This window comes from Mus musculus, chromosome 11 (genome assembly GCF_000001635.26).
Source record: "Mus musculus strain C57BL/6J chromosome 11, GRCm38.p6 C57BL/6J".
Lineage (NCBI taxonomy): Eukaryota > Metazoa > Chordata > Mammalia > Rodentia > Muridae > Mus > Mus musculus.
In genome coordinates, this window is record NC_000077.6 from 98784267 (window position 1) to 99029120 (window position 244854).

Below are 244854 nucleotides of genomic sequence, written 5' to 3' on the forward strand. Positions count from 1 at the left end.
CTGTTACTGCCTTCTTGGGAGGTGAATGTACTCTCGAGGGAAGAATGAAGCAAAGAGAAGACTAGATCCTTCCACCGTTTTCGCTCCCCTTGTCCCCCACACCCTTGTTTCTGGTTAAAACAACTGATTTGGGGACTGAAGATGCCCCTCAGCATAGACAAAGCTGTGTGGGTTCAAGTCCCAACACTGTAAGACCAGATGAGGTGGCAGACACCATAGGACTAACCTTGGTTGTACACATCTTTAATCCCTGCACTCAGCAGTGAGGGCTGGTGGATCTCTGAATTTGAGACCCGCCTACTTCACACAGTGGGACCCTTTCTCAAAAAAACAAAAACAAAAACAAATCTACAACAACAAATAAACACCTCCACCCCAAAGGGAAAAAAAATACCATAACTGTGACTAATAAATATTTTTTGAGACTAGAAGTAGAAATTGGTCCTGTATTTATTTTTATTATCTTGTGTTATGTCTATGGGTGTTTTGCCTGCATGTCTGTCTATGTACTGTGGGCATGGCTGGTGTCTATGGAGGCCAGAAAAAGCATTGGATCTCGTAGAACTGAAGTTGCAGCTGGTTGTGGGAATTAGAGATGAGTGGGAATTGAACCCCAGGCCTCGAGAAGAGCAGCAAGTACTCATAACTGCTGAGCCATCTCTCTCTAGCCCTTGCGGCCGCCACCACTGCTACCGCTGCCTCTGCCTCTTCTTCCTTCTTCATCTTCACTCTCTTTTTCTTGGCCTGGGGACTCGTAGCCAGTTATAGCCACAGGCCCTTGATTCCTCTGTGTGAAGAGGAATGAGTTTACATTTACCCAAATTCATATTACTTAGATCTCCAGGGTAAGGGTAGGAAGAAGGCAAGGAAAGGGATAAGAAGATTGGAAGTTCCCCCAGATAAAATGAGTTTAACAGATAACGGGCAGGAAAGAGTTTTCAATAGGATAGGGCGGGGGGAGCGGGAGTCAACTCCAGTTTCCCACCAAGACCCCAAACATGTGACCAGAGGAAGTAGAGGGTCTCTAAGATCAATCCCAGAGGCTCCTGAGGATTGAAAGCTGCGCCTGCCAAGTGACTGAAGACTAGAGGACAGGCACCAGAACCGGAGTCGCCTTACATAGGCAAGAAAAGCAAGAAGAGGGGAGCCAAGAATGGGAGCGTGCCCAAGCCTCTTCTAGCTCTCCCTGCAGCATGGCTAGCTCGCAGGCTCTGGCTCCTGTTACAGTCGGCTCTGACCGCTTGACTCCCGCTTTCTCCCTGCTTTCTCTTCTTTTTTTAGTTACTTTTATGGGGAGAGGAGGTGAGACAGGGTTTCTCTGTGCAGCTTTGGCTACCCTGAAATGTGCTCTGTAGACCAGGCTGGCCTCCATCTCAGAGATCCACCTGCTTCTGCCTCCCAAATTCTGGGATTAAAGGCGTGCGCCACCACCACCACCACCACCACCCAACCCTGCTTTATTTTCTGAGTAGTATATTTTTGTCTGAATCTCACAGAGCTCTTCCTTTTGCTTCTCTGCAAGACTTCCTCTAGGCCTGAAAGGCTCTCGGCCCAAGGAGCAGACAGCCCTGCAGGCTCAGCTGCAGTGACCTACATTGGCTCTCCCCTAGGCCCAGGGTGTGGGGGTTGAAGTTTCCAGAGAGGAACTTGGGAATCTGGCACAGGTCTATAGATGATGACGTCAGTCAGGCAGACAGGCTGCAAAAGTGGCACTGGGGATCTGTGAGGCAGGGGGCGCCACCAGACTGCATTATCAGAAGATTCTCCTCCCGTAAATGTAAAAACAATTTGAGTGACCAGCCCCTTCAGTAGGACAGAAAGGTCCTTGTCAGGCTTGGATGCTCTCCATGGTATCTGAGAGTGGTTTTTGCGGGCTCCTCGTTCTTGCTAAACACATCTCGATTAGCTACATGGGGCCGCAAAGATTTTCTTGGTCCTGATCTGGATGTGTGAGTTCAGATCGCGGCTGATTTATTTCAGGGAAACGAAGGGCTGAATCAAGGTCAGGTACGCAGAAATCGGCTCACTCCTGTGTTTAACTATATAGGGAATTTAGACCCAAGGTTCTAAGAAGCAACGTGAGAGGATGAATTGCCATTAATAACTGCTGGCGTGAGACCCTGACAACTGAATCCCTCCTTCCAACAACGCGTTCCTGGGGCAGGGAAGGCAGGTCCTGAAATAGGTGCCTTGCCTCCCGCTGTGAGCCACAGTGCACCCGCCCCCAGATTGTAGATGTTTTTACCCAGGCTAGGAAATCCTATTGAGGTGGGGGAAGGAAATTAGATTGTGGTCACAAAGAGAGACTTCAGAGCCTTTTACTTAGAGGCGAGAGGGGGTGGGGTGGGGGTGGGGGGAAGGCAGGCTCTGCAAGACTGGGTGGCTCTGTGTCCAAAGGGCTTCCCCTTGCCAAGCTCCACCCCAAAGCCCAGGAAGTCCAGAGTTTGGCACCTAGCCGAGGCAGAGCATTCCTCAACCTTCTGACCAGCTGTGGGATGGTTCCCACAGGAGGATGGGGGAGGGGAAGGGAACTAGTCAAGGAAGAAGTGGCCGTAGTGTGTGTGTGTGTGGGGGGGGGCGGGGGGGGGGAGTAGAGGGTGAGTCTCCAGTGCCCACGAGTCCCTTTTAGTGGAGAGGAGATGGGACGCCTTCCAGAAGCTAAGGGTCTGCAGCCTCAGAGCAGAGGGCCCTTGTGTCAACTCTCCATTCAGGGTCATCCTAAGTTGTCCTCTACCAGCTACTTTAGGTTGCTTGTGTTACTCTAGTTGATCTTGGGCGCCCCTGAGTGGTTAAAAGCAAGAACTGCAGCTGGGCTGGCGGGGAGGAGCTCACTGGGTCTCCCTTGCCTAGACGTCTTTGCCCCTCCCTTTTCCTCATCCAAAGCCTGGTCTCTGGAAATAGCACCTGGGAATGGGAGCGTTGACAGATGCTGAGTTATAGGAGAGCAAGTGGCCCAGCCAGAGTTTTCAGTCTTCTGACTTGACCGCTTTGGGACTTTCTTTAAAAGTAGGTGCTTCAGGCACCTATTTGTAGCTCTTGGGCTATGACTTCTGTGACCTTAGAACCACAAATAGCCCCACAGTCATCCCACGTTTGTTTATTAGGGACAGGGTTGGGGGAGAGAGAGAGAGAGAGCGCCAATGGTACCTGCAGAGGCCAGAAGGCGGCGTTGGATCTCCTGGAACTGGACCAACAGATGGTCGTTGGCCACTGTGTGAGTGCTGGGACTCTTCCTTTGGAAGAGCAACCAATGCTCTTGCATCCTCTCTGCCCCTAAACTTCCTATTTGAACTTCTCCAGTGCTGGGATTGGAGTAGGCTTGTCTCACTGCGACAGCCTACCAAATTCACCCTTCCTTCTCCACACTGTGTAACCCTTCCTTTCTGTGAACACCGCCCACAATCCACTGCTTTGTCCCATTCTATAGCTCCAATTCCTCAGCCAACTTTCTTACTTCTGGTAGACAAAAGGAAGGATTTTTTTTTCCTGTTGTATTTTGCCCAAATAAACTGCGAGTCATGGTGCTGAGAGGAGAGAGACCTCACATCAGGTTCAGTGAGTATAAGAATCCCATCACAGTGGCTGGAGAGATGGCCCAGAGGTTAAGAGAGAGCACTGGCTGCTCTTCCCAAGGTCCTGAGTTCAATTCCCAGCAACTACATTGGGGCTCATAGGCATCTGTAATGAGATCTGGTGCCCTCTTCTGGCCTGTAGGAATATAGGCAGGCAGAATACTGTATACATTTTTGTATACTTATTAGTAAATAAATCTAAGAGAAAAAATTCCATCCCATTATTTTTAATTTATTAACTTATTTTTTGAGACAGGTTCTCTCTGTGTAGCCCTGACTGTCCTGGAACTCCATATGCAGACCAGGCTGTCCTTGAACTGAGAGATCTGCCTGCCTCTATGGCGCTGAGATTAAAAGCATAGTCCACCATGCTGGGCCCTGGGCTAACCTTTGCTGCTTACCCTCTTCTTCCTCCCAACACCATCTTCTGGGGCTCTCTCTATTCAAAGTGCTCCTAATACTGTTTTAGAAACCTGTTAGCTTGACCAGTCCGACTGTGCTCGCACAGAGAGAACTACTTATAGCGTTGTTGAGGAAGGCCGTTTAGGCACAGTCCACCCAATGCAAAGAGTTGCTGTGCCTGTGACCCAACACCATTAAGTCTAAGGAAAGTAGAGTTGGAGTATCCAGAAAAGGAAAACTAGCTAACTCCACACTGAGACAATTTCATTGATGCTAGCTCTCTCTTGGGTTTGTCTCTTAAAGACTGAGTCTAGGGCTTCTGGCTGCCTATTCCCCACCGTTCAGCTGTCACCACTGAGTTACACTCTCAGCCCTTTTAGTATTTTTAAATAGTGTGGTGGCTACACAGCCCAGACAGCTCTGTATGTTGCCTCCCTCTTCAGCCTCTAGAGCCGGGATTACATAGTATTACTATACCTGACTTCTCTTCCGTGTAATCCTTAAAGTTATTTGTTTTTGGGTTTGTTGTTTTGGTTGGTCGGGAACCTGTTATGTAAAGCAGGCTAGTATCGAACTCACAAGATTCCCCTGCCTTTGCACTCTGACTGCTCCGAAACCCCGAAACCCTGGCCCCAATCCTTAAGGTGATTCACCACAGAACTGTGCGGGTATACAAAGTCATTTTAAGCCGAAGCAGCCACATAACGCATGGTGTCGTAAGTGCTCAAGAACTCCCTCTAGCCCAGGCTGCTGCCTCAAAGTCACCCTCAAGAGGGCACTTTAGTTCAGTGGCTAGCGGATGCTAGCTAAGTGGGAGCCGGAGGAAGGAAACACAACAATTGACCACGTGTTAGGGGTGGCTCTCGCAGGGGTTGCTGGGACAGGGAAGGGAGGTCCACGTGGAGTGGGAGGAACACAGTGAAAGTTTTGGCGGGGCGCTCTGAAAAGGGGGGGGGGATAGAAATAATTTTAAAACACACACACACACACACACACACACACACACACACACACAAATTTGAGTTGTAATCTTATTGTAAAGGGAACTGAAAAAAGCAGGTGGGTGTACCCGTCCTTGGAGAGGAGCAGGAGACAGGGACTCCGGCAGGCAGGCAGGCATGAGCAACGCAGACCTTCGGCGGAAGCTTCGAGTTCCGTACTGGTTGGTGTCCTAGCCTCCAAAGTGGCTAGCGCAACCGTGATGTCCCTTCGGTGACGCGTGGGATGGGGCTAATGTCATCCACGGAACTCCAGTTTTTATTTACCTTCCCGAGCGCCTCGGAAAGCCGCCCAGGAGAATCCTCTCCTTGAAGAGGCGCCAAGACAAATGTTCGCTTTTTTTTTTTTTTTTTTTACTACCAAGTTCTGCCCCCAGTTAGCAGCCTCGCTGTCAAAAAAATGGAAGAGACCGGGAAGATAAGCTACTCCAGTTTTCTGTATTTGGGGGCTGTGGTGGAGGCGGGTGTGGTGCCTGGGAAAACCAAGACGCGGACAGGTAAAGTGGTTTGCCAAATGCTTTTTCACGCCACAGGGATGCCCTTAAAAAAAAAAAAAAAAGGAGAAAATAGGAATGGAATCCAGCAATTCCATAAACCTGTGCCTGACGGTGAAAGACTGGTATTACCCCTTTCCAAACTTGCAGCCACTAAGCAAAGTGCTTAGTAACCCACATCTGATCAAATAGTTTAGGGATTTGACTTCCGCATATTAAGCACTGCTTCTTTTAGGTTCCCTCCTCACAAAGGACTCCTCTTAGTTTTTTTTGTTGTTTTGGGACAGGGTCTGAAATTGTAGCCCAGGCTAACCTAGAACCCATTATGTATACCAGGGTGAGCTCCGCCTTCCTCAGGGCCGAGATTAGGGGTGTTACCTCACCGCACCCCTCCTGGCCTTTACACTTTGAAACCTACTTCCTTATATATTTTAGTTCAGGAGTCACTACAGCTTAAAACTTGATGGTTTAGAAGCAGGAATTCTAATGAAAGGAATTCTTTGCCTGGCCTGGAGGCTCACACCTTGCAAGGCCCAGGAAGGTCACAAAGAATTTGAGGTCAGTCTGGACCATAGAATGATATAGCCTGTCTCAAAAAAAAAAAAAAAAAAAAAAAAAAATTTCCAAAAGTCAAAACCCAAAAAAAGACGTCTTCTCAGTTTCTGGTGGTGTATATCTTGGAGCTGAACCTGAGATAGATAACCAATCCAAAGATTCCAGTCTTGGCTTTGAGGGGGGAAAAGCATGTTTACTTAATTTGTTGCAGTGAAATTGTAGACTTTGGATTTTTGAGCTGAAAAGTCTCCAGAATTAAGATTACCAGCTTTTGAGCCGGGCGTGGTGACACACGCCTTTAATCCCAGCACTTGGGAGGCAGAGGCTGGCAGATTTCTGAGTTGGAGGCCAGCCTGGTCTACAAAGTGAGTTCTAGGACAGCCAGGGCTATACAGAGAAACCCTGTCTCTAAATAAATAAATAAATATTACCAGCTTTATTCTGCTGATCACTGGCCTCCTTCATTTGTTTAGGGCCATGGACTGAAGAAAGTTCAGTGTCAGGGTCGGTGTGCGCTCGATACACAGTTCAAAGTCAGCCTGGGCAATTTAGTGAGGCCATCTCAAAGGAGTAAAAATCAGCAGGGCACAGGGCTCAGGAGTGGGGCATTTGCCTGACAGTCATGAAGTCCTGGATTCAGTGTCTAGTACCACCAGAAAAAGTACTTTTAAAACAAACACAAAGCAGCTTATCTGCATTAGAAACAGCTCTCACACACCTTGCACGTGTGGCTTGGGGACTAGACAGTACTTCCATTCATATTTTACCCTAGACTGACTCCAGCTCAGGCTAGGTACCCTTAGATCAGGAGTGGCAGCCAGAAGGGGAAGTCTAACTCAGCATTTTTTGTCTTTATTATTATTATTATTATTATTGGTTTTTCGAGACAGAGTTTCTCTGTGTAGCCCTGGCTGTCCTGGAGCTCACTCTGTTGACTCAGAAATTCACCTGCCTTTGCCTCCCAAGTGTTGGGATTAAAGGTGTGCGCCACCAACTGCCACCACCCAGCAAGATTTGTTTATTTTATGTATATGTGCTCTCTTCAGACACTGAAGACTTCCCAGGACTCTGGAGATAGAGGCTGACGGATCACCATGACTTTCAAGTGATCTAATTGGTTGCAGGACAGTTAGGGCTACCTAGTGAGACACTGTCACAAACAAACCAAAAACCTGTAATAGTTGCAATGTATTATTTTATGTGTATGGGTATTCTGCCTGCATGCACATATATGTGCACCTTGTACATGCCCTGTACCATATGGACCCCCCAGGAACTGGAGTTACAGACAGTTATGAGCACCATGTGGGTGCTGGGAATTGAACCCAGGTCCTCTGGAGGAGAAACCAGTGCTCTTAACTGCTGAGTCATCTCCTCTGATAGTTGCAAATTTTAAGATAAGGTTATAAACTGTTAGAAACAGGGCTGGGGATGTGCCTCAGTTGGTAGAGTGCTTGCCTGGCAACGGTGAAGCCCTGGGTAAGACCCCCAGCACTGACTGTATTTGGCCTGTTGTGAATGCATACAATGGTCAATGTCTATAATCCAGCACTCTAGAGATAGATGCAGGAAGAAGTTCAAGGTCCTTCAGAGCTACACAGTAATTCGAGGCTACCTGGAAGAGATAAATATACACGAGAGACCTCAGACCTCGTCTCAAAACCCCAAACAAAATTATTAGGAATACAAATTTCTTATAATAAAGTTCATATTGGAAAATGACCGTGTACACCATATCATTCAGTGGGGGTGGGGCTGCTTTTGCATTGCAGTGGTGGTACTGAAGTTGAAGAGGAAAAAAAGGCCTTCCAGTCATTCAAGCCTAACATAAGTCACTGTCTGGCCCTTTAAGAGTGGGTAGGAGGAAGGTTTAGCTTAGCATGATAGTGTTTGTAATCCCAGCACTCAGGAGGTGGTAGCCAGATTAGGAGTTCAAAGTCAGTTTGTGTACTCAAGACCCCGTCTAAAGAAAGAATAAATAGAAACAAAGCCCCAGGGGAGGAGGGATGGCTCAAAACCACGCAGAGCTAGGGAATCTTTAGGCCTAGGGTGGGACCTGGAAATTTGCACATCCAAGTTTTCTAACGATGCTAATGACTCCAGTTTGGGTTGGTGTGCATGTGGGGGGTGGAGGCTTGTCAGCATTCTGTGGCGGTGGAGTTGCTTCCCTCCTTCCACCTGTGCCCATGTCCTGGGAATTTACCTCAGGTGGCCAGGCTCGCCGGGCAAGCACCTGTGCCTGCTGAACCAGCTCGCCAGCTCTGTGATAGCTTCTGGCCGGTTCATGCTACAGCCTTGGCTTCTCTCTCTACATATTTACATTTATTTCACTTAAGTTTGGCTCCTGTACCTCTCCAGTGAGAGTGGAGGTCAGGAGACAGGCGGGTTATCTCCCTCTCTCCTTTGTGTCCATAGAGATTGAGCTCTGTACGCCAAGCATCTCTGCAGTTTCCCTTAGCCTCTGAGGCGGCTCAGCGGTCCTTTTTTATGTGATACTGAGGATTGAACCTAGGATTTTGTGGATGCTAGGAATGCAGACGCACTAACCACTGAACCATGGCAGAGTCCTGTCATTCTGTAACCTGGCAAGTCTTGAACTTGGAATTGTTTTACTGCAGTCTCCCAAAAGAGCTGACTTTACTAGCTTTTCAGACAACAGGCCTGGGTCTCTGCTCACCCTCCTGTCTGTCATTTCTCTATACATCCCCAGAGTACTGTCACCCTACATGAACTGACTCGTGGACTCACACCTGAACAGGCTTCAAGATGGCACTTTGTAACACGTATGGGTGTCGATACGGACAACATTCAGTGAGCAACCTGTAAGATTCACATTAGGAGTTGAGGATAATGCAGGACAAAGTATGTATTAGATGCTGATTAAATCCTGCAGAGGAAATAAGAGGCCAGCAGAGGAGGCATCTAAAAGGTGATATTTAGTAAAAAGGAACAAAGAAGTGTGGAAGTCCTGTGAGTAGGGATCCATATGAGAACAGCAAACGTATAGACCCGAGCAGACAGACACAGGAGGCGAGGACGGCAGGAGAGGGTCCACAGAAAGCCGTAAGAGTTCTCCAGTCCACAGCAGCTTGAAGGGCCAGGTCCTTCAGACCATTACACTTTTAATCCAAGTGATCTTATGATCTTATATTATGACCTTAAATCTATCAGGATCACTACAAATGACCGGGGAAGACTTAGGCAGAGGTTGAAATCATGAGACAAATCACAAGCATTTCATAATTAAAACAATAAACAGAAAAGCAGAGGTGGCAGCTTACATCAAGGTAGAGTTGTGGCGAAGATGTAAAATGTACTAGCTTGGATTTTTAAAGTAAGATGGACTGACTTAACTGGAAACAGGATTTAGGTGCAGAGTCGAAAGCTTGAGTCTGAAGTGCATATCAGACATCCAGTTGGCCATATTCTAGGGAGTTGGAGATAGGATTTTGGAGTAAGGGTCCAACAAGCCACAAATCTGGGAGGTTATCAGGATAGTGAGGTGGTAGTCTTCACACTGAAAAAGACCACATTCTACAAACTTCTTTCTAATCCTGCCCTTCCTTCTACTGCCTTCCTGTGCAGTTCTGAGGCCCACCTGATGGAAAGAGGACGGGGACTCAGGACTTTCATACCCATGAAGTTTTTCAGTGTTTCATGCTTAGAGCCCACAAAGCAGAAGCAGTTTCTAACTAAATTTCGCATTGAACCAGGTGTCCTTGTTTTCTCTGTACAACTTATCGTTTATTTATTTATAGAGACAAGATCTGCTTGCTCGCATTGAGACATTTATTTATTTATTTAGACAAGGTATATGTAGCCCTGTCCTGGAACTTGCTATGTGAACCAAGATGGCCCCGAACTCACACATTCTCCTGTCTTTGCCTCACAAGGGCTGGGGTTAAAGGTGTAGACCACTATACCTATCTCCTATAAAAAAATTTTAGAAGTGCACTTCAGACAGATAAGCAACCAATTAATTTACAACTATGTACATGTTTTTTCCATAGGGAACTATGAGGACTTAGTGGCTAAAGTTGCTTGGAAAATTAAGGCACACAGACACTATGAACCTGGAGAATTGGGAAGTGCTCCAATAGAAGGCCCTAAAGAACACTTAGTCCTAACACCGGCATACATCTCTCCATAGATTTCTTGAATCTTTTTCCAGAAGATGCTAGGAGTAGCTACAGCTTAAGAAGGCTGGAGACATGGCTGCTTGGGAAACAACTGTCGGTAGTTGGCAGTACTTCACCCCAAGGTTGTGCTTACAACTCCCTGGGCAGCAGACATCATGGATTTTGCTGCTTCTGGGAACCAGAGGTCCCTCCATTTCTGTGCTGGATCCCTTAGAGACAAAGAACTTCACTTCTTTCCCCAACCCATGTGGGACCGCCAGGGAGCCTAGAGGGTGGAAGCTTGACTTCTACTCCATGAAACAGCCGCAGGCTCCAAGGGAGCCTGGGTCGGGGCCGGTCCCGAAGGCGCGCGGGGCTCCGGTGTGGGCCAGGCGCGTAGCCAGGTCGCCAGGGAAGGGCTATCCGACGAAGGCCGGCTCAGCAGAGCGGTCGGTAGGCGTCCGCGAGGGGCGGGAGCATCTACCTCCTTCCTTCCTCCCCAACCCCATTCTCTCGCACTTGGTTTTGCCGGGGATCCTCCGCATTCCCCAACCACCAGCGGCCGCCCTCGCCCTTCTTCCCTCCCCAGCCCGCCCCTGCCTCGGCAGCCCACCTTCGCCCGCTCCTGCGTCCTCGCCCTCGTCCCCGACCTCCCCTCGTGGGCCCCCGCGCCTCGGTCCCCTCCCCCTCGCGGCGGCAGCGGTAGCCGCGGCCCCTTTCACAATAGCGCTACCCGCCTCCCTCCTCTCCGCTCCCGGTTCGCTCCCGCCCGCTGCCCTCTCGGCGCATGCGCGCTCCGGTCGGCGGTGGCGGCGGCTGCGGCGGCTCCGTTTTTTTTAAAGGGAAACGCCGAGGAGTCGGGGGTGACTGTGGGGGAGGGGGACCCGGCGGCGCGGAGAACCCCCGGGGGAGGCGGCAGACCCCCCCTCCCGGAGTAGGAGGGCTCTGGGCGGACCCGTCCCTCCCACCCCCTCCCGAGGAGGAGCAAGGGGGGGGAAATGGAGGCTCGGGGCGGCTGAGGCGAGCTCCGGGGCGGGGGGCCGGGGCGGGGAAGGGGGGGTGCGGGGTGGGGAGACGAGGCGGGCCCGGCCGGGCAGGGGGGGCCGAAGCGAGCTCCGGGGATGAGCTCGGGGGCGGCTGGGTGCGAGCTCCTGCCTCTGCGGCGAAGGCGACGGTGGCGGCAGCAGAGGCGGCGGCGAGGCCACCATGGGTCGGCGGCGGGCCTCAGCTGCGGCCTCCACTTCTCCGCTCGCCGGCGGGATGGCGCCCGGGCCTCGGAGAAGCCGCGTTAGCGGAGGCCTGCGGCTGCTCTGCTGAGCCGAGCCCGCCAAACTCCCCTCCCCCTCCTCCGTCCTCGACCCCCCGCACCTCGCCCCTTCCCCACCCCCTCCTCCGTCTCGGTCCCCCGCGCTGCTCCGGACCACTATGACCATGAGATCCGCAGTGTTCAAGGCGGCCGCGGCCCCTGCCGGCGGCAACCCCGAGCAGCGACTGGACTACGAGCGGGCTGCGGCGCTGGGCGGGCCCGAGGACGAGTCCGGGGCGGCCGAAGCCCATTTCCTCCCCCGGCATCGTAAGCTCAAGGAGCCGGGGCCCCCGCTGGCCTCTTCCCAGGGCGGGAGCCCCTCGCCCTCTCCAGCCGGCTGCGGCGGCGGCAAGGGCCGGGGCTTGTTACTCCCAGCCGGGGCGGCCCCCGGGCAGCAGGAAGAGAGCTGGGGCGGTTCGGTGCCCTTGCCCTGTCCGCCCCCAGCTACTAAACAAGCCGGCATCGGCGGGGAGCCAGTCGCAGCCGGCGCTGGCTGCAGCCCCCGGCCCAAGTATCAGGCGGTGCTGCCCATTCAGACGGGCTCTATCGTGGTGGCGGCGGCCAAAGAGCCTACGCCCTGGGCTGGGGACAAGGGTGGGGCGGCTCCCCCAGCTGCCACCGCCTCGGACCCGGCGGGACCCCCACCACTACCTCTGCCCGGGCCACCACCCCTCGCGCCCACCGCCACTGCTGGGACCCTGGCGGCCAGTGAGGGCAGATGGAAGAGTATAAGGAAGAGCCCTCTCGGGGGTGGCGGCGGCTCGGGAGCCTCCAGTCAGGCCGCCTGCCTCAAACAGATCCTTCTGCTGCAATTGGACCTCATCGAACAGCAGCAGCAGCAGTTGCAGGCCAAGGAGAAGGAGATAGAGGAGCTGAAGTCCGAGAGAGATACGGTACGGGAGGGGTTAATCTGCATTAGGGATGGAGAGCGAGCTCTGCGCATGCTCGGGGGAAGGGGGCTGTAGGAGGCAGAGGTCCCCGCTCGGTTAGGGTTAGAGGAAGTTGGCCACCAGCTAAAGAGTGCCTTAGATGTTGGGTCGTTAGGAGCCTGGCATCACTGACACGTTGGGTCGGAAGGAAGGGTTAAAGGGCAACCTGTGTGTGTGTGGTGGGGGGTGTTATGGGAGGCTTCGGTTGCCAAAGGGTTAATTTAAAACGACAGCCCCACACTTGTGGGAAAGACGTTTAGAGTGGGAAAGACCTGATTTACGAGGGGTTAAAAATGATAGGGTGGGGTGCAGATGTGGCTGTATGGCAGGGGTTGTATTCAAGCGCTGTTGCCTTAGCTGTGCATTGGAGAGGAGGCTATAACAGCTGTTGCCGTAACCACCGCTGTTGCATCTTTAGACAGGAGGGTTGTCATAGGTCTTTTGGTCGGTAGAGGGTAAAGATGGTGTACGTGGAATCCTGTTTTAGCTCTCCTAAATGAGAATCACTGCCTTTGATTTCAGAGAGTTTCTAGTAGAAAATCTGAGTTATAAAACACTACCCGCTGACCACGTCCCTTGACTAAGCTGGCAGATTTTGAGACATAAGCTTATTCGATGTATTCTGTAAACCCTTCCACCTCCCAGACCTGTTTTTGAATCTTGAGGTATTAGAAAAGTTGTTGGTTATTTCTTTGTACTCCTGGAAAGCATGACTCCATAGGCTTGCTTGCATGAGCAGCAGCCTTGGGCACACATGTTAAGCACACTCCCTCACACCTCAGGGCCGCTGGGGTGGTGGGTGCTACAGTGGTAACATACCTTTTAGACGCCTAAAAATAAACATGGCTTCTACAGTGCGCTCAGGCCCTGCTCCCCCCTCCCTCCCTCCTGGCTCCTCTTACTCTGGGGCTTCACGCACCACAGGCTGAGCATGGGAGCAGAAGAGCTGTTCATTTTGTTTGCTTCCTAAATAAGTCGCCATCAGGCCTCTGTTTGATTGGAGAGTGCCTTCTGCAAGGTGGAACAGGAGCTGGGGCAGGTCTTGTTGAAATACCTCAGTGTTGCTTTGTGGAAGTAACTCAGCATGGAGTGGCACTGCTCAGCACTGTACTGCAGTCTACGGTGTGATGGCCCTGCCGTAAAAACACAACATATCCTTCCTTTCATGGGAAGGGGGTGGGAAGAGAAGGATCAGTAAAGGAGAAGAAATGAAGACTATGTCACCCACGAAACATGGCTAAGTAATGCTAAGGCTGTGAATCAGAACACAGGTGACACGAGTGGCTGGCAGGGGGCGGGGGGACACTACTGCAGCTGGAGGGTTGTGCTGAGTTCTTGAGGTGATGCCTTCTTTGGCCTCCTTCATAGGCTTTTCAAGGTAGGAAAAAGTGGGGTGAGTTAATGCTAAGGCATTGGTCTGAGCTTGGCATTCACGGCTTCTGTCATGTACTACAGTCTTAGCCCTGCTTAGGCCTGCTCTTATTCTAGTCATTGTTTGGCCTCTGCTGAAGTCAATGCCATGGCAGTAAGAGAGCAGCAGTGACGTCACTCACTAACCAAGGCAAAACTCTTGTCTTGTGCTATAAGCAGCACAGTCACCTTTTTGTCAAAACTGAGTTAATACCAAGTTTCTGATGACAATAGACTTCCATTTTGTTTGATTTTTGTGGTTCTCTTTAATTAGAATGTAATTTTGATAAATATTTAGATAATATTTTCCCGTTATCTCCAACACAAAGCAGAATCTATATATGTCATGTGTGTTGGGATTATATTACTGGCGTCGATTATAATTCTTTTCAGTGTAGTATGTTTTAGAATTACTCCCTCAAATACGCAATCATAACATTTTGATGTGGTACTGCTATCCCTAGGGACGCTCTGTGAGCCCTTGATTCTTCTGCATTGTGCTGTTTAAACATTCCACTGTGTCTAGAGTTTTGGAGTGAACATAGAGCAGATAGAATTTGGACAACCGTAGGACACCTTAAAAGAACACAGGGCTGAGAATGTAGCTCAGTGGTGCTGATGCTTAGAGTGTTTGCCAGGCACGGTCAGGAGGCCCTGATTCCATCCCTAGCAGCACAGACGACGACCACGAACAGAAACAAGGTTAAATTGAGGGGGTCCCAGAAGACTTGGAGCCAAGTGGCAGAGGCCTTGCCATTAAAAGGCACTCCGCTCCTGCCCAGTGGGAAGGGCCTCCCTTCAGAAGGAAGAGCTTCAGGCTGCCCAGTGGGAAGGGCCTCCTTCAGAAGGAAGAGCTTCAGGCTGCCCTAGCTTCTTGCCATCCAGACCAACTCCTACAATTACAATTAGTTGTCTTTTGCCTTCATTGGGTTTAAGGGAAGCTATTCAGATTCGTGCCTGCCAGTTCAGAGTAAAAGTTGAATTGGTAGGGACCATAGCGGCACGCAGAAGATCGCTGATTCCTAAATGGGGCTAAGTACCGGCGTTTAACTTTGGTGTGTAAGTCTGTACCTTGTCACTTCCCTCCAGCTCCTTGCTCGGATTGAACGTATGGAAAGGCGGATGCAGCTGGTGAAGAGGGATAACGAGAAGGAAAGGCACAAGCTGCTCCAGGGCTATGAACCTGAAGAGAGAGAGGAAGCAGAGTTGTCTGAGAAAATTAAATTGGAGCGCCAGCCGGAGCTTTGCGAGACCTCCCAGGCTCTGCCTTCCAAGCCTTTCTCATGTGGCCGGAGTGGAAAGGGACACAAAAGGTGTGCTGGTCACTTTATTCTGTTACTGAAAAACGATGAGGAGCTGCTAATGGTGATGGAATATGAGCTTGGGGTTCGTGGATTGGCATTATAGCAACCATACCCTGAATTGAGAAGTCTGTTATTCTAGGGGCATGGTGGCTTACCCCTGTAATCACAGCACTTAGGATGCTAAGGCAAGAGATCTGTTGTGAGTTCAAGGTCAGCCTGGCAGTAGGGAACCTGTTTTTTACAAACAAAAAGCTTCCAGGTTTCTGTGTTGAGAAATGGTCTTGAACCATTTTCTTGGTCACAGTACTAAGTACTCGGGTGCCAGCTCACTCCCCAGAGGCCTGCTCTGTATACTTTGAAGCCTGACCCTTGCTGCCCATGGCTTCCAAACGAACAGTAGATATTTAGGTACCTGGATACCTCTCTTGCCCTCAAATATATTCAAATCAAATTTTATTTGAAATCAATTAATTTTTTGTTTTTGTTTTGTTTTTCGAGACCGGGTTTCTCTGTAGACCAGGCTGGCCTCGAACTCAGAAATCTGCCTGGCTCTGCCTCCCTAGTGCTGGGATTAAAGGCGTGTGCCACCACTGCCTGGCCCTGAAATCAATTAATTTTTATAACATTTTTTTTCCTACCTAATAGGAAAACCCCATTTGGAAATACAGAAAGAAAGACTCCTGTTAAAAAGCTGGCTCCTGAATTTTCAAAAGTCAAAACAAAAACTCCTAAGCACTCTCCCATTAAAGAGGAACCCTGTGGTTCCATATCAGAAACTGTTTGTAAACGTGAATTGAGGAGCCAAGAAACCCCAGAAAAGCCCCGGTCTTCAGTGGATACCCCACCAAGACTCTCGACTCCCCAAAAGGGACCCAGCACCCACCCCAAGGAGAAAGCCTTCTCAAGTGAGATGGAAGATTTGCCGTACCTTTCCACCACAGAAATGTATTTGTGTCGTTGGCACCAGCCTCCCCCATCACCGTTACCATTACGGGAATCCTCTCCAAAGAAGGAGGAGACTGTAGCAAGTAAGGCATAGAGAACACTTGCTCTTTACCTAGTGGTGGCGGTCACGCTAACACGTGTGAAAGGCCTTTGGCATTTTTTAAAAAGTGCAATCAATAAAGCAGAGTTCTGTCAAGAATGAGTAAGTTAACAGCCAGAGACAGACACTGTGCAGGCATTGCAAATAGATGGAATTACAGCAAAATGTGCTCAATGTATGTGTCTGCTCACAACACTGGGAGATGTGTTTGCCAGTAAGTTGCTCATCACAAGAGCACCAGACTTGGGGGGTGTAATCTCCGGCAACTTGCATGCCCTCTGAAAGAAGGGTTTTCTGTGCTGTGAAATGCATAGAACTTACACTTTGCCGTGCACGACTGTTCCTGCAATTGATATTGTGTGAAACCTGGGAGGGTGGTCTTTGGGTGTTCTCAGGGGCCAATGGTAATTTTTGGTTGGGGAGCCAGCTTGGGGTGGGGAGTTTCACCTGGGCCTCCGCTCTCTAACTACATAAACATTTATCTGTATCTCTCTGTCCCGGGCTGGGGGCAGGAGGAATCTGCCAAAGACCGACAGTCTTCCTTTACTGCACTTCACAAGGTTCTAAGATGTGGAGAGTTCACTTGGATTGCAGTAGCCCATTGGTTGTTCATATATTTAAATAAAATGGTCTACAAACTATTTTTCAAACAATAAGGACTATCTTGGGATATCTGAGCTGCTTGGGGAGGGTGTGGGGTGTGGGGACTTGGTCTTTATTCTTGTTTATTTCTTAATGGCTTCCACAGAGATGATCCCCATCTTCCATTTGAACCAGTAACTATAATGTGTCTTCAAGTGTGTAATATTAGTCTGTGACAGTCATTGTGGGTACTCTTGGGTAATGGTGGGGAAAGCTTTCTTAGCTAGATCCTTAGACCTAAGTTTCTACTCCTGTGCCTTCCTCCAGCAGGGATGGGGATGGGAATCCCTCACTGAGATGTGAGCATTCTCCAGGCTTTGTCTGCATGTTGTGGCAAATCCCAGTGGGGACGATGGAGAACCGATCTAACCTTTATTAGGCCTCACACTGAGGACGCAAGACAGAGCAGGGTCCTGACCTAGATTTAGATACTCAGTGTTGTTTCAGTCAGTTGAACAGGTTCATTTTAATAGTTAATTTTTGCTGCTATAGCAATGCTGTGTAACAATTTAGGAGAAACCATGAAGCAACTTCCCATCCGGAATTAGGAAATGGCTTGGTCTGGAGTTATTCTTTGTGACTGGCTGTTTTTGAAAACCCTGTCTACTCTAGTAGAGCAAGTTCCAAACACGTCTGAGATTGTGGGCATAACACTATGAGGGGGTGTGACTGGGGGGATCCCAGTCTCTTGAGGAGCCTGAGTTCTGCACAAGTGTGTGAGTCCTTCTGTTATTGATGCTCCTATCTCAAGAGGAAGTCTCAATGACTTATTCTAAGGAAGCCAAAGTCTTTGTGCATGTTGTTCAGGCTGGAGCAGCCAGGTAGTTTGGAGGGAGGGAGGAGGAGACTGGGTAAGAAGACTACATCTGTAAGTGCTAAGAACACTGATCTATTTATTTGAAAAATAGGTCAACTTTTACTCACCTGCCATGTTCTGAGTTTAAGGTTTGATATCCTTGGCCATCAACTGTTGCAGGGAAACCACCCTAAATAATGAAGAAAAGAAGTCGTCTCAGTGTAAAAAAAAAAAAAGTGGTGGGCTTATTTTCTTTTCTTTTGTCTGTTGTTCCCTCTTCCCCTTCCCCAGAGAGAAATTCTCAAAAGAACAACTCAGAAAGCAAAATGGCTTCCTAGCGAGCGCATCAGAGAGGATCCTTTCTTCCATTTTGGGTGTGGGCTTTTTTTCTTTTTACACTGAGATGATTCTTCTTTCCTACATTATTTAGGGTGTCTGATGCCATCAAGTGTTGCAGGAGAAACTTCAGTCTTGGCTGGTGAGTAGATTAGGAATTGCTGGCTGGGCCTGGGGTGGGGTTTGGTGGGATGGTGGCTGGTTGGGAGCTGCGTTCTCATCTGTTGGATGTGGAACAGTGAGAGTCCTTGGCGTTTGATAACACTACTGTAGGCATCAACACAACCACACATCCCAGTTGTTTTTCAGGAACGTTAGGAGCATCCATTATGTGGATTGTCAGGTGTTGGCTTAGGGTTTTTTTTTTTGGTGACCCTGAGTTTGGCAGACTGCAATGGCACTTTAGGTTCTTGTATACCATAGTGAGGACACTGACTGACTGACTATGGCCTTGAGGGAGGCCGTAGTATGGATTCCTATCACATAATAACTGTCTTATCTGGGGAGAGACCTCTTGTCCTTGTGGATAGTTGGACAGTTGTATGACTTTGGATTTAAGGGTGGTTCCACCCTCCTCTTTTTCTTCTTCTTTTTCTTTATTTTTTCAGTTCCTTCTTGGAGGGACCACTCAGTAGAGCCTCTAAGGGACCCAAATCCTTCAGACATTTTGGAGGTGAGTACCCAGAGCTGTTAAGGGGATTGGAAACAGTAGAATATGGGGATGTACAACTGGCCATTGTTAGCACCTAGAGTCCCAGCTACTCAGGGGCTGAGGCAAGGAATGACTCAGATTGAAGATGTGGAGGGTTCTGTAGGTATCATAGGGAGATCTTGTCTCAAAGACCATGGGGTGGGCGTGGGGCATGGGGGGAGAGGCTTGCTTGAATATTTCTAATAGCTGTGGATGGATTAAAAAGAACTCTCTCTTTTTTTAAGATTTATTTATCTACTTTATGTATATGAGTATACTGTAGCTGTACAGTTGGTTGTGAGCCTTCATGTGGTTGTTGGGAATTGAATTTTAGGACCCCTGCTCGCTATGGTCGGCCCTGCTCGCTCTGGCCCAAAGATTTATTACTATACATAAGTATACTGTAGCTGACTTCAGACACACCAGAAGAGGGCGTCAGATCTCATTACGGGTGGTTGGGAGCCATGTGGTTGCTGGGAATTGAACTCAGCACCTTCTAAAGAGCAGTCAGTGCTCTTACCCACTAAGCCATCTCACCAGCCCCTATAAAGAACTCTTAAGACAAGAAAGGAACTTGGGGTTATTGGGTCTATATCTTTCATCTTATGGATGAGAAAAGCCTGGTTTGGAATAGTCAGGTCACTAATCAGTGTTGTGGGGGAGGTGTTCCAAGCTAAGGGACTCCATGCTGCCACTCAGCAACACAATCCTATGTTCCAAACTTACTTGCTTATTGAAAAACAAATTGGTATTTTGAACTCAGATTCTTACAAAGTATAAATGGGGAGATTTATAGTCCTCTCAGAGATGTTTGACATGTTTACCCTGAAAAGTTAGGAAAATTCATTTTGAAGCTTGGGATGCCGGGAAGGATAGGGTAAGGACAGAAGTGTATCTTATTGATTCTTTTACTCAGAGGTGTGTGTGGTATTTATAGACCTGGATATTTTTAGAACCTGAGGTGAATGATTTCGTGTTCCTGAAAACTGTTACTCCAGCATGCTCATAGGTTGCTTGTCCCTATTGTTCCTCTTCCAGAACCTGGATGACAGTGTATTTTCAAAGAGGCATGCAAAACTGGAGCTAGACGAGAAGAGGAGAAAACGGTAAGACCAAGACCCCCATCCCAGGAGCATGTGAGCCTTAGGACTGTGACTGGGAGAGTCCTGGGCCAGGCACTAGTGTCACAGTTAGCCAGGGCGGTTGTCCTTACAGGCACACATGTTGGCCTTTTTGTGGATGCCCTCCCTCAGTACTACTTTCTTTGGAACACCAGCATATAATGCAGAGTGCTGCTTCCTCAGCCTGGTAGTCAGTTCCCTTTACCCGGTCAAGGACCTTCTAGACTCTGGAGAGTGGGAACTGCCTTTGTAGGACAGCTTTTAGGTGAGTAGTAATGCTTGGTTTGTTTGTTTGTGTTTGTCTGGTTTTTCCCAGATGGGATATTCAGAGGATCAGGGAACAAAGAATTTTACAGCGACTGCAGCTCAGAATGTATAAAAAGAAAGGAATTCAGGAATCTGAGCCTGAGGTTACCTCATTTTTCCCTGAGCCAGATGATGGTAAGTGGTATCTATCTAAAACTGTAAACTTTGGGGCTGACGAAGTGTAGCTCAGGGATTAAGGGCACTTCTGTTCTTGGACAGACCAAAATTTGGTTTCCAGCACCCACATTGGGCAGCTCAGAACTGCATGGAATTCCAGTTGCAGGGGACCTGATGCCCTTTTCTGACCTCAAAGGGCACTACATTCACATGTACAAATCCACACACAGGGACAGAAACACAAAATCGTATAAAATAAAGCAAATAAAAAATTTACAATTGCAGACTTTTCAAGGGGGGAAAAAGAGTGCAAGTCTCCACAGCACAGCTGCTTGTGACGGGTGAGCTGTGCTGTGGAGGTGGTGGTGGTGGCAGCGGTGGCGGTTGGATATTTCTCACCTCTTTGCTAACAAGGCTCCATGTGATTTTCTTCCATAGTTGAAAGTTTGCTGATTACCCCCTTCTTGCCTGTTGTAGCATTTGGACGGCCATTGCCAAAATTAGCTCCACAGTAAGTAAAATAGATTGTTCCTCTCTTTTCAGGTAGTTTGTACCTCCTTTTCAGGCTCCATGGAAGCCTAGATAGAATGGGGACACATGTGACTTAGGGCTAGCCATGATTGTCTGATGACAAGCTAGAAGCCAGGCGTCAGATCTCATTAGGAATGCTCTTTTTGGTTTTTCGAGACAGGGTTTCTCTGTGTAGCCCTGGCTGTCCTGGAACTCACTTTGTAGACCAGGCTGGCCTCGAACTCAGAAATCAGCCTGCCTCTGCCTCTCGAGTGCTGGGATTAAAGGCGTGCGCCACCACGCCCGGCTTTAGGAATGCTCTTTAATCTGAGGTAGATGACATTGCCATTTGGATGGTGACTGTGTCAGCTGACTACTGCCTTGGAAGTAGCCTTGTCACTTTGCTGTCTTTCTTTTTGCCAGGAACTTTGAACTACCCTGGTTGGATGAGCGAAGCCGTTGCAGGTTGGAGATCCAGAAGAAGCACACACCTCACCGGACCTGTAGGAAGTAGCTGTGCTGGCGGTAGCCTGTCTTCAGATAGTTGTAGCATGCTGTTCCGAGAGAATAGCAGAGACCTGTATGTGTGACCTGTGCCCTCATGTCTGTTATCATTCACTGGTAATGCCTTTCCATCCTCCCTTTATATTAGTTTTGTTTTCTTTACTCTGATTTCACAAAACAAACAGAAGAAAGCTCTTGCGTTGGCTGATTGTGAATTAGGGGTTACTGGAGCGGCTTTTCCCATTTTGGGGAGATGAGCTTGAGCTCGTCCTATAGGGGGAGACTTGGGGGTCCCAGGGGCCACTTGTAACTCACCTGCCTGCCTAACGGGGTAAAGGGCTCTTCATTAGCGTGTCTAAGATGGAGCAACCCTTCCTGTAGGAGCTGTGCCTGCCCTGACCCCGTGCCTCCCTGGTGCGCCTTCTGAATAGTGTGGGTGTAGTAGGTTTCACCGTGAACTTTAGGGCCCGAGGAATAGCATGAAGTAATGAAGCAAGACATTCCTCAGAGGGGGAAACTGCAGAGTTTTACCTGAAAGTTTGTTCTCTTTAAACTGCTCTGTGACAGTGGCATGTGGGAGGAGACGTGCAGCTGGTTCACTTTCTTAGTTGATGGGTAACTGAAGTTCCTTCCCACCCCCAACAAAGAAGATGTTTAGAAAAGAGATTGGGAGTGTAAGTTTCCAACTAGTTAACAGTGCTAAACCGATAGAGCTCTCATTTGGGGATGGCATGCCAGAGTCTGTAGAGATGTCTCTGTCATGTCACTTTTCAAGGATTCCTTAGTGGGGCTTGATCCTATTAGCCAAACTTTTGGTGGTGAGGTAGAGATTTGGGGTGGGGCCGGGGGTAGGGTATGGAAGGATATGCTTCCTCTGCCTGGCAGATGTCTACAGCTTGAAACAAACAGTTGTACCTAATGAACTTTATTCGTTTAGTGAAAATAGATTTATACACGAACCATCTTGTTTCCCATCTCCTGCCCTTGTTTTGTTACTGAAAAGATAAAAAAGAAAAAAAAAAAAAAAAAAGAAAAAAGAAAAAAAAATCAGGACAGCACTCCCAGGCCACTTTGGTCTCAGTGTAAGATCCCTGTTAACTATCTGGAAGAGAAATGGAGCCGAGGCCTGTGGGCTTCTGGATAGGAGTTGCCTTTCACTAGCCTTCAGGACTATTGTATAAAAACAAGTTGGGGTCTAATCTCTAGAAGGGTAGGGCTCTTATCCTTGAAGAGAACATGGCCCCAAATTATTAGCACTTTTAGAGGAGAAGCCAAGGTATGTAGGGTGTGTGGTTGGCCCATCTGCTGAGCATGCGAGAATGGCATTGCCACTGTGGGAAGAGACGTTCTCAGGGGCCTCCCACTGCTAAAGCTTTTTTGAGACGTTATCTTGCTCCCTGGGTTTGACTTTGAAAGGAATTATTCCAGCAGTCCATGTAGTGTTCTTGGATGATCTTGCTGCTCTTAATTCTCCTTTGTATGTGTGTGTGTGTGTGTGTGTGTGTGTGTGTGTGTGTGTGTGTGTGTGTGTGTGGCTCTGGGTTTTCACTTGTAACTCCATCTGCTTAGGAGCGTGGTCTCTCTGTGACAGAAGCTGCCATAAACCACCTCAGCGAGGATGTAGAGAGAAAGGGGACTTCTCCGCTAGGGGCTCTCATCTCACACCTTAGGGATGGGGATATAGCTAGAAAGATTGGGCCAGATTGTTGTTGTTGTTGTTGTTGTTGTTGTTTTAATGAGGCCAACTGTTTAGTGCTCCTACTCTGACCTGTGTTGTTTCTTTATAACATGCTCCTCAAAAATAATAACCTCAATCAGTTGTCTCTTTACTTCGTTTCTTGATCCCTCTCAGTTTCTTCTTGACAACGAGATTTGTCAGATTCCTAATTTGGGTATGGGTTAACAGATTTAACCACCAGGTTTCTGCCCTACACAGAGGAGTCCTCAGATCCTGTTTTTGCTAGACTGAGAGGAATCCATGAGGTGCTATCTGGCAGGACTGAAGTGGATTCTATTGCTTTGGTTCTCCTTTCCCTGAGGACCTACTATTTGGTTATGTCCTCTCCTAGATGTCCTTTGGTTTGGGGATGCTGAGGAGGCTGGGGTGAGAGCACAGTGAGGAGCGTGGGGAGTCACCTGCTTCCCCTCCGTGGGGTACAACACTGTGAGATTCAGTCTTCAGCAGAAAGAGAGGCCCTGCACTTCTCTGAAAACATAGTTCCTTATTCTTTCTTTAACAAAGTTTAAGCTAGTGTTAATAAATTAAAAGAGAAATTGCTTGTCTCTCCACCTCAGCTTTATTTTATGCCCGTTTCATATCGTTGTCTGTGCTGTAATTCATACTTTTGATACCATTTCTGATGTGTAAAGTCGGCTGTCTTGTAAATATCTTATAAAGAGTTCAATTGTAAATAAACTATTGTGGCCGTTAACTTTTGAACTTTTGCCTCATTTTATTAGATTTGTTGGGAAACATTATATCTGCTTGTATATATGAAAGAATGGGAAAGAATCTTCATATTAACCCAAGTGAAATAGAGAAATACATCACCGCCCTTCTAATCAGGGGCTCATCCATTGTGTCAGACTCTAGCGTGTGTCTGTATGTTCCTTTGTCCTGAGCCCTTCCTTACACATAAATGGCAAATTACAAAGCTTGTAGGCAAGACTTTATAGGTCACCTACTCAGTGTTTGATACATGATTTTCCCTGGATATCAGTCCAGATAAATGAAGTCCAGATCCGCTTGACCACAGTGTCTTCCTACACACATCTTCTGTATGCTTGAAAACCCTCATTGTAACTTGAAAGCACTGGCTCTTGTTTTGTGACTACAATGATATAGAAAGATCAATCTCTTAGCTCCTTACTTCTCTAATAAGACTCATGTGGGACCCCAGACCATCTGTCTATTCATGCTAAACATTGACCGTTTCTCACAACTGTTTCTCAGGAGGACTGCTATCCCAAGCACCCACACAGCCAGGAGAGCCCCAGGTTCAAGATCAGCCTAGCTTCCATGAGACCCTGTCTCAAAAAACAAAAGAAAGTAGGATCCAGAGCAGGATTACAGGTATTGTCCCCTCATAGCCTGCATCTGGGGAGGCTGAAGCTGGTGGGTCCCGAGTGATGAAAAGGCTAGCTTGAGGTCATAGATTTTCTTAAAAAAAAAAAAAAAAAAGAAAAAAGAAAAAAAACATCCCAAGCTGGATTCCGACCAAACAACTAAAGGACAAAGTGGCATGCTATCCTTGTCCTTATTTAGACACTCAACTTGGCAGTCTTGCTGCACCATTTTAGATTGTGATGGATAAGATTCTTATGCCTTTCACACTTATTAAATCATGCATCCTCCATTTTGAGTTCAGGCAGTTGTTTCTGGAGCTGAACTCCATGATACATTTGGCCACCTGTCACCAGTTGAATCAGTCCCTGCAGACAGTCATGATTCCTTGGAGTCTCATACTGTTTATAGATCTGGTAAGCAGTGGGGACCTTTAGCTATTTATGAAAACAGCTCAGAGTCCTCTTAACTCATCTATTTGATGTATATTAACAATATGCAGTAATAAATTAGCTTACAAACTATATGTTGCTGCAAGGTAGTTGTGCTGAGTTTTCTTTCACTGCTGATAAATGCATACCCAAAGCATTCTCTGTAGAGTAACAATGCACCAGGATTTGAAACTAATACCTCGAGACATTGAAGGGGCAGAGAGGGTCCAAAACTAGCCTCTTAACTAGTCAAGGGTGATCCAGCTCTGATGTTTTAAAAGCATAGTAAGACTAGTGTCCTTCCAACCTTCAGTTCTCAAAATGAGATAACTAGGTTAGGAAGACACATGGAGAAAGGAGATTTTGAATACACCCAGGAAACACCGCAATACTAAGTTCTGTCCCCACTGCAGTTTCTCCTTTCCCCTAAATTTAGACTGAGGTGAAGAGCTGGCAACTGACGCAGGACTAAAGGCTTTTTCACCTGGACTCGTGATTTTTAACCATGCGAAGGAATACAGTAAAATGTTCTGTATAGAATTCAGGGGAAAGCGAGCAATGGAAAACGAAAATCATGCAATTGCTCCAACGTCGCACTGGAGCTAGAAGAGCTCGAAACCCTCCCCAAGGAAAGTCCAAGATGGCCGAGCTAAGAACCCGAAGAGGATGCAATAGCCCCGCTCCCAGGCGCCCTCCGCCCGCCGGGGCTAGGGGTGTGGGGGTGTGGGGAAATAAAGCGCTAGGCCACGCCTCCTTACATCACCGACAGACGTCATCTCGCTCTCCAGAAAACGTGCCGCAGGGTGCAGGCCCCGCCCCGCGGAAAGAAGGGCGGCCCTCCCTGGACGTGAAGCACGCTGGGACTCCGGAGTCTCGAGCTTCCCGGCAGCCTCCGCGGCGGGCGTGGTGCGTAAGGAGCTGACCAGCGGTGGCCGTTCTCCGTAAGATGGCGGACCGGCGGCGGCAGCGCGCTTCCCAGGACACGGAGGACGAGGAATCCGGGGCTTCGGGTTCCGACAGCGGCTCTCCGGCGCGGGGCGGCGGCAGCTGCAGCGGGAGCGTCGGAGGCGGCGGCAGTGGCTCGCTGCCTTCTCAGCGCGGCGGCCGCGGCGGGGGCCTTCACCTGCGGCGGGTGGAGAGCGGGGGCGCCAAGAGCGCCGAGGAGTCTGAGTGTGTGAGTGAGCGGCGGGCGGTCCAGGGCGGCGACCCGGCAGGGGGCGGGCTGGAGATGCTGTGAGATGCCGGGCCTCCTCTTAGAGGGAAAGAAAGGTTGTCCCGCTGCGAATCTGCATCCACCCAGAGCCCCGGGGAAGGAGGACTGGGTGGTTTCTGAGCTCAGGGCGTGCAATGTTTACACGGAAACTGGGGCTGGGATGTAGAGAACCGCCATTCTCGATGTGACTTCTGAAGATTTATCTTGCCCCATATTCCTACCCAACCATCTGTGTTGATTCTTCAGTCGTCCCTCACGGTTATCTGCGGGTGGGCTCCCCGCGTCTGGAAATCACCAACTCTAACCTGTGTGATCTTCTTCCTCCCAGGAGAGTGAAGATGGCATGGAAGGAGATGGTGAGTAATTTTACTTTATCTTGAATTCTTGTGGATGTAAATTAAGGCCATGTATATCTTACACTGGGTCTTTCTCGGTTTGTTAGGGGTTTTTGGAGAGCGTTCCCCGGGAGTGGCGTTTGTGTCATGGTGATGATGAGCATGCTTGTTTGGTTTGGTTCCTTTTTGGAAGGTGACAGATTGAGTGCACTGTGGTGACTTAGAATAACACCTGACAACAGCATAGTTTTTCGTCAGTGTGGTCCCAAAGTTCTCCATCTGTCAACAGAAACTATAATTTTATCTGCCCCAGAAAGTTGCTGCGTCCACAAATTAAGTGAGGATGTTTGCCTGGCCCAAAACGAACTGTCAGAAATGTAGTAACAAACGTTTATGTTATTACATATCACATAATTTGTCTTTTCCTTTCAGCTGTTCTTTCCGATTATGAAAGTGCAGAAGATTCAGAAGTGAGTGTGATAGATTCTTTTTCCTTATGGCGTAAGTCAGAAAATGTCTCTTTAAAAAAACCTCTAGCTGTGTGGTACAAAAATTCCCTGACTTGCTTCTCTTATACATTCTTCTCGTGTGCTTTTAAAAGTCTGTTAGAAGTCTGGTGATGGTGGCACATGTCTTTAATTCCAGCCTTGCCCGGTTAATGACTGCAACTTGAAGCCACACCTCTTGAAGGGACAGGTTACACTTAGTTGATTTATTCTCAGTAAAGAAAGTGAGTTTGTGAGTCAGAGAATACGATGCTGAAATCCTTTACAAGGTGTTGGACAGGGTCCTTTATATGTCTGGATTGAGAAGACAGCCACTTGACTGGCTCCTCATGCATGCATGATTTTGAAATCTTGGAAGGACAGAATTCTGAATAGTTTGTGCAAAAACGCATCCTTCGTGGTGGTGCATGCCTTGAATCCCAGCAATTGGGAGGCAGAGGCAGGCAGATTTCCGAGTTCGAGGCCAGCCTGGTCTACAGAGTGAGTCCCAGGACAGCCAGGGCTATACAGAGAAGCCCTGTCTCGAAAAACAAAACAAAACAAACAAACAAACAAACAAACAAAAAAACTGCATCCTTTATTTTATAGCTAGAGTTTTTTGGTATCTGTGGTAATGTTTTCCAAATCAGAAAACATATTGTGAACTTTGTTTTGATTGGATGGTAGCTGTAGATACTGTCAGAATGACATTGTCATGGAGTTAGTTATTTTGTGCAGGATTGGTTGAACAGACTCGTGTTCTGTGTTTTAGAGATAGGTTGCATTCAGGAAGAAGCAGATGGTGGACCAAGGGTTTGGTTTGTGACTGTGCTTGTTGTATTATTTAGGTTGGGATTTCTTTGTTTTTTGATGCTGCAGGGTGAGCCTACAGGTCAATACATGCAAGAAAAGTGTGCTACCGCGGAGTGTTCTGCCTTAGCCCTTATCTTATAAATATTGTGGAATTTTGACTGTCTTGCCTTATTACACTTAAGGAGGTAACAGTAAGCATTATTTCAGAAGTCCTGTTTTAAGAAGTTGCATAAAAGAAGACAATACAGCCGGGCGTGGTGGTGCACGCCTTTAATCCCAGCACTTGGGAGGCAGAGGCAGGTGGATTTCTGAGTTCCAGGCTTGCCTGGTCTGCAGAGTGAGTTCCAGGATAACTAGGGCTACACAGAGAAACCGTGCCTTTAAAAAAAAAAAAGAAAGAAAAAAAAAAACAATACACTAGGCCAAGGAAACAAAAACACGTGGCACAGAAATTAATTTGACAAAATGTAAATTCAAATAAGGGCTGGGGAGATGGCCCAGTTTGGTAAAGAGGGCCTGGGTTCAATCCCCAGAGCCAGTGTGATGGTGTGTGTAATTCCATTGCTGGGGAAAGCAGAAACAGCTATGGAGCTTGCTGGGCGGGCACACAGACTGTCTAGCCTTCCACCAAGAGACTGTCTCAGAGACTACAATGAATACCTTTCCCAAGGAAGAATATCTGATTCTCTGAGTTCCATTGCATGTTTGCACATGTGAGCATTTCTGCATAGTGACACTAATTCAAAATCTAGCATTTAGGAGTGAGGGTCAGGAAGATTATTTCAAATTCATTGCCATCCTGGGAAATGAAACTTTAAAAAATATTTTATGTATATGCATGTTTTACCTGAAAAAAAATGTCTGTGTGTATATATATACATGTATGTATGTATGTATGTATGTATGTATGTATGTATACAGCCTGAGGAGCCTCTCCTAAAAGCCTTGAAGAGATTCTATTCAAATGCTCCTGGAGTCTTTGATGGATGCCACAGCAAAGAATTTTGGACAAGTAAGAATGAGGCAAAGTTAGGTGAGGTTATTGATGAAGAGAAGGATCAAGCTAGGCATAGTTACCCCTTTAATCCCAGCATTAGAAGTCAGAGGCAGGTGGAGCTCTGTACGTTCGAGGCCAGCCTCATCTATAGAACTAGTTCCAGGATAGCCAGAGCGACACAGAGAAACCCTGTCTTAAAAAAAGAAAGAAAAGGAACAGCAAAACAACCAAAAATTACCCCAAAAGGATAAAACTCACTTAAGGAGATTACAGGGTAAAAGGGTGTAAGAGAGGAACATGCCCATTGCTTTTACTTATTAGTGTGTTTGTTTACTTTCTTTTTTTTTTTTTTTTTTAAAGATTTATTTATTTATTTATTATATGTAAGTACACTGTAGCTGTCTTCAGACACTCCAGAAGAGGGAGTCAGATCTCGTGATCGGATGGTTGTGAGCCACCATGTGGTTGCTGGGATTTGAACTCCTGACCTTCGGAAGAGCAGTCGGGTGCTCTTACCCACTGAGCCATCTCACCAGCCCGTTTGTTTACTTTCAAGACAGAATCTCCCTGGCTGTAGCCCTGGCTGGCCTGGACCTTATTTTTCTTAACCGTAAGATTCTGTGTGTGAATGGGAGACCTTTTTTCTTTATGTACGAGTTAGGAGCTTTCAAGTAGAGTATTAGAGAGAGTGTTCCTCAGAACAAAAGATTTACCAAAGGGGTTCCTGTTTATACAGAGATCACAAGGAGGCAGACTTAAGGCATAATTATTTTTGCTTTTGTTTGTTTGTTTCTGTTTCAAGACAGAGTTTCTCTATCCCTGCCTGTCCTGGAACTTGATTTGAAGACCAGGCTGGCTTCAAACTCAGAGATCTGCCTGCCTCTGCTTCCCATGTACTGGGGTTAAAGGTGTAGGCCACCACGGCCTGCCTTTCTTAATTGTTATTTAAGATTTATTTACTTTATATGTATGAATGTTTTGCCTACATGTATATATGTGTACCACATGTACAACTAGTGCCCTCAAAATTCCCCTAGAACTTGAGTTACTGAAAATTGTGAGTTGCCATGTGAGTGTTGAGACTTGAGCCTAGGTCCTCGCAAGAGCAACAAGTACTCTTAATTGCTGAAACATCTCTCCAGTCAGTACCCATTCATTTTAGTCGAAGTTTAGTTTTCCTAACCAGGCCTTTAGGAGAAAGCTCACTTCAGTGTTTTTACCTTTTTCTGACTTCACAGAGCTTCCTCTTCAAGCTTCCCTGTGACATCTGAAAAACAAGGGAAGCTTGCTGAGGTTCCTTGCTCTTGTTCCTCTCCCCAGCTTGTTCTGGAACCATGTTTGTTATGTTCCGGCTGCTGGGTTAGTTTGCCTCTTTAAGATTGTAAATAAGCACTTCTAGTTTCATGGTAACCTCTGCTCTCAGCAGTCGGGTTGGTTGCTTCAGGGGTTTCCTGTTCTTGGTTCCATTTACATCTCTGCTTTCTCCTAAACCAGTGTTTAGCACTGTGCACACCTGTGGCTGTTGGTGCTTTTGTTTATATAGTTAGAGTTGGAAGTTTAAGATATACTTTATTAACATAATTTTGTTATAAATGTCTAAGGGTTTGGGGTTTGCTGTCTAGAACCTGTCGTTCCATGTAGAGATTTAAAGAGAAATAAACTATGTTGCTGAAGCCAGATATGGCGGTCCTCATCTGTAATCTCAGATACTTAAGAGGTTGAGGCAGGAGGATGATAAATGCCAGCCAAACAACGTAGAATGATCTTGTTTCAGATTCTTTTTTTTTTCCTTTTTTTCTTTGAGACAGGATCTCACTATGTATACTGGCTGGCACCTAGTACTTGCTTTGTAGATCAAATTTTCCCTGAACTCACAGACATCCACCTGCCTCTTCCTTAGCATCCTTCCACACTAGGCTTCAGAATAAAAATTTGAAAAAAACAGTTGGGGTTGTAGCCCAGTGGTAGAATGCTCAGTACTTACAAGGCTCTGGGTTTACTCACCAGTATTACAAAACAACCAAAAAGATTCCTCAGAATCTCCCAAGAAACATTTTGTGTGTGTGTGTGTGTGTGTGTGTGTGTGTGTGTGTGTGTGTGTGTGTGTGTGTGGTGTTTTGAGACAGGGTTTCTCTGTATAGCTCTGGCTGTCCTGTGTGTGTGTATGGTGTTTTGAGACAGGGTTTCTCTGTATAGCTCTGGCTGTCCTGGAACTCACTTTGTAGACCAGGCTGGCCTCGAACTCAGAAGTCTGCCTGCCTCTGCCTCCCAAGTGCTGGGATTAAAGGCGTGCGCCACCACGCCTGACTTCTAAGAAACATTTTTAAAAATATATTATTAAGTCCAGGCATGGTGGTGCACACATTTAATCCCAGCACTTAGAAAGCAGAGATATAAGATGAAGGTGGATCTCTTGAGTTTGAGGCCAACCTGGTCTATACAGCCAGTTCCAGGACAGCCACAGTTTATATATACATCTTGGACAAGACAAACAAAAATAAATGAATAAAGAAAATACAAAAAAGGGCAGGGGAATGTAGCTCAGTGTGGGTAGGGGGTACTTGCCTAGCACATGAGAGTCTGTTGGTAAAACTCAGTTCTGAGTATAAGAAAAGAAAATTTTGACTATGAAACAAAAACTAGGTCAGAAGGTGATTTGGGCCAGGAGGTGCATACCATTAATCCCAGAACTCAGTATATGCACCAGGCTGGCCTTAAACTTAGTTCTGCCTCCCAAGTGCTGGGATTAAAGGTAGTTGCCACCATCCCCTGTGTAGAAAAACTTGTTTTAACTAGTAAATGCTTAGAGGTGAGAAGGGAAGGTATATACAAAGACAGTTCTTTGTTTCTACTTTATAAGATAGGAGAAAAGCTTTCTGCTTTAAGAAGTAGAGTTCGTCAGGATTCAAGAACAAGGATTCACCAGCAGCTTATACTAAGTAAGGTTCAAGAGAGCCACTGGAACCAGGTGGTATGTGGAGGTCAGATTCCCTACATTGAGGCCCTGGAAGACCAGTGCTTGATGCTGCAAAGGCGAGGCCTCAGCCTCAGTTGTTGTGGAGACCCCAGTGTATTGGAGAGGTCAGGAAATTGAGGCATTTACTGAGAAAAACTGCAGAAATCTTTTTTTTTTTTTTTTTTCTGAGACAGAGTTTCTCTGTCTAGCCCCGGCTGTCCTGGAACTCACTCTGTAGACTAGGCTGGCCTCGAACTCAGAAATCCACCTGCCTCTGCCTCCCGAGTGCTGGGACTAAAGGCGTGCCCCACCACTGCCCAGCTAAACTGCAGAATTCTTGGCCATAATCAAAACTATTCTGTCTTTGGGTTACTATTGCTATGATGAAACACCATGACCAAAAGCAGCTTGGAGAAGAAAGGGTTTACTTTGCTCACATATCCCCCGTCATTGAGGAAAGCCTGGCAGGAACCCGGGGGTGGGAGCTGATGTAGAGGCCATGAGGGCACTGCTTACAGGCTTGATTAGCTTTCTTTCCTATGGAACCCAGGACCACCAGCTCAGTGATGGTATCACCTACAACCAATCTTATGGATGTATTTTCTCAATTGAGGTTCCCTTTTCGCAGATTATTGCAAGTTGACATAAAACTAGCCAGCACATCTTCCCTCAAATGAAAGCCTAGGACTAGATGGATTCACTGCTGAATTCTTTCAAACTTTTAAGGAAGATTTGCCAATCCTTCTTAGATTATTCCATAAATAGAAATAGAAGGAACACTGACTAATTGAGTTTGTTGAAGCCAGTATAATCCTGGTATCAGAACCAGGTAAAGACATAATTAAAAACAACAGATCATCTTCTCAGATGAATATAAATGCAGAAAAATCTCAGCAAACCAAATTCAGGAACACATGAAGATTATACATCATAACCAAGTGCCTTCATCCCAGAAGTGCAAGTTTGGTGCGACATGGGTAAATTAATGAATATAATATACCATATAAATAAGCTGAAGGACAGTGAATTCTCAAAGAAGTTGGGGAAAGTATCTCATTCATAATAGAATTGCTGGCCAGATTTGTCTTGTTTCTCTTTTTCTTTAGAAAAAGCAGCTTCTTACTGCTGTCTCTAAATAAGGAAGTGCCCTGTATCATCATATACTATTGAAGTCTGTAGAAAAAGGAAGCAAGCTTAAGGCTGGTAACACTTGAAGAAAAACAGAAGTAGAGTCAGTCCAGAATGGAAGTGTCTGGAGGCTAGAAAAGGGCATAGTGTCCGTGGAGCTAAAGTCACAGATGGTCATGAGCCACCAAAGTGGGGGCCAAGAACTCTAGGCTGAACTAGAGCTCTCTCCACCTAGGCTCTGCCTGAGCAGTATATAGGCATGCAAGTCTTCTTTCACAGAGCTGCAGATGGAGCCAGACTTCATGTTTACACCTCCATAGCCATGACTTTCTCAAGAGACTTGTGGGCACTGACTGAGAACACAGATTCTAGAGTACTTGGTCTGGCTGTGAGTTAGTCAGACCTGTTGAAGAAAATGTGCTTTATTCTCTAGTGTATTAGTAATGAACACATTCTTTAAGATATGGGGCTGGAGAGATGGCTCAGAGAGATGGCTTAAGAGCACTGGCTGATCTCTTCCAGAGGTCCTGAGTTCAATTCCCAGCAACCACATGGTGGCTCACAACCGTCTGTCATGGGATCTGATGCCCTCTTCTGGAGTGTCTGAAGACAGCAACAGTGTACTCATATACATAAAATAAATTTTTTAAAAAGATGGGGCTGGAGAGATGGCTCAGCGTTTAAGAGCATTTGCTGCTCTTCCAGAGAACCTGAGTTCACTTCACAGTTCTAGCACCCACTTTGGGTGACTCATAACACCTGTAACTTTAGCTCCATGGGCTCTCACCTTTTCTAGCCTCTAGAACCTTGCACACATATCTTTGATATTTATTATTGTGGGTGGGTAGGATGTATAACAGGCTTTGAGTCTGTTTTGGAGTCTTCTCAACACTACACTGTTCTGTTTTGCCCAGTCAACAAAATTAGTTTATTCCTTTGTGTTTGTGTATAAAATTGGATTTTACTTTATAGTCTTGGTTGGCCTAGAATTTACTATGTATAGACATAGTTAGCTTCAGATTCACATATGTGCCTGCTTCTGCCTCCCTAAACTGTAATCAAAGGTGTGCATCATTATCCCCAGCAAAAATAGTTTCTCAATAAGAATGTATGAGTTTCCTCATTGACATTCTATCACAGCCTAAAGCGAATGCTGTATAAAACAAAGTTCCCTCATTAATAGTGCTATTTGGAACAGTTAGGGTTTTTTTTTTGTGCCTGCCCCAAGTTCCCAAATAATAAATGACATAGAGGCTTATTAATGAGTTAATGCCTAGACCTTAAGGTATACTTGTTCCTAAATAGCTCGTAACTTATTTCATTTATACTATTCTAAGTTCTGCCACACATGGCTGGTTACCTCTCTTCAGTTTCATATATCCAACTCTCTCTGTGTCTAGGTGGGATCCCTCCTTCCTGAATTTTTTTCCTCTGCCACACGTCCCATCTTATATTCATTCTACTTTCTGCTATATAGGCCATAGGTTTTCTATTTTAACCAATCAGAAGGTGCCTTGGGCAGGCAAGGAAGGACAGAGACACATGCCCTGTTCTTCTCAAGGTCCTGAGTTCAATTCCCAGAAACCACATGGTGGCTCACAGCCATCTGCAATGGGATCTGATGCCCACTGTGTGTCTGAAGACAGCAACAGTGTACTCCTATACATAAATTAAATAAATAAATAAATCTATTAAAAAATATACTACAGCCAGGTAATGGTATGCTTTTAATCCCAGTACTCAGGAGGCAGCAGCAGGCGGATCTCTGTGAGTTCCAGGCCAGCCTGATCTACAGAGCTAGTTCCAGACAACAAGGGCTACTCAGAGAAACTGCCATGAAAAAAAAAAAAAAAAGCAATTGCTGTCCTTGTAGAGGACCCAGGTTCTGTTCCCAGCACCCCCACCCACATGACGACTCACAGCCACCTGTGACTGCAGGTCCTGGGGACCTTAAACCTCGCATAACCTCAGGTGTCTGCTTGCATGTGGTACACTAACATACGTTCAGGTGCGCACATGCACGTATAGAAGAAAAACAAAGAATTGTCTTTTTTTTTTTTCGAGACAGGGTTTCTCTATATAGCCCTGGCTGTCCTGGAACTCACTCTGTAGACCAGGCTGGCCTCGAACTCAGAAATCCGCCTGCCTCTGCCTCCCAAGTGCTGGGATTAAAGGCATGCGCCACCACTGCCCGGCTAATGATACTTTTTTTAAGTGGAGAGATTTAATATTCTTTGTCTGGATCATTCAAACTTGAATTGTTAAAGAAAAGATAAAAGTCAGATGTGGTGACTCATGCATTTAATACCAGCACCAGGAGGCAGAGCCATGTTTGAAGCCAACATGGACTACTTAGCAAGTTCCAGAACAGTCAAGACTACATGGCAAGACCTTTTCTAAGGGGGAAAAAAGAGGGGGGCAGGGGAGGTGATGGTTCAGAGAGAAAGAGAGTATTCATACATTGGCTGTTGTCATTTCTACAGCAGGTTGTTCTCTTAAGTTTTTCCAGATAAAAAAATAACATAATTTTATCATGTTACTGTGGATAGTGTTATTTTTCTCTAGGAATCTCGTGCTATAGAAATTCAGTACTCAGCCAGGCAGTGGTGGTGCATGCCTTTAATCCCAGCACTTGGGAGGCAGAGGCAGGCAGATTTCTGAGTTGGAGGCCAGCCTGGTCTACAAAGTGAGTTCCAGGACAGCCAGGGCTACACAGAGAAACCCTGTCTGGAAAAATAAAAAACAACAAAAAAAGAAATTCAGTATTCATGTCATGACATAAAAAATACTGTCTTAGAAGCTGAATGTGGTGGTGCGTGCCTTTAATTCTAACACTTGGGATGCAGAGGCAAGCAATCTCTCGTGTGTTCCAGGCCACCCTCGTCTACAGAACAAATTTAAACAAGCCAGAGCTACATAGTGGAACTCTGTCTCCAAAACAACCACAAGTGTGTGTGCTCTGGGCCTGTAGTACATATAATTCAGTGGTTAGTGCTTGTCTTGCCTGTGTGAGACCCTGGGTTTGAGCTATACATTGGGGGTGGGGGAGATGAGTAAATCATGGGGCTCGGACTGTAGCTCAGCGATGTAATAAATATACCCGGGTTCAACCCTAGTGGATTAGAGTACTTACCGTGAGGACTGTCAGCCTGGGGTTAGTTTCTGAAACCCATATGTGGAAGGAGAACATTGACTCCTAAATTGTCCTCCGACCTCCACACAAGTCAAGGAAAACTTTTGTCTTTGTGTTTTCTCAGTCTGGTTATAGAATCCTGAGAGTTTGAAATCCTAGATTCAAAGGAGCTCTATGTAGTTTTTTGGTTGTTTTTCCTTTTTAAGTTGAAGTAGGATCTCAATTTGATACCCAGGCTAGTATTGAACTCAATCTTCCAGCCTCAGCTTCCTGAATTGCTGGGATTATAGGTGTGTGCTACCTCACTGAAGCCACGTAATCAGGAAGGTTAGTAATTTCTACTCTAAGGCAATTTAAAAAAACAATTGCTTATGGTGTGTATGTATGTGCATGTGTGTGTGTGTGTGTGTGTGTGTATGTGCCATGACATTGGTGTGAAAGTTAGAGGAGTGGAGTAGCTTTTCTCCTTGTACTGTGTGGGTTCTGTGGCTCAGGCTCCAGTCCTTAGGCTCAGCAGCTACTGCAGTTACTCACTCACTGAGCCATTCGTCAGTCTCCTAGAACATTCTGAAATGGGAAAACTCAATTTATGCCAGAGTAGTAGTATATTAAACGTTATATGTTTTAAGATTTGTGGAAAGGGAAAGAAAGGCTCTATAAAGGCTAGTCTTCCAGTCCCTTGTTCCTTTCCTGACTATCACTGTTAAAAATTCCTTACCTGTGTATTCAAGAACTATCTATAAAGACATGTGCATATTTCGTGTGTGTGGGGGGGGGTAGTTTTATAGTGCCCTGTTCTCTAGAAATTTGTTAAGAACATTGGCTTTGGGTTAAATAGACATGTTGCCTTGCCATGCTAGGCAGGCACTCTACCACAGAGTTAATAAGCCCTGCCTTTGAAATGCTTGTTCTATTTTCTATTTAGTTTGTGTAGAGGCCGGAGGACAAGCTCTGGTGTCATTTTTTTTAGGGGCCATCCACTTTGTTTTTTGAGGCAGGGTCTCTCATGAGAACCAGAGGCTCCTCAGTTGAGGTAAGTTAGCTAGCCAACAAGACTCAAGACTCTCTCTGAGTCTCTGGAGCGCTAGGATTTCGAGTGTGTGCTACCATGCCTGGCTTGTACATGAGTGCTAGACCTAGGTTCTCGTGGTTTTGTGACAAGCACTTTATCAACTGCGCTATCTCCTCAACCTGTGGTTTTTTGTTTTTATGAAGCAGTATCTCCTATAGAACAGGCTGGCCTCACTTACTATGTAGCTGAAAATGACCTTGTATACCGGTCTTGTCTTTACCTCCCAGTGCTGGAATTATAAGCATGAGCCACCATACTTGCTGTGCTTCTTTTTAATTCTAACACTGTAGTGAAGTCTGTCAGGAAATGTTTCTCAAAAGAATGGAAAGTAAAAATTTACTATTCAGATCTTACCTCTAATTAACAAGGACACCTTTTCAGGGTGAAGAAGACTACAGTGAAGAGGAGAATTCCAAGGTGGAGCTGAAATCAGAAGCTAACGATGCTGCTGATTCCTCTGCGAAAGAAAAGGGAGAGGAAAAGCCTGAGTCTAAAGGCACGGTGACTGGGGAGAGGCAGAGCGGCGATGGGCAGGTCAGTACACGGCAGGAGGGCACAGGGCCTCTCAAGTCCCTGGATGTGGAAGAGTAAGGAGGCCCTTATTTTCCAGGAGAGCACAGAGCCTGTGGAGAACAAAGTGGGGAAAAAAGGCCCTAAGCACTTGGATGACGATGAGGATCGGAAAAACCCAGCCTACATCCCCAGGAAAGGGCTCTTCTTTGAGCACGATCTTCGAGGACAGACTCAGGAGGAGGAAGTCCGGTAACAGCCATTTTTGCTTTCCTGCTGCTGACTGCTGTGCTTAGCGCTTTACCGCTCAGACATTAAGATGAGCATCACTGCTGGGGAATTGAAGCTCGCAGTGCTCGGCAGCTAGGTGCCAGACACACTGCCACACGGTTGCAGTCCTGGCACTCGGGTCTGAAGCAGGGTGCTTGTGAGCTTGAGGCCGGTTTGGCTGCCTAATGAGACCCTGTCTCACAGAGCAAAAAGAGGTGGGTGTGGTAGTGTGCAGCCCAACCCCAGCTCTCAGGATGAAGAGACAGGAACAATCTAAGAGAGGTGAGTTCCAGGCCAGCCAGAGTTACATGGTAAGACCTTGTCTTTACAAAAGGGAAGATTTGGTAACTGTTGATGGTAAAAGAGATAGGATCCAGATTTAGAGCAGGTGTCCCAGAGCTTTGGTCATTACACCTCTACCTCTTTAATCTGTGCCTCCTGAGATAGGAAGATTTTATAGGCTACATTTTAGTAGACAGATAATTTCTAAGTATTAATTGTCTCAAGATACCTCTGCTTGGTTTGGTCCAGACCCAAGGGACGGCAGCGAAAGCTATGGAAAGATGAGGGTCGCTGGGAACATGATAAGTTCCGTGAGGATGAACAGGCCCCGAAATCTCGGCAGGAGCTAATTGCACTTTATGGTTATGACATTCGGTCTGCTCACAATCCTGATGACATCAAACCCCGAAGAATCCGGAAACCTCGGTAGGAAAATTCAGGAGTCTGGTTTCTAATCTTTAAAGTGACTGACTGTGGGGTTTGGAACATCTCCCTGACTCCTTTGGTGGTGGTGGTGGTGGTGGTGGTGGTGGTGGTGGTGCTTGGTTGGTTGGTTGGTTGGTTGTGGGGGTCTCTTTTTGTTTTTCTTAACAGTTTTACTGTTTCAGATTTGGAAGTTCCCCACAAAGAGATCCAAACTGGATTGGTGATCGATCAAGCAAATCCCATCGCCACCAGGGTCCTGGGGGCAATCTACCACCTAGGACATTTATTAACAGGAACACGGCAGGTACTGGCCGCATGTCTGCATCCAGGAATTACTCTCGATCTGGGGGCTTCAAGGATGGCCGCACTAGTTTCAGGCCTGTGGAGGTTGCTGGGCAGCATGGTGGCCGGTCTGCTGAGACTCTTAAGCATGAAGCTAGTTACCGGTCACGGCGTCTAGAGCAGACTCCTGTGAGGGATCCATCTCCAGAGCCAGATGCTCCATTGCTTGGAAGTCCTGAGAAAGAAGAGGTGGCCTCAGAGACGCCAGCTGCTGTACCCGACATCACCCCACCAGCTCCTGACAGGCCCATTGAGAAGAAGTCCTATTCCCGGGCAAGAAGGACCAGGACCAAAGTTGGGGATGCAGTCAAAGCTGCTGAGGAGGTTCCTCCTCCATCTGAAGGGCTGGCCTCAACAGCCACAGTCCCCGAAACGACTCCAGCTGCTAAGACTGGGAACTGGGAGGCTCCAGTAGACTCTACCACAGGTGGACTTGAGCAAGATGTGGCGCAGCTAAATATAGCAGAACAAAGTTGGAGTCCAAGCCAGCCTTCATTCTTGCAGCCACGGGAACTTCGAGGTAAGGCATTCAGGGCGAGGGACTAGATCTTACTATGTCGCTGGGACTTAACCTCTCAGGGATGCCCTGTGTAACAGAGAGCTCCTTACTCCTTAACAGGACAGAAAGGGTAGATTCATAGGTTTGTCTACTTGTTTTCAGAGCAATTTCTGTGATCCCCAAGCCTGTCTAGCTGCTTATGCACACTGCTAGTTGTCAATGCTTGGCTCTTTTGTATTGGTGACTTTCCTCTTCTCTGCACAAAAAGGATAGAGGATAGCATCTTCAGACTGTCTGCGCCAGTAGTTAAATGTTTGAAGGCAGAAACGTATTTGAATCTGGATATTTTGTTCTAAAAGGAAATCCTAATATCCTTTCTTCTAGAGACAGACTTCTTATTGGAACTATGTATATTACAGGTGCTTTTTAGTATGTTTTGAAATGTGGCTAGAAGGATGAATTGACCTTCTAATTAATTAACTTTATAAATACATGTAGGGTGGTAGTACCACATAGCTTTAATTTCAGCACTGGAGAGGCACAGGCAAGTAGATCTCTGTATTCAAGGCCTGGCTGGTCTACAGATTAAGTTCCAGGACAGCTAAGGCTATACAGAGAAACCCTGTCTCAAAAAACAAAACAAAGCCGGGCGTGGTGGCACACGCCTTTAGTCCCAGCATTCGGGAGACAGAGGCAGGTGGATTTCTGAGTTCCGAGGCCCAGCCTGGTCTACAGAGTGAGTTCCAGGACAGCCAGGGCTACACAGAGAAACCCTGTCTCTAAAAACCAAAACAAACAAACAAACAAAATAAAAGCAGGTATCATTTAGTTTTTGAAAAGCCCTTTTTTGAAGTTTTCTTTTTATTATTTATTTATTTATTTTAAAGATTTATTATTTAATACAGTATTCTGCCTGCATGTATGCCTGCAGGTCAGCAGAAGGCACCAGATCCCATTACAGATGGCTGTGAACCACCATGTGGTTGTTGGGAACTGAACCCAAGACCTCTGGAAGAGCAGTCAGTGCTCCCAACCTCCAAGCTATCTCTCCAGCCCAATTGATTTATTTTTATTTCATGTATATTCATGTTTTGCCTGCATGTATGTCTCTGAAGGTCTCAGATCCCCTGAAAGTTAACAGGCAGTTATGAGCTGCCATGTGGGTTCTGTGATTTGAACTCTGGTCCTCTGGAAGAGCAGCCAGTGCTCTTAACGTCTGAGCCATCTCTCAAGCCTAAAATTTTACTTTTATATGTGTAGGAGTTTTTCCTACACCTATGTCCGCGTATCATGTGTGTGCAGAGCCATAGAGGCCAGAAGAAGACATCAGATCCCTTGGGAATAGAATTACAGATGTTTGAGTTGCCATGTGGGTGTTTATTATTTCTTTTGGCTTTTGTGATTGCAATTAGATCATTTTTCCATTCCCTTTCCTCCTTCCAAACCCTTTCACGTACTCCTCCTTGCTTTCTTTGAAGTTCATGGCTTTTCATTAACTGTTTTATTAATTGTTATATGCATGTGTTTATATGCATTTATATTCTTAAATACATAATTATTCACGTTTCTCAGTCTGTATAGTGTTATCTGTGCGTATGTTTTCAGGACTGACACTCTGGTACTGGATAACCAGGTGATGTGCTCTTCCTGAGGGAGGCGCTCCTGCTCAGCTTTCTTTCCTTAGCGGTCAGTAGGTCTTTTTATAGGGTTAAGGCCTGCCTGATAAGTTTTTCTGTTCTTCACTTTGGCGTGTCTTGTTGTCCTTGTTGAGCTAGTGTTCGGGAGAATTCATGGGTGTAGATTCTCATGGTACTAGGAGACACTTAAAATCCTTCCACCTCCTCTTCCTCAGTGATCCCCGAGCCTTAGGTCGAAAAGTTGTTTTCTGGGTGTGTCTGTTGGTACTGAGTTCTAAAGCTGTATTTTGACTGGTTGTGATGTGGTTTTCTGTAATGGTCTTCATCTGTTGCAAAGCGAAGGTTCCTTGATGGGAGGTCAAGACTACAGTGATCTGTGGTCTAAGGACAAATATGTAGACTGTAGTTAGGGATTGTGCTGGTTTAGTAAAAAGGTGGTTGTAGATTCTCCTTCAAGATACATGACTTTGCTGGGCGGTGGTGGCGCACGCCTTTAATCCCAGCATTTGAGAGGCAGAGGCAGGCAGATTTCTTAGTTTGAGACCAGCCTGGCCTATAAAGTGAGTTCCAGGATAGCCAGGGCTACACAGAGAAACCCTGTCTCGAAAAAACCGAAAAAAAAAAAAAAGATAGATGACTTCACTACCTTGAGTAGTTGGCTAGATTTCCCTCTTATTGAGTGGGTCTGAAGCCCAATCACCGAGTACTACTCCCTTGGTTTATCTGTGCGGTGCTGGTCGGTCTTCAGAAGCTTGTGTGGTGCTTGCTGGTACCATGAAAGCTAGTTGTCAGAAAACAGACTTTCAGCTCAGGAATCTCGGGGCTGGTGCAGGTGATTTTTGAGTACCAAAAATTGGTGTAAACTATTAGTACTAGAGTTAGTTGATCTCTGAACAGAGAAGTATACTTTTCATACTGATACTTTTCCAATATATTTGGGAGACTGTCTATAAAACATTTTTTAAACTAAAACCAATTATTTTTTTTTGTTGTTGTTGTTTTGGGTTTTTTGTTTTGTTTTGTTTTTTCCAAGACAGGGTTTCTCTGTATAGCTCTGGCTGTCCTGAAACTCACTCTGTAGACCAGGCTGGCCTCGAACTCAGAAATCTGCCTGCCTCTGCCTCCCAAGTGCTGGGATTAAAGGCATGCGCCACCACCACCACCACCACCTGGCCTACATCTTCATCTGAAGGCTACTAGTGGAAGACTGGCTTCCAGGCAGCTATGAGGAGGGTGTTATAGCCCACACCCACAGTGACACACCTACTCCAACAAGGCCACACCTACTCCAACAAGACCACACCTTCTAATAGTGTCAAACCCTGGGCCCAGCATTTACAAACCATCACAACACCTCTCTGACCTCTTTAAGCACATACATGGATACATATACACATAAATAAATAAATAAATAAATAAATAAATTTTAGGGGAATTTATTTACTTTTATGTGTATGAATATTTTTGCCTGCATGTATATTTGTACACCACATATATGTCTGGTGCTCTTGTTGGCCAGAAGAGGGGATAGAATTCCTTAAAGCTAGTATAACTTGTGATTGTAAGCTGCCACCACCACCACATAGGTGCTAGGAATCAAATCTGGTCCTTTGCAAGAGCCATGAGTGCTTTTAACCACTTAGCCATGTCTTAATTTTAAGTAATTTTTTTTAAAGATTTATTTATTATTATACATAAATACACTGTAGCTCTCTTCACACACGCCAGAAGAGAGCATTAGATCTCATTACGGGTGGTTGTGAGCCACCATGTGGTTGCTGGGATTTGAACTCGGGACCTTCAGAAGAGCAGTCAGTGCTCTTACCCTCTGAGCCATCTCACCAGCCCAATTTTAAGTAATTTTTATCCAGAGAGAATATAATCTCTTTTTCATATCTAGTATCATTAGGAGACACTTAGGCCAGCATGTTATAGTATGTTTAATAATATGCTACAGTTTCCCAAGGTTTCTGTATAGGGAAATACCTTTTTTAGTAGGAAAAAAATTGCATTTGAGTTTATTTGCTAGTTATTTTTTTTAAGGGCTTTGTTGCTATCTAAAGATGTTCAAATTGACGGTAGATAGTTTAAAACATTTATTTATTTTATGTCCCTATGTGCTTGGTATGTACACACATGTACCTGAATAGATGTGTATACACTACATGTGAGGGCATTGGATCACCTAGAACTTGAGTTCAGGGCCAGCCTGGTCTACAGAGTGAGTTTCAGGACAATGAAGGCTACACAGAGACTAACAAGTTAAGCAGACAGTTTTAAAGGATGAATACACTTGTTATTTTCATTTTCCTTTTTGTGTGTGTGTGTGTGGTTTTTTTTGAGACAGGGTTTCTCTGTGCAGTCCTGGCTGTCCTGGAACTCACTTTGTAGACCAGGCTGGCCTCGAACTCAGAAATCTGCCTGCCTCTGCCTCCCGAGTGCTGGGATTAAAGGTGTGTGCCACCACGCCCGGCCACTTGTTATTTTCTTGATGGTACCTATGAATCCTGTTCACAGTTATCTGTTCTCAACCAGTGACTTGTTGGTGTATTACAGGTGTGCCTAACCACATCCACATGGGAGCAGGACCCCCACCTCAGTTTAACCGGATGGAAGAAATGGTACAGAAGTGGGAAGAGGAGGACTGGGGCTGTGCACCTTGGTGGTAGAGAATACTTGAACCGTTGGTTGACCTCCAGTGCTATCAGAAGAAAGTGTTGAGTCTCACTGTTTAGCTCTGGCTGGCCTGAAGCTTTCTGTGTAAACTATGAGAGATCTGTCTGTCTCTGCCTCCCAACTGCAAATACTAGAGATGTGTACCACCACGTCCAGACCTAGTTAATGTGACACCATGACCAAAGCAACTCATACAAGAAAGCACTTGGTTGGGTTTACAGTTCCAAGGGTTAGAGGCCACGGTGGCAGAGCAAAGATACATGGCAGTGGGTACATCTGAGAGTTTACATCTTGATCCAAAAGTAGGAGGCTGAGATAGCACACCTAGAATGGCCCAGTCTTGAAACCACAAAGCCTACCCAAGTGACATACCTCCTAATCTTTCCCAAACAGTTCTGCTAACTGGGGACCAGGCATTCAGATCTGGATTGTCTTCATTCAGATGGCCACGTTTGTTCTCTGTTAAAGCCAAAACAATCTTTTTATTGTTAAAGATGGTCCCTTATCCTTTAATGCAGACTGGCCTGGAATTTTATATAGTTCAGGTTAGCTTCACACTAATAGTCCTCCTGCCTTTGATTCCCACGTTCTGAGATAACAGGATTAGGCTGCCGTGCCAGCCAATGTAAGTTCTTGATAGCAGTTTTTCTGTTGATTACTCTTGGGGTTTTGTTTTGTTTTAATTGGGACCTCAGAAGTGTAGAGTGTTTAGGTTTAAATGCTTTTGTTTTTCACCAATTTTTTCTGCTCATTTTATGAACACTTATTAAACACTTCCATATACTAAGTCGTACAACATAAAGCAGGTAGGACTTGGTGTGAGGATCACCCTTTGGACTCTTAGTCAGCTCTTTCTATTTCAGGGCGTCCAGAGTGGTCGAGCTAAGCGTTACTCATCCCAGCGGCAGAGACCTGTGCCAGAGCCCCCTGCTCCTCCTGTGCATATCAGTATCATGGAGGGACATTACTATGATCCATGTGAGTTGTTACTTAAATCTAAAGGCAATTAAGTGACAAGCCTTCCGGCTACGCAGTGGTCATTTCACATTGTCTAGTTGCTATTTTCTTCATATGAGAAACTTAGAACCTTAAAGGTCTGCAGGACAGAAAGAGTTGCTGTTGTGGTATGAAGGGTCAGGGTTTGTAAGAATCTCCATATCTCTTACAGTGCAGTTCCAGGGACCAATCTATACCCATGGTGACAGCCCTGCCCCACTGCCCCCACAGGGCATGATCGTACAGCCGGAAATGCACCTTCCCCACCCAGGTAAGCCTGCGCGCGCTCCTCTCGTGTCGTGGTGTAGCACACCAGGGTTAGGGTTAGGACTCTACAAACGCTGTCTTTTCAATACCGTCATGCTGTCGGATGCTCACGGCCCTGGCTGCTTATGCAGCAAACTCCGTTTTAAACCCTATTCTAAGGACTACCCTCTGGCCTGTGTGCTTTGGGGTTCAAGTTAAGCCATCTCAACGTAAAGATGATGTCCTCGTCTACAGTTTTTGTTTTCCTTTTTTTGCCCAGGTTTACATCCCCACCAGTCACCAGGACCTCTGCCCAACCCGGGTCTCTACCCACCACCAGTGTCCATGTCCCCAGGACAGCCACCGCCCCAGCAACTGCTTGCTCCTACCTACTTTTCTGCTCCGGGTGTCATGAATTTTGGTAACCCCAATTACCCTTATGCTCCGGGAGCATTGCCACCTCCTCCACCTCCTCATCTGTATCCTAACACGCAGGTAAGATGCCTATGTTTCCTGGGTTTACATCCTTTATTCACTCAGGACTGTGGTAAGGGGAAATAGAATGTTAAAAGAATTGTCAGAGCATTTCAATGCCTCTGGTTCTCCTTCGTGGCACTAGGACGCCCCTTGGTGGTCAAGAACTGGAACTACAGCTTATGTAATGTTTTGTCATTGCTTATTTTCAGAGTTGTTTCTTGGTTTTTGTTTTTGTTTGACACGGGGTGTCTTACTGATAGCCCTCACTGACCTGGAACTTGCTCTATAGACAAGGCTGGCCTCAAATTCACAGATATTACCAGCTTGTGCCTCCTGAGTTCTGGGACTAACGGCATGTACCACCAAGCATGACCCTGTTTGGCTTTTTTGTTTTGTTTAAGGTAGAATCTCACTGTAGCCCCTGTTTGGCCTAGACTATATGATCCTCAGTCTCTTGACTCAGAGATCCTTGGGAAAGCCATGCTTGGCTCTCTCTTCAGTTTCCTTAAGGATCAGTGTCTTGCATTATATCTTGGGGTGTCCCCATGTGTTACTTACTCAGCTGTGCTAAGGAATGCGGTCTTCTCCTGGACAGCATATCTCATCCCTTTCCTGAGGGCACTTGGTACCATCTGGCATCTAGAATGCCAAGACTGAACTCAGCCTTTCTGTTGCCAGGCAGTGCAGTGATTGCAGAGCTGGACACTAAAGAATGAAACCAGGGACTGCAAGGTGGCTCAGTGGTTAGAGCACTTGCTGCTTTAGCGGAAGATCCAGGTTCAGTCCTGTCACCATGGTAGGCAGGCAGCTCACACTGACAGGAACTCCGGCTTGGGGGAATCTCATGACGTTTTTATGACCTCTTAGGGCACCACCATCACTCACACAGACACTGTCATAGTTAAGATTACTATTGCTGTAAAAGAAGACTGGTGGTGTGACCGAAAGCAACTTGGGGAGGAAAGGGTTTATTTTGCTTACGCTACTGCGTCACTGTTTATTATTGAAGGAAGTCAGGCCGGGGGGGGGGGGGGGGGGGGGGGCTGGTGGCAGGAGCTGAGGCAAAGGCCATGGAGGAGTGCTGCTCTTCAAGACATGCTTAGCTAGTTTTCTTTTTCTCTTTTCTTGTTTGTTTGTTTGTTTTTACAATCAGGAAAAACTGTGACTGTGCAGTATTTGACAGAGAAAACAATGCTATTGGACAGCTGGTGTTTTATTCAGATATCACTTTTATTATACATGGTCCAAGAACATTCGAATAAGAACACAAATAAAGCTGGGCGTGGTGGTGCACGCCTTTAATCCCAGCACTCAGGAGGCAGAGGCAGGCGGATTTCTGAGTTCAAGGCCAGCCTGGTCTACAGAGTGAGTTCCAGGACAGCCAGAGCTATACAGAGAAACCCTGTCTCGAAAAACAAAACAAAAACAAAAACAAAAAAAGATTGGTCTTAGCCGGGCGTGGTGGCACACGCCTTTAATCCCAGCACTCAGGAGGCAGAGGCAGGTGGAACTCTTGAGTTCGAGGCCAGCGTGGTCTACAAAGTGAGTTCCAGGACAGCCAGGGCTATACAGAAAAACCCTGTCTCGAAAAACCAAAAAAAAAAAAAAAAGATTGGTCTTTAAATGTAGCCAGCAATGCCAGGCTTACCAGTGATCTCCCGTTTTTTTTTTTTTTTGTTTTTTTGAGACAGGGAGTCACTATGTAGAGTAAGCAATCAACACCTCTCCCCCAAACACACAGACACACAAAAGTATGTCTTAAAAATGGATGGTCTTCGGTGCTTTTTGTTTTTGCAGTTAGCTAACGTTTTCTGATTTTTCACAATTTGGGTTAATACTTAACTTTTTTTTTCTTCTCCTGGCTGGCGGCGTCCTAGGCTCCACCACAGGTGTATGGAGGAGTGACTTACTATAACCCCGCCCAGCAGCAGGTGCAGCCCAAGCCCTCCCCACCCCGGAGGACTCCCCAGCCGGTCTCCATCAAGCCCCCCCCACCTGAGGTACGGCTCCTCCCACTCTCCTAGCATGTGGGTGCTGCTTTCTCCAGAGGGTCTGTCTTCTCTTCTTCTTCTGGTGTGTTTCTATGGAAGTGTGACATGATATGATAACAGTTTCCAATTTTATTATTTCAGGTTGTAAGCAGGGGTTCCAGTTAATAAGAGTTTTCGAATATTTTAAGTATAACATCATGTGAAAAAGTAAGTACCCAGTGTACTGTGACTCTCAGTGTAAGTCATTAGCCTCACACTGAGGTGCTTCATAAAACCACCTCATTAATGCTATCTCAGCTAACTTGATCTATGAATGCACTGGGCAGAATTGAAGCCATTCCTACATTCAGATTTTCATTTGGGAAACTGCAGAATGAAAATACAGGAGCCCAATCTAAACTAGATTAAGGAAAGAAAAAAATATGAGTTTAAGTTGTTAAAGCCAAAAAAGCCAGTTGTAAAGACTTTAGGAGAGAGTGGCTGTGGCTGCCACGGGGCTCTGAGGAGAAAGGAGGAGAAAGTGGCTCTGTGGCTCTGAGGGAGTGTGTGTTGGTTTAGAAGGTAAGGTCTCACTCTGAGCCCAAGCCAGACTCAAACTTTCCCTCTTCCTGCTCTTACCTCCCAGTGCTCAAATTACAGGTGTGGGCCACCACGCCTGACTCTGGGATATTTTTATTGCTGTTGTTTTGTGGTCATTAAAGCACATTATTTAGAAGCTTAGGGTGTAGCATGTCCATGGTCTTAGACTTGATCCTCGGCGCCAAATAAACCACATTATTTAGAAGTGGGCCTCTGAGAAGGCTTATATAAATACTCAGGTCCAACTGACACACCGTTCTTCTCTTTTAACTCTCAATAGGACAGGAGAGGTGGAAACTCAGGAGAGAAGGGAAATACAGCTGGCTGTCTACTACTCAGAGGGCTTCAAAGGTGTGGGGTGGCCCTGCCAGCAGGCGGAGGATGAGGCCCTCCTTCTCTGAGGACGGGTCTGCTGGAGAGAGAAGAAACAGGTGGCTGCCTTCCACCTCACTCCTCACTTGAGCTGCCTGGACTCGAGGAGCAGAGACTGGACAACCCAGGCGTCAGAAGCCTGTTTCTTACTGTCTCCCCAGAGACTCAAGTGTCTTCTGCTCCCAAGGGAGTTCCTTCCTGCTTGTTTGTTTGAATGTTGATTTTTTTTTTAAAGCTTGATTTACCCTTCTTAAGTTAATGTTTTTAGTTTTTTCTCCTTTTCCCTGCCCTGCCCTGACTTTACATGAAACAAGTTCAGTTTCGTTTACCAGCCTTTCTGGGTTCCCTTTGACTCCCCTGCTAACCCCACATAATTGAGAATGTTTTGACCAAGTGTAAAAATAGCTGGCCTTTTCCTTGTGATTGGTCTTTATTAGTCTTTTTAATGCCTCTAACCCTGTGGAAGCTGTCTGCACGCAGTATCCCACTGTAGAGGAGAGCTCAGAGTGGGGGAGTAGGAGCCCTTGCTTGGGGTACAGGTTTTATAAATCTGAGCCTTCAACAGTACCTCTCTTCTAATGGGCTTCAGTCCTCCACTGAGGCAGAATCTCTGCTGTGGGGAGAGAGAACAAACTGGATGCTATTGTGAGACGGGAGGGTGGAGTGAGACCCTCTGCGCTGAGTCCTCAGGGCTGTCTTGGAGGTAAGTGGAAGTAGTGGGCCCTGCTTCTTTTCTTTGTAGCCTTCCGGCTACATCCCCTTCCCAGTTGTGGACCAATGCATCTCTAGAGACAGATACTATCCAGCCATCTGTCTGCCTTGTCTTTTGCAGTACTTCTCCATGCCTTCCCTGCTACAAGTGTTTTTAGATGTTATTACTGTACTTTCCCCAAATTCTGCTCCTGTACTTGCAAACTGAAGGTAACTATACCTAGACTTAAATCCTAAGGAAGCAAGTTACCTTCTGGGCAAAGGCTGCCTTCCCACCCTTCCTTTCACGGCACCACACTACATCCCCATGCCCCTGTGGAAGTCTGTTACTGCAGCACTGTGCCTGCCAGAGTTCCCACAGCACCCGAGGGAGAAGGTGATGGCTGTCTCTCTCTAGTAATGTCCTTGTTCTTATTCTTCCCTCCTACAGCTGGCCTAACCACTCTTGAGTCGGGGTGGGGGTAACCCTCAAGGAGGAGGTAACTAAGAGGCTCTTCCAGGGGTAGCTGGTGGGTGTGCTTTTCATAGGCTTCCCTTTGCCTTAAACCTGAAGATGTCTCCTCAAGCCTGTGGGCAGCATGCCCAGATTCCCAGACTAAGACACTGTGACAGTTGTCTGTCGGTCCACTGTGTTTAGTTGCAAAGATTTCACCATGTGTGTTGTTTTTGTTACTGTCTTAAAGGGTGCACATTTGTGATCAGCATTGTGACTTGGAGATAATAAAATTTAGACTGTAGACTTGACTCTGTGGCCAGTTATTGTGTGTCTTGATTTGGGAGGGAAGGAAGACTAATTTCACTACAGAATTAGTCATAATTTGAGCCCGACTGGTAAAATGGAAGAGCAGAGAGGTAAGGAGCCCCCTTGAGGCCCAAAGCTTGAAACCAACAGTTTCTTGTCCTCCGTTTGTTTGTTTGTTTGTTTGTTTTTCACACCAGGGCTCACTCATGTAGCTCAGGCTGACCTCTTAACTCCCCTTTACCTGAGGCTTAGCTTCCCAGGTGCTAGGATTCCAGCTGTGCACGGCCATATAACAATTTTTGACTTGTTTGTTTGTTCTATATGTTGTTGGGGTTTTTTTGTTTTTGTTTTTGTTTTGTTTTTTTTTTTTTGAGACCCTGTCTCACTGTGTACCACGATGCCCAGCTGTAGATATCTATCTTTTATTGGAAAGTAAAGATGGCACTAAAATACTAAGGCCTACAACCTGAAGGACAGCTACCAGACTACCTACCCTGAGCTGGAAGGACAAGGAAAACTAAGACCTTCAACTGGTTCATGCTGCCTTATATTTGAGACTGGAGCACGCACAGAGTAATTTCCAGTTTTGAATTAACTTTCCTTGAGTGGAAGTTTACAGTTATACAAAGGCCACTCGGTGTGGACGACCAGTGGGTATTGTGGGGCTGGAAACATTTGTTCTTTGTTTCACAAAGCTTTACCTTGGTGGTGTGGGAATGCCCACAAGTTGGGACATCTTCCCTCTGTCCCCCAAGGTGATGTATAACTATAGACATGGTCTCCCTGGTTGGTCATGCAAAAAATGTCAGCCAACCCTCTGGGTAGGTTACTGGCAGGAGAAAGGAATGTTGGGGTGCCTTCTCACCCTTGCCTCTTCCCCAGTCCTGCTGTTAGATCCCATTGCTCTCCCTGTTGCCCTGGTAACTAGCTCAGCAAGAAGAAACTCAAGCTCAGCAAAGCCCTCGGGTTCTCTCTGCCCCCCCCCCCCCAGCCTGCTTCTCAGTGGGCAGAGATAATGGGAGTTTAAGGGACAGATAGATTACTGCCTTAGGTAGCCCTGTCCAATACCTTTGTAGAAGCCCATGGGTTGGACTGACTCAGTTAAGCTTGTTGGCCTCCATTTCCACTGTTAAGTAATTGAATACCACCCTACCATTCTCTTCGGTTTTCTCATGGTAATGTAGATGCCCTATCAGTTTTCCCGCTGTGGGTCAGTCCATGGACCTACCTGTAGGTGACTCAAAACATCAAGGATTTGCAATTGCCAGATCTTCTTACAGCTGCAGTTGACCTAGAGCAGTGATTTCCAACACTGGCTGTTTGAATCACCTGGGGAGCTTTCTAAACTAACAGAGACCTTGGGCCTGCCACAGGATCCCATAATGGATCTAGGGTGTGACCTGGACATCAGCAATTCCAAAAAGCTCCCATGCGGTTTCAGTGTGTAGCCAGAACGGAAGCCACTGCTGCTCCAGGAGGACCACAAATTAATGCTTCCTTTGCTTCTGATTCAAGGTCTTGAATGTAGTGACTGCCACTTTCTGTAACTGGAAGGGTCTAGAGTCCGATTCCCCAAGCATTTAGTTTCTAGAAGTCTCTCGGTCCCTTTTTATTTCCAGCTCCCACACCCTTCACACTCCCCAATTTTTCACCCTTCCTAACCGACAATCCCAAATCCTGCCCAGAGAAGAGGTTACCAAGGCAACCGGCTTAATCTGGTAACTGTGGCATGTGCAGAAGAGAAGCCCTCCCCTCTTCTTGGTTCCTAAAAGGTTACCTGGGGAGCTCTAAGCCACTCTGGCCAGTTCCTACTTCCAACCTTAAGAGAGGCCGAGTGTCCAATTAAGGCTGTCCAGGAAACCAATGCTCAGATCCAGCTTCATAGCAAAATCGGAGCTTTTTTTTTTCTTTTTCTTTTTCTTTTTCTTTTTTTTTTTTTTTTTGTTCCCTCTCCAAATCCCCAGATGGGTGTGCAGAGCTTTATTTCTGTGAACACATGCTCTAGCACACATGGAACTGAGTTTGCACCGACAGCAACACAAGTGTAGTACACACCCTGTCAGTTTCACCACTCCCAGCTCTTAGCATTCCTGTCCATCCATGCCTTGCTGAGGCACAGTAAACAGGGGTGGGACTTTGCCCAAGGAACACCAGCCCACCAGGAACCCGGTGCCACTCCTTCACCATGTATACCAAGCCTGGATGTGTTCACACTGTCTCTACAGCCCCATCCTAGTGGAGTGTACCCTGGGAGACAGAATGCTCTGGCGTAGCCACCAGGAGTAAGGGCAATATTTCTCCCATTCTATGGCTATATACACTAATGTGCTAGGTGATGGATGATAGTTGGCAGTTTGGGGACTTACACATCTCTTCAGTCTTGCTTCCCTTCGCTACCACCTGGGCTAAGATGCCCTTGTGCTTTTGGTCGTCTCTTTCAGTCTACTATCTCTTTTCACCCCAATTAGACCTGCCACAACCTGCTGGCCTCTGCCTGGCTCTTTCCTACTTGCCAGTACTTGCCTTACAGGGCGGCCCTGCACCACCCCCTAAACCCTATCAGAAAGGAATATGGGTACCGCCCCCAGTGCCAATACCAGTTTACCCAAGACGCCGTCCCAGCCCTTCTCAACAGGTGGAAGATAATGACCAAATAAAATTGTGGGAAAGATGCAAAGAGTTCAGCAGTCTTTATAAGCCTCACCTGTGCACAGGTAGGCGTGCCAAGGTCAAACATATGCCCTGGTTATTTGAAATGCTCAAAAGAGACCCGGTAATCAAGAGCCAGGAGTCCTCTGCTTTGGTAGATCTCTCCCTCGCCTTTGCCCTTCTGCGACTGTCAGAAACCCAAGTCCTAATTTTCCTCGCGGTCAGCGCCAGAGCCCAAGTTCAAGCCTCGCGCGGCCGGGCGGGGGCGGGCCTAAGCAGGGTAGGGGCGGGGACTGGAGGAGGGGGCGCGGTCTCAATTCTGCCACCTTCCCCGGGGCCAGGAGCGCAGCCGCCGCCGCGTCCTCAGCCTTGCGCTCCGCCCGCTGCCTCTGTCGCCTCAGCCCGGCCCCGGAGCGCTGAGACGGGGACACCAGCCCCTCAGCCTGCCAACCCTTCGGCCGCAGCCGGCATGGGGGGCCGCTGAGAGCGAGCTCCTCTTCCCTCTGGCACCTCCCCCGGCCACTGGCCACTGGACTCTGGCCAGCGAGGCTCGGCCACCTCTCGCTCGCAGTCCGACGCCTGGCACGGCCCTCGGCTCTGCTCCCCCGGCTCTGAGCATCGTGTCCCCGCCTCCCCCCGCCCGCGCCTGGGACACCTGGGTCCCCCGGCGGCCCCTAAGAGAGGGGCGGGGGGGGGGGCATGAAGCCACTGGAGAAATTTTTGAAGAAGCAGACGTCTCAGCTGGCGGGGCGAGCGGTGACTGGAGGTCCCGGCGGGGGTCCGGGTTGCTGCGGAGGGCCTGGAGGGGGTGGGGGCCCTGGTGGGGGCGGCGGTCCGGCCGGGGGACTGCGGCCACTGCAGCGGCGTCAGAGCGTGTCTCGCCTGCTGCTCCCAGCTTTCCTCCGAGAGCCCCCAACCGAGCCCGGGCTGGAGCCGCCCGTTGAGGAGGAAGGGGGAGAGCCATTAGGGGTCTCTGAGGAGCCGGGCAGTGGGGGGCCCTGTTGGCTGCAGCTAGAGGAGGTTCCCGGGCCTGGGCCGATAGGATCTGGGGTGCCCCTGCGCTCTCCTTCCTCGTACTCCTCAGATGAGCTATCCCCCGGCGAACCCCTGGCTTCACCACCCTGGGCCCCCCTGGGCGCCCCCGAGCGGCCAGAGCATCTTCTGAACCGGGTTCTGGAGCGCCTGGCTGGAGGGACCACCAGGGACAGCAGCGCCTCAGGTAAGCCTGCTCATCCATCCCAGAGCAAGAGAGCACGGGGTTGGGGGTGGGAGGTGAGGGATTGGCCCGGGGGATGCTCCCTGATTGTTTTTTCTTGTCCTCAGTGTTGGTGTAGAGGATGAGGGGAAGCCCGAAGTAATGTAGGGGAAGGGGCATGGTAATGCGCACCCACCTTCCTCCCCACATTAGCTTCATTCTAGGGGAAGAAGGGAAACCATCTCTCTCCTTCAACTACCCTCCCTCTCTCTCGGCTATTTAAGCCAGTCTCCCACGAGCCCTTGATACTGCCTACCTCCTCCCACGCCCCTAAATTAGGGCCTGACACCCTAAGGTGGACGCTTTCCCGCTGAGGTTGTACGCTGCCCTCCAGACCATAGCTGAGGCCTGAAAACCGCTGACAGGAGTCCCTGGCTGTGTAGGAGCGCCTCACTTGGTGGGGCCATGTGGATAGTCACAGAACTCGGCTGCTTTTATTGGGGATGAATTCGAAGGTCTCTAAGGGAAGATACCAGGAGACTGCAGCATCCAGAAGGCTTTGGGCCTCCGTAGCACCCACCCTTCCCATGCCATGCCTCAGCAGAGGGCCTTTTTTAAAAAAATAATAACCACACCCTGAGAAGCCTGAGATGATGCCATTTCACCCACTATGAGAATGCCAGCACCCTATTAAAGGGCTTCTGAGGAACGTAGGCCCCCACATCGCTAGTTGGAATAGATGTAGAGATATCAGGGTCTTTAGATCTAACTAGGCACTCCACTAAACCCAGAAGGGGCTTAGGGTTGAGAGACCAAGCTTGAGACCCTAAAGAGGAGGGTGTTAGGAGTTACCCTTCCTTCTCTGCAAGGCATTCTGGCTCTAGGAGTGGAGTGTCACCCTCTACTCCATTTTTGTCCTGAAGGTCGGGGTCCCCTCTTTTGGCTCAGGCTGCAGTTGCCCTGGGGAGCTGACACCTTTTGGATTTAATTAGAAAAATATCAGACACACACAGCTCTCTTAACCATAACTTCCCGCCTACACCACACACCCTGTGTCTCTATGACACATTCCCCAGGGAGGCTGTGCGTTGGACCGGAGCCTACTTTGGAAGAAACAGATGCCAAACTGGAGCCCCCGTATCAGCATCTCTCCACTCTGCCCGCGTTCCTTGTCCTTTACTCCCATTTTAACATTCACACTCTAGTGAGAGAAAGATGCGAGGAAGGATGTCAGGCCTCTTTATGCCGAGGCCCCAAACCTGGAGCTGGGCGTGAGGGCTGGGGACCCTTCTGACTGACTCTCAGAACATAGCTGGGTAGCTGGGTAGAAAGGGAAAGAGAGGCTGTCCAGTTTGGACAGCGGATTGTCCAGTTTCCCCTGGGTTAAGACTCCCCATTTGTCACCCATATTATCTGGCCCGACAGGCTAAATCTCCAGAGTAACTAGTTTGGGAATCCTCCCCATTTAAACTGCCACTCCAATATTTTTAATATAAGCCACGTTATCAAGCCTCTTGATTTCTGCCCAGGCTGCATGGGAGGCGACAAATGCTTAGTGAGGGCTCTCCTCACCTAGCCAGAGCTCCTTCAAAGGTCTAGGCAGCCCCTTGTGGCCAGTAGGTACTAGGCCCCCCCCCCCACCCCCATACTCTGCTTGCCCCTGTATTGAGTTGAGAACACAGCATTCTAAGTTCATCTGGCTCCGGGCCTCAGTTTCTCCTCTGTGAAACAAAATGAATTCAAGTAGACAATCTTGTGTTGCTCCTCCACCTCCACCTTCGTGGCTGGCATTGGCAGCAGGGCATGACAACCATGGGTTGTCAGAAGCCATGGTTTTGTCCTGGAGCAGTGCCTGGGGACCTGGCCCTAACCTGTCCTGGTGAGGACACCTGGCTCCCTCCCTGTGCCCTGCCTGTCTGTGTGTGCCAAGCAAGCCCTGCCCCACCCCAAGGCTGGCGGCAAGTCAGGGCGACCGACCTTGTACCTGGCTGACTGGCTGAGCCAGGCCCAGACAGGGGTGTGGAGGGAAAAGGGTGGAGAGAGGAGCCCCTCCCCTGTCCTTCTCATCATTAACCCTTCCACCTCTGGGCACCCAGTGGACACAGGACTTCTATTTAAAGACTGAGATAAAGAGATGGCGGCCTGTCTCCGCTGTCAATTTTCATGGGGATGGTCCCCACCCTGCCCTGTGGAAATTCAAAACTGTGAGGTTGGGAGTGATCGAGGAGGATGGACACACATCCCACACATCCACATCCCTCTGACTGGAACCTCTGCTTGCCAATTCTCCGTCGATGGTCCCTTCTGTGGACCCCTTTTTCTCCTGAGCAGATCTCAGGCATGGTGGTATTATCTGACCAACTTCCCCCACACTGAAGAGAAGGGTGCATGGCCTTCAAAGGCACCCCCCCTCCCTCCAGCTGCCTTGGCAGCTGCCAGCCCCACCCCCGCAGCGGCTGCCCAGAACCTTCACACATGTGTGCACTCGCGTGCAGAGCATGACGGGACAGGTGGCCGGGGCTCCAGGCTTACCAAAGAGGAAAAAAAAAAAAGAGGGTTCAAGGTTTGCAGCCCCCTTCTGACCTCTGTGACGCCCATTGCTCTCCACAGATATTCTTCTTGACGACATTGTTCTTACCCATTCCCTCTTCCTGCCAACAGAAAAGTTTCTACAAGAGCTACACCAGTAATATCCTTTTCTAAAGCTTCTGAAAGGACAGACCAGGAGGGAGCCATGTCTTTTATTCTCACAAACTACATCCCAGCCCAACTCTCCTTTATTCTTTTCCTTTTACATATTTATTTTCCGTAAGTACACTGTAGCTGTCTTCAGCCACACCAGAAGAGGACATCAGATCTCATGACAGATGGTTGTGAGCCACCGTGGGGTTGCTGGGATTTGAACTCAGGATCTCTGGAAGAGCAGTCAGTGCTCTTAACTGCTGAGCCATCTCTCCAGTCCCTAAACTCTCCTTTAGAGGACACATCCAGCCTTTGATCTCACCAGCTGTGTGGCCTCAGGCAGATCACTTCACCTCCTGGAGCCTCAGTTGGCCCGTCAGTCAAATGGGGATGAATAGATGAATTAGCTCTGCTCTGGGCTGCTGTGAGGACCAGCCTTGCTGCAGGTGTGGTAGCACTCTGAGACTCCTATCCGGCATAGGGTGCTGGCTGCTCAGAGGCAGTTATCAGTACTCACTGAGGTGTCAACCACATGAACATGTGTAAGGTGTTACTGTTCTACTATGGGGAGGGGGAAACTCTGTCCCCACTGAAGTCCTTGCTCTAAACCAGACAACGGTGGCACGTGCTTTTCATCCCAGCACTCTGGAGGCAGAGGCAGGTGGATCCCTGAGTTCGAGAGCAACCTGGTCTACAGAGCAAATTCCAGGACAGCCAGGGCTACGCAGAGACATCCCTGTCTGGAGGCGGTGGAGGTAGAGGGAATCCTTGCTCAAAACCTAGAGTCCGGTGTCAGTACTGGGTCACAGCTGTTGCTTCAGTAGGGTCAGCTAGAGATGAGCTACTGCTGGCCTAGTTATTGGATCTCTTGGCAGCATATATCATTTACTTTACTTGGTTTTTTTGTTTTGTTTTGTTTTCTTACTATGTAATCCTAGGTAGCTTGTAACTTCTTCTGTAGACCAGGCAATCACTGATTTGTGGTAGTCTTCTGACTCTGCCTCTGCCTCCTGAATGGTGGGAGTACAGGAGTGCACCACCATGCCTGGATTCATTACATTGTTTTAGTACCTAATTGTTTGAGGTTTTTGGTTTTTTTTTTGGTTTTTTTTTTTTGTTTGTTTGTTTTTTTTGGGGGGGTGTTTTTTTTGTTTTTTGTTTTTTGTTTTCGAGACAGGGTTTTCTCTCTGTAGTTCAGGCTGTCCTGGAACTCACTTTGTAGACCAGGCTGGCCTCGAACTCAGCAATCTGTCTGCTTCTGCCTCCCGAGTGCTGGGATTAAAGGTGTGCGCCACCACGCCTGGCTTAGTACCTAATTGTTAACATCAAGCCCTTGGGTAGGATGTCATTAAGCTCTCTGAGAAAAATCAGGTCTCAGTGTGAGATAAAGTCAGGTTTGCGGGCTAGCCGGAGGTTAGCTGGGTCTGGCAATATTCTTAAGGGAACCTCTTTTTTTTTTTTTTTTTAAGATTTATTTATTTATTATATGTAAGTACACTGTAGCTGTCTTCAGACATACCAGAAGAGGGAGTCAGATCTCATTACGGATGGTTGTGAGTCACCGTGTGGTTGCTGGGATTTGAACTCAGGACCTTTGGAAGAGCAGTCGGGTGCTCTTACCTGCTGAGCCATCTCACCAGCCCTTAAGGGAACCTCTTTACCAGGCAAAGACTGAATGTGGTGAAGTTGAAGCTTATTATTTGCATTCTGAGCAAACTCATGGCTGGTATGCGTGAGAGTCTTAGCTTCTGGGCCCTGAAAACCTTCTTCCCTTCTGGTACCCAGGCCCAGATCTTTGGGGGACAATTTACCTTTCTCAATGTCCTTGGTTATCCAGAACTTTTACTTAACTCAGGGCATCAGCTTTGTTCAGTCAAGGAATGTGGAGGGTCCAGAGGGGCTGGGTCGGAAGCAAGCCTGCCTTGCTCTCCTCCTCCATTTCCTGGATACCTACCAAGGACTTCTGCAAGAGGAAGAAGGGGCCGGCCACATTATCAAGGTGGGCCTGGGAGGGGAAAGGTGGGTGAGCTGGCTCTCAGCTCTGCCAGGGGCCCCTATGAAGGACTCATGTTCCTCAAGCTGGGGACCTGGAAGCAAAAAGATGCCCTGGGGCTTTGCTCTGTGGGATTCCCAAGTGCTTAAGGCATGGAGACCCTGCCTTAGGCCTTGTAGCGAGTGGTCCCGATGAGACATCTGTCCTCATCACATCCTGTGCCCTCTCCCTAGGAACTGTATCTACTAATTATGAAGGATGAGTCTCTTTACCAGGACCTCCGAGAGGACACACTGAGGCTACACCAGCTGGTGGAGACAGTGGAGCTAAAGTGAGGAGAAAGGGGACCCCTGAGTTCCTCTAATACAGGGGCTGCCTCTGGTCTTGTGGCTTCAACATATCAGTTATTTGTTTCTTTGCTTGCTTGCTTTCTAAGCTATTTATTTATTTATATTGCTTTATCTGCATGTATATCTGTGTACTACCTCCATGCTTGGGTATGCCAAGGTCAGAAGAGGGTTCCCAGGAACTTAAGTCATAGATGGCTATAAGCTACAAAGTGGGTGTTGGGAACAAAATGGGGTCCTCTCTGCAAGAACAGCCAGTACTCTAAATCACGAAGCCATTTCTCCGGCACCTTTAATATTTCAATATGATTTTCTTTCAGCTCTTTTCCCTTATTGGAGAGTAACATAGAATCACACAGAATGATGTCTCTAAATCAATGTATTTTTAGAGGGGCAAGGAAGGAGCTGGGCAATGTCTCTTACTTACTCTATAGCTCAAGCTAACCTCCAGCTCAATTTGTAGCCCAAGACGGCTTCTGCCAGCAGCAATCCTCCTGTCTCAGGGTTCCGAGTGGGCCTGTGCCACCAGGTCCAGCTCCATTCTTTTAGTTTTTGGTCTGCTTTTCCTATTAGTTGGGTAGTGTTCCAGCAGGTATTTAACAGCCCCTGCTTTCTGGGAAAGAGCCCAGTTTTCTAGTTTATAGCTCTGATTCCCATGGCGTAAATTTTCTCACCATGGTTTGTCTCAAGCTATCAACATGGTATCCTTGACTGTGGAGTTGAGAAGAGATCTGCAGTAGTTACATAGTATTTCCACTACCTCCACAGCAGGCCTGAATAAGCTGGAGCAGAGGCAGTACAAAACTTAGTAAAAAGAACTTAGAAAAACTACCTTTTGGGTTTTTTCCCCCTCTTCTTTCTTATTTATTTATTTATTTATTTATTTATTTATTTATTTATTTATTTATTGGTTTTTTGAGACAGGGTTTCTCTGTGTAGCCTTGGCTGTCCTGGAACTCACTTTGTAGACCAGGCTGGCCTTGAACTCAGAAAATCGCCTGCCTCTGCCTCCCAAGTGCTGGGATTGAAGTCGTGCGCTACCATACCTAGCTTTTCTTATTTATTTATTTACTTACTTTTCAGATGGAGTCCTTGAAACTTGCCCCAGTTTTTTTTTTTTTTTTTTTCACATTTGCCTCCTAAAGTCAAATTATAGGCTTTTCCATGGTGCCTGGCACAGGTTTTGCTATGTTTTGTTTTGTTTGTTTTCTGAGACAGGGTTTCTCTGTGTTCTTAGAACTCATTCTGTAGATCAGGCTGGCCTCAAACGCACAGAGATCCACCTGTCTTCTGCCTTCCCAGTGCTGGGATTAAAGGCATGTGCCACCACTGCCTGGTGAAGCTGTCTTTTCAACAATGATTTATTTGACCTTAAGTTTATAACAGGTGCCAGGCGGTGGTAGCGCATGCCTTTAATCCCAGCACTTGGGAGGCAGAGGCAGGTAGATTTCTGAGTTTGAGGACAGTCAGGGCTACACAGAGAAACCCTGTCTCGAAAAACCAAAAAAAAAAAAAAAAAAAAAAAGTTTATAACAGGTGTATGTATGAATGAATACGCATCCAATGGCTGTCCTTAAATTTTAGCTAACATGAGTGACAGAGATGGTTCAGTGGTTAAGAGCACTTACTGCTCTTCAAGAGGACCCAGGTTGCATTCCCAGCACATGGGCTCACAACCATCTGTAAGTTTAGTTCCAGAGGCTCTGATGCTCTCTTATACACTCTAAGTGTAGGGCTTGCCATGGTACACAGGGCACATGCAGGCAAAAATACCCATACGCATTAAAAACGTATTGGTCGATAGCTGAGCGTGGTGGCGTATCCCTGTGATCCCAGGTATTTGGGAGGCTAAAGTGGTAGAAGAATCATCAGTTCAAGGCCAGCTTGGACAACTTAATGAGATCACATCTCAAGATTCGAAAAAAAATAGTAAGGGCTTGAGACACAGCAGTGGTGCAATGCTTGTCTAGTATGTGTGGTGTCCTAGGTTTAATCCCCACTTTTACCAAAACAAACAAACAAACAAACAAACAAACAAACAAACAACAGTTGGCAAAAATCCCCAGAATTGACCTCCCTAGCATCAGGACACGAGTGCATCAAGTCATCCCTTGGTTTTCTCTGCTCCATTCCTGCTGCTACACGGTTCATTAACTCCCCTAGGCTGTTGCCACAGCCTGTTCGGGACTTCAGCCTCTGGCCTTGCCTCTTTCTCCCTTCTGACACCAAAGGTATCTTGCAGACTTTCCTAAAGGAGTCTTTCACCTCCCTGTTCCCAAAGCATCCGTTTTCTAATGTCTCCAAGCCAGCACCAGCATCCTTCCCTTCCCACCACCCGATCATCTAAATATCCTAAGCCACCATCAGCATCCTTCCCTTCTCACCACCTCCTGATCTTCTCTGACTCCTCTCATGTTTCCTTTTCACCTATTTTTTAAATTTATTTTTATTTTATGTACATTGGTGTTTTGCTTGTCTGTATGTTGGATCCCCTGAGGGTGGAGTTGCAGGCAGTTGTAAGGTGCCATGTGGGTGATGGGAATTGAACCCCGGTCCTCTGGAAAAGCAGCTGGTGCTCTTAACCACTGAGCCATCACTCCAGCACCCCCTCTTCATCTATTTTTCTGGCAACTTTGGTGCCTTCCTACTTTTTCTTCCCATGATCCTTCAGGGCTCTGGTCAAAGGCCGTCTCTTTTATGGAAACACCTCAGATTTCTCCCTTTCAGGAACTTTCCTTCCCCCACCCACAAGTCTCCCCCTCCTGCACCTTTGTCACCTCACCAACACTTCCTGGCTGGTGTAAGAAGTAGCTGCAATGTCTGTCTCCTTCACAGACTGTGAAACCCTTGTCAGCAAAATTCAGGCATCTGATGTCCTACTACCTACCCTGTGCTGAGTGTGGCAGGACATGAAGGGTGAAGGACTGTAAAAAATAATCCCGTTCCCCAAGAGCTGTCAATCTGGTAGAAAAGACGACACGAACCCAAACAATATTGTTCCATCATTTTATGGCTTTTGAGACGAGTCATCTTTCCTCATGGGTGGGTGGACCAGAGAAGAGCCCCTGAAAGAGGTGGCATTTGATCTGGGCCACTTGGACAGTTGTCCTGTGCTGGTCATTGTCCTACCCCTGCTTAATGTTCCTGCCTGGTGCTCCATATGCCTGGCAGGGCTTGCTGATGCCCAGCAATGCTCATGCCAGGATTCCAGAAGAGAGCCAGCCGCCCAGCAAGCAGGTTAAGCCGCTCTTCCGACACTTCCGCCGGATAGATTCCTGTCTGCAGACCCGAGTGGCATTCAGGGGCTCCGATGAGAGTGAGTATGACCCTTAGGAGGAGCAGAGCTTCTGGAGAAGGTCTGGGAGGTGATTGGGTCTGTGGGCCTTTGTGCACCAGCAGCGGAGTCTCCGAAGGCCCTTTCACGGCGTCTAACCTGTCTCTGTTCTTCAGTTTTCTGCCGAGTCTACATGCCTGACCACTCTTACGTGACCATACGCAGTCGCCTCTCGGCATCAGTGCAAGACATTCTGGGCTCTGTGACAGAGAAGCTGCAGTACTCGGAGGAGCCTGCGGAGCGCGAGGATGCCCTCATCCTTGTAGCTGTTGCTTCCTCTGGAGGTGAGAGTCAGCACACTAGGCAGGGCTAAAAACTAAATCCCAGGCCCTTGAGGCTTCAAGTGCCATCCTGGGTCCAGCTTTGGTGAGTACATCACCTGGGAGCCCCTACCCCAAACCTACAGGATTAGAATCTGCGTTTGGACCAGCTTTCCCTGGAGATTCCTATGAATATTTAAATGTGGAACATACTGTTGTTCTGGCCTGGGCACTTCCTGATACCTACTTGGAGATTGTGTTCTAGGTCCTTCACACACACCTCTCCTCAGCATCTTACATGCTCCATTTTTTTTTTTTCTTCCTCAAACTGAAGACATAGGGGAGGCTCCAATCCTATGGAGAGGCAGAGAGCCAGCAATGTAGCATAGCTTGTGTGTGTGTGTGTGTGTGTGTGTGTGTGTTTAAGAAAGACAAGATATCATATATAAGCCCAGGCTGGTCTGGATTTTGCAGGCTTTTCTACCTCTGCTTCCCAATGCTAGGATCTCAGGCATGCTCCATCACGTTCCTCTTATCCTCATTTTCCATAAAGAAAAAGTATCGCAGCCTGTCCAGTGTCTCAGGGATGAGGGGGGTGAGAGAGGAGCTACCTATGGGGTGGAGTCTATAAAGGCGAAGGGAATCATTTGACAAATTTCAGATAAATATGGCCTCCGCTGGTGATGATGCTGGTCCTGATGGTCTAGGATGTGTGTCAGCGTAGTGTTGTGGACTCCCACATGGGAAGGGGGATGGTGGCTCAGGTATGTGAAGGGTGTGGCCAAAGCTGAACAGCCTGTTCCTCTGCAGAGAAGGTCCTCCTCCAGCCAACGGAGGACTGCGTTTTCACCACGCTGGGTATCAACAGCCACCTATTTGCCTGTACCCGGGACAGCTACGAGGCCCTAGTAAGAATCCTTTTACCCGTCTCTGCTGGTAATGAGAGAGGCGAGAGGCGGGGCTGAGTCTCTCACCTTACCACTGGGAGCCAAGTTCCTCTCACCCCCCCACCTGCCACCAGGTACCCCTTCCGGAGGAGGTCCAGGTCTCCCCAGGAGACACAGAGATCCACCGGGTGGAGCCTGAAGATGTGGCCAATCACCTGACTGCTTTCCACTGGGAGCTCTTCCGATGTGTGCACGAGGTGAGGCAGAGGCTTGTGCTAGGCTGGAACGTGCGGAGTCTGCTTTCCTGACAGACGCTCCTAGCTAGAAGGCTCACACGTGGGCAGTGCACAGTCACAAGCTTTATAGGAATTTGTCCCTTCATCTGGGAAAATGGTAGAGAACCTCCTCAGCAGAGTGTTTTGGGGCCCAAGTGCTGCTTCTGTAGACTCTGAATCAGAATTCTTGTCAAGATTCGTAAAAAAGCCGCCGGGCTTGGTGGCGCACGCCTTTAATCCCAGCACTCAGGAGGCAGAGGCAGGAGGATTTCTGAGTTCGAGACCAGCCTGGTGTACAAAGTGAGCTCCAGGACAGCCAGGGCTATACAGAGAAACCCTGTCTTGAAAAAACAAAACAAAACAAAAAAAACAAAAAAAACAAAAAAAAGATTAATATTAAGCTGAGGGTCTAGTTCAGTTGGTAGAGTGCTTGCCTACCGCACAAAACCCGGGGCTTGGTCCTCACCACTGAGTGAACCAAGTGTGGTGGCGCTCAGGCGTGGTGGTCCTGTCGTCTCAGGACTTGGGAAGTGGAAGCAAGAAGGGTCCAGATTATCCTGGGCCTCATGATGAGTTGGAGGCCAGGCTGAGATACATCAAACCCCGGCTCAAAACAACAAACAAAAAAAAATATGAGGGCTGGAAAATTGGCTGAGAGGTTAAGAGTGCTGGTGTTTCAGAGGGTCAGTGGGGTTCCCAGCTCCAGCTCCAGTGCCTCACAACCACCTGTAATTCCAGCGTCAGGGATTCTAATGCCCTCTTCTGGCCTCTGCAGAAATGTGCACATACACATACACACAGAGCCCCCGTCCCCCAACACATAGGAAATCTAAAAGTCGTAATGTGTTGTTGTTGTTGTTGTTTTTGAAACAGGGACTCAGATTGTACCCTTGGCTATCTTTGAACTCACTATGTAGACCAGGCTGGCCTCAAACTCTGAGATCCACTTGCCTCTGCCTCCCAAATGCTGGAATTAAAGGTGTGCACCACTATGCCTGGCAAATTTATTTTACGATTTATTTAATTTTTAGTTGTCCGTGCATGTGCATGAATGTATACATGCGCATGAGAGAAGGGCTGGAGAGGTGGCTCAGTGGTTAAGAGCACTGAAGAGCACTGACTGCTCTTCCAGAGGTCCTGAGTTCAAATCACAGCAACCACATGGTGGGTCACAACCATCTGTAACGGGATCTGATGCCCTCTTTCTGGTGTGTCTGAAGACAGCTACAGGGTACTTATTTATAATAAATAAATCTTTAGAAAAAAGAGAGAGAGATAGATAGGTAGGTAGGTAGGTAGGTAGGTAGATAGGTAGGTAGGTAGATAGAGAGAAAGAAAGAAAGAAAGAAAACAAGGGGAGAATAAGAGAGTAGCAAGCACCTGGTGTCTATGTGCTCAGTAGGTAGTGACTAGTGCTAACACTGACAGGACTGTTGCATCTTGTCCTGTCCCCATTTTTCTATCTCCCTGCCCGCTCACCTCTCTCTCTCCCTCTCCATGCACTCCGTGCTGCCATCTCTTTTTTTTTTTTCCATTTTTTATTAGGTATTTAGCTCATTTACATTTCCAATGCTATACCAAAAGTCCCCCATACCCACCCACCCCCACTCCCCTACCCACCCACTCCCACTTTTTGGCCATCTCTTTACCCATATCCTACCTTGTCCTCTCCTCTGCCGCCCTGATGCAGTTGGAGTTCGTGGACTACGTATTCCACGGGGAGCGTGGCCGCCGAGAGACAGCCAACCTGGAGTTGCTGCTGCAGCGTTGCAGCGAGGTCACTCACTGGGTGGCCACTGAGGTGCTGCTCTGTGAGGCCCCGGGCAAGCGTGTACAGCTGCTTAAGAAGTTCATCAAGATCGCAGCCATGTGAGTGCTGCTGGTGGAGGCTGGGAAGGGCACCGCGACCCCGTGACCTCTAACCCCGCCTCCCTCCCTCCCGCACAGCTGCAAGCAGAACCAGGACCTGCTGTCCTTCTATGCTGTGGTCATGGGGCTGGACAATGCGGCTGTCAGCCGCCTGCGGCTCACCTGGGAGGTGAGGCGACCTGACCTTTCCCTTCTCTGCCCACAGTTGTCCCACCCCAGGATCTGTGGGCTCTCCCCAGTGCGGGCCTCCTGATGCAGCTGCTTTGTGGGGAATCTCTGTGCCAGTGAGAAGCAGGTGCCCTCTCCTGGCCTCTGCTACTCAGGACATAGAGCTTTGCCCCTATGTTGGCAAGCTGTTAAAAAGCTAGAATCCTACCCCAGTGGCCTTGCTAAGAGCCTCTCCTGGGTCTCAGCCAGCACGTGGAGGGAGCACTTCCGTGCTGTGTGAAGTTTCTCGGGCAGTTCCAAGCTCCCTGATTCTATGCCCTCACCTTCTCATTTCTCCTCCCCTCTGGAAATATGTCTATAACTCTCCGAGGAAGACTAGTCACACGCTCCCATGAAACTCAGGGAGCACCACACTGACATTTCTTTTGTTTTCTTTTGTTTTCCTTCCTTCAAACTCTTTGCAGAAGCTGCCAGGGAAATTCAAGAACCTGTTCCGTAAATTTGAGGGCTTGACGGTGAGTGGAACTGCGTTGTTTTCTCAGCCCCCAGGGAATGGGAGACGTCTTTGGGGTGGGGGGTGGGGGTACATCAGGCCCATTTGTCTCTGAACCTTCTGTTTGGAATGCTAGGACCCCTGCCGGAACCATAAAAGCTACAGAGAAGTCATCTCCAAAATGAAGCCCCCTCTGATTCCGTTCGTGCCCCTGATCCTCAAAGGTCAGTCCCTCCTAGGCTGTGCTGTTTCTATTCCCTTCTCCCATCCCCCAGTCCCCTTAGTCCCCTCTCAACTCAGCTGTGGGCGCCCACTTGCTGAGAACTGCGCATGCGCACATTATAGCCAATGGGACGGGTTCCCTCTCCTGCTCCGTCTTCACATTTAGCTGTCTTCCTGCTCCCTAGACCTGACCTTCCTACATGAGGGGAGCAAGACCCTCGTAGATGGTCTGGTGAATATTGAGAAGCTGGTGAGTGGAACTGCCAACCCCTGTCCTGTGAGTTGAGGGGCTGCCTTCCCCCTCGCCCTCCCGTCACTTCCCCCAAATAGCAGCCTTCCTCTCCGCTGCCCAGCTTGCCTAACAGACTCCAGCCTGTCTCCCTGGTGGCATCACTGTGGCAACCCACCCACAAGAGGCAAAGCTGACAGGCAGCTTGGGGGGTAGTTCAACCTCCCCTCTCTTGGCACCTTGCTATTACCCGGCCTTCAGCCCTTCAGAGGCCCTGTCAATGGAGACTGAAGATAGTAGGAGAATTCATAGAGAGTACATGGGGGAAGGCCTCCGTCTATGTCCTTTTCGGGGCTAATTCCTTGTCGTCTTCCAGCATTCAGTGGCCGAGAAAGTGAGGACAATCCGAAAATACCGGAGCCGGCCCCTCTGTGAGTACCCTGGGCGCAGTGAGCTTCCGGGTAGGACTGTGGCGGCAGAGGGATGGGAGAGCAAGCGCCACGTTCAAGTGTGTATTTTCTTAGACTGCTCAGTTCTCTGTTCTTGCCTTGGGCGCCTGCCAACACCTGTCCCCCTTCACACCCACTTTGCCCTGCCCTGCCTGACATGCATGTAGGGGATAAAGGGGGGCTGGGAGGCTGACCACCACTTCCTTTCTTCACCCCAGGCCTGGACATGGAGGCATCCCCACATCACCTGCAGACCAAGGCGTACGTGCGCCAGTTCCAGGTCATCGACAACCAGAACCACCTCTTTGAGCTCTCCTACAAGTTGGAGGCTAATAGTCAGTGAGAGTGAGAGGGCCTGGCTGCCCCCGCCTCGGTCCTTGGCACCTGGCACCCAAGCACTTTTGCACGATGCCCTCAACAGACATCGGCCACCTTCTCCCTGGAGGCGTTTCCTATCACAAGGTGGAGTTGGGTTGGCCTACCAGGACCATAAGCCTGCCATCCTGCTGAGGTCCTCTTACCTTGCTCCTTCACACACAAGCTACGCTCCTGGTGGCTGGCCTCTCTGGGCAAGGGACGGAGGAGCACCTCTCTGCTCTCCAAGGGAGGTCTGTTCCAGAGATGGGGTTTCTAGCCCTCACCTCCCATGCAGGAAGGAAGCACCCGCTCCCGGATCACAGCTGTGATGGGAGGCACTGGAAGCCGCCTTCGCGGGCAACTGTTTCACTGGTCCCTGGATATACACCCCCTAGGATTAGTGTGTGTGTGTGTGTGTGTGTGTGTGTGTGTGTGTGTGTGTGTGTGTGTGTGTATGTGTGTGTGATGTACAATGTACATGTCCCCTTTTAGGATGCAGGAGTGCATCTGATAATGTAGGGAGAGTGTCACAATCGTTTCGAAGAACCCTTCCGTTTGGTGCTACCCTTGTTGGCTATGTCTCCAGTCACTCCCTGCCCAACCCCACCTGCTGTCCTACATAGCAAGACTGTGGGCCAACCTGTTCCTGGAGGCAGGACGTATCAGTGGGCAGAAGAGTTACCCATCAGTCCCTGCAAACCCCCCACCCAAGCTTCTGGGTGTGTGTCAGTGAGAGAGAGGCTAAAAGATGCTCAGGGAAACAGGGAAACGCAGGCCTAAGCTGCCTCTGGGACCCTGCCTCTGCCTTATACTGGGTGGGACGCAGTGGTATCCGGAGCTAGGGGGTACCTGTTCCCCAGACCTCTCTGCTTTGAGGGGTTTCTCACTGCTAAGGAGGGAGTTGTTAGCTTCCTTTTGGTTCTGTGTCTGCCACCAACCATTGTCTGTCTGTCTGTCTGCCTGTCTCCATCCCCCTTTGTCTTTCTAGAGAGCCTAGGGGTGGGTCTCAGTACCTAGGGCAGATAGCTCCTCATTACCTGGGGAGAAGAGAGACAGCGGCAGCTCTAAAGATGGAGCTGAGCTTTGACAGGGCCTTTATTACCTCTCCTGTCACTTCCTCCACTACTAAGGGGTTGCAGGGGCTCCCGGCAGCTACTGGGTGAGGTTTCCTGGCACAGCCTCGCACCCTCCTTCCTGGCCCTACTGAAGAGGTGGCAGTGGCCGGGACAGCTGTGAAATCAGCCCTGCTCTGGGAGTGTATATATTTTTTACCCAAAGCTCTGGAATTGTACAATTATTTTTTAAAACCCAAAGAGGGAACGGACCTTGTATCATATGTAAACACTGTATTATAGGCTATGTACAGTCCCTTTTATACAGCAGTTCCTGGCAAAATGTCCACAGACATGCCATACGACCTCCCTGGCCCATAGTGGTGATGGTGACCATGCCACCCCTTGGCCCATAATGGTGATGGTGACCATTCCTCTCCCAAATTCTGCTGCTTCCCTGCAATGCTAGCTGTGCCCCGGCAGCCCAGACATCCTGTCCCTCTTCTGCAGCCCTTCAGCAACCCCCTCTAGTTCCCCAGCCCTCCACAAACGCTGCCCCCTCCCCCAGCCCTTGGCTGCTGCTTGCCTCTGGTCCTGATGCTTGCCCCGCTGATTTCTCAGGGGCCCCATCCCCCAACCCTGTAGCTTTAACAGTGAACCATGTATGTTGTTCAGACCTAGCCTTCATTGCAGAAACTGCTCGAAAGGAAAAAAAAATACACTAAAGTCTATGAACCAACTTCCTTATGTTCTCCGTTCTTTCTCTGAAGCTGGGGAAGGACTGGGGTTGAGAGAGGGAATAGGAGCTACCCTCCCAGCACTCAAGGCCTCCCAGCAGGGCTACCTAGAGTAACCTGGAAAGTGTGAGTGTGTGTGTGTGAGTGTGTGTGTGAGTGTGTGTGTGTGAGAGAGAAACAGAGAGAGAGATGGGGGTGCCAACCTGACAAGATCTGTGTCTAGTGTCTGGAACGCAGGAGACATTTGTCCCTCACTTGTTCTAGGTCACATAGACCTGTGATCACACTTCTAACCCTGCAGGGTCTGAAGCAGAGGCTGCGCAGGCCTAGCACAAAGTCCAAGTTACAGGGCTCGATGGGGCAGGCCTGCTCCCCTAACCCTGGTCTGTCTGCTGCAGGCAGCTCAAGCTACTCATGCAGCCCAGCAGCTACCAGTCCTCCCAAGTTGGAGGCATACTGAGCCTGTATTAACTCTCATGGTAGCCTGCACTCCAGAAGACATCATACACTTAAATAGCCTCCTGTGAGTTCTTAACTTGTCTGAGCCTCCCTTGACCTTGACATCAGAAAGTGGCCCTCTCTCATTCACCCAGCTTTAGTTTCCTGTTTTGATGGTGTTTCTGCCCAGCTTTTCAAGACAAATATCTAGAATGTAGGGGTCCATGAGATGGCTGACTAAATACTTGTCTGACAACCTGTGTTTGATATCTGGAACCTGTGTAAAAGAGGACAGAAAGGACACCACGCGTTGTCCTCTGGCCTCTGTACACCCGCTGTGGCTTGTATATGCAAAGACACACACCACATACACATGCACACACCACATATACCATACACACTATATACACACACACCACATACACCATACACATACATACCACACACACACCACACATACACACATACATACACACATCACATCCACCACACACACCACACACATACACATACCACATACACCGCACATATACCACACACACAGAGCCAAGCTTTGAGCCGACCATGGTGGCAGTGCACACCTGTAACACACACACAGCCAAGCACTGAGCCCGCTGTGGCAGTGCACGCCTGTAATCCCAGCTCCTCTCTATTGTGACTCCTGCTCGTCACTCATCTCTTTGCTTGATTATTTGCTTTTGAGCGCACAGGATCTCACTGTGCAGCTCTGGATGGCCCGGAGCTCGCTATGCAGGCTCACGGCAATCCACCTGCTTCCGCGCCCAAGTGCTGAGATTAAAATGCAGCACTAGCATGCCCAGCCTCACTCATTTTATTAGCTGGTCTCACTGGGTAAGGTGCCAGCACATCTGGATTGCTGCTTCCTTCTAGTGGCCCGTGACTGCTCTAACCCATGCCACCTGCAGGATGGCAACACTAACCGGCTGGTCCAGCAGCATCTTGTCTGCAGCCCATCCCTACTTGACTGCCAGTCAGGACCCCACACTGAAGCCCACACCTTCTTTCTTTTCTCCTTTATTTTTAAATTTATTTCATGTATGAGTGCTCATGGACATCTGCATGCCAGAACCCTTTTATAGATGGTTATGAGCCACCCTGTGGGTGCTGGGAATTGAACTCAGGACCTCTGGAAGTGCAGCCAGTGCTCTTAACCACTGAACCATCTCTCCAGCCCCCCACACATTTTTTTCTAAAACCTCTACTTCATTGCATATAGGTAGATGAAAAAGGCTGGAAGTGCCAGGCCCAGTGAGGATAAGGAACTTCTCCCCCCAAGTGACAAGGTCTCACTATAGCTCAGGCTGGCCTGTCCTTTTCAGTGCTAGTCCTTCACTTCCCCAAGTGCTGGGATTGCAGGTGTGCACCACTCTGCCTGGGTACAACTGCAACTTTTATATGCCTCTGATGGGAGTGTAAACCGGTACTACCACTTTGGGAAATGGGCAATATCTATTAAAGGTAGGTTGCAAAACTAGTACACAGCGCCTGGTCTAGCATTTCCATTCACAAGGGTACACCCAAGAGAAATTAGTCCAAGATGTATATAATAGTAATCATGGAAGATTTTTTTCCTGTTTTGCTTTGTGGTTTTCTTCTCTTTTTCCCACCCTGAGACAGAGAGTCTTACTATGTAGCTCTGTCTACCCTCATGTTTCTTTTTGTTTGTTTGTTTTTGTTTTTGTTGTTGTTTTTTCGAGACAGGGTTTCTCTGTGTAGCCTTGGCTGTCCTGGAACTCACTCTGTAGACCAGGCTGGCCTTGAACTGAACTCAGAAATCCGCCTGACTCTGCCTCCCTAGTGCTGGGATTAAAGGTGTGCGCCATCACGCCCGGCCAGGTTTCTCTCTCTTTTTTTTTTTTTTTTTTTTTAAGATTTATCTATCTATGTATATGAGCACTCTATTTGCATGTATGTGCTCATGACAGAAGAGGACATCAGACAGAAGAGGGCATCCAATTTCATTACAGATGGTTGTGAGTCACCGTGTGGTTGCTGGGAATTGAACTCAGGACCCCTAGATGAACAGCTAGTGTTCTTAACCACTGTGCCATTTCTTCAGCCCCATCCTTCATCTTTCAATCATCTAACCACCCCGGTTCTGGCATAACCACTTAGGTGATTGCCACAGTTTTATGGTGGGTGATGAATTAAGCAGCACCTGAGAGGCTGAGACAGGAGGATTGCTGCAAATTGAGGCTAGCCTCGGCTACACACTAAATTCCAGAGGGGTTGAGGGCATGGCTTGATGGTAGAATACTTGTACTTATTTGGTTCCTCGGTGCTGGGCGTGAAGAAGGAAAGGAAAAAGAACAGGAACAGAGGACAGGGCTGGAGAGGGGGCTCGGCAGGTGGGAGCACTGGCTGCTCTTCCGGAGCACTCTGCATTGATTTCCCTGCGACAGCTCACAACCAACCATCTGCAACTCAGTTCTGGGGAATCCAGTGCCCTCCTCTAGCCTCTGCAGATACCAGGTGTTACACAGATGTGCATGCGGACAAAATAGTCACATTCATAAAATAATAAAATAACCTGTTTAAAAGGCACATAGTGCTATTGCAGAGGACTGCAATTCTGTTCCTGGCACCTACTCTAAGTAGCTCACGACTGCTTGTAACTCCAGCTCCGGGAATCTGAGGGCCTCCCTGGACACCTGCACTTTTATCCACGCACCTGCTTGTGTGCGCACAGCTAGACATCCTAAGGAAAAGGACAGCAAGGAGCGCTGTGCCTCATTCCTGCTATCAGAGTACTGAGGAGATCGGGACAGGAGGGTTTGCTGCAACGGTGAGGACAGCCTGAGCCACAGAATGAGTGGTGTTCTCAGCTAGGCCAAAGCCTGAAATCCTATTGCAAAACAACTATGATAGAAAAGCAAGCAAGCAGGCTGGGTGTGCGGCTGAGGACCAGTGCAGTGGGTAGGATCGCTTGCTAGGCAAGCTTGAGGACCTCCGTTTGAATCCCCAGCATCCAGATCAGAGCTGTACATGGCTCCACACACCTACAGCGCCAGTGCTGGGGAGAGAGAGGAGCTCTCTGGCCAGCCAGCCTTTCTGAACTTCAGGTTTAGTGAGAGACCCTGTCTCAGGGGAATAAGGTAAAGAGCAATAGAGGACATGTGACAGTCTCCTCTGGTCCCTGTGCTCCTGTGCATGGATTAACACACCTGGACACACATCTGCACATACACAACAAAAGGAGCTGGCTATGATAACAGACCTGCACAGTCCTAGCTTTCTAGGGAACTGAGGCAGGAGGATTATTAACTCAGGTGAACCTGAGGGATGGAGCAAGAACTCATCTTAGAACAAAAGTAAACATACATACACACATATATCACACACACACATACTCACCATACACTACACACACACACCACACACATACACACCCACAACTCCCCACCCCCACAGTCACACACAACACATGAGCATACAAGTGCACACAAAAAAAGAAATGTCCTTCAATGAACAAAGAAGTTGTGATATATTCATAAAACAGAATAAGGAGATGACAATAAAAAGAAAAAAATGGCCTCTAGATGCATGGACGAATCTCAAACAACACCAAATAACAGAAAAGGGCACATAACACCACACTGTGTGATTCCAGTGTGTGAAGGGGTGACACAGCCCTTTAATCCTAATACTCAGGAGGCCCAGGCAGGAGGATCTCTGCCAAGTTCAAAGCCAACCTGCCCTACACAGAAAGCTCCAGGCTACCCAGGGCTGTGTAGTGAGACCCTAGCTCTAAATAAATTTATCCCTCTATCCCTCCTCTCTGTCATCCTGACCATTTGTTTTGTCCTTGTCACAATCATTGTTGGCTTAGAGATTTTGCCTTTTCCATTCCCTAAGCTAAACTGACCCCTTGGACAAAACCCACTCCCTACTCTGTTCCCCTAGTCTTTGTTTTGCTCAAGATACTCCTGGCTTGGGGCTGGCGAGATGGCTCAGTGGTTAAGAGCATTGACTGCTCTTCTGAAGGTCCTGAGTTCAAATCCCAGCAACCACATGGTGGCTCACAACCATCTGTAATGAGATCTGATGCCCTCTTCTGGGTTGTCTGAAGTCAGCTACAGTGTACTTACATATAATAATAATAAATCTTAAAAAAAAAGACACTCCTAGTTTATGACATCACATATGTTTCTTTGTATATTTGCTTCATGGTCACCTTGCACACCAGAATGGCTCAGCCCTGTGACTGCATCTTGCTCACTGGCCAGTATCTGTAATAGTAGCTGGTACTGAGCAGACACTCAATACATATTTGTTGAATGAATAAATTAAGTTGCTTGTAATAAGATCCAGAGGATCAGGATGCAATGCAAGATGATAAGTATAAGGCCTGTAGGAATTAAGCCGAGGAGAATCACTGTTGGTCTGGAACAGGGAGGAGAGAAAAGAAGAAAATGCTCCTTTGAGGAGTTGAGCCCAAAGCAGGGACAGGGTTGTCTTTTTTTTTTTTCTTGTTGTTGGTTTGTTTGCTTGTTTGGTTTTTGGAAATAGGGTCTTTTCCTGGGGTACAGGCTGCCCTCAAACTCTCAATCCTCCTGCCTCGGCCTCTGAGTCCTGGATTACCCGCCAGACTCAGCAGGGAGACAGTTCAACAGCCAGAATATGGGACTGAACAGCTAGAGATTCGCCACTGGGAGTCACTCAGGAATTGGACTTCGTTTAGTATGGAGGGCTGCCTCTGTCCCATGGGACCAGTCCAGGACAGCACGGGAGTGGGGCATAGCGTGGATGCTGAGCCAGCCATTCCTTCCCTGGTACTGAGGATGCTACCTTGCCCATGCTGGCAAGAGGAGGCGACCTAGTTGCTCCTGCTCCTCTCATACTCATTTCGACCACTTTCAGAACTGTCATTACTTACAAGGTGACATTCTAGGGTGTGTCCTCTGCCACTGCCTGGACACAGCTTTGTGGGTTTTGTTTTGTTTTTTTCTAGCCTGGCCTCTAACTCATTCTATCCCCTGCCTCATCGTCCTGAGTATAGAGATTGCAGGTTTGTTCATATTCTCCTGTTTAATCTTCCCAGCAAACCCAAAGCGCTGGATCTGTCTGCTACCCTCCCTGTGTGGAAAACTGCGATCCTGAGAGACCTGGAATTCTCTACGGAGCTGAGGATGACCTTGCACTTCTGATCCGCTTGCTCCCACTTTTCAAGTGTGGGCGTTACACACATAAACCATCATTTCTGGCCAGAGACTTAACAAACAAACAAACAAAAAAAAAAAAAACAGAGGCAACAAGAGGCCAAGTTGTTATTCTGGTTCTCAAATCCATCCTTTCTGACTCTGGATCCCAGCTCTAAGGAGTCTTTTTTTTAAAAATTAATTTATTATTATTACTATTTTTATATATAAGTACACTGTAGCTGACTTCAGACGCACCAGAAGAGGGCGTCAGATCTCATTATGGATGGTTGTGAGCCATGTGGTGTCAGATCTCATTATGGGTGGTTGTGAGCCACGTGGTTGCTGGGAATTGAACTCAGGACTTTCTGAAGAGCATTCAGTGCTCTTACCCACTGAGCCATCTCTGCTGCCCCTCCAAGGAGTCTTAGTCACTGAGAAACATGCACCTTTTAAGCTGCAGGCCTCCTTTTTGGTGGCTGGTGTGACTGCGTTTCTTCCTTTGCCCTGCCCGTGTTGGATGGGTGAGCCAAAGATCCACATGGCAGCAATGGGCTGGGAATTAGGAAGCAAACTGAACAGATGCATCCGATCTCCCGGGCTGGTGAAGAAACTATCCCTACTTCTGTTGGGCGGATGGCTAGGAGAGAGCAAGGAATTTAGGCAGTGGCATTTTCAACCACCAGGTGGCAGTACAGAGACCAATTTCACAGGGTTCCTAGACATGGGAATAATAGGGCACAGAACATTTCTGCCTTAATGCGTGATGGCGCATGCCTTTAATCCCAGCACTTGGGAGGCAGAGGCAGGTGAATTTCTGAGTTCGGGGCCAGCCTGGTCTACAGAGTGAGTTCCAGGACAGCCAGGGCTACACAGAGAAACCCTGTCTCGAAAAACCAAAGGAAAAAAAAAAAAGACAAGGTCTCTCTGAGTAGCACTGGCTGGCCTGGAACCCCCCATGTAGACCAGACTGGGGACAAAGTCACAGAGCCCTGCCTGCTACTGCCTCTGTGCCAGGATTAAAGGTGTGGTCACCATACCTATCCTCAACCTTAATTTTTGAGACAGAGTCTCTCGCTGAGCCTGAAACTTGATGATTTAGGTAGACTAGCTGGTTACCCTCGGGTCCACTTGTCTTTGTCTCCTCCAGCTTTGGGGTTAGGAGCACAACACAGTTTCACTACATAGCCCATGCTGGCTGAAAGTTCACGAAGTAGCCCTGCTTGCCTTAAGCTCATAGTCATCCTCCTGCTTCAGCTCATCAAACGCCAAGTTTATGAGCATGAACCACGCACCCAGAAAATGTCTTACTGTCTTACTTCTATTTTATTTTTGTTTTGTTTTGTTTTGTTTCTCAAGACAGGGTTTCTCTGTGTAGCCCTGGCTGTCCTGGAACTCACTTTGTAGACCAGGCTGGCCTTGAACTCAGAAATCCACCTGCCTCTGCCTCCTAAGTGCTGGGATTAAAGGCGTGCGCCACCACTGCCCGACTGTTTATATTTTTTAAAAAGATTTATTTATTGTTTGTGAGTACACTGTTGCTGTCTTCAGACACACCAGAAGAGGGCATCAAATCCCATTACAGATGGTTGTGAGCCACCATGTGGTTGCTGGGAATTGAACTCAGGACCTCTGGAAGAGCAGTCAGTGCTCTTAACCGCTGAGCCATCTCTCCAGCCCTCTCTATTTGTATTTTTAAAAACACAATTATAGTTGGGCATGGTGGTGGATGCTTTTAATTCCAGCAGTCCAGAGGCAGAGACTGACAGATCTCTATTACTTTGAGGCCAGTCTGGTCTACATAGCAAGTTCCAGAGCAGCCAGAGCTACATAGTGAGACCCTGTTTCCAAATAAATAAGTACACACATAAATAATAAAACCAGCAATCATGAGGCTGGAGAGATGGCTTAGCAGTTATGAACGCTTATTTCTATTATAGAAGATACCAGTTCAATTCCTAGCACCAACATGGTGGCTTACAGCCATCTGCAGCTCTGATTCTAGGAGATCAAATACCTTCCTCTGACCTCCAAGGGTACCAGGCCCACATGAGGTACACATAGTTATGTGCAGGCAAAACACTCATACACATATTAACAACTCATTTACAAAAAGAAGAAAAAGAGGAGGAGGGGGAGGAAGAGGAGGAGAAAGAGGAGGAAGAGGAAAAAGAGGAGGAAGAGGAGGAAGAGGAAGAGGAGGAGGAAGAGGACGAGGAGGAGGAGGAGGAGGAGGAGGACAGTACAGAGCCACCAAGCATTGAAAGCACAAAATCTGAAGATCCTAGCCCATTCCTATAGACTTCATGTAGAAAATGGGAGATAGAGTCTTGGTTTCTTTCTTCATAAAGCTTGTTATTGATATTTCCCTAAGTGAGATGCCCCTGTATTCACCCTAGTGGCTGCTCTTTGACACAGGTTGAACAAGAGAGCAGGGGGTTACTTTAGCTATACTGGGCAGAGAATACCCTCAGGAGAGGGGACACTGAAGCAAGGGCTTGGACAACAAGCATGAGACAAAGATAACCATTTCAAGGGCTTTGAGAGGGAACTTGAGGGTATGAAGGGGGGACTTCATGGTATGAAGGGGGGACTTCATGGTATGAAGAGGTGACTTCACGACATGAAGGGATTGAAAGTGGGTCCACTGCAGGGAAGGATTGAGGGAGCCAGTGGGGTCAAGGACACCACAAGAAAACCTACAGAGCCACTTCATGTGGGCCCACAGGGGGCTCACAGAAACTGAACCATCAACCAAAGAGCATGCATGGGCTGGACCTAGGCCCCCTACACATGTATAGCAGTTGTGTAGCTTGGTCTTCCATGGGCTCCCTAACAATTGGCAGGTGACTGTCTCTGATTCTGTTGCCTGACTTTGGGTCCCTTTCCCCTAGCTAGCCGTCCTTGTCTGGCCTCAGTGGGAGAGGATGCGCTTAGTCCTGCTGGGAGTTGATGTGCCAAGGAGGGTTGGTAGTCATAGGGTACCAAGTTCTTTGAGGAGAAGGAAAGGGGGAGGGGAGGGTCATGTGAGGGTGGGCCTGGGAGGAGAGGAAGGAGGGGGGCTGTGATCAGGATGTAACGTGAATAAATAAATAAATGGAAAAAAAAATATAACTAAAAAGAAATTTAAAAAGGAGGGAGGAAGGAAGAAAGTGGGTCTACATATCGTTGAGCAACCGAAGACGGGGCAGGTAAGGAGATGAAGGAAAGAGTTCAGAAGCTCTAGTTAGTAAACAGTGCAGATTCACTGCATTTCTCGTCCAGCCGCCCCATTATCAGATATTCATGACGTAGCTATCTGAGCATCTTTACCTTTGCATCCACTGATCATGCCTGGTATGTGTTCCCCGCCTTCACTGATTAGTAACAAAATCCTATTCATCTTTTTTCTTTCCTCCTCTTTCTCCTCCTTCTTTTTCTTCTTCCTCTTTCTTCTTCCTCCTCCTCTTTTTTCTTCTTCCTCCCCCTCTTTCTTCTTCTTCCTCCTCCTCTTCTTCTTCTTCTTTTTAAAAGATTTATTTTATATATGAGTGTACATTGTCACTGTCTTCAGACACACCAGAAGTGGGCATCAGATCCCATTACAGATGGTTGTGAGCCACCATGTGGTTGCTGGGGATTGAACTCAGGACCTCTGGAAGAGCAATCCGTGTTCTTAACCACTGAGCCATCTCTCCAGCCCCCTTCTTCTTCTTGTTTTGTTTGTTTTGGTGTTCTGAGGCAGAATTTCTCTGTGCAGTCCTGGCTGTCCTGGAACTTGCTCTGTAGACCAGGGTGGCCCCCAGCTAAGAGATCTGCCTGCCTCTGCCTCCTCTGAGCTACAGAGCCCAGCAAAATTCTACTCATCTTGCAGGGGCTAGTTCAAACCATTTACAAATCTCTTCTCATTCTTCAGCAGGAATTCATCACTCCTGTGACATCCCGGCACATGTCACAACTCTAATCGCACACTGACTTGGACGTCAGCTGTCTGTTTACATGCCAGCCCGCATGAGCACCATACACCAGCATGGTGAGCTCCCGGAGGGCAGAAGCTGTCTGCTTGAGTCACATCTGGAACCATCCCCAGGTACAGAGCTCAATGAATGGCCCAAAGCAAATGTTCAATGTGACATTTAGCACTAGTGGGTGGGGCAGAACAGAGGGAAAACAAAAATAATAACAGGCTATGGCTTATCACATGCTTTCCCATTCATTCATTACCTGATGAGCCTTCAAGCACTGTGAGAAAGGACAAACACTATGAGGTAGCTGAGACCCACGAACACACAGTTAGTGAGTGGGGATTAAGTGCTAGCTGATATTGGCCTTTTACTTGAGGTTCAGCCCTGGTCACTGGGTTGACTGGATGGAGAAGCAGTGAGACATAGGGTAGCAATGGGGTTGCTTGGTGTGGTGGCGAGCTTTGTGTATGAAGATGAGATCCTTAGTCATCGGCAACAGAGTTAAGCAATGGAAACCAGCAAGCGACAAGGACTCCCCTCTCTCATCCAAGCACCTATAGAGGAGTTCACAACACCATGCCTCAGCCTACCGAGCTGGGGATCACTAGTTAAGTGGTTACAACGACCTAACCAATGACCTGCTAGAAGAAGCTCGCCTCTCTGTTGCTATGACAACCAGAGCTTGTCTGTTGGGCCTCTTCAAGGGTACTCTAGACCATATTAGGGCTTATGGTGTGTGTGTGTGCGCGCAAAAAAATAAACACGAAAGAAAACATACTTGAGATACATCAGTTAGCTCACTGGTTCTCTACCTGCGCAATTTTAAAGGTCGAGACGCTCAGGCCGCATCCAACCAATTAAATAAGCATCTCATGGACCGAATCCTGGCATCACTCGTTACTGAAAGCCTCGCAGGCGGCCCCAGTTGCAGTCCCAAGATGCAAACGGGACTTCCAACTGCGGACTCGCGACCTTCTCAAGATGGTGGCGCTCCGCCCCCACGTGCGCCGGTAGAGGGCAGGCTTCCCTGAGCGCATGCGTCCCGCGGCCCTCGGCCCTCGGCTCCCTCCTCCTTTTCCCCCGCCTCCATTTTGTTCGCGGACGCTGGGGACGGTGGGAGCGGATCCATTTCCGGGTTGGTAAAAGGGGCGGCGGCGAGAGAGAGAGAGAGAGAGAGAGAGAGAGAGAGAGAGAGAGAGAGAGAGAGAGAGAGAGAGAGAGAGCGAGAGAGAGCGAGAGAGCTTGCCGCGGGGCGAACGAGCAGGACTAAACCAGGACTGAGGTGACGGAGGATTCGCTCCCGGAGCAGCCCCCCGCCGAGTGGGAAAGACGCCGGGGCGGCTGAGCCCGCCGCTGAGGTGACCTGCGGACCTGAGTGGGAGGGAGAGCCGGGAAGGGGGGACTGTGGTGGGGGGGGGGAGGGACACCGGAGGAGGGGCCTGATGCGGAGAGGGGGTCCTGGGGGCGGGGCCTGGAGACCCTGGAGAGGGGGCGTGGGCCATCCGAGTGGAGGGCGGCGGGGACCGACTGAGCAAATGGGCAGGAGGGAGGTTTTTTGAGAGACAGGAAATTAGAGATCCTGAAGGGTTGGGTGAGGTGAGTAAGACTGGCAACTCTGGGTGAGGTAGGAGGGGAGCCGTGCGCGGAGGGGGAGATGGGGAAGGGAGGACCTGTTGGGGAAAGGTAATTATTGGCAGGATGCTCTCGAGTTTAGGAGGATCGGTGTGACGTTTCGGGATTGATCGGGGTGAGGAGGAGGATTGAGAGCGAACGTGTTTACACTGGGGGAGATGTTGAGAGTGTGGGATGAGAGGGAGTCGGAGTGATGTTCTGAGATGCTCTTGGAAGCACCTGCAGTTGAAGGATCCCTGTTGGAGCGGCGTGAAATTGAGGGAAGATGAAAATCTGAAGGCGCTCGCTAGACGTAGGCTGTGTGTGCGGTCGAGTTACTGATTAGGAAGGCATATTCTGGAAGGATAATATTGAAACGAGGAGCTGGAGGAAGCTGGTGTGCACTGGAATCTACCTCTGTCCCCGCTTCTGCTGGCCTTTAAATCCTGATCCACCTGCTACATCTGATCCCTGAAATTCTTCTTTCTTTTTCTCTTTCTCTTTCTTTTCTTTTCTTTCTTTCTTTCTTTTTTTTTTTTGAGACACTTTGTCTGTGTAACCCTCACTGTCCTGGAACTCAGAGTCTGTAGACCAGATTGGCCCGGAACTCACAGTGATCCGCTGGCCTCTACCTCAGAGGGAGGCGTGGGCCACTATGACTGCCCAGCCCCGTAAACTATATTTGTTTGTTTGTTGTTTTGTTTCTTTCAAGACAGGGTTTCTCTCTGAAACAGCCCTGGCTGTTCTAGTGCTCACTATGTAGACTAGGCTGGTCTTGAACTCGCAGAGATCTACTTGCCTCTGCCTCCTGAGTGCTGGGATTAAAGGTGTGTGCCACTACCACCCAGCTATCTTAATATATTTTTTAAAAGATTTATTTATTTTATTGTATGAATACATTGTTGATGTCTTCGGACACACCAGAAGAGGGCATCAGACTTCATTACAGTTGGTTGTGAGCCACCATGTGGTTGCTGGGAATTGAACTCAGGACCTTCAGAAGAGCTGACAGTGCTCTTAACTGCTGATCCTAGTATCTTAATTAAAAAAAAAAAAAAAAAAAAAAGGAGTGGGGCTTGGTGGTGCATGCCTTTAATCCCAGTACTCGGGAGGCAGAGGCAGGCGGAGTTCTGAGTTCGAGGCAACATGGTCTACAGAGTGAGTTCCAGGTCAGCCAGGGCTACACAGAGAAACCCTGTCTCGAAAAACCAAAAAAAAAAAAAAAGATTGGGGGCTGGAGAGATGGCTCAGTGGTTAAGAGCACTGACTGCTCTTCCAACAGTCCTGAGTTCAATTCCCAGCAACCCCATGTTGGCTCACAACCATCTGTAATGAAGTCTGATGCCCTCTTCTGGTGTGTCTGAAGACAGCTACAATGTACTCATATAAATAATAAATAAATAAAACTTAAAAAAAAGAATTTATTTTTAATGTTTTTGAACATCCTGTCGCCGACACACCAGAAGAGGGCATCAATTCAATTAAAGATGGTTGTGAGCCACCACGTAGTTGCTGGGAATTGAACTCTTGATCTCTGGAAGGGCAGTCAGTGCTCTTAACCACTGAGCCATCTCTCCAGCTCTCCTGTATTTTTTTTTTTTTTTTTTTTTTTTTTTTTTTTTTTGGTTTTTCGAGACAGGGTTTCTCTGTATAGCCCTGACTGTCCTGGAACTCACTCTGTAGACCAGGCTGGCCTCGAACTGAGAAATCCGCCTGCCTCTGCCTCCCGAGTGCTGGGATTAAAGGCGTGCGCCACCACGCCCGGCTCCCCTGTATTTTTAATAGTCAAAATTTTTATGTTACTGTGTTATCACCAAGAGGAAGTAGTGGCCTATAGAGTCTGAAATGAATGAATTCAGTACACTGCCTTACTTTCTAACTACCCAAGCATCGTAGAGAGTTGAGCCATCTGCCTTGGCGTGTGACCTTGCTGTCACTGGTTGGGACCATTCTGTAGACAGGATTGGATGCTTTCTTGTCACTCCTTTGAAATTCTGTTCTAGCTTTTTCTTTGGCTATAATACTCAGAACACTCGGCTGGTAAGTGAACATTGTTTAACCTAGAAGTGTTTCCAAAGTCTTGGCATTTCTGAGGCCTGACGTGGATTTGCCAAAGATCGGGCAGTTTTAATTCTCTCTCACTCTTGATAGCAGAAACGGTGTTTGCACTAGTTGGTGCTAATTACTTAGTGGACACAAAGGTGAGATTCAGGGGAGGGGAAGGGTACCAGGAAGAGAATAGTTGGTTTTTCCCCCCTGAAACAGAGTTTCTCTGTAGCCCTGGCTGTCTTGGAACTCACTCTGTAGATCAGGCTGGCCTTGAATTTATAAAAACCCACCTGCCTCTGCCTCCTAAGTGCTGGAATCAAAGGCATGTGTCTCTACTGCCCGGCCAGAATAGCTTTTAAGTTTTACTTTGGACTATCATCACATGTTCTTGCTTGATCGTAGCCTCCCGATCTGCTCCCTGGCATACATACTTGAGTATGTTTTTCCTGTTGCCCTCAAGTAATTCTGAAGTCCATGGACGGCTGTTGAGGCTGTTCTAGCAAACTCTAGCTTTCATACCGACTCAGAGCGAGCTCCAGACAGCGAAGTGAATGTGTGAAACTCTAGCTTTCATACCGACTCAGAGTGAGCTCCAGACAGCGAAGTGAATGTGTGTATTTAGAGACAAAAACTTGTGTAATACTGTGCTACAGGATTTCTTTGTGTAGCCCTGGCTGTCCTGCAACTTGTTCTGTTGACTAGGTTGGTCTTGAACTCGGAGATCCTCCTGCCTCTGCCTCTAGAGTACTGGATTAAAGGCATGCACCACCACTGTCAGGCTTTTTGGTTTACTTTTTTTTTGTTTTTGTTTTTTTTTTCCCCCGAGACAGGTTTCTCTGTATAGCCCTGGCTGTCCTGGAACTCACTCTGTAGACCACGCTGGCCTCGAACTCAGAAATCCACCTGCCTCTGCCTCCTGAGTGCTGAGATTAAAGATGTGCGCCACCACGCCCGGCTTGGGTTATTTTAAGGAAGGTTTTGCTCTAACGTGTAGAGACAGAGCTCTTGTGATGGCCTGTTCCTTTAGGACAGTGACTTTGAAGCTTTCCTGTCCTGTCACAGTTTCCCACTGCTCTGCTTCAGCTAGTCCTAAGTGGAAAGTGGCAGGCCACCCCCTCCTCCTCTGGTGGGCATCCTGTCTGTGTCACAGCTTGACGCCGCCAAAATGAAAGGATCCTTGACTGCTTCTAATGGGGACAGTGACAGAAGCTGAGCTGGGTTTCTTGAGCCAGAGAATGGATCCTGTCAAAGCAAAGAATAGTCGCAGAGACACAAACTGGGACCTCGACGCTGTGACTAACGCTTTGGCAACATGCATCCCTCTGCCAAATAACTTCTTTTCTTTAGGCGTGTGATTGTTGATCTCTTTCTCAAAGTAAGCTCTTGTTAACTATTCTTCACACAGCTCCCAAGCAGAAGCTGGCGGGATTCCGGCCGATTGACCGTCAGCCTCTTGGAGTATGCACTGGATTAGAGTGGATGGCGAGGTCTGTGCTGAAATGGAGGCTGCTGGTAGAGTGCAAGGACTGCCCTGTAAGGACATAGAGGCAGAAGTCTTGCTGGATGCTTGGCAATCTTTTCTTCCAAATTCAAGTCTCTTTCTTATTCATCTGCTGATTGAATGCAGAATCTTTCATTACATTTGCCTGACTTTGCAAGACCAGGGTGTGAGGAAGACAGTGTTTCAAGCTAACCCATGTGCTTATTCCCGAACCTTGGGGCCAGAAGGACCTTACAGGCTGAACTTAGGAGCATTTCAGCAGGTCTGCGTCGCCCTGTGTCCTCAGTGTTTGGGGATAAAATTATCTAGAGCTTCTTCATACGTGCTAGGCAAGTGCTCCACCACTGTCCTGCACCTCCGGCCCCAGGAAGGCATTATCTTTGACACGATACTGACAAATGTTAAGTAGAAGCCAGGTGTCGCGGTGCGTGCCGATAGGTCCCAGCACTGGGGAGGCTGAGGACGCTGGCAGAGTCCAGGCCAGTCGGGGCTACAGAGTGAGATCCCATCTTGCACCATACAGGGGGTAATCTAAAGAATTTAAAGATGTTAGAGGAAAAACTGCTGATTGGCCTGTTAATATCTAAGTCAGTCTTAACTAAGTTAAAAGTGGTGGCTTCCCATGCAAGGAGATTCTGTGGAGGCAGAGCGCTGAGGCTTAGATTGCTGAGGTAGGAATTGGCCTACCTGGCTTTTTAGGCTATTTGATTGTGTTCTCCCTGGTAAATAGCCATTTGTTTTTCAGGAGATAAGTAATTGAAGATAACATCATCTGTACTGGATCTTGGGGTGGATTATGATGTTTTCTTGACTATGTGGCAAAAGCCCCAATAGCATTGGAGAGAACCCCAAAGGAATTCTCTTTTGTCTTTGAATCCAGACTTTTATTTCTCATCATTAGTGTATTTTTAAAAATAGTATATATTATTTTTGTATATATGCGTGGTGTGGGGGGGGGAGAGAGAGGGGACAGGAGTATGTGCTGTGGCACTCGTGTCTTGGTCAGAGGATCACTGCTGGAGTGGGTTCTCCCCTCCCTTTCGCCTTTATGTTCTGGGGACTGAAGTGAGGTTGCCAAGGTTTACCTGGCAAATGCCATTACCCATGGAGCCACGCCACCAGTCATAGACTAGTCTATCTTTAATACTAGGATTTGAAAACCTGGCATAGTGGCTAATGATGCATAGCTCAGTGGAAGAGCACTTGTCTACCCTAGCCAGAGGTAGGGTGAGTCCCCATCACCCCTCTCCCAAGGTGGGGAGAAAAAGCCAGTAGGTTTAGATATGAAGATTTTGACTCTGGTCTAGAGCTTTGGCTTTTTTTTGGAGATGGGGGGTGGTTTCAAGACAGGGTTTCTCTGTATAGCCCTGGCTGTCCTGGAACTCACTTTGTAGACCAGGCTGGCCTCGAACTGAGAAATCCGCCTGCCTCTGCCTCCCGAGGGCTGGGATTAAAGGCATGCGCCACCATGGCTTGCACTAGCTTTGACTTTTGATTGTGGCAACAGCATGAGTTATGCTTATATTCCAGATCTTTCTTTTCTGAAAAGTAGTAATAAGTGGTAGATTTCATCCCCTTACTTATGACTAAAACAGTGTGTACATGTGTGTCTGTGTGTTGTGTGTATGTGTGCATGCTCATGAGAGAGAGAGAGAGAGAGAGAGAGAGAAGGAGGAGGAGGAGGAGGAGGAGGAGGAGGAGGAGGAGGAGGAGGAAGAGGAGGAGGTGGTGGTGGTGGTGGTAGTATGGGTGTGGATGCCACTGCATGGGTGGAGGGGAGGATGAATGTATAGATTCAGTTTTCTCCTACATTTATGTTGGCTCCAAGGATCAACTCAGGTCATTTGCATTGTTGAGGGACAAGCACTGTTTAGCCACCTCACTGGCCCCCACTTGATGAATTTTGAGACAAGGTCTTAATCTGTAGCCCTTTATAGGTTCCAAGTTCCTAACACTGTCAGATGTGGCTCACAACTGCCTCTGACTCCAAATCCAGAGGATCCAGCAACACCCTGAATGCTGGGGACATCCACATGTGTGTCCTGCACTCACGTAGACACACATACCACTTTTTTAAAATGAGAAATAAAGATGAAATTGTTTTTTTTCTGCAGATTGTATATGTTTGGCCAGTTGTGTTGCGGCTTGGTTTTAATATCTGTCTTGAGAGGTTAGAGACAGGTGTGGTGCGTGCAGCAGGCGTTCCGGGTCATCGTCAGCTACATAGCAAGTTCAAGGCTATAGGAAGCCTTGTTCAAAAACAAATTTTAAAATTTAAGTAAGTAGTAGAGAATTCAAATAGCAAACGATACATGAAGCTGAGCATGTTGACTCCTGCCTGCAGTGTCAGCGCTCCAGGGGCAAAGACAGAGGGTTGAGTTTAAGGTCAGCTTGAGCTGTTGAGCAAGATCCAAGGCTTAGCTCCGTGGTAGGACGCTAACCTAACAAGCACAAGGAACACTCAGCACTTGGGGAAGTATATATATATAGCCTACCTTTGACTTGCCTTTAGCCCAGGCCACTGGTCCATCTCTACAGGGGTTGGGAACTGCCTGACATGGGTGCTGGAACTCGAACTCAGATCTTCTTACAAGAGCAGTGTGTTCTCTCAATAGCTGATCCTTCTCTGCAGCCTGAGGCTACACCGTTAAGACTACCTGGATCTTTTGTTGTTTCATTTTTTTGTTTGTTTGTTTGTTTTTCCCTTCATGAATTTGGATGAACTCCTTGTGCAGAGACCATGCTAATCTCTGTCCTGATCTAATTTTAGTGTGTGTGCTGCTGAAGGGAGCATGTGTTTTGTTGTTGTTGTTGTTTTTATTGTTGTTGTTTTAAGACAGAGTTTCTCTGGCTGTCCTGGAACTCAGTCTGTAGACCAGGCTGGCCTCAGAGATTCCCCTGCCACTGCCTCCTAAGCACTAGGATTAGAAAGGCCTGTGCCACCACTGCCAGGTTGCATCTTTGTTGTTTAATGTGTTTTGGTCATTATTCCCCATTAGCAATAGATGTGCCCTATCCTGATACTCAAACTTTGCAGTCTTTTACAAAGTATGCTCCAAAAAAATGACCACAGTGAACTTAGCTTTTGAAATCGATTTTAGGTTTTCTTTCTCGGTCTCCTTCATTTCCTACCAGCTGAACTCTAACCCAACCCTTAGCTCATTAAAAAGAAATTGCATGTGTGTACAGGATTGCTCACACATGCCTGGGGAGGGGAGAGGAGGGTGTCAGACTCCATGCAGGTCATAGGTGGTTGTGAGCCAGCAGGTAGAGATTAGACTTGGGTCATGTGGAAGGACGGCAAGTGCTCTTAACAGTGGAAACGTCTCTCCAGCCCCTTGCTTTGTTTCTTGAGGCAGGGTGTTGTAGCTCAGGCTGGCGATTAAGTGTGTGCCACTATGCTCAGTGTTGGTTGGTTGGTTTGTTTCCTTTGAAATAGTTCTCAAGTTCATGGCAAATAAGGACATTTCCCCTAATGTGCACCAAGCACCGTGCTGGGTGTTAGAGATACAGCCAAGCAAACTGGCTTGAGGTTTTGCCTCTGTGACAGTTATGGCCTAGTAGAAAAGACCTCCATGAAAGACATGATTAACTGTTGCTGCGTTCCCAATGTAGGCAGCTAATGGGGAGCCCAGGCTGACTGAGGAGAGGGCAGTCGGGAGAACTTGGAGGGACTGACTTTTAAGGTGAAACCTTAGGATGAGGGAGGATTTAAAGGTGTGGAAAGAAAGCCCTTATACGCCCAGGTGAGAAGAGAAAGATCAGGGCCAAGAGAAGGCACTTGAGTTAGCTAACTGGTTAATTTCTATGGTACTGAAGACCAGACCAAGGGCCTGCTTGAGGCCAGGCAAGTCCCTGCCTCTGAGCTTCCCCCCCACGTGAGCTTCAGAGACTGCTAAGCTCAGCATCAGGAAATGTGCGGGGGAACTCTCTCCACAGTGCTGGCTACTGCTGTGGATGCTGAAGTTGCCTGCATCTTTATCTTTGTCTTTGGATCTTGTTTCCCACCAGAATTCCCCTTAGTAACGCCTATCCCTTTAGTCTCATCTTCTCCTGGTTTTGTAAATTAAGCCTGGTTGGCTGGACTAGGTTTTAAGATTCCTGGGGAGCAGTCCTTAGATTAAGGGGGTGCTGGGGTTTAAGTTGGTGACTGAGGGAACAAAAGGTCTGTAGTTGTAGGGAATCATGACGGCTTTTCTGGATGTTCCCGGGGCCAAGCAGAGAATACAGATATTCTTATATGAGCTTGTGAGAATAGTGTTCTATCATCCAATCATCTGGGGTGTGTTTTTCCACAGGACACGCAAGTGAATGAGTGCCCTGAGGGAGGGCTGTCCTGACCCAGAATGGATGGAGGCATTTTTATCTGGGGCCATTCTAACAGTGGGAAAGCATTGGAAGCTGCTGACTTTGGTTCAGAGAGCCCAGCATTCACAGCCCAGATGGTCCTGTGTGACTGAGTACTTTTCTTATGTAATTGGATCAGCCTGCTCTGCTTTCATAACTTCAAGCAGACTCTTGATTTAGCCCTAACGCTGGCGATCAAGGAGCCCTGATGTGCAAGTGCTTCCAGCAGCTCTGCAAGAGGCGGCTGCATTTCTGGTGGCTCAAGGGTATGAGCATGTGAGAGGAATGTCATGGTGCTGGCATTAGATTATCTGTGGTGAGTTGGGACTTACTACATTCTTTGAAATGAGGCATGGCAGCTCTCCCTCTGTGGTGTGACGCTCATGGGGCTTCTGCTTAGAGTTTCTGTCAGGCCTTTTCTTAGTGAAGTCTGTTACTGGCTTCCTTCCTTTCTCTGGATGTGCTTACTGCTTTGTGTTTGCGGTGTGCACATGAAGGATGCTCTGATGGAGGTGGGCAGCTACTTTAAGAGATATGGCTAGCTTACAGTAAGAGCCTATTTTGCCATCAGAGAGTAGGTCTCTGTCTTTTTTGTTTGTATTAGATTTATTTTATTTTATTTTTTTAAAGACAGACACTCACAGTGTAGTCTTGACTGGCTGGCCTGGAACTCTGGGTCTGGTTATTGTAATGCTACCCTTAAAAGAAAAAAATAGAGCCTGGTCTACAGAGTGAGTTCCAGGACAGCCAGGGCTACACAGAGAAACCCTGTCTCGAAAAACCAAAAAAAAAAAAAAAAAAAGAAAAAAAAAAAGGAAGGAAGGAAGAAAGGAAAGAAAGAAAAATGAAAATGAAAAATAGGCAGGGGGTTGGAGACTCAGACTCAGAGGTTAAGAGCACTGGCTGCTCTTCCAGAGGTCCTAAGTTCAATTCCCAGCTACCACATGGTGTCTCACAGCCATCTATAATAGGATCTGATGCCCTCTTCTGGCATACAGGTTTCATGCAGATAGAGCACTCATACATAAAATAAATAAATTAAAAGAAAGAAAGAAAGAAAGAAAGACAGACAGACAGACAGCTGGACACTTAATCCCAGCCTGGAGGAGGGAGACAGGTGATCTCTATGAGTCCAGAGCTAGCCAGGCCAGTGATGACTACATAATAAAGAGACCCTGTCTCAAAAGAATGAGAAAACAAGACCTTAAAAGTGATAAAGTAAGTATCTTAGAGTTTCCATTGCTTTAAAGAGACATCATGACCAAGGTAACTTATAAAGGACAACTTTTTTTTGTTTGTTTTTTTGTTTTCAAGACAGGGTTTCTCTGTGTAGTCCTGGCTGTCCTGGAACTCACTCTGTAGACCAGGCTGGCCTTGAACTCAAAAATCCACTTGCCTCTGCCTCCCAAGTGCTGGGATTAAAGGCGTGCACCACCACTGCCCAGCTAAAGACAACATTTAATTGAGGCTGGCTCTGGACTGTTCAGAGGTTCAGTCCATTATCATCAAGGCAGGAAACATGGCAGCAGCCATGGTAGCGCCCAGGCAGGTGTGGCGCTGGAGGAGCTGAGAGTTCTACATCTTCATCTAAAGGAAGCCAGGAGCAGACTAGCTTCCAGGCATCTAGGAGAAGACTGGCTCCCACATGGTTAGGAGGAGGGTCTCCTTGCCCACCCCACAGTGGCACACTTTCTTTAACAAGGCCATACCTCCAAATAGTGCCCCTCCATGGGCCAGTGTGACCCCTCCTGCCTCAGCCTTCTGAGATCTGGAATTACAGACATGTTCCTCTGTGCCCAATCTTATCCTTTCCTTGTGTTTGCCTTTGCTGTTATATTTGACTTTTTAAACAATTTATTTAAAGAAACGAGTCCTGTTGTGTTACACACGCTGACTCCAAGTTCCCTGGCTCAAGCCATATCCTGATTCAGCCTCCTGAGTAGTTGGGACTGTGGCTGTGTGTTGCCACACCCTGTTTGGTCAATGATTCCTATTAGTGTCGTGGAGGTTGCTCACATACTTGGCCTCTGGTAGAGTAGGTGCTGAGGCCACTTATCACTGTGTGGTTACACCCAGTCTGTGGCAGAGATCCAGGGCACTGTGGGCAGCCCGATTCCATTAGAGGTTCAAGTGTCCTTTTAATTCTTCACCGTTGGGGAGCATGCGCAGGTGGCTGGACCGCGCACGGTGCCTGTGTAGAGGTCAGAGGGTATATTTATGGAGTTGTTTCTTCCCTTCTGTTTTTACTTGGGTTCTAGGTATCAAACATAGGATATCAGGCTTGAGGGGCCAGCACCTTTACCTGTGGAGCCATTTTGCTGGCTCTTACATTGTGTATGTTTGTGTGTGTGTGTGGGGGGGGTTAGTGTATCTGCTTTGGTGCTGGGTGCAGGGTTGACTTGAACCTTCGGTCGCTGTTCATGATTCGTATGTGATAGTTTTGTTTATCCCCTTTCTTTTTAAAACAGTTGCACATAACACGGGTAATTAAAAATGAAATAAATCTTAAAAAATAAACTAAAAAAACTGAGAGCTGGGGCTAGGGAGACATTTCAGTAGGTAAAGGCATTCGCTGGCAGGCTTGACAACCTGAGGGAGCAATGCCACAGACCTGCACAGGAGAGGAGACCAGACTCCTCCGAGTCACCCTCTGTCCTCTGCCCTTCACAAGTGCACCATGGCACAGACAAGCCTCACTGCCCACCTCCAAATATATACATAATACACACACACACACACACACACACACATATACACACATACATATACATACATACACATGCATACATATACATACATACATACAATATATATGTGTGTGTGTATAGGCCTGGTCAGATTGCTCAGAGAGTAAAGGCACTTGTCACGTAAGCCTGCTGACCTGAGTTTAATCCCTGGAACCCACATGAAGGTGAGCCGAGAGAGCCAAGTCTATAAAGTTGTCCTCTGAACTCCCCCTGCACGCACACTGTGGAACACATACACACTTAAAGAAATGAATAAGTAAATAAATGGGGGTGTGTGTAGCCCTGATCTTGCTTTGTAACTGGGGAAGACCTTGAACTTGTGGTACACCTGCCCTCTCCTTCCCAGGTATTGGAATTGTAGGTGTTGATCACCACACCCTACCTCCTTACAGGCATCCGAGTCCAGCTCCCCCCACCCCCTATAGATCAATTGGATTATGTAGCTCAAAGTGGCCTTGAATTGGAAGCACTCCTGACTCATCAGCCTCTTGAGAGCTAGATAACAGGCATGAGCCACTACACCCAGCTTGTCTTTTTATTAATACAGTAAGAATATATAGTTTATAGAGTCAAATAGAACACTTGGGAGGCAGATCTCTAAGTTCGAGACCAACTGGTTGACATAGTGGGTTCCAGGACAGCCGAGCTACACAGAGAAACCCTGTCTCTAAGAAAGAGGGGGAAAAACATCAAACATATATTACAAGGCTTGATCTTAAAAAAACAAAACCCCCCAGTGTTGTGGTTACAGAGTTGGTTCAGCAGCTAAGAGCTCTTGCTCTGCGGTCGTGAGGACAGGTTTGGTTCTTAGCAGCCATGTAACAAGTCAGGCATCTTGCACATGCCTGTACCCTAGCCTGGAGCTCAACTACTGAGCCGTCGCTCCAGCCCCACTGTTGGCTTTTTGACACAGAATCTCACTATATAATGGCTTGGTCTGGAGCTCTCTGTAGATAGATCAGGCTAGCTCGGAACTCACAGATCTGCTTGCCTTTTGTCTCTGAGTGCTGGGATTAAGTCTCGTGCCACCATGCCTGGCATTATACTCCATTTCTTAATTTTTATGACATGTGTATTCTGAATCTATATTATAGGAGGTAAAGCTCACCCCCACCTCTACCCAATCCCGACCCTTTTTTTTTTTTGAGACAAGGTCTCTCTACATTATGTAGACTAGACTGGCCTCAAAACCACAGAGACCCACCCGACTCTGCCTCCCGATGGTGCGTGCAGTCCTGGAGCCTGGCAAGCTTCTCGTCGCTTAGCCTGCTACTTAACTCTGGTCAGTTTCTGTTGGGCTGCTCAGAGCCAGCTCAGCCTTCGGTATTTCCTGTGTATGTCATTTACCTACTGCTTTTTCGAAGTTTTTTCTTTTCTTTTTTTTTTTTTTTTTTTTAAAGATTTATTTATTTATTATATGTAAGTACACTGTAGCTGTCTTCAGACACTCCAGAAGAGGGCGTCAGATCTTGTTACAGATGGTTATGAGCCACCATGTGGTTGCTGGGATTTGAACTCCTGACCTTCGGGAGAGCAGTCGGGTGCTCTTACCCACTGAGCCATCTCACTAGCCCCCTCTTTTCTTTTTAAAAGATATTTTAGGTCATGAGTTCAATTCCCAGTAACCACATGGTGGCTCACAACTGTCTATAATGAGATCTGACGCCCTCTTCTGGTGTGTCTGAGGACAGCTACAGTGTACTCATATACATAAAATAAATACATTTTAAAAAAGTAAGACCAAGGAAAATGTTTAAAAGATATTTTAAATTTTGTTAATTTTCTAAATTTTTTATTTTATGTGTGGGAGTTTTGCTTGCATGTGTTTTGTGCCATGTGTGTGCCTGGAGTCTGTTTAGTCCAGAAACAGGCTCGAACTCTGTAAAGCTAGAGTTAAGGACAGTTGTTAAGTGGCCGTGTGAGTGCTGGCAAGCAGGCCTGGGTCCTTTGGGAAAGCATCGAGTGTTCTTAACTGCTGAGCCATCTCTCTAACCCTGTTATTACTGTTTGTTTTGTTTTTGTGTTTCGAGAGCGATCTTGCTGTGTAGCCCCAGTTGACTTCAAATTCGTGATCCTTCTACCTCAGCCTCCCGAGTGCTGGGATAACAGGCCCGTGCCACCAGTGCAGCCATTTCTTCATCAGTATTTTGTCACTTAAAATTTGTTCTTATTTTATTGATTTAGTCTGTGTGTATGTGTGTGTACATGCTTATGTGCTCATACATACATTATGTGCCTAAATGCCGGAGTATGGAAGTCAGAGGTAGAGTCAGTTCTTTCCTCAAACCATGTGTCCCCAGAGTAGAACTCAATTTTTTCTGTGTCTGTAAGGACCTTTATCCACCAAGTCACCCGGCTGCCCTAACGCCCCTGTGTCCATTCTGCCCTCTTGTCCTTAGGCGTGACTGGCTGGCCCTTAGTTACGGGTCTGTGGTTCAGCGGTGGTGGAGGGAAGGAGGGATCTGGCTCTTACAGACTCTCAGCCTCCCGTACCTGTCTCCCTTAGGTTCCGGGGACTCGGGATTTGTGAGCCCTTTGTAAATCTCTTCCTTGGGAATCCACTGCCAAGTGTTGAGCCTTTTCCTCTCTGTGTATTTAGTGACCAGCAGTGCGCCTGCGCTCCTGTGTTGCAGTTTGTCAGCCCCTCTCTCTCTGTGATCTCTTGCCTCATTTTCTTTTCTTTTTTTTTTTTTTAATATTTGTTTGTTTGTTTGTTTGTTTGTTTGTTTTTTCTAGAGCTGAGACCGAACCCAGGGCCTTGCGCTTGCTAGGCAAGTGCTCTACTATTGAGCCAAATCCCCACCCCACCCCCCCATTTTTTTTTTTTTTTTTTCCTGTGTGTTTGTTTTTTCGAGACAGGGTTTCTCTGTGTAGCCCTGGCTGTCCTGGAACTCACTTTGTAGACCAGGCTGGCCTCAAACTCAGAAATCCACCGGTCTCTGCCTCCCGAGTGCTGGGATTAAAGGTGTGCGCCACCACGCCTGCCCGACTTTGCCTCATTTTCTTTGTCGTTTTTGATTAATTTAATGCTAGGTATTAAACCTAGGGCCTTGTATTTGCCATGTTCTCTGCAACTGAGCTGTATTTCAGCCTGGTAGTTTTGATTTTTGGTTGGTACCTTTAGCAAGTAAATCCCCTTTTATTGTGGCTTTTTGTTTGTTTGTTTTGTTTTTGTTTTTCCAGACAGGGTTTCTCTGTGTAGCCCTGGCTGTCCTGGAGCTCACTCTGTAGACCAGGCTGGCCTCGAACTCAGAAATCCGCCTGCCTCTGCCTCCCGAGTGCTGGGATTAAAGGCATGCACCAGTTCTTTGTAAACCTAGGTGCTCTCTTACATCTCTGGGGCCAACTCCTGTATTATATTCAGACAGTTTCAGTCTGCCCAGCTTTGAACTTTTGGTCTTTTATCTGACAAACTCCTCTCTACCCTAGAGTGTCTCCCCCAACCCCATATTGAGGAATTTATTCAAGTAATTCTTCAGTAAAGGAGCTGAGTCAGTCCGTATCCTGAATCTTGACCTTCCGTAGTATTCAAGCTGGCTGATGGTAATAAATTTGAGCTGTGTGACTCCATTTTTCTCGCTAGTATCTCTTAAGCTCTCTGGTTGCTGGGGTATGTGGGTGGGGAGGAAATATTAATTATGAACATTGAGCTACTCTATTATATAACTGTCAAAATTCAGGGCTATGTTAATGTCTCTGGTGAAGTAGGAAACGGCTGCCATCATTGAAAGCACACGTACTCATCTGCTGGATTCCCACAGCATCCTTTTGGAGTTGGTAATGCACTGAGATTTTGAAGTTGGGCTTTGGTTTTGGAGTCAGGGTCTCATGTAACCTCAGCTGTTCTCAATTTCCTAGTCCTTCTGCCTTTGTTTCCTGAGTGCCACCAAGCCTGGCTTTGAAGTTTGTTTTTAACCATGGTATGTGAAGAGCACCCGTGCATCTCCTTTTATATAGTAGATTCATAGAAAAACTGCTCTGCCCTTTACTGCTAGCCAGCAGAACGAACGTCTGGAAATGTGTTTGCAGCCAGCTACTCCTTGGATGCTGTCAATTGCCTGGAGTCAGGAGCTATGTAATACTTGTAGTTAATGTTTCGGAGGCTGAGAGTAGCACCATAGTGGCCAGTTCTGGGAAATCCCTGTGTCTGTTAGTTAGGCCAGGTTGGTTGGCTGGCAGCGAGTGCATTTGCACTCTCTGAGAGCATCTTTGCAGACACAGCTCTATGCTTTATGTATTTCTTTTCTGCCGAGGAGTTAGCCCAAGGCTTTGTGCATACTCTACCACTGAACCACACCCCTCGACCCTCGCTCTTCTAAACTTTTAATTTATTTTGATTTTATGTAGGAGTGCATGTGTAGTGTGTGCAAGTGCAGACATACATGCGGAGCCAAGAGGGCAACTCTGGGGAGTCATTCCCCCCCTCTTTCTACTCTGGGTTACGGGGACTGAACTCAGATTGTTAGGCTTGGCTGGCAAATACTATCTCCTGAGCCCATCTCCATCCTACCCTTTATAAAATGCTTTTATAAGTGTTAGCAAGCTGTCACACACACACACACACACACACACACACACACACACACACACACACCCGCTGTCTGCCTCAGCCTCCATGTGCTGGAGTTACAGGAGTGCTACATGCCCAGCTTTTGTGCTCCTTACAACAGTGAAGAATCACTGATCCAGAATACTGGTGCCAGCTGTGTTGTGTACCTGTAACCCCAGCTTTCAGGAGGCAGAGGTAGGAGAGTCAAGAATTCAGGGTCATTCTTGGCTGCATAGAGAGTTCAGAGCTAGCCCCAGTTATGTGAGACTCGGTAAATTTATCCATCTATTTTTTTTTTATTTTTTAAATTTTTTTTTTTTTTTTTTAAAGGTTTATTTATTTATTATATGTAAGTACACTGTAGCTGTCTTCAGACACTCCAGAAGAGGGAGTCAGATCTCGTTACGGATGGTTGTGAGCCACCATGTGGTTGCTGGGATTTGAACTCCTGACCTTCGGAAGAGCAGTCGGGTGCTCTTACCCACTGAGCCATCTCACCAGCCCTATTTTTTTTTTTTTTTTTTTTTTTAAAGATTTATTTATTTATATGAGTACACTGTAGCTGCCTTCAGACACACCAGAAGAGGTCATCAGATGGTTGTGAGCCACCATGTGGGTGCTGGGAATTGAACTCAGGACCTCTGGAAGAGCAGTCAGTGCTCTTAACCACTGAGCCATCTCTCCAGCCCCTATTTTTTTTTTAGAGTCTTCTCTAGGTAGCACTGGTTGGCCTAGAACTTGTGTAGATTGAGCTGGCCTGAAACTCACAGAAGTTTGTTCGTTCGTCTCTATCTCTTGAGTCCTGAGATGAAAGTCTGTCTAGAACTTTGCTTAAAAACAAATCAACAACAATGAAAACCCTGCCAGTACATTATCTGTTTTAGAAAACCTAAGGCCGGGCTGGGGAGATGGCTCAGCAGTTAGGAGCTCTATGCTTCCAGAGGACGCAGGTTCAATTCCCAGCACCCACATGGCACAGGAGTGTCACATACCCCTTTTCAAAATCACCTCGGCATTTTAACTCCATCTCTGTAGGTAATAGAAACCTGTCAGACATTTTGACTGAGCTGAGCATCAGAAAAGCACTGCTGCCTTTTCTGTTGAGAGATGAGAGCTCTGCACTCTGTGGCCCTGTAAAGGAGTAGTGAGGGGACAGTAGGTAAGACCTGAAAGTTGCTCTTGATGGCTGCCTTGAGTTTAGACACTAGAGATGCTCTGGTGGGCGCCTTCACCCGTCTGACCCAGACCACAGGATGCACGTGCTTCATCCTCTGTGGGCATCAGTTCCCAGCAAGCGCAGGAACCTGTTCCTCCTGGACAGACGTGCCTGCCCTCTGGGGCAGCTCCTGCTCTTCCGGTGCTGAGTGAGGTTCTCTGTTCTGAGTCCTGGGTGCCATTGCACCCTGTGCTGAGGAGCTCCTCCTCTTCCAGCTCGCTTGTGGTGGTGCTGTTCTAGGTTAGTTTGGTTATTTTGTTGTTGCTTTCTCTGTGTGTGATTATTTATGTATATGAGTACACTGTAGTTGTCTTTCAGATACACAAGAAGAGGGCATTGGATCCCATTACAGATGGTTGTGAGCCACCATGTGGTTGCTGGGAATTGAACTCAGGACCTCTGGAAGAGCAGTCGGTGCTCTTAACCACTGAGCCATCTCTCCAGCCCGGCCGGTCTCTTTGTTTTTGAGACATGCTTTCACTCTTCAGCCTTGGCGGGCCTGAGTTGCTATTCAGAGCAGGCTGGCCTCAAACCTAGAAATCCACCTGACTGTGCTTTGAGTGCTGAGCTCAAAGGCACGTGCCACCATATCAGGCCTTTATTGTTTTTTAGGAGCCATATTAAAGGAAAGTGGTGACTTTTAACCCTAGAAGGCATCCCAGTAGTACCTAAGTCTCCATCTTCCTTGCAGTAAGAGCTTGTGTTCTGCCTGTGGCATTAGTGAGCTAACTGTGCTCCTGATTGGCTGAGAGTTGGACGCTCTTGCTCTTTTTTTTTTTTTTTTTTCTGAGACAGGGTTTCTCTGTATAGCCCTGGCTGTCCTAGAACTCACTCTGTAGACCAGGCTGGCCTCAAACTCAGAAATCTGCCTGCCTCTGCCTCCCGAGTGCTGAGATTAAAGGCGTGCGCCACTGTGCCCGGCTCTTGCTCCATTTTGACTTTTTGGTGCTATTGGCATATTGGCTAGAGAAGGACACCTCTGGATTTGGAGAATGGCCCCTTAAATCTATTTTAAATGTGTCCCCTTGGTGATAGGGTTTCTACATATGGAGATTTGCCACTTTGATTAGTATTTTAGTGAAGCTAGGCATCTGTTTGGGGGCATTGAGTAGGATGCAGTCCTGCCCAGGTTGGTCTTGACCTTCTAGGGCTAGGTGATCTCCCGACCTCAGCTGCATGAGTAGCTGGGACCACAGGTATTGGACATTGCTCCTCCTGGCATATTTTGATTAAAAAAAAAAAATTGGCACAGTGGTCCTCAACCTTCCTAATAACGGTTTAATACAGTTTCTCATGTTATGGTGACCCTCAACCACACAATTATTTCATTGCTGCGTCCTAACTATAATTTTGGTGCTGCTGTGATTTGTAATGTAAATATCTGATATGCAGTCCCCAAAAGTGTCACGACTCAGGTTGAAAACCTCTGGACTGAAGGGTTAGATCTCGCATTTTAAGGGTTTATCTGAGGTGTGTGTGGGAGGTGAAAAGGTTCCAAAGACCCAGTACTTTGTATGTATGTATGTATGTATTTATTTATTATAAATTTTAATTATTACATTGAGAAGAAAAAGGGGGGGTTAGATCTCAGTAAAGGGAGACGACAACATTCAACTTAGGGACACAGTGAGACTATGACTGGAACCAGAAGCAGAGTGATATTTCCCTTGGAGGGGAGCTAGCTTGTGTGTGTGTGTGTGTGTGTGTGTCTGTCTGTCTGTCTGTCTGTCTGTCTGTCTGGATTCAAATATCCTTGAGCATGCTGTCCCACCTTATGTTGAGACAGTCTCTCATTGGCCTGGAACTTGTCAAAGCCTAGGCTGGCTTTCCTGTCTTGTCTCCTCTGCACCAGGACTATAAGTATTCATTATCATACCCAGCTTCTTGTTTTTGTGTTTTTGAAATGGTTTCTTTGTGTATCCCTGGCTGTACTAGAACTTGCTCTGTAGACCAGGTTGGCCTCAAAGTCAGAGAGCCTCCTGTCTGCCTCTGCTTTCTGAGTGCTGGGAATAAAGGTATACACCACCATTAATACACCAACATCACCCAGCACACGCAGCTTTTTAATGTTGGTTCTGGGGATGGGGCTCTATGTACATTACCAAACGAGCTATCTCCATCCATAGCCCCTGCCTAGATGTATGTGGAAGTTAGAGGATAGCTAGTTGGAGTCTTCTCTACAACCTGCCCTCCCCCCCCCCCCCCCCCACCATGGTGGCCTTAAGGGTTGAGCAGAGCCTGCCAGGTTTGGAGGCAAATGCCCTATTCTTCAGCCATCTTACCACCCCACTGCTCTGCTTCAGAGAGAATGTGGGCCTCAGACTCCTGAGAATACCCATCCAGGTACTGTTCAGATCTTTGTCTCTGGACATCACGTTGGTATGAGTTGGAGTTGGAGATTTGTCAGTCAAGTTTCTGATCAGTTCTATTCTCCTGCAACAATTCCTGGTCTAGAGAACCTTTAGGGTAGCTCTTCTTTTCTCTCTTCAGTGCAGGACATTGAGAGACTATTCACGGTGGATTATAGATATCCCTATAAGGAGTTCGAAACTAGCCTTTCCTGTGGCTAGCCATGCTAGCTTGACTTTTTTAGGCTTGGCTTAGTACATGTGGTCTCCCATCTGTACTGTGGACTACTGCAAATCTCCCTGTGCCCTAAACACATTGGTTGCTTTATTTAGAGGCAGCTCCTCTGTGGACTAATTGACCTTATTTTTCTTTTCTCTTCTTTTCTTTTCTTTCTTTCTTTTTTTTCTTTTTTAAGATTTATTTTTGCTTTTATTTCTGTGTGTCTGTGTGCTGCATGTGGGTGGGTTCCCATGGAGGTCACAGAGTGCATTGGATCCCCTGGAACTGGTGTCACAGGTTGTTGTGAGCAGCCTGGTATGGGAGCTACAAGAGCACCAAATGCTCTTGAGTGCTGCGCCATCTCTGCAGCCCTTTATTTTATCTTTCCTGTCTGAGTTTGTATTCGTTGTGCCTGTGTTATTCTGGCTTCTATATTTGGAGATCAAGAAAAGAGATTTTCTTGGGACCAGACTTTGGAGGACTGGGTGTTCTTGAGCTCTGTGTTTTATCTTTAGCTAGTATAATGACTTACGGTCAGTCAGTCCGTCCGTCAGTTCAGTCCTATATGAATTCAAGCAAACTGTAATGGGCAGATAGCTGTAGGTTTCAAATGCTAAGTGTTTTGTGACCCAAGTGTGTAGCTAATTTCTCATGTGGTATTTATTCTCTAATCAAGTCCCATGGGTGTGACTATTCCAAGGTACAGGTGAACTGTGGCCTGTGAGTCAAATCTGGCCTACAGCTTGTTCTTGAATGCCTCTGAAACGGAGACTGACTTTATAAGTGTGTGTTTGTACATATGTGCATATATAGAGGAGAATATATATCCTATATACATGAAAACATACATACACACATGTTTTCCGAGTCAGGATTTTTCTGTGTAGCCCTGGCTATCCTGAGACTGGCTTTTGTAGACCAGGTCTGCCTTGACCTCTGCCTCCCGAATGCTGAGACTAAAGGCGTGTACCACTACTGCCAGAGATTTTATGCTCTTAAAAGGCTGTAAACTATGAGAATGAGAAGGCAAGTCACGAACTGAAAGACAATATTTCATTAGAGACACAAGAGCTTTTAAACCAACAGTAAAATGAAAAGGCTAATTAAAAAAGAAGAAGGCTAGGATTCCGAATGGCTCGCTCGTAGAACCTGTGGCTCACCATACTTTCAAGCCCTAACACCGCCATCCCCCAAGTCAGAGGACTTAGACACCTCAGCCAACAGGATACACAATGGCAGGTAGGCTTATGAAAACATGATCATCACCAGGCTCCTTGGGAATTACAAATTAAAGCAAGATTGCAAACTAAAACAGTACATGATTACTAGAGTGGCCAAGATCCAAACTGATAGCACCAAGTGCTGGCAGAGATGTGGAGCAACAGGAATTCTTCATTGCTGATGCGAACCCAAAATTGGTGTAGCCACTTTTGAAGAAGCTTTGAAGCTTCTTACAGAGTCAAAAAACATACTCATACTGTATGACTGGACAGTCAAACACACTGTGGTGAGATGCAGACATAGACAGAGCTACATAGAAACTCTTGGTGCTTCTTGCTCTGTTCTGCTGTGAACCTAAAACTTCTGAAAATAGCCGTGTTTTTGTTGTTCCGTTTTTTTGTTTTTAGTTGAGCTGGGAATAGAGATCCGTGGTGAGGTCCGCCCCGTGTTTGGGGTCCAGTACTGCAGAACAGAATGGCTTATCAAAGGAGGCCGTGAGGAGCGTTTAAGTAGGGGGTGACATGCCCAGGATCTCTGGTCCCTGTCCAGTCCTAGACTTCCTGGGCACGCAGAGCCTCTAATTATAAAGCTGGTTTTGAGAATTTTGGTTTTGTTTACAGGTATATGAATGACCTAAAGCGGCAAATAAAGACGGAGAGACAACGGTGCCAACTGGAGCAGGGCAAGAATGCCAATTCCTCCTCCCCCTCCGCCCCCGCCTGGTCCTCCCCCACCTCCCACATTTAATCAGGTAGGTAATCTAGCCAGTGGGCTATCTTCAAACCTATAAGTAAACTGGTGGGCTTCTCGTACTGGTCTGTTCTTTTTCTTTTCAGTCCTCTTTATTTAAAACTTCTAGATTTTCTTACCTAACTGCTCTTTCACTGTGAGCTTGCTTTTTTGTTGTGTTTATTTCTTTTATATTTACTTTGCACGGATGAGTGTTTTGTCTACTTGTAAGTATGCGCATCATGTGCATGCCTGGTGCTCCAGGAGGCAGAAGAGAGCTTTGGGATCCTGAGGACAGAGTTAGAAGCAGCTGTGTACAGCCAGACATGGCTGCTGAGAATGGAAACTGGATCCTCTGCAAGAACAACACATGTTCTTCATCACTGAGCCATCTCTCCAGCACCTATCCTTCTTATGGTTCTGTTTTTGTTTATGTCTTAGTCAGGGTTTCTATTCCTGGACAAAACATCATGACCAAGAAGCAGTTGGGGAGGAAAGGGTTTATTCAGCTTACACTTCTACGTAGCTGTTCATCACCAAAGGAAGTCAGGACTGGAACTCAAGCAGGTCAGGAAGCAGGAGATGATGCAGAGGTCATGGAGAGATGTTCTTCACTGGCTTGCTTCCCTGGCTTGCTCAGCCTGCTCTCTTATAGAACCCAAGACTACCAGCCCAGAGATGGCACCACCCACAAGGGGACCTCCCCTCTTCATCACTAATTGAGAAAATGCCTTACAGCTGGATCTCATGGAGGCATTTCCCCAACTGAAGCTCCTTTCTCTGTGATAACTCCAGCCTGTGTCAAGTTGACACAAAACTAGCCAGTACAGTTTGTAACAATAAAATCTTGCTGTGTAGTCCAAGCCGGCCTTAAATTTGCCTCATTCCCCTAACTGCTGGGATTACGGACATGTGATAACCATGTCCACTAATTGTTTTAAATACCATTTATACTTTTAATAAATATTTAAATTTTATCTAAAAATTTTCTCCTCGAATGTTGAGACAGGGTCTTACTATGTGACTGGCCTAGAGCTGACTACATAAGTCAGACTAGCCTGTAACTTGCAGTGCAATCCATTTTTCTCTGCTTTGTGAATTGTCATCCTGAGCAGCTGCCCAGCTGCATCCTGGATTCTTGCAGACACTTTGGAGTCTCATTCATAAACACATTTAGTAGCAGGCAATGTAGATAGAGAACAAACAAGCCTGGCTGCCTCAGCTGGTTTGCATTTCTGAGCAGTCCTCATAACTATCTATTCTATAAGTAGGTTAGTCTCAGTTGGGCGGTGGTGGCACACACCTTAATCCCAGCACTTGGAAGTGAGAGGCAGGTGGATTCCTGAGTTCAAGGCCAGCCTGGACTATGGAGTAAGTTCCAGGACAGTTAGGGCTACACAGAGAAACCTGTCACAAAAAAACAAAACCAAACAAACAAACACAGCAACAAAATCTGAATAGGTTAGTCTCTTTTCTCTGACATCCTTGAGAGAGGATGAAGATTCGAGGTGATAGTTGTTTTTTCTGCTACCATTTCATCTCTCCTGCTCCCAGTCAGTTCATTACAGTTTTTCAAATTGTTTTCTTTTATGTGTGGGTGATGTGCTTACATGTATCTGAGTACCATGTGAATACCTAGTGTGCTAGGAGCCCAGACGAGGCTGTCAGATCCTGAATTAGAGTACAGACAATGATGAGCTGTCATGTGGGTGCTAAGAATTGAACCCGGTCTTCTAGAAGAGCAGCCAGTGTCCTCAACCTTGATCCATCTCTTCAGCTCCTTGAGTTTGTGTTTGTTTTGTGTTTGTTTGTTTGTTTGTTTGACCCAGGTCTCATTGTAGACCAGGTTGGCCTCAAACTCTGAGCTCTGTCTGCCTTTGCCTCCTCAGTTCTGGAATTAAAGGCGTGCACCACCATGCTCAGCCTTTGTTGTTTTGGGTTTAAGACAGGGTCTTTCTGTGCAGCGCAAGCTGGTTTGAATATAACTAGTCCTCCTGAATCAACTTCTGACCATCCCCAGCTCTCATCTGAACGGTTTGCACTTTTCCTCTCTGTGCCAGGCTCTGTAGAGTACTGAGTGGCGGTCCTGTTGTCATGAGCCCCATAGTCAACAGTTATAAACTATAGGTAAACTTGTATTGACTCTTAGCTTGCTTTTTTTTTTTTTTTTTGGAAAGCCTTTTGGCGTGTGCCACCATTGCCTGGCTTGGCCTGCTTTCTTAATAAATTTAAAAACATACAGGTTATGCATATGAGTGGCTTGCTTGCCTGTGTGTATGTGCACAGCATGTGTGCCTGTGGCTTCTGAGGAGGCCATAGTGGAATGTCAGATTTGGAGCAGGAGGCAAGGTGCTGTCGGTTGGCTGATGTGAGTGCTGGGAACTGAACTCAGGTCCTCTGGAAGAGGAGCAAACGTTCTTAAACTTCGGAGCCACTTTCTCAGACCCTGCTGCATTCTTTTTAATCCTAAATGTTGCTAAAAAAATTTAAATATCTGCTTCCTGTTTAATTTCTTTTGTGCAGTATGGTCATTTCCTTGGATTATTTAACTATTGGTTTGTGTTTTATTTAGAGTTTCCATTGCTCAGAAGACACCCCATGACTAACACACCTTTTATAAGGGACATTTAATTGGGGCTGGCTTACGGGTTCAGAGGTTCAGTCCCTTATCATCATGGCAGGAAGCATGGCAGTGTCCAGGCAGACATGGTGCTGCAGAAGGAGCCACAAGTTCTACATCTTGAACTGAAGGTAGTCAGAAGACTGACATCCTCAGGCAGCTAGGAGCTCTCTCAGAGTCTACTCCCACAGTGACACATCATCTCCTTCAGCAATGCCATGCCTACTCCAACAGGGCCACACCTCTTAATAGTGCCACTCCCTGGGCCAAGCATATTGGACTACCACAGTTTGTAAAGCATCTTTATATGTTAAGGCTCTGTAGATTGCAGGCTTTCCCTGTGCTCTAGTTGTTATGTTAGAATCCCTGAGCCTTTGCGCGTAGTTATGCTCATTGTATCTCAGGCTGGACCTGAACTCCAGACCCTGAGATTTCAGCCGGCTGAAGGCATCGGGAGAGTGTGCTACCACACCCAGCTTTAGGATAGTGTGGATTTCTAATGATTTACAGAAAGGTTCATTAAGAGCTTAAAAAGCTCTACCTGTGGGCTGGCAGAATGGCTCAGCAGCTGAAGATGTTTGCCAGAGCCTGGCAGCCTGAGCTTGGTCCCGTGGTAGAGGGAGAGACTTGACTCCTGAAAGCTGACTTTTACCTCCACACGTGAGCACAGGCACAGATGGAAACTGAAAACACCAGCTCCATACTTAATTAATGGTGGTGAGACTTAACAGATGAACTGGGGCTATAGCTGAGTGGCAGAATACTTGCCTAGGCTGCATAGTGCCCTGAGCTTGGTCCCTAGCACGAACACACACTAACCCCCCCCCCGCCCCCCCCCAAGTGCATTCAGAACCATAACGGCGGTGCGTTACATCTTAGGTGTGTGTGGGATATTCATTTGGGGATATACTGTATCTGCTGATGTGCATGTGGAGCTGAGGTCAGACATGAGGGTAAGATGAAAAACCGGGAGGGTTGGAGAGACAGGTCACCAGTCAGTGAGTGAATTTCTCACCTACTAGCAGGAGGGAGGGTCTCAGTTTACTCTAGCACCACTTCTTCTTCTTCTTCTTTTTTTTTTTTAAGACAGGGTTTCTCTGTGTAGCCCCTGTCCTGGAACTCACTCTGTAGACCAGCCTGGCTTCAGACTCAGAAATCAGCCTGCCTCTGCCTCCCAAGTGCTGGGATTAAAGGCGTGCGCCACCACCAACCAGCTTACTCTAGCACTTCTGTTTAAATAAAACAGAAGCTGAGTGTAGCAGGAGGCAGAGGTGAGTGGTCTCTGAGTGCAGGTCAGCCAAGGTTGTGTAGTGAGACTTGGTCTCAGAACTCACATACAGTACAAACACATACAAAAAACAAAGTAGAGAGCATTTGAGGAAGACCCATGACATCAATCTGTGGTCTGTGCATGCATGTGCACACGCATACATACATACATACATACATACATATGGACATGACTGCCCTCGCAGATCAGGGGGCTTTTATATGGTGTACAAACCATGATTGGCTTTGCTCAGAAACATGTAGACAGAGGGTGAGGATGGAACTTGGGGAAGTGACATAGAGAAAGATGAAGGGCGATGAAAGAGGAAGGGACTCTGAGGCAATGACACCAGCATCGTCTTAGTCAGGGTTTCTATTCCTGCACACAGCATCATGACCAAGAAGCAAGCTGGGGAGCAAAGGGTTTATTCAGCTTACACTTCCACATTGCTATTCATCACCAGAGGAAGTCAGGACTGGAACTCACACAGGGCAGGAACCTGGAGGCAGGAACTGATGCAGAGGCCATGGAGGGGTGCTGCTTACTGGATGCTTCCCATGGCTTGCTCAGCCTGCTTTCTTATAGAACCTAAGACTGCCAGCCAGCCTAGGGATGGCACCACCCACAGTGGGCCCTCCCACCCTTGATCACTAATTGAGAAAATGCCTTATAGCTAGATCTCATGGAGGCATTTCCTCAAGGGAGGCTCCTTTCTCTGTGATAACTCCAGCTTGTGTTAAGTTGACACACAAAACCAGCCAGTACAACCATGTAAGACTCAGCTCAGGTTTGACAGGTATAGCTCTTGATGTACAAGCCTGGTGACCCGAGTTCAGTCTCCAGAACCCACAGTGGAAGGGAAGAACCCGCTCCAGAACGCGTGTTCAGAGGGGCACACACAGTAATGACAAATAACATTTTAAAGTTTGAAAAATTAGCGCACCCTTAATCCCAGCAGTCCAGAGGCAGAGGCAGGGGTAACCTCTGGCATCCAGGCCAGCCTGGTGTACAGAGAGTGTGCCAGGACAACCAGAGCTCCACAGAGAAACCCTGTCTTGAAAAGCCAAAATAAATAATAAATAAACATTAAAAAACCAGAAAACAAAGTTTGGAAAATTGGCTCAGTGTCTGCTAACCATGTGCCTTTAAGTTTGCAGAGCCATTATCTCCTTGGTTTTGGGGTAGGGCTGTCAGTTGACGGTTGTATAGAAGACAGAGTGGTAGGAAGGCAGCAGATTACGCCGGGATAAGATTCTGCAGTCAGAGTTGCAGTGTGGATTCTTTTTACCAGTTGCTAATTGTGTGACCATCGGAAACTATTACGTTTCTGATCCACACTTTGAGCTATGGACAGTGACAGTCATGCCTTTCTGTAGGGGTGTTTCAGGTTTTTAGTGAGGTCATCTAAGTAGTACTTAGCACAGTATTTGAGGCTTAGAGGGTGCTCAGAAAAACCTTGCGCTGGTGAGGGTGCTCTGTTAACATGCCCATTCATGGTTCGTCTTGCCCTCCTCTCAGAAGCTGGTGAGGTGGAGGGAGGTCTGCCTCGTGCATAGAGGGAAACGGGGAGCTGAGAAGATTTGTGGCTTACATTGATACTGCTACTTGACACAGATGTCTGAGTGTGCTACATCGGCGTCTCAGGGAACCCCTGGCTTAAGTCACTTATTCCAAGCTTGCGATTAAAGGAGCTCTTAGGGTAAACCTAACATTTCCTCTTTCTCCAGGCAAACACAGAACAGCCCAAACTCAGTAGAGATGAGCAGCGGAATCGAGGCGCCCTCTTACAAGACATTTGCAAAGGGACCAAACTAAAGAAGGTGACCAACGTTAATGATCGGAGTGCTCCTGTCATCGAGAGTGAGTCTGAGCTTTTTTTCCTAGGGTAGAGTCGGGATCCAGTCTTGGGAGACTTCTCTGGACTACCAAGTTTATTGTAGTCTCTCCAGTGGGAAAATGGTGTCTTGGATATCCGGACTTTCCTTCTGGCTGCAGAGTTGAATACCACGGAAGGTCTTCCTAACTCCTCTTAGAGTTAAAAGCCCTCCCCTGCTACACTAGTGTCTGTCAGGGCACATCCTTGGCTGTTCCTCAGGAGACCACCGCATTCCTGGATGCTCTTTGGCTGAAACCAAGGGTGGTTTTCTGATTGCTGTACATGTCCATTCTTGTAGGCTCTGGAGAGTTTGCTCACACTTCCTCCCCCTGAGCCGCTAGCTGTTCAGGAAAGAGCCCAGGGAGCTCCGCTGAGCATATCTTTAATTGAGTTGTTTTCCTCTCCTCTGTCTCTTTGTCCTTTCAGTTTGCTTGTTTGTTTTAATCCTCTCGTGGAGGTGTGCCGCTGCAAGGCCTGTGTGTTCTTGGGTTTGTCTGTGTGTTTGGCAGTGCTGGGCGGTGCTGCTACTTGACTGCTTCTTGATAGAGGGGCAAAGTAAGCTGGTATGCTTGTGAATGAAAGCCTCCATAGAGGGATGGTCAGCGGCTCAGAGTGCGCAACATGAAACCCTTCCCTATGCCTTCCAGAGCCCAGAGGGAGCAGTGGTGGCTACGGCCCCGGAGCTGCTGCTCTGCAGCCCAAAGGAGGTCTCTTTCAAGGAGGAGTGCCGAAGCTCCGACCTGTGGGAGCCAAGGATGCTTCAGGTATCAGAAATGATCTCGCAGGAGATCTCCCAAGTATAAGTTTCTTGACTTGTTCCAAGTGTATCTGGCCTGGGGTGGCGGGTAGGAGGAAGAAGAGATGAGAGTAGTTCTTTCCACAGTAGAGTAAAGCAATGCTGGGGGCAATAAAAATGTTTAAAATGGGAGTTGCTGCTGTGGTGCATGACTGTGGTCCTCCTAGGTCCCGAATCTGTTGAAACCTGAGTAGAACTCAGCACTAAGGCTAGAGATGTAGCTCAGTACGTGGAGGAGCGCCTCGTGTGCGTGCGTAGGGCTCTGGTAGATCCCAGGGCCACAGGAAAGCAAACAGACCCAAGAACCGTGCTGGGCCTCTGTTGGCTGTTGTGCAGGCTGCACTGAGGAGCCTGGATCAGCTAGGGACCTGACAGATAGGCTTTAACTCTTAACACAGTGTTGGTGGTGTGTTTGTAGAGGCTCCAGCTGGTAAGCCGGCCCTGCAAGTCCCCAGCTCTCGAGCTGCTGCTCCAAGGCCTCCGGGGTCTGCAGCCAGTGGGCGTCCTCACGATGATACAGACAGCAACCGAGCCTCCCTCCCAGAACTGCCCCGGATGCAGAGACCCTCCTTACCGGACCTCTCTAGGCCCAACACCGCCAGTGGCACAGGCATGAAGCACAGCTCCTCTGCACCTCCCCCACCACCTCCAGGGCGGCGTGCCAACGCGCCCCCCACCCCTCTGCCTCTGCACAGCAACAAAGCCCAAGCCTACAACAGGGAGAAACCATTGCCTCCAACACCTGGACAGAGGCTGCACCCTGGACGAGAAGGACATCCTGCTCCACCCCCTGTAAAGCCACCTCCTTCCCCTGTGAACATCAGAACAGGACCCAGTGGCCAGTCTCTGGCTCCTCCCCCACCGCCTTACCGCCAGCCTCCTGGGGTCCCCAATGGACCCTCAAGCCCCACCAATGAGTCAGCCCCTGAGCTGCCACAGAGACACAATTCTTTGCATAGGAAAACGCCAGGGCCCGTCAGAGGCCTTGCACCTCCTCCACCCACCTCAGCCACCCCCTCCTTGTTGAGTAACAGGCCACCTCCCCCAGCCCGAGAGCCTCCTAGCAGGGGAGCAGGTAAGTGCTTGGAAGCCTTTATCTTTTTGCTTGCTCTCAGAATCTCCCTGCAGTGATTAGGGAGAATAAGAATTCAAGTATTGGGTCTTATTGGGTGCCTTTTTATATGTTGGTAAGTGTTAAGGAAAAGAAAAAAAAAGAACTCATTGTGGACAGCCTAGTAAATACATATAACTAATGCTATATTTTGAATTGGGGGAGAGGTTAGAGAGAGAAAAGGCTTAGCCTGTGTGGTGCCAGTGTGAAAAGCTGAAGTAGAATTACTGGTAACACTGGGACAGCAGGGATGTCACTGTACAGTGAGGGCAAGGACAGCAGGAGTCAAAGTGGAGCGCTGGGTCTCCCCAGAACAGGGTGTGGGGCTTTGTGAAGACCAGTCCCAAAGCCAATGGATTGTTCTGGTTTTGAAACAAGGTCTCTGTATCGTTGGCTGGCCTGGAACTCGGAGATTCACCAGCCTCTGCCTCTAGAACGCTGGGATTAAAGGTGTGCACACCTAGTTCTAAGTAAATTTTAATTAAAATAGTAAAAAAACAAAAATGTGCTGGGCGGTGGTGGCGCACGCCTTTAATCCCAGCACTTGGGAGGCAGAGGCAGGCGGATTTCTGAGTTCAAGGCCAGCCTGGTCTACAGAGTGAGTTCCAGAACAGCTAGGACTATACAGAGAAACCCTGTCTTGGAAAACAAAAAAAAATGTGTGCTTGGTGGCTGGAGAGATGACTCGGTGGTTAAGAGCACTGACTGCTCTCACAGATTGGCTCACAACTGTGTGTTGCCCTCTTCTGGTCTCTGAGGGTACCAGGCATACATGGTGCAGAGGTATAAATGTAAGCAAAACACTCATACACACATAAAATATTAAATATTAAAAGGCAAATCAAAAGCCCATGAGCTTGGTAGAGTGATAGAAAAATTCCAAGATGAAGGACATGGTCCTCTGTGCGCAGTGTGCAGCCAGGGCAGTCGGACCCTAAGGACTGACAGTGTCTGAGTGATGGGGGACCCTTTTGTGCAGCATCAGTGGAGAAGTGGTAGGTGAAAGAGGAAGCAAATTGGGGTGGCTCAAAAATTAAGGAATGAGTGCTAGCTGGGTTGGAGGTGGAAGCCGGCGGCTGGCTTGAACCACAAGTGTGAGGCTAGCCTAGACAACATAGGCAGGCTGTGTGGGACCCAGGTGAGAAAAGAGCACTTAAGAAAGCAGTGCAGGGACCTCAGTGAAGGCCTAGTTGAATGTGTCTATGTATGCACACACAGAGAATGGTTGCCAGGACACTGCTGCTCTTTCCGAGGGCCTGGGCTTGGTTTCTAGCACCCATATCCCACACTTCCTGTAACCACACTTCCAGGGGGCCTGATGCCCTCTTCTGGCCTCCATGGGTACCTGTACATGCAAGGTGCATATACAGACTTGTAGGCACACACACACACATACGCATAACTAAAACTAAAGACAAATTAAAAAATAAGCCAGGCCTAGTGTCGTTTGCCTTTAATACCAGCACTTGAGAGGCAGGAGGATCTCTGAATTTGAGACCGGCCTGTTCTAAACGTGAGTTCCAGGACAACCAGGACTATTACACAGAGAAACCCTGTCTCACAAAACAAAAGTAAATTAGTAAAAAGGCCATTGTGCTGTTCTGCTGCCTGGTGCTGCCTGGTGCTGTAGACTTGTGCTCTCCCTAGCAGTCTTCGGGGTGCCCCAGACAATAACCTAAGGCATCGAAGATGAGGTATTTCCCTGCCTACAGCTTACCATAAGGTAGCTCAGGATTCTGTGAAGCTCAGGTTAAAAAACAAACAAAGAACTGCGCCCAGTGGGTGGGTGGGGCACAGCTCAGTAGTTAAGAGTGCTGGGTGCCCTTTCAGAGGACCCAGGATTGGTCCCTAAACCCACATGGTGGCTCATAATTGTCTGTAATTTCCAGTTCCAGGGGAAACTAGAAAACACTCTTTTCTGAACTCTGCTGGCACAGGCATGCACATAGTTCACACACATGCAGGCAAACATGTATACAGATAAAGTATAGAAATCTGAGAAAACAAAAGGTTGTTTTTTTGTTGTTGTTTTTTTTTTTTTTTTTTTTTTGGTGTTTTGAGACAGGGTTTCTCTGTGTAGCCCTGGCTGTCCTGGAACTCACTCTGTAGACCAGGCTGGCCTCGAACTCAGAAATTCGCCTGCCTCTGCCTCCCGAGTGTTGGGATCAAAGGCGTGCGCCACCACACCCGGTTTAAAACAAAAGTTTTTAACTTAGAATTTTTAAAAAGCTTATTAATGTGAGCAAATGCCGTGTCTTGCTAATGCTGTTCTGTAACAAGAGCAGAGAAAATAAAAGTGACACGCAGGTCATGGTGAGGTGGCTCCAGTGTCTGCAGACGTCCTGCTTTTCACATCCTAGTAGTTGTGTTCTGTCCATAAACTGTGAGCAGCTCGAGCCAAGGAGAGGCTCCAGCCTGATGCCCCGTCAGGATCCAGAGCGGCAGTGCGGTGGCCCACGGTCTTCTGAACGGTGGCTGTATTTGTTGTGTGACATTGGGCAAATCTCATGATTCTGTTGAGTTTGTTTTTTGTTTGTAAGCTAGGAGTGTGTGTCCAGGCAGCTAGTTCCAGGACTTACTCTATTATGACACATCATGGCAGGATTTATGGTGATGTATATTTGTTTCTGTGGCAGCTGAGCAGGAAGTAGCAAGTTGCAGACCAGCCTGGGCTGCATAGCAGGTCTGAAGCAAGCCTAGAGTAAGATGAGAGCTATTGCTGGGCCATGGTGCAAGCCTTTAACCCACACCCTGGTAGCAAAGACAAGCAGATCTCTTGAGTTCGAGGACAGCCAGGGCTACAGAGAAAGACCCTGTCTGGGAAAAAAAAAAAGAAACAAAGATGAGATCTATCTTAAAAATTCAAAAACCATAACAAAACCCCAACAGACCAAAACTAAATAAACAAATGGGGGTGGGCAGCCACAGCCCTGGATGGACTGAGACCTAACCTTGTCACCCCAAGGCTCCTCTTAGAGCCTCAATCTCTCTCTTGTTTTCTATGATTTGTTTGTTTGTTTTGTTCTTTGAGACAGGGTTTCTCTGTGTAGCCCTTCCTGTCCTAGAACTCATTCTGTAGACCAGGCTGGCTTCGAACTCAGAAATCCACCTGCCTCTGCCTCCCGAGTGCTGGGATTAAAGGTGTGCGTCACCATGCCTGGCTGTATGATTTTTTATAGTCAGTGTATAACAATGAATTTATTTCATCACAGCATTGCCGTGCATCTGTATCACTGGTCACATTTCTCACGTTCTCTCCTTCACTGGTTCCCCCAGGCTGCTTTCTTGGCTCTCGTCTCTCAAACCTTTCTCTCCTTCCGCAGCTCCAGCCCCAGCCTAACTGCTTTGATTTTCATTGCAGCTCCCCCGCCCCCACCGCCCATGATCCGAAATGGTGCCAGGGATGCTCCCCCTCCTCCCCCACCTTACCGGATGCATGGGTCAGAGCCACCAAGCAGAGGAAAGCCCCCACCTCCACCCTCCAGGACACCAGCTGGGCCGCCCCCTCCCCCACCACCCCCCTTGCGGAATGGCCATAGAGACTCCATCACCACTGTCCGCTCCTTCTTGGGTAAGTAGTTAGGGATTTTGTCTACTAGTTCTGGTGGCGACTCTGCTGACTCCTCTGCTTGTGGAGGTGGAGCCTGCACAGAGCCTTCGTTCACAGCAGGTCCTCTCCTGACTTTTACTCTGAGTTCTGCTCCCAGTCCACTGATGTCTTTTTCCTCCCATGAACAGATTGAAGTCAAACCATCAGGGGTCACGCTAACTCTCAAGTCCCCCACAAGGATCTCTGGTTGGGCTTTCTGTCAGAGACTATCCGTCCACTTTACTCAAGTATCTATCCAAGGAGGGGACACTGGTTACTTAAACTCAGGAGGCTCAGGATGAAGCGCCATGGTACAGCGCTACCCTAATGTGTGTAAGGTCCTGGCTTCGATCCCTTGCACTACAGAAAAAGCACAAAAAGCTAGAGAAGCTTAGCTTACGGAGGCCCTTGGTTTGAGCCCTAGCACCACAAAAGCAAAATATACAGAGGCCAGTGATGAACCAGCCTTGAGTTTTTTAGGAGGCCATTTTGTCTTTGGACCACACTTTTACTCTCTACAGAACCGGGGAATGCCTGGATGAGTAGCTAGTGGATCACCTTTCCAAGCTATAACGGGAGGACTCTACTTAAGAGAGGTCACCTCATGAGTTCAGCCCATCACGGTCTGGAATGGAGCCACAAGAGATGATGTCTAGACGTGTTGTTGTCAGGCCTGTTGAAGACTTGTAAAGCAGACCATGAGGTTTCCTGTGACTCTCAGTACTGTAGGGTCTTTAATTGCTATCTCCCAACACATTCCAGTGTGTGTATAACAGACATACCAGGGTTTTGCTTTGAATATATATCCATATTGCATCTTTAAAATATATTAGGGCATGGTGGCACATGTCTGCAATCCCAGCACACAGGGTTAGCTGAGTCAGGAGAATCCTAAATTCAAAAGTAGCCTGTAATACATAGCAACACCCTGTCTAAACACAAACAAACAAACAAAAAGTAAGCTTTGAAGCAAAAACGGAACTCTTGAAGTTTGAACAGGCTGTGTCCGTAAGACTTTTGAATCTTGTAAAGGCTCCTAGAACGTAGGAATGGGGCCAACACAGCTGTGTGAAATGTACTGTAGAGCAATATAGGGTAACCTTGGTTGAAAGAAAACTTTCTGCTTGAAACTCAACCAGTTAGAGAGACATATTCCCATTTGAAGTTAATGACTACCACCTTGTAAATTTAATTCAGTTCATTTCCCATAACAATTTCCTTTAAGCCCACCTTGTTTCTAGAACAAAGTGAGAGTTCCTTCTGCCGGCACGCACGCATTAGCTCCTTTCCGATGGCATGTGATTTTTGGTGGAAAGATTTGAAGAATCACCTTAAAACGCCTTAGGAGTTTTACAAGGGCTGGAGCTAGCTCTGGTCATGGTGGTGCACACCTTGATCTCCTCTGTCGGGAGACAGAGGCAAGCTGCGCTCTCCCAGTTTGAGGCCAGCTTGGTCTGCACAGTTCCAGACTAGCCAGGTCTACAGAGTGAGACCCTTTCTCTTCTTTCTTTCTTTTCTTTTTTCCTTTTCCTTTTCCTTTCTATACAGGGTTTCTCTGTATAGTCCTGGCTGTCCTGGAACTCACTTTGTAGACCAGGCTGGCCTCGAACTCAGAAATCCGCCTGCCTCTGCCTCCCAAGTGCTGGGATTAAAGGCGTGTGCAACCACGCCTGATGAGTATTGACTACTCTTTAGAGGACCCAGGTTCAATTTCCAGCACCCACAGGGGGCCTCACAACAGTCTGGAACTCTTATCTCAGAAATCTGATGCTCTCCTCTGGCCTCTGTGGGCACTGAATGTACATGATGCACAGACTTACATGTAGGCAAAACACTCAACACACAATTTTTAAAAATGAATAATTTTTTTCTGTGTGTGTGTGTGTGTGTGTGTGTGTGTGTGTGTGTGTGTGTGTGTAGAGAGGCCAGAGGTCACCATTAGGTAACTTCCTAAATTATTCTCTCTCCACCATACTTTTCTGGGACAAGTTCTCTCACTGAACCTGTAGCTCCACAGCCGACCTGCTGACTGGCCAGCAAGTCGCAGTGACTGATCCTCCTTTTCTCTGCCTCCACATCCTGGGCTGCAGGCTCCTGTCACCATACCCAGCCTGGTGCTGTGCATACAAACTGAAGTCCTCATACCTGCGTGACAAGCACTTCCTTGACTGCCCACCTCCCCAGCCCCCAGATTAGGGGTCTTTGGATATCCACTGTACGTGAGACGCCCCCAGGGCAGTGCTGGTGCTGGCGTGGGCTCTTGAGCTTGGTGGGTAAGGCAGGCTCTCCGGTTAGCAGAGCCCACAGGAGGTTAGTAAATAGGAAGGCTCCTAAGAAGTCACAAGTCTATGGGAGGGGAGACTTAGTAACTCTGGTCTTTTCACAGATGACTTTGAATCCAAGTACTCCTTCCATCCAGTGGAGGACTTCCCTGCTCCAGAAGAATATAAACATCTTCAAAGAGTATACCCCAGCAAAACAAACCGAGGTGCGAGGGGAGGGAGGGAAGCTCTGGGATTGTGTGAGGCATGGTCTATGTGTCCTCTGAGGTCAGATGTGCGTCCTCACGTGTAGATGTCAATGAGTGTTTTCTCCTTCCACCAGGTGAACCCTGGCCATTAAACCCAGGTCATCAGGCTTGGCAGCAAGCACCTACCTACCAAGCCATCTCTCCAGCCCTAGTCTTCCCGATGTTAAAAATTGACTTAAAGAGCCTGTCTTAGGGACTGGAGAGATGGCCCAGCAGTTTGGAGCACCAGCTGCTCTTTTTAGAGGTCCTGAGTTCAATACACATGGCTCACAACCATCTGTATCTGGTCTCATGGGATCCGATGACCTCTTCTGGTATACAGATAGATATATAAAACATTCACATACATTAAAAACAGATCTTAGCCGGGCGTGGTGGCGCACGCCTTTAATCCCAGCACTTGGGAGGCAGAGGCAGGCGAATTTCTGAGTTTGAGACCAGCCTGGTCTACAAAGTGAGTTCCAGGACAGCCAGGGCTACATAGAGAAACCCTGTCTCGAAAAAACCAAAAAAAAAAAAAAAAAAAAAAAAAAAAAAAAACCAACCATAGATCTTTAAAAAAGAAGGGGGTGGGGGGCAGAGACAAGCAGATTTCTGAGTTCCAGGCCAGCCTGGTCTACAGAGTGAGTTCCAGGACAGCCAGGACTACACAGAGAAACCCTGTCTCAAAAAAATTAAAAAATTTTAAAAAAAGGAGGCTGTCTCATTTCAGAACTGTTCTATCCTTGGGCGCGTGCACTGAATATATTTATCTTCTGTTTTCTCTCCAGCTGCCCGTGGAGCCCCACCTCTCCCACCCATTCTCAGGTGAAGCTTGGCGTAGTCCTGCTCCTCAGGAAAAGGATGGACCTCCTCTTCTCAGATGGCCTCCCAACCCTAATCCCTGCATGAGAGCTCCTGCAGTGTTTCTCCAGTGCAGCCAACCCAGGCTCTGAGCATCCTCCAGCCCAGCTCCATCTATGCATCTCCTCTCTGGACTCGGTGATTGGACTCTTTCTATTGGCAGTAGGGTCTACTCCCATCTCCACCTTCTTCCAGCAAGCCCTGCTAGCCAGAGGAGGAGAAAGCTTCCACGCCTCCTGCTTTCTTCCAGGGAAAGGTGCCTTGTTGTGGTGAATGGACTCACATTGGGCAGGGCAGAAAGTGTAACCCCTGTCTCTGTCATTCACCGAGGGCGAAGTGTGGTGTGTGCATTATAGCCCATAGTTTAGGAGGTTGGTGTGGCCAGAACTTCTGAGGAGAGGTGTTCCATGATGCAGGGAGGGGGTTTGCAGAGAAGTGATCTGTTTTAAAGGTCGGGTTACAGAAAGGACAAGGACATGGGTCTTCTTCATTTTCAAGTGTTTTGGTTTTGTTCTCATCCCCTTCCCCCATCCCAAGAGATGAGCAGTGCATACACACTAAGTACTGATCCGCTAACTAAACGGTAAAGGGCACGAAGCAACGGAGGGTCATTTCAGAGCCAGTCAGCTCTTGTGCAGCTAAGGGCCAGGGCTGTCCGAGCTCTGGGACCTCCTGCCCCTTCCCCAGGGTGCTAGGCTGAACTGTGTCCCTTCCCGATCCCACAAGAGAAGAGCCACTTTGTTGAGGGCATTGTCTATTCTCAAGTCACAAACCCTACAGACTTCCTATAAGACATGGAAAGATAGGGCCTTAGCCACAGCCTCCTGATGGCTTCAGTTTTTTCTGATTAACCCTGAAGTGGCCAGCAGCCTGAGTCCTTCAGCCCTTGGGGAAAGCTCCAGGGAGACTTAAGAAGGGAACCGAAGCCCTGGCTTCATGGGAGTGTCTGGCTCTTCAGGGCCAGTAAGGTCTTGGCAGCCTGCTCATAGCGAGACTCTCACACCCATCAGACGGCAGGCTCTTCCTGTTTTCTCTGCCACCCACCCATACCTTACTGAGACTGCAGGGTTTAAGGCCACAGCGTAGAAAAGGGAGCTTCAGGAGGAATACAGAGTCCTGTAAGCCAAGCACAAAGACATAGGGAGGCATGCCGCCCGCCATCTAGGAGGTGGGTCTTCCCTGGCGGCCAGCAATACATCGTTTCTCAGTCTTCCAAGGTGTAGGGAAACAGCACAGGAAGTGGGTGTTCCAACGGAGGCCGCTCTGTTGGCCAGGAAGTGTCTCTTCTCCACTAGCAGTGTGGGGCGCCTGAACTCCACACCCAGAGAAGTTGGTTTCTGACAGTCCTTGACCTGGGCACAAGCTGCTCAGATCTTACATCACGGTAGGGAGACCAGGCTGTTCTCTGAGTTGGGTAGGGGAAGCTAGTGAAAAACTTCCAGATACACCATGGGGTTAAATTATCGTAGGGGCTGTCCTTTTTTTTTTTATTATTATTATTATTTTTATTTTTATTCTCCGCCCACCCCACTCCACTCCCACCCCCTAAGACAGGGTTTCTCTGTGCATTCCTGGCTGTCCTGGAACTTATTTTCTAGACCAGGCTGGCCTCAAACTCAGAGATCCCCTGTCTCTGCCTCCCAGGTGCTGGGACTAAAGGTGTGCGCCACCACGCTTGGCTCATAGGGACCTTTCTAATCTAGTGGACCATAGGCTAAGGATCTGTGTGTAATGCCAGGTCAGACCCAAATCTTCTAGGACTGGAGAAAGTGGACCTAACTTAGTTCATTTATTTATTGAGTGTTGCCCATTGCCAGCTCTTGGACCACTTGGACTTTTGGGACAGGCAGTGGTTAGATCTTACCGGACTTTTAATTGTTCACTATTTATCTTCTTCTCAAATCTGTTAGCAGTTACGCTCCCAGCATCCTAACTTGAACAAAGGGAAGAGAGGGAAAAAAAGCTGACACTTGGAGAGTTCCAGGGTAGATTCTAATGGTTGAACTGTGAAGTCTTCCCATTTGTTGTTGAAATGGGAGCTGATGCCTTTTGTACAATGTTATCAAAGTGTGAAAATTTTCCCTTACTGAAGCATAGACCATCAGATATATGCGTGCGTATTTATGTATGTGTATATATATATATATGTATATACACACACACATATAGATTTGTATACACACACATACATCTACTCACAAAGCCAAACCCGGGCTTTTTGCTTGGGCTGATGGTACCTTCCTCGACTTGACCTGCCACCCTTTCTAATCCCCAGAATCAGACTGTGCCGCGTGGGTATTGATGATATATTTTCGTTGTCTTTGCCTGGTGGAACCACCACCAAAAAAAGGCTTGAATTTAGATCTACATGAGTGAGTTTGCTCCTCCAGTTAACGGATTGTGTTGATGACACAACCCCTAACTTAAATGTCTTTGCCTTATTCATCATTTGGTCCTGCTGTTAATAACAAATTTATTATCATGTATATTTGCTATTGAAGATGGGAGTGTGATCCTCAAAATTGTTGGTCTGTTTTATATATTGTACACAGCTTGTAATGCAGGTTTAAGGTAGCCGGGCTGTGAAAACCCTGACACTGTTCCCCTTTAAACTGTCCTTGATGTCCTCATGGGAATGTCGTCTCTTCAGTGGAAGATTGGGTGGTCTCATGTTGAGGCTATTACTTAGTCCCTTTAATCCCCTTGTCCCCTCCCAAAGGGGAGAGACATTGCCCAGCTAAGCAGCCAGAAGCTCTGTCACAGCTTTCGTGGTATTTTTCCCTAGTGGGAAACGCTGGATGGCTGTTTCTTACTGCCCTGCCCTGTCAGGCGGTGGTTCTGATTTTCAAATGAGCTAGATGCTCCTCTTTCCCTTTCTCCAGTCACCAAACCTGGACCAAAGTACTTCATATTCCAGGTGTGGGTTCCTCTCTCCTGGGATTTGCTGCAGCTGCAGAGCCCTGCCCTTTTCGCAGCCTTGGCCACTTGTGTGAGCCACTAGGGCCATCCCAGCCTGATGGACGGGAGGCGGTCCTCACCAGGAATTCAATTCATTCCCTGCCCCCTTTCCTAGCCTAGGCAGAGAAACTAGTCACTGGCCATTGCCCTGGGGGAATCCCCTCACGCAGTGGCTTCCCATCTTAGAACCCGGACTTACCTCCAGGCGGAGGTGAGGGGTGGGGAGTACTGTAAATAGACTTGCTGCAGAGCAACTCAGGGTTGGGGTATGTTTGAGTTCTCCTGATCACTTGAAAACTAATCTGTAGGCTGAATGCTTCTGGAGTGTGGGGGAAATGTGACTCCGGGGTCCTTTGTCCTCTGAGGCTCTGCGGGTGGAGGGTAGGACTTCAGAGGCCCTTTGATAGCACGGCTGCGCTGTCTGCCCTTCTGGAAACCCAACCTGCCATCAGCTGTAAATCAGATTCTTCACATTCCAGGTGTAAGCTTTCCCTTCCCTGTGACTCTCAGTCCCTAGCTACATGGTCAGGGGGACTCTGTTAAACCACCCAAATTTAGGGAATGAGAGGGGAGAGAGGAGGCCATTAGGAGTCTGCCTTCAAGACTCATTTCTTGAAAACAAAATGGAAAAAAAAAAAGATAACCACCTTCAATCACAGGCAAAAACTAAACCAAGAAAAAAAAAAAAAAAGCAAACAAACCAAAAAACCCAACAGCAACCATGTAACTGAAGGAAGGGTCTGGTTCCGCTCCATCCCGTGTTCATTGTGCCTTTACTTGTGTTAGATCTCTGTGCTTTCTTCCTCCCCCTCTATGACGTCATTAATTAAAGCCTTCCTTGATAACCGCTGTTTCCTTTCTGCTCCTGTTTCTTACAGCTTGGTGGGTTTCTTCTCTGATTGTCTTCCATCTTACTCGCCTGGTGGCAGAGGGGCTTAGCGCACACACGCACCCTCTTTTTTTTTTTCTAACTTCTCCTTTCCCACAGTTTCCAGCCTGGAAGTTACAGTCAACACTGAGTAAGAGACCAGAGTGATTGTGTGCATGTGCGCGTGTGTGTGTCCATCTGCATGTGCGTCAGTTTCTTTGAAAAATAATTTATTGTGTGATTTCCTGTGGAGTTTTTGTTCAGGTTACAGTGCTGCTCCACAATAGCACGGATCCCTGTCCCCCTACCCCCGGCATAAAATGTATTATCTGGTCTCAGGTTGGATTCCTTGGTACGTTTCTTTCTGTGCAGTTTATTAAACCTTAAAAGGAAAAAAACAAAAAGGAAAACCTCTGTGTATTCTTGTCGTGAGCAATACTGTTTCAAGTGACTGCAGGGAGAGAGGAGGAAACCCCATGGTCTCCTCTTCTGGACAAACGTGGCAGTTTGAGTTCAGGCTCCCTTAAGAGAGGACCTGTGGGTGGGTGTGGCAGAAACACTTGCAGCTTTCTGGGGCCTTTCTGCCTGTGCGTTTTATTTTTGTTTTTGTTTTTTGTTTGTTTGTTTGGTTGGTTGGTTTTTCAAGACAGGGTTTCTCTGTGTAGCTCTGGCTATCCTGGAACTCACTCTGTAGACCAGGCTGGCCTCGAACTCAGAAATCCGCCTGCCTCTGCCTCCCAAGTGCTGGGATTAAAGGCGTGCACCACCACTGCCCGGCTGCCTGTGCGTTTTTTAGAAGTCACCCTTTTGGCCTGGCCAACCAGTGATTCTGTTTTGTATTTTCTGCTTCATTCCCCTTGCCTTTCTCTCAAGGAGCCCCAGAGGCTCCTTTCCGTGGGGTCTGTTCCTTGTGACCCCTTAGACTCTGTCTTCCTGTGCCCGTGCTTCCAGGCCGATTCGCGCCAGACAGTGGAAGAAAAGGTGGGGGCAGGGCCCACATCTTGTGAAGCTCTGCATAGTCCTGCTGATCCTGGAACTCACTGTGTAGACCAGGATAGCCTTGAACTAGATCCTCTTGCTTCTTCCTGTGCAAGGTTTGGACCACCACAACTGCCTTTTCAGCCGAGATCTTAGCCGGTTTTCTTGAGCTTTGACTTTAGGTGTTAAAATTCTACCAGGCCTCTTTGTTTCTGTGTTTGCCACTGATAGTAACTGCAGCTGAGTCCACTGAATTTGACTGCACTTTCACTGATAGCAGACCAGCCAGTTACTTCCCTCTGGGTTTATAATGGGTGTGTGTGTGTAGATAGCTCTCAAGGAATCTAGGTAGATATAATGGGGGTGTGTGTCTGTCTGTCTGTCTGTCTGTCTCTTGCTCTCAGGGAATCTAGATTAGGAAAACTTGCTGGGGAAAGGTTACTACCAGAGTGGCTGAATTCCTGATTATTTGATCCATTATTGTTATTAATATGAATAATAAACTATTTATTGATTTCATTATTCTTTCTGACTTAATAGCCTGCATTATGGCATTTGCTTAAATGACCCCCAACTTCCAGCCCTGTAAATGACCTCACTCCGATAGTATCGTTGGTCCTTGTGTGTACCTTTGCACATGCTCAAAGAAAGATGCCAGACAGGTCTTTCCAGTGTGACTTGATTCCTGCTCTGTGACCCCGCTTGAGTTAAGTGATAAGAACACCAGCTTGCTCACTGCTGATTGCTCAGGCACAGCTGTGTGTGCTGTGAATGTGTCTCGAGTATTTCCTGGCCCAGACCATGAACTGCAACTCGTGGGACGGAAGCTACCTTCCTCTTGCTTGTGAATTCTCCGCAGATGGTAAAATGCCAATCTCAGGATCATGACCACACCAGAGAAGAACTACAAGAAGGCTTTTTCACCTTTGACACCACGGACGCCCAGTCTGATCTGTTTTTGCACATAATTAAATGTATTCTTCTACGTTTATGGCTTTGAGATTTAAAAGACTGTGTATGTGCTTTCCAACCATAAAAATCATTCCTGCACACAGTGGACATGAGCCTGACAGAGTGTCCTTTTCATCCTTTTGTTTGACAAGCATTGGTTGTGGACTTGGTGGCAGGAATCTACACAGGAAGATAGGACTGAGACCTGGGCTGTGCCTTCAAAGCCCATAGGCAAGGTCAGAGTCGGCAGGAGGAAGCTATGCAGGATATCGAAAGACTTTAGGAGGGGCTGACCAGGAAGGAACCTGAGTACAAAGGTACAGAGATGAACTGATGTGTGTATGCGGTTGCTGGAGCAGAAGCCTCCTGCAGATAACCTTTTACCGTTCAGCCCCAGTCTTCTGCCTGCATAGCCTCATTCACTCTGCAGACTTCTCTTGAGCTGATGCTTGTTTGTTTGTTTGTTTGTTTGTTTGTTTAAACCTGGTGAATGCATTTCTAGGCTGCAATATGCACATTAAATACAACTTCCCTGCTCCCTCCCCTGTAACTCAGGTAGGTCCTGAGCTACCATCTCCTAAGCTGACTGGACCTATGTTGCTATTTCCAACGACGGTGTGTGGGTAGGTTTTAGGTCCTCAAGTTACAAAGATGTGAGCCAGGGAGGTGCTCTCCGGTTCCACTGCCCTGGGAGAAACAGCATCCAAGCTGAAAACCTCCCTTCCGTGGCCTGTTCTCCATCTACCACGGCAGCTCGTTTTCTTCTGGAGTCAGTGCTTAGCTGCTCGAAAACCTTCACAGAGTGGACCCCTTCACCATCTTGACCTGTTTAGAACCCAACTCTCTTTAATCCTCCATAATTAGGTAGTCAAGAGTTTAGTTTTCTGTCAGACTATTTAAAATGCAAATATCAGCTCTTACAATTAGTTATAAAAACTTCCTAGGGAGCCGGGCGGTGATGGCACACGCCTTTAATCCCAGCACTTGGGATTTCTGAGTTCAAGGCCAGCCTGGTCTACAAAGTGAGTTCCAGGACAGCCAGGGCTATAGAGAAACCCTGTCTCGAAAAATAAACAAACCAAACAAAACCAAAAACCTTCCTCGGGTGCTTATAAAGACTAATTAAGGTGATAGAGGTAAAATAACGAGCTCAGACCCACACACTTACGTTGGCTCTTCCCAGCTATTTGAAATGAGAGGTAACTGGCGATTGTGCTGTTGTGCTCCTACTTGTAGCTTTGTGTCTGTTTTATTTGGTATCAGACAATAAAAGATATATCCTATAGCCAGGTGTGGTGGCGCACACCTTTAATCTCAGCACTTGGGAGGCAGACCCAGACAGATCTCTTGAGTTTAAGGCCAGCCTAGTCTACGTAGTTCCAAGACAGCCAGAGCTACAAATAAAAAGTCTCAGAAAACAATAACAACCAAAACAAAACAAACCAAGAACAAAATCCCATAGACTTTACCATTACCTAGAATTGGGCTCTGGTCTTTAGAAGAACCCGAGTAACCTTGGAGCCTGACCTGCCTGCAAATGGCTGCTCTAGTTACATTTTTCATTAAATGCTCAGCTTGCCTTGCCGATAACTCTTTTCCTTGGGTCCCAGACCCTAGTGCTTGGCCATAAGAGATTTTCAAATTAAAGAGACATAATTTTACTCCCTATGATGTGTAGCTAGATGGATGTTAAGGCAGCACTTGGAATGTATGACCTTGAAATTATACGTTTGGTGTTGCACTTGTTTCTCACTGAGCAAGCGCAAGTCAACAAATAGTGAGATGATGTCAGTTTGCTTAGATAGGTCTAGAACTTGCCCCCCCGCCCCCCAAAAAAATACCCTGGTTCGAGTTATCAGCTCCTCCCCACAGAAAATTCTGTGACCTTATACATTCATTTGCTTCATGCCATACAGGACCGCCCCCCAAAAAGTAGGCCTTGTAGCCCTCTTAAAATCTAGCCCACCAGAATAATGAAAATAGGGATGTTTGGCAGATAAGATGAGCAAAGGTAGCCCAGTAGAATGAGGACGTTAGGCAACGGTGGGGAGGCTGGGTGGAGGACAAAGTAGAAATAAAAATACGGAAGTAGATGTGCGTAGAGGCAAAAAAAAAAAAAAAAAAAAAAAAACTACACTTCCCGCCAGGCTTTACGGCGTGACGCGCTCGTAAACGCGCGCCTTTCCTCCGAGGTCTCAAAAGTTAACGCCCTCCCGGGCGAGTGGGTGTGACTTCGTGGTGGTCGCTGAGACCTGGGGCTGTCCTATTGGCTGCCGGCCGTCACCGGCGAAGGCGTGGTGATGAGTGACAACTAATCAGAAGCCTGGCTGGACTTTGGCGGGAGACGAGAAGGCTGAAGTAGAGCGGCTTTGGCGCGAGTTGACTTTGCAGCTGCTGTAGAATTTGTGGCGGGAGAGTTTTTACGGTGGTGATCGAGACGCGAGGAGTGTGCACTGAGCGACACGGCCCTGAAGAGTGCAAAGCTCCGCGAGGTCTGGTGTCCAGAGAGGTGAGGCTGGTCCGAGCAAGGCCGGTGGAGAGCGGGAAATCGCCTGGGGTCTGAGGCTGGGTCAGGGAGGGGGTTGTGAGCTCTAGAAGCGGTTCGAGCACGCCGCGTTGGGAAGGAGAGAGCTGCTGGGAGGAAACGGTGTAGGGTGGGGTCGGGAGTTTGGTGGAGTGCTGGCTAGTTTTGAGCAGAGGACGCAGCTGCCCTTGCCCAGGACTTGGGAGAGCCTAAAGGTGACGGTCTGGAACCAAACCAGTGCTAAAGACGTCTCACATGTCTGCAGGGAAGGAGCTAAAGTATTATAGAAATAAATGGAGACAGACTTCTGGCATCATACAAGTGTAAGAACTTGGCTTCTGGTCCCAGGGTGCCCAGGGTGATAGCCGTGTGTTTCTGTGACTATCTCTTTAAGAGAGGGCTAATAGTGTCTACATTTGACGTATGGTAAGACTGTAGTGTGTAATATGTGTATAACGGAATGTTACACGTACTAGGCAGACAGACGTTACCCTTTATTACATAGATTTGCATGGGAAGCACAACTAAATGTTAAAAATGCTATGTTAACGTGATTTATGGAGTGCTGGTCCCCAATATAATTATTTATATTGCTCTGTGTGTTTTTCTCTTTGCTCTCCTGATTTTCCTTTGTATCCAGTTGTGTGGCCATCATGCCTCAAACCAGATCCCAGACACAAGCTACCATCGGTTTTCCGAAAAAGAAGCTATCTAATACCCTGAAGAAACCCAATTCCCGGGATTGTGAAGTAAAACTTAGAAACGTCCAGCCTGTACCCACCACTCCGTGTGTGGACGTAAAACTTCTGCCTCTCAGTCCCCGAAAACGTCTGGGTAAGCCCTCCGCTTTGTGAGTGCGACTTTGTGACTGAGCTCTCAGCCTTTCCTGCCTTGATGCTGAGGTGCCTGGCTCTTAAAACCAGAGCTGTATTTGCCTTCATAATGGCTGCCAAGTGTGTACCGAATTTCACGGTTGAGCCGTACACTAGAGATCATTTGCTAAGGAACCTAGGTTTGATCTTCATTTCCTTAGTTCTGTCCTTTACATTTCCCTTGAAGTTATAGTGTTATGGAACTCGCCTGCGTGCTTGTGAAATTAAGAGGAAACAAATAACCCGGGAGGTGGTGAGCTTGCTTTTAATCCCAGCACTCAGAAGGCAGAGGCAGGTGGGTCTCTTGAGTTTGGGGCCAACCTGGTCCACAGAGTGAGTTTCAGGCCAGCCTGGGTTAACCCAGAGAACTCCTGTCTTGAGAAAGAAAAATTTGATGAGATTCTTAATATTTTTTTAATTTTTGCTATCAAATAGTACTTGACAGCCATTTCCGGTTTTCGATGTGTTTGGTGTTTTTGGAGAAATGATCTCTAACTCAGGCTGGCCTGGAACTCGCTTTTGTAGCCCAGGATTGCCTCAGACTTGAGGTCCTTCCCGCGCTACCACGCATACTGTGTGTGGTAATGTTGCAGCTGCTTGGATGTTAGGGGTTGAACCCAAGACCTTATATGTGCTAGGAAGTGCTGTACCACCGGCCCTACGTGCCCAGTCTAAGAGCTTCTGTACTGGTGTTATGGGTAGATGTGTACAGAGAGCGTCTGTTGTGAGTGGGGGGTGATTTGGCCATATCTGAAGATTGTTCCCGTTGAGGGGGTGGTATTGGAACCGTGAGTAAGAGCTAACCAGGATGCTGGGCATCCAGCAGTGCACACAAACAGCTCCCTATAGAGGGAGCTTACTTATCCTGAGATGTCGGGAGCGCCAAGGTTGATGAGGCTTATTTAAAAAGAATCTTACAGTTTCACACCACTAGAACTCATTAGGTTGCTACCAAATGATAAGATTCAGGGGTGCCATCTGGTGGCCACATCTGCTCCTTGGTGAGAAGTTTCTTTTGTGGTTCTGACTCGGGTAGAAATTCACCTCTTGCCGGTGATGGTGGTGCACACCTTTAATCCTAGCACTCAGGAGGCAGGGGCAAGCAGGTCCTTTGTGAGTTCAGGGGCCTCCCGGGTTACCAGGACAGCCAGGGCTCTGAGGAGAAATCCTGTCTCAAAAAAAGAAAGCGATTCACCTCTTTCTGATCGTGGGGGAGGTCTTTGTGGTTCTTTTTCCTGCCCTCCGCAGTGAAGGACAGACAGTGTTTTAGGTGGCTGACAGCATCGCTCTGACTGAGCATGTCTGCTTCACGTTTCAGGCGATGACAACCTGTGCAACACTCCCCGGTTATCTCCCTGTTCTCCACCAAAGCTGGGCAAGAAAGAAAACGGACCCCCTCGCTCACATACGTGGAAGGGGTGCAGATTAGTATTCGATGATGAGCCGACATTTAAGGCTTCCCCCCCAAAAGAACAAGACAGAGTTCGCCAACACCAGATACGTTCCTCCTCCGCTCAAAGAAGTCCAGAGAGCAAAGCAGATCCTGAGCAGAAATGTCCGCCGGAGAAGGAGTCTGTGTGTATAAGACTGTTCAAGCAAGAAGGTGAGTCCTTACGTGGTAGAGTAGCCATCAGGGACCGTGCTGGTGGGTCTGAATGAAACCCAGTCACCTTCGGCTTTGTCTTTAATTGTTCATTTGTCCGACACAGGCACTTGCTATCAGCAAGCCAAGCTCGTCCTGAATACAGCTGTCCCGGATCGGCTGCCTGCCAGAGAGCAGGAGATGGGTGTCATCAGGAATTTTCTGAAGGAGCACATCTGTGGGAAGAAAGCTGGCAGTCTCTACCTTTCTGGCGCTCCTGGGACTGGAAAAACTGCCTGTTTAAGCCGGATTCTGCAAGACTTCAAGGTACACCAAGCATCTGAATTATGGATATTTTTGCTGAGATAATATATCAATTTGTGTGTGTGTGTGCGCGCTAGTAAGTGCACACTGGTGTTCTGCTTGTATGTATGTTTGTGTGAGGATGTTGGATCCCCCTGGAACTAGAGTTCTAGACCGTTGTGCCCTGCAATGTGGGTGCTGGGAATTGGACCTGAGTCCTTTGGAAGAGCAGCCACCATTGAGCCATCTCTCCAGCCCCAACAATTGACTTTTCTTGGTTTTTCGAGACAGGGTTTCTCTGTGTAGCCCTGGCTGTCCTGGAACTCACTTTGTAGACCAGGCTGGCCTCAAACTCAGGAATCCGCCTGCCTCTGCCTCCCGAGTGCTGGGATTAAAGGCGTGCACCACCACGCCTGGCTAACAATTGACTCTTAAAGGTTCAGGAAGAATAGATGGTTGGGAGATTGACTGCTTCCTAGAAGTAAGTAATTTTGTTATTTCAGGGTATAAATCTTTCCAAAGAAAGTAGAGTGTCACTCTTGTGTCCTGTTTGCTCTGAGATCCAGTCAGGTTTGAGGAAATCATTGTCTGAAGATGACATAACTCCGGTGTTTGTTTGTTTGTTTTAACCTAGAAGGAAGTAAAAGGCTTTAAATCCATCCTGCTGAATTGCATGTCCCTGAGGAGTGCCCAGGCTGTGTTCCCAGCTATTGCTCAGGAGATTGGTCGGGAGGAGCTGTGCAGACCAGCTGGGAAGGACTTGATGAGAAAACTGGAAAAGCACTTGACAGCAGAGAAAGGCCCCATGATGTGAGTGCCTGCCTGTCTGTCTGCTGCGTGATGCTCAGTGAAAGTCTGTAAGGGGTTACCGAGGGAAAGAACTTTGCTCTGCGGCATGGGTACATGTGCTTCAAGAAAAGAAAGATAATACAGTTTCTAATTTATTTAGTGGTGGTGCTAGGGCTCAAATCCAGGGTTCTGTGTGTGTTAGATAAGTGCTCTACCACTGAGTCACACCCACAGCCCCTGAACTTTCTGATTATTGAGTTTAAATTTTAACTGTTTTGTTGTTGCATTGGGGGTTTTATTGTTTCGTTTGGGATGCTTTTGTTTTGTTTTTTGAAATGGGGCTTTTTTTGCGTATTCTTGGATGTCCTGGAACTAGTGTAGACCAGGCTGGCCTTACACTCACAAGAGATGGGCCTACATTATGCATCATCACTGCCAGGCCTAGTTTAAAATGTAACTGTTTTTAAACTAGTTCCTTGAAAACAACTGGATGATGTTAGTGATGGGGGCTGTCGACCTACCAACCTAAGGCAAGCAACCCAAGGGGTAGCTCAGATCCAATCTTGGAAGGTTGAGAATGTGACTACTGGTACTAATTCATTCTCTTTTTCCATAGCGTGTTGGTGTTGGACGAGATGGATCAGCTGGACAGCAAAGGGCAGGATGTATTATACACACTGTTTGAGTGGCCGTGGCTAAGCAACTCCCGATTGGTGCTCATTGGTTAGTGCTCAGTTGCTAATGTGAAGCTTTGTTAGTTGTTTAGTAGCTGTGTGTGTGAAGTATGTTGGTGTAGAGACCAGAGGTTGACATCATAGGTCTTCATTTTTTATTTACTAAGGGAGAGTCTTTTGCTGGACCTGGAACTCACTGGCCAGCTTGTCCTGGGCATCTTAGCTCCACCTTCTGAGGTCTGAAGCCTGCTCCTTGTGCCTTCATAGCCAGTGCTTAGTCCATTGTAGCTGTGAGCTTTCCCTGTGCACATTAGTGACCTCTGTTGTTTGTTCATTTATGTGCATGAGTGTTTTGCTTGCATGCAGCTCTGCACTGCTTGCATCCCTGGTACCCATGGAGGATCATAAGCCAGCTTTCTGTCTTAGCAAAATAAGAAAATTACTGCCGGGCGGTGGTGGCACACGCCTTTAATCCCAGCACTTGGGAGGCAGAGACAGGCGGATTTCTGAGTTCGAGGCCAGCCTGGTCTACAAAGTGAGTTCCAGGACAGCCAGGGCTATACAGAAAAACCCTGTCTCAAAAAAAAAAAAAAATTAATTACTATGGTAGTAAGTTAACATAACATGACATTGATTTTTTTGTTAGGTCGGAATAAAAATGACAAAGAGGCCAGACGCCACAGTGTATTCCTATGGTCACAGCTGTTTGGGAGGATGAAGCAGGAAGATCATGATTTGGGGTGTCATAGCAAGCAAAAGGATTAGTATTAGTGTAGTATTACTGCTATTACGACTACTAAAAAATAGGGGTTGCTGTTGGAGAGATGGCTCATTGGGCAAGGTGCTTGCTGTGTAAGCATGAGAGATCCTGTCTCAAAAACTAAGGTGCAGAACCCTAAAGGAGAACATCTCACACCAACTTGGGCCTCACCTACACTCACACAGAAGTGCATATACTCATGAGTGTTTACATGCACCGCACATAATCATGCAAAGTAACATAGGCAGTGAGGGGTGTGAGTTGCTGATAGAGCATGAGCTTAGTGGGCACAAAGCCATGGCTTCAGTTCTTGTCATGTATGTACTGGAAAAAAAAAGAACCGAATGCCTCATTTTGAAATGATAGCTTTGCTTTTTGGTCTGTCTTGGTTTTCAAGTCAGGGTTTCTCTGTGTAGCCCTGGCTGTCGTAGAACTAACTCTGTAGACCAGACTGGCCTTGAACTCAGATCCACCTGCATCCAGAGAGCTGTGATGAAACAGGGTCCGGAGGGCAGGGGTGGGAGGGTCACCACCACGCCTGGCTCAGTAGATTTATTTTTGAGGCAGGGTCTCGCTGCAGCCCTGGCTAGCCTGGAATTCAACAGAAATCTCTTTTCTTACCCCCTTCTTTCTGGAGACAAGGTCCCTTGTCCAGGGTAGCCTCACACCTGTGAGCCTCCTGTGTTAGTCTCCCCAGTGCTGAGACTATGAGCGTGTTTCACAATACCTGTCTAAGCACTCCATCTTACCTAGTAGGTCCATCTCAGCTTGCAGCATGGGGTATGGGGCAAGTGGAAGCAACAGTTGAAATGCTGGGTTAAGCCAGGGAATCTTAAGGGGCTTAATTTCCTTTTAGGATGGTTTTGCTGCTGGTGGTAATTGTTATTTATCTTCTCAGGTATTGCTAATACCCTAGATCTCACGGACAGAATTCTGCCGAGACTTGAAGCTAGAGAAAACTGTAAGCCGCAGTTATTGAACTTCCCACCTTATACCAGGAATCAGATAGCTGCCATCTTGCAGGATCGACTTAGTCAGGTGAGTGCCGGCTACTGTGCCAAAATCTGTGGCAGGGATAATCCCCATGATGGAGAACTAACCATAGGTTTAAAATATTTCCCTTTGATTGCTTTATTAATGGTGTGGCCAGCTCCTGCGGACCATAATGAGTGAGAGCATTTTTATGTGAATTTCTGCACGCGGTAGCATGAATTGGCTGCTTCGCTGGTGAAATAAGAGTGGGAATTAGATTCAAACGCTTCCCTAATGGCTTTTAAAAAGTGGGGCCCGGGCCAGTGTGGCTCCCAAGGTAAAGACACCGGTCCCCAGCTCTGATGACCTGAGTTCAGCCCCGGAGGCCCACATGGTGGAAGGAGCCCGGGAGTTGTCCTCTGACCTCCACAGCTGCAGCCCGCATGTTCTGCCCCACCCCCACTCGAAACAGAAATAAACAAATGTGATAAATTTTGAAAAGTAGGGCCTATGAGCTGCGCCTGGCTGTGAGTGTCCACTTGAGAAACAGAAGCAGGCAGATGACTGAGTCGGAGGCCAGAGAATGCTTAAATCCGTGCAATGTGTCCCCTAGAACTAAAAAGGAGGCCAGTTAGATTTAGACCTTTGCAATACTGAGCCTTAAACTTGGAGCTGTGAGCATACATTCCCACTCCCAAAATTACTTAGTCTATGAAAATACTTATATATGGTTAGAATCTAATTTGCTAAGAGAAACTTTTTTTTGTTGTTTTGTTTTTCGGGACAGGGTTTCTCTGTGTAGCCCTGGCTGTCCTGGAACTCACTCTGTAGACCAGGCTGGCCTCAAACTCAGAAATCTGCCTGCCTCTGCCTCCAAGTGCTGGGATTAAAAGCGTGCACCACCACTGCCCAGCAAAACTTTTTATTCTATTTATTACCAGTACTCAGGCTAATAATAGTAAGTGTTGTATACTGAGCTCTGTTTATTTTGCATTTCTATTTACTATATATTTATTTGAGTCAGTCTCACTGTGTTAACTTGACTTTAGATCCTCCTGCTGTAGTCTCCTACTAGTTAGGATTTCGGGCCAGTGTTGACTAAGCCTGACTCAAATTTGTCTTCTGGGTCTTGTCTGAAGGTGTCAAAAGACCAGGTTCTGGACAGTGCTGCGATCCAGTTCTGTGCCCGCAAAGTGTCTGCTGTTTCAGGAGACATCCGTAAAGCGCTGGATGTTTGCAGGTGAGTTATAGCACTGTTGACTGTTTTTATTAAAAAAGAGGAAACATTGTCGGTGACCTGGTGTCGCTCAGATGAATGTGACTTAAGAGGCTCCACACTGCCTCTTTCCATCCATGCTCAGAAAAGAGGACTTGTTTCTCAGTGGGGAGCGCTGGGTCTCCACCATGTTAATGTCTGAGACATTATCAGTCCATTACCTACGGAGGGAGAAATAAATGAGATGTTGCCGGCACTCCCCGTGGTGATTATAGATTGGTTAATTACATTTGTATTAAAAAAGACTCCAGTTTGCTTTTCCATTCGCTGGTCTCAAGCAGGTTTATTTATGGACCTGAACCATCTTTGCCTTCAGACTTTCTTTTTCCTCTGCTTTTGTGGGCACCCCTTCCTCCTTCCAGTTGGTGGTCCCGCAAGTCCTACCCTAGACCTCTTTCTCTCCTCTGTCCCCCAGCCCCTCCTGCTGGGGAAAGCCTCTGTGCTGACTGATGAAAGTTTTTCCTCCCGGTAGGGGCACTGGGTCCATTAAAATGATCCTTGCTGTGCTGGCCCGCTGGTCCCACTTCCCCCTATTGCCTTACAGAAGATCCAGGTCTGCCCATGGCCTCCTGTGGGCAAAGCACTTTAGAAAGAACAGTGGGAGAGGAAGCTCTCCCTGTTGCTAGATGGCATGATCTAGACAGAAAGTTCACCCCAGTCAGCAAACTCCTTGAGTAAAGACGACAGCTATGAGTAATGGCCATGCAGGCCAGCAAGATTAGCCAACATGTGTCCTATATCTGAGAACTCCTCTTTGGGGTCTGCTGTGTGGGAATGCTGTCCAGCCTCCACACTGCCTATCCCGTCTACCCGGGGCATTTTTCCTCATCTAGAATGTTACTGGCTCAGTGTATGACAGCCTACTTGACATCTGTAAAAGCAAGAAGGGTAGTAGTAGTTCCGAAATTCCCAGCATTTTTATTTTAAAGGCAGGTCAGTCTCCCTTAGGCTACAACATAACCCAGTTGATTTTCAGGCAGGGTCTCCCAGGTAACTTACTGGTCTGGAACTTACTATGTAAACTGGCCTCTTAAGACCTTTTTTCTTTTTTAAAAAAAGACTTATTTATTATTATATGTAAGTACACTGTGGCTGTCCTCAGACACTCCAGAAGAGGACATCAGATTTCATTATGGATGGTTGTGAGCCACCATGTGGTTGCTGGGATTTGAACTCAGGACCTTCGGAAGAGCAGTCAGTGCTCTTAACCACTGAGCCATCTCTCCAACCCACCCCTTAAGATTTATTTACTTTTGTTTTGTTTTGTTTTGTTTTAGCTGTGTGCATGTATACTGTGACTGTGTCTGTATAGTATGTTTATGCGGTACCTGTGATGGCCAGAAGAGGGCATCAAATCCCCTGGAACTGAAGTTACAGGTGGTTGAGAGCTTGCCTTTTGTGGCACCAAATTTGTAAGGGACCTTAATTTTTTTTCTTTTTATTTATATGAGCACACTGTAGCTGTTTCCAGACACACCAGAGGAGGGCATTGGATCCCATTACAGATGGTTGTGAGCCACCATGCGGTTGCTGGGAATTGAACTCAGGACCTTCGGAAGAGCAGTCAGTGCTCTTAACCGCTGAGCCATCTCTCCAGCCCAACCTTAATTTTTTTTTTTTCTTTAATGTTAATGTTTCTGGTTTGGGGTTTGGTGGCTTGGTGTGGTATTTGGTTTGGGCCATACTAAATTAATTTTAGGAAAAAAAAATTTTGTTTGTTTGTTTTTAGGCGAGCTATAGAAATTGTGGAGTCGGATGTCAGGAGCCAGACAGTCCTCAAACCACTCTCCGAATGTGAGTAGCTTACCCTTTTGCTGTCGGCCTTTCTAAACAGAGACCTTGAATTGACTTGATGAGGAGAGGGAAAGATAGGCAGACACAGTTAAATCTGCCTTCACACAGCAGGTACAAGAGGGAGCAGGGTGTGCTAGATGTAGGTCATTTCAGTCTTGCCTGTCAGTGTCAGGCTGTGTGGTACTGGCTGTGAGTCCCCAGGGGTGTTCATAAATGCAGGGGCTCGAGGAGTAAGGTTTTTTCCAAGGCTCTGGGAACGAAAAGGAGGTTGCAAGGTTGAGCCGCCTTCTCTCTGGGCCTGTTGGGTGCCCTTTAGGTCCATCTGTAGGAGAAGGTAATGCCTGGTACGTAGAAGGGAGAAAGGAAAAAAGATGCTATGAGCAAGCATCAGATCAGGAGTTCGTCTCGGGGCAGTCTGCAAAGCAGAGCACAAAGACCCCATGGCTGTCACGGACAACGCTGCTCTCCCTTTGCTTCACTGGCAGATGTCATCCGGCTGTGGCCTGTATACTTACCAGTGTTCCGTGTCCAGTGTTAATCTTTAGAAACAAGGGGATCTGACTTGTTCCTTCCTTCTAGTTGGGAGTTCAAGATAGAAACTTCCTCTTTTTCATCCGAATTTACTAGAAGAGACAGTTTAAAGGGTTTCAAAAAGTAACCAGCATTAGTGCTGGGACAGTGAGTGGGCAGTGCAGCCCGATCTGTAGACTGAGACTGCTCTCTCTGGCTCCTCAGGTTATCCCGTCCTTACAGGCTCCCGTCCCTTAGCAACGACACACAGGCTTGTCAGCGGCCCTGGGATCAGCACTGGCACACGCTGCTGAAAGAGCTCCCAGGTCTAGATTACAGAAGTAACCTGATCCCCTCTTTTGACTTCTGATACGCATTTAGGACTGGTTTCAGTGGCCTTGCTGTATAGTAAGCTATACAGACGGTGACTTCAACTAAATACAAGGAATGTTCTAATGCACAGAAATAAAGGTTCCCCAGCACTGAAGATAGGCAACAAAAAGTTGGCGAGACGTCCAGGATGGTGGGCCATACCAGTGATTCCAGCACTCAGCATGGTCACTACAAGTTCAGGGCCAGCACAGGGGACTCTTAAACCATGAAACAGGAAAATGGGGTAGGTGTCGTGCTGGGATTGTTTTAGAGGGGGCTTTGCCATTGTGTGGGGAGTAAGGAGAGACTTCCAAGTTCCCTTCATTGTGGGACTTGTGCTCCTCCGTTTGGGAGCTCTGGTTTCTCTATTAGCCTTCTGCAGCTTCCTGCTTGTGGTAAAGCAATCGAAGCAGATTGGTGTGGGGCAAGTGCAGATGGCCTCAGGAAGTAACTGCAGGCATGGGTTGTTAGAGAGCAAGCCCTGTCTCTCACAGCAGTGCTTCTCCAAACAGTGGGGCCATGGGCCTCTGTGTGCTCACCGCTGTGCTCAGCTTCCGGCTCTGGGGAGGGTAGGTACTACATGCTAGGCTAGCCCGTGGCATTTTCTCAAGTTTCTTGCCAAATAGTTTGGACACTGTGACTGAACCTCAGAGGTCATTTGGGAAAGCCGTCTGGGGGCGGGGCCTGAGGTGGGACTGACTTTTCCTGGCCACGCTTACCCGCCCATCTGACTCATATCTAATTAAAATATTAGATAATTTTTCCAACTGTTCCTTTTCCTTTCGTAACGATCAGGCAGTCGTCTTTGCTTCAGAGTCTTAGGCTGAGGATTAACTGAGGGTCCTTGAGCAAGGCAAGTGCTATGGCGCCCGACTTCACTCCCCGGCCAACCTCTGAGGCCGTTAGCCAGGCTTGCTGGCATCTGTCTGGGTTCTTGCTTATTCAGGAGGGTAGATTCGTTATCTTCTCAACACGAAACTACATCCGAAAGGACAAGATGACTGGGTCGTTATTTCCTAGAGAAAAGGCAAGCCTGCTTTCTGGAACTGCCTTTTCCCTCACCTTCCGCCCCAGAAACAGAACTCTGCTGTGCCGTTACGTGGGTCTGGGGGTTTCCTTTAGCTAAAACCTGCATCATGTGTCTCCGCACATACACAGGCGATTATCTTCGAAATGGAGTAAAGTGCCAGATGGTGGTGGTGCTAGCACTCAGGAAGCAGAGGACAGATTTTGAGGACAGCTACACAAAGGGAAGGAGGGAAGGAAAGGAACTGAATTGGACAAAGTTTGCTTACTTTGCAGGTAAATCACCCAGCGAGTCGCCGGTCCCCAAGCGCGTTGGTCTTGCTCACATATCCCAAGTCATTTCGGAAGTTGATGGGAACAGGGTGACTTTGAGCCAAGAAAACACACAGGATTCCCTTCCTCTCCAGCAGAAGATCCTGGTTTGCTCTTTGCTGCTTTTGACCCGGCGGCTGAAAATCAAAGAGGTCACCCTGGGGAAGGTAAGCTTCGCGTCTCAGCAGGTGGGGCTGAGGCTTTGCCAAAGCTACTTTCCAAAAGGCCCTGGGAATTAACGATGAGTAGGAGGCAGGGCCGAGTGGAGCTTTTGCTACATTTGACCCAGAGCTTGGTCTATGTAGGGAATTCTAGGCCAGCCAAGGCTACACCGTCGTGAGACATTGTCTCAGAAACATGAGTTGAGGCCAGGCGGTGGTGGCTCACGCCTTTAATAACAAAACTCTGGGAGGCAGAGGCAGGTGGATCTCTGAACTCTGGGCCAGTCTAATCCTAGTGAGTTCCAGGAGAGCCAGGCAGGGCTATACAGAAAGATCCTGTCTCACCACCCTTAGCCCCCTACCCGAAAATTTAAAAACTGAGTTAGCCATGAACCAGATAGAGCGGTACCATACTTGTAATCCTGGTAGCTAGGAGGCAGAGCCAGGGTGATTGCCAGCCAGGGCTGTGTAGAACCCACCTTTGTCTTTGCATCTATGGTCCTCCCCCAACCCCTCCCCAAACTTACGTAAAGTCCCGTTCCTAAGTTCTACCTTAGAGTAAGAAAACTGGGCAGTCACTAACAACTGCTTGTGCGGAAGACCCAGGTTCCATCCCCAACACCCACATGGTGGCTCACAAACATCTGGATCTGTACCTTTAGTGCCAGGGGATCCAACAACTCTTCTGTTCTCCGTGGGCATCTAGGCATGAGCATGGTACACATACATAAATGCATGGCAGCAAAACACAAAATAAAATAAATCTGGCTCAGCAGTTAAGAGCATTGACTGCTCTTCTGAAGGTCCTGAGTTCAAATCCCAGCAACCACATGGTGGCTCACAACCACCCGTAATGAGATCTGATGCCCTCTTCTGGTGCATCTGGAGACAGCTACAGTGTTCTCACATATAATAAATTTTTTTGGTTTTGGTTTTTGGAGACAAGAGTTTCTCTGTGTAGCTCTGGCTGTCCTGGAACTCACTTTGTAGACCAGGCTGGCCTCGAACTCAAATCTGCCTCTGCCTCCCAAGTGCTAGGATTAAAGGCATATGCCACCACTCTAGCTTTTTTTTTTTTTTTTAAAGAAGAATCACATAAAGTATTGGGGGTTCGGAAGGTCTGTTGCCAATTCGAGGGGTCAGTAAAAGTGGGAGGGGAGATATTCAGATAACTTAAGACACAGTTTCTGGGCTTCTTTCTTTTTGTTTTTCATCTGTAAGGTTATGAGATGTGGCTTGTAAGTGACACTTGTTCTCCCTCATTTCCTCCCAGTTATATGAAGCCTACAGTAGCATCTGTCGCAAACAGCAGGTGACGGCCGTAGACCAGTCTGAGTGTTTGTCCCTTTCAGGACTCCTGGAGTCCAGGGGCCTTGTGGGATTAAAGAAAAATAAGGAGAGCCGCCTCACCAAGGTACAAGTAATGGCTTTTTGTGCGTGTCCCTGCTTTTAATTGTCCTGTCTTGGCGAGCGTGTCCTCTGCCAAAGTAACGATTAGAAGTGACTAGTGAACAGTTTGCTTTTCTGCCAGCTAGGGCTTAGGATGTGAGGACAACGGAGTGATGTGATTCGGGCCATTGAGGATGGCAGCAGTTAACCTGTCCATTTGAGGAGAATGGAATATGATAGGGGGGTGTAACAGCGTGTGCGCCTGCAAGTGTGTGCATGCGTGAGCGCCGATGTTCGTCATCACAGAAAGACCTCTTCTCTTTCCAGGTGTCTCTGAAGATTGAAGAAAAGGAAATAGAGCATGTCCTGAACGGCAAAGCTTTCACCGGGAACATCCTCGCTGCTGGTCTGCCCTGAATGGCTCTTACTCATGGCACTTGCAGGTGTCCCTCCCACTGGCATTTGAGAGCCCCCAGAATCTTCATTTTAGTAAGGTCGTTTGGAAACAGTTACGGCCTTTTTTACTCCGCACCAGTAAATTTTAGTGTATGGATTCATGAGTGTTAGCGCTGGCTGATATCTTTGGTTCTTACTGGTTTTACCCATAAAAATGACCGAGTAGCTGGGTGTGGTGACTTTTATGCCTGTGATCCCAGCACTTGGGAAATAGAGTCAAGAGTTAAAGGCCATCCTTTGCTACATAGTGAGCTTGAGCTGGCCTGGACTACATGAGACTCTGTAAGAATAAAAACAGTGGCCCTTTTTAAAGCAATGTTCAGTACTTTTCCCCTTTCACATTCCTAAACACAGTGCCTACGAGTATATACGGACTTGTGTTGGAGAGTGTGTGTATGTATTACCTCTGTCTACAAAGGATATATTTTGTAAAGAACTTTGAAGTTTAGAAGGATGAAATGGAATGATCCAGGAAAATTTACGAGCCTCCGTGGAAGGGCATTGTGTTCAGAGGATGCCTCATTCATGTGACAGGTGTTGCTGCCCTGGACTTTTTAAGGACTGATGAAGAATCTCCCGTGCTCCCCACCAGTATGGGGGTGACGAGGAGAATAACTACAGATTGTGAATATATTTATTTTCAAGTTTCGTTTGTCTGGGCTGCATTTGTTGTCTCTGGGTTTTCGGGCACATAGGTGTTCATATCCGAGTCAAGCAGCAGGAGTCGCTGTTTGCCTTCTACGGTGTGGACCGCTAGGACTGAGCTCGGGCCATCAAACTTGGCTGGCGACCAGCGCCTACCCTTCAAGCCATTTTATGGGTTTGTGTTCGTCTTTTTAAGCAGCCACACTCCATGGTAGCTTAGGTTTTCAGAGGTTAATAAGAAAATACCTTCTCATCGGGCCTTGGTAGTACACACCCTTAAATCCCAGCCCGCAGGTGATAGATAGAGGCAGGCGGGTCCCTGTGTTTCAGACATGTTCCAGGACAGTCTGGTCTACAGAGACTCCAGAAACAACAACAACAAAATTAAAAATAACTAGCAAGTGGAAATACTCTCTCACACTTTGCCTCAGGGTTAGCTTCCCTCAGACAGAGCCATTGTTTCAATAGGATGCAGCTCCGGATGAATTTTCATCTGAGCCCCTCTTTCTAGGCTCCCTAGAGAAGTTCATCTTCCTGGCATCAAGTGGCAGTTTGTGACAGGGACACCAGAGGGCACCATTACAACGCCGCTTTGAAAGTGTGGCCCGGGCAAGGGTGGTTTTGAGGGAAGGGGCAGGAAGGTGCCTGAGTCCGACTTGTTTGGGAGGTTGCTGATGCATTCGTACCTGGCTAAGTGCTTGGGAGCAAACCATGCCTGGGATGAACTGTCTGAGTCTTTGCTTTTCTCCAGGCGAGGCTGCTGCCCCGATGCCTGATCCGGCCCCGAGCTTGGGAATCTGATATGGGTACAGGAGATCTGTTGGCCACTGTTTGATGCAGCCTGCACATTATCCTTGTAAAGCGATCTGAACCCCACAGCAGGTGGGATGGGATGGGATGGGATGGGATGTGCTGGGATGAGATAGGAGGGCTCGCTCGACGCCCTCTGAGATGCACACTGCCCACTGCAGAAGACTGTAGAGAGGAGATTGGATGCCAAGCACTCACTCATAGAATACACATTCCCTCTGGGGCGGTGCACAAGACCATACTCTCCCAAGGAGTTTGGAGAGAGTCTGGAACTGTAAGGGTTAACGAGCACAACTGTAAAGATTGTCCGAAGACTGATGGGAAGCAGAGACCGAATGGGATTGAGAACAGATGTGAGGCTTGATTTAAATTACATTTTATTGGATGCTGCAGCCTTAAGAGACGTGACTGCTTTACAGTTTGTTTCCACACTGTGGGCAGCTGCTGTCTGTTCTGTGTCCATAGTAGGATCCTGCCCAAAGAGGAGCGGCCTCCCCGCCTCCGATGTAGTTGAGGCTTGGCGCCTTCCTCTTAACTGCAGGGCTTGAGTCAGGAACAGGGTTTGACTCTCAGTGGGACTGGGCTGTATCCTCCCTGGCTTCTAGCCAAGATTGCATTTACAGATTCAAAGGGGCCAAGTTCCTTCCCCTCTCTCTGTCTTCTCCCCATTTGGAAATAGGGCTTTCTGTGGACTGTTTTGTTTCCTTCAGCACACACACACACACACCCCACACACACTGTCGATTTCTAGGTCATTGCTACTCTTAAGGCTTCAGCAATTGGAACAGGGTGGGTTGTGTCAGTGATGCGTGAAGCAGACTTAGAGTCCCTGCTTGGCTTCCGCTGCCCTTGTGGGAGCAGAGGCTGATGTATGTTTGTCAGCAAAGTCTTAAGTGTAATTCAGACGCCGAGGCGGAAAGGAGGAGAGAGGCCTTTCCTTGCTGCTTTTTCTCACCGAAGCTGGAAGCTATGGGAAGGTGGTGGGAGTTTAAGTGGAAAGGGATGGGCCTGTGGTTGCTAGTTTTTGCCAGGATCTTAGGCCACATGGCGTAGTGGCAAAGATGCTGACCTACATTTCCTCCTTTTGAAGACACTGGGGTGTGTGTATCCTGGTTTGTCATTATTATTATTGTTATTATTGTTGTTGTTGTTATTTTAAGAACCAGATTAAGTTTCCATAGTGTCAGGTATCGCTATGGAAAGAACATAGACTCAATAAAGTTGGTATGAATTCCAACCCCAAGATGCCTCTGCCATTTCTGGCTCAATGAAGACTTGCCTGTGGCTAGCTAATTCCAAGAGTGTGTGAGGTCCAGCCTAGCTACCCAAAAATCAGAAAACTTGGCAGAGCCCTTTTCCTTCCCTCCCTTCCCATTGCTCCTTGCCCCACCCCCACCCCAGCGCAGGAACATCACCACTGAACCACATTCTCAGTCCGCCCTGCCTGTACGGACTTTCTAAAGATACACAACAAACTAGACTTGGTGGTACAGGCCTGCAGTCCCGGCTACACAGGACAAGTTCAAGGCCAACCTGGACAACTTAATAAAAGAGTTCTCGGGCTTGCCTGATAGGCACAAGGCCCTGGGTTCAGTCCTCAGTGCTGGGGCTGGAAAGGAAAGACACCACCAAAAACCAGACAGACAGACAGACAAACCTTGACAGTTCAGTTGGCAAAGTGCTTACTGTGCAAACGGGAAGCCCCAATTCAATCTCCAGGCCACTCTGCCACACATTCACACATGAGGACTTTAATTCTAGCAGTGAGGAGGCTGAGCCAGGAAGGTCCTTAGGGCTTTTTGGCTGGACCGCCTCTGCTTGGTCAGTAAAGGTGAGAGACACCCCTGTAGTTATTTTTTAAAAAAAGACACCTACAATTGACCTTTAACCTTCACAAACACAAAAATATCTGGACTCTCGGGGACTGGGGGCAAAGTGGTTTTATTTATGGTTTAAGAGACAGCATAGGAGAAGCCCTCTGCAGACTTTATTTACATTTGTATCGGTCTCCAGTGCTTACTCTTGGTTGCTATTCAGTGAATGAAACCAGGAAGGGACTGCCTTCCCCACCACCACCCCCCATCTAGAAAACAGTCCTCAGCTGGAGGTAAACTGCAGGGCGCAGACACACTCAGGTGGGCTGGGACCCTGCAAAAATGCCGCCTTCTGGCAGTCCCAGGGCCTTGCAGCCCGTCCCTTGGACATGCTACTAATTTGCTTCAGGCAACCTCTGTTGCTTCAGGGAGGTTTTGGCTGTGGGTTGGAGACTTGCCTACAGGCTAGGGAGAAGTAGGTCTGTCAAGAAGTTAACTCAGGTCCCCAGAGATTGCCCAGAAAGCTGTGGCTGGGCACTGGGGACTTGGGGAGGAAGCCACCTTTGATGTCCTACTTTTTAGCTCTGTGTGTGTGTGTGGGGGGGGGGGGGGTTGTATTATCTCCGTTTCCTCCTGATGTCTTCTCCACCAAAGAGAAAGGTGGCTGAGGCCTAAGTGTGTGTCCTCTGGTCTCATGGTGCAATTCCACCAGTCCAGAGGCTACCAGTAGAAGCTAATTGGGTGCAAGGGGCTGGCTGAAGACTGCAGGCTGGCAAAAGGAGAGTGGCTCCCCGGTTTTCTTCTTCTTTTTTTTTAATTTCTAATTGAGTTCTGAATCAGCCTCAATCGCTTTGATCCCTCCTCCGTTTCCCACACTGCCTGAAAGAGCTAGATCAGCAACTTTGTAACAAGGGTGCGCCTGCTCCCCACAGCCCCCCCTCCCCTGACGCTCTCTGCCGCCGCCATCCACTGCTTGTCTCCTTCAGTTAAGATAATGAAGATGCTGAGAGATAAAATGTGTATTTAATAAGGGTGGGGGCAGGGAGGCGGAAAGGGGCAGCCAGGGCCTTCCCTAGTTTGGGGCCTCGCCAAGACTCTAGCTGAAAGCAAAGCTAGAGTAAGACTTGGCCTCGGGGTGTGGGGGTTTCTGGGCCTCAATCCAGCTGACTTCACTGCCTGCTGTTTGCCCTAAATTCCCCCCCCCCTCCACCATCTCACCCCCACACCCCTTTCCTCTCTGCTTGCTCCCAGTGGGAAAAAGGAGTCTCCCTTGACTTTCTTTTCAGCTGGTAACTTGGCCTTTGCTGCGGTACCCCCCAACCCCAGTATCAGCTGCAAGGTCAGACTAGGGCAGCCCCCTGTAGCCTAGGCCTGTAGAAGCTGTGGGTTCACAGTGGGGGGCGAAAAAGCTGGAGTTAATGAAGGCCAGCTGCCCGGCTGGGTTCTGCCTACAGCTAGCTAGAGGCCAGCGTTCAGCGGGGGGAGGGGGAGAGGGACGGGGAACCTCCAATCCCGGGTACAAGGATATCCTGTGGCAGCGGGGCCTGCACTTCTCCCGGAGCTTGGTTTCATCCTCAGCTGATGAGAGACTAGGTCTGCTTCCCTTTCCCCTGCGCCACCCCTCCCCGAATAGCACTCAGCCTGTCTTGAGTTGAGCTTTCTAACTGTAGTGGTGGCCCAGCTGAGATCTGAGGAGCTCCGAGCCCTTTGGTAAACACTCATTAACTGCCTGGGAAGACTCCGGAGTCCTGTTTAACAGCTGGGAGAGAACTGAGGCACACTAGGGTGAAAGGCTTGACCTGAGCTCACCCCACAGACTCCACCCTGGGGCTTCCATACTGACTGTCTAGCTCCTTCCAGTTCTTCCTGCAAGACTGTGAGGGAGGCTCTGCCCTTGCTCGCTCCCCTTCTAAGGAGAGGCCATATTCTTCCCCTCAATCTACCCTGGTCTTCTGGCCCTTCACCGCCCCCCACCCCATGACACCCTCCATCCATCCCCCGACTCTGTTGCTGGAAATAGAACGCCACACTCCTTGCAAGAAACCCTCAGTCCAGCACTCTGCAGACTTCTCAGCCGCCTCCCGGAGGCCCGTCTGGCCCACCACGCCTCAAGTCTTCTTTCAAGGTGACCAGAGAAAGGACAACCTTTGTGAAAGCTGGTCATCCTATACTACAGAGCCAGTGACCTTGAAGTTGATCTGCTGTGTTTAGAGACACCTCTGCCCCAGAACACTTGGGGAAATGCACTTTAACATATTCCTGTGGTAATAAAGGTTCAAGATCCTGGTGAGGGCTGAGCGAGGGCCCTGCTTGATACCTAGGTTCTGTGTCTTAGGCATTCCCTGCTAATTGCCGTCTCCAGTACTGGATGTATCCAAAGCCTGCCTTTTCCCTAGTCCTACCTGTTCAGACTCTTTTTGGTTTGGTTTGGTTTCGTTTTTGTTTTTGTTTTTCGAGACAGGGTTTCTCTGGATAGCCCTGGCTGTCCTGGAACTCACTTTGTAGACCAGGCTGGCCTCAAACTTAGAAATCTGCCTGCCTCTGCCTCCCGAGTGCTGGGATTAAAGGCATGTGCCATCACACCTGGCTTGCTCAGACTCTTTTATACATGAGCCCACACCACAAGTTCCTCAGTATGCCATGGCTCGGCGGTTAAGAGCACTGGTTGCTCTTCCAGAGGTCCTGAGTTCAAATCCCAGCAATCGTATGGTGGCTCACAACCATCGGTAATGAGATCTGACGTCCTCTTCTGGTGTGTCTGAAGACAGCTACAGTGTGCTTATATATAGTAAATAAATAAAATCTTAGAGAGAGACTCCATCCAGCCCTCTTCCTGAAGACCAAGGGTTTCTCCTGGGAGGGCCTCTTAGGCACTGAGAACTTAAAGGAAAAGGATGGAATGAGCAATCTGAAAAAAGAGGACATTAGTAGGTGTTTGTCTAAACTGAAAGTTGCTTTTCCTACATTCTTGTAGCTGATAGCTAGGTAGCCCAGTAGGAGTGTTAGAGAGTAAGGTGTTAGCTTCGTCCCCATGACTCAAGGCCAAATCCATAGGCTCAGAAAAAGCAGAAAGAAAACGTCTATTTGTCCTGGGGCGTGTGTGTTGATCTGACACTGCCCCTGGCCCCTGCCCGTGTCCCCGACCCTCAGCTTTCTAATAGCGGGTTGGTTTTCCTCCTTCAGTCCTCAGCGCCGCACCCGCTAACCAAGTGGGGGCTGGTAGTAAGAGGGCAGGGTGAGCCTACAACCTGAACAGTGGGCTTTAGGACCCAACGGGAACCGTGCCTCTTGCAGCAGCCTAACCCAGAAGCAGGGGGGAATCCTGAATCGAGCTGAGAGGGCTTCCCCGGTTCTCCTGGGAACCCCATCGCCCCCCTGCCGGCACACACCTGAGCAGGTAAGATCATGCACGCCCCCTCCCAATTCTCCCTTGGTCTCCTTTCGCTGGGGCCTCTCGGCTTCAGATCCGGCCGCTTCCTTCTTCGGCAGTTCAGGCTTTCCCCATCTCTCCAACACCCCCCACCCCCATTGCTCACAGTAGTCTAGGGAGGTGGGAGCCTGGGAACCCTGGGGCGTTGGAAACCTCGGAGCCCTAGACCCCCGGAGCGCCCCTCGTGCTATTCGCCCCCTCCCAGGCAGTCTGCATTCTCTAGCTAAGAATGGAAAGTGGGGGAGGTCTGCCCAGGCCCCACGCCCTTGCACCCTCTTTTGCAGTATTGCCCTAGCCCTCCACCTCCACCTCCATCTCACCTAGACAGAAGGTAACCTGACTGAAAAAGTGGTGAGGGGCGTGGAGGGGACCGTGCTCTCCCTGAGGGCTTTCTCCCTTGCTTCCTCGTGGCTTCCCAGCCTGGAGCTCAGGACTTTGCCTCCACTCCCTATAAAGGGAGCCCAGGTCTCCTTCCAGGTGCAGGACACACTTGGGTGCCCAAGGGCTTTGCAGAAAGGTGGTGGAGGTTCCGATGTTTGCTGACCTTGTTCTCTAGGGAAAGTCCTTTCAGCTCAGAACTCTCATCCCTGCCAACACCTCGGCGCTTAGTGCAGAAGCCCCCTCCGTTGAGTGCCCGTGTGGAGACCATGTGGTCAGAAGACCTATACATTTTGGATGGAGGTTACTGTGTGTATCCAAGGGGAGAGATTCCCAGGGAGGCCCAAGCCAGATCAGGCTCAGTCCAGATGGCTGGGGAAGGGGGTGTGGACCAGATCTGGAAGGCTGATCGGCTATGCCAGCTCCCTGCACTCCATGGCTTTTAGAGCCTTGGACTCCTGGTGTTACTCTGGAGCTGAGAGGGCCTCAGGCTTGAGCTCTCCTGCGGGCTCCCTGGGAGGGAACTGGATGGCACCTTCTGTTTACAGTTGGCTGCTTTCCTCTCCCGTGGTGGGCTGATAGGCTCTGTTTGCTGGAGATCAGGGGGGCATCTTATTTTGGTTTGGTGGGTTCCTATAGAGGGCTGGTGGCTTGTCTGAGTAACTAGTAGCCTTGTGTGTATCTTGCCCCTGGGGGCAGCTGAACAGGTAGGAGATAGAGGAGTTCTTAACCCATCATAGTTGAGCTCTGGGGACATTGTGAGGGTGGGTGACATGTACCTGTTTGGAAACTAGCTGGGTGTGTACTCTATCCTCCCTCGTGTTTCTCAGGGTTCCCCTGATGGTTGGCTTTGGAGGAATGTTTCAGTCATAGAATGGATTCTAGACTTAGTTCTGCTCTCAATGCAGAGAGAGTGGGTTGCTGGGTATGAGCGACAGACTCCAAGTCAAAAGGCCTGACTCTGAGAGACTTAACTGGTTATATGCATTTATAGCCAGCGTCTCTTCAGCTGAGCTTCAGTTTCTTCCTTTGTAAAACTGCTAAGGACAGCTGCCTGGGTTTACCTGACCTTGACCCTGCCAGAAGAGGCCCCAGGAGATAATGTGTAAACTCCAGTTATGACCTCAGAGTTCTAGGATGGGAACCCTCCTTAAATCTAGGTCAGGTTCTTTGCCTTCCATCTCCTTCCACCACCACCCAGGGGACAGAGGAGCCTTGCCTAAGGACACAGAACTTCCTGAGAACAGCAGCTTTGCCTGCCACCGAGATGCTTGGCACACAGCCCCAATCTGGGCACCAGATTCCCCCTTCTCCTCAGAGGCCACACAGCTTAGTCCAGGAGGCTCCTCTCCACCTTCCTTTTGCCGTCCCCGTTGTCTGCGTCCTTGCCTGTCTCTTCCCTGCCCAGTGGCCTCCTTGTCCGGCTCACTGGGCAGGAGCCCTAATCGGATTGGACAGCTGAGATATGTGTGGTGGCTGAAAGCAGGCGGGAGAGAGGCCAGTGGGGAGGATGGTGTGAGAGCTGCCCCTGACGCTGCCCTGCCTCCCACGAGCACCACCTTGCTTAATCCTGGCTTCATCCCAAGAAAGGGGAACCAGAGGAAGCCCAGGGATGAACCACTAGGGACTAGGGACAAGAGGTTGGGGTGGCTCCTCATGCCTGAGGCCCTAATTGATAGTTGGCCTTAAAATACAGGCACCTTACTACGCTGATAAGGAGAGAGGGGAGACTTAGGGGAGAGCCATTCTGTCTCCCCATCCCCATGCCGCCTTCACCTTCTTGCTCTTCCTTCCTGTTCAGAGTAGTATTCCTTGCTTCAATTCAACCCTTTGGGGAGCTGCAAGGGCACTGTGTGTGTGTGTGTGTGTGTGTGTGTGTGTGTGTGTGTGTGAGTCTGTGTCTGCGTCTGTGTCTGCCTGTCTGTATGTATTCCTATCAAGCCTGTTTCCTTTCCTCCCCTGGAAGATATTTTTCTCATTTACTCTCTGGGCTGGAGGCCAGGACGCCTGGGTTTCCCGCCTGCTTCACTGTGCAGGGCTCCCTTCCTGGCCTCCAGAGAGTCTCTGAACTGGTTTCCTGATGCCTGTGTGGAGAAGGCCTTCCCCAAGGGCTGGGAGGTGCCAGGAATCCCAGATGGGATGGGGAGCAGGTACTGTATGTAGGTAGCCTGTGGCACCGTGGAGAGCCAACTTCTCTCACGACCGACCTCTGATTCAGCTTGCCGGCCATGCCTGCCCAGCTTGCTGAACACAGCCTGGGTCTGCCTCCAGCCTTCTGGCTTTCTGGTTGGGTATCCAAGATCTTCTGTTGCTGTTTTGGCTATATAGTATCTGAGGGGATACCTACTGAGACCCTTATATCCGAGCCATGTGCATTTTTGGGGAGCACAGGGCTGGCATAACTGGGGGTGGGGTACTAGCTTGTCTCCCCTCTAGTCAGGCTAGGATAAAGGAAATGAACACATACTTTACCAATGCCAATTCCCTATGTCCTCAAAAACCAGTGGGTAGAGCCAGGCCTTCCCTTCTCAGTGCCCACAATGTGGTTGGCATTGATTTGTCAAAAATTGGGAAGGGTTTCTTCTAGACCAATGACCTCCTTTCTTCTCCCGCAGGGCAGGGGCAACTCTGTGATTGTAAGCACTTAGGAGCAGGCCTTCCCCTCTAGGGAAGGGGTGTGGGATGCCCCAGAGATGACCAAGTTGGCACTCGCCCCAGACTGGAGTGCTGGACACCATTCTGAACTGAGAGTCGGTGGGTGAGGGCAGGGCACGGGCCTCCTGGCCCCCCTATTTCCTGCTCCTTGGGCAGCTGTGGGCGAGAAAGGCTGTGGGGACTATTTTTAGTTGGTCTGTCCCCTGGCAGGAGGGACGTGCAGAAAAGCACGGGGCAGGCAGAGGGGCTGGCCAAGGTGAGGGTAAAAAGACAGGCTGAGGAGTGAGGAGAGGCCAGGGGACGCAGACAGAACAAGGAAGTGTGTTGGCCAGAAAACAAGCTCCCCGAGAGGGGCCTGACTCAGCTCAGAGCAGCAGAAGAGCTCTGGGGACCCCTCAGGTTTCTCTCTCTGGTTCCCCTTGGATCAGAAAGGGACTTTTGCCACCTAGACAAGCAAGCCCTTTCCCCTCACTGATGGGAACCAGAGAGGATGTGTTTTACCCTCGGACTCTCAACCATTCATTGGCTTTGCTGGGACTGGAGCCCAGATGGCTTGTACCACTGTCCTCTGGTCTCTACCACACAGTTTATGCTTCCTTCACCGGCTTGCAGCGAGGAGAACCTCAGACCAGGGACGTGAGGGAGGGCTGTTTCCCTCACTGCTTGTCTGTGCAGGGTCTCTGTAAACCCCAGCTTGGTTTGTTTGGGCGGCCTGTGGCCACTGGTGTGAATGGAGGCGCTGGACAGCTTCCAACACATTCCCAGGCTGGCAAGCTGTGGGGCTCAGAGCCACCTTTTGGAAGGGACATCCCGTCCAGCTGTTTCATTCCAGAGACCTAGACAGGGCCAGGGATTTTTGTCCACAGTTGCAAGATGAGTTGAAGACAGATGGGGGACAAGGACACATATCTTTAGACTCCCCAGAACCCATCTTGAGCTCATTCCTGCCATGCCCAGGACCCATGCCATTGTCCCCAGCACAGAAAGGAGCCAGCACAATTAGCAGAGGTCTCAGATTAGGGGGCAGGGTTGTGTGAGTCCTAGGAGCAGGGGATGGTATGGAGAGATAGATTGGTAGAGAGTAGCCAAAAAGCCATCAGTGGGGATTCTAGCCATGCCATCTCCCTGAGGGATTCCATGGTGTATAGGTGTGAAGAAAACCATTCATGGGATTGTAAGGTGAATGGCGCCCCCTAGAGTTGTTCCAGAACCTCCCTCTGTGTTGCCAGCTGGAAGGAACTGTTACAGATGGGGACCTTAATCCTTTCCTCCTTTCCCAACCCCACCCCCTGTCACTCAGCCCCTCCTGTTTCCTGGCTGGCCACCTCCTCACCAAGCAGCTCTGGGATGACCACAAATTATGGTGCAGGAGCCCCTCCCCCCCGCCCACTCTGTTTCCCTGTCTCTGGGGTCCTGATTTATCACGCCCCCCATCAAGCCTGCGGCACTGTGTAAGAAATCAATAGTGTAAATGGATTGAGGCTGTTCAGTCTGTCAACTCCCTTTGGGCCCCACCAACTCCACTGGGACCCAGTGAGCTACTCTGTCTGAGCCTTTCAGGCTCTCAAGGCAGGCATAGACACACCTAGTGGTTGTAGCCCAAACACTGAGCTGGGGCGGTGGGGGGGGGGGGCGTAGCTGGGTCGGCCTGCATCTCTCTCACCTTTTCTTTCTTACACATAGACTGGGCTGGTCTTCGCATGACAACTACCCTTGAACATTTATTTCCTAGTTTGGGTGGAGTGGGGTGGAGGGGCTCAAGGGAGAACAGGCTGCCAGCCAGAGGTAGGGAGGGAGGCAGGTGGGTGAGGGAGATGGGTGAGATGGGGGATTGGGTGACAGCCCACCCCATTGGCTTTGGTAACTCAATCCCCGGCCCCACCCTCATGATTTCCCTCCTGCTCAACAACTTCAGCAGCTGCTGGCAGGAGTGTGTGTGTGTGTTCGTGTGTGTGTGTGTGTGTGTGTGTGTGTGTGCGCACGCGAGTGCGCGCACGCACGCGCATAGGGTGAGAGGGGCTGTGGGGGCAGGAGCGCTGCCAGGACATGTTTAAAGGAGGCTCATTGCCTGGATACAACTTGGGTGGCAGGAGGGGGTGGGGTAAATCGGAGAGTAGGTGGTGAGTGATGGTGGGGAGTTGGGGCAGACAGGGGCGGGGTGAGAAGGCTGCAAGGGGGCATCGCAGCCCAGCCTGAGGGTCTCACTAAACTTCTTAGCACTGGGGCAGAGCTGGTGCCATGGAGCTGGGCAGTAGTGAGAGGACAGAGGCTGGCAGAGCCACAGTTGAAGCCTGAGTACTGAAGCCTGCCTTCACCAGGGGGCGCATGTAACCAGGGAGGACATTGCCTGTGGCCCCTGTCCCTGATCTGTAGGTCATGCCTGCTGGGCAGCACAGCCCTGGTAGTGACTAAGTCGCTTCTGTCCCCGGGCTGGCAAAGTACCAGACTCAGCTCTTCTCTTCTCGGTAGGTGAGTCACTGCCCTGGCATCTTCCCCGGATGTGGCTGAGTCACCCGGCCATGCCCGCCTGGTAGGTGGGCATCATACTAGGGTTAGGGTGGAGGGTTATACGTGTAGCCCCCAGTGTCTTCTCTCATCTCTTTTGTCTCCTAGTCCTACCCATAAACCTGCAGAGCCAGACGAGCAGAGCACGCTGCTTCCCCCCACATGAGGTAAAGGAAGAGGCAGCAGGCTTGAGAATAGAGTGGGATATGTTTGATTTGGAAGAGGAAATGGGGGGAGTGTGTGAGTTCAAATCCTACATCTGCACCTCTGCACCGACAAACTGTAAGACCGTGGCAAAGCAATTGTTTTGTTTGAGGCAGGTTCTTACTCTGTAGCCAGGAACTTAACTATGTAGCAGCCCTGGCTTGTCTGGAGCTCATCATGGCCATCCCACTGCTGCAGTCTCCCAAGGCCTGGGGACTATAAGCATGAACCACACTATATGAAGTTGGAGTGCTGGGATTAAAGGCATGCGCCACCATGCCTGGCTCTTTCTTTCTTTCTTTAAAGATTTGTTTATTTTATGTATATGAGTACACTGTAGCTATTGTCAGACATAACAGAAGAGGGCATCGGATCCCATTACAGATGGTTGTGAGCCAACATGTGGTTGCTGGGAATTGAACTCAGGACCCCTGGAAGAGCAATCAGTGCTCTTAACCATTGAGCCATTTCTCCAGTCTGCCAATTTCTCTTTGAGCCTTAGTTTTCTATCCTATAAACAATGGAAACAGGACTTCTGGTAGACTGAGACTTAAAAGAAGGTAATTGGGAAGTAGACCTCTTGGATAAGTGAGTTGTGAGGCTGTGGAGGAGGAAGTTGAGGCTGGTTCTAGCAGGTATCTCCCTCTTGCCTCACCCACGGTCTGGGAGAGACTGTCTTTCCCCAAGCCTACTTCAGATTCTGCGTAGTTCCTGCATGTGTCTGCTATGCACGTCTTCTCTCTCTCCCTCTGTCCCTCTTGTCTGTAGGCTGTCCTTAAACTTCTAATGCTCACTCCTGCTTCCACTTCTGGATATGCTATCCTTTGGTCATTCTGCTTTGAAACAAGGTCTTTCTCTGTAGCCATGACTACATGGTCCAAACTGGCCTTGAACTCTGGCAGTGCTCCTGCTGCAGCCTCCCGAGTGCTGGTGTTAGAGGTTACAGGTGTATGCAACCACACCTGGCTTGATGCTGGCTTTTTTGTTTTGTTTTGTTTTGTTTTGTTTTGTTTTGTTTTTGAGTTCCACAAGCTGTAACTCCTTTGAGGACTAGGAGCTGTCACTGGACAGTTATTACCTGTCTGAGGCCCACCCTGGCCTCCTCTAGTCTGATGAGGGACTCTACTTGTCTTGGGAAACCAGTGCTTCCCCCATTCCCACCCCCACAGCCTGTCTCCTGCGTGCAGGAGTGGAGGACCTAGGATAGCCCTGGGGCTCTTCTCTCCCATTAGCCTCTTGCTGTAGTCTAAGTACTCTGCTCTCCTGAAACAGGGTGCCTGGCTGAAGGGTGTGAGAACCCTGGTTTTTTTGTTTTGTTTTTTAAATGATTTATTTATTATATGTAAGTATACTGTTGCTGTCTTCAGACACTCCAGAAGAGGGCGTCAGGTTTCATTACCAATGGTTGTGAGCCACCATGTGGTTGCTGGGAATTGAACTCAGGACCTTCAGAAGAGCAGTCAGTGCTCTTACCTCTGAACCATCTCTCCAGTCCCGAGAACCCCGTTTTTGAGACCAACACAACTACTGCTGTGGACTTCTGACTCCTGGTCCCCTGCCCAGGGACCTCTTCTGATCCTGCAGTCATGCTTGGGTAGGGCTGGACTTTGGACCTGTGGTGCCCTGGGCATGAAGGAAGTGTCCCACAGTGTGTAGGCTGTGTGTCCAATCTTGAATGTGTCTGACTCCTCTGGGCAGTGGTTTGTGTGAGTATGGGTTTTCTCTTTTGTGCCCATATGGACCTCCAGCTGCATCATTTCATATGCACACTCCACTCCACTCCATGGCCTTATGTGTAGGCACCCTTTGTGTGTGTGTGTCGGGTGTGCATATATGCCTTGGAGGTGTACACAGTCACATTATGAGCATGTGTGGGGCTGGCCATTTGTCCCAGGGTGTGTGTTCAAGAAGAGTATACCCATATGCAACAAGGTAAGGCACACACCTTTAATCCTACCCTGCACCCAGAAGGCAGGGCAGGCACAGATCCCCTGAGTTCAAGGCCAGCCAGGTCTACTGAGCAAGTTCCAGTACAGTCAGGGCTACACAGAGGTTTCTGAACCCCTGTCCAAGAAGAAGAAAGAAGAAGAAAAAGAAGAAAGGAGAAGAAAGAAAGAAGGGGAAAGAAGAAGAACAAAGAAAGAAAGAAAGAAAGAAAGAAAGAAAGAAAGAAAGAAAGAAAGGAAGGAAGGAAGGAAGGAAGGAAGGAAGGAAGGAAGGAAGGAAGGAAAGAAAGAAAGAAAGAAGAAGAAAAAGTACCTGAAAAAAGTGTACCTGAATCCATATGCCCGCAGGTGTGTCTGAAGGCTGCCCATGTGGGAGGGAGGCAGTGTAACTCTGTGCATGCACCTATCTGGTAGGATCTAGGCTAGAGGAGCCTATGGAAACTAGAGGTGAACTGGCCCTAGGCTACCCTCTCAGCCAGGTAGGTTCCTCACTTGTATGGAGGCTCCTGATGATGGTGGGGCTCTGGCTGGAAGGCTTGACGGGGGCACGGGAGTGGGTGCGTGGAAGGGAATGGGTTAAGCGGCGGCCTCCACATCTGGGAGCCATTGACGCATTCTTGCCTGCTGAGCGCATGTTTGTGGATGGATCTGGACGGGACAGATCGGGGCGGGGCGGCAAGAGAGGGGCTGGGCGGGTGGTTCGCCCCGGCGGAAATCCAGACGGGAGCGGGAGACTGCGCTAGCCCAGCGGGGCGGCAAGGGTCTGGGGAAGCGCTGCACCGCTTTGCGGAGTTTTCCCTTGCGTCCGACCTCTGGACAGAGTGTCCCACGGACCTGAGCTGTGCTACCTACCTTCCAAGGCCGCCAGAGCAAAGCCACAGAGAGACAAGCAGATATTCTAGTTCTAGGCCCGGTTCAGACACCCATGCAACCGTGGACAAAATCCCATATGGGCCTCGGACCTCCTGTTCTTAGTCTGAAAATCCGGACATCGGATTAGACTGAGCGTCCCCAGGGTGGAGGCCTGGGTGTGTGGCACTTCCCTTGCCAGTGGGATGTCCTGTGGGGGGCAGTTGCCACTTCTCTGCCCGGGAACTCGGGTGAGGTAGGCACTGCATAGTGGACTCACCCTCCTCCAGTGCAGTGTTAGAGGTGGAAACCTTAACCTCCGGCTGGCCCGGAGGGGGCTTGTGACAGTTGGGAATTGAGGTCTGGAGATGGAGTGTGGTTCAGATCCTGTCCTCCTGGAACATGTATGAACTGCCCTCGGCCCTCAAGTGGGTCTTCTAGAATGGAGAGCGACTCCAGGCCGTCCAAAGAGCTGGCTTGGGGTGACCATATTTCTAGCTACTCGAAGGGATTCAGTTGAGCTAGAAATTTCCTCTAACCTACTCAAGCCGGAGAGGTGTTTGGGAAAGAAGGATGTTCTATGGAGAAGACGGTCTTCCCTTTGTACTTCGGCTTTACAGATGAGAAATACTAAGGTCCAGAGGAGCCAAGTGTTTTGCTCAAGGTCAGATAGCTTTCAGTTTCAGCTGGCCCCGGAGGATTGTGATTAGGAGAGACAGAGACTTGACAGCTGGGGCAGGAGTCAGTGCGTTCTCCATATTACACCACCTCCTTTCTTCCCAGGTTTGGTAGGTGTGTGTGATGTGTGTGTGTCTCTGTGAGTGTGGGCGTGTAGCGGGGTGGGGGGTGGGGAAAGGGAGTGTGTGTAGGATCCCGCACCCTGAGGTTCGTTCACCGCCGAGTCGTAATTTATTCTTTTCTCTGAACTTCACACCGCCCCCCCCCCCACACACACACACCCCGAATCTCTTTCTGGCGTGTTGAGGGAGGGATTCTCCCAGATTCCCACGGTCCGGCCACTAGCTGGAAGCGTCTCCTTTAAGACTCGCCCTTCCCTGGGTCTATTAAGGAGAGAGGGGCGGGTGTGAGCATGAGGACCCGCCCCCGGTTAGTGATTGGCCCGTGGCATGCAGGGGCGGGCCTGCGGCAGGGGGGCCTCCCTCCCACCCCAGCTCCATACCCTCCGCCCCCCCCAGTCTAGGGCTCCGGGTAAAGTTTCAGCCTCTGCACGTGACTCGCCATGGCCGCTGCCGTCGCCCCGCGCCCCTGAGCTGCGGCCCCCCGGACGGCTCCTCTCGGAGGACCCCACACCCCTGACGCCGGGCAGCGCCGCGGCGCCTGCTTGGGGCAGACCCTGTGCCCGCAGACACGCAGACGGGTTGCATCCCCTCGCTTCGAGGTAACCTCTCCCCTGGAACCCTGGGGAACCCTCGATTCTCTCACACTTCGGGGCCCGGTGGCCCACTCTGGATGGGAACTGCGGGCGGGGACTGGGTGCCCGGCAGTTTCGACGGGGACCTGGGGTTTCCTGGACTTCCCAGCCTGCCGCTGGCGTGTCCGGGGTTGGGGAGCCCCGTCTGCGCCGCGTCTTCGCGCGCACAGCCTTGAGGCTTCTGCGGCCGCCTGCCGCGCGTGTCCTCGGCGCTCCAGTCGTGGCGGATCTACTGCTGGGAACTCTCTTTTCTCTTCAAACCCAAACCAAACAAAAAGACTTCTTGAAACCTGTTTGGGGAGAGATCAGATGCCCAACGGACTAGCCCCCTCCTACTCTTTCTCCTGTTACCTGAGCCGCCCTGTGGTTTGGGGAGAATCAGCCAGGGGCCCACCCCCACCAGAGGGAACTGGCTGGGGGGGCGGGGCCCGCTCAGCTGGTGTCTCGGTTGGAGTGTGGGGGAGCCGTCAGAATTGGGTGCGGGAGCCAGAGCAGTTGGGTGAGACGCGCCTGAGTTTTGTGTTACTTGGGGCTTGTGGAAGCCTTTTGGGGTGAGGGAAGGACAGAATAGACTGGCCGACCTTGCTTCGCTGAGGATGTCTGGGATTTAGTGCCACCCACGAGGCTTGGAAGCTGCTAGCCAGATGTGTGTATGTTGAGGGGTGGTTGGCAGATCAGTTTAACTGTGTCTCCTTTTCTCTCTGGGCACTGCCCTGCTGTCTTACTGTTCGTGGGAAAGGGGGACAGATTCCCCAGTGTGCAAGGCTGGGGGTGGGGGCTAGCTCATATGGAAATAATTTAAAAAGCAACAACAACAACAACAAACTGAGTCTTGGGAAGTTTCTTGCCCTGCCCCTCCACTATTCATCCCGTCTTGGATAGGATGCCCAGCATGCTGGCATGGAAGGGATGGTACCCCTTGCTCCTTACCTGATGCCAGCTCCCGATGTTGCAGCCAGATGGCTACCTTCTACCTGTGGACCGTGTGCACATGTATGTGTGGATGTTTTCCAACAGAATTGCTACCCTTTGCTCTCAGTTCTGCCCTTGATCACCCCATCAGCCCGGGGATGGGACTCAGATTTGTCATCTTTTATCTTCACAAGGCAAAACTTGGGGCACGCGAGTGGGGGAGTGGCGGGGGAGGATATTATCCAGTAAGGACTCTGATGTCCTGTGAGGAAATTAGGGTTCAGACCCCCAAACTCCTCTTACTCCTCCAGGGCTTTGTATGGAGATGAAGCACGGAAGGCCCAGATTCGAGTGGGGGTGGCCTGGAGCCTTGGGGCTTCCCCTGGAGGGGTGGAGATGAGTAGGGGGAGGGAGCAAGAAGAGGTTCTGGAGTTATCTATGTAGCTCTTTCTCCTGAGGAATAGGGGGGGATGTGGAGTCACAGAGTTTGTGTCTCTGAAAGATGATGCACTGGGAGGGGTTGGCATATACATCACTGCTGCCTGGGAGGCTGGGCTGGGAAGCAGAGCGGTCAGTGGGGTCAGACTCAAGTAGGCCCTTGGGAGCCTACGATGGTGGGTGTGCAGGCACTTGGAGGGTGTGAACCTGTGGTGTATGCAGAAGACCCACACTGCAGGAGCTGGTCGCAGTTCAGTGAAGCCCCCCGGGCTGGGCCTTGCCTGCCACAGCTCTGACTCTCTCTCTCTCTCTCTCTCTCTCTCATCTGACCCTGAATGCACCTGCTGCCACTCTGGGATCCCTCTCTGGTTCACCTCCTCCTCTTAACCATGTGGCAGCCTGGCAGGAAGCTAGCTGTAGCTCATCCTGATCACCCCTGTGCCTCCTCCGGTGGGCACAGTCACCCACACACGCCATGACGTTGTTCCTGTCAGCCTGTCTAGTGAGGGGGTGAGGACACTTGAGTAGCCTTCAGGTCTGCTTGGGTGGGGGTGGGGGGGACACTGACACGGACGCTTCCGTTAACCGTTTGCTCTCTGAAGCTGGCTCTGCCTTCTGCGTTTTTTTCTTACCAGGTGACTCTGTTCAGGAACTGGGGTTTTAGATGGATAGTCTTCAGAGTTAGGCGTCATGCGGGCAGGGCTCGGAATAGCCTTAATGCCCCCGGGGATGCCTGAGCAGAGAGGGACCCCTTCTCAATTGGAGGGGGCCCTGGTGCGCTGAGTCCTCCCTACGGTCTGCTGGGGAGCACTGCCTAGGATGTAGGGTGATGGTGGCTGGGGAAGGCAATCCCATCCCTTTGACAAGTAAGTACAATGATTTGCTCCCAGCACCCCACCCCTGGCTGGTGGTGGTGGTTTTGAGAGTGTGGGAAGCTGTGGCAAGAGCCTCTGGCAAGATGACCGAGGTTGTCTTGACTTACCAAGTCTTGAGAAAGAAGCATAGCCACTGATACCCCCAGCTTGCAGAGGCTTTGGCTACACATCCTAGCTGACGCCTGCTGTCTTTTCCTCCTGTGTTTCCCTCCACCCGCCCTCCTGCTGCTGTCTGGAGCCCACACGCTTTCTGTGGGCTGTGGGGGCAGGGCAGGGCAGGGTCTGGATCTCCTTGTGTGTCTAAGGAGGTGTTCTGGGAATTGGCAAGATGAGTTGAGGGTGTCTGGGTGTCCCTGCAGGGTGGGAGGCGTGAGGGGGACCTGGCCCAGAGTGTGAGAATATGTCAGTGTGGGTGTGTGTGTGTCCCTAGTCTGGTTAGGGTGTGGGTGTCTCTTGCTTCGTCTGGCTCTTGTCTGGCTCTTGCCTCCCTCTCTGGTCCCCACACCCCTCCTTGGATCTCCCCCCCCTCCCCAAAGCTGGGACCGCCTGCCTTCTCTTCTCTTTGCAACTGGAACCTCCCTTGCCTGTTCCAGGAATTTAGTAAGGAGGAGGAAGAGGCAGGCAGGCAGACAGACCTCCCAGACTCTAGTGCGCCCGCCGGCCTGGCATCACAGGGAAGATGAAATAGGTGTTTGTAGGTTTTGCCTGGCTTCCCTGCTTCCTCCATCACTTAGGGGCTGCCTCCTGCAGAGGTCCTGAGACTGCTCTGAGATACCTCCTTCCATTTAGCATCTGCCCCCAAAGCCCCCTGCTGGACCTCCAGGCTCCCAGGAGCTGATGGGGGATTAGTCTGCTGCCAGCCTGGCCAGCACCTGTTGCCAACCCCAGCCTTGTAACTGGAGCTGGCCAGTGAGGGGCTGCAAAATGACAGGTGGAATTTCTGCAGCCAGCCCCCCACCTCCACTGGATATGCCTTCCTGGTTGGAACTAGGAAAGCACATCCCCCCACCTCCCCCATGTCAACCTAATTGGAGTTCTGATGCTCCTATCCTGCCTGAGGGACCCCTTTACCCTATCATAGGCTGCCGTAGAGTCAGGCAGCCCTCCTTGAAGTTCTTAGAGCTCTGCTGCCTTGACAGGGTTCTCTCTCTCTCTCTCTCTTTCTCTCTCTCTTTCTGTGTATGTGTGTGTGTGTGTACACGTACATGGGGGGCAGATGGGGTGGTTCTCTTAATGTTTTAATTGCATAAAAACTGGGAGCTCAGCTCTCGGCCGGTGGGGAGTCTGGGGCTGGCTGGCCGCCCGGTTTGAGCTAAATATAGCCTGGGACATCTGCAGAGAAGGGGAGGGAGGGGAGGGGAGGGAGGTTCCATTCCCTCTCACCTCAGCCAAGGTGCCCTCGTCTGGGCGGGCACCTTGGAGCGGGGATTCCTCAGCACAAAGGGCAGGGGAGTGGTGGGAGGGGCTGGGCATTTGGGAATTTGCCTGCTTGGAGGCCGCCAGAAAAACCAAAATGAACCGGTAGGCTCACGATAGGACCCATGTGGGGTGCGTGGGGTACTGGTTAGATCCTCTAGCCCTGGCTCCCTCTTCCCCCAAAAGTTGTCTAAGGTCAGGCAGCCTCAGTGTGTCTCGGTGACCTACTCATTGTGTGCCTGTGAGTAGATACCTATTAGGGGGCCCCTCCCACTGGAGCATCTGCCCCTTGGGCCCTGCTGCAGGTCCCCAGCCCTTCTGTCCCTTGCCCCACAGCGAAACCTTCAGCCCAGGAATCGAGACTTGAGAAGAGGAAGCTGTGGCATGGAGTTCTCTGATCTCCAGTCACGGCAGGAAGTGGAGAGGAGGGGGAATGAGGGGGGGTAACCTTGAGTGGCAGGTGGAGAAGGAGGGCCCCGTGAGCCTTGTATGAACTGACCGTGCACACAGTGGTGGGAGTGGCCACCCTCCTAGCTGATCCCTCTTCTCGCCAGCTCCAGGTAGGGGGATGTTGGGGGATGACAGCTGATTCCCCAAAGGCTGCAAACTCTCCAGTCAGCACCCCCCTTAACAGCGAGGGGAGGAAAAAAATGGCTTCCTGTCACGTGCTCATCACTTCCTGTCCCACTGTGGTTCCTGGGATGTTTGTTGTTGGTTGCCATGGCGATGGCCGCCCGTAGGCACTACCCCTGGTTTTTGTGGGGAGGGACCTGCCCCTCCCCTCAAGGCCCACAATTGGGAGGGGGGCACTTGGGAGGCCTGACTAGGGGGCCCTTTCATGCTGTCTGTGTGTGTGTGTGTGTGTGTGGTCTCTGACGACTCAGGTCCTCAGGGCCCCGAGACGTCTGTCTGTGGGAAGGAGTCACAGCCACCTACTCAGACTGTGTTGGGAAGACTGACTTGTGGCCATGACTGTGTGAGACTGATTTAGTAGCCGCATCCCCTCAGTCTGGGTCCTTTTGCCTCTTCAGACCTCATTTCATAGGCCCTTGCCTTCCTCTGTCTCCTTCCTTCCTCCCCGGGGTGTTTGTGGCTTCTTGGGATCCAAGCTGGAAAGTACAGGACTCTGGGCCACTGGGTCCTGGTGTTTTATGGTGGGGAGACAGTGAGTTCTGCAGCCAGTTGGCTCTCCCACACAGTGCGGCACGAGCCTCTCCCTGATTCAGCAAGCCCTGTTCTTGAAGGGAAGCCCAAGGGCTCAGTGACCACATTTTCCCACCTAATGTGGGCTTCTCTGCTTGCTAGGGATGGAGAAGGGAAGAGATTCCCCTTGATTCTTGCTGGACTGGGGGGGGGCTCCCTGTAGAGTAGGAAGTTCCTGGGGGGGTCCTAGGGTGTGGGGTTGTAGGGCAGGGAACAGTCTGACTCAGGCCTGGTCTGGGGTCAGAGCCAAAAGGATATCCTGAGGTGGGGGTGGGGGAGGTGTTCCTGGCTTCCCTGCAGCCTGGGTCCCCAGAGAGGGATGATGGGAGGGGACTGGTAGCATCTAGTTCTATTGGCACTGTGCCCTAGGATTCAGAGTGGAGCGGGCTGGGGTTGCTGGGGCTGGATTGAGGCGATGCGTGGGCACTGGTAGAGCCCACCCCTACTGGCTGTTGGTCTGTCTGCTTCTCCACTCACCCCCAATCTCTCTCTCTCTCAAACACACACACACACACACACACACACACACACACACTGCTTCTCCACCCCCCCTTCCCCTAATTATGACTGAATTGTGTGTCTTGCATGGCGGAGAGGAGGCGGGGGTGGGAGGGGGCAGCTGCCAAGGTGAGGGTGGGGAAAGCCCCGTGCCAGGCTGGGCGTGCACATAGGTGATTTCCAAGCTGGGGGGTCCCCTTTGTGCCCCTTTGGTCCCCTACAGACAGAGTGACTGCCGTACCATCCACACACTCCTGTGGTCTGGCTGTGGCCAAGGCAGGCTGATTTCTTCCTCTTCCTGTCTTCTTCCTTCCCCATGGCTTGGCCCCTTTCTTCCTGTAGGCCTGGGCTGCCCCCTGGCCTTTCACCTACTCTCTGTTTCCATGGAAGACCCAGTTACAGCCCTAGTTCAGGATGAGCCCCTCAGCTACCCTGCGCATGGAAATTCCTGAGTGAATGAATGTGTGCCACAGGTGGGGTATGGGACGGAGCCCCTACTCCTTTTTCTTGTGCCCAGCTTGTCCTGGGCTTCTGTTGTCTGATTGATCTTCATGCTTGTTAGTCATTCCCAGCTGACATGTGGCCTCTGGGATGTGCTCAGGGCCTGCCTTCACATTTTGGGGCCAGGTTTGCTAGCCAGGCCTAGCTGTCGAGACTCCTGCTGGCAGTGAGGAGGGCTGGCGGCTGGGAAAGGCCCTTCCGCTTGGTCCTGTCCTGCCTTTAGTTGTCTTCTCCTCAGTGAGGATGAGCTTGCCTCTGAGGAGGACAACGAGAGCTATGACGTGGGGGAGAACCCTTGGAGAAAAAGGAGTTATGGTCACAGCGACTTCCCAGCCCGGTCTGCAGATGAAGCCGAGTGGGGGAGGGGAGAGGTTGTGGCTTTGTGTGTGTGTACACGTCTTTTTCCTGGAAAGCTTATAAATAGTTCTAGCCCACTGTTCTGGTTTGAAATCGGTCCTATCCTGCCCTGCCCCTGCCTGGCCAGCTCAGCTAACTCCAGGGTAGGGGGATCCAAAGGATGAAGGGCTCCCTCTCTGCCAGGGCTGGAGGCCCTCCCACCCAAGTTAAGTTTGAGCTCTAAGTCTCATTTGCATATGATTCATTAATTGTCTAGAGTGCTTAGGAAACCCCCGTCTCCCCGTTTTTTGTTTTTTGTTTTTAACGCTCCCCTTCAGTCTTTGCCCCTTAACTCAGCCCCTTCAGAAGGAACTGCTCTGGGGCTGGGTATGTAACTTGTTTGGTAAAATGTTTGCCCAGCACGCATGAAGCCCTGTGTTCTAGCCCCAGCACCAGGTAAACCTCGGACGGTCATCCGGGCCTACCACCCCAGGATTCTGGAAGTAGAGGCAGACAGAGAAACAGAAACTTGCGGCTAATCAGCTAAGCTAGTTTGAGGCCAGCCTGGGCAGCAGACCCCGTGTGTCAAAAACAGAGGGAACAGTTTGACCTCTGTCTCTGGGGAACCCTTGTTTTGAAGGAGCAGAGTGGAGAGAGTGAAGGGAGGCTGGGTGGGGGGAACTCAGCTAGGTTTGGGGGCCTCCCTCTAACTTCTCTCTCCCCAGAACACGGGAGGAAATGGCCTATTTCTCTTCCCCTTCTCCCCTCCCCAAATCCAAAGATTTCCCTTTTTTGGTTTGTGAAATGCAAGAAGGGAATTTGGGAAAGGGCTGTGGTCAGGCCTCTGCCCACACCCCTGATATTCCTTTCTCCGCAACCCTCCCCTTCGTCTGGGGGGGGAGCAGATCCAGAGAAATGGGTAATGTTCCCTGCTAGCCCCGTCCACAGAGGTTGGCTCTGGTTGGGGGCCCGGAGAGAAGCCAAAGGGCCCAGGGACCCCAGGTGGGGGAGGGGGAGACTTAAGTGCCTTCTCTGCGCCAGGCAGTGCTAGGTGCTTCCAAGGGAGACAGTTCACAGGCAAGTAAACATGCTTAGAGAGGTTAAGCCACTTGCCTAAGGTCACCCAGAGTGGCAGAGCTGAGATTTGACCCTTCAGACCTCCGGGTTTTTCTCTCCCATCTTCCTGGCTGCCATGCGCGCAGCTCACTTTTTTTTTTTTTTTTCTCGTTTGTTTGTTTCTAAAGTGTGACACTCTGGAGTGGTGTGCATAAGGGGTGAGTGTGTGTGTGTGTGTGTGTGTGTGTGTGTGTGTGAAGCTTGGCAAGGGATCCGAATAACTTTGAGGGATTAAAGGACCTAGGAGGGAGGGGATGCGTGGCTGGTGACATACCTCCCACCCCTTTTTTCTGCTGGGTTTAGAGGACTGGAGGTGCCTGTCTGGGTCTGTGGTTTTCTCTCTCTCAGGGCAGGGTGCCTGTGAAGAGTGGAGGTTGCTGGCAGAGGGTGGAGGTTTGGTGTGGGTAGCTTGTTTTCCCTCTTCGGCGCTAGTTTAAATTCTCTTGCCTGGTACAGGGGGCCAAGACTCAGGCATCTCTGTGAGGGTCATGGCTCTCAAAGGGCCTTTGAAGCTCCACCCCATCATCTTTGCTCTTGCCTATCCCTCGTCCCTGGTCAGCCTGGCCCTTGGCCCATTTCTGTGACCTTTGTCCTTGCCCTCACTGGAGAGCCCTTCCTCCTCACTCAGAGAGCTGAGCCACCTTGTATTGAAGTTTAGGCTCAGTTGGGCCAGGTTACTTGAGGGTGTGAGGCCTTCCAGACTCTCCCTGGAGCTGTGTGTGTTTGGGGTGGGCTGGTAGCTTGAAGCCTGATCCAGTTTTCACCTCTTCAGGGAGAGACGTAAGGCATGCTTTAAGGTAGATAGCGTCAGTCTTCTCTGTGGGCAAAGCTGAATTCTAGAAGGTGAAAGACGGGGCCTCCACAAAGTTCAGGCTAAGTATTACCCCCCCACCAAAGCAAGGTCAGGATGCCTGGGGTTTGGAGTGAGTGTGGCTTTCTGGCTTCAGCCATGGCTCTGGTTGGCCTCTCTTTGGTCAGCTGCCTCCTAGGCCTCACCTGCAGGGAGGTAAACCTCTGTGTAGACATGAATCCACCAGAGGGTTGGGGAATCCCGGTACACGTTGGTATTGGAGGCAGCAGCACAGGAGATGGCTCCCAGAGAGAACCTTGAAACATCTCCTAATATGAGAAGTAGGTCCAGGGGCAGTGTAGGCTGTGTGGAGGTCAGAAACAAAACATGGACTTCGGGAGACTGTACGGTGACAGTTGTATATCTCCTCAATAGTGTGTACAGCCGTGCTCTCTTCGGCAGCACATATACTAAAATTGGAACAATACAGAGGAGATTAGCATGGCCCCTGCACAAGGATGACACGCAAATTCGTGAAGCGTTCCATATTTTTTGCAACCCTATAGGTGGAACAACAATATGAACTAACCAGTACCCCCAGGGCTCGTGTCTCTAGCTGCATATGTAGCAGAAGGTGGCCTGGTCGGCCATCATTGGGAAGAGAGGCCCTTTGGTCTAGCAAACTTTCTTTTTTTTTTTTTTAAAGATTTATTTATTATTATATGTAAGTACATTGTAGCTGTCTTCAGACACACCAGAAAAGGGAGTCAGATCTTGTTACGGATGGTTATGAGCCACCATGTGGTTGCTGGGATTTGAACTCTGGACCTTCGGAAGAGCAGTCGGGTGCTCTTACCCACTGAGCCATCTCACCAGCCCTCTAGCAAACTTTCTATGCCCCAGTACAGGGGAACGCCAGGGCCAAGAAGTGGGAGTGAGTGGGTAGGGGAGCAGGGCAGGGGGAGGGTATAGTGGACTTTCGGGATAGCATTTGAAATGTAATGAAGAAAATATCTAATAAAAAAATGTGGAGGGGAGGAAGCGTGTATGTACAGCCCCATACACACAAGTTGTGTGCTTGGGCCCAGGTATGGAGAGATGCTATCCCCGTGTTGCCTCTGCTCACATGCTTGCCTGGACACAGACTGGGGCAGCCCGAGTGCTCTTGCAGACCTAGATGCTTTCTATTGGCCTGCATGTATGAGTTTCTGCGAGTGTGTGCCGTAGCTGTCCAAGGATCCAGGCGTAGACACTGGCTTATGGGGTCAGCCAGCCTTCCTCCTTATGCCTGGCTCTTCAGCTCATGTTCCTGTTGAAGAGCATCTCATAAGAGACTGGGGTCAGAGGCCTCTGGCTCTCTAGGTACCCCCTCCCCCTCCCCCTTCCCCTGCTTCTCTGACATGAGACCTCAGCCTGTGAAGGGAAGGAGATACCTCATTCAGGATTGAGGCCCAGTGGTTGGTGTGATGAATTCCAATAGAGATCCCTTTAACTTAGATTTCACTCCAGAGGCAGCTGTTGCTTCTACTACCTGCTGGCCACCACCTGTCCCCTTTCTCCCTGTCTTCCTCAGTTGACAGAGAAGACACAGGCTGGGACAGTCAACAGAGGACACAGTGGCCTTGGCAAGAACTCCCCCATCCTCAACTTGGTCTCCAGCCAAATGCTGGTTATATATGCATCCCCCAGTCTCCAGGCTTAAGCCCGGAGCTTGGAGCTTGGAACCTGGTATGTCCCAAATTTGCGGTATAGGGATGGAGGGAGAGTGTTGGAAAGGGACAATTCTTTAAGTGCCCACCCCCTCTTCCCTAAGAGCTTTGCTGTGATATTAACTCACTAAAGCATACAGTCTTAAGTCCAGCATGGCTGGTATAATTTCAGTGCCCTGGAGGCTGAGGCAGAGGGATTGCAAACTCAGTGTCAGCCTGAATGATTTAGTATCAGGAGACCTTTCTCAAAAAGAAGCCAGAAAGACAAACAGCGTACAGCTGCGAGGGTTTCCTGCACTCAGAGCCGTGCAGCCACTATCGATTTTTAGACGTTTCTACCACCCCTCCCCTACCACGAGCAGTTACTTCTCATTTCCCTCACATTCACACCCCAGTTCCTAGTAACCACAAATCTATGCAGGCAGATCTGCTTCTCCTGGGCATTCTTAGAAGTCGAGTCATACAACATACGGTCTTCGGGAACCGTGTTCTTCTCAGGGCTGGGGCATGTTACTGTGTCAGCGCCGTGTTCTCTCGTGTGTTCTCTCTCTCTCTCTCACAGAAAGAGTCTAGTGCATTGGGTATCTGACATTTTGTTATCTGTTTCCCACTGATAGACCTTTGGGTTGGTTTCACTGCCCGGTCATGATTGGCACTCCCGCTCTGAACATTCACACACACACACATTCTTGTGCTCAACTGCCAGTCTTGTTTCCTGGGTAGATAGCAAAGGGTGGACTTGCTCTGTGCCCTAGCGCCATGTTTAGCGTTTTTGGGGAACTGCCCAGCTGCTCCACAGATCAGTGGTAGTGTTTGGCACTTCCTCCAGCAGTGTGCGAATTCATTTCTACATATGCCTTCCCAACCAGTACTTCCTACCTGGTTTGTATGCGTGCACAAGGGCATGCGTGTATGTGTGGAGACCAGACACTGGTACTGGGTGCCTTTCCTTCTCAGTAGCTCTCCATCTTAATTTTTGAGATAGTGTCTCGGAGCAAACCTGGAGCTCACCGATTGAGTTAGGCTGGCTGGCCGGCCAACCTCGGGGATCCTCCTGGCCTTGACTCTCCAGCACTGAGATTACTGCTGTGTGCCACTGTGCCCCCGTTTTTCCAGGGTTGCTGGGTATCCAAAATTAGGCCCCGTTATTTTTGTAGCAAGTTGTTTACCAACAGAACCAAATCCCTAGTGTCTGTTAGCTGGCCAGTCACAGTCAGCCTAGTGTGTAGACATTCAAGAGCATTCTTTTTTTTTGGGGGGGGGGTTGGAGGGGTTCTTTCGAGACAGGGTTTCTCTGTGTAGCCCTGGCTGTCCTGGAACTCACTCTGCAGACCAGGCTGGCCTGGAACTCAGAAATCCACCTGCCTCTGCCTCCCAAGTGCTGGGAATAAAGGCCTGTGAGAACATTCTTGGGAACAGCACCTGGCAGGAGAACAGAAGGAAGGAAGAGCTGGCTTTGATTGGCTGTGATTACTTTTGTGTTTCCTCTGTCTGTCCGTCCATCCATCCATCCATCCATCCACCTGTCTATCCATCCCCCCACCGACACACATACACAGGTGCCTGTACATGGTATGTCTTTAGGTCTAATCTGTACTCAAACAGGATTGGAATATCCTTAGCTCTCTCTCTTTTTCCCCCTCTGCTCTGCGTCTGCCTATCTGGCTGTGTCAGGGAAGCTGTAGGTCACAGCTGTGAACCTATGCCAAGGTGTTCTCTCTCGCCCGCCCCCATGTATGTATGCCCCGCTGGCTTCAGCTGCTCATAGGGTGTGAGTCTGTGTATACCCTGGTGAGGGGAGCGGCTGGTCCTGCATCTCCTGTCCACCTACCAGCCCCCATCCTGTGTGTTGCCCTTGCAGATGGATGGAAGTCCGATGAAATCTGAACTTAAGTCTCTCTTGCTGGGGACTTCTATCCTGGGCAAGCCTTGTCTTCCTGACATAGGCCTTCCCAGGGCCACCTGTACTGTTCTGTATTGGAGACGTTGCCTAGGAGACCTGGAGGTCCACTTCCCTGAGTGCATGGAACTCATGGGAGGGACAGACTAATCTGGGATGCTAGGTTTAGGGGGAGGGAAGTGGTGTAAGAGAGGGCCCCCCTCTAGCTTAGGAGTCATTTTTCTGAGAAGTGCCACTGCTTTAGGGAAGCGGCTTCCCCCCCTCCCTGCCAGCACGCGTTCCTCTGTTTCTTGACCTCAGGTAACCCGCACTGGGGGAAGGAGAGCCAGCTGCCTGCTTCAGCTGCAGGGATCTTTTGGGGTCACACTGTGGACCCTTTCCCAAGCATTCTGGGTGAGAGGCCATCCAGTACTCTGGGTCCTGTCCCCATATCCCCAGCCTGGCTGTTCTGTCCTGCCATCCCCAGCAGTGTCTGGGCCCTGGTCCTAGGCTGGCCCTGCCATCCAGGCATGGTGCCAGGTGTCTGCTCAGCTGGGTGCCACAGGAAAATCTCTGGCCGCCCAGGTTGGGGAGCACCGTGGGGAATCCCCGTGTGCCCGCTCAGTGCCCACTTACCTGTGTCTTTCCTGTTTCTGCAGCACCACAGGACATGCCTCCCCCCAGCCACCTACCTGGGGCCCTTCTGGGAGTGGCATCCTCTTTGATACCCTGAAGACCAGCTCTGGACCTTCCTACAAAAGTGTCTCCCAGGACCGCTTAACCAAAGGACGGATTCTTGGGACATCCCCCAATCCACCTGGCCCCTCCGGCTAGGGAGGGGGACCCAGAAGACTAAAGTTGACTAACTTGGGACTTGCAGCTCCAGGGACAGAAGGGGGTGGGGGTGGGCTGACCACCCAACCCCCCCTCTGGGCCCCCCGGCCCCATGCCCCGAGGAAGAGGGACTGCGTGAAGGCCATCACAACTACCTGCCAGACTGTTTGCCTGCTCTTCTGACTGTGGCTGCTTGGCATGGCCAGCAATAGCAGTTCCTGCCCAACACCTGGGGGCGGGCACCTCAATGGGTACCCAGTACCCCCCTACGCCTTCTTCTTTCCCCCTATGCTGGGTGGACTCTCCCCACCCGGCGCTCTCACCAGCCTCCAGCACCAGCTTCCAGTCAGTGGTTACAGCACACCGTCCCCAGCCAGTAAGTCTGTGTGGGGAGGCTTGAGGGAAGGGAGTGTGGCGGGTGGCTGGCCTCTGGATTTGGGTTCCTGGACACATCTGTTCCACTGGAGGACCCGATGAGTGGCAAGGTCTTTTCTAGACCAGGGTGACCATTGTGTGGTGGTGGGTGGGGTTGGGACCTGAAGATGGTCCGTTTGATACTGGGGGTTAGAGGGGAGGTGAGACCATTTTGTTTCTTCCTATGTTGTCCCCCTTTGTCTCTGTGTCCCTGGTGCTATGCTATTGAGTGCCTTATAAATAGCTCTGAGTAGGAATGGATGCAGAGGCTGAGGTGGATAAACAAACCTCTCAACGTTTGGTGGAAATGACAGCCCTACACAGTGAGAATGAACCCCCCCCTCCATCCCCCCTCCAGTACTCTGAGGGAAAGGGCTTCAAGAGACAGTCCAGGGCAGCTCAGCACAGCTGGAGCCCTTGCCCTCCCCTTGCCAACTCCCCCGCCCCAGAAGGACAGGGAGGGACTCCATGGGGGCTTTCTGCCTGGACTCTGGCCTTGGACACATGCACAGGCTTGGCAGGGTGTTTTCTACCTCTCCTCTCTGCCATGAGGGTCACTCGTTGGCTGGGCGGGGGTCTCAGTGCCCTTCCCTGGCTGGCCAAGCCAGGTAGTGGGAGGTGGCGGTGGCTATAGCCAGCTGGCAAAGTCCAGGCTTGGGGCCTGCCAGGCCGCTTACAGTAACTCTGGCCCCCAGGGCCCAGCTGGGCTCCAGGCCAGAGCCTTAGAGGAGGGATCTGGGCCTGGCCTGGGGCTGGAGGGAGTGGAAGCGGCAGAGTCGGCCATGGCTGGCTGGCCGGCCGGCTGGTCAGCTGCTGACCTGGGAAACGTGTCCTACCTCTCCTGGTTGGCAGGGACAAGAGCACCCTGCCTGGCACCCACTGCCCCTCCCATTGGCAAGCTGTCTGGCACCACTGCCCTGTGTGCCCGGCTGGGCTGGGTCAGTGCCCCCTTCTTGGTGTGGGGGCCGCGCTCTCTCCCCGGAGCCAGGGAGTCTCTTTGTCCCTGGGGCAGGCTCTGGCTGGGCGCCTCACTGCCCACAACTGGATGTCTGCCCACAGCCACCATTGCTTCCTGGATCGCTGCCTATGGCTTTGTCGCAGCCCCCTCCCTTCCAGGCCTCACCAGCCTTCAGGAGCAGGTAGTCTATGCCTGTGAGCCTTTACACCCTAGGGTTAGGGAGTGGACAAGTGCTACCTCAGTTTCCTCTTTTTTAAAAAAAAAAAAAAGAAGAAGATATATTTCATTTATATGAGTACACTGTAGCTGTCTTCAGACACACCAGAAGAGGGCATCGGATCCCATTACAGATGGTTGTGAGCCACCATGTGTTTGCTGGGAATTGAACTCAGGACCTCTGGAAGAGCAAGCAGTCAGTGCTCTTAACCACTGAGAGGTCTCTCTAGCCCTACCTCAGGGTCCCTAAGCCTCCACTTTTTAATTCTGCCTTTTATTCTCTCCACCTTACTCAGCAGAGTCTGAGACCCCCTACTGTGTTCTGGTTTTTTTTTTTTTTTTTTCCTAGTCTGTGCTAATAAGGAGATCAAGCTCTGGGGCTCAGAGTTGCTGGGGGTATGGGGGGAAACCTATGTAAAAATACTCCCTGCATTTGAGCTTCCATCTCAAACATCCCAGGAGCTGGAAGAATTGTGCTTTCTTTCAGGGTGGAGTTTTTAAGACAGAAAGGAAAGCGGGTGGTGGCGGCGGATGCCTTTCACCCAAGAGGCAGAGGCAGGTGGAGTTCTGAGTTCGAGGCCAGCCTGGTCTACAAAGCAAGTTCCAGGACTGCCAAAGCTACACAGAGAAACCCTGTCTTGGGGAAAAAAAAAAGAACAAAACAAACCAAAGAGGAAGGAGGAGAGAGGAGAGGAGTTGGGGAGTCCTGGACGCCAGTGCCACCAAGGACCACTTATGCTTGCCCCGTGATGTCACAGGGGCCTGGACACATGAACCTGACTAGATGGAAGGTTGCAGGGGGATTTAGGATCTGGCCCCTGTGAGAGGAAAAGCCCTCCCCCTGAGTGTTGCAAGCTCCTTCCTCTTTCTTAGAGGTGGGTGGGGTGAACCCCTACCCTGGTAACCTACTCCTAGGGTGGGGTGCCCGGATTTTGGGCTAATGGCAGCCTTCTTTGGCTTTCTCCACCCAGGTTAGGCAATGCCCTCTTCCTGCCTCTGTGAGTCTGTGGGTTTCCCACCCATCCCCCTCTCCTAGTAAACAACAACAGTTCTCTTCCTCCCTACTCCCCTGCCTCTGAGCACCTTCTAGGACCAGGGACCAGAGGCCTTGGCTCTGAGACCACCCCCTCCTACAGTGCTCCTGGTACCTGGAAAACAACTAAAAGTTTTTGCAGCTTTAGTCTCCCCTAGCCCTTGGGTCTAGAAGGTGTCAGGTAGTTCCTGGAGGGGGGTGTGTGGAGTGGCTTGCAGCAGTGATGCTATGTCCTGGTGATCTTCCAGGCTCCCCCCCCCCCAACCCCCCCCCCCCCCCCCCGCTCCAATCCCACGTCTGTGGAGATGGCCTCCCCTTCCTGGGCCTCTTGCAAGGTTGCACCTCAGGTGTGTTGTATGTACTCTGCAGGTGACCTGTGGGAGGGCCAAGGCCCCTCCAGGTCACGGTGGGGAGAGCTAGGTATTGTCCTACTGGGAGTCTCCTAGGGAACCAGGGTGGAGGCCCCAGAGATAGCACAAGACTCCTGTCCCTTTGGCTCCTGGCCCCTGAAGCCTGTTTGCTGTGGAGGTTTGGTCTTCTCTGTGCTGTGTGACGAGGGTCAGGGTTGTGTGTTCTTTGGGAGGAGGGGGTCAGGGCTGAGTATGCTGAGAAGGGGGGGAGGGGTTAATGGCTTGTGTATACTGGGTGAGACCAGTGTTTCCTAAGAATTAAATCCAGAGCTGGGGAGGGGAATGTCAGCTTGTGGTGGAGCTGTGGGGGAGGGCTGGGGGGGGAGTGGGGGAGGGCTGGAGGGAGGGGGGCAGGCCTGATTTAGGGGCAGAGGTGTCTTGATGTGAGGGCTTCAGAGACTTTGACCTTCATAATGTGTGTGTGTGGGGGGCTCTATCTCTAATGTCTTTGTGTTTCCTGGCCTGGGGGCCAAGGGGTGAACCTCTTTGGCTTATGCGTCCTTGGCATTCCTTGGGCTTCGAGGTTAAAACCTTAGACACCTGTGTCACGTATGTGTCGATCTCTTGGCATTGTTTCCTGGTTGGTAACACAGCGACATTAGGTAACACAGACACATGACCAGATACTGTGCGAGCTCATCCCGGGGGACACTTGGTGTGTGCCTGGCATGTGACCCGGGAGAATGGGAGGCTGCTGTGCACCTACTGTGGGTCGGGACATTATCTGCGCCTTAAAAAAAAAACAAAAAACAAAAACAACCCTTCATGTGGACTCACTCCTTCCGTAGAGTCACCTTGTACTCGTGTATAGAAGAGGGAGGGCAGAGGAAGCCAGGCCAAAGCACGGCAGACATCCAGATAGTCAGCTTTAGGAGGACACCGGGGGTAGGGGGGTGGGGTGGGGCATTCCGGGGCCATTGGAGATTATGGAGACCTCACCACCATTGTTGAATATTGTTCTGGTTACTGGAGACCCGGTCTCCGACTTCCCACCAGTAGGGGGCGCAGGGAAAGCCACCCCTCCACCCCTGCCCCCCTTCTCAGTGTTGGATTTTGAGACTGGAAAGATAAGAAGCCCGGGAAGATCTCCATCCTGTCCTAGAAGCCGTGGACACAGTCTGCCCACACCCCCACCCAACCCTGTTCTGCCCTCTCGCCGGCTGTGAGCTTGCAGAACTCTGCAGCCCCCGCCTCCTCCCGTCCCTGACAGACTCTGAAGGAACAGAGTGTAAAAGCCTTAGCTGTTATTCATATTTTGTTGCAATTTCTGAAGGGGGGGGGCAGGGAAGTTGGAAGCAATCAGTCGATGAGTTAGGACAGGAACCTAAAAGGGTGGCAACAGATTTTCCTTCTACATGTTGGCTGGGTACTTGTCTAGATATGGGGATGTGGTCCCCTCCCCCTCCCTGTCTTGGGAGCCCAGGCCTAGGGGAACCTGGGAAGGAGGCCCAGAGGAAGGAGGGAGGGGGTGTGCCTGTCTCTTCATTCCTTGCCCTGGGGTTTGCTCCCTTGCTTGTTCACACCCCGCACAATAGAAAGGACAACCTTGAGGAGGCGCGTCCCTGCCTAGTCGCCCCTGCCCTGGGGTCCAAAATGCTGAGTCAGCCAAAAGACCTTCACAGGGGGCTTTCATTGAAAATAGAGTCCCTCACTATTTATCTATCGTCCTGGAGGGATAAATGTACAGGCTCTCTCAGGGTAGGATTCCAGCACAGATTGGGGGAGGGGACACAGGGAAGGAAGCTTGTCTTCCTCTTAGGCCAGTCAGGGCCTCAGGCATTGTATACACCTCTTGCCAAGGGATGTGCGCCATGGGGTTTTGCCAGTGCAGCCTTTGTATATGCGTTGGGGGTGGTGTGTGTGTGTGTGTGTGTGTACATGGTAGCATCGGTAAAAAGAGGAAATGGTAAGCTGCAAATAATGCCCCTGTAGTCAGGATAGACTAGGGGTCCCTTTGCCCTGGGAGCATTCGTAATCCAGGCCCTCCCCCGCCCAGATGGACCCCAGGTTGCTGAAAATACCATCCAGCCTGAAGTCTGATCCCACTTCCCTACTTGCTCCAGAAGTCTTTCAAGTCAGCTCTGCCCGTGCAACCTTGGGCAGGTCACTCAGCCTTTCTCGGAATCTTTTGCCTTTCTTGTCTGTCTCTGGTAGGCTGCTCGCTGTGAGGCCACGGTGACCCGCTTGCTGGTTATGGCCTGCAATAGCTTCAAGCACCTTGAAGGGCGGGGAGGCGGGGGGGGGGGGGGGGGAGTGTTCCGGGTTGGGGGTAGGGCTGGGTATTGTCGTAGAGATGGCCACCCTGTATCAGGCCCTGATGTCTGTCTGGCACCGGGCCTAATGTTGTCCCTCTGTCCCTAGGGCAGAGGAGGGAGCCCTGCTTGGCACAGGCTGGAGGTGGTGGTGGTGGCAGCCATGAAGATTCAGCCCACACCTGCTAAGGGCTTGCTAAGCATAAAACCCTAGGGGGGGGGGGAGCTGGGGATGGGAGGTGTGACTGAGCAGGATGAGGCCACAGCCTGCTAGCAACTGCCTGCCACCCAGTATCCCAGACCCTGCTGCAGGCCAGAGCCTTCCAGTCCTGCCTCCCTTCTGTCACGGCCCCTGGGGACACCGTGTTCCTCCTTGACCTGGTTCTCGACCTCATGGCTGCCAGAGAAGACATCTCACCCCTAGCTTTTCTGTCTTGCTTCGGAAATCCTGTTCATCCTTCAAGGGACCTTTTTCTTTCTTTTTTTAAAGTCAGAGATCTTGAATGAGAACTCTTCCCAGAATCCTTCTCAGATGTTCCCTTCCTCATCACAGTCCCCTCCCTCCCTCCCTCCCTCCCTCCCTCCCTCCCTCCCTCCCTCCCTCCCCCCCTCTCAGTTTTACAACTCTTATCTCTACCAAGGCGTTTCGTCCCCCAGGTTTCTGTATTGATTGCTTGTTATTTGGGAGATCATTGCCTGACCATGAGGGACAAGAGCCTCAGGTCCCTCAGGTCCCTTGGCATCTTGAATCTGTAAGCACAGGGTCTTCTACATCACTGGTGCCAGGGGCTGCATCACTGACCCGAACAATCTGAAGGGCGTCCATGCCGAGACCACACATTTGCCCTAGAACCCAGCACTCCCATTTGCAAGCCTCTGCCCTCTCTTGGGAGTGTAACGGCTTCTGTCCCGCAGTCCGCAGTCCGTAGACTCTGCTGTCTCAGGAAGCCAAGAGCTATGCACCAGATACCACCTACCACCTTCCAACTCCCCACCATCGATTCCAGGGCCAGGGTGATGGCTGAGTGGGCTAAGGCACCAGACTTGATGAGCTAAGTTTGATCCTGGGGAACCCATACAGTGAAAGAAAGCCAATTCCTGAAAGGTCTTGCTCGCTCTCTCTCTCTCTCTCTCCCTCCCTCCCTCTCTCTCTCTTAAAAATATTTAACTTTATATGTGTAGGTATTTTGGATTCATGCATGTCTGTCCACTGTGTGTGTGCCTGGTGCCTGCAGAGGACAAAAGAGGTTGGATCCCCCAGAACTGGAATTAGGAATGGTTGTGAGCCACCATGTGGGTACTGGGAATCAAACCAGGGTACTCTGAAAGAACAGCCATTAACCTTAACTGTCAATCTTTCTTTCCAGCTTCCCTCTACACACACACACACACCCCGCACACCGCACACCGCACACCACATGCGCATGCACACACACACATACACCTACCTACCTCTGTTTGGATCCCACCATATATCCCTGGTTGGCCTGGAATTCACAGAGATCCATCAGCATCTACCTCCTAAATGCTGGGATTAAAGGTACATCGCTATACCCTTTGAAAATTGTACATCCACTCACATGCCATACACATACAGTAAATGAGATGTGATTTTAAAATGTCTGAGTCCATTCTCCTCCTTCCTCTATTTATGTTTTTTTTACAGATTTATTTATTGTATTTATATGAGTATAGTGTCATTGTCTTCAGACACCCCAGAAGAGGGCATTGGATCCCATTACTGATGGGTGTGAGCCACCATGTGGTTGCTGGGAATTGAACTCAGGACCTCTGGAAGAGCAGTCAGTGCTCTGCTGAGCCATCTCTCCAGCCCCCTCCTCCTTCCTCTATTATTGCTTAGGTTAAGCCAACCTTTGCTGCTTGGATAACCATAGTGACTTGGAACTGGACATCCTCTTCCTTTTTGCTGTTTTAGACAGGGTTTCTCTGTGTAGTCCTGGCTGTCCTGGAACTAGCTCTGTAGACCAGGCTGGCCTCAAACTCATAGATCTGCCTGCCTCAGCCTCCTGAGTGCTGGGATTAAAGGCGTGCGCCACCACGCCTGGCCTCTAACTGGACATTCTTGCCATTTTGTTACCTCATTCTTCACAACCTGGAGACGTCTTCTTGAACTGTAATGGAATCTGGCTTCCCCTTTGCTTAACCTTCTTGTGGCTTCGAGCCCACAAGCCCATCTGTGCTGGGCTGCTGTTAGCCTATTCTCCAGCCTGGTTTTGTATCTCCTGTGGATTTTCCTTTCTGTTTTCTTTTTTGTTTGTTTTGTTTTGTTTGTGTTTTTGAGACAGGGTTTCTTCATGTAGCCCCAGCTGTCCCAGAACTCAATTCTGTAGACCAGGCTGGCCTCAAACTCACAGAGAGCTGCCTGTCTCTACCTCCCTAGTTCTTGGATCAAAGGTGTGTGCCACTACTGCCTGGCCTCCTTTGGAGTTTTACTCGTCATCCTTTCTGGTCTTCTTGTAGACTGTAGGATGAGCATACCATCTGTGCTGTGGGACCTTTGCACGGCTCTCATCGCGCACTGGCCCCCTCCTCTTTGCTTTACTCTGAACTTCAGCTTTCTTTGGGTCCGTGCCTTGAGTTATCCATTGACCCTTGAACTTAAGTTCCCCTAAGAGCACACTATGTCTGTGTCATAATACCACTTGTTTGTTTTGCAGTGTGTCTGTAGAAACATATATCTGTGACGATGGATTTATTTGCCTATTTTCTGCCGTTTCATAAAGTCAGGCTCACCAGGACAGCCATATGGAAGGCAGTCAGAAAATAAAATTGATCTTGAGTTGGCCTGGTTTGGTAGGAACATAAACTTTTGGTAGCTGGGAGTTCCCTCTTTTTAAAAAATATTACATATATATGAATACACACACACACACACACACACATACATACACACACACACACACACACACACACACACACACACACTGGCACTCTCTTCAGTCATCAGAAGAGGACGTCAGATCCCATTACAGATGGTTGTGAGCCACCATGTGGTTGCTGGGAATTGAACTCAGGACCTCTAGCTGGAAAAGCAGTCAGTTCTCTTAACCACTGAGCCATCTCTCCATCCCTGAGAGTTCCCTCTTCATTTCCTTTCTTTTTCTTTCTTCTTTTTCCTTTCTTGGTTTTTCCAGACAGGGGTTCTCTGTGTAGCCCTGGCTGCCCTGGAACTTTCTTTGTAGACCAGGCTGGTCTCAAACTCAGAGATCTGCCTGCCTCTGCCTCCCAAGTGTTGGGATTAGAGTGGGTAGAGTGGGTCACCATTATCTGGTGACCCTAGAACTTGTGATTCTCCTGCCTCCACCTTCTCCTGCTGGGTCACATCCATGTGAACTGCATACTGCTTTAACAGCTTGGAAACATTTCCAGCAGCCCCTCTAAGCTCTTTAACCTTTTTTGCGACACCATTTCACTGTGTCGCCCAGAATGTTGGTTCTCTCTGTAGCCCAGACTGGCTTTGGATTTGTGACCCACTGGCCTCTGACTCCCAAATAGCTGGACTAATAGTCTACCTTCAGGCTTGTCTGTAAAGGTTCTCGGAGTTGTTTGAGAATTCAATGACCTCATTCTATAAAGAAGTTGGCTTTGGGCAGGGACATAGCTCTTTTGCTAAAGTGCAAGCATGCAGACCTCTAGACTTCACATATGGACAAAATCTGGCTTCTAGGGGATTAACATGGGGGCTTCTAGGGGCTTTTAAGAGGAGAGATAATAGGATACCCTGGTCTTCTCTGGGTATCTCTTCTTTCTAGGGACCTACCTAACCCAAGCCTTTCTTCCACTCAAACAGTCGTCCTAGGGAGGAAGTGCTTCAACTTAAGTCTCCTTTTATCTGTCCTGGGCTGGCCCATCCTGGTTCCCGGGCTGGGAGACACCCTGGGCGGAGCTTTGCTCGCCGGAAGCACGCAGAGTGTGGGAGGAGAGCTCCCCGCTTGTGTTTGTGCTAACAGCTCAGTTCTGCCGTGTCGTCTTATTCCGGCGGGTGAGCCGGCAGCCGGAGTCTCACATGATGTCACAGACAGTGACACAAGCTGGATGTCTCATTCCGACACAGCGCCCAAGCTGCACAATGTCACACCCGGGACACCCAGCATGCTGCATTCGTGGTTCTAACGCTGGGCCACCTGCAATTGGGCCCTGTGCCTACTGCCCGTGTGTTCGGAGTTTGGGGCCGGACAGGTCCGAGATGGGGGCCAGTGGGCGAGCCCCGAGGGCGGGTTGGCGAGCTGGTGATGTCACGGGCAGCGGTGGGTGGGTCAGTCGGAGGTGAGGCGCCGCCAGGCGAGTTCAGCAAGAGTTCAGCCGAATTGCATTAGGCAAATGAAGCCGGGGCTTTGGGGGGGGGCGTGTTTAGGGGGAGGACACCGGGACCACCCCACCTCCCCGCCGCTGCATCTTCCTGCAGGGGATTGACCAGAAGCACTAGGGAGGCTGGGAGCCGAAACTGGGATGGGGAAGATGCCCTCTACTCTTCGGTCCAGCCTCCCAGTGCACCCTGTTATCCATACCCAGCCAGGTTCTATGCACAGCGCATTTCCCGCCTCTGCTCCCTCTCTGAGGCTGCCCCACTCGTGGTCCTCATGCAGCCTTCTGGCCCTCGCTTCCCTGCATCTCTCTCGTAGTAGTGGGGCCCGCAGAGAAAGGGTTAAGCCAGGGGCGGCGCCTGGCCGGGGCGGGGCGGAGGCTAGGGGCTGGGATCCCAGAGAGGGGGCGCGCGGGCTTGGGGGGTGGTGGCGCGCACTCCGGAGACCTAGCAAGCGGCCCGCCGCCGGGCCAGGCGGAGGCGGGGCCGTACAGGGGTTCCCCCACCCGCACCCGGAATCTAAGCCACGGAGAAGCCCGGGAGCCCCGGCCGGCAAAAGGAAGTGCTCGGTGACCCCCGTCTCCGCCCTGATCCCGCCCCGGGCCAGCGGACTTGGGGAGCCGTTGGACTCTGCCTGGGACACCGGAGCCTCGAGTTCTTGGGCCACCGGGCGTTCCCTGCGAGGGAGCGCCGAGGGACCTCCTCCTCCAACCTGCACAACTTCCCGCTTTTCACCTGGGACCGGTGGAGTGACCTGCAGACTTAGGCGCGGGCAATTCTGGGCTGGGCGCCCCGCTGAGGGGCTGCCCGTCGGGGCGAAGGGACTTGTCCCCCCCCCCCCTGCCCCTAGCCGATTTGCACGGATGGCGCCTCCAGCAGAGTGACGAGATCCCCGTGCAGGACTTCCCCTCCTGGATCTCCGGCCTTCGTGGGGCGAGATGTACGAGAGTGTGGAAGTCGGGGGCCTTACCCCCGCCCCTAACCCCTTCCTAGTGGTGGACTTTTATAACCAGAACCGGGCCTGTTTGCTCCAGGAGAAGGGGCTCCCTGCCCCGGGTCCCTACTCCACCCCACTCCGGACTCCGCTTTGGAATGGCTCAAACCACTGTACGTACCACCGGCCTCCCCTGTGCTACCTTAGGAGGTGGGGTGTGGGTGGCGCTGGCCCTCTCTACTCCCCACTTTCTCTTCCGTCTGTCTCGCTGTAACTCGGATGTCCTAGCTGGACGGTTGCCCTCCACCCAGTGACCCTGGCGCACTACCATGTTAGGGCTCAGTAACTTTGAGCGTTCCTTCTCTAGGAGACATGAAATCTCGGCCTCTGGCGCCCCATTTACATCTTCTTGGTTAGGATCCACGGCTTGCTGGAGGGTGGGGTAAAGGTCCTGGCTGTGGGCTTGTCTGTTCCGAAGAGGAGGGGCCACTCCCCAGATCCCACCCCTGCCAAAACCTAGGGTGAGCTTTCTCCTGTGGCAGCTCCTGCCCTAGCTCCTGCTCTTGACTGCAGGGGTTGTACGGACTGGCCCCTGTCTTTTGCGTTGGTGATGGGGTGTGGCAGAAAGGGACTTCACCAGACAGTTGCCTTCCTAGCCATCCCCTTATACTTTCAGAGGCACCTAGTCCATCTTGGGGAAAGGTCTGGCCGAAGACACCTGACTGACATCCTGGAGGTTTTGATGCTGGGAACATGGGAGAAGCTGGTGTAAAAAATCTAATTGCTGTTCTCTAGGGGGTGTTTGGTTTTTAAGCCCCCCCGGGGGGGGTCCTTTGGCAATCAGCATGCATCTACCCGGCTCAGGCAGGTCTTTTTGTTACCCTGTCTAGGGAAATAGGGCCATACCTTGTATTGTTAACCAGGAGAACTGATGTGAAACCATGTCCTGGCAGCTGAGCCCTCCAGCCTGGTTCTAGCGCGTTCAGGCTGTGCTGGGAGGGAGGGTTCTGTTATCACCCAGGACCTGTGCGCATGCCCCAGTGTGCACACCTGGGCATGTTTATGCCCAGCTGTGAGGCACCGTGTATTAGTGTGATCTCGATGCCGGGGACCTAGAGCTAGGCTATTGTTAGGTGGCTCAGGTTTCATCTCCCACTCTGTTGTGGAAGCAGTCCTTCCCAGGAGGGTCCTCCACCTTCCCATACCTGCTGCCACCCTTCTCCGTGCCAGTGAGCAATGGCAGACTGGAGTCTCTTAGGGTTCTCAACCTGTGAATCTCCACCCCTGGGGGTTGTCTACAGACCCTTTCACAGGGGTCAGTACATCAGATATTTACATCATGATTCATAACGGTAGCAAAGTTACAGTCATGAAGTAGCCATGAAAGTAATTTTATGATGGGGGTCACCGCAGCATGAGGAACTGTATTAAAGGGTCACAGCATTAGGAAGGTTGAGAGCCACTAACGTGGCATGTCGAAGAAGGCTGACGCAGAAAGAGTCTGCCTCTGCACAAACCTTCCTGCATCATAAGAGACCTGAGGTGAATGGCCCCTGACTCCTGCCCTTCCAGAGACACCTCTATCTGGCCTTTCCTATTGTCCTGCCCCCTGACCTATTGTCCTGCCCCCTGACCTTTGCCTCCAAGGCAGACTCAGCTGTGAGGTTTCAGACTAGGAGGGGTGGGTGATCATTGGCTTTGGAAAAAAGCGAAGGTGAGAGGTGGTTCCTTGACCCTTCCCATTATCTTCCCACTGTAGGAAGGAGCCACCCCTAGGGGGAATAATTGGGCTGAGCCTTCAGGCTTCCTTCTCTGCACTGGGGGGAAGCTGGGATTTAGCCCCCTGGGGTCCAGCTCCTATCTCTTCCCGAGCACTCTAGGATAGCTGAGCTCTCCGCCCAGAACTTGTGGAGAGGAGGCTTGCAGAGAACAGGGAAGACAGCCCGTGCGGGAGCCTCTCTGCTCCCTCCCTCCAATCGCTTAGACGTGGGGAAGTGGGGAAGTGGCGACCTGTCCCCACACAGAACCTGCTGTGGTATAGCCTGGCTGGAGCTGTATTCACCAGCCTTCACCCCCTGTGGAGGCTAAGTTGCCCTGGATCACTCAGTGAGGACCTGAAGTCAGGATGGCTACCGGACTTCTGCTAGTACAGCCTCTATCACCTTGAAGAAGAGCCTTTAGGTGTGTGGAGGCTATCTGCTGCCTGGGGTCACCTCTAGTTGCCTTACTACCCCCTGGCCACCAGCGGAGGGAAGATAGCAGGTTGGTTGTGGGTGGAGACCTTGCAAAGCCATGGCGACTTTGCTTCCCTCCCACAGCCCCCATTTCAGTGCACTAGAGGACAAGGGGTGCACAGGATGTGACTCCCCATCTGTCCCCCACCAGTCTCCGCAGCTCACGCCTCCGCCTGCTCCCAGACATCCAAGAATGTGAAGCACGTGGATGCCCGTAGTGGGGTGGGGGGGTGGGAGAGATGCTTATCACCCACCCGACCGCTAGGTTTGGGCTTCGCACTGAGCTTGCTGGCTATACTGCACCCAGGGCCACCCTCACCGGTGATCTCTCCGTGAGGAGGAAGGGCCATAGGGAGGGCTCCGCGCCCCCTCCTCTTCCGTCTCTAGAGGCTGTGAAGGGAGCTGCAAAGAGGGCGCCAGCTGGATTGGGAGGGGAGCCGCTGGCCAGGGGCCCAGCTGATTTCCTGCTGATCTCCTCCAGGAAACTGGCCCCTTGCGCGAGCCTGCGAACGGCTCTGGGGCGTGGGGACCCGCGCCGTGTGCGCCCGCCCAGGAGGGGAGCGGGGGAGGGGCACCCTGGCAGCAATAGCTAGAGGGGACGCCGGGCTTCCTGGGCTGGTTCCAGCCCTTGGCTGCGCACTGAAACTTTGAGCTGAGGTCTGGTCCTTCTCCAGCCCAGCCTTTCTGCAGGAAGTGGAGAGATTTGTGGGCTGGGGCCTCTAGGGAGGGTGGCCAGTGGGGTGGGGCCAGCTCAGGATAGTCCCTCCCCCCACCTGCTAGCGCTACACTGTTACTGTGTCCTAACTCAGCAGGGACTAAGAAGACCCACACTTCTGGCTTGGTGCTGACTCTGGCTTCCCTGGGCTGCTGGCTACAGGCCTGGGAAGGTGAAGGGCTGGACCTTGGGATTTAAGTTCAAAACCTAGATATGGAACCCTCAGAGGCTGAGTTCCCAGGGTGATAGTTGGGGATATACTGAGGATAGGGTACAGACGAAGCTGCTCTCAGGGGTTACCCGCTAGCCAGCTACTGGAGATGGTTTGGAAGGAGGCCTCACCGAGCCCCCACCCTCTCCTAGGGTCGTGTCCGCCATCTTGCCAAAAACAATTTTTAAAGAGCACAGCTCTTTCATCTCTATAAACAACTCTCTGGACTTGGCTTTAATTCCACGCTCCTCTGAGCCTTTGCCCCTCTGGTCTGTCCTTGGCCTTTTGCTCTTCCATCCTGTCTCCTGTTCTCCTGTCTCCCCCTTCCTCTCGGCCCTGCACCCCATACCCTTCTGTCCTCCTTTCCCTCCAGTTTGGCTCAGATTGGAGGTTGGGATTGGGGGTGGCAGGTCCTGGGCAGAGGGTGGGCTAGGAGGAGGGAAGAGAGGAGGCCTATGCCTCCTTCCTGTACTTTTTGGAATGCAGACCAGGATTGGTGGAGGCCAGGGCACCCCCCTTGTCCTTGACGCCCCCCTAAGTCTGGATTGTCTATTGTTACTGCTTTTACGTCTTGGAAAAAGTTAGCACAACAAAGGGCTCCTTTGTCACTTCACCCCTTTGCCTCCTGGCCTCACCCAGGCCCCCCAACCCCGCCCCCCAACCCCCAGCAGCTGTTGTCAGGCCTCCCGCCTGTTTGATTTGCCTGTCGGGGCCTCCCGAGAAGGAAGTGAGGTGAAAACTGGGGCAGGGCAGTTGTGTGTAGGCATGAGCAGCAGATTGCAGCAGGTCAGTCCTTTGGACCCCTGGGGGTTGTAGGCATGGAAAAGTCCTTTTCCATGGGTTAAAGAAGGGAACATGGGTTACAGCAACGTTGGACAGCCCGGCTGATGTCCAGGCCCAAGTAGAAGCCAGGAAAGTCCTGCCAAGGCCATTGGCGGAGTTCCCTGGTGTGTTTGCAGGTAGGAGGGTGGTAGTATGCAACCAGGCTCCTGTGTCCCCAAGTGTCCTAACCTCTCTGCCTGGGCTTTGCAGCCGCAGGAGTCTTTCACAGCCTGGCATAACACATGCTGTTGGATGCTTGAGCACAGGAACCGTGTATATCCAGCACTCAACTGGGTACGGATGGAGCTGGGCGGGACTCACTCATCCCTGGTTCTCTGCACATAGATGTGGCAGAGGAGGATTCTGGAGAGGCCTCTGGGGATCTGGGATAGTCTTTGCTCTCAATCGTTTTCATCTGCCACACTGTATCCGTAGCTGCCCAGGCCCTGGACACAGACAGCTCTCACCCAAATAGCCATGTTCTGTCTGGGGTGATGGGCCTAGAGCCAGGCACAGAGGTTTTTGCTTGGGAGGGGAAGGGGGGGACTGCCCCCCGCTGGCTGGGTCACCCCTCCTGGCTGCCCTCTTGGAGCTGAATAACAGGAGCGGAGGGGGTAACCCGGACGTAGTATTTAGGCCAGACAGACAGACCATTGATAGAAACAGACCCCCTTTGTCACAGTGTCTCCCTATAGACACGGGGCATCTAAAGTGGGCTTCTAGGAGCCCTGGGGACTCTTCTCACTGTCTTCAGGAGGTCCCCCTGTCATCTCAGGGAGTGCCCTCCTGCTTTGCCCAAGCCTCTGATTTTTGCGTGCTGCCTCGGAGGACCCCACCGTAGCCAGGGGATTGTTTGGGTGGGGGAGGGGCGGAGGCTGCTGTCGGGGTGGGGGGGGGGTGGTGGAGGAGGTAGAAAGGAAGCAATGCCTGCCGAAGGGGCCAGGGAGTGGCCAGCTTAGCATATCCTGTTGACCCCAGCTCCCTCTCCCTCCAGTCTGTGCCCTTCCCTCCATCTTCCTTAAGTCTTAACTCCTCCTGAACTTTGGGAAGTCCTGGCCAGGGAGGATGCTGTTTGTATTAAGGCTTTGAAATAAAAGCTCAGCCCCTCACCCTCCAATTATAGCTCTTGCCTCTGTGTGTGTGTGTGTATTCGCGTGCGCGCGTGTGTGCTCACACACAGATCTGGAATTGAAGCTGAGTCCTGGGTCATAGGAATAATGGGGACTGAATGTTTAACTGTCAGCCAGTCTGGGGTGGGGGGGAGAACCAAGTTTACAGAGACCTCCTCTGTCCATGCTTTGAATCCTGCCCTCAAGTGTTGAGACCAGGATCACCCCAGGCAAGGTGGACAGGGTGCGGAGGGCTAGGTACCTGGGTCTCTCAAGTCTCCTCCTTCTCTCCTAGCCATCGAGACCCAGAGCAGCAGTTCCGAAGAGATAGTACCCAGCCCTCCCTCACCACCGCCCCTGCCCCGCATCTACAAGCCTTGCTTTGTTTGTCAAGACAAATCATCCGGCTACCACTATGGGGTCAGCGCCTGTGAGGGCTGTAAGGTGAGTAGAGGGAGTCGCAAGTCGGAGGAGGACAGTCTGGGTCAGATAAACGGGATATCACACACACACACACACACACACACACACACACACACACACACACACATCCTCGGGATGCAGTTGGCAGGGCTGTTACCAAAGCCGCCCACCTGCTTTTGCTTCTTCAGCAACTGTGTGGAGGAGGACACCTCCTCCCTAAATGAGCAGCACCCCCTCCCTGTGACCAGAAGCTCCCTCCCCTCCCACCATGCTCTCCTGTCTCCATCCTCTGGCTGGCAGGGTGTACACTGGCCCTGCCACTGTTTCCCCAGGTTGCCATGGTGAGCTGGCTGCTTGCTGCCTGGCTCTTGGCTGGGGACCCAGGAGGCCTGCCCCCAGTGGCCTTGCCTGAAGCTTTCCATGGTATCCTTGCAAGAGACAGCTAGTAGCAGACACCCTGCCTTGGACTCCCTTCAGGTGTCCAGGCTGTGGACTCCCCAGTGGCTACTGGGTTTCCTGCCATCTTACTCATACTGGTCTCTGGGCACGCATGTGGCTAACCCTTCCTGGCCGCTCTGGCCGGGACATCTGCTCTCTACCTGATTGGTGGCAGGGCCTCTGCCCTAGTTCCTTCCCACAATGATAAGGGCCTCGAAGCTGTGCATCCACAGTACTTGGGGCGCCTGACCCTGGAAGGAACCTTAGGCTGGAATAGCTATCTCTGAGTGTAAGATCGAGGTCAAGGGTAGTTAGTGTAAGACAGTGCTGGTCCTGTCTGGTTTGTCCTGTCTTGTGCTACCTGGTCAGTCAGTTTCTGTGCTAACTTAACTTACAATGCAGAACCCCGGACAGCCTGGCTTTTCTGTGCCTGTCTAGTGTGTTTGTCTCGGTGGTGAATGTCTCGCTCGCAAGGATGAGCATGCCGCCCCTCCTCGGCCTCACGAGTGTGCATGACTGCACAGTCCCTTCTTGGCCTCATGAGTGTGTGAGTGTGTAACTGTGCATAGTCCCTTGTTGGCTTCCTGCTGCTGGTTTTTTTGTTTGTTTGTTTGTTTTGTTTTTTTTGTTTTTTTGGGGGGGGGACAGTCTTTTGAGACAAAGTGTCTCTATTATGCAGCTCTGGTTGTCCTGGAACTCTATATAGACCAGGCTGAAGTCAGACTCTCAGAAATCCACTTGGCTTCAAGCCTCCCAAGTGCTGGGATTAAAGGAACTCTTTACCACACCCAGCTCATCCTGCTGTCTTTTCATGCTGTGTCCTGAGTCCAGGCTGTGAGTTCCAGATGCCTCCTTTCCCATCTCCAACCTTGTGTGTCCTGTGTCCTCTGCAGCCCTGAGTCTTTGTCTCTGAAAAAAAAAATCAGGTACAGGGATGTTGGCTAGGGAAGACTCCAGGCCAGCCTGTGAGATAGCGACAGGCTTGGGCTCTCCCAGAGAGCATCTTTTCAAAAGAGTCATCCTCCCCCATTTTTCTACCATTATTACATAGGCCATAGCAAAAGCTTAGGGGTAGCTGCTAGGCTGCTCCCGCTGTGGGTGTGGATAACCCGTCTCCTTCTCCTGTCCCCAGGGCTTCTTCCGACGAAGCATCCAGAAGAACATGGTGTATACGTGTCACCGGGACAAGAACTGCATCATCAACAAGGTGACCCGGAACCGCTGCCAGTACTGCCGGCTGCAGAAATGTTTCGACGTGGGCATGTCCAAGGAGTGTGAGTGTCGCAGGGCCAGGGGCCAAGCCCCGCCCAAGGTGGGGCGTGCAGGGGTGCTGTGTGTGTGTGTGTGTGTGTGTGTGTGTGTGTGTGCCTGTGTATACATGTGGGAACATGTGTGCCGCGGCAGGCGGGCAAGCTTCTAGTTAAGGATGCTTTGTAGATAACACCACAAACCTGGGAGTCTGGCTGGCTGCGTGTCCATGGATCGTTTGGTGTTAAGCCCAGAATGCACAGAGCGGTCCCCTTAGCATGGTGGTTGCTTGCATGCCTGCTTGTGTATGGGGTGCCTGCCCCCAGGATAGCTTTCTTCTGGGTTTTGCTTGGCTTTGGGTGTGGCTCAGTAGCTTATCCCAGTCCCTCCTGTATCTTAAGGGAGAGGCCTGAACTCGAAAAGGTGTGAAGTTGGTCTGTATGTATGGGGGGGCTGACATAGGACCCCCTGAAGCCATTGTCTGGATAAACCTGGAACCCTGAGTTGGAAGAGAATTGGGCTTCTCAGATCCCAGAGGAAAGGGGGTTTCCAGTTTGGGCTCAGCTGAGGCCCTGACGGAGGGAGGGACAGAGGGGAGGGCTGGACGGGGAGACCCTCTTGTGTTGAATCATGGGTGTTGCCGTGGTGACCAGTGATTGATGATGTCAGAGATAAATGACGCTGACAGACGCCTCCTTGTCTGCGTGGCCGTTGCCATGGAGCCCGAGCCTTGGGGGATGAGGTGGGGGAGGGGGCTGCAAGACCCCCTCCAGCCCTTTGTGGGGAGGGGTGCTGAGAAAGATGGTTCTGACTAATGCACCAGCAGCCCCAGCCAGGAATTGGGGAGCTGGATATCCTGCTGCCTCCTGTCACCAGAGACACGGGAGTGCTGGTCTTGTACTCAGGAAGTAGTGACTAGTGACGGTCCTCTGCAGAGTCTGTGACAACTTGGGACGTGCAGAACTGAGACCTTTTGGTAAAGGGGCCGTCACTTCCTTCTCCCTTTGCCCCACCTTCCTTCTTTGAACTATTAGAACAGGACGAGGGTGGGGACCCCCTCTCCTTCCCACAACAACTCCCCCTTTCTTTCTCTCCCTCCTCTCCCTCTCCCGGCTGCTCCGTGCCCCGGAGCTGAGCAGCTGCCATTTCAATAGAATTAAAGCTTCCGAATGATAAACGTCTTGTCACAGCTGCAATTTTCTCTTCCCAAATTATCCCCCACTCTGCCTCTCCCTTCTCTCCCCTGCACTTTATTGAATTTGCAGAATCGACATGAGTGATCTCCAAATTATGCCAGCTTCCCCCCCCATCACCCCCCCCCCGTCCCCTCCCTGGACCCCCACCCCCACCCTTCCTTCCTCCCGCGTCAGCAGCCGCCACGGAGGCCCTGTGAGTGATTGTGTGTCTGGGATAATCGGCTGGTAACGACCCCATCGCTTCTTTAAAGCCCGAGCGGTGTGTGCGGCTCAGCGCCCCCCTCCCAGCGATCTGTCAGCTCCCCGGCTAATGGGCCAAGAGATTCTTCTGCCAGGGGGCCCCCATTCTCTGGTTGGGGAGCCTTATTCCCTGCCTGCCCAGGGAAGCTGCTTTGAGCCAGTCTTAGGAATCCCCCAGGGAGATCGCTGCCAGGAGAGCTGGGACAGCAGGGATTCCTGGCAGGCACCAAAGCGGGGACTCAGTGTGTGTGACTGCCAACCTGGGCACATGTTCTTAGAGTGTGGGCTGCTGCCATGGGTGCATGACGACAGGGTACCACACACTGGCGGAGGGCATATGTGCACATGTGTGGTGTGGCCTCAGCCACAGTCCCAGGCCCTAAAATAGGATTTAGGATATGAGTCAGACAGGTTAGTGTGGGGCACTGTTTTGTGGATCTGTCTGTCTGTCTGTGTGTGTCTGTCTGGGTGGTGGACAGCATAGGCTGGACGACCCCGAGCCAAAAGCAGTCACTCTCTAACCAACCCATGTCCCCCCTTCCACCCCTCCCTCCCCCCAGCGGTGCGAAACGATCGAAACAAAAAGAAGAAAGAGGCACCCAAGCCCGAGTGCTCAGAGAGCTACACGCTGACGCCTGAGGTGGGCGAGCTCATTGAGAAGGTTCGCAAAGCGCACCAGGAGACCTTCCCGGCCCTCTGCCAGCTGGGCAAGTACACTACGGTATGCCAGCCGCGAGGGGTACTGCACACCCAGGCCGCCTCTGCTGCCCTTCCCCTGTCTCCTCCTACACTGTCAGGAAGTGTAGGCTGAGCAGAGGGCGAAAGGCAGCGAGCGGCCAGGCTGAAGCGGGTGCCAGTGCCGTAGCTGAGGCCCTGACCCTCCCTGCCTCCCCCAGAACAACAGCTCAGAACAACGAGTCTCCCTGGACATTGACCTCTGGGACAAGTTCAGTGAACTCTCCACCAAGTGCATCATTAAGACTGTGGAGTTCGCCAAGCAGCTTCCCGGCTTCACCACCCTCACCATCGCCGACCAGATCACCCTCCTCAAGGCTGCCTGCCTGGATATCCTGGTGAGAGTCTGCCCCTGCTCTCCAGCCGGGTTCCGGCCCTTGTAGGATCTGTTCCCAGCCAGATGGCCACTTTCCCCGATGCTTTCCCCCGAATCCAAATCCCCCACCGCTCACGTTGGGCCACTTTCTTCCACTCCTGTGGGCACCTTGTCCACTTAGCTGTGTTGTGGGAAGGTGGCATTATCCTGGGAACAGGAAGTAGAAAGGTCTGCTGCTGGGACACAGTGCTGGATGGAGTTGGCACGCCAGAGCGTTTGGTGGCCTGAGTTGTGAGCGGGATGCTGGACGTAATAAGAACTGTCACGAGTGAAGGCTAAGAGGAGGACTCCCCATAATCACTCTCAGGGGTTCAGTCCACCACCTATTCCTTCAAAGACACATCCTAGGTGGAGAACTAGAAGTGTGGAGAGGCTTCTGGGAAGGGAAGGTCATCAAGTGCCGGGTCCCCAGTGCACAGATGGGGGAGGCGCCATTGGGTACGAACTGTTGGGGTTGAATGGGATGGTCCTAGGAACAGATCTGCCTTGTTTCTTGCTGGCTGGAAACTCCTTTCCCTCGTGATTTCTCTATACGAAGGCAGCGTGGCCTAGATCTGCTGCCCGGAGCAGTAGCGGTGGAGATGCGCGCCTATTTAAATTTAATTACAATTAGACTCAGTTCAGTCCCTCCGTTGCATTAGCCACTTCTCGAGTGCTCGGTAGCCACATGGGGCCGGTGGCTACTGCCTCGGATGCTGCAGACAGAACCTTTCCATCACTGGAGGAAATTCTTGTCAGCCAGCCATGCTCTGGCTGCTTGCCAGGGCAAGAGAGAGGCCTCTGGGGATGCTGGAACTGGTGTGCCAGGGGCTGCTGGGCCAGAAGGTGGGGGCGCCTCCAGCCTCTGAACCTTGTGTACACCCTCTGCACCCAGATTCTGCGAATCTGCACGCGGTACACGCCTGAGCAAGACACAATGACCTTCTCAGATGGACTGACCCTGAACCGGACTCAGATGCACAACGCTGGCTTTGGCCCCCTCACCGACTTGGTCTTTGCCTTCGCCAACCAGCTGCTGCCCCTGGAGATGGACGATGCTGAGACTGGACTGCTCAGTGCCATCTGCCTCATCTGTGGAGGTGGGTGAGGCGCTGGTGGCTCTCAGGAGGCATGTGGAGGCCTGGAGGGGCAGGTCCGGACTCTGGGCACACAAGACCAGGGTCTCAGGCAGCAAGCACCAGTCTAGAATAAGCTCCGAAGGTCTGTGATCTTCATCTGAGACCTGGGTCAAGAATAAGACCCAGGCCGGACGTGGTGGCGCACGCCTTTAATCCCAGCACTCGGGAGGCAGAGGCAGGTGGATTTCTGAGTTTGAGGCCAGCCTGGTCTACAGAGTGAGTTCCAGGACAGCCAGAGCTATACAGAGAAACCCTGTCTCGAAAAACAAAAACAAACAAAAAGAATAAGACCCAGTTAACAGTTAATGTTAATTATTATTTTATTCCATGTCACACTGCTGTAGTAATGATGGTGACCTGCTGGGACGTCCCTGCTTTCTATGAGGAGCGCTACCCGTGTTGGGCCAGGGGTGTCCATCTCCACCACCATAGCTGCTGAGCTTTGAGAAGCCCACACCCCACTCTTTTTTTTAGAGTAGAAAGCTTCTCTTCTTGCCTACCAGCCCAGAGACCCTTCCTGGCCTACCCTGTGGCCAGGTATATGGGAGCAGCCTTCTGCCCTCTGTGACTTGGGCAGACCCGCCCCCAAGTGGCCAGATCTGGGAAAGCAGCTGTGTGTATTCTCGGTTGGTGGAGTTGGCTAGGGGTGGGGTGGGGCTCCTGCTCAGGGACAGTTTTGTGCTCAGACCGACAGGACCTGGAGCAGCCAGACAAGGTGGACATGCTGCAAGAGCCGCTGCTGGAAGCACTGAAAGTCTACGTCCGGAAACGGAGGCCCAGCCGACCCCACATGTTCCCCAAGATGCTGATGAAGATCACAGACCTTCGGAGCATCAGCGCCAAGGGTGAGTGTCATCTTCACCACCAGGAGTGGTTTCCAACATAAGGGGTCGAAACCCCTCTGGGGTCACATGACTCTCACAGTGAGCCTCGTGTCAGGTGTTTACCTGACAGTTCATAACAGCCCAATTACAGATTTGAAGTAGCAACAGAATAATTTTATGGTTGGGGGGTCACCACAACATGAGGAACTGTATTAAAGGGTTGCGCCATTAGGAAGGCCGAGAACCATTGACCTAGAGGAAGGCCCACCCAGGACTGGCTTAGGACCACTGCCCACAGTCAAGCTGGCACCTCACGTCTTGGCATCTACATGGTGTCTTCCTCGTCTGAACCTGGCATGTCCCCATCTGTCTAGGCTGGGACTCTCTAGCTGTCACTTCTCCGTGGTACTTTAAGACAGGCCTCCGTAATAGGTCATGTGGGTGTGGTCTGTGAAAACTGCATTTGCCAGCTCTGAGCCTCATTTTCCTGGGGGGTGGGAGGGCAGTGGAGGGATGGCGATGGTGTTTGGAAGCACCTGCTGGATTAAACATGAGGCATAGGGGCCAAATCTAGATAAGCCAAGCCTGAATTTAGAATGCTTCACCCAGTCACCACACCATGGGCTCAGGAGAGCAGGCCTGTGATGCGGGCACAAGCCCCAGGTGCAGGTGCAGTGCGTGGTAGATGCCCAGGTGGGTGGCAGTGATCCCCTTACCCTGTGACCCTCCCTTCTGGGCCAGGTCTCTGACCCCCACCTCCTTCCCCACAGGAGCTGAACGGGTGATCACATTGAAGATGGAGATCCCAGGCTCCATGCCACCGCTGATCCAGGAAATGCTGGAGAACTCTGAGGGCTTGGACACTCTAAGCGGACAGTCGGGGGGCGGAACACGAGATGGGGGTGGCCTGGCCCCCCCTCCGGGTAGCTGTAGCCCCAGCCTCAGTCCCAGCTCCCACAGAAGCAGCCCAGCCACCCAATCCCCATGACCACCTCGACACACGGACAGCCCTCACCCCTGCCCTGGCTTTCTCTGCCTTCCTGCTGGCCGTGTGACCTGTCGGCCCCGGGCCCGCTTGTCCTCTCAGACAGAACTGGGTACCTTCCAGGGGGGACAGGAAGGAGAAGGCAGTGACTCTGTGGACAGAGGCCTGGACCCAAGATGGACTGCCCTCTTCCGGCAGCCTGGGCTGGCATCGGGCCAGGCGTTGAGCCACATGAGGACCTGGGCCTGAGCCCTCACCCACCTTGCCACGTCTTCATCACCAGCAAACGCCGGGACCTGGCTCCCTGTCCTCGGAACTCAAGCCATCGCTCCCCAGATGGGGACTTCCCCCCGACCCCCGCTTTGGATGGTGACAGAGGGTGCCCAGGGTGGGGGAGACTCCCTGTACATATCCTGCGTACCAATCCCCAGATATTAATTCTCGTTGGTTTTGTTTTTATTTTAATTTTTTTGTTTTTGTTTTTTTGTTTTTTGGTTTTTTTTAATAAGAATTTTCATTTTAAGCACATTTATACTGAAGGAATTTGTGCTGTGTATTGGGGGAGCTGGATCTCGAGCTGAAGGGGGTGGGTCCCGGGGACGGGCAGGGCTCGGAAGGGATCCCCTCTCCTTTGATGTCCCAGCAGATGCTCCCACATCCCAGTCTTTGCTCCTCAGTTTTCTCTAATACTGTGAAATACTAACTTTCCAAGGCCACCTTCCCTGTCCCGTGCAGGAAAGCAGCTTCCCCTCCCCCCTCTGCCCAGCCACTGGGTGTGGGCATCTTGGGCAGCTATCCCTGGGAGGAGAGGATCCTGGCTTTTGGCTTGTCCCCCTACCCACCAATAATCAGGGTAAGGGTGAAGCTAGGGCCCCTGGGATAGACTGTTCCTCCTCACTGCCCGTCAGAGCTCACTTCATCCAAGCCCCAGCCCCACTGTGAAGGGGCCGGCTAAGGGGTCCAAGTTACCCCAGCCCCCAGCCTCATAGCCACCAGCACCCCATGGGGCCCTTCAACACACACACACACACACACACACACACACACACACACACACACACACACACACACGGCCTGAGTTCCTCCAATTCCCCCAGCCTACCCCCAACCCCTCTTGGCCCCCTCCTTGCCCCGCAGGACGGGACTCCAGGGGGTCCCCTCCCCTACACCCCTGGGCTGGGGGAGCAGGCTCTACCTTGCCCTCCTGCCTGGGTGGGGTCTCACCCTGGAGCCCACTGGCGCACCTGTTCCTGCTGGGTTTCCACTGAGATCTACTGGAGAAAGAATAAAGTTCTATTTATTCTATAATGCCTCTTGCCTCTCTGCCTCCACCCTCTCCTCTCCCTGTCTGGGCAGGGGACTCAAGATGGGAACTTTCTACAGGCTCTGGGTCACAGTGGCTTGGCACAAGCACTAAGTGCCAAAGACTTGGCCAGAGACCCTGAGAGCTGAGATAGACCCAATCTGGCAGTGGCCTCAAACCGGGGGCAGGGAGAGTCTCACCTACAGCGGGGGATTCTGGGAAAGGAGAGCTGAGCAGGAGGAGGAGGAAAGCCCCTCCCCACAATCTGAGAGAGGAAGCCAGTCCTTGGCCTCAGAGCCCCTGGCCTTGAAGTTACCCAGTGACAGACCAGTGGCTACACTTGATGTTCACAATCCTGCCACTATCAGTTCCTTACTGTCATATCTCAGCCCAGGGAAACCAATGTCCTTCCTTGCCCAGGGTGACACACAGTGGCAAGTTGAGCACTCAGGGTCCCTGCTCAACCTGGGGTTCTTCCTTGGGGAAACACTTCTGAGACACCAGATGCATCACATACCCCAAGGTGCTTGGAGTCCCTCTGTCCTTGGCAGGGAAGCTGAGCCAACCGGTTCTTTCCCTAGAGGCTCTAGCCATGTCTATGTCAGCCACTAGGTGGCAGCAGCTGCTCACTTAACTCACTGTCTCGGGAGCATTGGGAAGATACTTCACTAGTAATTTTCTTTTTCTTTTTTTTTTTTAAGATTTATTTATTTATTTTATGTATGTGATATACTGTCCCTCAGATCCCATTACAGATGGTTGTAAGCCACCATGTGGGTGCTGGGAATTGAACTCAGGACCTCTGGAAGAACAGTCAGTATACTTAACCGCTGAGCCATCTCTCCAGCCCCCACTAGTAATTTTCAAACGTGGTTATTTAGCTGAAATAAATGTACATGGCCTTACAAGAACCAGTATGTGCTTGAGGAGGCATAGGCAATAGGACTACTACAAGTTCAAGGCCAGTCTGGTGTATAACACAGCAAGTTCCTGGACTACATAGTAAAATCTTGCCCTAAAAAAGGAAAAACCAGGGTATTTGCTATCACATAGCATTATAAAGCAAGAACAAAGAGTAGGGGATTTCACTACATTAATAAATACTTTAAGGCTGGAGAGATGGCTCACAACCATCCATAATAAGATCTGACACCCTCTTCTGGGTGTCTGAAGACAGCTACAGTGTACTTACATATAATAAATAAATCTTTTTTTTAATTCATTTCTTTATTTGATGTATGTGAGCACACTGCCACTCTCTTCAGGCACTCCAGAAGAGGGAGGCTGAGGCAGGCAGATCTCTGAGTTTGAGGCCAGTCTGGTATATAGATTGAGTTCCAGGACAGCCAGGGTTACACACAGAGATACCCTGTTGAGAGAGAGAGACAGGAGGAGAAAAGAAACTCAACTGAGGAAGGGTTCTGGGTTAGCAGTGGTTCAAGCAAGTGAGTACTTGTTCAGCATATGCAGGTCCTGAGGTCTGTCCCCAGCACAGAACAAACAAGAAATAGGGAAACTAAAGAGAGGGTGGAGGTACAAACTGACCTATCTAAGGTCCAGAGACAAAAAGGGGGAAACATTGTTTCATACACAAAATAGGTGAACTGACAACTTTGTACAATTCATGTTTCTGTGTGCTTGCAGATAGATACCCACAGACTCTAAGAGGATGGTGGGTTCCCTGGAGATGGAATCACCTGACATGGGGTGCTGGGAACTGAGCTCAAGCCCTCTGGGAGAACAGTATGCCTTCTAAACTGCTCAGCCATCTCTCTGGGCCCTCCAAGTGGCTCTTGACTGTGTGAACAAACGTCCAATAGGACACTAAGTTGTGTGAGGCCTGGGTGACATGGCAGAGCAGGAAAGGAGCTTGCCAGCAAACCTGACACCCTGAGGCTGATCCCCAGGACCCGTGTGAGCAGAAAACCAACTTCCACAAGCTGTTCTCTGACCTCCATATTCATACTGTGGACACACATACACGTGTGCACACAGATATGTAGTAAAATACTTTGAGGGGCTGGAGCGATGGTTCAGCGGTTAAGAGCCCTGACTGCTCTTCCAGAGGTCGTGAGTTCAATCCCAACAACCACATGGTGGCTCACAACCATCTGTAATGAGATCTGACGCCCTCTTCTGGTGTGTCTGAAGACAGTGTCACAGTACTCAAATACGTGAAATAAATCTTTAAAAAAATTTTTTTTGAAAGTTTGTGTGATGATTTTGTGTATATTTGAAATTCTTCAGCTACCTATTTTTTGAGATTTTATACTTGCATATACTGAATTTGATCAAATACACCTCCATCCCCACTCCCCCACTTCTGCCCCCTCGCCAGTGCCCCCAACAACTTCATGTGCCCTTTTAATTTTTTTATATTTTATTTCCATTAGTATTCTGCCTCCATGTACGTCTGTGTGAGGGTATCAGAACCCCTGGAACAGTTGTGAACTGCTATGTGGGTGCTGGGATTTGAACCTTGGTCCTTTGGAAGAACAACTCATGTTCTTAACTACTGACCCATCTCTCCAGCCTCATGTGCCCTATTTAAAAACCCACTGAGTCTACTTGGTGCTGCCTATGCACCCATAGGTATAGGGCCACCTGCTAGATCATCCCTGAAGAAAACTCACTCCCTCTCCGAGGAGCTAGCAACTGCCAGTAGCTCCGCAGTTGGGGTGGGGCTTGGTGACCCCCTTTCCCATTCACTGTGGCTGGCTTGACCTGAGCCTACAGTATCTTTTAGGCAGGGTCTCTCACTGAGCCTGGAGTTCACAAACGTGGCTGGACCTGGACGGGCTGGCCAGCAAGCCACAGGACTCCACTGCCTCTATACCCCTGCATTTGCATCAATGGGCCCATTGTTTTTAGGTGGATGCTAAAGATCTGATCTCGGTTCTCCTGCCCTCAGGCCAATCGCTTTACCACAGGCTACACCATCCCTCCAGCCTCTGGAACTTTACAGATAAGCTTTGGCGAGCTATCTTGAGGTTCATTGTCCCTTTCCACAAAATGCTAACAGGACATTTTGACAACAACCTAAAAGAGGCCCGTGTGTTGGTGAGGCCCCTCTTGGCGGAGTGTCTTCCCTGTGGTGACTTGCTGGGCCTGAGCTGTCTTTCCTGTTCCACAGTTCGTTGCTGTGAAGCAGTTTCTCCAGATTTTTCTGTTTTTGAGACAGGGTTTTGCGATGGAGTCCTGACTTGTTTAGATGCTACGTTTGGTGCTCCTCACAGAGCTCCTCTCGCTGTGCCTCCCAAGTTCTGGGATTAAAAGGGAGCACGCTCACACCTGACCTGTTTTATTTTTTAAGACATTGTCTGTCTTTTTATGTAACCCAGGTCTAGTGGTGACATTTTGAGTGGGATTTTTTAAAAAATTTATTGTTAGTATTTTTTTTTTCCTGTCCTGTGAGAGTTTATCCTGGGTGCTCACAATGATTAACAACATTCTTCATCTCTGTTGGTCTTGCTCTGTAGCTCGAGCAAGCCTGGAATTTTGAGATTCTCCTGCCTCAGCCTCTTAGAATCTGAGATTACAGTTGTATGCCGCCACACGTAGTTCACTCCAGCCTACTCAACCCTCTGTTTTTTGGACAGGGTCTCGGGTATCCCAGGATGGCCCTGGATTCACTATATAATCAAGGATATAACCCAGCATTTCTGATCCTCCTGCCTCCACCTCCCCGTGCCTGGGGATCGAGCCCATGGTTTCCCTCTCAGCAAGCACTCCACCAAACTGCACTCCGCCTGCAGCCTCTACACTTTGGATTCCCATAATGCCTCCTCGGAGGCTATGGGAATGTCGCCTGGAGGCAGACACACCCCTAGCTGAGCTCTTGTCGTGCCAAAACTCATCTTCCTTCCGCAAACAGAGGACAGAGGGACTCGGAAGATCAGTAATGGACCAAGTCAGAAGCGTTTCCCTATGGAGACTCGGGAATCTATGCCAGATGAGTCCCCTTCCTTCGGGACACTAACTGTGTGGGGTGTGGGGATAATTAGGTGGCTTGTTGTGATCAGAATTTGTCAGCAGCTCACATCTGGTTGTGAGTGACTATGGAGAAGGTGCGGCTGCAGAGGCTGGGACAAGGGTGACAGAAGCAGCATTCAGCCCTGAAGGGAGATTTATGCTGGCAAGGCTAAGTTCAAAAGGCGCTATCTAGGGCAGGAGCAGAGGCTGTGGGCAGCTCTAGGCAACAGACGATCCTGGGCAGCTGCTGCAGGGGCGGAGAACACCAGACACAGGAGATGCTGATGAGAGAGGTGTAGGTGACTGGTGTCTTACAGAAAACAAGCTGCAGATGCTTGGACAACAGCTGGCAGAGGTGGTCCCACCAGGTGGAGGTGCGCCAGTAAGGGAGTGGACCACACTTGGGAGGCAGAGGCAGGCGGATTTCTGAGTTTGAGGCCAGCCTGGTCTACAGAGTGAGTTCCAGGACAGCCAGGGCTGCACAGAGAAACCCTGTCTCGAAAAACCAAAAAAAAAAAAAAAAAAAAAAGATCTGATGGACTGTTTCTAAGTTGCTGGCCACTCCTTACCACATCCATCCATGTTCGATCAACTCCAGCCACACTAGTCTCTCTGTTGGCTTTGGCACACCTCCACCTCGAGGTTTGGCACTGGCTACCTGAATACCTGAATGCTTTTCTTGGAAACGGCTTCATGACTGGTCCCTTAAGTGTCACCTCCTCAGGAACATCGCTCTCCCCTTATCTTTTCTGATGTCTTTCCCACCAAAATGCAAACTCTATGAGGACAGAAGTGCCAGCCTGTAGATGTAGGTGCCCAACATCTGGATCTGGGCTGCATGTGCCAGCCAGCCACACCCGTGTCTGCAGACTGGGCTGGTTTGAACTGGCATGTACCTTATGTGTACAGTACACTCTAGGTTGGTGTGAGAAAAAGAATGGGAAATATCTCCTTGATCCTTGCAGACACTGACGGACGATGCGCTCAAGCGGGACTGTTTTGGATAAGGTAGGTTAAAGAAAACAACACTACTTACATTAATCTTGCCTGTGTCCGTTTGCTTTTTTAATGTGGTTGAATGAAAATTGGAAATTACATTGTAAGTATGGATGTGTGCTTTTAATCCTGGCAGTGGGAGCCAGGGACAGTCTCTGAAGTCACTGAATTTGAGGTCAGCCTCAAATTGAGTTCCTAGCCAGCCAGGGCTATGTATCTATCTCAAACAAAACAAAAACAAAACAAAACAAAACACAAAACCCCAAAAATCCTATCTCAGAAATCAAAATCAAACCTAAATATTACATTGTGTCTCATGTGCAACTGTATTGAATGTGAGTGATCTTGAACCGCTATTGTTGAGTGACTGTCTTTGGAAGGCAGCTGGACATCCACGAGTATGCTTGAGTGGAGGGTTCCAGGCTTTCGACCCGACATCCGAGAACCAGACTCGTCCACTGGGAGTGCGGGCGTGGGCTTCAGCATGGTGATGGAGTGATGGAGCCCAAAACACTATATGTCATGCCCAGATGGTACGAGGCTGGAACACAGGGTGCCTGACTGTAGCTCAGGGCAGAGAAAGCCATGCCTTGAGGCACATTTTCTTCAAATGAGACCAAAAGACAAAGGCAGGCAATGGGGGGGGGGCAGGCCTTCAGAAAGTAAGACTGCACCCAACAGCATGTCTAAAACTGGCATACCAAGTGGGCATGCTTGCCGGGGACAGAAACTTCAGGCTGGTTTGACGGATGGCAAGGTAGGGGTGGAGGCCCAACTAAGGGGAGCCTAGTGTGCAGCAAGCCTGGGGAAAAGGCTGGTTGTACCCCAAGAACAGGGAATTCCCCTATGGCCAATAAGGCTATGTAGAAAGCTCCCAGGGCATACAAAGGCCAGAGGAAGGCTGGTGTGGGGGAGAACGAGCTGTTTGGGGTATGGTGGCTAACGGCAGGGCCTGGGCAGTGGATCTGACAGAGCCAGGGGTGCAGGGGAAGGCAGCCAGGCCTGCTCTGTCAGGGCTTAATCACTTGGTCCTAGTGAGGGTATTCAGGATGGCCACACAGGTGACAAAGGAGGAACACAGGTGAGAGGACAGAACGAAAAGGGTGACAGAGCCATGTGGCATCTCTTTGGAAAAAAAAAAAGTCGGTGGCGCACACCTTTGATCCCAGCACTCGGGAGGCAGAGGCAGGTGGATTTCTGAGTTCGAGGCCAACCTGGTCTACAAAGTGAGTTCCAGGACAGCCAGGGCTACACAGAGAAACCCTGTCTCGAAAAACAAAAACAAAAAGTCTAGGCTAGTTGCAAGGGAATGGGGACCCAGAAACACCTCTCTTTGAAGGGCAGCTTTCCTTGACGATTGGTAGGAGTCAGTCACATTTATAGATTACAGGGAACAATGGCAGGTGGGACCAGAGATGAAGTAAGCCGAAAGCACAGCACTGTTTCAAGTCGAGCCCCACCCCAGTCCCAGTCAGCCTCCAAGGTGGAGCTTAGCTACCCTGCCTAGCCACTGGGCTACCCTGCCTGGCCACTGGGCCCAGAACACATCTGACTGAACAGGACTGTTTGCTGTCAGTTCCTGTTGGGGACAGAGTTGCCTCATAGGTGGCTGGGTTAGTGACTGACAGTGGTGGCGGATGCACACACAGAATGTACGTGTGTATAGGTGTGTATACAGAGCTAACACAGGACGCATGCGTACATGCATCCACACAGAGCCTTCAAGGACATACATGTACATTTCTGTGCACGCAGGCATGAACCCAGGTCTCTATCGCCTGTCACTTGGGAGATGTATACGTGTGGACACACGCATGTGCGGACCCTCACAAGCATACACATGCAAATACACACAGCTCATAGAGGTTTACTATGCTTGAGCAGCCAACCCATCTGAGTGTGTCCAGAGAGAGTGTGTGCAGAGCGCTCACGGAAAACCACTCTTCTCTGAATTAGCAGGGAACCTGGGAATGTTGCCATCACTGTTGATTTTTGTCCCCGGTGCAACAATCAGGTCACCCACGGCCGGTTTGCCGCCTCTCAGGGGAGCCCTTGGCGTCCTCCCTTTCCGCAGGGATCACAGCACCGAGGAGCCTCCCTGATTTAACACGGCTGCCGTAACCAGCACTAGGAAGTGCGACACCTCCCCCACCCGAACCCTGGCGGTCCCCTCTGCTCATCTTCTGCTCAGGCAGGGTCCTACGCAGTCTTTCAGAAGCAAAGCCTTCTGCCTCCAAGGACCCGGGTGCTGATATCCAGCCTCCGATCTCGCCGCTAGATGGCCAGGTCCTGGCGCACGGTAGCCAGCGACGCTTTGCTGTGGCCGCTGCCGCCTTCGCCCTCGCTGTCGCCTGCCGGTGAGCGGTGCGCGTAGGCTGGCGGGCCGAAAGGGTCGGGGTCCCCGCGCTGCGATGGCAAAGAGGGCGACGGCGGCGGCGGCGGGAGCAGCTTGGCGCGCTGGCGACCCTTCCAGAGCAGGTGACCCAGCTCCGCCACGCTGAGCAGCGCCGACAGCAGCCCGACGGCGAAGTAGAAGACCACGAAGACGGTCTTCTCGGTGGGCCGGCTCACGAAACAGTCGACCGTGTGCGGACAAGGTGGCCCGGCGCACGCGTAGTGCGGGTCCACGCGGAAGCCGTAGAGCAGCGCCTGGCCGCCCAGGAAAGCCAGCTCGGCGAGCAGGCGCAGAGCCACGCTCAGCAGGTAGCAGCGGCGCGCGCGGCGAGCGCGCAGGGCGCACGGGGAGCACGGCGCCTCGGCACGCCCGCGCGCGCACGGCGGGGCCAGCTGCGCACCACCCGCCTCCTTGCTGGCCTGGTGCATGGAGTAGATGACGAACAGCACCGGCGGCGCCGACAGCAGCAGGATGTGGAAGAGCCAGAAGCGGTAGTGGGACACCGGGAAGGCGCGATCGTAGCAGGTCTGGCGACAGCCGGGCTGCAACGTGTTACACACGAACTCCTCCTGCTCGTCCTCGAACACCGCACCTCCCACCGTGGCCAGCACCAGGATGCGGAAGATCAGCATGATCACCAGCCAGAGACGACCCACGAGCGGCGACTGTAGCTGCACCGCGTCCAGCAGGGAGCCTAGGAACGCCCACTCCCCCATGACGCTGGGGACGAGGAAAGGGGGTAGTCACAGGCTGGGGCGGGCTGAATACCCCCTGTCCCCCGCCACCCCCCACCCCCACCCCCACCCCCGTCCCTCAACAATCTCGGAGGGCGCCAGGGAAAGAATATTTTCTGGGGTTTAATGAGTTAATGTCAGAGTGTGAGGATAGTCCATCCTCAGCTATGGGATTCCTTCATATGGGCATAGAGGGGTGCTGAGGAGGGATTTCCCCGCACACCTGGCCTGGGCCTGCTTGGCTAGGGAGACCCTAAGGTTCCCCAGATTCTAGGTTCTTCTTCAGGGCCAACCTTGCTGGCCTGGCTTTTTGTGCCAGGAGCAAGAGCGGCTACTGGAGTCTAGAATTCTACGTTCCTTCTGTTTGAGACCCCTGGGAGCAAGGGGAGGGCCAGGCCGGGTGAGCCCCCACTGTCTCCTTTCTCTCTCACCTCGCAGCAGGGAACGCCTTTTGGGGTTGGAAGCTGACACAGAAGCCTGTTTTTCCAACTTAGGATCTCTCGCCCGCCCTCAATCTTCCCTTCCTCACCAACCTCAGCCAAGGAGACCGGGCACAGCCCCCTCGACTCCTCTCTGATAGCAATTATCAAGCATCTCTTGTAAGCCTCCCCAGACACACAGAATACACCACGTCCCGTCCCTGTAGACCCTTAGTGGCCTCTAGATGTCCCCAACCCCACTTACCCCGGGACCTGGGCCTTAGAGCTGAGCGGAGGACCTTGAGAGACAGCTGGGACCTGTCCCTCTGGGTCCCTCTTTCATTTTCCTTTTTGGCTTTGGCCGGGATGGATGATAGGACAAGTATGGCTGAGAGGGGCTAGCTCTCCCCCTTCTCTTAAAGGGACAGGGTGACCTGTGGTCCGGCTCCACCCTGGAAATAGATCCAGGGCCACACCCCTTGTTGGGTCCTTCCTGCCTTCTCTTTCCATCCCTTACCCCCCATGCCCATCCCATAGCCATGTCTCCATCTGGCGATGGACGGAGGCTAACTAGAGCTACATTTTTTTTTTTAATTGAGGGAGCCAGAGAGATCAATCATGGGAACCCTATCTCCTGGCAGACTCCTCAAACTGAAGACTAGGTCCACCACAACCAACTGACCCCATTTTTGAAGGGTCTTGTGGGCCAGAGGGAGATAACTTCGGCTTTTAGGGGACAACAAATATGGCTTTGGGGGGGGGGGGCTTTTGGTTCTGCCACTATTGGACCTTGGATGAGCCATGTAGGTCACTTGGGCTAAGATCTCTTGGTCTGTCACCTGAGCCAGCTAAACTCTAAGATTCTTACTTTGTTCCGAGACAGAGTCTCGCTGTGTAGTTCAAGCTGGCCAGGACCTTACCGTATAGGCCAGGCTGCCCTTGAAGTAAATGATCCTCCTGCCTCAGCCTCCCAAGTGCAGGACATTAAGTATGCATCACCACACCCGTCATAGTCGCCCATCTTAATGACCAGGTCTCAGCTGTGTTACAGAAACCCCAAACCCAGTGCTTGGAAATACTCCGTGAGGGCATCAGGAAGATGTGGAGATAGCTGGCTACCGTGGTTAAGCCAAAGCTCTGGTCTTTCCTACTCAGCAATGTCTAGGTTTACCGTGAGGTGTGTGGCACCTCATAAGGTCAACAGCAGTGAGAAAAGCTTCTGCCAAGGATTTTCTAATATGGAGCTTTGTCTACCAGTCTAGGTGCGGGGAGATGCGGGACCATGATAGACAATCCACGGGGACCCGAGTGGGCCAGGAAGAGGGACTCCCGATTTAAGATGGTGTTTTTCTCCCTTCTGTCTACCTCAGTCACCCACTCATTCAGTCTTCAGCTACCCCGGCACTATTTACAGCCTTACAGCCGGGGAAACCGAGGCTTAGAGAGTCACACATGCGCAGTCAGTGAAAGGCGGACCATGAACTCACTCTTGGCCTCAATGGTTCTGGAGCGCATGCTCCCTCACAGCTTGCGAGGGAAAACTGCCACCTCTCTATACCTGGGTGGGGTCTTGCGTGGGGCTGAGGGTCTCAGCACTGAGGTGGGCTGTGCGTACTCCTATGAAGGGATAGGTCATTAGTCCTCACGTACTCCGTGATATTTTCTCCCCCAGTCAGTACAAAGACCTGCATGGGTTTCTGTCTGTTAACAGTGGGTCCCTAATGGGAAATGTGTTCTCTACTGATTGGCTCAGTCAGGGGTCTAGCCCAGCCTGGAAAAACTTTTGGTTAACTCCAGCTTGGGTGTGCCCCTGAACGTTTCCATCCTCCTGCAGGGTCCCTTAGAAATAGGCCTGGGTGTGGGGGCGCTACCCTGGATAAAATCCAAGAGAATAGCACGTGCTGGAACCCCACATTCTGAAAACAGGATGTGAGGTGGAGCACCGGGCGACCCCTGCCACTCACTTCCGGCCGAGCTGCCGTCTGCACCCTGTCCTCAGCTATGGAGGCTCAGGGTCACATCTCTTCTTTCCTAACTACCCAGGAATGGTCCCAGCCCCAGCCCCCATTGCTCCTGCTTCGTCAGGCTGGAAAAAGCCCACCAGACCCCACCCCACCTGAGCCCACCCGACCCCACCCAGTGTGACTCTGCAGGGAGTGGGATCGTGCCACAGAGATGCTAGGGTGGGGCAGCAGATGGAGAGCCACTGTCACTCTGCCCTGTCCCCCACCTAGCTCCCCATGCCAGAGGAGACTCTACAATCTCTAGGACCCAGTCCTAGATAGCCGTGGGCAGCCCGGGAGGTGTTGCTGACAATACCCAGAGCTGGTGGCATTGGCCCTTCTTGGCCCTGCTTGAAGAAGTTCTGGGCTGAGAGGGTTCTTCTGTGTCCCAGACACCTCAGTCTGGCTGTGGAGCCATAGTCCCGCATCAGTCACAGGTGGACATACACAGGGGCGTGGACGTGTTCATATCTAATAAGTTCATAACAGTACCGTAATTGACACATGACAACATTTTTTGAAAATGAAAGAAATAAGCAAAAACAAAACAGAAAAACAACAAAAAAACCCAAGGCCGAATGGAATCTCTCCCAGCCTGCTCAGTAGTATTGCTATTTTTGAATGTAATTCCTGCTTTCTATCCCTTCCTGCCTTTCTCTTCTGTACTGATCATTAGAGATTTTGTCTGTTCAGCTAAACATATAAGCGAGGTTAGTGGTGGGACATTGCGTGCTCCCTTCTATGTCACCCCCAGCACCTAGAATACTTGGAGCCACATGAGACACTGAAATATCTGTTGGTTGGCTAAAAGGCAGTGAGCGAGAGGGTGGCACAGTCAGAGCGTCCCAGTCCCCTGCCGGCTCCTCTCCCTGTTCTCCTGGACTCTGTCCAGTAAGTGTCTCATTCAGTATGAGAGTACCATGCAAAATGTACAGGCCTGGGCAGAAGGGCCAGCTCCCGAGTCGGGTCAGGGGCTTGGGTGGGGAAGGGGTGGGAGTCCTCCAGCATTTCCGGTCCTTCTGTAGCCATCGTCAAACCTGCGCGGCTCCTGAGTATAGGCACAATGTTACGTGCATACTCTGTAAAAATTATCTTTATATTCAAATGCCGATGTCTCTGCCTCAGTGTCTGGTTGCAATGCAGACAGGGTATTGGAATGCTTATTCTAAGTGTCTCCTGCCTCAATGCTGTGTGGGCTTCGCTTCCCATTTATTCTCTGACTTGTCAATAAGAGCTGATCAGCCAATAGGGCTGAACTTCCCTCCCAGCCAGGAGAGGAGGGATGGAGAAAGAAGTGGGGACTGGACAAGGAGAGAGAGAGTCTCGGAGACACGGTGAGAAAACCCTTGGAGCCCAGAGAGCCAGCAGGTATCTCTGGGATTCTGGCTGGGAGGTACAGATTCTTAGTTTAGAGGATTAAAGTGGAATACCACTGCTCAGTTGTTGTGCCCTTCAAGCTTGTTAAATATAATAATCCAGTCTTAATCATTTGAGAGCTAGTTGGGTTAAGAGGAAAACTGTAACAAACACTTATTTAAAAGCCACTAACATCTGAGCCTTTGAACCTTTCCCACTGCTGTATGTCCCGGGACACCTCACGATGGCAAGGCCTTGGCTTCTCTACTCTTGTATGCTGCAGTTCTCACAGTTAGAACTCATCTCCGTCTGCTTGGATATCTGCTTTGGCTCTGGAATTCTTCATTATTTTGTTTGGCTGTAGTAGCCAGAATACCAGCCAGGGGCTTAATTAACCAAAAGGGTAGTGTCTTCCTCACAAAGAAGGACACAGGACTGCGCCATCGTGCAGTAGACACCATAGGGTCGTTGCCGAAACCCCGCTCCACGTGATGTCTCCGGAGAGTTCAGGGTCCACGCTCAGGTGGTCAGAAGGCTTGTGTAGCAAGTGCTCTCACACCTGAGACATCTTGCTGACAGGCCCTCTTCAAAAGGTTTGTTTATATGTTTATAGATTTGTGCGTGTATGTGTTTATACGCATGCGTGCTCCTCTCTCTCTCTCTCTCTCTCTCTCTCTGTGTGTGTGTGTGTGTGTGTGTGTGTGTGTGTGTGTGTGTGGTAGGGTCAGGGGAGGCCACAGCATGCATGTGGAAGTCACAGGACAACTTTTGGGAATTATTTCTCTCCTTGCAGCATGTGAGTCCCAGGCATTGGGGTCAGGCCATCAGACTGAACAATCTCACTTCCTAGGCTTTATCGTTTAAATTTTTATTATTTTATCTTCTTTGGTTTTTTTGAGACAAGCTCTCTTTACATAGTCCTGATCGTCTCTAAAACTCACCATGTAGACCAGACTGGGCTCAAACTAGCAGAGCTCCTCCTGTGTCTGCCTCCCAAGTGCTGGGATTAAAGGTGTGTGCCATTATGTCCAGCTCATCTTGTAAGCCTGGACTGGCCTTGAACTCATGACAGTCGTCTTCCTACAGGACCAAGTGGCACTGATTGTACCTGTGTGTTGTTACTAGGGGTTGAGTTTAGGGCCTTGTGCACACTGAGGGAGCACTAATCCAGTAACCCGGATTCAGCCTGTGCTTGACTCTTCAAGAAGCAGCTTTTGGCCAGGCAGTGGTGGCGCACGCCTGTAATCCCAGCACTCGGGAGGCAGAGGCAGGCGGATCTCTGAGTTCGAGGCCAGCCTGGTCTACAGAGTGAGTTCCAGGACAGCCAGGGCTGCACAGAGAAACCCTGTCTCGAAAAACAAAATAAAACAAAACAAAGGAAGCATCTTTTGGGGCTGGAGAGACAGCTCAGTGAGCTTACAGAAGACAAGGCTGGTTACCAGTACCCACACGCCAGCTTACAACCATCTATAACCCCAGTTCCAGGGATCCAAGGCTACCTTTTGTCCTCCTCAGGCACCAGGTACGTATGTGGTGTACATTACATACATGCAGGTTAAATACTCATAAACTTAAAAAGTAATGAAAATCCTTAAAAAAGTTTTTTTTTTTCAAAGTCACTCTCCCCAAAGCTCAGAATGGCTGGTGTTTGTCAACTTAAGATACAGGCTGCAGGGGCTGGTGAGATGGCTCAGCAGGTAAGAGCACCCGACTGCTCTTCCGAAGGTCCTGAGTTCAAATCCCAGCAACCACATGGTGGCTCACAACCATCCGTAACGAGATCTGACTCCCTCTTCTGGAGTGTCTGAAGACAGCTACAGTGTGCTTACATATAATAAATAAATAAATCTTTTTTAAAAAAAAGATTCAGGCTGCAGGTGGTAGTACAAATTGCTAAGTCCTATACTCTCGATGTTAAAATAGGAGGTAGGTTCAAGGCTATCCTGAACTACAGAGCAAGACTGTGTCTCAAAACAAACAACAACAAGCCCCTGCATCTCTGTGTGTGTATATACAAGCAGTTGCATGGCTGCACACTGCCTGGTCCTAGCTGTCATTACCCAAGACTTAAGATCCTGTCGTTGGTGTGGTCCTGAGAACACTCTGAGGTCTTTTGCAGCATCTGCTGAGGAAGATGATTCGGGCAAGGCTGAAATCAGCTCCACCCGAAACCAAGGCACCAGAGGACCACAGCCACATCTACATCTTCCCGGCAGGGTTTCTCCATCCAAAGGGCCAAGCTTGAGATGGGTCTTAGGAAGTTCACTTGTAAGCCGGGCGTGGTGGTGCACGCCTTTAATCCCAGCACTCGGGAGGCAGAGGCAAGCAGATTTCTGAGTTCGAGGCCAGTCTGGTCTACAAAGTGAGTTCCAGGACAGCCAGGGCTACACAGAGAAACCCTGTGTCGAATAACCAAAAAAAAAAAAAAAAAAGAAAGTTCACCTGTAGACTGGGCTTCCTCTCCAGCTAAAATGGCATTTTCTGGTACGTCTTCTGATTTGAGGATATATTGGGGAAACCTGAGGTGAGTGACTGTGACATTTTACACCAAAGAGACACATCTCATTTTCAAGGAAAAATGTAAGAGGGAGTGTAAATAAGACTGGTGTTTGGAAAGACAGCTCTTCAGTTTATAAAGTTAAACACGGGACCCAGAGGCCCCAGTGGCACAAATTCCACCCATGGTGAAAGAAAAAAAAAGTGTGAAATGGATACATTCTATACAGTTCATAACAGCTTTACTCATAATAGGCCCAACCTGGAAACAATCCAAACACCCATCAACAGGTGAATGGATAAACAAACACGTGCAGTGGAATGATACTCAGCAATAATAAAAAGAATTGATTTTTGTCTGTTTTGAAAAAGAGACCACTGATATATGCAATTTAGGGACACTTTAAATTCTATTTAACATTTTTATTTTAAAGGTTTTGCATTTATCACTGTGCTTGTTCATTTCTTCATATATACGTATGACTATATATACAAACACATGCATGTACATGTATAAACACACACACACACAGACATCTCCTGGTGCTTGTTATGTAGATCAGGCTGGCCTCAAATTCAGAGATCCACCTGCCTCTGCTCCCCAAGTGCTGCGGTTAAAGGTGTGTGTCCCCCTGCCTGGCTTTATTTTGTATTTTATGTATGAGTGATTTGCCTGCATGTATGTCTTTGTGCTCCCATGAGAGCTTATCCCCGGAGGAGGTCACAGAAAGTATAAGATCCCTGGGAACTGGAGTTACAGATAGATTCAAACCACCATGTAGGTGCTGGGAGTTGAATCCTGGTCCTTTGCAAGAGCAACAAGTGCTCCCAACCACTAAGCCAGCGCTCCAGCTCCCTAATGCTTAGTTTTACAAATCATTATTGTGGGGTAGGGATACACGCCCCATGGCGAACGTGGAGGTCGGAGGACATTTCTGTGGAGTCAGTTCTTTCCTCCATCTCTCCAGCCCCCGAGACTTAAAGTCTTAACTGCTGAGCCACCTCTAGCTCTGTTGTTTATCTGTTTACTTTTGAGACAGGCTAGATTCAGCCTCTTGGTACTTCTTAAGAAGTGCTGGGGGGCTGTTGAGATGCTGGGGCTGGTGAAATGGCTCAGTGGTTAAGAGCACTGACTGCTCTTTCAGAGGTCATGAGTTCAAATCCCAGCAACCACATAGTGGCTCACAACCATCTGTACAGCTACAGTATACTCATATACATTAAATGAAATTTTAAAAAATCTTAAAAAAAAAAATTGGGAGTTGGTGAGATGGCTCAGAGGCTAAGAGCACTGACTGCTCTTCAGAAGGCCCTAAGTTCAAATCCCAGCAGCCACATGGTGGCTCACAACCACCTGTAATGAAATGAGATCTGATGCCCCTTCTGGTGCATCTGAAGACAGCTACAGTGTACTTATAATAATAAATAAATCTTTTTTTGTTGTTGTTGTTTGCTTTTTTGAGACAGGGTTTCTCTGTATAGCTCTGGCTGTCCTGGAACTCACTCTGTAGACCAGGCTGGCCTTGAACTCAGAAATCCGCCTGCCTCTGCCTCCCGAGTGCTGGGATCAAAGGCGTGCGCCACCATGCCTGGCAATAAATAAATAAATAAATAAATCTTTAAAAAAAAAGTGCTGGGACCACACACCACCACACCCAGCCCTTGTTTAACCAGAATGAATTGTGAGAAGGTTTAGATCTGGGTAGGTCTGAACAGCTCATTATCACTAGTTTTGTTTTGATGTGTATGTTCTATGTGTCTGTGTTTCCATGGGTACATACACCTGTGGAGAGGCCGGAAGTCAATGCTGGGTCGTTTTATCATTCTCCGGCCTGGCTTTTACTCTCTACTGCAGTAACTCTCTAACCTGGAGCCAGTGGCAGCTAGACTGGCTGGCCAGTGAGTCCCCTGGATAGCCAGGTCTCTCTCTCCCGACAGTGCTGAGGCCCCAGGGAGGGCTGGAATCCTAACTCAGCATGCACTCTGCCCACTGAGACATTTCCTCAGTCCCTTAATACAGGCTTTGAGTCTCTTCTCTCAATAACTGCTAACAAATTCTCTAAAAATTAGAGTCTAAATGTCTATAACTATCAAGTAGCTTTTCTTTTTAAAAATGTCCTTGAATGTTAGCAACATGAGGAAGAATGGTCAAGTTACTAACTTCTCGCATTCAGCAAGGTCTAACATGTCAAGAGGTACAGCAGTGCTGTGTGGTACTGATAGATTCATGTGCTGTTTTTAAGATTTTTTAAAAAGATTTATGTATGTGAGTACACTGTAGCTGTACAGATGGTTGTGAGCCTTCATGTGGTTGTTGGGAATTGAATTTTTAAGGACCTCTACTCGCTCTGGCCCAAAGATTTTTTTTTTTAAAGATTTATTATTTTTATTATATGTAAGTACACTGTAGCTATATCTTCAGACACTCCAGAAGAGGGAGTCATATCTCATTATGGATGGTTGTGAGCCACCATGTGGTAGCTGGGATTTGAACTCAGGACCTTCAGAAGAGCAGTCAGTGCCAATAACCTCTGAGTCTAGTGCTCTTAACCGCTGAGTCATCCTGCCAGCCCTGTTTTTAAGATTTTTTTATGTGTAGGTGTTTTGTCTGAATGTAAGTCTGTGACCCATGTGTACATTGCCTGAGGAGGCCAGGGGACAGATTCCCTGGAACTGGAGTTAGATGGTGGTGAGCCTTCACGTGGGTACAGGGAATTGAATCTGCTGCTTCTTAACCACTGAGCATAGCCTCAGCGCTTCCCCCAATAAGTAAAAAATTTATTTATCTACTTATGTGTGTGTTGGAGGGGAGGGAAAGAGGACATTAGCTTGTGTCATAGCCAAAGGACAGCTCGTGGGCATCAGCTCTGCCCTTTCACCACGAGGGTCCTGGAGATCCAACTCAGGGGTCAGGCTTTGCTGACAGCCATCTTTACCCAGGAAGCCACCTCAGCCCGCTTGAAACAGTTTCTAATCTTTGACATTTAACTATTTAGTCTTGGGTGGGTGGTAGCTTTGGTACACTACCTAGACTATACACCAGGCCCAGACTTGATCCCCAGCACAAAAAACAAAACTGTGTATTTGGACTGAATTTTGTGTAATATTAAGAAAGGAATTGGATTCACCATTTTATTTAGAGGGATCAAGCAGGCTGCTCCAATATAACTTTACTGAGTCCAACAAGTAGTTGTCTAAGCTATCAAAATGGAAGTAGACATCTTTTTAAAGATACATGCTTTTTTGTTTTTGTTTTTTGAGAAAGAGTCTCATGTATCCCAAGGTGGCCTTGCACATGACTTTAATTCCAACACTTGGGACCCAAAGGCTGGTGGGCCTCTGAGTTTTAGGCTAACCTGGTCGGTTTATAGTACTAGTTCCACAGGCCTCAGGCATGCTCAGAAAGCTCTCCACCAATGGAGCTACATCCCTAATCTGATACCTCCCCGAGGACATGGACACCTCAGCAGCCATATGTGAGATTGTAAGTAACACTGGACCCATCTAGGTCACAGTGCCTCTCTTTTGGATCCCTCAGCTGCCAAAGGCTGACCGTCTTAGCAGACAGACCATGGCTATAACAAGTCCTGACTACAGGAGATGATGTCAGATGGGTTAAAATAAGAGGAATGGATGGCTTGCATTGTTTAGAAGATTTATTAAAGTACAAAATAGTTGGAATTAGCGGAACAGACAGACATATTAAATATTTACAAAAGACATTGATAACAGCACTTAAATAAGAGACAACAGCACAGAAGGTCTTGGCAGTCACAAGTTGGAATTATGGAGATCTGCAATGGATCCCACTTCCTGGTTGATCCTGGAGATGTAACCGTGAGCAGTCCTGCCTCCTCCCAGGGATCTCGTGTTGGGAAGGCATCCCGAGTAGAGTCAGTACTCTACGTAACTGACCTAACTTTCCTCACCTTGCTGCTTGTGCTGAGTCATAAAGACACAGTCAAGGTGACTTTCTCCAGCCTCCGATGTTCAAAAGGTACGAGCAACTTCTCATGGCTTAAACAAAATGCATCACGTCAGAGGTTGAGCACTGTATCTGTACTAGAACTAACCAGTTCTATATGACCGAATTCTACCTATAAAACTGAAAACAAGGACCATGTTACTTCCTATTTTGTGGGAAGAGGAAAGGAGGCAGCAGAAGTGCTTTTGAAAACATTTTCACTGTAGTTTAATAGATGATAGATAAATACTATTGTGCTAAAGTGAGCATACAATTCTGTGAAATCCAAAAAAATTGAGGCAGATTTTAGAGACCAAAGTAAACACACATAAAACAGACAAATCAGAGAAGACAATTGCCCATGAGATGGTCACCTCGACAGCATGTTACAGAGAGCAAAGCTGAAGGCCACACGGGCTCTACTCACTTGGATAGTCTTAGTAAAAAAAAAAAAAAATCAAATTCAGAGGAGGAAGAACTTTAAAACTAACCTGGCTCCGTAAAACCATCCCTAAAACAATCTCTTCTGCCTCAGAAGAGGTCGTCATCGTCATCGGACTCCTCCAGGTACTTAATTGGCTTCCTCGCCCGGTCAGATTTGGCTCGAGGAGCTATCGTGTCTTCCAAGTCCACAGGGAAGTCCTGTTCCTCTCCCTTTGCTTTCTAAACAGAGAAGAGCCAAGTAACTTGCATATTGTTAATGCACTAGGGTAGTTCTATACCTCCAGAGTTCTCCCCACCTTCTTCTACTAAGTAGTAAGAAAAAGGTCCAAAGCAAGAGTCGCACAGACTGACAGATCAAACTTTACACATGGTGCAAAGGAATGATGAACTCAGGTTTAAATTTACTTCCTTAAAATTATGCAAACTAAGAGCACAGCCTAAGTGGATGCTTCAACATTCCAGAGCAGAGGAGTCAAACAGTGATAAATACCTTGCTCGTGGCACCTTTAGAAATTGCTCTCTCAAAATCAGAGTCAGAGCTATCAGAAGAAGATGGCTTCCTTTTGCGACTGTTCTTGGCTTTGGCAGGAGCAGGTTTTTCCGAGACACGAGCACTCAAGGCTGAATCTGATTTGGTTCCCTTTGGCGCAGCTCTCTTTTTGGTACCAGCAGTGGAGACTGAAGACTGGCCTGTAAGTCAGCATGGTTATCAGTCATCGTCACCGTCTGGTGAGATTTCTCATTGTGAGTCACATGCCACTACACCACTATGCCTGGTTTATGCTGGGCTGGAGAGCGATTCGAAGTCTTCATAGATTTTAGGCCAGGAATCCCTCAACCGAGCCACATCCCCAGCCTTGACTTCTAAGTTATCATATATGGATTACTTTCAGCAGCTTATAAATTCTTTCCTTACTTATAGAAATGAGCTAGATAGTGGTTAGACTCTAGGTCGTGTGCTAATTTGAAACTTTGAATTTTGGTTTTAAAAATAATTTACTTGTATTTATTTCAGTGCACTGGTGTTTTGCCTACATGATATCTGTATGAGGATGTCAGATCCCTTGGAACTAGAATTACAGAAGGTTGTGAGCTGCCAGGTGGGTGCTGGGAATTGAACCCAGGTCCTCTGGAAGAGCAGGCGGTGTCCTTAACCACGGAGTCATCTCTCCAGCACCCACTATTTTTTTTTTAAATTTTATCTCAAAATAAAGATGTAAAAGATACCACTCCCATTTGGATAATGTTTTCCTTTATGGTCAACAGACATTTTCAGAATAAAAAATTAAGACTGACTTGGAGGGCTAGAGAAATGGCTCAGAGGTTAAGAGCACTGGCTGCTCTTCCGAAGGTCCTGAGTTCAATTCCCAGCAACCACATGGTGGCTCACAACCATCTGTAATGGGATCTGATGCACTCTTCTGGTGGGTCTGAAGACAGCTACATTGTACTTATATACATAAATCTTTTAAAAAGCAAAGCAAAGCCTGACTTGGGCAAGTCAGTCCTAGGCGTTTCCAGGCTTACTTTTGGTTGCTGTCTTCTTCACTCCCACGGTCTTTTTGGATGGCTTTGACTGTTCAGTTTCCGCTGGGAAGTCAGCAGCAGGAACGCCTGGAGAAGCTGGCACACTGTCCTTAACATCACTTTCAAGATCAACTACTTCAAACAGAAAGGAAAATGGTCAGTCATGATAGCAATTGAAAACATCCCCCTGCTGGTCTGTTCCTGATATGTAGTCCCACTTTCAATTTCTTAGACTATTTTAAATAATAATAATAATAAAATTGAATTTAAATTTTCTACTTTCTGGGGCACAGAGCTTGCACAGATTGGCTTTGAACTCACAATCCTCCTGCCTCTAAGTCCTGAGTGCTAAAGTCTATGGGTCTCTGCGGCGGGTGCTGTGGGCTGGACTGACTGAGCGTCTCCCACGCGCCTGCTAACTCTACCTAAGTACATACCCGACATGGAGCTTCCCTGGGTCTTCAGTGCTTTTTTAGTATTTCTAAAAGAACAAAACAAAACCACTGAGAAGACATCCCTCCAACCAACTCCATATGTGTAAAACACCAATCATCAATAAATAGACCAATAACAATCCAGATAGTTATCATTAGATAAAATACTTACTTTGGGGGGATTTTGGCCTTAGGTGGAGTAGCATCTAATGGGAGGAAATCTTCATCCTCATCCTTCTCATCCAAACCTGAGAAATCTTCATCCGAGTCTAAATCCACTGTGAATTTGGCTTTTGCTGTTGAATACATACACGAATAAGCAAAGAGGGTACAGACCTTAAGCATAGGCTACTCGTGTGTATTAATTACCACAGCACTCATGTTACTTTATGTGTTTGAATGTCTTGCCTGCATATATGTCTGCGTACTATGTGGATGCCAGAGAGAGAATTAGATCCCCAAGACTGGAAGTTACAGTTGGTAGTGAGCTGTCACGTGGGTGCTGGGAAAGGAACCAAGGTACTCTGGAGATCAACCAGTGCTTAAGTGACGGGATTAAAGGAACACACCACTACTGCCAAGCGCAGCCAGTGCTGTTAACCACTGAGTAATCTCTACAGCCCCTAACTTTATGTTTTAGGAATATGTCGTCTACAGTTTTTTTTCCTCTTCTTTATTATTTCAAGACAGGTTTTCTCTGTGTAGCTCTGGCTGTCCTGGATCGCACTCTGTAGACCAGGTTGGCCTCAAACTCACAGAGATTTGCCTGCATTTGACTCCCAAGTGCTGGGATTAAAGGCATGCGCCACCACAGCCCAATGGCCACCCAAGTCTTTTTTTTTTTTTCCGAGACAGGGTTTCTCTGTGTAGCCCTGGCTGTCCTGGAACTCACTCTGTAGAACAGGCTGGCCTCGAACTCAGAAATCCACCTGCCTCTGCCTCCCGAGTGCTGGGATTAAAGGCGTGCACCACCACCACCACCGCCCGGCTCGGCCACCCAAATCTTAAAGCCCGCTACCCGCTACCCGCGGGCTTCTGTAGTCCTCCTTACCTGCAGCACTTCTTTGCTCTTTTTGTCGAGGAGGGACATCAACGTTACTTTCATTACTGCTCACGTCTGACTCAGAGTCAGACCAGGGGTTTTTCTTCCTCCCTTTTTTGACAGGCTTAAACGGCAATGTAGTCTGCTTCTTTGCACCTAGAAGGGAGATAGGAATTTACTCTTTAGAAAAGTTTTTTTCTTTTTTTGGTTTTTTCGAGACAGGGTTTCTGTGTAGCCCTGGCTGTCCTTGAACTCAGAAATTCGCCTGCCTCTGCCTCCCAAGTGCTGGGACTAAAGGTGTGCGCCACCACTGCCCAGCAGAAAAGTTTTATATTATTACACTTGTGTGCGCGCACACACACACTGAGTGGAGGTCAGAAGACAGCTTAAGGGAGTTGGTTCTCTCTCTGCCATATGGTGGTGCTGGGGAAATCAAACTCAGGTTGTCAGGCTTAATGGCAAGGTCCTGCACACGCTAAGTCAGAGCACTCAATCAGAAACTAACTATCCTGCTATCCTCTGGTTTCCTCCTCATTCCTCACACACTGTAATGGGGCTGAAGGCACAGCAGCACGAGTAGGAAGCGATGCAGTTCCTGCCCTACATAATAATATGGTTTGGTTATTCCATTCCACAAGTGTATGACGTATTTCCAGTAAATAATGTGATACAAATGTCTAAACATCAGTTCCCTGAGAACACATGTCTGAGCTGAGGTCTGGGTCACTAGGAGTTCCTCCTGGGCTCTTTCTGTTGCCCATGTTTGCTCAGACTGTAAAGGCAGTCTCGGGAACTATAAAGCTGTCACAGTTATCAGTTTACTCCTCTCTCTTCTGTAGGCTGTTGAAGCCAAGGAAAACCAAGCAGGACTTCCTGGAAAGGGGAGGGGAGCTATTTTAGATTTCAACTAAGGAATTCAAGTAAATTGATAATTATGAGTCTCTTCTAAAATAAATCAAACATCAAGGGCAACACAAGCTCCAAATATAATTCATAGCCACCTTCCTTTACAATACTTAGTTCAACTGTAGAGAAACACTGACTATCTATGTAGACTATACTAACAATGCAAACATGAGTTGATACCACCTAGCCCACCACTGCAGTACCTGGCTCTTTCTTCTGCTTCTTCTCTATTCGTTGCCGGAGGCTTCCTGGTTCCGCACCATCCTCAGCAGGGGTACCCTCAACGTTTTCACTCTAGAAGACAGCAACATGGAAGAAATAACACTCAGCAAGACCAAACCACACAGTTGTCCTGTGATTTGGAATAAAAAAGTCAAATATTCACATATATAGATTGACACAGACACAAATATACTGTGAAAGAATATATTTCTCTTTGGGTTTTGGTTAAGCAATCTAAAATAAGCCGGCCTTTAATCTCAGCAACTGGAGGACAGAGTTCACGACTAGCCTGGTCTATATAGTAAGCTCCAGGACAGCCAGAGCTATATAGTGAGACTCTGTCTGGAAACAAAAACAAAACAAAAGAAAAAAGAAGTCGGGCTGGAGATGGCTCAGTGGTTAAGATCACCGGCTGCTCTTCCGGAGCACCAGGGTTCAGTTCCCAGCAACCACATGGAGGTTCACTATTGTCTGTAACTCCAGTTCCAGGGCATCCACTATCTTCACCTGGATTCTATGTACACTGAATGTGAGGCAGGCAAATATCCATAGACATAAAAACAATAGGGTTAGAAATTTAGATGTAGGGCTGGTAAGATGGCTCAGCGGTTAAGAGCGCCAACTGCTCTTCCAAAGGTCCTGAGTTCAAATCCCAGCAACCACATGGTGGCTCACAACCATCTGTAACAAAAATCTGATGCCCTCTTCTGGAGTGCCTGATGACAGCTACAGTGTACACACATTAAATAAATAAACAAACAAACAAATAAATAAATTTTTTAAAAAAAGAAAAAAAAAAAAAGAAATTTAGATGTAATTTTCACCATTAAAAAATGGTAATTATGAGGCCGGGTGTGGTGGTGCACGCCTTTAATCCCAGCATTTGGGAGGCAGAGGCAGGCAGATTTCTGAGTTTGAGGCCAGCCTGGTCTACAGAGCTAGTTCCAGGACAGCCAGGGCCATACAGAGAAACCCTGTCTTGAAAAATAAAAAACAAACAAACAAAAAAAAATGGTATTATGGAGGCTGGAGAAATGGCTTTGAGATTAAGAGCATTGGCTGCTCTTCCAGATCTCCCAAGTTTCATAATTCTCAGCAACAACATGGTGGCTCACAACCATCTGTAATGACCTGATGCCCTCTTCTGGTGTGTGTGAAGACAGCTATAGTGCACTCATATACATAAAAAAAAAAAATTTATGGTCTGAGGTCAGCTCTTTTCTTCCACCATGTGGTTCCAGGGACTGAAATCTGGTCACTCAAACCCCTGAACCATTTGACTGGTCCTAATTTGTTCAATTTTGAAAGTATTACCTTAATTTTCTTCCTAATTTTCTTCTCTGCCTCAGCTTTCATCTCCACAGTCACTTGGGGGATGACTCTTTTGCCCCGAGGAGAAGGCAAGACGTCAGCACACATCTGTGCTTTCTTCCCCTTTGCTTTCCCCGCCTTTCCAGGAAGGCCCACTTGTTCATCCTGCTTTTCCTTGGCCTCGACAACCTATGAAAGGGAAGAGTGAGAGCAAATGTGCAGTGGAGAAAACACAGCACCTGAAAAGCAACAGTTAAGCAAGCGTGAGAACTGTATACAACGTAAGGTAATTTGGTGGTCAGCCTCAGTGGAGATCCAATAGGGCTTACTTTGAAAAGGCAGAAACAGTGCATGGGTTTGGATTTACGGCAGGCCCGTTCCCCTGGGGATCGCATAGTGTTCTGTGCTAGAGCGACCCGTGGCCCCGTCTGTAGGCTGCTGGCACTGAAGTGGGTCACACAGTAACAAAAGCAAGAAAAGGCAGAAACAGAAGAATGGAGTGCTTACGTCTAATCTCACTCAGTCTTTCTGAAACAAAGAGGAAGCCATGCTTTAAGGTAAACCATATAAATGTGTGTGTGTATTCCCGATATTAATTTTAGTTTATTTCTTGCCATCATTTGCTTCATACTATTATTTAACAACTCAATTTTTTCCTTCTCTCTTTAAAAGTACATTATCATTACTGGATGGGTGTGTGCATGGTCATGTACACATCACAGCAAGCATATAGAAACCAGAGGATCACTTTGTGAGTCGCCTTTCTCCTGCCACCTTACCTGGGTTCTGAGGATTGAACTCAAGTTACCAGGCTGTACCACTCTGACTGTCCTCTCTGCTTTTGTTTTTTTGTTTTTCCCTTTTCTTTTTCTTTTTTGGTTTTTTTTTCGAGACAGGGTTTCTCTGTGTAGCCCTGGTTGTCCTGGAACTCACTTTGTAGACCAGGCTGGCCTCGAACTCAGAAATCCACCTGCCTCTGCCTCCCGAGTGCTGGGATTAAAGGCGTTGTGCTACCCCAGCCAGGGTTCTCTTATGTTCACCCAGCCATACACTATGTTATTTTTTGAAGTGCTAAGCATAGAGGGCAAAGGTTTATACCTGTATGGAAAGTGCTCTATTAGTTAGTGCTCTATAATTACATTATCTCCTAGTCCTTGGTTTTTGACATGGTCTTACTAATATAGTTTAGTCTGGCCTTGAACTTACTGGGTAGCCTAGGCTCCTCAGACTTGTGATGTCCCTACCTTAGTCTGAGGGCTGACTGTCTACGTGGCTACCAAAGCCAGCCTTTTCATTATTTTTACATATTTTGTCATATATTCTTTCTCTTCCTGTACTTTTTCATAAGAAGGTATGCTGCTGTGCTGGACGGATGGCTCAGTGGTTAGGAGCCCTTACTGCTCTTGCGGAGGATGAGTTATGGTTCTTAGCACCCACCCTGGTGACTCCTAACTGACTGCAACTAAAGCTCCAGGAGATTGGTGACTTTGGTTTCTGTGGGCACCTGCACTTACTCTCCCTCCGCCCGCACATACATAATTATAAGTAAAATAAGAAAGGGCATGTTGCTAGGCTATAAATATTAATATAGGCTTTACAAAATGCATACCTCCAGTTCTTCAATAAAAACAGCCAGATCTTCCTTCCACAGATCTGATGGACTCTTTTGCTTTAATGTGTTGAGCTCTTGTTCCTTCATAAGATTACCAAAAAATGGGGTTAGCAAATATGAACAAGGAGTGTTTTCAAGCAGAACCCAGTTAAATTTCCCACCAGGACAGCCCCCACGTGGACCTCCCCACACCTGGAGCTCACCTTCTCGTTTCTTTGTTTGCACAGCTCATCCTTCTTCTCCTTGGTCAGATACCACAGGGGCATGTCGAGAAGGTAGTTGAAGGTCGGCCCAGCCTCGGCTGCAGAGTCACTGGTGCTGGTTTCAGTGTCACTTTCTTCATTTTCTTCTTCATCTGGAACCTAAAGGGGGAATTACATTCAGACCATGAAGTACAAACATGCAGCTTCCTTCATTTTCTACTTGTGACCTCTAGAAATGTTAGAAAATAAATTTTAATTTCTAACTAATTTTTTCCATCTTCATTCTGTGTGTGGTGCTGCCTGATGAGTGCCAGAGCAAGAGGTAAGTGAGTAGGACGGACATCCTCGGAGCTTAGCAAGTGGCTAAGGACCCTACCTTCTGCTGAGCTTCTTTCCAGGCTTTCACAGGGTCAGAGTCGTAGCCTCTCTGAATCAGAACTTTAATTAATTCTTTTTTAGGTTTATTTTCTATTTAAAAAAATAGAGAGAGAGAAAGAGATAAGCTTTGAGAAAGATTTAGAAAAACAAGTTATTTCTACATTAAGTCAAAAGATTAAAACTGGAAAATTTGAGCCAGGTGGTGGCCGCACACACATTTAATCCCAGCATTCAGGCTGCAGGGGCAGGTAGATTTCTGAGTTCGAGGCCAGCCTGGTCTACAGAGTGAGTGCCAGGACAGCCAGGGCTACACAGAGAAACCCTGTCATGAAAAACAAACCAACAATTCCCCTCCCCAACCCTCCTCTCTGCAAAAGGGAAATTCAGCTGTCTGTGTTTTGCCTATACCTGCCCAGATCAGACAAATTTCTGTAAGCCAGGACGAAGGAATTACCAGGAGACAGACTAGGCTGTAATCTACATAATTCTCAAAACAGAATGACACACAGACTCCACTTGTGAAGAGCCTGGGACTCAATCCCGTGTTCTGACTTTGATTTCAGCAGCACGTTGGGCTAGGCTCTAGGACAGGCTGCTCACAGCTTCACTCTCTTAATTACAGAAGAACAGGACATGTCTGATCCCTTTCTCTAGTACTTCGCTTTCAGTATCTGTTGCAGACAACCATGCTTTCAAAGACAGTTAAAATCACTAGCAATATAGTTGTGGAGTGCCACCCTCTTATTATTATTTTCTTTGTTTGCGACAGGGTTTCTCTGTGTAGCCCTGGCTGTTATGATACTTGATCACAAGACTAGGCTGGCCTCAAATTCAGAGCTCTGCCTTTGCCTTCTGAGTTCTGGAACTAAAGGCACATGACAGCACCACCCAGTAAGAGTGTTTTGCCCACATTTACATATGGGCACATGCGTGTCTGGTGCCTATGCAGGCCATAAGAGGGCATCAGATCCCCTGGGACTGGAGTTACGAATGATAGCGAACCACCATGTAGGTGCTGGGAATTGAACTTGGGCTCTTTAGAAGAGCAATAAGAGCCATCCCTCCAACTCCCTGGATTACACTTTCAGACCCTTGACATTTACTCTGTAAGAAGACTGGGCCATCCTGATATTTCCTAATTCCTGCTAGCCAAATAAAACCTCCCCCCCGCCCCGTATCATTCATCTTCTTGTCGAATGAAACAAAGTCATCTGTGAAATACAGTGGCTAATAGGTTAGACCTAGGATCTGTGGATATCAGGGAAGCATTCTGCCACCGTGAGAGCTAAACCCTAGACCCGCACAGTCTTTTAGTTCTCTAGTTTCTTCCTGTGTAAATATTAGCTGCGTTAATTTCTTTAGATGCTCAATCTAGGGGGAATGAAGCTAATGCATTATACATGCTTAGCAAGTACAAGGCCCTGTAATTAAAGCCCAGTACCAATAAAACCTTTCAAATAACAATAAACGATCCAGGAAAAGCTATCTCAAGCATTTAGGTATTTAGTAGATCTTTACATACCAATGACTATTTTGCCATCTATTTTCTCTAATATAAAGCGAGCTTGATTATTCAGTTTAGAAGATTCTGCACCAAGCATTCCTAGAAGCCATTCTTTTCTTAATCCATAATATTTAAGCCTGAGCTCAAAGAAGTCTCTTAGAATATCCAACACAGTGTCATATTTCTTTAAGCAACCTACATGGTCAAAAAGCACCTGGAAAAGAAAAGCAACATTTAAGCTATGATCAGTCAATTGGGTAACCCTTATAAAAGCTGCCTGATATACCCTTTAAAATTGATATTTGAAAATTATTTTATGTATCTGGATGTTTGCCTGCATGTATATATGTGCCTCATGTGCGCGTAGCACTAGCCCATGGAGGCCAGAAGAAGACACCTTGACTCTCAACTGAGTGAGACAGTTGTGAACTGCCATGTGGGTGCCGAAAACTGAACATAGATCCAATGTACAAGTATACGTGCTCTTAACTGTTGAGTCAGCTCTGCAGCCTTTCTTTTTGAGACAGGGTCTGACTACATAGCCCAGAATAACCTTGGAATTCATAAGGATCTCCTCATCTCTGTCTCCCGAGTGCTAGGATTATGATAATAACAGTTTTGAAATATTATCTCTTACAAAGTAATGCATACCATAGAGTTGCAAGTGAGACTACTCTGGAGTTTGAAGACTTTGTGTAGGCCGACTCTCTCTGCCTCTGCCAGTTTTTCTTCAGTCATCTTTATGACAAACTTCACAGTGGTATCTGTATGGTATTCCCTATAGTCTGTTATTAGAGAGGGTGTCTTCTCAGTTCCATTCAACATGGGTTCTAGAACCTGTTCTTTATATGTCTAAAAAACAAGAACAAAAACCAAAACACAATAATCCTTTGGCAAGGAGTCTCTTAAACAGTCAATAACAAAAACAATATTTTTCTCTTAAAAAACTAAGAAGTCAATAGTTACTTACCTGAGTCCACGTTCGGATGGGAAGCTCTGAGATTTCAATGGTTGTAGAATCCAGAATAGCTACTTCTCCATTAATCACATACTGATTTGAAGCCAGTTCTTCAATAGTACCTTTGAAATTCTTATAACTTGGGAGCTAAATTAATAACAAAAACCTTTATAAATATTTCATCTCAAATGTTAAAGAAATCTAAACTCTGAAACAAATCTCGTCCTTGTACCCTATCTTAGCGTCCAATCTCCTCAGCCGTGCCTGATGAGAAACAGTTCCAACCCAGAGCACTTACCATGGGTAGGGGCTCCTCTCCATCCAGAAGCCGTCTGATATTATTCACAACTTCACGCACATCAAAGTTGGGGATTTTGCAGGACCACCCAGTACCAATTCCCTCAGCACCATTTATCAGCACCATGGGTATTATAGGAATGTACCATTCAGGCTCAACACGTTGGTTGTCATCATATAGAAACCGTAATGTGTGATCATCTTTTGGAGGAAACAACAACCGAGCCAAAGGGCTAAAGAAAGCAAAGAACATCATTTAGAAAATGACCCTGTCATTTTTCACACACAGGTGGGCATGGTGGCACAAGCCTGCACTTGGTGGACAAAGACAGGCAGCTCTCTGACTTCTAGACCAGTCAGGGAACATAGTGAGATCTTGCTTTAACACCAAACAAAATCCTCTCAAGTTCAAGATTGGTGGGGCAGACAGAGTGCTAAAAAGGAAAATGAAGCAAGAGATTACTTAGGGTGCTAAGAAATGAGTGCTGCAGAAACATGTTTATAATCCTGTGACCTGAAGATGCAGTCTAAGAAGGATTTTGAATTTAAGGCTTATCTTGGATATGTATTAAGATTGCTTCAAAAAAGCCAAATCAAGGGGCTGGAGAGATTGCTCAGCGGGTAAGAGCACTGACTGCTTTTCTGAAGGTCCTGAGTTCAAATCCCAGCAACCACATGGTGGCTCACGACCATCCATAATGAGACCTTCTGGCGCGTCTGAAGACAACTACAGTGTACTTATAATAAATAAATAAAAAATCAAAACAAGGGCTGGGTGTGGTGGCGCACACCTTTAATCCCAGCACTCGGGAGGCAGAGGCAGGTGGATCTCTTGAGTTCAAGGCCAGCCTGTTCTACAAAGTGAGTTCCAGGACAGCCAGGGCTATACAGAGAAACCCTGTCTCGACAAAAAAAAAAAAAAAAAAAAAAAAAAAAAAAAAATTGCTAACGTGGGTTAAGAACTTATAAAACAACAGAGTATCGAACTATGAAGTATGGGGCGTGTGCCTGTGAAAAGTTGGTACAAATGGATTACTTAAGGCCAGGAGTTAGTTTAACCTGGAAGACATACGATTTCCTTCCCATCTCACTTCTATCTCTCTGTGTGTGGAGTGTAAATGTCGACACACACGTGGAGGACGTGGAGGTGCAAGGACAGCCCTGGATGTCAGTCCTTGGTTTACACTTTTTCAAGACAGGGTCTCGTTTGATACTGTGATGCCAGGTTACCTTGTTCTTGTCATCCCCCTACCCCACCCCCTCAAGCTTATAGGGATTCTCTTGCCTCCTCCTTCCATAATGCCACCAGAGCACCGGGATTACAGACATGTGCTAGTACCACACCCAGCTTTTATATGGGTTTTGGGACTCAAAATGCAAGTCCTTGCTTGCTGGCAATGACTTTCCTCATTGAGCCATGGCTGCTTGCTGAGATACTAACTGGGAAGATAGTGAGGTGGTGCTTACTATTTTTCCAGTGCAGAAATCACAGCTAATAATTTGAATAAAGTGTTAAGAGTAAGGGGTAATTTGAAGTTTTTTAGCCTAAAAAACTAAAAGGAGTGCATGGGTTTTGTTTTTTGTTTTTAGAGGCAAGCGGATTTCTGAGTTTGAGGACAGCCAGGGCTACACAGAGAAACCCTGTCTCGAAAAACCAAAAAAATTTATTATGTATATGAGTACACTATCTTCAGACACATCAGAAGAGGGCATCGGATCTCATTATAGATGGTTGTGAACAACCATGTGGTTGAACTCAGGACCTCTGAGAGAGCAGTCAGTGCTCTTAACCACTGAGCCATCCATCTCTCTAGTGAAAACTGACTATTCTTAACATTGAACATTTTATCCTTTGATTTCATATTGTTTCAAGCCACTAAAAGCAAACTTACCTGAGCATTGTAAAGATGTACCTAGGACTAGCTGAGTCCTTGCCACCATGCAGCCTGGTTCCAAACTGACCAATGGGCTGTAAAAGGTTCAAATTATTGCTACCCACAAAATTCTGCGCCAAATTGATAATGGTCATCATCAGTGACATCTGTGGAGGAAAAGAACAATGATTACTCTGACCCAAAGATGAAAGCAAGCATGTCTGTGTGTGTCTTCACTACTTCAGTTAAGTTACACAATATTATAAGGTTGTATGGTTTTAATGTTTAGTGATCTTTCCAAGATAAATAGATGGCAGAAAGGGTTCTCAAACATAAGACTTCAAGGTATCTAAACTTTTACATCATATAGTAATACTAAATCTTACTAAAAATCTATGAACATGGGGCTGGAGAGATGGCTCAGAGGTTAGGAGCACTGACTGCTCTTCCAAAGGTCTCAGGACCCAGCAACCACATGGTGGCTCACAACCATCTTAATGGGGTCCAATGCCCTCTTCTGGTGTGTCTGAAGACAGCTTCTTGTACTTGTATTAAAAAAAAAAAATCTGGGGCTGGTGAGATGGCTCAGTGGGTAAGAGCACCCGACTGCTCTTCCGAAAGTCCGAAGTTCAAATCCCAGCAACCACATGGTGGCTCACAACCATCCGTAATGAGATCTGACTCCCTCTTCTGGAGTGTCTGAGGATAGCTACAGTGTACTTACATGTAATAAATAAATAAATCTTTAAAAAAAAAATCTATGAACATAACTTGGCAGACAAATATCCTAATAGGATGCTAATTTTAGAAATAGAACTATTGGTCAAAGGGTAATCATATTTTAGTTTTCAAAGACTTTTACCAAGCTGTTTTCTACGATGGATATAGCAGGTTACACTTGTACCAAATGTGTTTCAAGAATAACTTTCAATTATTTCTGCTCTAAGGCATTCTGATTAACGATTGTGGGTTTACCTCACCATGGTGATAAGAGGACATTTCTGCCACTGACCCAGCTAACTGGGCAACCTTCACTTCTCGCTTGTCATTCCGTTTGAAACAAGTAAACAAAACCTTTCTCTGACCTGGTTTCAAACCTTTAAAATGAAAGAACAATCATTAGCATTTTCAATTTATCAATTTTTGGCGTAAGTTACCATTCTACGATAAAATAAGACTACACCATCGGCACGTACCGTCTACCATGGATGGGATAGACCTTTCATTATCAGAGTTGGAGAAGAGGATGAGTTCCTTGTTTATGAAGTCATTATAGGTCAGGTACGAAGTGCTTTGTCCATACAAATAATCCTAAGGGATCAAAGGCAGTATTACAGGATCTGGTGGAAAATAAACTACTAAATAAAAACACTCAGAACTATCATTTGCCAGAATTATCATTTCTTCTGTCCTTGAGTTGGCACAAAACCATTAATTGCCATAGTGTTCTGCAGAAGGGACAATTGCAGTAGGTTGTCTGAAGTCTCCTCTAGATCCGCCCATTTAGCTAGCCGTCCATAATTTTTTTCATTCATTAGAGATTAGAACCCCTATAACCACATATTTCTTCCTTCATTTGTTGTTTGAGTATTCTTTTGACAACTCCTTTTCAAAATGCTGCCAGGATTTGTTAGAACTTGGTTTAAATTCCATCTGTACAGAAATAAGTGAATTCCTCCACAAAATGCTCAAACCATCAAGAATAAACTGAGAAGCATCTGAGTTGATGCTTCCTTCTGTCTTTTTGTAATTTGCTTATTTACATTGAACACATTCTTTATTGCACTAGTTTATATTCCATAATTAAAAACAAAAAACAATAGGTGAGCCAGAAAGTGGTGGCATACCCCTTTAATCCCAGTGCTTGGGAGGCAGAAGACAGGTAGATCTCTTCTGAGTTCAAGGCCAGCCTGGTCTACAGAGCAAGTTTTAGAACAGCCAGGAACAAACAGAGAAAAACAAAGATAGAAATAAACAAATGATCAAAAATTAAAAACAGTAGGTATATGAGGTTGCTGCTGCCTAACACTGCAGTCATTGCAGTGTGTAAAACATTAAACTTTTTTGTCTGGGAAGAGGAGTAGTATTAAGAATTAAACTCGGGCTGGTGAGATGGCTCAGTGGTTAAGAGCGCCGACTGCTCTTACGAAGGTCCCAAGTTCAAATCCCAGCAACCACATGGTGGCACACAACCATCCGTAACGAAATCTGATGCCCTCTTCTGGAGTATCTGAGGACAGCTACAGTGTACTTACATATAATAAATAAATAAATCTAAAAAAAGAATTAAACTCGCCAGGTGTGGTGGTATGTACACACCTTTAATCCCAGCACTCGGGAGGTAGAGGCAGGCAGATTTCTGAGTTCGAGGCCAGCCTGGTCTCAAGGCTATACAGAGAAACCCTGTGTCGAAAAACCAAAAAAATTAAAAAAAAAAAAAAAATTAAACTCAAGGTTTCCCACACCAGGCAAGCACTCAATCTCAGCTGTAGCTCCAGCCTTTTAAAGTTTCCTGGTGTTGTTTTTTGTTTTTTTAAACTTATTCTCTAGCCCAGCCTGTCCTGGCTGCTTGTCACATAAATTCTTCATACTACATTCAATGGCACATACTTGCAGATAACTGACCACATGATAACTGTTTATAGCAGCATCAGCATAAACGTGTGAGAAATGTCTTGCCACTTAACTTTAAGACTATATATATATATTGCCAGGTGGTAGTCTTGCCTTTGATCCCAATACTGGGAAGCAGAGGCAGACAGATCTGCGTGAGTTCAAAGCCAGTCTGGTCTACTAAGCTAATTCCAGGCAGCCAGGGCAGGGCTACCCAGAAAAAAACCTGTCTGAAGGAAAACAAAACAAAACTAAACAACCCAAAAGCCAAAAACAAAAAAAGATGACAATATTTTTCTCAATGCCTTCATAATCTCATCGGTCTAGTGTTATATACTATAGTTATTACATCAAACTTTTTACTGAGAATACTATTTAGTAATTTTATTTGGTGTAACATCAATTATAAAGTCAATTAAATAGCATATTTTGCCGGTGTGGTGGAGCACACCTTTGATCCCAGCACTCAGGAGGCAGAGGCAGGCAGATTTCTGAGTTCGAGGCCAGCCTGGTCTACAGAGTGAGTTCCAGGACAGTCAGAGCTACACAGAGAAACCCAGTCTGGAAAAAAAAACAAAAAAACAAAATCCCCCCCAAAAGCACATTTTATGGAATATATTTACAACTCTTACCTCAGGAAGGCCAAGTAACTTCCGCTGTCTTCTGTCTTCCATAAAATTAGTTAACCATTCCTTTCGATCATCAACTTGTTTTTTACTAAAGGCCTGCAAATTAGGAGGTGGGAAAGACATCACTGATACTTACTGGTTCTAGCTAAAGAGAAACATCACAAGTCCTGTTTTCTAAAGTATCTAGTTCTGTCACTAGGATATGCTTACCAGAAACATTTTATTTCACAAAGAACTCCTCTATGGGAACTTAACTACTGAAATTGAGCACACTGTTTTTTAGGAGTTTAACTGCTGTAACTGAGCACACTGAGAGTGACCTCTGAATGAAGAACGCACATGTACAATACGACTCTCACTCACCAGGCTGATCGCAGCATCATCTTCAGGGCCAGAGTATTTGAACTGAATACGATGTCGTTTCATATCTGCAAAATATTCCTTAGCTTCCTTTGATGTGCTGGTGCCCAAACCTATAGAAGCCAACAAACATACAAAACAGATTAGTTCCCCAGTAGAGCCTTACATAAAAAGCTGAAAATTTCTATGTGGGTTTCCTTACAAACCTTTGTAGTATTTGACTTTCCACTTTTTATGATTCGGAGTCGAACTTTTCCATTCTTCAAACTCGGGAAGACTATAGAATGCTATTTCTTGCTTATTTTTGGACACCTATGGTAAAGAACACAGCTCTGTGGCTTTGCACATTGTCGACTCCCTGACTTAGCATAGCCAGAGTTTCAGACACAGCCAGTATTAAGCATGAGCCTTAGAATGTTTTTGCATCTTGAACATTTATACCTTTACAATGGGAGTGATAAATTCTTCTAGAAAACGATGTCGCAGAAGAGATGGCCAATTGTGATGGATAAAATTGATCAGCAAGCCTTTGATGTGGGAACCATCTTGGTCCTACAAATATTTCAAAAGCCAAAGCACAAAGAACTGTTTAGAAATAAAATTATCACTGATGGGCAATTTCTCAAAAGTTCTTCTATGCAAATTAAAAACAAAGACTATTCAAAAGTAAACTTACTTATCTTGTACATGTGATATATTATGATGTCAGCTTTTCTGACAGGATGTTTGCTAGAGATAACAGGCAAAGCTTCTAGTGATATCTTTCCACGGCAGGGAACTAGTGTAATAGTAAGACCTGCTTGTAGTTCCCGCTGCTCTGTGGGCCGTGGGAGGTGCATAGCTAAGCCCACACATTTGACACCAGTTTAAAAATCTGACAATCTGACCTGATCTGTCATAATCATGATCTTCCCATAACGAAGAGTTTTCAATGAATCTTCATCTTCATAGTTTTTCTTGTACTGGAGACCCACAATCTTGATGATATTGTTAATTTCAGCATTTTCCATGATCTGAAACACGTGTGAAAGGAATAAAGAGATATAACCATGTTTTCCTTGAGTGTTTATGTCTCAGTATTTTGAATCATTACTTTACACTTTAATAAATCAGGTCTGCTAAGATGCCAGTGAGTGAGGGAATAAAGAAGTACGGAGCCTGCACTACAAACTAGCTTTAAATTCTGTTCCCTCTACCAGCACTTTTGTAGTGCTATGGATTAGTCACAAGGCCTCATGCATCCAGACAAGTGCTGCACCCCTGAGTTACACTCTCGGTGTGCTCTAGATTCAGATGCTCAGAACAGTGTCATCACTTACCTGTTTATGAGAGGCTTCTCGCACATTGAGTATCTTTCCTCTAAGAGGGAACACCCCATATTTGTCTCTTCCAACCACTCCAAGGCCTGAAACGGCTAGAGTTTTTGCTGAGTCTCCCTCAGTCAGGATAAGTGTGCATTCAGTAGAGTTTCGGCTCCCTAAAATAATTAATTTTAGCACATTTGACTCAATTTGAAACATAATCATTTAAACACTGTCAAAAAACTATAATAAAGCACAATAGTATATAACAAATTATCTTGGCAGAGGATCCACATCCAATCATTTATCGTGGCACCACAGTACTTGAATGCAAATTCAAGTAATCATTAATGTAGTAAATAAATATAACGTCACAACGCTTATGTTATTCATCTCATTATGTAGCTGTGGCTGGCCTTGAACACAGAGAACTGCCTGGCTGTGCTGGGGAGAAAAGCATATAAACCATGTATGAACTTAATCTTTCTCATGATATAGCATTTCCCAGAATCTTCATAGTACAGAAAGACTCACAGTTATTATAGTGCACATTGCTTTAACTGTTCTATCAGCTGCAATCACTGTGCTTTTATCATAAGTATAAGAAAAACATGGTACAATAGGGGTTGGTATTATCCATAGTTTCTGGAATTCACCGAGGCTTTAGGAATACATCCCCATACAAATAATGGAGTATTGTAACCTCATTACCCCCGAGACAGGGTTTCTCTGTGTAGCCCTGGCTGTCCTGGAACTCATTCTGTAGACCAGGCTGGCCTTGAACTCAGAAATCTACCTGCCTCTGTCTCCCAAGTGTCAGGATTAAAGGCGTGCACTTCCACCACCCTCAGGCCTAACATCTTAATGTCTTAAACTAATGCCTCATAATATTTATGCTGCTGTGGATATTCATTTAATATATTATAAATACCTGTTAGGTAGATCACTGTATTCTCTATAAAGTCTTCTCAATATTACTTAAAATGCCACAAATTTAAAGTAACCAAAATATTCAATTAGAAATTGTTTAGTTGGTTTTTTTAAAAAGGAAACTATTCTGTCCAACATTGTAGGTGTAAAGAGAAAACATCCATGGTATGCTGTTGTTATTGAAAACAATGTTAAGTGCGTACCTGCATCGTTGGCATCATCAAGTTTGGGGATTCCCTTGATTTTGGTATGTTTTACAGCTGAACACTTCTTGTTCAGTTGGATTTGAGCCTTGAACTTCACCCAGTTTAGTATGCTTTCCACAATACCACAACCAATTGCCTTCAAAACAGAAACATTCACATGAATTCAGTCAAATACAGAATACATAAGTTCACAGGAAAACAAGATACCTAAAAGGGGGCTGAAGATGGCTCAGCAGTTAAGAGCACTGACTGCTTTTCCAGCAGTCCTGAGTTTAAAATTCCCAGCAACCACATCGTGGCTCACAACCATCTGTAATGAGATCTGATGCCCTCTTCTGGTGTGTCTGAAGACAGTGATAGTGTACTCATATACAATAAATATCATATTTCAAAAACAACCAAACCACAAAGCAAAACAAAACTCAAAAAACTGCAGCATTTCTAGACTGGGTGTGGTGTGTGTGATATAAGTAGCCCTGGCTCTTTCCATTTTAGCTGTTACCGTAAGGAAACTGGTTCCTCTCGGCTCACTCAATATTTCCAATAACCTTATGCTGTGTCTGGCACTGAGCTACTTGTTGGTGATACAGTGGTTAAATTAGGACAAAGGAGATAGCTTGTGGATATAAGTATAAGGCTTTACTGTATAGAACCCAAGTAAATACCAGAGAGCTATGGCAGTCTACCTCTGATACCAGCCTTGGGAAAGGAGATAGTCGATCTCCAGTGCCAACTGTGACACTAGCCACATTGGCCAGCTCGAAGTTTGACTGAGAGACCCTGCCTCATGAATTATGTGGAAGAGTGGTCCAGAATAAGTCCCAAGTCCCAGGTGCCCACATCCATGCACATCTCTCACACACATGTATGTGCCTAAAGAAACAACACATGTACACACATATGCAAACTACATGCACATGAAAACAGAGAAGCAAACAATCCATGTATGTGTCTTCATGTATTTGAAGGTATAACATGGAAGATAAGAAACTACAAGTGCTGCACGCCTTTAACCCCAGCTCCTGGGAGGCAGAGGCTGGAAGACTTCTGTGCTTACAAGGCCAGCCTCTGGCCTATAGAGCAAGTTCCAGAACAGCCAAGGCTAGACAGAGAAGCCCTGCCTGGGTGGGCGGGGAACAAAACAATAAAAAAATACTAAGAAATCACAATTGTGATGAGTTATGATTAAGAAGTTTGCTATGTAGTAATAAAGTAAGTTCAATATTATACTGGAACTAATTTAGCTGAAAGAAAGAAGAATGTAAAGACTTTCAATAAGCAAGGAAGTTGGATTTTTCCTGAGTGGAAGACATTGAAGCATTTCAAGGATAAAACCAGAAATGTCATTCACGAGCCTCGTGGGGGAAGACTGTAGCAACAGGAAGGTTAAGGAGCTGCTCCAGTATCGGAAGAAGAGGTTAATAGTGGGACGCTAGAGACAAGGCACAGATGCTCCTTCCTGGCTAGAATGGAGGGAAGGAAACAAAGAGGAAGAAGCGCTTACGTTTTTATCAGTGCTTTTTTTTTTTTTTTAACAGATTTATTCTACATATGTGAGTACATTGTCACTGTTTTCAGACACACCAGAAAAGGGCATCATACAGATAGCTGTGAGCCACCATGTGGTTGCTGGGAATTGAACTCAGGACTGCTAGAAGAGCAGTCAGTGCTCTTAACTGCTGAGCCATCTCTGCAGACTAAAAATCTAGAGTAAGACTTTTTTTAAAAATTTATTTTATATATTTGAGTACACTGTCGCTGTCTTCAGACATACTAGAAGAGGTCATTGGGCCCCGTAACAGATGGTTGTGAGCCACCATGTGGTTGCTGGGAATTGAACTTAGGACCTTTAGAAAAGGAGACAGTGCTCTCATAAACTATCAGTTTTGTTTGATGGGGAGTAGGGTTCCTTGAAGAGAATGAGTGTTGGATAACTAGTTTAATTTGTGTTTTGGGGGACTGCAGGCAAGCTGGGTAAGATTGGTGAACCTGTCAGATCAGGCACAGGCATAGTGTGGTCCAAGGTAGGAGAGCTTTGAGTTAGAGTGCAGTATGGGCTATGAAGCTGGACCCTGAGATCTGACTATGACCTGGAAGTGTGAGCTGAATTAACCCTTTCCTCCCCAACTTGCTTTTTGGTCATGGTGTTTTGTCTGAGCACCAGAAACCTAACAAGTTGGTACCAGGAGCACGAAATTCCTGTGACAGGCCTGACCATGGCTTTTTTGGAGAAAAAGTTAATGTGGTCATGGTGTCTCTTCACAGCAATAACAAAATAAGACAGAAGTTCTGAAGAAGTATACTTCAGCAGGCAATCTTTGCTTCTATAGGGCAGAGGATAATGAAAGACAAGACATTTCTATTTTAATTTCCATGTAAGTAAGTACTCACAGCTTTGATGAACTTTTCACTTAATTGACATGTTGATCCAAAGCTCTTGGCTTGTAAAGTCATGTTTTCTTTTGTTTGAGAGTCAAAGGTTGGGTTTTCAATTAAGGCATTTACAAAAATCCACATGTGATTTTTCACCTGTAATAAAAGACGAGATAGTCACGGAAATATCTTTTATGTCCTTGTGTATGTGAAGCAAGTTCCTATACTAAGCTACATGCAGCCCCTTTCACCTTCCCACGTTTAGAAAAGGGAAAGTTGATAGGTACACACCTGATGAGCCTTCACTGCAACCCCGCCCTTGTTCTTCTTTTTCACCACATCAACGAGTTTGCTCACAATCTGATCAGCTACATAATCGACATGTCTGCCGCCCTAAAGAAAAAAAGATCATAACATAATTTAGACAAAGGTCTAAACCATTTTATACTATATAGTAAAAGAAAACTAGTAAGATTTCTTAAGATTTACCTTAGAAGTCGCAATGCTGTTGACGAAGCTAATCTGCTGGAAGCCTCTCTCGCTCATTGTTAAGCACACTTCCCACCGGGGATTGACCTGTTCATGTATCACCTTCAGTGAATTCCCAGTTTCATCTACCTTATCCTTCAAATACAAATCCACGTAACTGCGGAATCCTTTCACCTGTACAGAAATTAAAGAAGGGAGTGTTAAAATAAATTAATGGGAAACTTAAGCAAACAAACAATGGAAAATAAGACCAATAATCAACTGTGAGGTGACTGAAGAGATGGTTTAAAAAGTACTTGTTAGTCTTGAATAGGACCAGCATTTAGGTGTCCTCACCCATACAGAAGACTACAACTAGGAATCTGATGACTTCTTCTGACCTTCCCGGGCATTCTCATGGAATGCACATACATATGTGCAAGTCAATTTTGAGTTTATATTCACACATATAAAATAAAGAGAATGAGGTTGCAATCTTTTTTTTTTAACTTTAGCTTCTGTGTATGTGAAAGAGGGAACGCAGGGAGAAGAAAAGAGGGTACGCATGTGCCATGGTATGCACAGAGGTGAGGAAATTTCAGGATTCAGTCATTCCTACCAATATATGTTCCAGAGACTGGAACTCAGGTGGTCAGGTTCAATCCCTGGGACCCACATGGTAGAGGACTGATGTGTACAAAACTGTCCCGACCTCCACACACTTGCTATGGCATGTAGTATGTGCTATCACATGTACACACAAATAAATTTATAAAAAAGTCTCATGCTGGGAAGTGGTAGCGCACACCTTTAATCCCAGCACTCGGGAGACAGAGGCAGGCGAATCTCTGAGTTTGAGGCCAGCCTGGTCTACAGAGGGAGTTCCAGGACAGCCAGGACTACACAGAGAAACCCTGTCTAGAAAAAAAAGAAAAAAGGCTAGCCTGGTCTACATAGTGGAATTGTAGGTTAACCAGAGCTATACAGTGACAGCCTATCTAAAAAACAAAACAGATTCCCTTCACTAAGATTAAAATGAGATAGTCTTTTTTTTTCCCCACCTTATCTGGGAATAAGAAAAATGTGGGTGGAAAACAAATTGTGCAGTTGACAGTGATGATCATGAATTCCTTTGCAGCCCATATTCCCAGAAAAATACTCACTGGCAGACTATTTCCATTAAGAAAGACTTTGACATCTTTAGTGGAGCCAGCGATATCATATGCTCTTCTGACCATCAGTGCAACAATATCTTTGTCCAGGCTTTGCATTTTAAACTTAGATAAGTCAGGCTGGAAGGTGATACATGTATAATCTTCTCCACTAAAGGGCTTGAGTTCCATGTCACCAGCTCTCCCCATGTTATCCATCCACGTCTATGGCAGTAAAGAACAGGAAAGATGAAAAGACAATTCATTTCACAAACAAACTAGAGGAAAATAATGTAAGTATGTAGGTATCAGAAAATAATTTTATGTAGCTTAAAAATTGTTCAATTTAGCCAAACATTAATGATATTATAAATGACGATTCTACAGTTTAGCAAACCACAAGCTTTACTTTACCTGTTTGAACATTTTCTTGTACTCTCTACTGGCTGTTTCCACAGTAAATTTGGTGCTGAATATGTTACACAGTTTAGCTCCATAGCCATTTCGACCACCTGGGCAAATAAATATATAACACTATTTTACTATTACTCAACTAAATTTTTTTCTTTTTTTTTCATTCACTTGCTTTTATTATTTTGCTACATGCACCAGCCTAATTCCACAAATCTCTCTTACAGGTTACACAGGCAGTTAGCTGGGGTGAAACAGCAAAGAGAAGAGAAAACAAAGCAAGAGGAAGGAAGAGCAGGAGCTAGCCTCATTCAACCAAGTACAAATTGAAATAAAACACTAGAAACTCCAGACCCAAAATACATGCTGACTTCATACAAACTATATAAAAGGTTCTTTTTTTTTAACTATATATAATTATTTATTTTTATAAATTAAGTCAAATAAATTCTTATTTAAGGGATTTGATTCCTTTGCTGTCCATCCAGGTTACCGTTCTCAAATGTCATCCAGCCCTGCATAAGAACATGGGAGGAATCAGATGAGCATTCTAGAACCATCCATGTATCATTAGTAACTGGGTAAAGATGTGCTGTTCATCAACACGTGTTCCCAACAGGTTAACTGCTAGTCAAGTAGCATATGAAAAACCTCATTGGAATTTTTCTTTATGGTCATGTCCACAGCAAATGAGAAACTGCATTCTAAAAGCCTTGGTAATGACCATTTAAATTTTTTTCCTTATGTTTATTTTCTTTTTGAATAGTAGAATGGGAACACGACTTTGCTCATGGCAGGCAGCAATCTACTACTGAGCTGTAGTTCCTGAGCTAACACAGCTTTAATATTTTGAGGTGTGTGTGTGTGTTGCCTGCATATGCAGACCGCAGAAAGGGTGTCTGATCGGCTAGGACTGGAGTCACACATAGTTGTGAAGCAGCATCTTGGTACTGGGGATTGACTCTGGCAAATGCTAACTGCAGAGTCATTTCTCCAAGTTCTTCAACTTTCTTTATTTCTGGCAAAGCTATTAAATATAGTTTACTTTATTTACTAATCAATTTTCTCCTTTCTCTCCTTTTTCCTTTTGTTTTTGAGACAGGGTTTCCTCTATATAGTCAGTCCTGGCTGTCTTAAGACTTGCTCTATAGACCAGGTTGGCTTTTCATGGTGCCACCTGCCTCTGCCTCACAAGTGCTTAAAGTGACTAAAGGTGTATATCATCACACCCAGCCTTCTTTCTCATTTTGAGTCAGTCTCATTATGTAGCCCTTGTCTGGTCTCGACCCCACATACATAAGTTTTTTTTTTTAAAAAAGAAAGTTCTTCCCTTTGTTGAGAGTGGTGGTGCACACCTTTAATCTTAGCAGTTGGGAGACAGGCAGGAACATCTCTGTGATAGATTTCCTCCTGTCTATCTCCTTGTGATGGTTTATAAATGCTTGGCCCAGGGAAGGGCACTATTAGGAGGTATGGCCTTGTTGGGGTATGTGTCACTGTGGGTGTGGGCTTTAAGACCCTCATCCTAACTGCCTGGAAGTCAGTATTCTGCTAGCAGCCTTCAGATGAAGAAGCAGAACTCTTAGCTCTTCCTTTACCATGCCTGCCTGGATGCTGCCATGCTCCCACCTTGATGATAATGGACAGAACCTTTGATCCTGTAAGCCAGCCCCAATTAAATGGCGTCCTTGTAAGAGTTGTCTTGGTCATGCTGTCTGTTTACAGCAGTAAAACCCTAAGATACTTGTCTTTTTCCTTAGGTTTTTCAAGACAGGGTTTCTTTGTGTAGCTCTGGCTGTGTTGAAACCAAGAGCAGCCTAATCTACATAGTAGAATTCTAGGCCAGCTAGAGCTACACAGTGAACCTTTGCCTCCTGGTCACTATATTTAGCTTATCCCTATATTAAGATCTGTATTAAACTTTAATTGTTTTGTCTGTATGTATGTTAGTGTACCATATGCATGCCTGGTCCCACAGAGGTTAGAAGAAGACATCAGATGTAGTTACAAGTCTAAGATGCTCACAGTTGAACCAGAGTCCTCTTGGGGTGGAGCCAATTCTCTTAATCACTGAGCCATCTCTCTAGCCCACTAATCCCATCTGGAATCCTTACACCTCAGATAGTGAGTTAAAGGATTTTGTTTTTTTTTTTTTTTGGTTTTCTGAGACAGGGTTTCTCTGTGTAACCCTGGCTGTCCTGGAACTCACTGTGTAGACCAGGCTGGCCTCGCAAACTCAGAAATCTGCCTGCATCTGCCTTCCAAGTAAGTGCTGGGATTAAAGGCTTGCGCCACCACGCCCAGCTTAAAGGATGTGGTTTTTTTTTTTTTCCCTGAACCACAAGTATTCCTTTCTCCCAGTCCTCTACCTGTCACTTTCTTCTCATCGTCGTCATAGTTACTGGAGGTCAGGAGTTGTCCAAATATGAGAGCTGGGACATATATTTTCTCAACTTTGTGTTCAACAACAGGGATTCCTTTCCCATTATTCCAGATGCTAATTACATTATTTTCTCTGAGAAAAGATACAAAGTTGCATTATACAACAAATGTTAAGTTAATGCTTAATAATTAAAATAAACTACATAAATCTACAAGAGTCTTTCACCGTTACTCCCTCTGAAGCTAGCTAGATCAGTCTTTTCCACCATGCAGCGTTGGGAACAGAAACCCTTTTCTAACACCTGGGTAGACACTGATAACGCTGAACAAAACATGAAATTTAAAAATATTAGAAAAAGCTGGGCGTGGTGGTGCACGCCTTTAATCCCAGCATTTGGGAGGCAGAGGCAGGTGGATTTCTGAGTTCAAGGCCAGCCTGGTCTGCAAAGTGAGTTCCAGGACGGCCAAGGATACAGAGAAACCCTGTCTCGAAAAACCAAAAAACAAAACAAAAACAAAAAAGAAAATTATACTACCAGAAAGGACAAAAATCAGGAAATAATACCAAGAAGATCAATCACCTGTATGCTTTTACTTCCTTTAGTGTTTCCATTCAATAAAGCACACGGAAAAGCCATAAAAAGGAAAAATATTCCCCATAATAAACAAACTTTCCTGCTTACTAACGAAATGTTAAAGTTACTCAGACTTTTTTTATTTTTAATAGGTGTATGTACCTATTTGCACATGAGTACAAGTGCCCACATAGCTTAGAGGCATTGGACTCCCCAATCCCAATGTGGATGCTGGCAGCCACACTCAGGTGCCTGTACAAGAACACCAAGTTCTCTAAACTGATTCATGTGCTCAGCCCAGTTACTAGGACTTAGTTATTTTGGGTTAATTCTCAGAATACAAATAATACTGGTTTAATATTATCTGTAAGAAACAAAAACAAAACAAAACAAAAACTATCAGTTGAAACTAGGTCAGCATTCTTGAAAAGATTGTTTTCAAGTCTGTATGTGCATTCATCAATTACATACACCCTACAGGAGCCTTAAACAGTCTGCATCAGCACTGATCAAGGTAATAAAAAATGTGAACCAGGCATCCTGCTACCCACAAAGGAACACTAACATTTAAAACCAGAAATACCAAATTACTCTCTACTACTGGCTGCTGGCTTGCTGTTTCACTAGCAGTGGCGGCGCACGCCTTTAATTCCAGCACTTGGGAGGCAGAGGCAGGAAGATCTCTAAGTTCAAGGCCAGACTGGTTTAGAGTGAGTTCCAGGACAGCCAGAGAAACGCTGTCTCGAACAACCAACCCCTCCCAATAGCATCATCAAAAAAGAAATAACATCTTTCTGATGACCAGAACATTACTGCAAATGCTGGCTGACGTCCTGCACTTTATCAACCATGACTGCATGATCAAGTGTCATGTCTACAAATTATTTTGAAATGGTTCAGAGCAAATATGTAAATTTGCCTTGTTTTGAGAGACAGGGTCTCACCACATAATTCTAATTGGCCTGGAACTCACAAAGATCTATCTGCCTCTGCCTGATGGAATGAAGTGTGTATGCCACTCACCACATCTGCTAAGTTTCGTGTTTTTGTAGTCCTGTGTCTGGACTGCACATATACTACCACCAAGCTACATTCTCAGTTTTTTAAAAAAATTTTTAGGGCTGGTGAAATGGCTCAGCGGTTAAGAGTGCCAACTGCTCTTCTAAATGTCCTGAGTTCATTTCCCAGCAACCACATGGTGGCTCACAACCATCTGTAACAAAAATCTGATGCCCTCTTCTGGAGTGTCTGAAGACAGCTATGGTGTACACATATAAATAAATAAATAAATGAATAAAAAATTTTTTAAAAAAGAATTAATTATTTATTTATTTATTATATGAAGTACATTGTAGCTGTTTTCAGACACACCAGAGGAGGGCATCTGATCTCATTACGGGTGGTTGTGAGCCACCATGTGGTTGCTGGGATTTGAACTCAGGACCTATGGAAGAGGAGTCAGTGCTCTTAACTGAAGAGCCATCTCTCCAGACCTTTTTAAAAAAAACAAAAACATGTATGTATGTATGTATAGTATTTTGCATCCATGTTTGCCTGCAGACCAGAAGAGGGCACCAGATCTTATTTGGGATCATCAGCCACTATGTGGTTGCTGGGGCTTGAACTCAGGACCTCTGGAAGAGCAGCCAGTGCTCTTAACTGCTGAGCCACCTCTCCAGACCTCTCAGTCCTTTTTTTAATATAAAACTTTTATTTTGGGACATGGTCTCAGTACATTGCTCAGGCTGGCTCTCAGCTTGTCATATTCCTGCCTCAACCCAAGCAGTTAGGATTACAGGCCTATACCACCAGACCCAACTAGAAAACTTGATTAGGTGTGGTAGTGCTGACTTTTAACCATAGCAGAGGTATGCAGATTCCTGAGTTTGGCCGGCATTCTCAAGCTACATAGCAAGTTCTACATTAGCTAGAGCTACACAGTGAGACCCTGTCTGCCAACTAACAAACAAACGAGCAAATAAATAAGTAAGTCATCAAAGGAAAAGAAACAATACTAGGTGTAATTGTTGGGTACCCACAGGCTACTCATTTTAGACTCCAGTCTTTCTGCACTAATTCAAACTTCACTTTTTTTTTGAGACAAGGTTTCCTTATATAACCCTGGCTTCCCTGGACTTAGCTTTACAGAGCAAGCTGGCCTTGAACTCAGGAGATCAGCCTGCCTCTCTTCCTCCCAAAACTGCTGAAATTAAAAGTGTGTGCTACCATGACCAGCAGGAAACCTTAATTTAAAAGAAGCTATCTTCACTAGTAATCAAAGCAAGTACAACAATAAATATGAGCTTCAGCAAACAGCTTCCACTTACGGATCAATTGTGACTCTAATACAAGACATTTTTGGGTCCCTTTGTTTGTTATCAGCAGCATTAACTGTAAGAAAATAAAATATACACTTAGAAGACATTAAAGTGCTTTAAAACACATTAGATTCACAAGTAACAAAAAAAAAATGCCATTAACAAGGCCTTAGTTTACAGCAGTCTTTATTGAGACAGAACCACAAGCATTTCATGCTGACTTTGAACTTGCTACATGGCAAAGAACAACCTTGAGCTCTTGATCTTCCTGCATCTATCTCCTCAGCATTGGAATTAACACCTTGCTGGCTTATTATAGCAACTTCTGTTCACAGTACTATTTCCAGAGAAAAAGTGAATTTTCTGGACTTTATTGGACTGCTTCTTTCTTTTTCTTTTTTCTTTTTGAGGTAGGGTCTAACTGCCCCAGAACTCATTATGTAGATCAAGCCGACTTTCAATCCAGACATTTACCCACCTGTGCAGGGATTAAAGGTGTGAGCTGCCGCGTGCAGCCCGACTGTCTCACTTCTGACCACTAACTACTTGAAATGACAGCAGCTATGTCTACAGAAGGTTTGCTATGAATGATACCTAGGACTTAACCAGTAGATCTTTATATCAAAATATTTACTTACCTAGAATCTCATCAAAGATTTTATACAAACCAGGAACAAAAGTGACTTCCCTGTAGTTAATGCCAACATCTTCATCGTAAACCCACATTTGCTAGAAAAGGCAAAGAAAGTTATTTTTATCTCTCTATCTATCTATTTATTGTTTTGTCATTAACACTCTTAGCCTTTTCTTTTTTGAGACAGTGTCTCACTATGTAGCACTGACTGGCCAGAAACTGGCTACACAGACCAGGCTGGCCTCAGAGATCCACCTGCCTCTGACTCCTGAGTGTTGGGATCAAAGGCGTGCACCAACACAACCAGGAGTGGTCTTCTAGAATGTTGAAACACACACACACACACACACACATACACACACACACACACACACACACGCCTGCAGTATATACATGAATGATGGATCAGTTCCAATGACAGTAAATAAGTAAAAAAAAAAAAAAAAATCCTGACAAAGTATGCCATGACAATAAAGCAAGCGCACTTTGCTAGTTTGGTTTTACCTGGGTCACTAACTCCACAGAGCCAATGTAGGTATCTGGGCGGAGCAGTATATGTTCCAGTTGTGTTTTTTTCTGATAGATTCTTTCAATAGACAATCTTTTCTTGCCATCTTCATTCTTCTTTTTGTTCATTAGCATATTTTCATTTACAGGCTAGCCATTAGGGGAATTAAAAATAAACTTAATTTTAGCCACAAGTTTATCAGAAGTGGTCAACAAAATATCTGCAACAATGATAAAGTCCATACACTCTATCACCATCTATCCCCTGCTTGTAGGTACTGGTAGAGTTTACATAGTTTTGAACGAACAAGTCAATTAAAATCCTTGTGATTAGGTTCTGTGGTTTGAGTATTCGTGATGCTGGGGATGGAACCCAAGGTCCCCCCACCCCCCCTTGCATGCACATGCTAGGCAAATGCTCTGACCACTGAGCAAAATTCCCAGACCATTTTTTTCACCCCCTGTTGCTGTTTTTGAGAGTCCCATTAAATAGCTTAAGGCATCCTCTTGCCTCAGTCTCTGGAGCAGCTGCCATTTCAGGCCTGCCCCACTAGGTCTGGCTACAGATGCCCGTTTAAATAGGTATTTTAGTTCTGCAAGTATGGACATTTCTGCCTTGAGTAATATTTTTTATGTCATCGATAAACTACACTCAACTTCTTCCATCTAATGGGAAAATATTTAGTGAGTGCCGACATAGGCTCGTGCCGATTACAGATGGTATCCACCCGTAGCAGTTGGGATGCTAGCAATGCAAACCCTTGGCTACATTCACATCCCGAAACTGGACTTTTTTTGAGCCACTCGGTCGGCCAGCTCCTCAATGGGAACTGCCATGCTCTGCACCTTCCGTGATGAGTTATTCAAATCACCCAGGGAAGGGAAGAGGGCCACTGAATTCGAGTATAAGCCGGCTGGAAGTCACACAGAAGCCATTAGACTACAGACCGATCGCAGGACTAGTTGAACCTGCTCCCACAAACAATAAAAACACAACACTCAAGAACCCAGATTAGATTATAGATATCATTTCGGAAAGAGCTTCACCCAGTCCACGACCCCTCAAGGCCCAGAAGATGGGGCTGACCGGATCCAGCCGGTCGCCGGCCAGCGCTCGGCCCTGGAACCTCAACTCTCGCCGTCAGCCATGAACGCAGAGGCCACGTAAAGGCTCTACTACCCGGCCCCATCCGCGAGCTGTACCTGCAGCGGTGACAACTCCATGGTGACGGTCCTGAAGAGGCTCGAGAATCCGGAAAGCGACAAAACCAGCGGGAAACGCTAGGCGACCCGCGACGCGCGACGCGGGACCTGGACGCTCCCCTCACAGACGCTTGTCGGTTAGGAGAGCTTCCCTAGTTTCATTTGAACCTTTATCTAGCCCGCCCAAATCAGAGGAACCAATCACCGACTCGCTCTCATTGGCTCTGTTTGCAGTAACCAATCGTAGATCGTCTTTTATTCGAACAAAAGACCGCCTTTTCGAATAAACCAATTAGGTAAAAGAAGGCGGGAGAATCTTCAAAATGGACCAATAGCAATTGTTGGTGGTACTGACAGAAAATCTGACCAATGAGGAAGGTCCATGTGCTCTGAGAGACACTCTGAAGAGAGGGAAGGCATTTTGGAAGTGCAAAGTGGTTGACTAAGCCGTCCTTCTGAATATAACTAGAAAACGGATGCTCATTCTTTATTTCAGATCTGTTGAGATTACAGAGTCTTAATCCTGCGATGAGTTTTCCTTTTTTTTTCCTGACCGAGGAAACAACGCCATCCCTCCCTCAAGGCTGGCCAAGGCAGCGGTTCTCAGCCTGTGGGTCGTGACTCTTGGGGGTCGCATATCAGATAGTTTACCTTACAACTCATAACAGCAGCAAAAAAATTACAGTTATGAAGTAGCAATGGAATAATTATGGTAGCAGGGCATCACAACATGAGACGCTATGTTGAAGGGTCGCAACCTTAGGAAGTTGAGAAGCGCTGAGTTAATGCTGGCAAAGTTCTGGCAAGTTCTTCTGCTTGCGGTCTTAGGCTGCCACACACGAAGAGTATAGAGATGCCAGCAAAATCGCGAGCAGCACTAACACTCCCTGTGGATCACCCCTGATACAAAGATTCATTCATGCTTCTTCAGTGGAGCTGAGAGGCCCTCATGAGACGGGAACTTCTCCCTCAGTCAGCTGCTGAGGGAATCTACAAGAGCTCTTTATATTTGCCCTCTATGCATAATGCAGTCTAGAGCACCGTTCAATTTGACATAAGAGGTGGGGGCTTGGTGGGTTCTCGATGGAGGAAGCTTCAATTTCCTGTGCTAAAAGTAAAAATGGTAGATATAAACTGGTTATGTGTGACGACACCACCCCTTTAATCCCAGCACTTGGGAGGCAGAAGCAGGTGGATCTTGGAGTTTATGGCCAGCCTGGTCTACAGAGCAGGTTCCAGAGCAGCCAGGGCTACACAGAGAAACCCTTTCTCTAACCCCACCACCACCCTCAAAAAAATCGCTATTATCAGCAAGGAATTTCTTAAATTTAAACATTTTTCCTTTCCAAAAGGCGCCCAAGATCAACCATTATTAAATAACTTCACGTGTCCAACAACAACCCTGCTGGCAAAGTGAAAGAGAAGGCCAATGAAGAAATGTGGCCTGGCTGGTGGGAAAACCAAAGGAGTAGAGTTTTAACCTTGTTCTGATCCTGTCTTCAGTGTTTTTAGCCTTGTCCTGTGTGTTAATAAAGGAGGGTGACTTCAATGCTTAGGGCCACTAGGGACTCAGCAATTAAGACCTTTTTTTTGGTGTTTTTTTTTTTGGGGGGGGGGAGGGGGCAGGTTGTTTCGAGACAGGGTTCCTCTGTGTAGTCCTGGCAGTCCTGGAACTCACTTTGTAGACCAGGCTGGCCTCGAACTCAGAAATCTGCCTGCCTCTGCCTCCTAAGTGCTGGATTAAAGGCGTGTGCCACCACTGCCCGGCCTAGGACTCCACTGCCCGGCCTAGGACTTCTGTCCAGTCAGAAGACTGACTAGGTTATGGGTGCCAGAACCAGTGTGTCACTCTCTGCGGCTTTCCTTGATGTTCAGAAGCCAGGCGTGCTACTGAAGGGAAGGCAGAGAGAGAGAGGTGGGGGGGGGGGGAGCAAGAGAGCAAGAGAATAAGAGTTAAGAGAGCAAGGGGGAGGAGGGGCAAGCAGCTCCTTTTATAGTGGGCTGGGCTACCTAGTTGTTGCCAGGTAACTGTGGGGGTGGAGTCCTGAGAGAATACCAGGAGCATGGGGCATTACCCACAGCGATGATGGCCACACAACTCTCTGCAGGAGGCTGTGGGGGGGTTTGCAGCTGCGACAGGAGCCAGGGACTCAGGACGTGTGGCCAAACTACCCTCCCATGAAGGCGGAAGTCACTGTCCACCAGGTCTCTGCTCCAGGGGTTCCAGGCCTGAGCTCCAGGAACTTGCTCTGTAAATCTGGTTGGCCTTGAACTCAAGATCAGCCAGAACTCAGATCTGCCTTGAACTCAGATCCCCTGTCTTTGTCTCCCAAGTGCTGGCTTAGTGTTAGATATTAAACCTAGCGTTTTCTCTGACCCTCCCCTTCTTCTCTTTCGCACACACAGCTTCCCTCACGCCCCCCCCCCTCCCGTTATCAATCTGGGGCACTCCTGGAGAAGGAGCTGCCTTTCTTCACTGTAGGGGGTTGTGCAGAACCAGCCTGCCTCCATCTTAGGCTTTAAAGCCCATTTACAATAACGACAAACTAGACTCATTCCTTCTTACGATTAAACTTGTGTTTCTCAAGGATTGGGCTGTCCTCCACCTATAACCTTTACAAATGGTTTTGCGCTGCCTGTTCTAAGAATGGCAATCATGTTTTCTTTCTTTTTTTTTTTAAAGATTTTTTTATTACTTATTATATGTAAGTACACTGTAGCTGTCTTCAGACATTTCAGAAGAGGGAGTCAGATCTCGTTACGGATGGTTGTGAGCCACCATGTGGTTGCTGGGATTTGAACTCCGGACCTTCGGAAGAGCAGTCGGGTGCTCTTACCTGCTGAGCCATCTCACCAGCCCGGCAATCATGTTTTCATTTCAAAAAAGTTAATAACTGGAGCCTGGAGAGATGGTTCAGTGGTTAAGAGCACTGACTGCTCTTCTGAAGGTCCTGAGTTCAAGTCCCAGCAACCACATGGTGGCTCACAACCATCCATAATGCGATCTGACGCCCTCTTGTGGAGTGTTTGAGGATGGCTGCAGTGTACTTACACATAATAAATTTAAAAAGTTAATAAAAAGTTAATAACCATCTTGCGACCCTACCTTTGTTTCAAAAGGGTTGTTATGGCTGCCTTGCTGTGACTGCCTGCTGATACGTCCACCTTGTGATCGTGCCTTGGTTCCAGGAAGTCGATATGACTCACTTGCTGTGCTTCCGTTCTGCTCCTGTAACCCCGCCTATTTTGCCCACCAAATCCCCCATTTGGAAACCCCCTACCCACGAGCTATAAAAACCTTGTCTCCCTCACATACAAGGCTGACCCCTCAAACCCTGCATGCCCTGCAGGCAGCCCACGTATACAAATAAAAAGTTCGCTTTAATGAATTTGGTCATGATGATTGGGTTGGTGGTCTTTCTCCTCCCATCAGTGACACTAACTGGCCGACTGAGTGGGAGCTTTGGACTCTTTTGCCCTTCTATTTCTTTCTGCCTGCCTCTCTCTCTCTCTGTGTATCCTCCTATCCCCCAATGACTGAGACCCAGGAGTTGGGTCCCCAGATCTCCTGCAGAGCTCAGCCTCTGGAAGGCCTGCTCCAAAGGGAGATAGAGGACCACATACCTTGGAGAAGAATAAGGGAATTTCCATAGGGAAGTGACTCTGGACCATTAGCCCTCAATCTACTGAGAAGTTCCTTCTGGAAGGATGTATATACTCAACAACTTAGTGTCTAGGAATCACGAATGAGATCCCACAGTGTGCTGAGTTGTACAGTGTCTTTTGTTTGTGTTAGATTATTAAAACAGCTGTAGGGAGAGAGAAGGTAGAAGGAAGGAGATGCGAAGCTTAGGTGGGATCGTGTTTATTCATAGCCACAGTGACGGGGTGTCTTTGTCACCCACATGTGTGGATAGTCAAGATGTCCACCGGGAGCCGGGTGTGGTGGCACACACCTTTAATCCCAACACTCGGGAGGCAGAGGCAGGCGGATTTCTGATTTCCAGGCCAGCCTGGACAGCCAGGGCTATACAGAGAAACCCTGTCTCGAAAAACCAAAAAAAAAAAAAAAAAAAAAAAAAAAAAAAAGACGTCCACAGGGGAAGATGCGGCTCCTTCTGGGGCAGAAATGAGTTCCGTAGGCCACAAGGGAAGCTGGGAAGTGTAGTCTTTCAGCAGGGAGCAAACATTCTTAACACTGAGAGGAGATTAAAAAATGCAGGGCAGGGGTGTTATAAGCTGTTTTCTGCTAGAGAGTGTTTGTCAGAGGGGGTAGTTCTGAGTTCATTGAAGAGGGGTATCCTCTGGTCATGGAAGAGTATCCAACTTGATCGGCTGCAGCCAGATGGTGGTGGCATACTCCTTTAATCCCAGGACTCAGTAGGCAGAGGCACATAGATTTCTGTAAATTCAAGGCCAGCCTGTTCTACAGAGTTCCAGGACAGCCAGGGCTGCAGAGAGAAATCCTGTCTTGGAAAACAAACAAGCCAAAAACCACAAAAAGAACAAAAGAACCCAAAACTTGATTGGCTGCGATGGGCGAGGTGATTACCATCCTGTATTCTTGAAGATAATGAAAAATAGTTATTAGAGCACTGTCTTAGATGCTGTGAAGAGATGCCATGGCCAAGGCGAATATTATAAAGAAAACATTCAACTGAGGCTGGCTTACAGTCGTTCAGTCCATTATCATCATGGTGGGAAGCACGGCAGCATCCAGGCAGACATGGTGCTGGAGGGGCTGACGTTTCTATATCTTGATCTGAAAGCAGGAAGGAGTAGACTGGATGTGTTTCACACTGGGCATAGTTTGACCATTGAAGACCTCAAATCCCCACCTCCACAGCGACACACTTCCTCTAACAGGGCCACACCTCTTCCAATAAGACCACGCCTCCTAATAATGCCACTCCCTATGGCCAAGCATCCAAACACTTGGATCTATGAGGGCCATACCTATTTGAACCACCACAGAGGCTATATATAATTTGGTTACAGAGTAAAAGCAGAGATTTTTCTGAGAAGATTGGGGACGAGGGAGGGACAGAGGCAGGAGAAATGGAGAAGGTAGGTGA

The 244854-nt window shown here is 48.6% G+C and overlaps 9 protein-coding genes, 1 long non-coding RNA gene and 2 other non-coding genes across 44 annotated transcripts, besides 1 other annotated feature; 7 read left to right on the forward strand and 5 right to left on the reverse strand.

Moving 5' to 3' along the window:
• Positions 1–9241: 9241 nt before the first annotated feature.
• Positions 9242–23596, forward strand: Msl1 (male specific lethal 1). 7 transcript variants are annotated; one of them, NM_028722.3, is made up of 9 exons: positions 11250–12338; positions 14874–15097; positions 15734–16116; positions 18002–18049; positions 18516–18580; positions 19637–19704; positions 20036–20160; positions 20581–20653; positions 21076–23593. In NM_028722.3, exons 1-9 carry the CDS (start codon positions 11565–11567, stop codon positions 21164–21166), a joined length of 1851 nt encoding a protein of 616 aa, NP_082998.2. In that variant the 5' UTR covers positions 11250–11564; the 3' UTR covers positions 21167–23593. The 7 variants fall into 7 exon arrangements, 6 of the variants coding, with proteins under 6 accessions (NP_082998.2, NP_001348860.1, NP_001348861.1 ...); XM_011249283.3 differs by lacking the exon at positions 11250–12338 and adding an exon at positions 13534–14486 and having other exon boundaries at positions 21076–23596; XR_388540.4 differs by lacking the exons at positions 20036–20160; positions 21076–23593 and adding an exon at positions 19814–19984 and having other exon boundaries at positions 9242–12338; positions 20581–20654.
• Gm12359 (predicted gene 12359) lies at positions 14043–25823 on the reverse strand. The gene is made up of 3 exons (NR_033551.1): positions 25410–25823; positions 17700–17761; positions 14043–14967 (listed from the first exon to the last, which is right to left on the reverse strand). It is a non-coding gene; the product is annotated as a predicted gene 12359 (long non-coding RNA).
• Casc3 (cancer susceptibility candidate 3) lies at positions 25542–49541 on the forward strand. The gene is made up of 14 exons (NM_138660.2): positions 25542–25825; positions 26193–26220; positions 26632–26669; positions 37165–37317; positions 37394–37545; positions 38095–38271; positions 38454–39133; positions 43306–43370; positions 44289–44403; positions 44594–44692; positions 44948–45162; positions 47022–47144; positions 47277–47342; positions 47995–49541. Exons 1-13 carry the CDS (start codon positions 25598–25600, stop codon positions 47298–47300), a joined length of 2097 nt encoding a protein of 698 aa, NP_619601.2. The 5' UTR covers positions 25542–25597; the 3' UTR covers positions 47301–47342; positions 47995–49541.
• A 2977-nt stretch (positions 49542–52518) lies between these two features.
• Positions 52519–68743, forward strand: Rapgefl1 (Rap guanine nucleotide exchange factor (GEF)-like 1). Of its 3 annotated transcripts, NM_001080925.1 has the most exons (15): positions 52519–53407; positions 55994–56072; positions 57929–58064; positions 58292–58389; positions 61609–61721; positions 61856–62023; positions 62810–62907; positions 63021–63143; positions 64852–65030; positions 65109–65199; positions 65663–65713; positions 65828–65915; positions 66099–66163; positions 66519–66573; positions 66810–68739. In NM_001080925.1, exons 1-15 carry the CDS (start codon positions 52888–52890, stop codon positions 66932–66934), a joined length of 1989 nt encoding a protein of 662 aa, NP_001074394.1. In that variant the 5' UTR covers positions 52519–52887; the 3' UTR covers positions 66935–68739. The 3 variants fall into 3 exon arrangements, with proteins under 3 accessions (NP_001074394.1, XP_017170054.1, XP_006533474.1); XM_017314565.1 differs by lacking the exons at positions 52519–53407; positions 58292–58389 and having other exon boundaries at positions 56000–56072; positions 66810–68743; XM_006533411.3 differs by lacking the exons at positions 52519–53407; positions 55994–56072; positions 57929–58064 and having other exon boundaries at positions 58314–58389; positions 61577–61721; positions 66810–68743.
• Positions 68744–79331: 10588 nt separating this feature from the next.
• Wipf2 (WAS/WASL interacting protein family, member 2) lies at positions 79332–121312 on the forward strand. Its single transcript, NM_197940.2, has 8 exons — positions 79332–79636; positions 100708–100838; positions 106434–106566; positions 107230–107346; positions 107797–108453; positions 111851–112060; positions 114465–114566; positions 115379–121312. Exons 2-8 carry the CDS (start codon positions 100776–100778, stop codon positions 115417–115419), a joined length of 1323 nt encoding a protein of 440 aa, NP_922922.1. The 5' UTR covers positions 79332–79636; positions 100708–100775; the 3' UTR covers positions 115420–121312.
• Positions 117387–122375: an enhancer, noted in NCBI's record as "VISTA enhancer mm1323". NCBI's record gives its function as "enhancer in: other[5/7]" and the evidence as "EXISTENCE:transgenic organism evidence [ECO:0001131][PMID:17130149]".
• On the forward strand, positions 123443–139676 carry Cdc6 (cell division cycle 6). Of its 6 annotated transcripts, none has more exons than XR_003949441.1 (13): positions 123443–123715; positions 124371–124564; positions 125921–126205; positions 126312–126511; positions 127122–127297; positions 127893–127999; positions 129609–129748; positions 130822–130922; positions 132688–132752; positions 133644–133878; positions 134937–135139; positions 136407–136547; positions 136850–137627. XR_003949441.1 is itself a non-coding variant. In NM_001025779.2 (12 exons), the coding sequence occupies exons 2-12, from the start codon at positions 124384–124386 to the stop codon at positions 136937–136939; spliced, it is 1689 nt and encodes a 562-aa protein (NP_001020950.1). In that variant the 5' UTR covers positions 123535–123715; positions 124371–124383; the 3' UTR covers positions 136940–139676. The 6 variants fall into 6 exon arrangements, 3 of the variants coding, with proteins under 3 accessions (NP_001020950.1, NP_001349664.1, NP_035929.1); NR_156128.1 differs by having other exon boundaries at positions 123535–123715; positions 127125–127297; positions 136850–139676; NM_001025779.2 differs by lacking the exon at positions 133644–133878 and having other exon boundaries at positions 123535–123715; positions 136850–139676.
• Positions 139677–143533: 3857 nt separating this feature from the next.
• Rara (retinoic acid receptor, alpha) lies at positions 143534–190676 on the forward strand. Of its 11 annotated transcripts, none has more exons than XM_030245700.1 (10): positions 152938–153002; positions 153411–153613; positions 165979–166529; positions 182081–182229; positions 183779–183920; positions 185891–186051; positions 186227–186403; positions 187316–187520; positions 188246–188404; positions 189154–190673. In XM_030245700.1, exons 3-10 carry the CDS (start codon positions 166352–166354, stop codon positions 189369–189371), a joined length of 1389 nt encoding a protein of 462 aa, XP_030101560.1. In that variant the 5' UTR covers positions 152938–153002; positions 153411–153613; positions 165979–166351; the 3' UTR covers positions 189372–190673. The 11 variants fall into 11 exon arrangements, with proteins under 11 accessions (XP_006532655.1, XP_030101560.1, NP_033050.2 ...); NM_001177302.1 differs by lacking the exon at positions 152938–153002 and adding an exon at positions 163305–163459 and having other exon boundaries at positions 153452–153613; positions 189154–190676; XM_006532593.2 differs by lacking the exons at positions 152938–153002; positions 153411–153613 and adding exons at positions 160230–160281; positions 163305–163459.
• On the reverse strand, positions 152997–157980 carry Gm46294 (predicted gene, 46294). Of its 7 annotated transcripts, XM_017314900.2 has the most exons (4): positions 157787–157980; positions 155629–155729; positions 154577–154620; positions 152997–153899 (listed from the first exon to the last, which is right to left on the reverse strand). In XM_017314900.2, exons 2-4 carry the CDS (start codon positions 155686–155688, stop codon positions 153323–153325), a joined length of 681 nt encoding a protein of 226 aa, XP_017170389.1. In that variant the 5' UTR covers positions 155689–155729; positions 157787–157980; the 3' UTR covers positions 152997–153322. The 7 variants fall into 7 exon arrangements, 1 of the variants encoding a protein (XP_017170389.1); XR_003949771.1 differs by lacking the exons at positions 154577–154620; positions 155629–155729 and having other exon boundaries at positions 152997–153275; positions 153658–153936; XR_001780323.2 differs by lacking the exon at positions 155629–155729 and having other exon boundaries at positions 153607–153936.
• On the forward strand, positions 162178–162284 carry Gm22061. The gene has a single exon (XR_003949974.1). It is a non-coding gene; the product is annotated as a U6 spliceosomal RNA (small nuclear RNA).
• A 5004-nt stretch (positions 190677–195680) lies between the features above and the next one.
• Positions 195681–198754, reverse strand: Gjd3 (gap junction protein, delta 3). The gene has a single exon (NM_178596.3). It carries the CDS (start codon positions 198748–198750, stop codon positions 197914–197916), a length of 837 nt encoding a protein of 278 aa, NP_848711.2. The 5' UTR covers positions 198751–198754; the 3' UTR covers positions 195681–197913.
• Positions 198755–208680: 9926 nt separating this feature from the next.
• On the reverse strand, positions 208681–239933 carry Top2a (topoisomerase (DNA) II alpha). 4 transcript variants are annotated; one of them, XM_006533155.3, is made up of 36 exons: positions 239780–239933; positions 238574–238726; positions 238074–238164; positions 237445–237508; positions 234530–234675; positions 232164–232261; positions 231762–231974; positions 230620–230793; positions 230422–230523; positions 230149–230286; positions 227755–227893; positions 226640–226797; positions 226208–226333; positions 225762–225872; positions 225527–225632; positions 225324–225433; positions 224964–225056; positions 222915–223029; positions 222694–222815; positions 221737–221885; positions 219846–220077; positions 219560–219694; positions 219241–219441; positions 218608–218803; positions 217084–217175; positions 216708–216866; positions 216502–216585; positions 214896–215081; positions 213563–213653; positions 212463–212609; positions 211584–211707; positions 211415–211458; positions 210978–211109; positions 209941–210140; positions 209498–209669; positions 208681–209059 (listed from the first exon to the last, which is right to left on the reverse strand). In XM_006533155.3, the coding sequence occupies exons 1-35, from the start codon at positions 239798–239800 to the stop codon at positions 209538–209540; spliced, it is 4584 nt and encodes a 1527-aa protein (XP_006533218.1). In that variant the 5' UTR covers positions 239801–239933; the 3' UTR covers positions 208681–209059; positions 209498–209537. The 4 variants fall into 4 exon arrangements, with proteins under 4 accessions (XP_006533218.1, XP_006533217.1, XP_006533216.1 ...); XM_006533154.3 differs by having other exon boundaries at positions 208681–209147; XM_006533153.3 differs by having other exon boundaries at positions 210978–211112.
• Positions 232765–232886, reverse strand: LOC115487886. The gene has a single exon (XR_003949914.1). It is a non-coding gene; the product is annotated as a small nucleolar RNA SNORA32 (small nucleolar RNA).
• Positions 239934–244854: the final 4921 nt, after the last annotated feature.

Coding starts and splice junctions, on each gene's coding strand:
- Cdc6 (NM_011799.2), top strand. CDS start 123,986: ATGTCTGCAGGGAAGGAGCTAAAGTATTATAGAAATAAATGGAGACAG. Junction 124,565..125,920: donor CAGTCCCCGAAAACGTCTGG/GTAAGCCCTCCG, acceptor TTCACGTTTCAG/GCGATGACAACCTGTGCAAC. Junction 136,548..136,849: donor AGGAGAGCCGCCTCACCAAG/GTACAAGTAATG, acceptor TTCTCTTTCCAG/GTGTCTCTGAAGATTGAAGA.
- Rara (XM_006532592.4), top strand. CDS start 166,352: ATGGCCAGCAATAGCAGTTCCTGCCCAACACCTGGGGGCGGGCACCTC. Junction 183,921..185,890: donor CGTGGGCATGTCCAAGGAGT/GTGAGTGTCGCA, acceptor CCCTCCCCCCAG/CGGTGCGAAACGATCGAAAC. Junction 187,521..188,245: donor CATCTGCCTCATCTGTGGAG/GTGGGTGAGGCG, acceptor TTTTGTGCTCAG/ACCGACAGGACCTGGAGCAG.
- Wipf2 (NM_197940.2), top strand. CDS start 100,776: ATGCCAATTCCTCCTCCCCCTCCGCCCCCGCCTGGTCCTCCCCCACCT. Junction 107,347..107,796: donor GGGAGCCAAGGATGCTTCAG/GTATCAGAAATG, acceptor GTGTGTTTGTAG/AGGCTCCAGCTGGTAAGCCG. Junction 108,454..111,850: donor GCCTCCTAGCAGGGGAGCAG/GTAAGTGCTTGG, acceptor TTTTCATTGCAG/CTCCCCCGCCCCCACCGCCC.
- Gjd3 (NM_178596.3), bottom strand. CDS start 198,750: ATGGGGGAGTGGGCGTTCCTAGGCTCCCTGCTGGACGCGGTGCAGCTA.
- Casc3 (NM_138660.2), top strand. CDS start 25,598: ATGGCGGACCGGCGGCGGCAGCGCGCTTCCCAGGACACGGAGGACGAG. Junction 37,546..38,094: donor ACTCAGGAGGAGGAAGTCCG/GTAACAGCCATT, acceptor GGTTTGGTCCAG/ACCCAAGGGACGGCAGCGAA. Junction 45,163..47,021: donor ATCTGTATCCTAACACGCAG/GTAAGATGCCTA, acceptor GCGGCGTCCTAG/GCTCCACCACAGGTGTATGG.
- Rapgefl1 (NM_001080925.1), top strand. CDS start 52,888: ATGAAGCCACTGGAGAAATTTTTGAAGAAGCAGACGTCTCAGCTGGCG. Junction 53,408..55,993: donor CAGGGACAGCAGCGCCTCAG/GTAAGCCTGCTC, acceptor TGCTCTCCACAG/ATATTCTTCTTGACGACATT. Junction 62,908..63,020: donor GGGACAGCTACGAGGCCCTA/GTAAGAATCCTT, acceptor ACCTGCCACCAG/GTACCCCTTCCGGAGGAGGT.
- Gm46294 (XM_017314900.2), bottom strand. CDS start 155,688: ATGACGCCTAACTCTGAAGACTATCCATCTAAAACCCCAGTTCCTGAA. Junction 154,621..155,628: donor TTCCTGAACAGAGTCACCTG/GTAAGAAAAAAA, acceptor CACGGTCCACAG/GTAGAAGGTAGCCATCTGGC. Junction 153,900..154,576: donor ACATCGGGAGCTGGCATCAG/GTAAGGAGCAAG, acceptor TTGGGTTTGAAG/AGAAAAGAGAGTTCCCAGCA.
- Top2a (XM_006533153.3), bottom strand. CDS start 239,800: ATGGAGTTGTCACCGCTGCAG. Junction 225,633..225,761: donor TTATCACTCCCATTGTAAAG/GTATAAATGTTC, acceptor TCTTTACCATAG/GTGTCCAAAAATAAGCAAGA. Junction 211,113..211,414: donor CCAGGGAAGCTCCATGTCGG/GTATGTACTTAG, acceptor TTCTGTTTGAAG/TAGTTGATCTTGAAAGTGAT.
- Msl1 (NM_028722.3), top strand. CDS start 11,565: ATGACCATGAGATCCGCAGTGTTCAAGGCGGCCGCGGCCCCTGCCGGC. Junction 12,339..14,873: donor TGAAGTCCGAGAGAGATACG/GTACGGGAGGGG, acceptor ACTTCCCTCCAG/CTCCTTGCTCGGATTGAACG. Junction 16,117..18,001: donor GAAGGAGGAGACTGTAGCAA/GTAAGGCATAGA, acceptor TACATTATTTAG/GGTGTCTGATGCCATCAAGT.